The 288358-nt window shown below is 49.6% G+C and overlaps 2 protein-coding genes across 2 annotated transcripts; both read left to right on the top strand.

Annotated features, from left to right (window-relative positions):
* Positions 1-26931: 26931 nt before the first annotated feature.
* NUGGC (nuclear GTPase, germinal center associated) lies at positions 26932-106807 on the top strand. The gene is made up of 18 exons (XM_074946756.1): positions 26932-26998; positions 36898-36999; positions 39808-39913; positions 42218-42440; positions 43135-43362; positions 45607-45834; positions 46631-46806; positions 51917-51935; positions 55595-55684; positions 56778-56883; positions 61967-62100; positions 63105-63266; positions 68696-68853; positions 82419-82557; positions 83499-83607; positions 89024-89160; positions 103161-103251; positions 106261-106807. Exons 1-18 carry the CDS (start codon positions 26971-26973, stop codon positions 106317-106319), a joined length of 2295 nt encoding a protein of 764 aa, XP_074802857.1. The 5' UTR covers positions 26932-26970; the 3' UTR covers positions 106320-106807.
* Positions 106808-123309: 16502 nt separating this feature from the next.
* SCARA5 (scavenger receptor class A member 5) lies at positions 123310-255465 on the top strand. The gene is made up of 9 exons (XM_074947347.1): positions 123310-123749; positions 126432-126550; positions 147424-147552; positions 191995-192669; positions 202524-202604; positions 207930-208028; positions 222537-222584; positions 241838-242032; positions 251060-255465. The coding sequence occupies exons 2-9, from the start codon at positions 126439-126441 to the stop codon at positions 251194-251196; spliced, it is 1476 nt and encodes a 491-aa protein (XP_074803448.1). The 5' UTR covers positions 123310-123749; positions 126432-126438; the 3' UTR covers positions 251197-255465.
* Positions 255466-288358: the final 32893 nt, after the last annotated feature.

The following is a 288358-nucleotide window of genomic DNA, read 5'->3' as shown; positions in this document are numbered from 1 at the left end:
GCCACTAGATGGGACAGGACTCCTCACCCAGGAGCTGTGTGGGTTACACATGGAGCCTTCACCACCAGACTTCAGGTCGCTTTCCTCACAGCTTGGATAAACTTTGCTTTGAGGGGTGTCCTGTAGAACAGTGGCTCTCAACCTTTTCCGTCTACTGTGCCCCTTTCCGGAGTCTGATTTGTCCTGTGTACCCCCAAGTTTCACCTCACTTCGAAACTACTTGTTTACAAAATCTGACATAAAATACAGATGTGTCACAGCACACTCTTACTAAAAAATTGCTGACTTTCTCCTTTTGTCTGTACGAAATGTTAGTTTGTACTTATTTCACCCATGCTTTTTATGTAGCCTTATGGAAAACGAGGGAAATATCTACAGGAGTTGATGTCCTCCCTAGAAGACCTCTGTCTACCCCGTACCCCTGTCTAAACCACTGCTTTAGAAGAATTAACTGCCAAGAGTCAATGGACTATAAAAGAAAGGGGCAGACAACCCCACATTCTTTCACCTAAGAAAACAAAAACACCAGCACCTTTGGGCCCCTGGAAGAGAGCCTGAGCAAGGGGAGAGCCAGTCACCATTTTGCCGCGAGACTGTGGATGAGAGAAACCATCTTGAACGGAGCCTGTGTCTAGCTAGACTAAGTTTTAGACCATTAAAAGTGTATTTTGTTTTGTTTAACTTGTAACTCTTTCTATCTGCATTCTTTGTACTTGAATTCAGTGACTCCTATGTAAGTTTTGTTAATAGACTCATTTCAGTTTGACCCTAAACTCAGGGTTGCGTTTCAAGGGAAGGGTCTAGTTACCTCCAGTTAAGTGAATAAGCTGTGAAGGGCTTTGGTGTCTTTAAAGGAAGAAACAAACCATATGATTTCTCTGGACTGTCCATGGGTTGAGGAAAATCTCGGACTGGGTGTGTGTTGGGGTCACCCTGCATGTAGTAACCCAGGCTGGTAGAAGCCAGAGTGGGGCTGTAAACAGGCTACTGGGGTCAGAGCTGCAGAACCAGGCCGCCTGACACACAGAAACTCAGGGGGTGACCCGCTTGCTGGTAGGCTGGTTGTGAGTGGCCCAGGTTGGGAGCTACAACAGCAAAGCATTGTGAGGCACCCACGGTTACACGGAAGATGGTGACACAGCCCCTCGCTGGTCTGGATTTGTACCCCGAACCAGAAAGACCATGACAGCATGTCCCAAGGATTTGTGAACTTTCCCCCACACACACACATTAGTCCCAGACTAGCTGGAGCCTGTAGACAGCTGCTTCACTCCTCTGGCAAAAAGAACAAACCATCTTGTGTGACTGTTTCAAGGAACAGTGACAGATGCATGGGTTACATGCGCACATGGGAAGAGGCCCTGGGAAAGGAAGCCAGGGCAGTCTGGGATATGGGAGAGGCAGACCAATTGTTTAGGATCCCAAGTCCTGTAGTAGACGGTGGGTGGGTGTTCCCCCTATGCTGCCCCATAACAAGGGCAACATTGGAGCCCAGGAGGGCTGGATGCTGGAGCCAACTGAGGGGATGAAGCCAGCTGGGGAAAGGACAGACCCTCAGAGGAAGGGCTGGGCTGGAAGATGGGGTTTGGCGTTTTCCTTTGGACTCTGATTGACTCCGACTGGGGTAAACTCTGTGACTTGGCTATGTCACCCCAGTGCAGCAGTGCTCCTACATGAGACCCCACAGCTGCTTGCCAGCCTGTGGATAACTTCTGAGAGGGGAAACTGAGGCAGAGGCTGGGCCTGCTGTCAGACTGGGTAGATTCCTATGACTGGAGAGAAGACCTGAATTTCTCATGTAAACCCCATTAACAAGCAGAACCACCCCCAGCCCCAAAACATACATTTTCGACCTTTCTGGAGCTCCCCCACCCTTTCCCCTTTGCAGGGGTGAACTGAGACAGCCATCACCACCGGCTGTGCACCGCTTGTCTCCAAGGCTCTTTGAGAAGGTCATAAGCAGACCTGAGGTTTTACTTTTGGAGCTGCCAGCACGGTTCCCTTTTGTTCAGCCTGAGCCTGACTGGCAGGACTGGGGGATCTGGTGTGGCAGCCTAGGAATGTGCCCTTAAAGGCTGCTAAGAGGTTGGGGGAGCAGCTATGACAGAGGAGCAGAGTGCTTTGAACCCAGCTGCTTTTAAGCTGGCAGTGAACTCAGCTTCCCTGCTGCTGTTGCTGCTTCGTATCATTCCCGCTTGGAAGCACTAACTGGAGCGATGTCCATGATGAACATGAGGGTAGAGGAGGAGCAAATATCCCGAGCCTGTAAGCACGGACTTCTCTCCCAGCAAGGAAACCAAGGGTCAGATCGTCAGCCCGCAGAAATCAACATGGTTCCACCAGCTGAGGCCCCAAATCTTTCCTGACTACTAGGAAGCTACAACAAACGCAAAAGCAAAGTATTCCATGTTGAATCAGAAATTCACCTGAGGAGCTACACGTTGCGCTCGATTTGGAGCCCTGCAGCACAAAACACCACCTCTTAAGCTAGAGCAGAACCTCCGTCAGCTGGCACCAGGACAACACCCACACTTGTCTGCTTTGACCTTCATGGAGGAATAATATTTATCGCTATGTTAAAAGAGTAATAGGTAAAGCAAAGGGTCACTCCCCGAACTCCTGCTTTTAATACACTCGTCTGGAAACGACTAACCCTCTTTTAATTGGATTTGATTTTTGCAGAGACAGAATGAATACAAGAGCGAAGGGGGACGCAGGGAGCTGCAAACAAACTCGGCTGAAAGGATCCATTCCCATGACTCTGAACAACCTTAGTCCTATGAATTACCGGGTTTTAACCCCATTTGATGGCTCCTCCCCAATCTCAGATCTCAACTGTTGTGTCGTCTCTTATTTCCCTAAGTTGATTTTTATTAAACCCCACATCTGGGGCTGGTTGTTAGAGGTGGATATTTAGGTAGCCACATGAAATGGGTTGGAGGGTTTGGGGGACCAGGGAACCAGGGCCCCACTGTCCCCTCCCAGTTATTTGTGGGCTGACGCCAGCCCCTGCAATCACAGGTCTCCTCTCCCCAGAGCAGGAGCTCGGGGCAGCAGCACCAGGACGATGGTGGGGGAGGCATCTTCACAGCCTCCTGGACCCAAAAGGATGGCACCAAATTCTGCTTTCTACCTATGCACTCTGGAGACTCTTTCCTCTCTACTGATGGGCTGTTTGTGGCAACATCCTCTGAACCATCTCCCGCAGCCACTCTCTTCCCTCCCTGCTCCTCCCTCCTCCCTTCCCTCCTCATGATTCCCCCCTCCCCATGCTGCCATGTCCCTTTCTTCCAGGGCTGGATTAACTTTTTGTGGGCCCAACGCCAAACATATTAGTGGGCCCCCCTGGGGAATGAAGAGGCCAGGGGCAAGAGCACAGCGGGCAGGGTGGGTTTGATTTAAATCATGATTTAAATCACTAGTTAGGAAGACTCGATTTAATCATGGGTTTTGACATAGAAGTGCCTTCTTATTGGTTGTTATAACCTGAATACATATTCTTCACAACTCAGAGATAGATGTAGGTTTCATTTTTAGAATGTACACACTACACACTTTTAATTTCGATGTTTTATTTTGAAAACTTTTCAGATGAGTTTTACAGCTATATCAGAAAATGATTGTTTGGTTATTTCATTTACCAAAGATAATTGAAGGAGATATTTAGGAAGTCATTGGGAGGTGAACCATCTCCAATTCAAAAGGTTAATCATTAATATTTGGAGGACTTTCTTGCCAGGCTGTATTAGGAGGAGAACATCACCAGACAGACATTTCAATTGTTTTTTTGCTTCAACAGCAAACATTGTTTTTTAACAAAAAAGCACATGTCCCTCACTTCTCACATTTATCTCCAGACTTCTTCTGCTTTTCCAGATCTATTGTGCCCTCCCACAACAATCTTTGATTCATTGAACTTTTTGAAACTTTTCACTTTTAAAGAGAGGTAAGGGGTTGACCCTGTGTACACAAATTTGCAGAGGGACAATAGAGTTGAGGTCTATTATTTCTCACCTTGATACATTATTTATTTATTTAAAACATTTTTGCTGTTAACAAGCATGTTACGTCTGGAGTCACAAATCCACAGTTTGAGAACTGCAAAACTAAGCATCTCTGGTGGGATCTTCTAGACTGAGCACTGAGTCTCATTGGGTAGATAGAAAAATTAACCTAAATAATCGATACAGAAGCTGCTGGAACCCCATAATATTGGGTCCCTAATCCATTAACTATTAGAACTCATTTAGAAAACTTTTCTTAAACATGACATGAATATAGTGTCTCTTACTATAGAATTAGAATGTATAATCCCTATTCCATGATATAATGTATCTTAATTAAAACTATCTTTAGATCTGATTTAAATTTTAAAAAATCCATTTTTTTGATTATTTTGTTTTAAAAGTCATTGATTTTTATCCACCCTGACAGATGGGCATGGTGGGGGGAAGGATTGGTCCCCAGCTGGAGCGAGGCAGGGGCCAGGGGCAAGATTAGCACAGTGGGACATGGGGGGAGGATTAGTCCCTGCTGCCTGGAGTAAGTCAGGGGCTGGGGGCAAAAACACAGTGGGGCGGGAACTAGGGTTGGTCCTTGGAGCAAGGAAGGGGCCGGGAGTAAACAGCAAGCTTAGGGGGTAAACAGGATCCCGCACTCACCCGTGCCCACATAGCGTGGGTACCTACCTTCTCCCTGGTTCTAGCCCATTCTCTTCATCTCTCTCTGCACTGAGCTGAGGATGGGGGTGCAGGGTCTGGGAGGGAGTTAGGGTGCAGGAAGAGGCTGGGGATTGGGGTGCAGGGTCTGGCCAGGAGCTAGAATGAGGGAGGGGGCTCAGGGTTGGGGCAGGAGGTTGGGGTGTGGAGCGCTTACCTGGGGCAGCTCCCATTTGGTGCAAGGGGTGCAGGTGGGTAGGCGGGGGGGGAGGGGGAGGAGCTCCCATTTGGTGCTCAGCATGGGAGTGGGGATGTGGAGGGGGGTGCAGGAGTCAGGACTGGGGGCTGGGTGTGTGTGAGGGGGTGCAGGAGTCAGGGCATGGGGTGTGGGGGGGCTGGGGATGTCAGGGTGCAGAATTCAGGGCTGGGGTTCTGGGGGGGTGCAGGAGTCAAGGCAGAGGGCTGGGGGCATGAGGGGGGAGCGGGAGTCATTGCTGAGGGCTGGGGAGCGTGAGGGGGGTGCAGAAGTTAGGGCAGGGGGCTGGGGGACATGAGGGGGGTGCAGGAGTCAGGGCAGGGGGCTGGGGGACCGTCCGTACACAGCCCTGTCCAGGCCCCTCACTCCTGACCTGCAGCCCCGCCGGCTATCCCAGTCCTGGGCTCCCTACACCGTCCTGTCCAGGCCCCCCACTCCTGATCTGTAGCCCCCCTGCTATCCCAGTCCTGGGCTCCCTACACAGCCCTGTCCAGGCCCCCCACTCCTGACCTGTAGCCCCCTGCTATCCCAGTCCTGGGCTCCCTACACAGCCCTGTCCAGGCCCCCCACTCCTGACCTGTAGCCCCCCTGCTATCCCAGTCCTGGGCTCCCTACACAGCCCTGTCCAGACCCCTCACTCCTGACCTGCAGCCCCCTGGCTATCCCAGTTCTTAGCCTCTCTTGAGTAAAGAGGTACAATGTGGAGATTTGTGTGGCGATGCTGGGAGATGGACAAACATCCACTGGGGCCTGGGAGGAATCGTTTCAAGCGTTCACTTCAACCAGGCCTTCAGAAGGGCTAGCCCGCGGGCCCTGCAGCACACTTCTTCATTAGCTGCTGAGGAAGGTGCCTTTAAATCGGAGCAGAGGGGTTCCAGTCAAGGTGGCCGGGCTGTGCGCGCTTGGCCAGGCTGTCCCCACGCTGCATGGCACGTCAGAGCCATGTACCTATGTCGTTTTGTACCTATGTCGGCCTCGAGTGGCAGCAGCCACCCGTGGGATCAGCCCGCACACTGCTGCAGCGGGGGAAATTCCCCCTTTGCTGAATAGGGAGCAGCCTGGGTCGGGGGGCAGTAGGTCTGGGCCCTGGGACGTCTACGCTGCCCCAGCACGTGGCTTAGCTTGGTGCCCGGGAGTTGGGGGAACGATGGGTTAACGACTTCTGACCTATTTGGCTAGTCTAGGTTTTTCCAGAGTACCTGTCGCAATGGCAGCAGGATTCACTCCACCAGTGACACACGTTTGGTGTTCAGACACCAGCTCAAACCACTCCCCGCCATTAGCCCCTTTCCCATGTGGCCCAGCCTACCCCGGTTAGCGTGACATCCCCGGATAGGAGCGCTCTTTGCTCAGCCCTGGCTGTGTGGCTGGGGCTGTCCAGGAAATAACAGAGTTTTACAGAGGGGTTTCCACGGAGAGAGGCCAGGTGCTTGCAGAAGAGGGGGACCTCCCCCCCCCAAGAACCTTGGATGAGTCAGGTATTGGCCCCACTGCCACTGTAGCCTAGGACAACCCATTGGTCTTCAGTGCACGTGTGGTCTCTGACGGGAGAGCTAGAGGGCCAGGCGGGGTGACCCCAGGGCCCTCTGTGATCTCCAAACCCAGAGGATCAAAGAGCAGTTTAGCAAACTCTCCTCCTGCTGGGATGTCAGGGGTGCTAGAAACAAGGGAGAGGTCCTGGGGGCCATGGCCCACCCACTTTTTAACATGGGTGTAGTAGCTGAGAGCAGCCCTTGGCCTGCGTCCCTACCCCCTGGGGCATGCCACCCAGGGTACGTGGGGGGTCTGGGGCTCCCCACAATGGTCCAGGGTTCCCTGGGCAGCTCTTAGCATGGCTCGGCTCCAGCTTCTGGCCTGACCAGGGGTGGGGCCTTGGGGGGGAGAGGAGGAGCAGGGGGCGCTGCCACAATTCCCGTTTCAGTGCCCCCCCGCCCCGAGGTTCCGGCGCTCCTGTGTGATGTGACTAGGTCTCTAGCGCGCCGGGCCACGGGGCTTCCCCTGAGACAAGGCGATGGGGATCTGAGGGATATGGAGGGTTGATGGCGCTCACCTGTGGCTCAGGATCAAGGCACCTCAGCGGGGGTGAGGGGACTGGGATAGCAAGGGGTGCTGCAGGCTAGGATTGAGGAGCTTCGGGGAGGGGGATCTCAGGACAGGGATGGCGGGGGGCAGGCAGGCTGCAGGTCAGGATTGAGGGGCGTCAGCAGAGCTGTGTGGGGAGCCCAGGACAGGGATAGTGGTGGACGGTGATACCAGAGAAACTCCATTTTGAAGTCCCCAGACTCCCTTTTGTGTTCCTGGCTTCTCTTTTAAATAAGCCAGAGTCACTCCACCATCAGCTGACAACTGCAGGTCAGGTAGCACTAGAAATTGGCGGGAAAACCAAATTGGTGGGGAAAAGAAGGTGATAAACAAAGGTGATTCAGCAGATCAACCCCCTGGGAGGTAAGTGATGGCTGTAAGCCTAAAAATAGAACTGACATTTAGCCAAAGAAGGCAAACAAGGTCAGGCTTGACAAAGCCCTGGCTGGGATGATTTAGTCGGGGATCGGTCCTGCTCTGAGCAGGGGGTTGGACTATGGCCTCCTGAGGTCCCTTCCAACCCTGACATTCTATGATTCTATGAACAATGTAAAAGCGACAGATTGTGGGCTGTGTGAAGAAATCCTTCCTTTTGTCTGTTTTAAACCTGCTGTCTGTGCATTTCATGGGGTGGCCCCGAGTTCTTGTGTTATGAGAAGGAGTAAATAACACTTCCTTCTTTACTTTTTCTATATCAGTACTGATTTTATAGACCTCCATCATATCCCCCTTAGTCGTCTCTTTTCCGAGCTGTAACCTCTGATGGAGGCTAAGTTTCGTTTCTGCTGTTCCAGGAAATTAAGGAGGAGTCAGGAGTCAGTCAGAGGACACCAAGTGAGAAGTAGGTTGTATAAACTTGCATGTTTTAACTATATTTATATTTCTTTTGGGAGGAGGTGGTAACTTTTAAGGCACTTCTGGGTAATACAAGTGGGGTGTAGACAAAATCCTTTTGTTCCTCAGTAAGTGACAGGGTTTTTTTTACTGGTTAAGGTGGCTAGAGTCTGTAGCACTTTGAGGAGGGTGTTGGTAAGACAAGTTACTCATTATCTAACCTAGAGGGAGTTGCTGCGTGAGCTGCTTTACTGTATCTGGTGAGATCGGGTGGTTAGGTTTGGTGCTCTCACTGGGCTATTTTCTGTTTTATGCGTGCAGATGTTTCATGGCATTGACTGAAGTTCTGCTTGGGCAAGTTTGGTCACTTCCTGGTTCCTTGCAAGCTGTGGGTGCTCTGCACCTCTGGAAATCAGGCCCCTTTAATTAGGTGCCTTAATATGGATTTAGGAACCTAATTTTGAAACATTGGAATTGTCAACCTGGATCAGATCAGGGTCCATCTAATTCTTTTCTTGTCTCTGACAGTGGCCAGCACTAGCTGCTGCATACAGGGCCGTCCCTAAACCAAATGTTACCCCAGGAGAGGAGCGTCTTCGGCGCCCCCTCCATTTATTAAACTTTAGAAAACCTTATTTTTATTGCATTTGTAGCCCATTTCAAGACTTTGACCCATGATTCGCATGCATGATTTATCCCTGTCATATAAAACAATAAATTTGCAAACTAGGATCTGTAAATCTATATTTATTCATGCCATATATAAGCAAATATACCTGTGAGGCTGACAACATTCTAGGAGGTTCAAGGAAAATGTAGCTCTCAAAGTCTGGAAGGTTCCACAAGATTCTACAAAGGTCCAGAACTTTCTAGGAAGTGAGTGAAAAATGAATCCGCATATGGAATACCTGAAACATTTTACTTCAAACGTTCTATTATCCCTTTTGTCACTAAGAGCAATAACAGCACCCAAAGCCCGATGCCCCCCAAGCCCACCTCCCCAGGAGGTTGTCTGGGTCACCTACCCTTAGTTCTGGCTCTAGCTGCAGAAGAAGGTGCATTAAATGCTGCAGTGGACAATTGTGGAATATGGAATATCCACATGGAACATTCTTCCTGATCGCAGTCAGAGATCAGACTATGCCCTGAAACATGAGGGTTTACATCCCTTCCAAATCTTCTGGTTGATCTTTCTGTAATCCTTACTTGTGTCACTCTGGAGATTTACCTTATCTATATAAAGGTCCAATCCTTTTTTGAATGTTGCTAAGCTCTGGCTCCCAATGATACCTTGTGGCAATGAGTTCCACGGGCCCATTGTGTGTTATATGTGGGTTGACAGGTTCTTATCAGGCCCAGTATTATTAAAATGACTGTTCACCTGGGAACCCTGATGTGCACGGTTGCAACACTCACACTTAGGAACCCTTCTGTATTTGCAATAGTTTTATTAGTACAGTTAGCAAAGTTACCAACCCTCTAACCCAGCGAGGTAGACAGACACTACAGAATGTACATCTGAACATCCATATACTCACACCATCCCTTGCAGAACAACCTGAAATGTTAGCCATTATCTTCCTCATCACCATCACCTTCCTCATCACTGTTAGGATATAGATATTCAGGCCTGTCTGTAAAGGCCTATACTCTAAAAATTTAGGTGTATTCTTATCACTTAGTTAGTTATAGAGGTATAAAAGAAAGAATCAAAATCACTGTCTGCCGGTGTAAGGTCCTTCTCTTACTGTGACAGTCGGAGGCCCTGTTCTTAGGCTAAGATCTTTGGCTAAGCAGCAGAGGCAGCCATAAGCTGGGAAGTGAATGGTCAGATCCTCACATTCCAAACTAGTCACATTGAAAGAAGGTGTTATTGGGCTGTTAGGATACAATCCTGTCCTGATAATGCCTATCGCCTCCAGAGAAAGGGAAGTGCCTAGAAAATGTAAAAGGAAACTTAGTCTGATAGCATCCTGTCTGGCAAGAACTCACTTATCAATAGCTGGGATGTGAAATCCTCATTTCTTTGTTGTTCTATCACTGTAGTCCCCATTTCCCTATTGTTTGTCTGCATAATCTCTGTCTGGTTCTGTGATTGTTCCTGTCTGCTGTATAATTAATTTTGCTGGGTGTAAACTAATGAAGGTGGTGGGATATACTTGGTTAAATAATCATGTTACAATATGTTAGGATTGGTTAGTTAAATTTCAGTAAAATGATTGGTTAAGGTATAGCTAAGCCGAACTCAAGTTTTATTATATAGTCTGCAGTCAGTCAGGAAGTGAGTGAGTGGGTGGGTGGGAAATGGGAACAGGGAATGGGGGTGGGGAATTGGAATCATGTTTTGCTAAGGGAGGGAATGGGAACAGGGACACAGGTAAGGCTCTGTGGTGTCAGAGCTGAGAAGGGGGACCCTAAAGAAGGAAACTGGAATCATGCTTCCTGGAAGTTCACCCAATAAACATCGAATTGTTTGCACCTTTGGACTTCGGGTATTGTTGCTCTCTGCGAGAAGGATCAGGGAAGTAAGTGGGTGAAGGAATAAGCCCCCTAACAATCACAATCGCCAGTGGCTGTCATCCTGGCACCTCTCAAGGGCCATCTTTGTTCCTCCCCAAGCCACAGGCTGGGATATAAGTTCAATAATATGCTATGCTGCGCTATGTCTAATGCATGTCTAACGGATTATGTACTAGCTGAACAGTATAATACAGATTAGGTTTCTCCCCTTCTTCCTTATTTGTAAGGCCAGCCCTGAGAACCATGGTTTTATACTCCTCTTAGTTAAAATACTTTGTTCATAGACTGTAATTCCAAAACTCGGAATGTGCAAAAAGCCCAGCATGCTAATCCTGGAATCCATTGTGTACATGTCAGACGCAAACTTGGATATGTTTAGCAACAGAACGACAACTGCTCAGGAAATGATTTTTTTTTCTGCAAATGTTTAAAAAAATATTTTTCAGGTGCGGGGGGGGAATACTGCAAATTTTTTTGGTTGCTAAAAAGCAAAAAAGTCAGTTTTGAGGTTTTTCTCTGTTTTTATGAAAACCCAAAATAGTCCATTTTCATGGAACTTATTTGCTAACATTTCTCTTTTGTTGAGAAACTGTTTTGACTGAAAATTTTGTACCCACTCTCTTTAAATGACCAGGGGTCTCTGTGCTCTCCCCCCTTCCCGCCCCCAGTTTCAGGTTACTTTCAGTTCTGCAGCCAGAACTATAATGCTAGAGCAGCAGACAGCTGTGTGCCCATCAGCTCCCTCTGCGTCTGTCTTTCTATCTGCCTGGCTCTAGAAATATAACATTTGATGAGGAGGAATTTATATCCCATCAGTGTCCAGTGCTCCCACTGCCCGACCAAGAAGATGAAAAAGTAAACAAATAGTACTAAAAAAAAGGTATTCACTTCACCTAGAGCAGTGGTTTACAACCTTTTTTCATTTGCTGGCCCCTAAAAATGTTCGAATGGAGGTGTGGACCCCTTTGGAAATCTTATACACAGTCCGTGGACCCTCAGGGGTCCGAGGATCACAAGTTGAAAACCACTGACCTAGAGGCACAGGGTAACAGACTGCTGTTTTTGCTCCTGGGACAGTGGAAACCAGCTAGCTAGAGAAGGGGAAGTAGAGAAATAAAGACAGAATGGCAGATAGGGGTTGTGCAATTATGCCAGAACTGTTCAAAGAGAACTGTGAAATGTAAGCAGGCAGGCAGATTGATTGATCTCCTGCAAGCAGGCTGGTAAAGAAACAGCTTAGCCCACACTGAGGGTCCAAAGCCAGCAGAGGGAGACCAAGAACAATGAAAGGTGTCAGAGTAACAGCCGTGTTAGTCTGTATTCGTAAAAAGAAAAAAGAAAAGGAGTACTTGTGGCACCTTAGAGACTAACCAGTTTATTTGAGCATGAGCTTTCGTGAGCTACAGCTCACTTCATCGGATGCATAGCATATCGTGGAAACTGCAGAAGACATTATATACACACAGAGACCATGAAACAAAACTCAAACTCACTCTCCTGCTGGTAATAGCCCATCCCTCTTTGAAACCTCTCTTTATAATGCGCATGATAATCAAGGTGGGTCATTTCCAGCACTAATCCAGGTTTTCTCACCCCCCCCCCACACACACACACCCCCTCCAAAAACCACACACACAAACTCACTCTCCTGCTGGCAATAGCTCATCTTACAATGTGCACAGCAATAATCCAAGTTTAACCAGAACGTCTTGGGGGGGGGTTTGTAGGAAAAAAACAAGGGGAGATAGGCTACCTTGCATAATGACTTAGCCACTCCCAGTCTCTATTCAAGCCCAAATTAATAGTATCCAATTTGCAAATGAATTCCAATTCAGCAGTTTCTCGCTGGAGTCTGGATTTGAAGTTTTTTTGCTTTAAGATAGCGACCCTCATGTCTGTGATTGCGTGACCAGAGAGATTGAAGTGTTCTCCGACTGGTTTATGAATGTTATAATTCTTAACATCTGATTTGTGTCCATTTATTCTTTTACGTAGAGACTGTCCAGTTTGACCAATGTACATGGCAGAGGGGCATTGCTGGCACATGATGGCATATATCACATTGGTGGATGTGCAGGTGAACGAGCCTCTGATAGTGTGGCTGATGTTGTTAGGCCCTGTGATGGTGTTCCCTGAATAGATATGTGGGCACAGTTGGCAACGGGCTTTGTTGCAAGGATAGGTTCCTGGGTTAGTGGTTCTGTTGTGTGGTATGTGGTTGTTGGTGAGTATTCGCTTCAGGTTGGGGGGCTGTCTGTAGGCAAGGACTGGCCTTTCTCCCAAGATTTGTGAGAGTGTTGGGTCATCCTTCAGGATAGGTTGTAGATCCTTAATAATGCGTTGGAGGGGTTTTAGTTGGGGGCTGAAGGTGACGGCTAGTGGCGTTCTGTTATTTTCTTTGTTAGGCCTGTCCTGTAGTAGGTGACTTCTGGGAACTCTTCTGGCTCTATCAATCTGTTTCTTCACTTCCGCAGGTGGGTATTGTAGTTGTAAGAATGCTTGATAGAGATCTTGTAGGTGTTTGTCTCTGTCTGAGGGGTTGGAGCAAATGCGGTTGTATCGCAGAGCTTGGCTGTAGACGATGGATCGTGTGGTGTGGTCAGGGTGAAAGCTGGAGGCATGTAGGTAGGAATAGCGGTCAGTAGGTTTCCGGTATAGGGTGGTGTTGATGTGACCATCGTTTATTAGCACTGTAGTGTCCAGGAAGTGGATCTCATGTGTGGACTGGACCAGGCTGAGGTTGATGGTGGGATGGAAATTGTTGAAATCATGGTGGAATTCCTCAAGGGCTTCTTTTCCATGGGTCCAGATGATGAAGATGTCATCAATATAGCGCAAGTAAAGTAGGGGCGTTAGGGGACGAGAGCTGAGGAAGCGTTGTTCTAAATCAGCCATAAAAATGTTGGCATACTGTGGGGCCATGCGGGTACCCATAGCAGTGCCGCTGATCTGAAGGTATACATTGTCCCCAATTGTAAAATAGTTATGGGTAAGGACAAAGAAAAAACAAAGGAGAAAACCTGGATTAGTGCTGGAAATGACCCACCTTGATTATCATGAGCATTATAAAGAGAGGTTTCAAAGAGGGATGGGCTATTACCAGCAGGAGAGTGAGTTTGTATGTGTGTCTGTGTGTGTGTGTGTGGGGGGGAAGAGTGAGAAAACCTTGATTTGTGCTGGAAATGGCCTTCCTTGATGATCACTTGATGATCACTTTAGATAAGCTGTTAGCAGCAGGACAGTGGGGTGGGAGGAAGTTTTGTTTCATGGTCTCTGTGTGTATATAATGTCTTCTGCAGTTTCCACGATATGCTATGCATCCGATGAAGTGAGCTGTAGCTCACGAAAGCTCATGCTCAAATAAACTGGTTAGTCTCTAAGGTGCCACAAGTACTCCTTTTCTTTTTTCTTTTTTTTTTTAATGAAAGGTGTGTGTAAGCACACAGCCAGCAGAGTTTGGACAAACATTAAGTAATATCCTGCACAACCAGTTAGTCTCTGGATTATGAAATGACCAGGTCCGGAAGAAGTTATTGACTGTATCAGCGCTTACATTCAAGAAAGCTGCTGAAGTAGCAGTTGCAATGGTGACCACAGAGAAGGATTCTCTGGAATTTAGCATGAACCAAGTAGTTCTCCTCTTGCATTGGTGAGACAGAGGACTACGGGCACGTAAGGCATTTCTGTTTGACCTTTGTGCACAAACTGGATCGCTGAGAACATCAGGTTATTTGCAGCAAGTGCCAGAATAAAGGAGACATTGGCATGGCATGTTACACAGTTCAATGACCAACAACACAGTAACTGTACATCCAAGAAGACACCTCTGAAGACTAAATCTAAGAAGGGATTGAAGTTGGGAATTCTTAATGTGGGAAAAGATAAGAGCTCTAGTGATGCTGACCAAGACCTTGCACTACATGTGTTATCAGAAGCTGGAGTCAGAGATGGCATTTGGTTACAACCTTGATCGAGGAATTCCTACAACAATAGAGCTTAATACTGGACTTGCTGTTTCACTGATCTGCATCTACCTATCACCAGATTTTGTCACAAGTTCCCCTGGAAGAAATCTCCAAGGTTTTGAAGACTTATCACAGAGAAAAGTTAGTCTCAGATGGCATACTCCAGGTGAAAATTGAACTAGATGGACAATCTAGCTGTGGTCGTGGAACCCCCATCCCTAGGACATACGGACCCTGGACTTCAGAAAAGTAGACTTTGACTCCCACAGGGAACTGATGGGTAGGATCCCCTGGGAGAATAACATGAGGGGGAAAGGAGTCCAGGAGAGCTGGCTGTATTTTAAAGAATCCTTACTGAGGTTACAGGGACAAACCATCCCGATGTGTAGAAAGAATAGTAAATATGGCAGGCGACCAGCTTGGCTTAACAGTGAAATCCTTGCTGATCTTGAACACAAAAAAGAAGCTTAGAAGAAGTGGAAGATTGGACAAATGACCAGGGAAGAGTATAAAAATATTGCTCGGGGATGCAGGAGTGAAATCAGGAAGGCCAAATCCCACCTGGAGTTGCAGCCTGCAAGAGATGTTAAGAGTAACAAGAAGGGTTTCTTCAGGTATGTTGGCAACAAGAAGAAAGTCAAGGAAAGTGTGGGCCTCTTACTGAATGAGGGAGGCAACTTAGTGACAGAGGATGTGGAAAAAGCTAATGTACTCAATGCTTTTTTTGCCTCTGTCTTCACGAACAAGGTCAGCTCCCAGACTACTGCACTGGGCAGCACAGCATGGGGAGGAGGTGGCCAGCCCTCTGTGGAGAAAGAAGTGGTCCGGGACTATTTAGAAAAGCTGGATGTGCACAAGTCCATGGGGCCGGATGCGTTGCATGCGAGAGTGCTACAGGAGTTGGCAGATGTGATTGCAGAGCCATTGGCCCTTATCTTTGAAAACTCATGGCGATCCGGGGAAGTCCTGGAGGACTGGAAAAAGGCTAATGTAGTGCCCATCTTTAAAAAAAGGAAGAAGGAGGATCCTGGGAACTACAGGCCAGTCAGCCTCACCTCAGTCCCTGGAAAAATCATGGAGCAGGTCCTCAAGGAATCAAATCTGAAGCACTTAGAGGAGAGGAAGGTGGTCAGGAACAGTCAGCATGGATTCACCAAGGGCAAGTCATGCCTGACTAATCTAATTGCCTTCTATGACGAGATAACTGGCTCTGTGGATGAGGGGAAAGTGGTGGACGTGTTGTTCCTTGACTTTAGCAAAGCTTTTGACACTGTCTCCCACAGTATTCTTGCAAGCAAGTTAAAGAAGTATGGGCTTGATGAATGGACTATAAGGTGGATAGAAAGCTGGCTAGATTGTCGGGTTCAACGGGTAGTGACCAATGGCTCCATGTCTAGTTGGCAGCCGGTATCAAGTGGAGTGCCCCAAGGGTCGGTCCTGGGCCCGGTTTTGTTCAATATCTTCATAAATGATCTGGAGGATGGTGTGGATTGCACCCTCAGCAAGTTTACAGATGACACTAAACTGGGAGGAGAGGTAGATACGCTGGAGGGTAGGGATAGGATACAGAGGGACCTAGACAGATTGGAGGATTGGGCCAAAAGAAATCTGATGAGGTTCAACAAGGACAAGTGCAGAGTCCTGCACTTAGGACGGAAGAATCCCATGCACCGCTACAGACTAGGGAGCGAATGGCTCGGCAGCAGTTCTGCAGAATAGGACCTAGGGGTTACAGTGGACGAGAAGCTGGATATGAGTCAACAGTGTGCCGTTGTTGCCAAGAAGGCCAATGGCATTGCCAGCAGATTGAGGGACGTGATCGTTCCCCTCTCCCATGATCTGGAGGATGCTGTGGATTGCATCCTCAGCAAGTTTGCAGATGACAATAAACTGGGCGGAGAAGTAGATACGGTGGAGGGTAGGGATAGGACAGAGAGGGACCTAGACAAATTAGAGGTTTGGGCCAAAAGAAATCTGATGAGATTCAACAAGGACAAGTGCAGAGTCCTGCACTTAGGACGGAAGAATCCCATGCACCGCTACAGACTAGGGACCGAAGGGCTCGGCAGCAGTTCTGCAGAAAAGGACCTAGGGGTTACAGTGGACGAGAAGCTGCATATGAGTCAACAGTGTGCCATTGTTGCCAAGAAGGCCAATGGAATTTTGGGATGTATAAGTAGGGGCATTGCCAGCAGATCGAGGGACGTGATAGTTCCCCTCTATTCGACATTGTTGAGGCCTCACCTGGAGTACTGTGTCCAGTTTTGGGCCCCACACTACAAGAAGGATGTGGAAAAATTGGAAAGAGTCCAGCGGAGGGCCACAAAAATGATTAGGGGACTGGAACACATGAGTTATGAGGAAAGGCTGAGGGAACTGGGATTGTTTAGCCTGCGGAAGAGAAGAATGAGGGGGGAGTTGATAGCTGCTTTCAACTACTTGAAAAGGGGGTTCCAAAGAGGATGGATCTAGATTGTTCTCAGTGGTAGCAGATGACAGAATGAGGAGTAATGGTCTCAAGTTGCAGTGGAGGACATTTAGGTTGGATATTGGGAAAAACGTTTTCACTAGGAGGGTGATGAAGCACTGAAATGCGTTACCTAGGGAGGTGGTGGAATCTCCTTCCTTTGAGGTTTTTAAGATCAGGCTTGAGAAAGCCCTGGTTGGGATAATTTAGTTGGGGATTGGTCCTGCTTTGAGCAGGGGGTTGGACTAGATGACCTCCTGAGGTCCCTTCCAGCCCTGATATTCTATGGTTATATGATTCTATGATTCTGCAAAAAGAAAAGGAGTACTTGTGGCACCTTAGAGACTAACCAATTTATTTGAGAATGAGCTTTCATGAGCTACAGCTCACTTCATCGGATGCATACTGTGGAAACTGCAGAAGACATTATATACACAGAGACCATGAAACAATACCTCCTCCCACCCCACTCTCCTGCTGGTAATAGCTTATATAAAGTGATCATCAAGTTGGGCCATTGCCAGCACAAATCCAGGTTTTCTCACCCTCCGCCCCCCCCCCCCCACACAAACTCACTCTCCTGCTGGTAATAGCCCATCCAAAGTGACCACTCTCCTTACAACGTGCATGAAAATCAAGGTGGGCCATTTCCTGCACAAATTCAGGTTCTCTCACCCCCTTATCCCCCTCCAAAAACCACACACACAAACTCACTCTCCTGCTGGTAATAGCCTTTTTATTTTCAGGTCATTAAAGAGCTCCTGATGGAGCCATATTGGCCTCTTACCATTCTACTTATCTTTCCTTTGCACAGAGATAGTTTGCAGTTGTGCCTTTAATACTGCCTCCTTGAGACCGCCAGCTCTCCTGAACTCCTTTTTCCCTGAGGTTTTCTTCCCATGAGCTCCCAGTAAGGTCCTGCAGGAGCAGGAGCAGAGAGAATTCTCCTAATTCTCCTCCTCTGGAACACCTGGAGCACAGATGCCCTTGCTGCTTGCACAGCTAAGGGTTGCTGCTTGCTGCTTTCGGAGCTGAAGGTTAACCCTTTTTAGTGCATGGGACTTGCCCTGCCACACTGACTGCTGAATTGAGTGTGGCGTGTTTTACCTGCTCTGACACACTGATTACAGGACTGACTGTTAACTGTGTTTTTACCTGCTGTACCGTATTCACTGTGGAACTGAATGTTCTTAATTAAGTTTTGTTTCTTTTCTTTCTCTCTCTCAAGCAGCTAGGAAAGGGTTAACAAGTATTAGCAGTTGCTAGTTGACTGTTGCTAGTTTGAATGTATCATTAAAGCTTGGATCATTCAGTGCAAGAGTCATAGGAAATTTTATGATAAGGGAAGAGCTGAATGAGGCAGAGGAAGAAGGATCAGCCTGAGGAAGAACGAGCCGGACAGTGAATCCATCTCAACCCACCAAGCTCCCCAGTCATTGAAAGGTAAGCCTTGCATTGACTATTACGGATAGCTGGCTTATAGTCGGGGGAATGACTATATGAATGCCTTCTGCTGTTAAATAAAGGTTTCAAAGAAGACCTCGACTCTGTGTATTCAGCCACTCCACCACCAAAGATTAAACCCTTGGGAGAATCCTGGATGAGTTGGTAACACTTACTTACCAATTCTCTCTTAAAGTCTATTTTAATTCCATGGCCTTATTCTGTGGCTCTCACTCCTTCCTTTCCTTTCAATCATGAAATCTATCATTCCATGATCACTTTAGCCCAAATTGCTTTTTACCTTCAGAGTCACAAACAATTCCTCCCCGTTAGTCAGAATCAAGTCTAAAATGGCTGTTCCCCCAGTTACTTCCTCCAATTCTTGGAACAAAAAGTTGTCCCCAGTACATCCCAAGAACTTACTGGACAGATATCTAGGTAGTTAAAGTCCCCCATTACGACCAGGGCTTATGTTTTGGATATTTCTGTTATTTGTTCTAGAAATGCCTCATCTACCACCTTCTGATTTGGTGGCCTACTGTGGGACGCCTACCATTGTATCACCCCTATTTTTTACTCCTTTTTATCTTTACCCAGAGACTGTCAACTCGTCTGCCTCCCACCTCCTTTTGGACCTCAGAATCTGTATATATATATTCTTGATATATGATGCAACCCCTCCTCTGTTTGTACCCTGCCAATCCTTCCTGAACAAACCATGCCCCTCTATACCAACATTGCAGTCATGAGTCTTAAGCCACCAAGTCTCTGTGATGCCAATTAAATCATAACTGTTCTGGTGTACTAATACTTCCAGTTCTTCCTGTTTATTCCCCATCTGCCTTGCATTTGTGTATAGATATCTAAGATGCTGATCAGATTCCCCCATTGATTTCCCTCTTGTAGCTTCTATAACCCTATTATAATTTTCTGTGTCCCTCCCAAAATCTAACCCTCTGTTAAGGTCGCCTTTTTTTATATACTTACTTGTGGTCTTTTGTCACCTGCATCCTTTGAGCCTAGTTTGATGCCCTGCTCACTAGGTTGGCAAGTCGGAGACTCAAGATGCTCTTCCCCATCTTGGTCAGGTGGACCCAATCTCTCCCCAGCAGACCACAGCATCCCATGGTTGAGTGAGCCAAAGTCCTCCCTTGGACACCATCTGCACAGCCATACATTCATCTCCAGGAGGCACATGTCCCTGCCTGGGCCTTTACCCTCATCCAGCAGGATGGATAGGAACAGAACCTACACCCCTGGTCCCTTCACCTTAGCTTCCAGAGCCTGGTAGCCATTGCTGATCTGCTGCAGTTCAGACCTGACAGTATTATCAGTGCCCATGTGTATGAGCAGCATGGGGTATTGATGAACCATAGTTATGGGTTTAACATGGTTTCTGTTTAAAGCTGAAATTTGCATCCTTTCTAAAACCTATGTATACATGATGACACACACACAATGGGTCTGATTCAGCTACCTCAGGGAGCCTTTCCATTTTCTTCAATGTGAATAGGCTGAGACCCCTGTATTTCTATACAAGATATGTGTGTAAAGTACCTTTATCATACCAAATTATGAGAGCAAGGTGTTTTCATATTTAGTTTTTCATTTTTTGTTTGTTTGTTTTTTACTTTGTAAATCACAGAATCATAGAAGATCAGGGTTGGAAGAGACCTCAGGAGGTCATCTAGTCCAACCCCCTGCTCAAAGCAGAACCAACCCCAACTAAATCATCCCAGCCAGGGCTCTGTCAAGCTGGGTGTTTAAAACCTCTAAGGAAGGAGATTCCACCACCTCCCTAGGTAACCCATTCCAGTGCTTCACCACCCTCCTAGTGAAATAGTGTTTCCTAATATCCAACCTAAACCTCCCCCACTGCAACTTGAGACCATTGCTCCTTGTTCTGTTATCTGCCACCACTGTGTCTAAAATCAAAAATCTCAGGGGCAGATTCTGCACACACTAAAGTCAATGGGAATGAGATCCGGCTAATCTGAGTTGCTAATCTTAAAAGCATTGCCATTTCTTGCTTTTCTCTCTCTTTCAGTTTCTTTCTTTCTTTCTGTTCTTCTGACACACAATACAACAGTGATTTTGCATATAGGACATTTCAGGTTCTAACAAGTTTCATGTTACCAGCCACCCTGCTGGGATGCTAATCTTCTCCCCTTCCTGTTTCACTGTTTGTTTGGATGGTTGCCAGAGTAAAGGAGGCTACACCCTGTTTCTAAGGAAATTGCTTGTGTGACTTATGGTTTCCTGATTAGGAGACCATCTTACTACGTCCGTGACCAGCTCTGTTGTGGGAAGATCTGCTCCTGGAACTATGTGTTTAACCTCCCTTGTGGAAACAGGGGCAACATTATGTATTTGTGGCGAATCAGGGTTGAATGGGTTTTGGGGTCAGCATCAGGGGGTATTTTTTTTTCCCAGGGGGCTCCAAATCACATTCCTCCCTCAACCTTACAGCCGCTACCACCCCTTTATGGGCTCTCAGTTGGGCACACAATTTATTAATCTCTGCCTCACACTTCTGATGGCCTGCTGCTGCCTTGGCTGCCTTATTCTCATCTGCAAGGAAGCAAGTTGCTGCTCTCACTTTTTCTAACAAAATTTTGTGAGTGTTAACTCTTTCCTATACTGTTCTGCATTCCTGCTGGCCTTGTCTCTCTCCTCTTGCATATTTCTAAGTAGAGTCACCATTTTAAGCTTTTCTGCTCTAAATTCACACGCATCTGTCTCTCATTTATTCAAACGCTGTTGTAACTGCTTTTTCTCCAGCTCCAGTTCCTGCCTTCCCTTTATCATTTCAACCATTTCCAGACATGCATAAAATAACACCCATGCAGCAGCCACATTCTGTCTGCTACCCCGTGGCTTAAAGGTTGTGCAATATTGTTCAAAGCTCAGACTCGCTTCAAGCAGGGGATTCTCACCCTTAAAGCACCCCCTTTCCCAGGGGCATTTCCCCTTCTTCATTACCCATCTCTCTAACCTGTTGGTTTTCTCCTGTCTCAAGCGAGCAGCCAAGGGTTTTTTTTTTCCAGCCATCTCTACTTCCCTTATCTCACTAATGATCCCTACCAAAAGCCCTTTCACGCAGTCAGAGTATTGCTCTAAAATCTTTACTTTTAAGGCACAACTCTTTAACTCCTTATTGCATGGTCCTACTGTTATTCTAAGCATGATTCTTAACTTAAAAATTACAGGATGTTATCAAATAGTCTATGAGAGAGGGACCTCGCTAAAGGAGCTTAGTCTGAAAAAGGAAGAGACAGTTTGCTTAGCTCTGTGCCTCAGTTTCCCCACTCTGCAGCAACTACTGAACAAGTACCATGTGATTGGGGTCACGTGCTGCCCAGGTTCCTCCACCAATTTGTTACCAGATTCGCCCATTACTTTGGGGTATGCTCATTTATTAGGGTTACTCTTCCGAGAAGAGGGGGGAGGGTTCTGTAATTCTATCAATGTACTGCTTGTGTCACTTGTGTTCTCATGTGGAGCTCTACTTGTCCCTGCTGCAAGTGCCCGCCCAATGGAGCTATCCTGCAGGACTTAGGTTCCCCAGGGCTGGGTTCCTCCAGACCCAGAATCAGATGAACAAACACACACACATACACACATACACACATTAAGAAAGCGTGTCTGAGAGGACCGGGTTAATCAGCACTCCCAAGCTGATCCCTTATATGCCCCTGGACTCAGCAGACTGGGTCGAGCAACACTTCCAAGCTGCCACCTTTGTATCCCCCAGGTTCAGAACGTCCCTATCCCCACTTTCACATTACAGGTGTTCTGGTAGTAACCCACTTGATGAGCAAACCCCACAGGATTTTTGGGTGCTGTGGGGATCTTTAGTTTAGGTACGAGGAGCATTGCTGCAGAGCGAATGGGGAAGGCAAAAAATACCCACAAGGGTGGGGAGAGAGAGAGAAGCAACCAGCTTAAGCATGACAATTATTTATTGCCAGGTAATAACCATACAAGGGGAGCCAAACAAACAAAACAGTTATTATAGTAAATCTAACTTAAATTTGATGATAAAAGGTTAAAAAAACTCTTACTGATCACACAAGTCAGGGTCAGAAGGCTATACCTAGAGAGAGAGAGAGATGAGTTCTCACCACTCCGTGAAGCTTGAATCAATCAGGTTCCCAGGTCGTGGTGGTAGCTGAGGGTCCAGAGTGCTGGAGACAGGCAGAGCTCCCAGCACGATCAGTCAGGAGAAGATGAAGTCCCAATGGAACTGATACAGATTTTCGATCCAGGCCTCAGAGCACTTACTTGAGCATGGGTAGGGGTTTTTCTAGGGAAAGAACAATGGTTCAAGGGAGAACACTAGATTTGTTTGTGGGTAAACTGATGGCTCAAGGGAGTATACCACAGTTGTTTTGTTCAGGCTAGACAATAGGAACTGATTATTCCTGGCTATGGTCGGTGTTTCTTCCATGGAGCTCACAATGCAGTTATGCAGCTTCAGTATTTTGGGTACCAATAAAGGATTTTTTACTAGAATTGTTCTGATAACTACTGAGCTGGGTGTGTGCAGGTGTGGATTCATTAACATCTGGAGCAGAGATTCCCCATCATGCAGTGCTTCCCTGCTTTTCTGGTCCCAGAGTTCTGTGCGGTTCTTGCCTTGGAATCTCTGTTCTCCATTCTGTATGCTAATGGAGGTGACTCCCTGTCCCATCTTTGATGGAAATGAGGCTAGGGGAATTTCCCTAATCCTGTCACCCTTATCCCAGGGGTTTAGGTGTGTCTCCTACTGCCTTTTCATTGCTTTTTGTACGTCTTTCTTCTGATCAGCTTTGGTTCAAGCCGAGGCTGGGGAGCAGAAGGTCCTTCTTGAGTCAGACAGGCTGGCTGCTGCGCCCTGGTTCCCCAAGAACACAAAGCTGATAGGTAACACCTCCTGGCTCATCACTAATTGTCAGGGAAGAGCTCATTCAGACCTTAATCACAGATCATAATTTAAAATTATTAGGTTGGCCAGCATCACTGAAACAAATGCACCAACATTGTCATAAAAAACAACAGCTGTGTGAGGAAGCTAGACTTTGTTCATACTTTTCAAACCTATTATGCTTTCTCAGGTATTAGTATTTTATCATATACCATACATGCTTTTAAGGTGTATATTAATGTTGCAATTTCAATTCAAATTTCCAACCAATGACTTAATTGGCAACCTTGCTTCTGTTCTTTCTGAGGAACAAAATATAGATATCAATGGTTTTTGTTGAACTTTCCACTCTCAGTTTCGATCAAATATGATCTAGGCACTTTTTTTTTTTTTTGGTTGTTTGTTTTCTTTATGACAGCAGGAGTTGTCCGTCCTTTCTCTCCATCCAGTTTGACACAAACACGGGCACCAGGTTCTAGATATGGCAGTTCTGTAACAGTGACATCTGTTATAGAAGTGTTTGTAATCTTTTTTATCAGACTTGGCTATTTGTTTCATGTCTGGCCATTCTGGAGGTAGATCCTTTTCCTCAGTTGGAACAGCAGTTCTGAATTGTTTTCTCATCAGGAGTTGTGCTGGACTATCTCCATATTGGTGTTGATGGCTAGCACAGAAGAAGACCCATTCCTTGCTACTGCTGTTGGATTTTCTCAGCTGTCTCAGCCTCTCCACTCGCTTGTCGGGAATGTGGGCTGCTACTAATATGATCAAAATCATATTTCATTTGGACTGACTTACCGCTGCAGTGAATTTTGGTTCATTGTCCATCACTAGTTGTTCTGGAATACCAAAGGGAGCAAAAGTGCATATCAGCTTCTCAATGACACTGCAGCATACCTTGTTTTCCAAATACATTACTTCTCCATACCTGGAAAAATAGTCTGCTATGATCAGATAATGATATGCTCTGAATTCTACAAGTCTGCAGCTAGTCTCTTTCAAGGTCTGTCTTGTAGAGGCATTGTTATTCTACATGGTTCAGCATTGTCTCTCAAGGTTATTTGTACTGGATCTCCTTTCAAAAATCCAATTGCAGTAACTGCTCCATTGAGTTCTTCCACCTTTCTCACTAGGCCCATCATGACTGCCACTGTGCCGCTGAGAAGTTTGTTGGTCTTTGATCCTTTGATCACATGCACTCTGAATGCAAACCTTTTGTCTTTGTAAGTTGTTTCTGTGGTTAACTGGTCCATATAGTTCAGAATAGCTCCAGGACTAGTTAGGTCACTTCAGCTCTGGGAGGGATTGAAGGTGATTGTAAGTCCCCTCTGATATGACTGTCACACCTGCTCCTGAGTCAATTTTAAAGTCAATAGTGTTTTTGTGACTATTCATTTTCACTTTCCAGGCCAGCTCTGTGTCATCACACATGACAGATCCCAGAAAAAATGGCTCTTGACTGTCAGTAATCATAGTCAGCTTCATGACTGCCTTAGTATGGCAAACAGCTGCAAAATGTCTGCATTTTGTGCATTTATTACATCTTTCAGAGTAACAGCCGTGTTAGTCTGTATTTGCAAAAAGAAAAGGAGGACTTGTGGCACCTTAGAGACTAACCAATTTATTTGAGCATAAGCTTTTGTGAGCTACAGCTCACTTTGTGTCTTAGCTGGACATACATCTTTTGGGCAATGAATTTTTCCACATCTTGTGCATTTAGCCTTAAAGGCTTTGTAGTTTTCCTGGGACTTAACTCTCCTTGCCCCAGAGGTTTTACTATGATGACTTTTAGCAGTCATGCAGGGGCCAGTGCTTGATTTGTAAATGAAGAGGTGCTGGGGCTCAGGCATGAATGATAATATTGTTTCCCCTCCCCATTCACATCTTCCTGGGATCTCCTCCCACACACAGTCCCCCTCCCCCAGGGTCTTCCTGTCCCTCCCACTGGCTTCCTCTCCCCCCCAGAAGGGCTCCCCCCCCAACAGGAAATCCATCCTCCTGTTTCCCCCACATCCAGGAATTCCTCCCCTCCCAGCGAGAGCTGCACTCATGCAGCTGGAACCTCAGGTTCAACCCCAAAGTCCAGCCCTGCCCCCCATGGCAGCCCTGATTGGCCAGCACTGTCCCCCCTTCCTAGCCTATGTGGGGAGAGAGGCTCAGCACACCTGAAAAGGCAGCTAATCAGCAGCCGGGAGAAGTGGGAACCACGCTGGGGTCCCCGGCTGGGGAGCCAATAAGGGGCAGGTCTTGCAAGCGAGCAGCAGAGCGATTGGCCAGTCCACCTGCAGGGCCTGCCTGGGATGATTGAGTGGCAGGTGGCCCAGCCCCTCAGAAGGCGGCGGAGGGTGGAGGGTGGAATGTGAGTGGTGGCCTGAGTGGCCAAATAACAATCGATGCAGAGCTCAAATAGGATTGAAAAGCCCTGGGCTGAAGGGGAGGCACTGGAGGGCTGGGCCCTGGTGCGACAAGCAGGTGTCGCGGGGGGCGTTGGGCCCAGCCGAAAGAGCAGCTGCCCCAGTGCAAGGAGGAGGCTCCCCTGGGGCAGCCCGGGCCCCGGCCTGAGGAGGGAGGTCCCCAGGGGGCTTGGCTCTGAGTAGCCTCAGCACAAATTAAGCTCTCCCTGAGTCTGTTTTCAGTTTCTAAGCTAGTTTCTGGTTTTTCAGGTTTGCGAAGTTTGTTTTGCTGCTCCGGTTCAGAGGGCTTTGTTCTTTGGGTAGCTGTGTGAAAGTTTAAGTCTGTCTTTAATTTTAGTTACTGAGAAAGATTTATCTGGCAGGCCAATAACCACACTATCCCTAATATTTTCATGTGTTACAGTTCCAAAATCACAGTTTTCTGTCAATGCATGCAAAGCGCTGATGAACAATTCAGGAGATTCCCCTGGTTGTTGAAATCTCCGGTGAAAACACGCCCTTCCATAAACCATATTTCTCTGAGGTATAAAGTGTGCATCAAATACACCCAGAATTCTGTCATAGTCACCTTTGTGATTGTTTTCAGTAAAGGGAAGGGTTTTAAATATAAAGCTTCCCCACAGCATAAAGTAAAGATGATGCCTGAATGTCTGCAGCAACATCTTCCAAAACGCTGTTTTCAGTCTGTCCACGTGCTAGGTTTTTCAGAGCTGAAGTTTGCTGGGGCATTGAAGAGAAGCCTTGCCTGCTGCCAAGTATTAACTACATCACAGCTGGTTACAAATTCTCGGTAAAAGTGCCAGGCTTTGTCCATGTTGGAGGTTTGCTCCCATTCCAGCTGTTGGGGAAGCTGCCCCAGTGCAAAGCCCTGGTGTAAATGGGGGAAGTCACCCGAAGCCATGATTTTCACTGGTGCAGCTTAGCCCATGTTGTAGCTAGCTACGTGCGGATACTTACCCCAGTTTGTTTTGTACCCGAACCCCTTTGTGAAAGACTCAAGAAGCTTGATACCAGCAAAGATGCAACAGCCTGCTTTCCAGCAGGGGATTAACTGCACCAGTGCAAATAGCGGGTTTGTGTGTGTGCACCAAGGGGGTTGCATTGGTGTAGTTTCACTGCTGGCTGGAGTTGGTGCAAATTCCCAGTGTAGATACAGTCTGAGCATCCCACATAATAAGAAAATTACTGTGGAGCTGCGGAAGGTGTAAATAGCACAAGCTAATGACGCAGGTGATTAAACACAAAGCAGATTAGTTAAGAATGTAACTCATATTTTTATTCCCTCTAGGGCAGCTCTTGTGGTAATTACGCCTTGCAGTGTCATCCTCAGTCTTCTTCAAATCTGAATGGGTCCTGGTTTCGAAAAGCACTAACAACCCAGTGTCAAGTAGAGCTCGGTAGTAACCTTGGAACTGTCCTGCTAGAATGTCAGACAAAAGACCTGAATTCTCAGGTAAGATGATATATTCATAGAATCATAGAATCATAGAATATCATGGTTGGAAGGGACCTCAGGAGGTCATCTAGTCCAACCCCCTGATCAAAGCAGGACCAATCCCCAACTAAATCATCCCAGCCAGGGCTTTGTCAAGCCTGACCTTAAAAATATCTAAGGAAGGAGATTCCACCACCTCCCTAGGTAACGCATTCCAGTGTTTCACCACCCTCCTAGTGAAAAAGTTTTCCTAATATCCAACCTAAACCTCCCCCACTGTAACTTGAGACCATTACTCCTCGTTCTGTCATCAGCTACCACTGAGAACAGTCTAGATCCATCCTCTTTGGAACCCCCTTTCAGGTAGTTGAAAGCAGATCCCCCCTCATTCTTCTCTTCCACAGACTAAACAATCCCAGTTCCCTCAGCCTTTCCTCATAAGTCATGTGTTCCAGTCCCCTAATCATTTTTGTTGCCCTCCGCTGGACTCTTTCCAATGTTTTCACATCCTTCTTGTAGTGTGGGGCCCAAAACTGGACACAGTACTCCAGATGAGGCCTCACCAATGTCGAATAGAGGGGAACGATCACATCCCTCGATCTGCTGGCAATGCCCCTACATATACATCCCAAAATGCCATTGGCCTTCTTTTCAACAAGGGCACACTGTTGACTCATATCCAGCTTCTCATCCACTGTAACCCCTAGGTCCTTTTCTGCAGAACTGCTGCCGAGCCATTCGCTCCCTAGTCTGTAGCTGTGCATGGTATTTTTCCATCCTAAGTGCAGGACTCTGCACTTGTCCTTGTTGAACCTCATCAGATTTCTTTTGGCCCAATCCTCTAATTTGTCTAGATCCCTCTTTATCCTATCCCTACCCTCCAGTGTATCTACCTCTCCTCCCAGTTTAGTGTCATCTGCAAACTTGCTGAGGGTGCAATCCACACCATCCTCCAGATCATTAATGAAGATATTGAACAAAACCGGCCCCAGGACCAACCCTTGGTGCTTCAGAATTGATTCCTCGAGGACCGGCTCCATGATTTTTCCAGGGACTGAGGTGAGGCTGACTGGCCTGTAGTTCCCAGGATCCTCCTTCTTCCCTTTTTTAGAGATGGGCACTACATTAGCCTTTTTCCAGTCCTCCGGGACTTCCCCGGATCGCCATGAGTTTTCAAAGATAATGGCCAATGGCTCTGCAATCACATCCGCCAACTCCTTTAGCACTCTCGGATGCAGCGCGTCCGGCCCCATGGACTTGTGCTCATCTAGCTTTTCTAAATAGTCCCGAACCACTTCTTTCTCCACAGAGGCTGGTCACCTCCTCCCCATGCTGTGCTGCCCAGTGCAGTAGTCTGGGAGCTGACCTTGTTTGTGAAGACAGAGGCAAAAAAGCATTGAGTACATTAGCTTTTTCCACATCCTCCGTCACTAGGTTGCCTCCCTCATTCAGTAAGGGGCCCACCCTTTCCTTGACTTTCTTCTTGTTGCCAACATACCTGAAGAAACCCTTCTTATTACTCTTAACATCTCTTGCTAGCTGCAACTCCAGGTGGGATTTGGCCTTCCTGATTACACTCCTGCATCCCTGAGCAATATTTTTATACTCCTCCCTGGTCATTTGTCCAATCTTCCACTTCTTCTAAGCTTCTTTTTTGTGTTCAAGATCCGCTAGGATTTCACCATTAAGCCAAGCTGGTCGCCTGCCATATTTACTATTCTTTCTACACATCGGGATGGTTTGTCCCTGTAACCTCAATAAGGATTCTTTAAAATACAGCCAGCTCTCCTGGACTCCTTTTCCCCTCATGTTATTCTCCCAGGGGATCCTGCCCATCAGTTCCCTGAGGGAGTCAAAGTCTGCTTTTCTAAAGTCCAGGGTCTGTATTCTGCTGCTCTCCTTTCTTCCCTGTGTCAGGATCCTGAACTTGACCATTTCGTGGTCACTGCCTCCCAGGTTTCCATCCACCTTTGCTTCCCCTACTAATTCTTCCCGGTTTGTGAGCAGCAGGTCAAGAAGAGCTCTGCCCCTCGTTGGTTCCTCCAGCACTTGCACCAGGAAATTGTCCCCTACCCTTTCCAAAAACTTCCTGGATTGTCTGTGCACCGCTGTATTGCTCTCCCAGCAGATATCAGGGTGATTGAAGTCTCCCATGAGAAGCAGGGCCTGTGATCTAGTAACTTCCATGAGTTGCCGGAAGAAAGCCTCGTCCACCTCATCCCCCTGGTCCGGTGGTCTATAGCAGACTCCCACCACGACATCACGCTTCTAAACTTAATCCAGAGACACTCAGGTTTTTCTGCAGTTTCATACTTGAGTTCTGAGCAGTCATACTGCTCCCTTACCTACAGTGCAACTCCCCCACCTTTTCTGCCCTGCCTGTCCTTCCTGAACAGTTTATATCCATCCATGACAGTACTCCAGTCATGTGAGTTATCCCACCAAGTCTCTGTTATTCCAATCACATCATAATTCCTTGACTGTGCCAGGACTTCCAGTTCTCCCCACTTGTTTCCCAGGCTTCTTGCATTTGTGTATAGGCACTTGAGATAACTCGCTGATCATCCCTCTTTCTCAGTATGAGGCAGGACCCATGCCCTCTCGCGCGCTCCTGCTCGTGCTTCCTCCCGGTATCCCACTTCCCCACTTACCTCAGGGCTTTGGTCTCCTTCCCCTGGTGAACCTAGTTTAAAGCCCTCCTCACTAGGTTAGCCAGCCTGCTTGCGAAGATGCTCTTCCCTCTCTTCGTTAGGTGGAGCCCATCTCTGCCTAGCACTCCTCCTTCATGGAACACCATCCCATGGTCAAAGAATCCAAAGCCTTCTCTCCGACACCACCTGCGTAGCCATTCGTTGACTTCCACGATTCGACGGTCTCTGCCCAGGCCTTTTCCTTCCACGGGAAGGATGGATGAGAACACCACTTGCGCCTCAAACTCCTTTATCCTTCTTCCCAGAGCCACGTAGTCCGCAGTGATCCTCTTAAGGTCATTCTTGGCAGTATCATTGGTGCCCACATGGAGAAGCAGGAAGGGGTAGCGATCCGAGGGCTTGATGAGTCTCGGCAGTCTCTCCGTCACATCGTGAATCCTAGCTCCTGGCAAGCAGCAGACTTCTCGGTTTTCCTGGTCAGGGCGGCAGACAGATGACTGAGTCCCCCTGAGGAGAGAGTCCCCGACCACCACCACCCGCCTCCTTCTCTTGGGAGCAGTGGTCATGGAACCCCCATCCCTAGGACAGTGCATCTCATGCCTTTCAATCAATGGAGTCTCCTTCTGCTCCCTTCCCTCAGATGTATCATCTAGTCCACTCTCCGCATTAGTACCTGTGGAGAGAACATGAAAATGGTTACTTACCTGTATCTGCATTGCTGGCACATGGACGCCCCCCTTTCTTCTTCTGGAGGTCACATACTGCCAAATTCTGAAACCATACCCTTACTGTGAACATTGTTATATGTAGAGCAGTGGTCTCCAACCTTTTTAAGCACAAGATCACCTTTTGAATTTACTTGCAATCCAGGATCTACCCTGCCCCTTCCCCAAAGCCCCGCCTCACTCATTCCATCCCCCCTGCCTCCATCACTCACTCTCCCCCACCCTCACTCACTTTCACCAGGCTGGGGAGTGGGTTGGGGTGCGGGAGAGGGGGTGTGCTCTGGACTCGGGCCGAGTGGTTCGGAGTGTGGGAGGGGGCTCTGGGTTGAACCTGGGTCAGGGGGTTGGAGTGCAGGAGGGGGTGAAGGGTGCAAGCTCTGGGGGGAGCTTGGGTGTAGGAGGGGGCTCAGGGCTGGGACAGGGGGTTGGGGTGCAGGAGGGGGTACAGGGTGCAGACTCTGGCAGGGGGCTCAGGGCTGGGGCAGGAGGTTGCGGTTCGGGAGGGGTGAGGGGTGCAGGCTCACGCCAGGCAGCACTTACCTCAGGCAGCTCCCGGTAGGAGATATAGTGGGGCTAAGGCAGGCTCCCTGCCTAGCCCCGGCCCCGTGCCGCTCCCGGAAGCGGCCGCCACATCCCTGCGGCCCCTGGAGGTGGGCATGTGGCTCTGCCAGCTGCCCTTCCCTGAAGGCATCACCCCACAGTTTCCATTGGCCACAGTTCCCTGTTCCCAGCCAATGGAAGCTGCGGAGCTGGCGCTGGGGCAGGAGCAGCGTGTGGAGACCTCCCCTGCCCTCCCCCAGGGGCCACAGGGACATGCTGGCCGCTTCCAGGAGCAGCACGGGGCAAGAGCAGGCAGGGAGCCTGCCTTAGCCCCACTGCGCCGCCGGACTTTTAGCAGCCGAAAATCTCCCAGATTGGCTGCAGTAGCCTCCATGAGATCGAGCCCATTTCTGGGAGATTCCCGGCGAAACCAGGAGGATTAGCAACCCTAACTGATACTGAGATAGACTGTCAGAGGCCCCATAATCGACCAATCAATCGCAATCTACCATTTGTTGACCACTGATGTAGAGGAACCGATCCCCAGCTGGTGTAGCTCTGCATACACTGATTTACACTAGTGGGAAATCTGGCCCAGGATCTCAGTGTTAACCCTGTGCTCTCACTTGCTCATAACTCTGAAATGGGAGATTTTCCCTGCTTAGCCGGAGTCCAGAGGGGACAGTTGGGAGTGTGAGGAAAATCTGTTCAGCCATTTTGAGTACAGCTACACTGGAATAAAAGACCCGGCCCAGGTCAGCTGACTAGGGCTGAGGGGCTAAAAATTGAGGTGTAGATGTTCAGGCTTGGGCTTGGGCTCAGGGACCCTCCCCCGTCACGGGGTACCAGAGCTCAGGCTCCAGCTCAAGCCCAAATGTCTACAGAGCAAATTTACAGCCCTGCAGCCTGAGTCAGCTGACCCAGGTCACCTGCCTGTCTTTAATTGCCATGTAGGGACCATGCCATGTCAATCTAATTAAGCTGAGAGGTGCTGAGATACCACAGTGATGGATGCCAGTGCAAAACCTCTAAGTCCAGTAGGGAAAAACAAAAAAGTGTTCTGTTTCTGTCAGTCTTAGACTTTGCACAGAGCAAGGGCTGAGCTGCTAAAGTCAAATCAAGGATGAAACCTACTTACGATCTGGGCTAGATCCTCAGCTGGTGCAAATTGGTGTGGCTGCATTGAAGACAACAGAGCTCTGCCGAGTTAGCTGAGGACTTTGCCCCTGACATTTGAACTGTTTTCAACCCTGTTTCTTAGTAAAACTTGTTATAGTTAAGGTTGTTATAGTTAAGGTTAACGATTGCCCCCAGGAGTTCTAGGCATTGAACAGAACTTCATTGTGCTAGGCGCTGTACAAATACAAAGAGCAAAACGACAGTCCCTGCCCCAAAGAGCTGACAATGTAAGCATAAGACAAGAGACAACAATTAGAAATGGACAGATTGGGAAGCGCAATGAGACAATATTGTCTCATGACAGGCTGTGGTCTAGTACAGCAGCAGCCTGTCCGCTGTCAGGTTTTTGCAGGCAGCCCGGCACAGCAGAGCGTTAAGGAGGGTTTTGAAGGTCGTGTGACAGGCTTTACAGACCCCACACAGAGACATAGGGAGTAAAGGAGCAGTACTGGACAAAGAGAGCCCCACCACTTAGCAGCTGCGGAGCAGGCTCCAAATGGGGGATTTGCTGTAAAGGGGACCCTGACAGCCAAGCACAGTTGAGGGGAAGAGTGAAGGGGAGGCTGTCTGAAGGGAGGAAGCCAGTTTGCTGTTTCTGGGGACCATGCAATGCACAGGAGAGGGTCTGGACTGTGGGTAAGAGCCAACCAGGAGCATAGGGGCCTGATCTTTTCCCCTTCCCCACTCCCTGCTGAGAGAAAATAACTGGACACTAGGAAGGGAACTGGGGAATGCCTATTTGGCTGAGTGAGCTGCTGAGACTGAATGAGAACTGCCTGTTGGGGGACAGGGGGCAGTGGGCTATGACCATGCCCCAAACAGAAAGCGATCAGGAGGTAGGAAGCAGCCCTGGGGAAGTTGGCCAGGTGCACCAGGAGGAAGCAACCGAGACATTCCATGCCTCTCCCTCTTGGTCCCTGGGCTGGGACCCAGTGGAGAGGGAGGGCCCAGGTTCCCCTACCTTTCCCACTACCTCTGTCCAGGAAAATGCCACTGCACTGGGAATTGACGGGCTGCAGCTTGACTATTAGTCCTGCCGATTGCCAGCCAGACTTGACCTGTAGCACTCCAAATACAGTTGTTCTCCCATACACACATTGTGAGTCAACCACACACATGCACACAGGACTATGGGGGTGGAAGGACTGCCAGGCCAAGGCCTGCCAGCCTGTGAGTGAAACCAGCTACAGGTGGATAATGAGATAATTTTGTGGATGTTTACACAGAGCTTCTTCCAAGCATGAGAGGCAGCATGGGAGGCAGGGGATTGTTTGGAAATTTAACAAGTTGGCGATGGAGGCTGGCCTCATGGGCCGATCAGAAGCCAGAGTCAACTTTTCAATACTGAACAAGGACCAAGGAATTCTAGACCAGTCAACCTAACTTAGATACCTGGGGAGATACTGGAATAACTTATTAAGCAATTAACTAAGCAATTAAGCAATCAGTTTGTAAGCACCTAGAGGACAATAGGGTGATAAGGAATAATCAGCATGGATTTGTCAAGAACCCATCATACCAAACCAACCTAATTTCCTTCTTGGACAGGGTTACTGGCCTAGTGGATGGGGGGAAGCTGTACACATGATATAGCTTGATTTTAGTAAGGCTTCTGGTGCAGTACCTTGTGACATAATCATAAGCAAACTAGGGAAATGTGGTCACTCTAGATGAAGTTACTATCAGGTGGGTGCAAAACTGGTTGAAAGACCATACTCAAAGAGTAGTTATCAATAGGTTGCTGTCAAACTGAGAGGATGCGTTGAGTATGGTCCCACAGTGGTCATTTACTAGTCAATATTTTTATTAATGACTTGGCTAATGGAGTAGAGAGTATGCTTAAAAGTTGTGGATGACACCAAGCTGGGATGGGTTGCTAGTATCTGGAGGACAGGATTAGAAGTAATAACAACCCTGACAAAGTGGAAAATTGATCTGAATTCAACAAGATAAAATTCAATAAGGACAACTGCAAAGCACTTCACTTAGAAAGAAACCAATGAAATGCACAACTACAAAATGGGGCATCACCAGTTAGGCGGCCGTACAGCTGAAAAAGATCTGGGGGTTACAGTGGATCACACACTGAATATGAGTCAACAGTGTGATGCAGTTGTGAAAAAGGCTAATATCATTCTGGGCTGTATTAACAGGAGTGTTGTAAGTAGGACACAGGAGGTAACTGTCCCGCTTTACCTGGCACTGGTGAGGCCTCAGCTGGAGTCTTGTGTCCAGTACTGGGCACCGTGCTTTAAGAAGGATGCGGGCAAACTGGAGAGAGTCCAGAAGAGAGAAACAAAACTGATCCAAGGTTTAGAAAATCTGACCTGTGAGGAAAGGTTAAAAAACTGGGCCTATTTAGTCTTGAGAAAAGGAAGCCTGAGGGGGGACCTGGTAAGTCTCCATATCTGTTCAGGGCTGTGATAAAGAGGACGATGAGCAATCATTCTCCATGTCCACTGAAGGTAGGACAAAAAGTAAATGGCTTAATCTGCAGAAAGGGAGATTTAGGTTAGATATTATGAAAGCTTTCTAACTGTACGGAGAGTTAAGGCACTTTATCATTAGTTAAATATACCTTTTACAGAGAAGGCAAGATCGGAGAAATGCACTTTGCACTTAAAGCAGTAAGTGGTGAGGTTTGTGATGGTCTTCAGTTCTTGGGCAAGTCCGTTTCGCAGTCCCGGAGCACCCCAGGGAATGTTCGGTCTGCTGCACAGACGAGCTTTGCTCGTATAGTTGAGAGTTCCATTGGGCCAGAGGAGCGAAGTTACAGACCACGGTCTTCATCACAGAGCTTTACAGGGTCTGTTAGGTATCCCGGCCAAGGCCATGGAGTGTCTTCAAGATAAGGACCAAGACCTTAAACTTGACAGAGCTTCATAAACAAGTCCATGGATCCGGATGCAATGCATTTGAGGGTGCTGAGGGAGTTGCCTGATGTGATTGCAGAGCCATTGGCCGTTATCTTTGAAAACTTGTGGCGATCGGGGGAGGTCCCGGACAATTAGAAAAAGGCAAATATAGTGCCCATCTTTAAAAAAGGGAAGAAGGAGAACCTGGGGAACTACAGACTGGTCAGCCTCACCTCAGTCCTTGGAAAATTCCTGAAGCATTCCTCGAGGAATCCATTTTGAAGCACTTGGAGGAGAGGAAGGTGATCAGGAACAGTCAACATGGATTCACCAAGGGCAAGTCATGCCTGACCAACCTGATTGTCTTCTATGATGAGACAATTGGCTCTGTGGATATGGGGAAAGCAGTGGATGTGATATATCTTGACTTCAGCAAAGCTTTTGATACAGTCTCCCACAGTATTCTTGCCAGCAAGTTAAAAAAGTATGGATCGGATGAATGGACTATAAGGTGGATAGAAAGCTGGCTAGATCATCAGGCTTAATGGGTAGTGATCAACGGCTTGATGTCTAGCTGGCAGCCGGTGTCAAGCGGAGTGCCCCAGGGATCTGCCCTGGGTCTGGTTTTGTTCAACATCTTCATTAATGATCTGGATGATGGGATGGACTGCACCTTCAGCAAGTTCACAGATGACATTCAGTTTGGGGGAAAGGTGGTAGATATGCTGGATGGTAGGGATAGGGTCCAGAGTGACCTAGACAAATTGAAGGATTGGGCCAAAAGAAATCTGATGAGGTTCAACAAGGAGAAGTGCAGAGTCCTGCACATAGGACGGAAGAATCCCATGCACTGCTACAGGCTGGGGACCTACTGGCTAAGCAGCAATTCTACAGAAAAGGACCTGGGGATTAGTGGATGAGAAGCTGGATATGAGTCAGCAGTGCGCTCTTGTTGCCAAGAAGGCTAACGGCATATTGGGCTGCACTAGTAGGAGCATTGCCAACAGATAGAGGAAAGTGATTATTCCCCTCTATTTGGCACTGGTGAGGCCACATCTGAAGTATTGTGTCCAGTTTTCGGCCCCCCACTACAGAAAGGATGTGGACAAATTGGAGAGAGTCCAGCGGAGGGCAACGAAAATTATTAGGGGGCTTGGGCACATGACTTAGGAGGAGAGGCTGAAGGAACTGGGCTTGTTTAGTCTGCAGAAGAGAAGAGTGAGCGGGGATTTGATAGCAGCCTTCAACTACCTGAAGGAGGGTTCCAAAGAGGATGGAGCTCAGCTGTTCTCAGTGGTGGCAGATGACAGAACAAGAAGCAATGGTCTCAAGTTGCAGTGGGGGAGGTCTAGGTTGGATATTAGGAAACACTATTTCACTAGGAGAGTGGTAAAGCACTGGAATGGGTTACCTAGAGAGGTGGCGGAATCTCCATCCTTAGAGGTTTTTAAGGCCCGGCTTGACAAAGCCCTGGCTGGGATGATTTAGTTGGGGATCGGTCCTGCTTTGAGCAGGGGGTTGGACTAGATGACCTCCTGAGGTCCCTTCCAACCCTAATCTTCTATGATTCTATGGGAAGCTAATTTAGGGAGCGGAGAACAGGTGTTATGAGCTCGTGGTAGCGTGCGTAGCTGAGGCAATGCACTGCTATGTTTTGTAATAGTTGGAGTTTCCTAAATGCTGTAGGTTTCAGGCCCAGGTTTATTGCATTTCTGTAGCCTAGCCGAAAGGTGACAAAGGCATGAATAACTGCAGCCAGGTCTTAGTGTGTGTACAGCACCTAGCGCAGTCTCGGCCTCTAGCAGTACTGTAATGAAAATAACAACGCTGGGTTTATACCAGTAAATGGGTCAGTGTCTCTGCATGCCATCTGTACTGAACCTCAGGGCCTTTATTAGTGAGCATTGTTGCAGGTGTCTGTCTCTAGCACAATCATGCTAACGAGAAGACCCTTTTAATCTGAAAAGGTGCCAAGGGGGAAGATATAAATGAATCACCTGCCAAGAAAAAGAGGCGTTTGGACCCGTATCGAGCATTTGTACCAGAAGAGCAAGAGTTCCTGATAACCTGTAAGTATGAAAAACTTCCCCCAATTCCTGCTGATACTGGGGAGCTGTGCCCGGGATGTGCCTGAAATACACAGAGTTTTGGGGAGAGGGCAAAACTGGATCCAGCCCTGGCTGTGGTTGAGGATACAGAAGCCGCTCTCCCTCCCCAGGGCTAGGGTGCAAGGCTACACCAGCCCATATTCATGTGACTGCTCTATGGCACTTGCAGCAGGGGAGGATCAGGGCCGCAGCATCCCATGGAAGTTGTGATGCTTCTCAGGGCATCCAGGGCTGTGAGTCACCTTGTTGCCACCTGCTTCCAGTGTGAGGGAGTCTTGTGCCAGCTGGCAGTTAACGCTATAATACAACCAGCCTGTCAGCTACTCAAGCACTCTCCTCTGGGCTACACCAGCCCTGCCTTTGCCCTGCAGGCTGACAATAGACACATGCCAGCCCACAAGTGCCTTCAAAGCGTCCCACTGTGGTGGCCAGCCCCTGGTCACTGGATACCCACAGAAATCCCAGATCCTCTGTTCCCAAAGGAACAATGTATCCCAGTTTTACCTCCTGTACCACACACAGCTCTTCAGTTCAGTCATAGTTAGGGCCCTTCCAAATTCACGAACTATTTTGGTCAATTTCACAGTCATAGGATTTTAAAAATCATAAATGTCATGAGTTCAGCTATTTAAGTTAAGATTATTGCAAGGGGGGTTGCGGTACTGCTACCCTTACTTCTGCGCTGCGGCTGCTGGCATCGGCGCTGTCTTCAGAGCTGGGCCGCTGGAGAGCGGCGGCTGCTGGCCGGCAGCCCAGCTCTGAAGGCAGAGCCACCGCCAGCAGCAGCGCAGAAGTCAGGATGGCCTGGGGTGGTACGGGATTGCCACCCTGACTTCTGCCCTGCTGCCTGCAGAGCTGGGCCCTCCGTCAGCAGCCATCACTCTCTGGCCGCCCAGCTCTGAAGGCAGCAGCGCAGAAGTCAGGGTGGCATGGTATGGTATTACCACCCTTCTGCACTGTTGCTTGCGGGGCGCTGCCTTCAGAGCTGGGGGCCTGGCCAACAGCTGCCACTCTCCTCCGGCTGCCCAGCTCTGAAGGCAGCACAGTAGTAGGGGTGGCAAAACCACAAACCCCCTAATATAACACTGCGACCCCCCTGCAACTCCCTTTTGGGTCAGGACCTCCAATTTGAGAAACGCTGGTCTCCCACATGAAACCTGTATAGTATAGCGTAAAAGCACACAAAAGACCAGATTTCACGGGGGGCGGAGGAAGACCAGATTTCACAGTCCGTGATGCATTGTTCATGGCCGTGAATTTGGTAGGGCCCTAATCATAGTGAAACAAAAGGGAATTAGACTAGAGATTCAACTGGAAACAAGTGTGAGTGATGGAAACAAATGATTTCATATAAAACAAAATCATAAGACATGAACTACGGTCTACACTTACTAATAGTTACCTTTCCTAGCTAATAGAGTAGAGTCTCACCCCAAAGTTCTGTCTTTTGTAGCACTTGCTTGTCTCAAGTAGCCAGGACCAAGTCTTCCATGAACAACCCCCACTCATCCTATTATCTACTGCAGCATTTCCCAAACTGTGCTCCGCGGAACACTGGTATTCCGCACGATGTGAATGGGTGTTCCGCGAAAGAATCTAGAATTTAATTTTGACTCTTGCACTTGATTTTTGTACTATTTTATACGCGCTTTCCAGTTAGAAATTGTTAGTTCAAGTTATTTTAAATTTGTATTTTTGCTTTGTTTTATAAAATAAAATATATTTGAGCCTAAATAACGCAATTTTTTATTTGAAAACCAAATGACTACGTAATAGGCTAAAAAGTGTTCCATGGCCCAAAAAGTTTGGGAAACGTTGATCTACTGAATCAGTCTGTTGTCTTTATTCACAGGCAGGGCCATTACTTCATTGCCGTATTGTTTCTTTTCCCTTCCAAGTGGTTTGGAGGTTTATCGTTTGTCTTTGATGGTTTTCCATTGACTTTTCTGAGTTGGGGAAACGCAGAGAATAAGCAATGCATGACGTGATTGGCTAGCCAGGGAGGAGTGACAACTCCCTCCCACTTGACTGGGCCATCACCGAGACATATGTTCCCTAGTGGCTCACTTTCATTCCAAGACCTTAAGGGCACAAATTTTCATTATAGTGACATTATTCCTTAAATATTATGCCCAGGTCCTCCGCACCAGGGGAATGCCACTCTGGCCACCACCCTGCATGCCGTGGTTGCACCAAGTGGAATCTGGCCGCAGGGCCTCACTCTTAAAGCTCATCTGAAATAGCCTCTAGCACAGTGGTTCTGAACCTATTTACCATTGTGGGCCACATTGGGTGACCAGATGTCCCAATTTTATAGGGACAGTCTCGATATTTGGAGCTTTGTCTTATATAGGTGCCAATTACCCCCCACCCCATTCCGATTTTTCACCCTTGCTATCTGGTCACCCTAGGGCTGCATATGCAGCTCTCAATATGTTAATATGTGGGTCCCATCCACACAATATATATATTACCTGTATGGCCCTGAGTATGGCACATGGGTTGCAGCTGTGTACTGATTGGGCTGCAAGCAGCCTGTAGGCCGTGGGTTGAGAACCACTGGTCTAATAGCACAGAACCGCCTAGCACCATGCTGGAGCATTGTGGCTGATAGGGATGAAGAGCTATCTATTGAATCACCGTTGCCATTTTCTGTGGCATCCTGGGTTTTCCTTGGAGGTCTCCCCTCCTTGCACTGACCTGGCACAATGCTGCTTAGCTGGTGAGAGCTGAGTCTATGCCTAGCATGTAACTGTATCTTCCTTCCAGATGAAAATATGGAATCCAGGATCCAAAATGCTTTGAACACTACGTACGAGAAGCTGACCAACTCTCTGTCCCAGGATAACATGTCGGATGAGATTAAATATCTCAAGTGAGTCTGCAGCCCAGTTCCTCCCTGAAAGCCTAATGATTTAGACACCACAGCCTACGCTCACGCAGGGCTCTGCTTACCTGCTCTATGGACAGACCCATGTTGCAATGGGCAGATCTAGCTCTGACCTCCTGCATTTGCAGGGTTCTGATGCAGGCCTGTGTCTAGATAGCACCACAGGAATTGGCAGACTGGATCAGACCACGGTCCCTCTAGCCCAGGGTCCTGTCTCTGACAGAGGCAGCACCAGCTGCTTCAGAGGAAAGTATAAGACCCCCACAATTCTGGGATGTCCCTGGAAAAGAGAACTCCACTGCAGATACCTTCTCAGCATGGGTCTCCCCCCAGGGCTCCAAGAGGAAATTGTGTCCAGGAGCCATCCCTAGTGGTGCGGTTCTGTAGAATGTTGTAGCTCAGGAACCAAGGAGAAGCAAAGAGCTGGTCTGACGGCTCAGGGCCTTTGCACAGGCTTCTCTGGGCTTACATGGCTCTCTGGGGATGCTCCCAGTTTGGGATTGGGCCGCACTGCCTTTTCCAGCCAGGGTGAACCCTGCCCCCTGAACAGGATGACATGGGGAGAATAAGGCCATTAGGGGTACGTCTACACTGCATTGTAAACCTGGGTCTGTGAGACCCACGCCTAGATAGGCTTGGAGACACAGACTGTGCTTGTGCATCCACATGGCATAGTAAACCCAGGTTTACGATGGCTGGACCCAGGACTCACAACCGTGTTGACACGTCCATACTGCACTATGCAGACCTGAGTCAGACCGTGAGGTGGTGCATCAGTGCAAAGGTGTCCCCACAGCCAAACGTGGAGAGGGCATGGCTCTGGCTCACTCAGCTCTGCAGGGCTGTTAGGCCACTCCTGGTGTCCAGGAACCTGGAAAGCCTCTCTGTTCTCAGGTCTGTCGGGGGGGGCTGGTAGGGGAACACAGGCCCACCCACTCCACTGGGTTCCAGCTCAGGGTCCTCAAGCCAGACAAGGAGAGTCAGGGTTTGCTGATTCTGAGAGTACCCTGAGGTTCTTCCTGCCTTCCCTCGGGCCTCTGCAGCCTCTTCAGTCTGTTGGCCTGTTTGCCCCTTGCTGGGGTGTTGTCCCTGGGCAGTTCTCTAGTAGTCTGCTGACAGGACTTCCTTTCTCCTGCCTGCTCACTCCTCGGTTAGCCACCCACCCTCTGCCTCCCAGCCCTTTTATCCTCCCAGCTGCTGTTAGCCGGCCAATCAGCAGTGGCTGGCAGTGCCTGTATTAACCCTTTGGTTGCTGGGAAAGCATGGGGTACATACACCCCATGACACAGACCTTCTGCTTCTAGGGGCATATTCCAGGGTTCCTAGCACCCTCCCCAGCTGTAGCTGCTGAAGGTCTTGGTTCATGGTGTATGGTGGGAAAACTTGTCTGTCCACTGTTAAGGAAAAGTTAGCACATGTGATTCCATTTTGGTTTGGGGCCCACCATTGTCCAAAAACAAGCACATCATGCACCAGGAGGCGTGTTCCTTAGCTACTGCATTCCTGTGAAAATCCTCCTCCTTGTTTCCAGCCTGCCTTGACTCCCAGTATCTGTTCTTTGTCAGTCCCTAAACTCCCTATCTCCTGGCCTTTGATGTGAGGCCTCCCATCCTGATAATAAATGTTACCAGTGCATGGCTTTAGGACCATGCTGTGTAATTAACATACTAGTTTAGCACGAGGAATGCACCAAGCAGGGATAGGTGGTAGACAAGAAAAGGGTTTGTTTATTGGCTAAGGTTTCCGATGCACGAGGGCAACATGCTTTGCTAAAAAGTATATAACCTTTGTATAATCTGTATTCGGGATCCCCTCCTCGCTAGCAGGGGGGCACCACGCTCGAGCGTAATAAACGTAGTGTCTTTTGGGAACTCTGCAGTTGTGGACTTTGTTTATGTGCCTCAGCCTAGATTCGAACTGTGCATGACCTATCAGGTATAATTCACAGCATTTGTGTGCGTGTCCTACCAGGTGTAATTCGTAGCATTTGTGTGTGTGTCCTATTAGGTATAATTCGCAGCAGTTGTGTGCGTGTCCTACCAGGTATAATTCGCAGCAGTTGTGTGCGTGTCCTCCCAGGTGTAATTCGTAACACCATCCAGCCAAACCTTAACAATAGCGGAGCTATTCTTTCTTTCCAGTGTTCATCTAAATCAATTTAGGGGTAGGGGAGAAGGGGAGTCTTTCTATTGACTCCAATGGGGCTGTATTTGTGAGGAAGGGAGCTGCCTGGCCCTTCCCAAATATATGAATCTGTCTAACCCTCCCTCCCTCTTGCCTTCTCCACAGGAACCGCCTCCTCACCTTGAAAGAAAAGTCTTCTCTGGACCCCATTTACATTGGGCTCGTTGGCAGCACCGGGGCTGGGAAGAGCTCGCTGTTCAATGCCATCATCGAGCAGCAGTTCTTCCTGCCAGTGTCAGGGAGCGAAGCCTGCACGTCGTGCGTGGTGCAAGTCAGCAGCAGCCAGAGCAAAAACTATGAGGCAAAAATTCACCTTCTCTCACTACAGGCAAGGCTAATTCCTCAGCATGGCACAGGGCACAGATGTGTTCTTTAGGACAGTATCCTGGCTGCAGAGTGTGTAGCCACAGCCCCTCCGCAGGGTAACTCTGTCTTATGGAGAGGGCAGCTGGCTCCCTGGCCCAGAAGGCCCCTGCTGGCTGTTTCTTGTATTAAACCTCAGCGCTGCCTGATGATTGCCAAGGGCTGCAGGAAGGAATGAGTGACCTCTAAGTAAAGGACAGGGTTGGGGCTGGTTCTCTTAGGAGCCAGGAGGGGTCAGGTGGAAGCAACAACACTTCCCTCCCTGCTTTGTTTGTAGTTGTCCAGAGGGGAATCCCGCTGCTGGAACCACAGCTGGTCTGTCTGCTGCAGAAGCCAGGGAACCACTTGTGCTGCTTCTGAACTATAGCTCCCCGCACCTTCTCCTGCAGCACCGAGCCCGTTCCCAGCTCCCATCCTCTGCCCTCTGCTCTGCACTCAAATAGCTCTGTAGTCCCTTTGGTTGGAATGCTTTTACACCAATCCCACCCAGCCTGAGCTCTAGGCACCCCCATACCTCCTGAAATCCACTACTGCTGCCCGTACAACCCTAGTTAAACCCAGCTCCAACACCTGCATTGTTCTGTAGCAACCTTGCCCAGCCCCTGCCCCCCGAATGCCCAAAATAACAATGGCCTGTTTGCCCTGCTCTGTACTGGCAGGAATGGAAGGAGGAAATGAAGAATCTGGTGGAGCTTGTGTGGAAACCCAGGGCGGAGGATGAAGAAGAGGAGGAAGGGGAGGGCGAGGATGATGTAGGTGAAGCTGTCCAAAAGCTTCGAGCGCTTTACGGGAGACATGCTGAAACCAGACCTTATGAAGACCTGTTGAGGGCAAAGCCACTAGTAAATATTCCTGCCTCAAAATGTATTCTCCTCAAGGGAGTGCAGGTGAGTGAGTGTGTGTTCATAAATTCCAAATCCAGAAGACCGTTGTGGGTTCAAAAAAGAATTAGATAAGTTCATGCAGGATAGATCAATCAATGGCTGTTAGCCAAGATGGTCAGGGACAAACCCCATGCTCTAAACCTCTGACTGCCAGAAATTGGGAGTGGATGACGGGATGGATCACTAGGTAAAGAGCCTTGTTCTGTTTTCTCCTTCTGAAGCATCTGGTGTTGGCCACAGTCAGAAGACCGGGTGGTGGGCTAGATGTACCATTGGTGTGACCCGGTATGGCCGTTCTTATGTCCGGGAGATGGGTGGAGAGGGTGAGGCCAGAGCAGGAGGAAGCTGGGGAGGCGAGGGGAAGGGGAGGGAGGTGCTAGAGCCAGGGGAGGCATGGGTGGGGAGAGGGAGTCTGGAGCAGCTGGGCTCAGTCCCAGTTTCAGACAGTGAAGACGGGGGAGAGGTGTTGAGGAGAAGCAGGGCAGTGTTGCTTCTTGCCAATGGCTAAACCAATTCCTCATAGTTTTTCCTGTGACATCACTTATATGAGTGACAAATATAAATTTAAAGTTCTTTAATATGTAAGTCATCAGCCCTGAACAATTATATAAGTTCTGTGTGGGAGCGTGATTCCTGCTACATTAATTAGGGCAGTGATGCTCAAACTATTTACCAGCCAGCCATTCTTTTGTCAGAGGAACAAAAGTAGGAGGGGAGAGAGTCAAGACAGTGATAGGAAATGGGTGACCAGGCATTTCCCTGTCTTAGGGGTGAGGAGAGGACGAGTGGATAGGGAGAGGTGTACACTAAAGTCTGACTTTTTCAACCTGAAATTATCATACACACAATGACTGAGGCATAAAGGGGAGTGAAAAAGTCAAAAGACAAATTAAAAAACAGGATTTGGTGGTTTTTAAAATCACAAAAAGATTTTTGATCTCTTGAGGTTGGCAGTGCTGCAGTCGGACGTGTGATAGACACACCTGAGCTAGCTTTGATCCAGTTAGCTCATGCACCGATAGCAGGAAAGCTGTGGCAGCTGTACAAGCCCACCCAGAACCCTGGATAATTATTCAGGCAGCTAGCCCACTCAGACGCCCCTGTTACTGCAGCTTCACTGCACTGGTATGTGCGGTACCTAGGTCAAAGCTAGCTTGGGTACATCTCCATGTGCTGCAATCGTACCCCTCTGTCCCCGTTCTCAGTGCAGACCTACCCTATTTGTTTCTCTTTAAGGAAAGGTGGTAACATTTAAATTCAGCAGGTGCCTCTTTCAGCTTTACGTTTAGCTACAAACCAGCTTTGCTGGATTTGAATGGATTTTTCCAAAGAACTTGGAATAGGCAAAACTCAGGGCAAAATTGTCCCCTCCTGCATGAATCTGTTGTGGGATTCCCCATGGAGATTAACCCAGTCTGTCCCACTGAGGGAGTGAACTCTGCCTGCCCCATCCCACTCCTCCACACCCCCTGGCAGGAAGGCAGCTCCAGGGCTGCCACCTAGAGCTTGGCAACAGTTCCTGACCCAAAAAAATTCCGGTTGGAAAATCTGGGTTAGTTGAAGTCTAAATTATTAGGCAGGAAAATGTGAATTGTAACTGATATTCTGATTTTTTCTGATCATGGACATCAAACCAAAGCAACAATACTTTGTGGTGAATCATCACTGTGAAACAATTGTTTTGCTTTGTTTCCATTTAAAAATGTCATCTTGGCTTTGGGATTTTCAGGGGATTTCCTGCCTTTCTCTTCCCAAATTTCAGGTGGGAATTTTCCCTGAGGAATTGACCACAGGGAACATTTCTGCTTTTCTGATCAGCTCTACTGCCAGCCATGCAGAGGCAGCTGTAACCCTCTGCCCTCAGCAGCCCACCTCCCAGGGGCTTATGGGGGATGCCAGAGAAAGTTAATCAGGCCTCGGGCTACAGTGACTCTCTCAGGTGTCCTCTGCAGTACCAGAGAGGGAGATTCTGTGCTTCCACCATGCTGTTTAGCTCTTGTGAAAGCTCTGTCAGAATTGGAAGGAGGCTAGACTTCCTGGACTCTATTCCCAGCTCAGACAATGACTCATTGCATATTCTTGCTCCTCCCGGCCCCTCAGTTTCCTCCTCTGTAAAATGGTGGGGAACGAAAGTTAGTCTCATAACACCCCCAGGTGGCAGGTTGTTCAATTAATTACTGTTCACGGATGACTTTGAGGTCCTATCACCATGAAGGGGCAGAGTTTGATTTATTTATCATGTTTCAGGCAAAAGAACTTTCTGACAAACTGGACCCTTATGTGCGGTGTCAGAGTGACAAGGATGAGGAGGAGCCAGCACAGGAGGAAGAGAAAGCCAAGATGCGACTCTGGCCGCTAATCAAATACGTGGAAGTGACTATTCCGAAGTCCGACGTGATTCCGGAAGGTGTCGTGTTTATGGATATTCCCGGGACAGGAGATTACAACAGCAAAAGGGACGAAATGTGGAAAGAGGTGACTTACCAGCTCTGTGGTGTGTGGGGGAAAATGCTGATATGTTATTTGGCTGGAGAGCATTTAACCATTGGTGCTAATGTTATTATTCCAGTGTAATAAAGGAAGGAAAGCTCTAGAGAGGGCAGTGTGCTCTGTGGCCTGGGGAAGGCTTTAGTGGAATGAACAGAACCAGCGCCCACACCGTATAGTGAGGGTGAACCTCTGACATTAGCTAATGGTGCTTCCAGGCTTGGATCCATTGCTGCTCCTGGATTCCTGTAGCATCAGAGACCCATAATGCCTTTCTCCATCCACACTTCACTAGGAAACTGAGGTTTTTCCTCAGAAGTGCAGACCCTGCAACGATCAGATAGACCTTTATCTTCTCTGCACTTGGGCTATCCCATGGAATGTCTACGCAGCAATTAAACACCCGCAGCTGGCCCGCTTCAGCTGGCTCGGGCTCGGGCTCTGGGGCTGTAAAATTGCTGTGTCGATGTTCCGGCTTGGGCTGGAGCCTGGGCTCTGGGACCCTCGCTCCCCGCATGGTGTTTAATTGCTGTGTAGGCATACCCCTAGCAGTCAGCACAGAACCCCCAGTTAGCACAGTCCTGAGTGGCACACAGCTGAGGGGCTTGAACTAGGGGCTCAAGTCTGCAAATTGCTAGCACAATCCTGCAAAGGCTGAGCACTCTGCACTGCCATTGCAGTCAGTGGGGAATCCAGGGTGCTTGGCGTGTCTCAGGACGGAGCCTGGCTACCTCTTTGCTTCCAGATATAATTATCTCGCTCTCTCGCTCTCTCTCTCCTTAAGAGCATCAATAAATGTTCAGTCATCTGGGTTATCAGCGACATCGAACGAGTTGTGGGGGACAAAGTCCATGAAGTGCTGCTGACAGAGAGCATCAAAGCTTACCAAGGCGGGATGTGCAGTGACATCGCTCTGGTGGTCACCAAGTCTGATAAGCTGTATCTGAAGGAATACCTGAGGTAGTGGAATCACTTCAATTCAATCAATGCCCTGGGCAGGTTTAGGTAAAAGTAAAACACATTTATTTCATCAAAGAGAGAGGTTTAAAGTGAGTTCAGATATACGGGATGAAGATAGAAAAGGTTACAAACAAACAAAAATAAAACCATGCTTCTAAGGCCTTGTCTACACTGGCAAGTGTCTGCGCAGTAAAGCAGCTTTCTGTGGTGTAACTCCCGAGGTGTACACACTGCCAAGCCCCTTAGTGGGCAGAAACTACAGAAACTGTGCTGTCAAAAACCACCCCGACGAGCAGCCCAGAGCTTTCTGTGCCGGGGGTACAGCGCTGCGGTGATGACAGCGCTGCGATTGGCCCCCGGGAGGTGTCCCACAAGGCCTGTTCTCGCCTCTCTGGTCATCGGTTTGAATTCTACTGCCCTGCCCTCAGGTGACCAACTCTCATCCCCACCCCGTACGTTCCTTTGCAAATTTGAAAGTCCCCTTCCCTTCGGTGATACGTGCAGTGGTCTCAGTGCATCTTTCCAGGTGGCCAGGCCTGCTCCACGCACCAGGCGACCCCCCACTTGGAGCAATGCCCAGCTGCTGGACCTCATCAGTGTTTGGGGAGAGGAGGCTGTCCAGTCCCAGCTGTGCTCCAGCCATAGGAATTATGATACCTACGGACAGATTTCACGATGCATGACGGAAAGGGGCCATGACCGGGACACGCTGCAGTGCAGGGGCAAAGTGAAGGAGCTGCAGAACGCCTACCACAAGGCGTGGGAGGCAAGCCGCCGCTCCAGTTCCACTCCCACAAGCTGCCGGTTCTACAAAGAGCTGGACGCGATACTCAGTGGTGACCCCACCTCCACTGCGAAGACCACTCTGGATATTTCGGTGGAGGAAATCCTGGACGAGGAGGGGGACCCAGAGGCAGAGGATGACTCGGAAGTGAGAAATGCATGCAGCCAGCTCTTTTCTACCTCGGAGGAGGCTAGCCAGTCACAGCTGTCGGATCTTGGTGACGCGCATACAGGAGAGGAGGCCCCTGGTAAGTGGATTTGATTCTGGGAATCGCTGAGGCGAGTTGTTGGGGGCAGGAGAGTTGCAGAAAGCAGGCTTGTGTCTGTATGATGCATGTTCCACCATATGCCTAGTCTGAGTGGCGGAACAGGGTGTTGATTGAATCCCTCACTTTATGGGAATCTCCCTCAGAGATCTCCAGGAAACTCTCATGGAGATACTGGGCAATCCGCTGCCACAGGCTCTTTGGCAGAGCTACTTTGTTTCTTGCCCCATTAACGGGAACTGTCCCACGCCACTCTGCTGTCACCTAGGGAGGGCGGGCCTCTGGGGCATGGGGGGAATCATTGCTGCACACAGGCAAGCTGCATAAGGGCCAGGGCAGAAGCCGCAGTCTTGGAGAAGACCCTCACTTGATTCCCTGCTCACCCTCAGAAGCCAGATGTCTTCCATAATGATCACATCCTGTGGAAAATGTGGGGACAGGAATGATTATCAGCCCCCGCTACTGTGCTGGCTCCCCCAAGAGCCACATGCCCAGTGTACAGTAGGGTCCGGGAACACTGATTTACCCTGCCCCTGCAGCTACTCACATTGTGGGGGTCTTGTGGCTCATGTGTGCTTGCCTGGGGTCAGCCAGTTAGTGACAGGTATGTGAACACTGGCTGTGTTTTAAATCACGGAATCAGTGTTCTGTGTGTTGCAAACAATGCTGCTTCTGTAAAACGTTGCACTTAAACTTCACAGAGATGACCTTGGGTGCCCAGCCTCCCTCTTTGTTATCGCCAGCTGAACGGCTGCGCAGAATTAGAAAGCAGCCATGGAGAACTAAGAAGGACTTTCTGCATGACGTTATGATGCACTTCACAACCGAAAAACAGGAATTGAAGGAATGGCGGGACAGCGAGAAGAGGGACCGAAAGGAGAACACAGCGCGCCAGAATGAAGCTACAGAGCGGCTCTTAAATGTTATGGAACACCAAGCAGACACGCTCCAGGCGCTACTACCACTGCAAACCGAGCAGCTCTGCGCCCGCCCTCCCCTGCAGCCGCTGTCGCAAAACTCTTTCTCAAGTGTCCCCCAGACACCGCCGACACACTCTTATCAACCTCCTGGCTCCAGTCTGTACCCGTGGCATTCCACTCCTCCCCCGTCACAGCCCAGCACTGCAGACTCCCACTACCCACTGCACTCAACACCCATCCCTCTGCAGTTTGGCCCTGCAGAAGTACAGTACCCGCTGCATTGTACTCCAGAGGAGAAGGTTGGATATGATCCCTAGACATACACAGATCTTTAGCTGTCCTGGGACCCCCTCCTCCTCCTGGGCCTTCCTTTCCCCAATCCCCCTCAGTGCTGATGTGTTTTTTTGTTTGACTCTCTCCTCCGGTTGTTGTTTTTTAATACAATTCAATTTTAATTGAATTGTATTAAATTTAATTTAATTCAATAAGAATTGAGTTGGTTTGAAAGTAATCTTTATTCTATTAATTGAATGGAAACAGAGCCCTGAAAATCAACAGAAAATTAAACCTTCATATTGCATCGTCTGCACCAATCACAGTCACCTCCTAGCATTACAAGTACTGCACTCCCGAGCATAGCAACAAATATTAGTGGATTTCAGCTTCAAATTGCTGCCTCAAGGCATCCTTATGGCCCAGCGCTGCACCCCTCTAATAGCCCTGGTCTCTGGCTGTTCAAACTCAGCTTCCAGGCGCTGAGCCTCAGCGGTACAGCCCTGAGTGGAGCTTTCACCCTTCCCTTCACAAATATTATGGAGCATATTATTATTATGTGTTGGTCCGAGCAAGCAGCATACTGGTCAACAGTTCAGGATCCATTCCTGCAGACCAAAGAGGCAGAGTGTGGAGTACACAAACCGTTGAAAGATGGTTTCAAATGCGGACGGAAGCACAGGGATTGCAGGGATGTGAAGCAATGCATCACTGAGCATTGGAACAGGATCCAGGATGCCTGCGACCCCCTCCATCTTCCCACAACTCTTAGCGGCAGAAGAGGAAGAGATGCTCTGTGGGATAGCTGCCCAGAGTGCACCGCTCCGAATACTGCTGCAAGTGTGAACACGCTATTATGCAGGCAGCTGACAGTGTGAACACACAACAGCAGTTTCCCTTCAGCGGTCTCTGAGCGGCGCTGTAACTGCCGGCTCTGTAACTCTGCCAGTGTAGACATTACCCTATGACTAAAACTTAATTTCAGCATCAGCAAGTTACAGTCTTTCTCACCTACCCTCACTTCCCAGAGACTTCAACCCCCTGTGATTTCAAGAGCTCTGATCCCTTGAATCCCCCAAGTAATAGCTCACTCCCCCTCTCTTTATGGTCCAGTAAGCCTTTGAAATGTATTCCCAGATAAGGTTCCTCTCCCCTGCTGGGTGTGGCTGCCAGTTGGTCTGGTGTAGATTCCAGGCTATCTTCTTCCTTGCTGGTGATTTTTACAATGCAAATGATCTCCTCCTGCAACCTCAGATACAAATGAATAGCCCATTACATTTGGCCACAGCTGGTCTGAGGTGTTGGCCTCGTTCCTTTGTCTGGAGAAAACCTGTTTATCAGGTCCCCTGACACATCTGGTTTAAACACATTTTAGTCACATATTTCCAGCCTGCCTGTAAAGTTTTTTGTAGGTTGATGGTACGTACATGACTCAAGAACATTAATGGTCAGTGAGCTGTTAGTTTTCCAGTGCTATGTTACATGTCACGTTTTTGATATATATCATGACAACAGTATGTTAGGTGTAGTGAGTATGCCAGGCCTGACGAGAGTTGCTGACACAGAGTGGTGAACCACCAGCTGGTATGTGTGTCACAGGGGATTTAGGAAGAAACAGGCCATGGGATGAGCTGTATTGCAAATGACTCTACAATAAGCCTCCTTGCACCCAGTACCACACTGATCCATGCTCACAAGTCCCCCACGTGTGGAATACACATAGGGACCGTCACTCGAAGAAGAGGATGTTACTTACTGTACCTGGAGGTTCTCTGAGATGTGTGGTCCCTAGCTGTGTTCCACGACCTGCCCTCCTGTCCTTCTGCTTCGGACTTCACCACAGTGCAGTAAGAGGAGGAACTGGAGTAGTGCTGATCTGCACTGCCCCTTACACTCTCAGTCTGGAGCACAAAAGGACATACCACGCACATGCAGGTCAACAGACACTGCTTGGAAAAAAAACAGGACTCAAGTGTATGGCGTGAATGTACACCTATGTGTGGAGTACAGCTAGGGACCACACATCTTGACGAACCTCCAGTACAGTAAGTAACCTCTTATTTCAAGAGCTCTGGCCTCTTGAATCCCCTAAGTGATCTATCATTTATGGGTTTGCTCCCCCTCTCTTTATAGTCCAGTAAGCCTTTGAAATGTATTCCCAGATAAGGTTCCTTTCCCCTGCTGGGTGCGGCTGCCAGTCTGTCTCCTGTAGATTCCAGGCTGTCTTCTTCCTTGCAGGTGATTTTTACAATGCAAATGATCTCTTCTTGCAACCTGAGATACAAATGAATAGCCCATTGAATTGGGCACACCTGGTCTGAGATGTCTGCCTCTTTCCTTTGTCTGGAGAAAAGTTATCAATTCCCCATGATATTTACACATATTTTAGTCACATATTTCCTGCCCATCTGTAAAGTTCTTTGTGGGTTGACCATATGTATGTACATAATGCAAGAATATTAATGATATATTACATGCAAACTTTTGGATATATATCATGATGACAGTGTGTGAGGTGTAGCAAGTATGTTAGGTCTGACAAGAGTTGCGAACCACCAATTCACTTCTGTGTCACAGGGGTTAGGAATAAACAGGTCATTCTATACTTGCTTTCTACAATGATTCTTGCACCTTCCATTGAAACATCTAATGCTGGCCACTGCCAGAAACAGGATGCTGGGCTAGATGGACCTTGGGTCTGATCCAGTCTGGCTATGCTTATGAATATGCTAAGCCCATTTCCTACTTTCCAGACTGTATATTGTCACCTTCCTATAACCCCCTGCACATAGTTATGTGCAAGGGGCATGACAGGATTTTTGATGTTTGCCATATATGATTAAATGTGTCATTTTGATTTTTTTCCAGGGAAAGAAAAGAGAAACACGTGAGTATTTGCAGACTTTTTAAAAAACAAGTTATAGTCTTAAAAATGAACTCTCCATAAACACAAATGAAGGGTCACTGATTTGTCTTCTGAAGATGGATGTCATCCACTAGGGCTGCTAAATACAATGGGGTGTTCTAGCAAGAGTCCTGATTACTGTAAAAGGAGCTGCCGGGTTAATTTTTTTAAACAGTAGGCATTTATAGCATCCATGGGCCCAGTCTAGGTATCACCTGCTCACCCTACACATGTGAGCCCCCCATTCGCTTTGAGTGGGTAAGAAAAAGACAGTTTAGCCCACAATCCGGATAAAATTACAAGAGCTATCGGCATTTGTAGTTCAGGAAGGAAGTTAATATCAGCTGGAATAGGGTAAATATCCTAAGAGAGGCCTGGTGCAGTGGCATGAGAGCTGCAAAGTCCCTTGTTCTCATCCCATCTCTGTAACAGTCTCATTGTGTGTCCTTGGGCTAGTCACTTAACCTCTGTGCCCCCTAGCTTCTCCAGCTGTAAAACTGGAGCAATAAGGCAGTCGCTATACATGGGAGCCCTGAGGAATGCAAGACACTAGAATTTAGGCAGCTGAGCAACGTTAACAACAAAGTTGAGTGGACTTAGCCATATGGAGACAAGTATCAGGGGGTAGCTATGTTAGTCTGTATCCACAAAAACAACAAGGAGTCTGGTGGCACCTTAAAGACTAACAGATTTATTTGGGCATAAGCTTTCGTGGGTAAAAAACCCACTTCTTCAGATGCATGGAGTGAAGATTACAGATGCAGGCATTATTATACTGACACATGAAGAGAAGGTAGTTACCTCACAAGTGGAGAACCAGTGTTGACGGGGCCAATTCCATCAGGGTGGATGTAGTCCACTCCCAATAATTGATGAGGAGGTATCGTTGGCTCTGTCAACACTGGTTCTCCTCTTATGAGGTAACTCCCTTCTCTTCATGTGTCAGTATAATAATGCCTGCATCTGTAATCTTCACTCCATGCATGTGAAGAAGTGCGTTTTTTACCAACGAAAGCTTATGCCCAAATAAATCTGTTAGTCTTTAAGGTGCCACCGAACTCCTTGTTGTTTTTTTAGCCATATGGGTTCACTTATTTATGGCCATAATCCCAGTAGTATCTGAATGCCTCACAAACATTATTGAATTTATCCTCAACGCCCCTGTGAGGCAGGGCAGGGCTGTTATCCTCATTTTACAGGTGGGGAACTGAGGCACAGAGAGACTAAGTGACTTGTCCAACGGCACACAGGGAGTCAGTGGCAGAGCTGGGAATTCAGTCTGGATCTCAAGTCCCAGTCCAGTGTCTTAACCATTAGATCATCTTTTCTAGCCTTCTATGGCTTATTTCTGAGTCATAAACAAGGGTTCAAAGAACTAAGTTCAGTTCACAGACAAAACAAGCCTTGATCGAGTATTTCCCAGTGTAAAATGGCTCCAGAACAAGACCAAATTAGGAACTGAAGATGTGCTGCAGGTTACAGTACTAATTAACTCCCCTAGAGTTGGTTTTTATGTTTCATGCAGCGATATCTGCCTCACTAACTAACCTGGGATAATAACCTTAATAAAGGATACTTTTAAATTACATGAACCAAAAATAAAATTAATGTTATTGAAAGCAATAATCCTGTTTAACTCTTTTTATAATGAGCAGTTAGCTCAATTGATTTAATTTAGTCAAGAGAAGGTTAAAAGGTGACTTGATCACAAGCTACAAATACCTACATGGGAGAGAGATTTCTTAGAGCAGATGACTCTTAAATCTAGCAAAAAAGACCTAATAAGATCCAGTGCCTGCAATCTGAAACTAGACAAATTCAGACTAGAAATAAGGCACTTTTTTTTTAACAGTGCAGGTAATCATTGAACCAACTTACCTAGGATGGGGCCATTACTTGGAGTCTTTACATCAAGACTGACTGTCTTTCCAAAGGCGTGTCCACACAGAGCAGTAAGGTGGACTATGGGTCATGGGCGTGAGTTGTAAAGAGCACTGACATGTTAGTCATTAACTGGTCCATGTGGAGCTGGCCAGCATGCATTAGAAGTTCCCTGTGAGCTTTACCATAGAATCATAGAAGGGTAAGGCTGGAAGGGATCTTGAGAGGTCATCTACTCCAGTCCCCTGCACTCAAGGCAGGACTAAGTAATAACTAGACCATTCCCTACAGGTGTTTGTCCAACCTGTTCTTAAAAACCTCCAGTGATGGAGACTCCACAACCTCCCTATGCAATTTGTTCCAGTGCTTAGCTACCCTGACAGGAAGATTTTCTTAATGTTCGTCCTAAGTCTCCCTTGCTGCAATTGAAGCCCATGGCTTCTTTACCTGTCCTCAGAGGTTAAGGAGAACAACTTTTCATCCCCCATCCTTGTAACAACTTTTTATGTACTTGAAAACTGTTATCATGTCTCCCTTCCGTCTTCTCTTCTCCAGACTAAACAAACCCAATTTTTTCAATCTCTCCTTATAGGTCATGTTTTCTAGACCTTTAATCATTTTTGTTGTTCTTCTCTGGACTTCTCCAATTTGTCCACATCTTTCCTGAAATGTGGTGCCCAGAACTGGATATAGTACTCCAGCTGAGGCCTTATAAGTGCTGAGTAGAGCAGAATTACTTTTCGTGTCTTGCTTACAATACTCCTGCTAATACATCCCAGAATGATGTTTGCTTTTTTTGCAACAGCGTTACACTGTTGACTCATATTTAGCTTGTGATCCACTATGACCCCCAGATCCCTTTCTACAGTACTCCTTCCTAGGCAGCCATTTCCCATTTTCTTTGTGTGCAACTGATTGTTCCTTCGTAAGTGGAGTACATTGAATTTCATCCTATTTACTTTAGACCATTTCTCCAGCTTGTCCAGATCATTTTAAATTTTAATCCTATCCTCCAAAGCACCTGCAAACCCTCCTAGCTTGGCACTGTCCGCAGACTTTAAGTGCACTCTCTATGCCATTATCTAAATCATTGATGAAGATATTGAACAGAACCGGACCAAGGACCAATTCCTGTGGGACCCCACTTGTTATGCCCTTCCAGCTTGACTGTGAACCACTGATAACTACTCTCTGAGAACGGTTTTCCAACCAGTTAGGCACCCACCTTATTGTAGCTCCATCTAGGCTGTATTTCTCTAGTTTGTTTATGAGAAGGTCATGCGAGACGGTATCAACAGCCTTACTAAAGTCAAGATATCCCACATCTACCACTTCCTCGCATCCACAAGGCTTGTTACCCCGTCAAGGAAAGCTATTACATTCGGTTTACATGATTTGTTCTTGATGATCCATGTTGACTATTACTAACATAGTGCTGTTTCAAACAGCAGTATGTTAAAAGCACACTAGGAAACTTCTAGCCCACGCTGGCAGGGTCCACATGGGCCAGTTAATGTGCAACATATTAGTGGGCTCTAGAAATCACATCCCTATAGTTACCATTACTGGTTCATGTAGACAAGCCCTAAAAGATCTGCTCTAGCTCAAACATAAGTTCTGGGCTCGATGCAGAAATTCCTGGGTGAAGTTTGCCCTGTGTTATGTTGGAAACCAGAATAGATGGTGTCTGATGGCTTTAAAATCCATGAAAACATTTTGGGGACTACCTATAGTAGCTTTCATTGTCTTTCCAAATGTAGAAACTTATAGAAACCAAACACGATGCCATTTTAGAGAGGAACGCGTCCGTGAAAAGGAAGAAAAGCAATGGAATGAAGACAAAGCTCAAGGTAAAGTATAATACTGGGTTTTCTAGTTGCAGGAAACCTATTCCTATTATATTTCAATAGTAAATGTGATGGTCCTTGGACTAACATTTATAAGCAAGTATTTTTCCATGAGATGTGATGATTTCTAGGTGGTCTCAACTATACTATAAAAACCTCGATGTCAACACACAAAGTTCTAAGCCCTATTGAATTCTGGGGCCAGATCTATCTTGGCTTTCAGATGCCTAATTACTGTCAACTTCCAATGGGAGTTAGTTGCCTAACCTTGTTAGGCACTTCTGAAAATCGCATTAGGGAACTCTCCTTTACCTCCAGTGATAAAAACTTGTGTGTTTGAAGCTGACCATCCTCTGTGGTTTGATTCATAAATAAGGGATCCAGGCATTAAAATCAATGTGCAGACAAAGCTGATCCTTGATTCGGTGTTTGCTCAATGAAAATTTGACATCACAAATCCCATCGTTTCACAGTAATACAAAATTAGGAATTTAAGATGCACTGTTTGTCTGCAGCACAAAGCATTCCTTAAACGAATCCGGTAACATAGGGAGAGAGGAAACAAGGCCTCAGAAAGGGAGAGAGATGAGCTGGGACATTGATGGGGCAGAAATTTCACAAGGCTGTTCCTGGTGGGAGAAGCTGCAGGGGAAGAGGCTCTCACCCCAACAATGGTGAGATTATGTGACGAGACAGAGGAGTTTGCTGCTGGAGGGAGGAAGCGCAGTTTTGAACTGGATCCTGATATGAATGGGGTAGGTTGAGGATACGCAACTGATTAAATTCACACTTACTGCACCACTTATTGTACTAACTGTGGCGGAATTCTGCAGTGACAATAGGACTTGCCAGAAGTTGGGGATGGGCGACAGGGGATGGATCACTTCATGATTCCCTGTTCTGTTCATTCCCTCTGGGGCACCTGGCCTTGGCCACTGTGGGAAGACAGGATACTGGGCTAGCTGGACCTTTATTCTGACCCAGTATGGCCGTTCTTATGTATTTTCTGAAGCTGCTTAAATAACCCCACTTTTTACACAATCTGTGTGTGGGTGGTTTTTTGTTTGTTTGTTTGATTTTTGTTTTTTTTTTTTAGAAAATACTGCCAAGTGACTCAGAAATTCTGAACAAGGCTGATCTCGTTTATACGGTCAGTGCTAAAGAATACTGGAGGGAGAATTATATCACTAAGGAAGAGACAGGTAACATGCAATTATTCTTTCAACATGAATTGCTAATGCTTCATTTATCGGAGTGCTGACTCTGCATCTGTGTGCATCTCTTACTGGTGATGGGCACACACCACAGATGCAGGAATTTGGTTCAAAGCAGCATCTAAATGTGCAGATGCTTTTCCCCAAACTGTGGGGATTATATTTATTGTTATTTGTATTACAATTACACCTGTATTACAATTGTATTACAAATCTAAAACCACAATCAGGGCTCTGTGGTGCTAGGCGATCTACATGCGCATAATAAGAGACAGTCCCTGCCATAAACAGCGGATGATCTAAATAGATTCGACAAACAAAGTGAGTGTCACTGTCTCTGTTTTAATGGGGAACTGAGGCTCAGAGATTAAGTGACTTGGCCAAGGTCACACAGTATCTGTGGCAGAGCCAAAAATTGAATCCACAACTCTGAGTCCTAGTGCACTGCAGACACAGAAATCTGTGGGGGTTGCAGGTGCTCAGCACCTCTCAGGTTCAGGCCCTCTCCAATGACCATCTTAGAGCCCCACTTCTGGCTTCTCTTCCACCAGTGACCCCATCTTTCTCCCAACCCAAACCTCTATAGGCCCCCTGTCCAGTCCCTTCCCTTGACATCTCAGTAGCCCTCCCCTACAGCCCTCTACATATGCTGCCTTGTTGCATGGGACCCAGTTGTTCTGCTGGGCCCATCCACTGCTGAATCCAGAATCTTGGCATCTTTGTGCCCTGAACGGGAGCTTAGCCTGCAGTGCAAGGCTTGAGAAGCTTTACCTGTTAATGATCAAGGATCAGACTCGCTAAAGCTGGCCCAGGGTGTTGTAAATTCCGCGCCCCTGCCCCAGCCTGGCCCCTGCACCCAAAGGGAGGCATTGTCCTAAGGGGAGGCAAGTGCTGTTACCACCAGCGCCCTTCTGTGGGGTTCCTGCAGGGGAGGCACCTTCTCCGTTGCAGCTGAGGGCCCGGGCTCTCCAGGAGATGGGGGCCGCCCAGGGATCAATGCCCTGTATTAGCCTATCCCTCAGCTGTTCCAGCAACACCACCTCTGCAGCTAGCACTGCCCGCGCATTGGGCTGCACTGGCAAAGCAGACGTTGTAGCCATTGATGTCACTGCTGTGGGTGCTGTGAATCCCTGTCTCTGCCTGAGCCTCAGGGGGTATAACATACAGGGCCAGCGAGGGGACTTAACTCAGCCCCTGAGTGCTAGAGGTTCAATACCCCAAGTACCTGTCATTGCACAGCCACAATCTTCCTTGCCTGTCACACAGCTTGCCGGGAAGCTGCAGGAGAGGTGGCATTCACAGGACACAGCACTATATGTGTTGTTGATAGCGAGGCTTAGCTCTGCTTCTCGGCCCCCTGTTTTCTTCTTTGTGTTGCTTCCCCTTTTCCTCTCCCAACGTTGTGTAGCTTGTGACTGCATGTGCAGATCCCTGTGTAACACTGACAGACCCGGTCATTGGCGGGATCGAACTGGGGACCTCTGGAGCTTAGTGCATGAGCCTCTACCGCATGAATTAAAAGCCAACTGGCTGTTAGCTAAGGCTGTAGAGCAGACTCATTTTATATATCTCTCTAAATGGTCTCGGTGCCACTAGATGGGACAGAACACCACACCCAGGAGATGTGTGGGTTACACCTGCACAAACCAGCCACTGCTGCCCTGCTCAGATCTGCAGCAGGCAATGTGTAGGTCCCTGAGTTTCTGAGACCCCAGCTTTTCCTCCAAGTCTCTTGACTGAAACAAGAGCTGTTCTATAGAGGGAACGTTCACCCATGTTCATACCGAAGCAGCCTGGAGCTCTAAGCACATCATGACATGGGGAGGGGGGTATCATGGCTTCACCCCTACAGTCCTCACCCCAACCTGTAGTGCCAGTGCTAGGAGGGCCCCCTCTGCTCCCAGAGTGGCAATGGCAGAGATTCACAGATGTGAGGGCCAGAAGGACCATTGTGATCATCTAGTCTGACCTCCTGCATAACACAGGTCATAGGACTGCGCTGGAGTAATTCCTGCTCCAAGTCCAACTGCTGGGTTTGAACTAGAGCCTGCTCTTCAGAAAAACATCCAGTAATAATACCTAGCTTTTCAGCACTAGATTCAAACATTTACAATGAGTGAGAATCCACCACAACCTCTGGTATGTTGTTCCAGTGGTTAATGACTCTCAATGTTAAAAATGTACATCTTATTTCTAGTCTGAATTTGTCTAGCTTAACTTCCAGCCACTGGATCATGTTACAGCTTTGTCTGCTAGACTGAAGAGCCCATTATCAAATTTTTATTCCCCATTTAGGTACTTAGACTCAAGGAGTTCAATCTATTTAGCTTAACAAAGAGAAGGTTAAGGTTTACCTTCAGCCTCTATCACAATAAGGCATGTTGCAAATTTCCAAATGCATATTGCAATATCCAAACTTCCCATACTAATGCGGTCAGTACATCTTGCAGTTAAGGCACTTGTTCTGATAAACAGGATGTTATGCTAAACCTCAAGCAACTAAATTCTCCACTCTCACTAAACTAAATTTTCTACTCTTAATAAAGGTTGCACAATGTAACATCATTATTACAAATTACTCATAAAGCTTGCAAAGCGGTTGGTTCACTTGATAATAGGCCTTTACTTAGCAATAGGTCCTTTGGCTTAATAGTCGAGAGACCCTACTTCTTCCCACCAGGCCTGACTGCCCAATGCCCTTCTCCTCAGGAGCAGCATGAGTGTAAACAGGAGTCCCCTCTGCTTTCTGTGTTTCTGTTTGGATGGGTCAAGCCATCTGCACTCTTCCCCTCCTGCTATGCACAGAGCGCTCTGCTGGGCTGGAGTTCGGAGAGCCCCAGGGTAGTGGGGTTAATACCCCACTGAAATAAATGGGGCAGTGCCCACCCTCACAGCAATTGGTTCAGGCTCTGTGCAGATTCAGGCAGATGTTACTGAACCAGTTTCCAAGCTATTCCTCACAACTGTGAGGACTAGAGACTTTACTTTTTGTAAATGCAGGCTGGGATTCTGATGTAATCACACGGCTCCTGGAGCTGGGGTCCTAGGCCTATGCCTTAATCCAACCCTGTGTTCACTGACGGGAAGCTCTGCAGGAGCAATGTTCCCCCTGTTGAACATCGTGCAGGAGGAACGTCTCCTGCCACATTTCTAAGGATATGTCCACACTACAAGCGCTGCCGTTGCAGCTACATTGCTGACGTGCTGTAGCGTAGGCACTCGCTTCAGAAAACGGAAGGGGTTTTTCTTTTGCAGTAGCAAATTCATCCCCTCGAGAGGTGGTAGCGAGGCTGCTGACCCAGCTTTGTCTACAGTCTTCAAGGCTGAGGATGTGAGGGAGATTCCCAAAGCTGAGCCAGTCTTTTTCGGTGACAAATCTGAGGAACTGTTCCAGATTGAGGTGTCGTAAGAGGAGGTTTTGGAACAAACAGATAAACTAAACAGTAATAAGTCACCAGGACCGGATGGTATTCACCCAAGAGTTCTGAAGAAACTCAAATGTGAAACTGCAGAACTACTAACTGTAGTCTCTAACCTATCATTTAAATCAGCTTCTGTACCAGACGACTGGAGGATAGCTAATGTGACGCCAATTTTTAAAAAGGGCTCCAGAGCTGATCCCGGCACTTACAGGCCAGTAAGCCTGACTTCAGTATCGGGAAAACTGATTGAAACTATAGTAAAGAACAGGAGGATTTGTGGCACCTTAAAGACTAACCAATTTATCTGAGCATAAGCTTTCGTGAGCTACAGCTCACTTCACTCCTTTTCTTTTTGCGAATACAGACTAACACGGCTGTTACTCTGAAACCTATAGTAAAGAACAGAATTGTCAGACACATAGATGAACATAATTTGTTGGGGAAGAGTCAACATGGTTTTTGTAAAGGGAAATCATGCCTCACCAATCTACTAGAATTCTTTGAGGGGGTCAACAAGCATGTAGGGGATCCAGTGGATATCATGTATTTAGATTTTCAGAAAGCCTTTGACAAGGTCCCTCATCAAAGGCTCTTAAGCAAAGTAAGCTGCCATGGGATAAGAGGGAAGGTTCTCTCATGGATTGTTAACTGGTTAAAGGATAGGAAACAAAGGGTAGGAATAAATGGTCATTTCTCAGAATGGAGAGAGGTAAATAGTGGTGTCCCCCAGGGGTCTGTTCTGGGACCAGTCCTATTCAACATATTCATAAACGATCTGGAAAAAGGGGTAAACAGCGATGTGGCAAAATTTACAGATGATACAAAACTACTCAAGATAGTTAAGTCCCAGGCAGACTGCAAAGAGTTACAAATGGATCCTACAAATCTGGGTGACTTGGTAACACAATGGCAGATGAAATTCAATGTTGATAAATGCAAAGTAATGCACATTGGAAAACATAATCCCAACTAGACATATAAAATGATGGGCTCTAAATTAACTGTTCCCACTCAAGAAAGAGATCTTGGAGTCATTGTGGATAGTTCTCTGAAAACATCCACTCAATGTGCAGCAGCAGTCCAAAAAGTGACCAGAATGCTGGGAATCATTAAGAAAGGGAGAGATAGTAAGACAGAAAATATCATGTTGCCACTATATAAATCCATGGCACGCCCACATTTGAATACTGCATGCTGATCTGGTTACTCCATCTCAAAAAAGATATACTGTATTGGAATTGGAAAAGGTTCAGAAAGAGGGCAACAAAACTGACTAGGGGTATAGAACAGCTTCTGTATGAGGAGAGATTAATAAAACTGGAACTTTTCAGATTGGAAAAGAGATGACTGGGGGGGGATATGATAGAGGTCTATAAAATCATGTCTGGTGTGGAGAAAGTAAATAAGGAAGTGTTATTTACTCCTCATAACACAAGAACTAGGGGTCATCAAATGAAATGAATAGGCAGCAGGTTTAAAATAAAAACAGGATACTGGGCTAGATGGACCTTTGGTCTGACCCAATATGGACGTTCTTATGTTCTTTCTTACATCACACAGGGTGTGAAATTTTTCACAGCCCTGAGCACCATGGCTAGGTCATCCTCGATGTAGACCAGGACTAACTCCGCCTATCTGTGCTATTCCAGAGATCCCCAAGCTGAGAGAGTACGTCAGGAATATCTATCTGAAAGAGAAGAAGAAGCTCCTAGTGGATTATATATCCAAGGCTCTCAGCATTGTCCTGCTGGCTGAGAATTTCAACTCCACACGAGACATGGTGGTACGGCTGGAACAGCTTTGAGCACTACAATCTGCTTCACGGCTAGCACAGTGATGATGCAGTGAATATTCCCCTCTCTTCCTACTGCAGCAGTTTCTCTGCACTCTGCCTTCTCCCCGTTCCATCCCTGTTACTTTGAACCAGGCCACTCGCCCCATGGTCCTAGCAGGAAACATATGCAGATCTGCTCCAAAAATCTAGTAATGAGCTGGCTAGTGTGTAAATGCCTCACTGCCCCCCAATGGACGGAGCTGGAGCCATAGACCCTATACTGATGACCGCTAATGGGGTCAGTTCCGTAGGGAGAGGACACAGGAGGCTCTGAGTTCTGTCCCTAGAGCAGGGCTAGATGATGACGTGGTAGTAAACTCGGCACCCTTTTTACAGTACAGCTTACTCCATTGGCAGCATCAGTGAAACTGCGTCTGAGCTGAAACATGCTATTTTCCCTAGGGGAGACACACCTACATTGTCCAAGGCTATGCTCTACTTGGCCGGTTGGGCTTTTCGATGATGTGACACCAAGCACTACCTCCCAATTGCTCACCACTGACCCATATCACTGGGGGACAAAAACATAGCCCTGCGTCCATTGTGTTCTGTGGTGGGCAAAGCAGTGAAAGGAGGAAAAAGATACAGAGATTCTGTTCCTTTCCCCCTATCTATAACTGAAGTTTAAAACCACTGCAGGCTTTATCTGCAAAGGCAGCCAAACCTTGTACCTCCCCTGTTGCCCAGCTGTCACTTCCCCCTCTCCTTCCTGCGGCCTCCAGCATCATGCCACGCTAGGGCTTTGGTTCAGTACTGACTCAGAGCACCCCAGCTGGACTGGCAACACCACCTCTTCCAGCACCGTGTGTTCTTTAGATGCCTCCCATCCAGGTGCTGACCGAACCCAGGCCTGCGCTGCGGTTTCTCGCGAGGAGAAATCTTGGAGTGTATCTTTATTTTGCCTCCAGCATCAGCTGCACAATGATGTGTCTTGTGCTGATCTGCCATTGCAGGATCACTATCAGCAGAGCGGCTTGGAAGGCTTTGTGGAGGACAAGATCAAGGCTTTGGAGAAGGAGATTGAGCAATGTTTTGCCCAGCTGGAACAGCCCCTTAACGAAGGCGCGAAGCAAGCAAAATTATCTCATCAAAAAGCGTTCTCTCAGCTCCTTACAGTGAGTAGCAAGCTCTTGACTTAGACCTCATGTGCAGCTTTCATTCTCTGGCCAGCAACCACCTCCACCTTTGCTTCCCTGTAGCTTATTAACTTTTGAGAAGTGCTTTGAGATCTGTGGCGGAAAGTCCTATAAGGGCTATGTAGTATTATTGGGTGTTGAGAGGATTAATTAAAGTTTGTAAAGGGCACTGGATGAAAGGCACCAGAGGAGAGCAGCATGTTATGGGCTAGATTCTGATTCTCTTATTCTCATGGAGTAGCCACTTACATCAGTGGGACTCCTTGTGGGGTCCAGCGCTACTCAGTGAGTAAGGGTATTGGAATCCAGCCCCAAATTAATGTAGGGCTCCATTCTGCTGCCTTTACTTGGGTGAGTAGTACTTTGCTCCCCTGAGTAGCCCTCAGTGGGATGACTTGCAGAGTAAGATGCTTTTCAACTTGACCTGTGTCACTGTAGTGTAGATATTTTCTACTGCGCCAGAAGGGGTTTTCTATCCTAGAGTTAATCCACCCTCTTGAGAGGTGGTAGCTAGGTCGAGAGAAGAATTCTTCATCTACCTAACAGTGTCTACACCGGGCTTAGGTCAGCTTAACTACATCTCTCAGGGGTGTGAATCGTTCACATCCCTGAGCAACATAGTTATGTCAATCTACATTTTAGGTGTAGACCAGGCCTTAGTCTCTGTGCCTGTGCTCCTCATCTGTACGGTAGAGATAATAATCCTTCCTTCGTCAGTCTATTAAGACAGTAAGTGAAAGGGCAGGATGTGCTTACGCAAAATTCTGTATAGATCTATCCCACTCCCCTTCTTCCTGCACCTCAACTTAGCTTTTTGCTGACGCTCTGGCCAGAGTTCTGTCTTTCCAGAAAGAGAGTCAAACCTCTCTGTTTGTAACTCTGGGGCTATTGTATGTAAAACCCTGATAAATGGAGGGTCATAGTTCCCAGTCATTTCCTGGGGAAGGACCGGACACTTTATTGATAAAACAAACTTTGAGTGCTCACAAAACACACAGTAAATTGTATACAACATTGTAATCGCATTTGGAATACTGTGAAGAACTTTTAAACAAAAGCTCTTAGACAGTAAATCTGCTTATACAGACTCTCCGCCTTTTGTTTTGGCTACAAACATTCCAATATAAGGTTTCAGTGTAACTCTGTCTGTATTTTAGCTCACACATCAAAACACATTTGCCTCTGATCTCCTCTCAAAGATGATTTCTCAGGGCTTGTCCACGTTAAAGCCGTGCCATGTGGCTTGTGTAGTCGCGGCAGAGCTCTCCCAGCACTCTAGAAAAACACCTCCACAAGGGGCGTAGCTACCAGCACTGGGAGCACGGCTCCCCGCACTGGTGCACTGTCTACACTGGCACTTTACGGTGCTGAAACTTGCAGCGCTCGGGGGGTGATTTTTCACACTCCTGAGCGACAAAGTTGCTGCACTGTAAAGCCCCAGTGTAGACAAGCCCTCAGTCTTTGCAGTGCGACCGTGGTGTGTCATGTGTGTCACCTAGACTCTTCAGAGCTCGAGAACACTCCTGTCAAACACTCAGACCTTGGCAACGAACAAACCCTCTGGGGAGCTCCCCAGCTAGCAGCTTCCAGCCCTTGGGGCAGTAGCTGACTGGGCCTCTCAGTTGCTGGTGAAACGCAAATCTGTAACCTGTATCCAAAGCGGTGCAGGGATTGGGATCAGCCTATAAAATATCCATTCCCTGGATCTCTACAAACCTCACACTCTACAGGGCACCATCTTCTCCCCATAGACCCAGCTAACATGGGCAAGAATTCACAGACCCTCCCCTCAGTAAGTGCTTCCCCATTCACATGTTCTGTAACCAAGACAGAATCCCAGTTCAGAGCAGTTAGCTGAGAGCTAAGTATAAGTTCCACAGATTCTGTAGCATGGTTGTTAATGGTACTGATTGCCATTTGATATTAATTTAATGAGCTGGGGCTAATAGATTCTCATTCCAGAATCAGACTCAACAGAATTAAAACAAATAAGTTCAATATCTTGTAGGGAACCCAGGGTGCATGGCAAAGACACTCACGCTGAGGGCAAAGCAAAGCCTTAGCCACTTTTATTAACACAATCAAGGAAGACAAGGAAGTTCCAAACCACAAAAACAAATAGCAGTAATATAGCATTAGGGATACCTGTGGTGTCATCCCCTCCATATGGTCATATACTTTTATACTCACACCCTTCCTAGGGGACCTGATGGTGAAAGACAAAGGAGTAGCCCTGTTCCTGGCATGCCAAATGAGTCTGATGGTTCAGACCCCCAACACCCAAAGGTCAGTGGTAGATAAGAACAATGAAGAGCTGAAGGGTCAGTAGGGCCTAGGTGCGATCATGAATATTCATTCAGATACCCAGCTTCCCATGTCCAAATCTGACTTCCTCACCCTCATAATATGGGGGTGCCCTTATCTGATAGGTTAACATATTAATGCCTTTAGCTCATTACCATAGATGTCACCTATTGCTAATACAAGTTTGTGGTTAAACATCTGCCAACAATTCTATCCTAAAATATCCCAGCCCAGTATCAGTTCAGTGTTTCTGCAGTTGCCTGGTATCGTTAAATACCAACTCCCTCTCTTGAGCAAGCTATTACCCTAGATTTTGGGGAACTGAGAACTGCCGGGCCATTTTATTTATGCTAAGGGTCATAGGCGTACTTTACTTATCCTAAGGTGGTTAAGTCAGTGCCTTACAGGATACAGGCCTGTAGGTTCCTTGCGTTACTGCTAAGTAAAATAAAAGGCTAAGCTAGCTCTATGGGCTACACCACTAAAGGTAATAAATGTTCCCCCACCCCCCGCTCTCCTTCTAGGTCCATAAAACACACCGCTGTGTGTGACGGGTTCGGTCACAGAGACCCCCTTGGGACTGTCACCTGATGTGCTGAGGTTACCTCTGAGCCTTCCTACCAGCTTGGGACTCCAGAACCCTGCCTTGCTGAGCCAGACACGCTAGCCGGCTGCAACACAGACCCAGGTCTGGTCCACGCCCCCAAAGTTGCAGACTTTAGCTAAAAACTGCTCAGCAGGTCACCTCTCTCCAGCACCCAGACACCCAGTTTCCTATGGGATCCAAACCCCAAATAAATCTGTTTTACTCTGTATAAAGATTATACTGGGTAAACTCATAAATTGTCCGCCCTCTATAACACTGATAGAAAGAGATGCACAGCTGTTTGCTCCCCCAGGTATTAATCACTTACTCTGGGTTTAATAATAAACAAAAGTGATTTTATTAAGTATAAAAAGTAGGATTTAAGTGATAATAACAGGCACAAATAATAACAGGCACAACAAAGTAAGTTACCAAGCAAAGTAAAACAAAACATGCAAGTCTAAGCCTAATACAGTAAAGAAACTGAATACAGATAAATCTCACCCTCAGAGATGTTCCAATTAGCTTCTTTCACAGACTAGACTCCTTCTTAGTCTGGGCCCAATCCTTTCCCTGGTACAGTTTCTGTTAGTTCCAGCTCAGGTGGTAACTATGGAATTTCTCATGACTGCAGCCCCCTTTGTTCTGTGCCACCCCCTTTTATAGCTTTGGCACAAGGAGGGAATCCTTTGTCTCTCTCTGGGTTTCCACCCCTCCTTCTAAATGGAAAAACACCAGGTTTAAGATGGATTCCAGTATCATATGACATGTTCACATGGCCTGTGAGACTTCATTACCCACTGGCTGGCTCCCACGTATACAGGAAGGCTTACAAGTAAACAGAGCCATTTACAACCAATTGTCCTGGTCAATGGGAGCCATCAAGATTCTAAACCACCATTAATGGCCCACACTTTGCATAATTACAATAAGACTTCAGAGTAATACTTCATATTTCTAGCTTCAGATTCAAGAATGATACATTCATACAAATAGGATTAACACACTCAGTAGATTATAAGATTTGTAATGATTCCTTACAAGAAACCTTTTGCATAAAGCATTTTCCAGTTACATTATATTCACATTCCAAGCATATTTTTATAAAGCATATGGAGTGCAACGTCACACTATGGACCAATATTATCCTAATACTTCCCTAGTAAGTAAAGCTGGAATAGCACTGACCTGTACCCGGAGTAGTGCAGGGATTGGGACCCAGCCCTCACAGCAACTTCAGTTCTTGGTCCTGCTTCGCTCAGCTGCTGAGTCCACAGGGCTGTTTTTAATTCCTCTATTTATAACTTTCCCCCATTCGCTGATTGGCTCAGCTCTCAGAGGTGACTTGGGTATGACCTGCAAAGCTACACAGCCTCATTAACCACTACTGAGCTCATCAGGTAACTGCCATGCCCTGTTCTGGAAGTTTCTGGGTCTTTCGGAGTTGTCCTGCCCTGCTTGCTGCATGTCTGCATGTCTCTGCAAAGACACAGAATAACCAGCTAAGATCCATGTCTCTCCCCCACTGTATCTCCCGCCTCCCGTGAAGGGACAAAGTCAAATGCTTCAGGGTAAAGCACGTGGGTTAGAGTAGCTCTTCAGGACAGAGCCTGCCTCTCATTATGGGTGCATCTACACTGCAGCTGGCATCTGATCGAGTGAATGCACTACAAATAGAAGTGTAGCAGTGGCGGCACGGGTGTTGGGAGTTTGGGGGGTTAGCAGGGCCGGTGCAACCACTAAGTGAACAAGGGGGCCGCCTAGGGCGCCACGTGGTTGGGGGCGACCAAAAGCGCGCTCTGGGGAGGCGGTGGAGTGGAGGTGAGCTGGGGCAGAGGGGTGAGGGAGGGCCGCCTGCAGCAAGTAATGGGCGGGGGGGCACGGTGCACAGGAGAACCGCTCCCCGCCCCAGCTCACCTCTGCTCCGCCTCCTCCCCTGAGCACCGCCCCACTCTGCTTCTCTCCCTCCCAGGCTCGTGCACCAAACAGCTGACTGGCGCTGCAAGCCTGGGAGGCGGGAGAAGCGGCAGCATGCTCGGGGAGGAGGCGGCGCAGAGGTGAGCTGGGGCGGGGAGCTGCCGCATGCGGCTCCCTGGGCTGAGGGAGGGGGCGGCGGAGAATTGCCGCACAGCTCCCCGGGCCAAGGGGAGGGAGGGAGGGGGCAGCAGGGAGCTGCCGCAGGGTGGGCGCCTCAGGGCGGAGGGGGGAGCTGCTGCAGGGCTGGGGGCAGGGGGACAGGCGCAAGGTGGAAGTTTCGCCTAGGGTGCAAAACATCCTTGCACCGGCCCTGGGGGTTAGCTGCCCCAAGTACAGACCTAGGGTCTTGGACAGATCAGAGTTAGTGTGGATATGTGTATTTCAGCTGGAAATTACACCTTCCAGCTCTTCTGCATGTATGTACAGCTCCCTGCACAATGGGGCCCTATCTTAACTCGGGTTTATAGGTCCTACTGTAATACAAATTGTATGTAATGTATCCCATACCCATTTCATTACAACTGTGTTTCCAATTATCCAGCGAGACACTGGCTACAGAGGCTTCCACAAGACCCTGAAAGCCGTGTGCCAGAAGAATGGTGTATATGCGTCCCGGGTCTTCGCCCGCATAGACCTGAATGTCACCCTCGCTCAGCCCATCTATGACAAAATCAACCCAAAGTTCGCAAACATATTCAGGTGAGAAGAGCCCTGTCCCACTCAGGCTGCAAAGACACCGAGCCCCCTTTGGTAGGGCTATCTGGGCTCCCCATTGGCCTCAGGATCCTGCAGAACTCTGTTCTCTGGCCCTCCTGGGTAACCCAGTCTGGTGGAGTCCCCCACCAGCTCCCCAACCCCATTCCAGCTGGAGCATGACGTGAGGTTCTGTGGGGACTAGAACCTGGGTGTGCAGGACGGCTGACACCTCCACATGACTACCCAGCGGCCACGGTAGGGCTACATGTGTTATCATATAGACCAGGGATTCTCAAACAGGGAGTTGTGAGATTATTACATGGGGGGGTCATGAGCAGTCAGCCTCCACCCCCAAACCCCCCTTCACCTCCAGCATTTATAATAGTGTTAAATGATAAAAAGTGTTTTTAATGTATAAGGGGGGATCACACTCAGAGGCTTGCTGTGTGGACGAGGTCACCAATACAGACATTTGAGAACCACGGATATAGACCCTGTGGAGATAAACAGCACAGGAAGTACCACCTGGGAAGGCCAGGCTGACAGCTTCCCTCGTGGCCCCTGATTGGTCCAGGCACCTTAGTTAAACCCAGGAGGAGTGCCAGGAAGTGTCTGTGAAACAAGGTGAACTCCCTAGCTGTAGTGATGTGCACAGGAACCAGCAAACGGAGCTGAAACCAGTGGAATTTACCAGCAAACGGAGCTGAAACCAGTGGAATTTAAGTGGGAGTTCCATTGGAGGAGAAGGGAGGAGACAAGCCCCTGTTCCTTAGGGGAAGTGAGCGAGTTCTTGTGTGTTGTGTGGTGGTGGTGGTTGTTTCAGTTTGCAGGGGCTGATAGGGGCCAGCGTGCTATGAGAGAAGCAGAGCCTTTGATCATAGCAGAGCCCCAATTAGGGGATGGGCCTTCCCCCATTAGAGGGTGGGACTTCCCTGATTAGGAGCCCTATAAAGGCAGCAAAGCAGCCAGTCAGTGGCACAAGAGTGAGCAAACAGAACAGAAAACAGGGGAGTTCGAGTTTATAAGGGGAGCTTGCGGGAGGTAGTGTTTGGTGTTTGTTTGTTTTTTGTTTCCACCTGACAGAACCTTAAGCAGGAAGGTTATGACAGATACAAAGGCAGCAGTGGTAGTGACCCAAGGAATGGAAGAGACAATGAAGATGACTGGATGTGGAAGCTGCAGGATGTACATTATCCTGGAGCGGATACCTGAAAAGAGCTTCGTTTGCATGAAATGCCACGATAGAGCTGGTGGAAGAGAAGATCCAAGGCTTGGAGATGCAAGTGGAAACTAGGCTGAATTTCAAAGGGTATTCGAGCGGATGATAGAGAGAAGGTGAGAGGAAGCTAAAGGGAAAAGTCAAGACTCTCAGATGCAAGCTGGACTGGAGAACTGTGAGGGTAGACTGCTGGGTGAAGAAAGTGGCCAGAGGAAGCATGTGACTACAAGAACCAGGCAGAGGAAAGACCGGCTAGTGAAGGGGAAATAGAGCTCAGGAACAGATTTGCTGAGCTGGAGAATGAAGAAGGAGCACAGCAGGCAGTAACAGAAGGCGATAGGGCAAGGAAGAAGAGAAGAGTGGCTAGCCCTAAAAGCAGAGGGGAAGAGTCAATAGAGAGAGCCTCTATCCTCCTGGGGATGACTTGCAGAAGATTGCAAGAGAGAACAAAAGACAAGAGGAATTGCAGCCAGAAAAAAGGCTGGAGAATCGCACCACCTCCAAGATGAGGCAGATCTATCTGATTGGGGGGTCCTTACTAAGAAGAACAGACAGGCTTGTCACCAGAGCTGATCCGGAGAAAAGAAGGGTGTGCTGTCTGATGGGCGCTAAGATATGGGCCGGGCTGGATTTACAATTTACGTGCCCCTAGGCACAGAATCTTCAGCACCCCCTCCTGCATCCCCATGTGGCCCCGCCTGGAGCCCCCCTCCTGCATCCCCACGTGGCCCTGCCTGGAGCCCTCCAGAAGCCCTCTGTGGCCCGCTCTGCCTCCTAACCTGGCTCTGAGAAGGCTGCTGTGACTTGAGGAAAAAATGCCCCCACCACCTGCCTGCCAGCTGTTTGCTGCCATTCACAAGACCAGTCAGCTCGAGCCAGCTCAGGCTGATCTGGCACCACAGCGGCCTCTGGCAAATTCTGCCTCCCAGACAAGACTTCTGCACATGTTGCAAATGGCTAAGGGGAGGAAGCATGATGTGAGACAAGCAGCGTGTGGGGCATCTCAGCAGGGAGCAGGGCAGATCAGGAGGCTCTATCCCTCCCGAGCAGTGTGGCCAGCGGCAGCAGGGCAGCAAAATAGCTCAAAGTACCGCAACTCACGACTGCTAAAATTAGCCCAACTAGGCTAGGAAATTGCATACTTGGCAACCTAATGCTGTCGCCCCTAGGCATGTGCCTAATTAGAAATACAGCCCTGGATATGGGATGCGGATTGGAGGCTGAACAGGATCCTAACAGGAGCAGGCAAGAATCCATTACCGTATTTCACATGGGAACAAATGATACCGGTAGATTCTTTCTGGAGCGCACCAAGGGAGACTGTGCCAGACTGGGGAAGAAGTTTAAGGAAATGGAATCTCATCTTCCGTGGAAGGAGAATAACGAAGGCGAGACAAAATTATGATGATCAACAGATGGCTCAGGCAGTGGTGCTATCAGGAGGGCTTTGGATGTTTAACCACAAGTACTCCTTTTCTTTTTTGATCACTGGGAGGCATGCATGGAGAGAGAACTGTTCCCTTGGGATGGACTCCACCTGAGTAGGGAGGAAAATAGACTTCTGGGATGGAGGTTGGCACAACTGATTAAAAGTGCTTTAAACGAGGAACTTGGGGGAGGGGGTTGGGAGATGCTCATGCAATCTCCACGCCTGATTCTAATATTGACCAGGAGGAAAATCAAGAAAGACAGAATACAGCAGTAGGTAGGAGAATGGACATTAACAGGAAAGATACTGCCAATACCTGTGAAGGTAACAGACGGGTGATACTGGCAGTAGAATGATTGTACCCAATTGGGTGAGGAATCTGGGCAAAGCCGACCAACAACATTTAAGATGTTTGTATACCAATGCAAAGAGCCTGAGGAACAACACGGAGTAGCTAGAACTACTGGTGCAGGAAGTGAAATCAGACACTATAGGGATATCAGAAACATGGTAGATAGTAGTCACAACTGGAATACAGGTATTGAAGGGTACGTGCTGTTCAGAAAAGACAGAACTAAAGGTAAAGGTGGTGGAGCAGCATTGTATTTTAATGATGAGGCAGACTGTAAGGACATTAGGAGTGATGGAATGGATAAAACAGAGTCTGTTTTGGGTCAAAATCACTTTGAGGAAGAAAGCTACCAGAGGCTCTACTGGGTTAGTGCTGGGGGTCTGCTACAGACCCGAGAATCTGATTTTGATCTGGCTAGAGACCTCTTTAATGTTTTTAGTGAAATAAATACTACTGGGAATTGTGTGATTATGGGAGACTTTAACTTCCCAGATATAGATTAGAGGACAAGGGCTAGTAATAATAGTTGGGCCCAGATTTTCCTGGATGTGATGGCTGACAGATTTCTTCACCAAAGAGTCACCGAACCCACAAGAGGTGATGCCATTTTAGATTTTGGTATTAGTGTGTAGTGAGAACCTCATAGAAGAGTGAAGAACTGAAGGATCTAAATGTGGAGGAGGCTTGGGATTACTTTAAATCAAAGTTGCAGAAGCTACCTGAAGCCTGGATCCCAAGCAAGGTGGGAAATTTGTAGGGAAGCATTACCAGACCAAGCTGGATGAGCACGTATCTCAAACAGGTGATGAAGAGAAAGCAGAAAGCCTACAAAGAATGGAAGATGGGAAGAATCAGCAAGGAAAGCTACCTCTTGGAGGTCAGAAAGTATAGAGAAAAAGTGAGAATTGCCCAAAGCCAAGCAGAGTTGGACCTTGCAAAGGGAATTAAAACCAATAGTAAAAGGTTCTGTAGCCATATAAATAAAAAGAAAACAAGGAAAGAAGGAGGACCACTAAACACTGAGGATGGGTGGAGATCAAAGATAATCTAAACATGGCCTAACACCTAAACAAATATTTGCCTGAGTTTTTAATAAGGCAAATGAGGAGCTCAGGGGTAGTAACAGGGTGGCTAATGGAAATGTGGTAATTTCTACTGTACTTCCATATCCTCATCTGAGATGGAAGTCAAACTAAACAGCTTCATGGGACTAAATCAGAGGGCTTGGATAATCTCCATCCAAGTATATTGAAGGAATTGGCACATGAAATCACAAGCCCAATAGCAAGGGTTTTTAATGAATCTGGAAAACTCGGGAGTCATACCCTATGACTGGAGGATTGCTAATATAGTACCTGTGTCATAAATATAAAGGGAAGGGTAACAACCTTTATGTATGCAGTAACATAAAATCCCTCCTGGCCAGAGGTACAGAATCCCTTTACGTGTAAGGGGTTAAGAAGCTCAAATCACCTGGTTGGCATCTGACCAAAAGACACCAATAAGGAAAGAAGATACTTTCAAATCTGGGAGGAGGGGAAGAGGTTTTGTTTGTGCTTTTTTTTTTTTTTTTTTTTTTTTTTTTGGTTCCCTCTCTTGATAGAGAGAGAGAGAGAGAGACCAAGCAGGTAAACCATCTCTTGAAAAGATACCTGAAATGATACATATAAAATTACAGAAATTGTAAGTAAAGGCAAGGAAATGTGTTAGATTATCTTTTGTTTTAGCTTGTGAATTTTCGCTATGCTAAGAGGGAGATTTATTCCTGTTTTTTGTAACTTTGAACCTAAGCCTAGAGGGGAATCCACTGTGTTTTAAATCTTTTTATTTACCCTGTAAAGTTACCTTCCATTCTGATTTTGAAGGTGTGAGTCATTTACTTTTTTAAAAAAATAAAATTCTTCTTTTAAGAACCTGATTGATTTTCAGCGTGCTAAAAACTCAGGGGTTTGGTCTGCGCTCACTTTGTAACCAATTGGTTAGTATATTATTCTCAAGCCTCCCCAGGAAAGGGGGTGAAGGGGATTGGGGGGAATATTTTGGGGAAACAGGGACTCCAAGTGGCCCTTTTTCCTGGATTTTTGTCTAAATCACTTGGTGGTGGCAGAAATACTGTACAAGGACAAGGAAAGGATTTGTGCCTTGGGGAAGGTTTAACCTAAGCTGATAGAAATGAGTTTAGGGGGTCTTTCATGTGGGTCCCCACATCTGTACCCCAGAGTTCACAGTGGGGAGGGAACCCTGACAACCTGTTTTTAAGAAAGGGGGAAAAAGAGATCTGAAAAACTACAGCCCTGTTAGTTTGACCTCAGTTGTATGCAAGGTCTTAGAACAAAAGAAAGAGAAAGTAGTTAAGGACATAGTGGTAAACAGAAATTGGGATAAAATGCAACAGGGGTTTTCAGAAGGTAGATCGTGCCAGACCAACCTGATCTCTTTCTTTGAGAAAACAAGTGATTTTTGTAGACAAAGGAAACGCAGTGGATCTAAACGCAATGGACCAGGGGGATGAGGTGGATGAGGCTTTCTTCCGGCAACTCGCAGAAGCTACTAGATCGCATGCCCTGGTTCTCATGGGCGACTTTAATCTTCCTGATATCTGCTGGGAGAGCAATACAGTGGTGCATAGACAATCCAGGAAGTTTTTGGAAAATGTAGGGGACAATTTCCAGGTGCAAGTGCTAGAGGAGCCAACTAGGGGGGGAGCTTTTCTTGACCTGCTGCTCACAAACCAGGAAGAATTAGTGGAGGAAGCAAAAGTGGATGGGAACCTGGGAGGCAGTGACCATGAGTTGGTCGAGTTCAGGATCCTGACACAGGGAAGAAAGGTAAGCAGCAGAATAAGTACCCTGGACTTCAGGAAAGCAGACTTTGACTCCCTCAGGGAACTGATGGGTAGGATCCCCTGGGGGAATAACATGAAGGGGAAAGGAGTCCAGGAGAGCTGGCTGTATTTCAAGGAATCCCTATTGAGGTTACAGGGACAAACCATCCCGATGTGTCGAAAGAATAGTAAATATGGCAGGCGACCAGCTTGGCTTAACGGTGAAATCCTAGCAGATCCTAAACATAAAAAAGAAGCTTACAAGAAGTGGAAGGTTGGACAAATGACCAGGGAAGAGTATAAAAATATTGCTCGGGCATGTAGGAATGAAATCAGGAGGGCGAAATCACACATGGAGCTGCAGCTAGCAAGAGATGTCAAGAGTAACAAGAAGGGTTTCTTAAGGTATGTTGGCAACAAGAAGAAAGCCAAGAAAAGTGTGGGCCCCTTACTGAATGAGAGAGGCAACCTAGTGACAGAGGATGTGGAAATAGCTAATGTACTCAATGCTTTTTTTGCCTCTGTCTTCACGAACAAGGTCAGCTCCCAGACTGCTGCGCTGGGCATCACAGCATGGGGAGTAGGTGGCCAGCCCTCTGTGGAGAAAGAGGTGGTTAGGGGCTATTTAGAAAAGCTGGACGTGCACAAGTCCATGGGGCCGGATGCGTTGCATCCGAGACTGCTAAAGGAATTGGCGGCTGTGATTGCAGAGCCATTGGCCATTATCTTTGAAAACTCGTGGCGAACGGGGGAAGTCCCGGATGACTGGAAAAAGGCTAATGTAGTGCCAATCTTTAAAAAAGGGAAGAAGGAGGATCCTGGGAACTACAGACCAGTCAGCCTCACCTCAGTCCCCGGAAAAATCATGGAGCAGGTCCTCAAGGAATCAATCCTGAAGCACTTACACGAGAGGAAAGTGATCAGGAACAGTCAGCATGGATTCACCAAGGGAAGGTCCTGCCTGACTAATCTAATCGCCTTCTATGATGAGATTACTGGTTCTGTGGATGAAGGGAAAGCAGTGGATGCCACTAGGCATAACTGTCCAAGCTCCAGTCGTGACACATTATTGTGACTGTAGACGAGACGATCAGCCCTGACTCTCCTCTCTTGTCCACCATTTATAATTGTTATGGTAGGGCCTCAGAACCCCAGTGACAGATCCTGGCTCCTACTGTGCTAGGCACTATGCGGACATGTTAAGAAGAAGACAGACCCTGCTCACAGTCTGGGCGTCAGACAAATGCTGGTGATGGATAGGAAGATGAGTAACAAAATGAAGTGGGCTTAGCAAAAAGCAGAAGTCTCAGATGCCACTAGCATAGGCCAGGCCCAAGGGGGTGCTGTGTAGGTCCCAGCAGAGCTGGGTTTAAGGAGGGATTTCAGGAGACTAAGGTGACACCTTGACAAATTTTGCAGCTCCATTGATTTCGGCAGGCCTGCTCCCACCTGCCATTCACACTTTCATTAATTGCACTGTACCTAAGTAACTTAGGGAAATGCCACCCTGTGCCCGTTTGGGGTTTAAGTGGCGTTGGATACTGGCACGTAAGGAAGTGAATAAAGCTCCGTGGCTTCAATCCATCCCTGGTGCCCAAAAGGAGAAGGGCTCAGCCCAGTTAGATGAGAGGAAAGTGATCAGGAACAGTCAGCATGGATTCACCAAGGGCAAGTCATGCCTGACTAATCTAATTGCCTTCTATGACGAGATAACTGGTTCTGTGGATGAAGGGAAAGCAGTGGACATGTTGTTCCTTGACTTTAGCAAAGCTTTTGACACTGTCTCCCACAGTATTCTTGTCAGCAAGTTAAAGAAGTATGGGCTGGATGAATGTACTATAAGGTGGGTAGAAAGTTGGCTAGATTGTCGGGCTCAACGGGTAGTGATCAATGGCTCCATGTCTAGCTGGCAGCCAGTATCAAGTGGAGTGCCCCAAGGGTCGGTCCTGGGGCCGGTTTTGTTCAATATCTTCATAAATGATCTGGAGGATGGTGTGGATTGCACCCTCAGCAAGTTTGCAGACGACACTAAACTGGGAGGAGAGGTAGATACGCTGGATGGTAGGGATAGGATACAGAGGGACCTAGACAAATTGGAGGACTGGGCCAAAAGAAATCTGATGGGGTTCAACAAGGACAAGTGCAGAGTCCTGCACTTAGGACGGAAGAATCCAATGCACCGCTACAGACTAGGGACCGAATGGCTCGGCAGCAGTTCTGCAGAAAAGGACCTAGGGGTTATGGTGGATGAGAAGCTGGATATGAGTCAACAGTGTGCCCTTGTTGCCAAGAAGGCCAATGGCATTTTGGGATGTATAAGTAGGGGCATAGCCAGCAGATCGAGGGACGTGATTGTACCCCTCTATTCGACATTGGTAAGGCCTCATCTGGAGTACTGTGTCCAGCTTTGGCCCCACACTACAAGAAGGATGTGGATAAATTGGAAAGAGTCCAGCGAAGGGCAACAAAAATGATTAGGGGCCTGGAACACATGACTTATGAGGAGAGGCTGAGGGAACTGGGATTGTTTAGTCTGCGGAAGAGAAGAATGAGGGGGGATTTGATAGCTGCTTTCAACTACCTGAAAGGTGGTTCCAAAGAGGATGGTTCTAGACTATTCTCAGTGGTAGAAGAGGACAGGACAAGGAGTAATGGTCTCAAGTTGCAGTGGGGGAGGTTTAGGTTGGATATGAGGAAAAACTTTTTCACTAGGAGGGTGGTGAAACACTGGAATGCGTTACCTAGGGAGGTGGTAGAATCTCCTTCCTTAGAAGTTTTTAAGGTCAGGCTTGACAAAGCCCTGGCTGGGATGATTTAATTGGGGATTGGTCCTGCTTTGAGCAGGGGGTTGGACTAGATGACCACCTGAGGTCCCTTCCAACTCTGATATTCTATGATTCTAATCTCCCTGGATTTCAGGAAGGCATCTGATAAAGTTCCAGATGGGAAATTAGTTAAATTGGAGAAGATGGGGATTAATATGAGAATTGAGAGGTGTATAAGGAACTGGTTAAAGGGTAGACTATGACATGTCATACTGAAAGGTGAACTGTGAGTCTGGAGGGAGATTGCTGGTGGAGTTCCTCAGGGATTGGTCTTGAGAACCATCTTATTTAACATTTTTATTCATGACCTTGGCACAAAAAGTGGGAGTGCTCTAATAAAATTTGCAGATGACACGAAGTTAGGAGGTATTGACAATACAGAGTGGGACCAGAATATCATATTAGATCTGGACAATCTTTGAAAACTGGAGTAATAGAAATGGGATGAAATTTCATCGTACAAGGTTATGCACTTAGGAACTAACAAGAATTTTTGCTATAAGCTGGGAACTTATCAGTTGGAAGCAACAGAGGAGGAGAAAGACCTGAGTGTATTGGTGGATCACAGGATGACTATGAGCCGCCAATGTGATGTGGCCATGAAAAAGGCTAATGCGATCCTTGGATGCATCAGGCGAGGTATTTCCAATAGCGATAAGGAAGTATTAATACCATTATACAAGGCACTGTGAGAGCTCATCTGGAATACTGTGTGCAATTCTGGTTTCCCATATTTAAGAATGATGAATTCAAACTGGAATAGGTGCAGAGAGGGAATACTAAGATGACCCAAAGAATGGAAAATCTACCTTATGAGAGAAGACTCAAAGAGCTTGGCTTGTTTAGCCTAACCAAAGAAGGCTGAGGGGAGATATGATTGCTCTCTATAAATTACATCAGGGGGATAAACACCAGGGAGGGAGAGGAGTTATTTAAGTTAAGGGCCAGTGTTGACACAAGAACAAATGGATATAAACTGGCCATCAACAAATTCAGGCTTGAAATTTGATGAAGGTTTCTAACCATCAGAGGAGTGAAGTTCTGGAATGGCATCCCAAGGGGAGCCATGGGGGGCAAAAACCTAATTGGCTTCAAGACTGAACTTGATAAATTATGGAGGGGATGGTTTGATAAGACGGCCTACAATGGCATGTAGTTGATCTTGGACTGCTAGTAGCAAATATCCCCAATGGTGGTGATGGGACACTAGATGAGGAGGGCTCTGAAGTACTACACAGAATTCTTTCTGAGGTGTCTAACTGGTGTGTCTTGCTGAAATGCTCAGCGTCCAATGGACTGCCATATTTGGGGTCGGAAAGGAATTCTTTCCCCGGTCAGATTGGCAGAGAGCCTTGGGTTTTTTGCCTTCCTCTGCAGCATGGGGCATGGATCACTTAGAGGTTTAAACTAGTGTAAATGGTGGTGTCATAAATTTAAAGGGAAGGGTAAACACCTTTAAATCCCTCCTGGCCAGAGGAAAAACCCTCTCACCTGTAAAGTGTTAAGAAGCTAAGACAACCTCGCTGGCACCTGACCAAAATGACCAATGAGGAGACAAGATACTTTCAAAGCTGGAGGGCGGGGGGGGAAGGGTTCTCTGTGTCTCTGTGTTGCTTTTGCCGGGACCAGAGCAGGAATGCAGGTCAGAACTCCTGTAAAAAGTCAGTAAGCAATCTAGTTAGATATGCACTAGATTCTGTTTTGGTTAAATGGCTGATAAAAATAAGTTGTGCTGAATGGAATGTATATTCCTGTTTTTGTTTCTTTTTGTAACTTAAGGTTTAGCCTAGAGGGATTCTCTATGTTTTGAATCTGATTACCCTGTAAGATATTTACCATCCTGATTTTACAGAGGTGATTCTTTTACTTTTTCTTTAATTAAAATTCTTCTTTTAAGAACCTGATTGCTTTTTCATTGTTCTTAAGATCCAAGGGTTTGGGTCTGTGTTCACCTATGCAAATTGGTGAGGATTTTTATCAAGCCTTCCCCAGGAAAGGGGGTGTAGGGCTTGGGAGGATTCTGGGGGGAAAGACGTTTCCAAGTGGGCTCTTTCCCTGTTATATTTGTTAGACGCTTGGTGGTGGCAGCAATAAAGTCCAGGGACAAAAGGTAAAATAGTTTGTACCTTGGGGAACTTTTAACCTAAGCTGGTAAAAATAAGCTTAGGGGGTTTTTCATGCAGGTCCCCTCATCTGTACCTTAGAGTTCAGAGTGGGGAAGGAACCTTGACAGGTGGATTCTCTGTAACTTGAAGTCTTGAAATCACGATTTGAGGACTCCAGGAACTCAGCCAGAGGTTCTGGGTCTATTACAGGAGTGAGTGGGTGAGGTTCTGTGGCCTGCAATGTGCAGGAGGTCAGACTAGATGACCATGATGGTCCCTTCAGGCCTTAAAGTCTTAGTCTGTAAGATATGCCTCTTGGCTCACTGTTGGACTCCTGACCACAGCTCTGACCCATACTCTGAATCCTGGCCTCTAACCATCCCTGCTCTGACCACTAGGCATGACTGTCCAAGCTCCAGTCGTGACACATTATTATGACTGTAGACGAGACGATCAGCCCTGACTCTCCTCTCTTGTCAACCATTTATAATTGTTATGGTAGGGCCTCAGAACCCCAGTGACAGATCCTGGCTCCTACTGTGCTAGGCACTATGCGGACATGTTAAGAAGAAGACAGACCCTGCTCACAGTCTGGGCGTCAGACAAATGCTGGTGATGGATAGGAAGATGAGTAACAAAATGAAGTGGGCTTAGCAAAAAGCAGAAGTCTCAGATGCCACTAGCATAGGCCAGGCCCAAGGGGGTGCTGTGTAGGTCCCAGCAGAGCTGGGTTTAAGGAGGGATTTCAGGAGACTAAGGTGACACCTTGACAAATTTTGCAGCTCCATTGATTTCGGCAGGCCTGCTCCCACCTGCCATTCACACTTTCGTTAATTGCACTGTACCTAAGTAACTTAGGGAAATGCCACCCTGTGCCCGTTTGGGGTTTAAGTGGCGTTGGATACTGGCACATAAGGAAGTGAATAAAGCTCCGTGGCTTCAATCCATCCCTGGTGCCCAAAAGGAGAAGGGCTCAGCCCAGTTAGATGAGAGGAAAGTGATCAGGAACAGTCAGCATGGATTCACCAAGGGCAAGTCATGCCTGACTAATCTAATTGCCTTCTATGACGAGATAACTGGTTCTGTGGATGAAGGGAAAGCAGTGGACGTGTTGTTCCTTGACTTTAGCAAAGCTTTTGACACTGTCTCCCACAGTATTCTTGTCAGCAAGTTAAAGAAGTATGGGCTGGATGAATGCACTATAAGGTGGGTAGAAAGTTGGCTAGATTGTCGGGCTCAACGGGTAGTGATCAATGGCTCCATGTCTAGCTGGCAGCCAGTATCAAGTGGAGTGCCCCAAGGGTCGGTCCTGGGGCCGGTTTTGTTCAATATCTTCATAAATGATCTGAAGGATGGTGTGGATTGCACCCTCAGCAAGTTTGCAGGTGACACGAAACTGGGAGGAGAGGTAGATACGCTGGATGGTAGGGATAGGATACAGAGGGACCTAGACAAATTGGAGGACTGGGCCAAAAGAAATCTGATGAGGTTCAACAAGGACAAGTGCAGAGTCCTGCACTTAGGACGGAAGAATCCAATGCACCGCTACAGACTAGGGACCGAATGGCTCGGCAGCAGTTCTGCAGAAAAGGACCTAGGGGTTATGGTGGATGAGAAGTTGGATATGAGTCAACAGTGTGCCCTTGTTGCCAAGAAGGCCAATGGCATTTTGGGCTGTATAAGTAGGGGCATTGCCAGCAGATCGAGGGACGTGATTGTACCCCTCTATTCGACATTGGTGAGGCCTCATCTGGAGTACTGTGTCCAGCTTTGGCCCCACACTACAAGAAGGATGTGGAAGAACTGGAAAATGTCCAGCGGAGGGCAACAAAAATGATTAGGGGCCTGGAACACATGACTTATGAGGAGAGGCTGAGGGAACTGGGATTGTTTAGTCTACAGAAGAGAAGAATGAGGGGGGATTTGATAGCTGCTTTCAACTACCTGAAATGTGGTTCCAAAGAGGATGGATCTAGACTATTCTCAGTGGTAGCGGATGACAGGACAAGGAGTAATGGTCTCAAGTTGCAGTGCGGGAGATTTAGGTTGCATATAAGGAAAAACTTTTTCACTAGGAGGGTGGTGAAACACTGGAATTTGTTACCTATGGAGGTGGTGGAATCTCCTTCCTTAGAAGTTTTTAAGGTCAGGCTTGACAAAGCCCTGGCTGGGATGATTTAATTGGGGATCGGTCCTGCTTTGAGCAGGGGGTTGGACTAGATGACCTCCTGAGGTCCCTTCCAACCCTGATAGTCTAAGATTCTATGATTCTATGATTCAGTAGTTGAGGCGGTGGAGGTGTGGCTCCTGCAGAGCTGGGGAGGTCAAAGTGTTTAACCCAGGTGCTATAGAAAGGTGTGTTGGAGTTTTCACTCCTTCCCAGAGAATTAAACTGTTAAGATCACATCCTCAGACTGGACTAGGTTGGTATAAAGGGCACTTAAAACTGCTCTCACCTAGGGGACTCTCCCAACTATTCCAGCTTTACACCATCGGCTGCCCCTAGCCTAGCGAAGAGGGTGATCTGGAGCTGAGCAGAGGGAGGGAGGGAGTGCGATAGGCACCTGTGTGCACTGGATTCAAGTGATCTTGAGCTGACAGAACAGTTCTCAGGGGATCAGTCCAGGTGATGTTAGACTAGCCTTGTGGCTGCTCTATCTTATGCCAGAGTCAGCATGGCACCTGGCCAGCTGTGGGATTGGAGGGGGGGATACAGATGTCTTAGAGCCACCTTTGTTTCTCCTCCTACCTCCCCACTCAGCTGTGTCAAGCCCATTTGTCTTTTTAATGATTCATATTTTATTATCCAACTAGGATCCAAAAGGGGACCAGAGCCTCGCTGAAACCCTGCCTTGACATGTTCAAGGACTCGGTGCAGGAGAAAATCCGCGAGGTTGGGAAGAAGAGCCCAGTGACCAGTGACCACTGCAAGCTCAACTTCTTCATTGAGGAAGTAAGTTGAGGTTAAGATAAGAGTGAGTGCTCTGCCCTTCCAGCCAGCACATCTGGGGTAAGGGTCATCCACTATCCTGCCCCTCTGCTTGGCAGGGCCGAGGAGGGCTGCAGGATGGGGATAACAATGGGAGAGTAACAATGGTTGATGGGGACTCTCAGGGAGTGCAGGATCGGCTCTGTGATGAACTCTGCCTTCTGACCCACTGATAAGAGACATGAACAGCTGTAGGTTGTAGCCAACACACAGTGTTTAGCATTTATTACCTGGCATCCATGCAGGGCCAGACTCTCAGGTGCAGCAGATCTGTGTTTAGAACAGGACCCAAGGGGGTGGGGGGAAGAAATCACTTTGACTCCAGGACTGGTTTGGCCCTGGTGTAACTTAGAGCAGTGGTTCTCAACGCCGGTCCACCGCTTATTCAGGGAAAGTCCATGGCGGGCTGGGCCGGTTTGTTTACTTGCCGCGTCCGCGGGTTCGGCCAATCGTGGCTCCCACTGGCCGCGGTTCGCCGCTCCAGGCCAATGGGGACTGCGGGAAGGGCAGCCAGCGCATGCCTCGGCCCGCACCACTTCCCGCAGGCCCCAGGTGGAAAACCCAGCAGAGACTCAAAGTCTGCACCCCCAACCAGGGAATCTTCAAGAGCCACAGGAGTAATGAAGTTAGTTAGAAGGCACCAGGTGCTCTTTAGCCTTTAAGCTGGGAAAAGGTATGTGGAGCTCACAGGCTGTTTGAATTCACATATTTGTATCTAAAACTCTGGCCTTAAAAATCCCACACCTGCATATTCCACCTTGATTCTGGGTCTAACCAATAAGCAAAGCACCTCCCCATCCCGAAATCCCTGATCAGGTCTCCTCTTCCAAACCGTTTATTCAGATCGTTTTTACAAATGAGGGATTGAAAAGATAATGGCAAATGCTTTAAATTGATTCACTCAGACAAACATCATCCTGAGGACCCTGGAAAGAGAGATCCTTAAGAAGAAGATGGCTGTCTACGAGTCCCTTCCGCTGTCCATCCAGAGTGACCTAAAGCCTTACTATGAAGGTAGGACCCTTTTGCTGGGTGACTCTGAATTTTGTGGTGTTTGTTCTCTGGCATCAGGCCGTGAGGGAGTGGCGATGATGATGATGAACTACTTTAACTTTATCCTCCAAACTGGAAAAATGCCTGATGAAGGGAGAGCACATAGAATCATAGTATATCAGGGTTGGAAGGGACCTCAGGAGGTCATCTAGTCCAACCCCCTGCTCAAAGCAGGGCCAATCCCCAATTAAATCATCCCAGCCAGGGCTTTGTCAAGCCTGACCTTAAAAAACTCTAAGGAAGGAGATTCCACCTCCTCCCTAGGTAACCCATTCCAGTGCTTCACCACCCTCCTAGTGAAAAAGTTTTTCCTAATATACAACCTAAACCTCCCCCATTGCAACTTGAGACCATTACTCCTCGTTCTGTCATCTGCTACCACTGAGAACAGTCTAGATCCATCCTCTTTGGAACCCCCTTTCAGGTAGTTGAAAGCAGCTATCAAATATCCCCCTCATTCTTCTCTTCTGCAGACTAAACAATCCCAGTTCCCTCAGATTTTCCTCATAAGTCATGTGTTCCTGCCCCCTGATCATTTTTGTTGCCCTCCGCTGGACACTTTCCAGTTCTTCCACATCCTTCTTGTAGTGTGGGGCCCAAAACTGGACACAGTACTCCAGATGAGGCCTCACCAATGTCAAATAGAGGGGAACTATCACGTCCCTCGATCTGCTGGCAATGCCCCTACTTATACATCCCAAAATGCCATTGGCCTTCTTGGCAACAAGGGCACACTGTTGACTCATATCCAGCTTCCTGTCCACTGTAACCCCTAGGTCCTTTTCTGCAGAACTGCTGCTTAGCCACTTGGTCCCTAGTCTGTAGCGGTGCATGGGATTCTTCCCTCCTACGTGCAGGACTCTGCACTTGTCCTTGTTGAACCTCATCTTATTTCTTTTGGCCCAGTCCTCTAATTTGTCTAGGGCCCTCTGTATTCTATCCCTACCCTCCAGCGTATCTACCTCTCCTCCCAGTTTCGTGTCATCTGCAAACTTGTTGAGGGTGCAATCCACACCATCCTCCAGATCATTAAGGAAGATATTGAACAAAACCGGCCCCAGGACCTACCCTTGGGGCACTCCGCTTGATACCGGCTGCCAACTAGACATGGAGCCATTGATCACTACCCGTTGAGCCCGACAATCTAGCCAGCTTTCTATCAACCTTATAGTCCATTCATCCAGCCCATACTTCTTTAACTTGCTGGCAAGAATACTGTGGGAGACAGTGTCAAAAGCTTTGCTAAAGTCAAGGAATAACATGTCCACTGCTTTCCCCTTATCCACAGAGCCAGTTATCTCATCATAGAAGACCATTAGATTAGTCTGGGTTGCCTCCCTCATTCAGTAAAGAGCCCACACTTTCCTTGACTTTCTTCTTGTTGCTAATATACCTGAAGAAACCCTTCCTGTTACTCTTAACATCTCTTGCTAGCTGCAACTCCAAGTGTGATTTGGCCTTCCTGATTTCACTCCTGCATGCCTGAGCAATATCTTTATACTCCTCCCTGGTCATTTGTCCAATCTTTCACTTCTTATAAGCTTCTTTTTTGTATTTAAATCAGCAAGGATTTCACTGTTAAGCCAAGCTGGTCGCCTTCTTTCTACACATCGGGATGGTTTGTCCCTGCTCCTGGACTCCTTTCCCCCTCACGTTATTCTCCCAGGGGATCCTGCCCATCAATTCCCTGAGGGAGTCAAAGTCTGCTTTTCTGAAGTCCAGGGTCCTTATTCTACTGCTCTCTTTTTTCCTTTGTGTCAGGATCCTGAACTCGACCATTTCATGGTCACTGCCTCCCAGGTTCCCATCCACTTTTGCTCCCCCTACTAATTCTTCCCGGTTTGTGAGCAGCAGGTCAAGAAGAGCTCTGCCCCTCGTTGGTTCCTCCAGCACTTGCACCAGGAAATTGTCCTCTACACTTTCCAAAAACTTCCTGGATTGTCTGTGCACCGCTGTATTGCTCTCCCAGCAGATATCAGGGTGATTGAAGTCTCCCATGAGAACTATGGCCTGCGATCTAGTAACTTCCGTTAGTTGCCGGAAGAAAGCCTCGTCCACCTCATCCCCCTGGTCCGATGGTCTATAGCAGACTCCCACCACGACATCACCGTTATTGCTCACACTTCTAAACTTAATCCAGAGACACTCAGGTTTTTCTGCAGTTTTATACCGGAGCTCTGAGTAGTCATACTGCTCTCTTACATACAATGCAACTCCCCCACCTTTTCTGTCCTTCCTGAACAGTTTATATCCACCCATGACAGGGTACAGATGTGGGGACCTGCATGAAAACCTCCTAAGCTTACTTTTACCAGCTTAGGTTAAAACTTCCCCAAGGTACAAACTATTTTACCTTTTGTCCCTGGACTTTATTGCTGCCACCACCAAGCGTCTAACAAATATAACAGGGAAAGAGCCCACTTGGAAACGTAACTGGGGTGTCTTAGGGAGGATCAGTTTGTGGCCTGGGGGCCCAACACAGGAGGTGTGAGGAGCTCCATTTCCGTGAAGGGGTAGCAGACTGGGAGTTGATGTCCAGGAAATGTTCCAGAAAGGCCAAGGGGGGAACCAGTGCTGCACCCCACTGAGACCCAGGGAAGTTTAAAACTCCCAGGGATCCAGAGGCTTGGATTCCCCTCACAGCAGTCTGCTGGATGGCTGGAAGGGCGCACCGGCCGGATCTATGGCACTATCAAACCCATGTTACCCAAGAACACCAACAGGCTCTTTCCCTGTTATATTTGTTAGACGCTTGGTGGTGGCAGCAATAAAGTCCAGGGACAAAAGGTAAAATAGTTTGTACCTTGGGGAAGTTTTAACCTAAGCTGGTAAAAATAAGCTTAGGGGGTTTTTCATGCAGGTCCCCACATCTGTACCCTAGAGTTCAGAGTGGGGGAGGAACCTTGACACACCCTCTGCCTGTTGCAGCCCCTGCATGCCAAGTTGCTTCTTTCTCCTTTTGAGGTAGAATCAAAACAGCCAAAGACCCCATAGATCCGCTCATCCCTCTTTATCAATTTTAGCACCTTCTGTCAGGCAATACCCTTGCCAGCTTCTTCAGGTGAACACAAACCCCTGTCAGGTGATTTTGTTGCCCAAGCAACCTCTACCTTGACATATCAGTTCCCTTAGATGAGCTAGTCCACTGTCTAGGGCAATTACATTTCAATATCTTCTGTTAAAGACCATCCGTTGTCAGCCCTGTGTCACTGTGCATTGGAATTTCAGCCCAATACAAAGGCAATAGCATAACAGGGAGGACAGCTAGCTCTCACTTTCAAAATGGAGTCTGCAGCCTGGCACAGGACCTGCAACATCCACCGGTGTCAAACAGAAGTCATACGTTTGTACAGACAGATTCCCAAATTGTCACAGGTGGGCATTGGCCCAGGTGCTAGGGGACGGATGTCAACAACTCAGAAGCCACCCATGAACTCAGTCCAATTATTGACAATCTCAGCAGAGGGGCTGAGGACTTGAACCAGTCGTGGCTCCCTTGCCTTTTAACTGGAAACTCACCTGGAAATTGGGGTGCGGGGTGGTGATTCTCAGTGTTTCTGGGGATGGGGGATTGGACTGAGGCATATCTCTAGGACAGAGGATAGATACTTGCTGAGGGTCATTGTGAGAGTGATGACCAGGTAGGGGATGGGGCGGGTCTCTGTTTGGGCCTGGCTGGAAGGTTTGGTGACTGGGGGTTGTCATTACCATGGTAATGCTGTCCAGGCTGCTAAGCTGTTACGGCTGCTCAGTGCTTCTGTTCTTGGAGCTCCGGCATTATCAGGACTAGCAAATAGTGCAGCCTGCTAATTCAGCAGCCCTCGATGTTACTCATAAAGAGAGACCAGAGGCACAGTTCAGTGACAAAGGCACTTGGCCAGGTTTATTGCCTTCCAGGCACAGTGCCCCCTGGCAAGGAGCGGCTCAGCCAGCAGGTGGAATTTCTGCTGTCCTGTCAGGGTTAAGGCGAGGTACCCCAACATTAATAGACTGAGACAAACAACTTACAGACGGCCTTATGTGTTTCATGACACCTGCTTGTTACCTCCTTGCTCCTGATGTCTCTGGCAAAACATCCTTATTCATCACTTCTCTCAAATCCTCTTATCTTGTGCTAGATTGGGGGTGTACCTGTGCCAGCCTTCTGGAATGTGTTTACAGACATACCCAGTGACTGGTGCTTCTTAGAAGTGCCTGTGTTTTACCAGTGCTAGCAGGATCCTTGCCCAGTTCATGTACTTGTGAGCACCTGCTTTAATACATGGCCTGACTTTGGTTCACAGCCTCTGGCTCAGGTCTCATGACCCCGTGCTCCATGCTGTGTGTGTGTGTGTGTGTGTCTGTCTCTCTCTCTCTCTCTCTCTCTCTCTCTCTCTAATACTAGGATCAGTCTGAGATCCTTGTGGATGGGTGGAGGCAGAGCAGTCCCTTGGATATGGCAAATCGAGGCGACTGCCCCAGGCCCTGCGCTTTTGATAAAATCATGAGGAGGTGGGCAGGGAAGTGAGGCAGGAGGGCAAGCGGGGTGAGGAGGCGAATGGGGAGGAGAGCGGCAGGCGGGCTGGGGGGCAAGGAGGAGCCCCCTACCAGAACCTTCCCCTCCCCCCAGCACCTCCTGCCCACTGTCAGGCCCCGCCGATCAGCGCCTCCCCCTCCCTCGCACACCTACTGCCTGCCGCATATCAGATGTTTCGCAGCATCAGGAGGCGCTGGGGGGAGGAGTGAGGGCGCAGCGCGCTCAGGGGAGGGAGCGGAACTGGGCAGGGAAGAGGCAGGGCGGGGTGGAGGAGGGAAAAGGGGTGGTGCCTTGGGGAAAGGGGCGGAGTGGGGGTGGGGCCTGGACGGAGCCTGGGGGAGCACCCCTGGGCAAATTAGAAACTCAGCGCCTATGTCCCGGGCCCCACATCTCCCTAGGGATGGCCCTGGTTAGAGGAGTTCCAGAAGGATTAAAGAGGCACGAGAGAAGGAACCAGGGCACTTCGCTGAGGCAGAGGAGTGGGATGGGGAAGAGTCTTGGAACAGGAATTGGGATCTGGCACAAATCAATTCCTGCTCAGAGTTTCACTGGCATCTCTGCAGTGCCCTGAGGCAGTGAGGCCCCTCCCACTCCGGGCTGGGGCATGTGTGAACATGGCAGCGTCATTTGCACTGAGGAATATGAAGGAGTGTCATTCTCTGGGGCATCCAGGCTGGCTCCTTTCTCCAGCACTAAAGTCACTGTCACTAGAAGAATCAGCTAGATGTCCCTTCGGGTGGTGCCATAACTGCCATTGGCTACCATTCTTTTCTTCACCTAAACCCAGTACCTGCCACCCTCCCTGCCCCAAATCCTTCCCACTCTTGTCTAGAGCTCTGACTGCTCCCATCTTTCCAACAGAGGCGGCTAAGATCCACGGGCCGCAATCCTGCCAGAGGATGCAAAATACCCTCAAGGAGAGCATTGAGAAAAAGGCGGAGGGTGGAATGTTTGAGAAAGCAAAGGAGAAGATGAAGATGCAGCTCCAGGAACTGAAGGTGAGGGATGCTCCCCCCCTGCTCTGTGGGGCTGTATTTATGGGTTTGGGTGGTGCTGTCTGGCAACAGTACAGTGTCCACAGAGGGAGTGGCCCAGAGCAAGCTACCCAGCCAGAATGTAGGCCAAAGATATTGGAGCAAACCCCCTGCTTCATGGGATGTTCAGTTTCCACCAAGGGTAGACACAATGTGACCTTGATATTCAAGGCGTCCTTTAAGGGTCTGAACTTGCAAACACACGTGTGCCTAATGAATAGGACCATTGACTCCAGTGGAACCACAAATGGGCTTTAAAGTAAGTGTCAGCATAGTTTGCAGAATCATTGATATTTATTATTTGTGTTACCATAGCGCTAAGGAGCACTGGTCATGGCCAGACCCCACCGTTTTGGGCGCTGTATAAACATAGAACAAAAGGACAGACTCTGCCCCAGAGAGCTTACGATCCAAGTATAAGACAAGAGACAACAGCTGATCAGAGTGTAACTGATCTCTCCACAGTGAACTGCAGGGAACTCGAAGGTGTAGCAAGGAAGAGTAGTGATCGCACCATTTCCCTGAGAGTCAGTGTATGCTCCAGCAACTCGTACCTTCTTTGTATAGAACAACAAGTGGTTCACCTGGCTCAGTGTAACGAGCAACACTTTCCGCAAGCCCATTAAAGCTATGTGCCCATGGTAACTGTGAGCACATCTGTTTGTAGGTGAATCCAAGTATTTGCAGGACACTGGAAGATGCAAACAAGCATTTTGATGCTGCTCTCTATTTTTACGCATGCAAACTGATGGGGCCCACAGTGAGTGTGAAGGCTTGTTGAACCGGCCCTGTGGATAGTACTGAGCATAGCTACTGCCTAGTTATTACAAAAAGCAACTGTGAGATGTGAACTGTTCTGGTGACATTGTAAATGCTGTCCCCTGATATAGACAAGGTGGATGAGGTAATATGTTCTGTTGGACCAGCTTCTGTTGGTGAGAAAGACAGGCTTTCAAGCTTCACAGAGCTCTTCTTCAGGTCTAGAAAAAGTAACTAGTGTGTCACAAATAAATACAAGGTGATACTGATGGTTAAGCATAAGGGTTTAACATGAAGTGGGCAGGTAACACCTCTGCAGTCATAGGACAAAGGAGGGTTAGTAGGTTACAGATTGTTGCAATAAGCCATAAATCCAGTGTCTCTGTTGATCCTTGATTTTTGGTGTCTAACAGAGTTATGTATTTAAGGTCCCAGGCTTGTCTTTTGAGAGTGTTGTGCAGGTTGCCTTTGAGGAAGAGGCCTAAGAGATCAGCTATAGAGTGATCGCTCTGTGTAGAGTGTTCCCCCACTGGTGGCAGGGTGTTTTTGTCTCTTTTCATTTTTCTGTGTGAGTTCATGGAAGGGTGTGGTGATTATCTGGTTTCACCCACATGGTGGTTGTTGGGGCATTTGATGCAGTGGATGAGGTACACCATATGCTGGGATAGGCATATGTAGGACCCCTGGATCTTGAAAAGTGTGTTGTGGAGAGGGGGTGGGGGGATTGACCATCGTAGCACTGGAGATATGTCTGCAGGTTTTGCAACTGTTCAGCAGGATCTGGTGTTGCTTTGAATTGGTCAATGGGGACTTTGCTTCTGATTATGAGATTAGCAAGTTTTGGGGGTTGTTTGGAACCCAGCAGAAGGGGTTTAGGGAAAAAATTCTTTCAAGATGTGGTCCTTATAAAATAAGGGCTGTAACTGTTTGACACCTGTGGGTTGATTGTATTAGCCACTCCATTATCTTGCCGAGGATCAGTGTCAGACTGACAGACCTATAATTACCCAGGTCATCCTGTTTAATCTTTTTAAATATTGGCACAACATTAGCTTTCTTCCAGTCTTCTGGAACTTCCCCGGTGTTCCAAGATTTATTGAAAATCGACAGCAATTGTTCAGTGAGTTCGTCAGCCAGCTCTTTTTGTACTTTTGAATGCAAGTTATCTGGACCTGCTGATTTATAAATGTCTAATTTTAGAAGCTGCTGTTTAACATCGTCCCAAGATACTAGTGGAATGGAAAGAGTGTTATCATCATTGTATGATATGAGTGTGACACTCTTTACCTCGAAGTAGCACCCTGGAACCCCCATATTCATCACTGTCATGTGATTGATATGTTTTGTACAAAGCCTGCCTTGTGAGGTATCATTTAAATGTCTTCATCTTTTGAACCTTAATATCCTGTTGACTCACATGTGCTATTGTTGTATGCGAAGGTATGAAGTGTTGCTGGATGTGTTACTGAACTATGTTGTGAGGTTGGGAGATGCCCACAGCTGGCCTTTCAGTGGCAACAAAGCGTTAGAAGAAAAGGAGCAGGTTGACCCAGAGGCGGATTTGAGTACGGGCTTCTTTTTTGCGATACTTGTTCCCCTCGACCCAATCGTCGAGTAAGCACTGAGTTAATCACTTCATACTCTTTTATCTAAGTTGGTTTGTAAATACCCACATTTACTATAACACCCCCAAAACCCTTATTGAGTAATATGAATGCCCATACAATGAATATTAATAGCTATAAGCTGAATATGATTATACCTGCACCTGTTTACTGTTTACAGCATTAAGCATATCATACAGTCATTTTTCCTTGAAGATACATTTTTTTGCAGTAACTGTAGCCACAAGTTCTTCTTCGAGTGATTGCTCATGTGCATTCCAATATGTGTTTGTGCGCGCTGCGTGCATGATCGCCAGAAAGCTTTTCCCCTAGCGTTACCCGTCAGGTTGGCTCTGTGGAGACACCCTGGAGTGGCGCCTTCATGGCTGTGTATATATGACCCTGCCGACCTGCCGCCTGCTCAGTTCCTTCTTACCGCCTGCGATGGTCTTTGGAACAGCTCAGTCACTTGCATCTGCAAGTGCCTTACCTAGTGGTTCCCTTGTTTTGTGTAAATAGTTGTTAGTCAGTTAGTTATTAATAGTTGTAGATTAGTTTAGCTTACTTTGGGGGGCTCTCCCCCCATTCTACTCTCCCCAGTGACCATGTCTTGGTCGCAGGGGTTTAAGGCGTGCAAGAGGTGTGCGAGGCCTATGCCCACAAGTGATCCGCACGCCGCCTGTCTCAAGTGCCTCGGGGAGGGCCATCAGAAAGATAAGGGCCCAATTTGCAGGAGCTTCAGACCCAGGACTAAGAGAGAGCAGGACTATCATTTTAAGCTCCTCCTAACGGAGTCAGCCCTTCGGCCTGAGCCAGAACCGGCACTGGCATCCTCAGTGCGCAGCGCACCTGCCTCGGTGTGGGATGTCCCGGCACCGAGGAAGGACTCTGCCAGGGAGCACCGGCACCGCTCCCCAGCCCTCAAGGCCAGCGCCTCCAGGTGGCACCGTTCCCAATCCCCGGTGCCACATAAGAAAAAGAGGCCAGACAGGGGACGTTCCTTCATCAAGAAGCCATGGGGGGATTCTAGTGGGGTGCGTCCTCTGGCGGGACACCCTCGGTCTGGTCCTCAAGAACTGGCACCATTGATTCCGGCCCTAGTGGCGGAGCTGCTGAGTCCGGCGAGAATGGACTCCCCTACCAGGGACGACTTGGAGGATGAGCTTGATCTCCCCTCCACTTTAGACACCTATGAGGCGGCCCGAGAGCTCATCGCCATGACTGCACAGTACCCGGCGCCGCAGGTGCGGGGCCCGGCTTTGCAAACTCAGGCACGGCCGGTAGCATCAGCAACGGCACCGACTGTGGCGTCGAGCCTGGCACCACAGGCAGCTCCAACGTCCACCGCGGCACCGCTGGTGACACGGCCGTTAATTCATCGTCGGGGGAAGCCCACCGTGCTGCGGTGCCAATCGCTGTCCCCTGATACTGCTCGCCGGCACCGTCTGGCTCTGCGCCCCTGTGGTCAGGTACAGACTACTCGTCAGAGTCAGAAGCCGAGTCTTCTGTCTCCCGACACAGCCACCACCGCTCCCGGTCCAGGCACCAATCCCGGCACCTTAGGCCAGCAGAGCAACCGGCACCGGCCGGCACCTGGCTCCCCCAGTGGCAGGGCCCAGTACAGTGGCCCTTTTGGACCCCTTGGGCCTACCACCAGGCTCGGGGTCAGGGATCCAGGCCGGTATTGGTAGCATCGGCACCCCGTGCCCCCCCCATCAGCGACGTCACGGGCACGCTACACCCCTAGGGCCCCTGAGGACTCCGTACGAGACAGGGCTGCTGAGCAGCCACAGGCAAGCGCAGCCCCTCCTGCACCCATGTCGGTGACAGGTGAGCCACCTGTGGTCGCGGGGAGCTCCAAGGTACCTGACCCAACCTCCAGAAGGGCAGGAAGACCCTGTCCCAGGAACCTCTTCCTCCTCTTTGCCGGATGAGGCGGTGGCAGCACCTCCACCACTCTCCCACCAAAGGACACCAAAGGCCACCAGGACCTGCTGAGGAGGGTGGCCATAACCTTAACCTCCAGACAGAGGAGGTTATGGAGGACTCAGATCCGATGGTGGACATCCTCACTCCTGAAGGTCCTTCTAGAGTGGCCCTGCCCCTCATAAGGACAATTCAGAACACCACAAACGTGCTCTGGCAGACCCCAGCCTCTATACCACCAATGGCTAAAGGGGTTGAGAGACGCTATTTTGTGCCACAAAAGGGCTATAAGCACCTTTTTACCCACCCCCAGCTGGGGACTCTGGTGGTTGATGTGGCAAACCACAAAGAGCGCCAGGGACAGCCAGGCCCCGCACCTAAGTCACAGGATGCCAAGAAGCTGGATCTCTTCCTCCGTAAAGTCTATTCGACTGGGAGGCTCCAGCTTCAAGTAGCGAACCAGCAGGCAGTGCTGAGTTACTTCGCCTGTAATTCCTGGAGCTTGTTCGCTAAGTTCCAGGAGTTAATCCTGGCCAGCTCTTGCAAGGAGTTTGGCGCACTCCTTGAGGAGGGTGGAGTAGTCTCTAGGACCGCCCTCCAGGCAGCCCTGGATGCGGCGGACTCTGCAGCTCGTACCATGGACCACCGCCATCGCTATGAGGCACATTGCCTGGCTCCAGGTTTTAGGGATTCCACCTGAGCTCCAGAACACAATACAGGACCTCCCCTTTGACTGTGAGGGCCTGTTTGTCCAAAATACGGACACGTGCCTGCATAGCCTGAAGAACTTGTGGGCGACTCGGAAGTCTCTGGGGCTACACACCCCTGCGCCTCAGAGAAAGCCCTTTAGGCCTCAGCCCCTGTCCTGCTTCTACCCTGGGCCCCCTAGGCGAGATCCACCAAGGAGAAGGGGCAGGAATAATAGGAGGCACCCTCCGCAATCCTCTTCAGGCCAAGGCCAGGGGTCGACCAAACAGCCCCCTGGGCCCAAGCCAAACTTTGAAGATGCGCCCAAGGACAGTGAACCAGTTGCCATCTTGGATCCTTCCCCCACCCCCCGCTTTGTGAACTGACTCTCCCGCTTCTACAATGCTTGGTCTCGGATCACGTCAGACCGCTGGGTCCTCAGCACGGTAGGGGTGGGATATTCTATCCAATTCTGTTCTCTCTTGCCCTTCCACCCCCTTCCCCATCCCTCTTCAGGGACCCCTCTCACGAGCAACTCCTTTTGCAGGATGTGCATTCCCTCCTAGCTCTAGGGGCAATAGAGGAGGTTCCTCAGGAGTTATGGGGCAATAGGTTCTAGTCCCTCTATTTCCTCATCCCCAGGGCCAAGGGCGGGCTTTGGCCTATCCTGGATCTACAAGACCTCAACACATTCATAAAGAAGGTGAAGTTTTGCATGGTCTCTCTGGCCGCCATCATTCCCTCCCTGGATCCAGGAGACTGGTACGCCGCCCTCGACTTGAAGGACACATATTTCCATATTTCCATTATCCCAGCCCACAGGCGCTTCCTCAGATTCGTAGTCAGTGGCCAGCACTACCAGTTCAGGGTGCTCCCTTTTGGCCTCTCAAGGCCCCCCGGGTGTTCACCAAGTGTATGGCGGTCATGGCAGCCTTCCTCCACGAGCACCAGGTGCAGGTATTCCCATATCTGGATGACTGGCTCATCAAGACCGATTCCCAGGAATGGGTGGCAGAACATGTGTCCCTTACCAGTGGAATATTTTGCAGGCTGGGACTTATGTTGAACGAGCCCAAGTCCACACTGACCCCCACACAAAGAAAAGAGTTCATAGGAGCTCTCTTGAACTCCACGCAAGTGAGGACATTTCTTCCGGAATTGCGTTTCAAACACTCACGGACATTATCGAGACCCTGCACCGCTTTCCCACAACTATGGCCAGAAATTGCATGAGGCTATTGGGGCACATGGCAGCCTGTACATACGTAGTATAGCACACCAGGCTGCGCCTTCAGCCCCTCCAGGCATGGTTAGCACAAGTGCACAGATCATGCAGGGACCCACCGGACTCAATAGTGACCCTCCCGCCTCGGATTCTCAACTCTCTCCACTGGTGGCTACAACCACAGCTGGTTTGTGCGGGAGTACCCTTTGCCAAACCCCAACCTACGCTCTCCCTGGCCTCGGCACTCAGTTGGGGAGCACATCTGGGCAATATCAGAACCCAGGGCCTCTGGTCCCATACAGAGCTATCGCTGCACATCAACGGAAGGGAGCTGAGGGCGGTTCGCCTGGCATGCCAAGCATTCCAGTCTTGCCTCCAGGGCACATTCGTATCAGTGCTCGTGGACAATACTGCAGCGATGTTTTATATAAACAAACAGGGTAGTGCTCGCTCCTCTCCCCTGTGTCGGGAAGCCCTCGCGCGGTGGGACTTTTGCATCGCCCACTCTATACACCTATATGAGAGCCCCACCTCTGGAAAATCGAGTGAGTGATGTCTGGTCTGAGGGACCATTTGTTTCTCCCTAAGGTTGTATCCCAGTTTCATGTGAACCAAGATATATATTTTACCGGTGTTCTTTCCTAAACCCCATGCCACTATCAGGGAGCGTATGTTCCATTCCCTGGACGTTAGACATGCCTTGGCATTTTACATTGAATGCACAAAGCCATTTCGTAAATCACCACAGCTCTTTATTGCCATTGCAGAAAGAATGAGGGGGCTTCCGATCTCATGGAAGCAGATGACAGAACGAGGAGTAATGGTCTCAAGTTGCAATGGGGGAGGTTTAGATTGGATATTAGGAAAAACTTTTTCACTAAGAGGGTGGTGAAACACTGGAATGCGTTACCTCGGGAGGTGGTAGAATCTCCTTCCTTAGAGGTTTTTAAGGTCAGGCTTGACAAAGCCCTGGCTGGGATGATTTAACTGGGAATTGGTCCTGCTTCGAGCAGGGGGTTGGACTAGATGACCTTCTGGGGTCCCTTCCAACCCTGATATTCTATGATTCTATGATTCATCACAGCGCATTTCGTCATGGATCACATCCTGTATCAGGACTTGCTATGACCTGGCTAAAGTTCCAGCCCCTCTGCTTACGACTGCTTACGACTCACTCTACCAGAGCGCAGACAGCATCCACGGCATTCCTGGTGCAGGTCCCCTATCCAGGATATCTGCAAGACGGCAACATGGTCTTCCGTCCACACCTTCACTTCACAGTACACCATTACCCAGCAGGCGACGGATGATGCTGCCTTTGGCAGGGCAGTCCTGCGCTCAGCAATCAGGTGAACTCCGACCTCTCCCCCTGGGCAACTGCTTGGAAGTCACCTATTGGAATACACATGAGCAATCACTCGAAGAAGAAAAAATGGTTACTTACCTTTCATAACTGTTGTTCTTTGAGATGTGTTGCTCATGTCCATTCCAAATCCCGCCCGCCTCCCCACTGTTGGAGTATTCTGGCAAGAGGAACTGAGTGGGCGGCAGGTCAGCAGGGTCCTATATACATTGCCATGAAGGCGCGACTCCAGGGGTCTCCACAGCCGACCCGACAGGTACCGCTAGGGGAAAAGCTTTCTGGTGATCATGCATGCGGCACGCGTACACATGTACTGGAATGGACATGAGCAACACATCTCGAAGAACAACAGTTACGAGAGGTAAGTAACTGTGTTTTCCCCTAATCAGCAGTTCGCAGGGAAGGGAGGAAGGGGCCATGACCCCGAGCTCATTTATGTAGCTGGGAAGGGAGGGGGAGATAACACTGCTTTACCCAAAGAGTATCCCTTAGATCCCCACATTCCTTATCCGGATGCAACGCTTATGAATCCTTAACAAGCAAAAGGGAAGGGAGAGGGGTAGCATTTTATTTATCAAGTGCAGAAACGGCCCATGCTTCTACTCCCTAATACCATGCCAGCACACCAGCGGTTTTCCAGGGCTTTACTTAACCTTTACATATCCCAACACAAAGGACCAGCCAGACGTGCTGATGGCCCATTAAAGGGAATCCACTCTCCGCGAGACTTCTCAGAGACAGCACGTGTGCAATGGGGAACTGCCTGACCAATGGGGGCTGCCTGACTCCATGTCACAGCAAGGATCTTTCTAGCAGTGGAAGAAAGTATAAAAGAGGGGCAAACAGAGGCTAAGGACACCATCCCTGTCCATCCTGGCTAATAGCCATAGATGGACCTATCCTCCATTAAATTATCTAGTTCTTTTTTGAACCCTGTTATAGTCTTGGTCTTCACAACATCTGCTGGCAAGGAGTTTCACAGGTTGACTGTGCGTTGTGTGAAAAAAATACTTCCTTTTGTTTGTTTTTAAACCTGCTGCCTATTAATTTCATTTGGTGACCCCTAGTTCTTGGGATATGAGAAGGAGTAAATATCACTTCTTTGTTTACTTTCTCCAGTCATGATTTTATAGACCTCTATCATATTCCCCTTAGTCGTCTCTTTTCCAAGCTGAAAAGTCCCAGTCTTATTAATCTTTCCTCATATGGCAGCCGTTTCATACCCTAATCAGTTTAATCTGCCATTTTGGTGCCCAGTCACCCAGTTTTGTGAGACCCTTTTATAGCTCTTTGCGTCTGCTTGGGACTTAACTATCTTGAGTAGTTTTGTATCATCTGCAAATTTTGCCACCTCACTGTTTACCCCTTTTTCTAGATCATTTATGAATACGTTGAATAGGACTCGTCCCAGTACAGACCCCTGGGGGACACCACTACTTACCTCTCTCCATTCTGAAAACTGACCATTTAGTCCTACCCTTTGTTTCCTATTTTTTAACCAGTTAACAATCCATGAGAGGGCCTTCGCTCTTATCCCATGACAGCTTACTTTGCTTAAGAGCCTTTGGTGAGGGACCTTGTCAAAGGCTTTCTGGAAGTACACTATGTCCACTGGGTCCCCCTTGTCCACATGTTTGTTGACCCCCTCAAAGGATTCTAGTAGATTGGTGAGGCATGATTTCCCTTTACAAAAACCATTTTGACTTTTCCCCAACAAATTATGGGGAAAATATGTCTGACAATTTTGTTCTTTACTATAGTTTCAACCAGTTTGTCCAGTACTGAAGTCAGACTTACTGGCCTGTAATTGCCGGGATCACCTCTGAAGCCCTTTTTAAAAATTGGAGTCATATTACCTAGGGAGGTGGTAGAATCTCCTTCCTTAGAAGTTTTTAAGGTCAGGCTTGACAAAGCCCTGGCTGGGATGATTTAATTGGGGATTGGTCCTGCTTTGAGCAGGGGGTTGGACTAGATGACCTCCTGAGGTCCCTTCCAACCCTGATATTCTATGATTCTATGATTAGCTATCCTCCAGTCATTTGGTACAGAAGCTGATTTAAATGATAGGTTACATACCACAGTTAGTAGTTCTGCAATTTCACATTTGAGTTCCTTCAGAACTCTTGGGTGAATACCATCTGGTCCTGGTGACTTATTTATGTTTGGTTTATCAATCATAACATGTTCCAAAACCTCCTCTAATTGACACCTCAATCTGGGACAGTTCCTCAGATTTGTCACCTAAAAAGAATGGGTCAGGTTTGGGAATCTCTCTCACATCCTCAGCCGTGAAGACCAATGAAAAGAATTAATTTAGTTTCTTCACAATGCCCTTAGTGTCCTTGAGTGCTCCTTTAGCATCTCCATCATCCAGTGGCCCCACCGGTTGTTTAGCAGGCTTCCTGCTTATGATGTACTTAAAAGCATTTTGCTATTACTTTTTGAGTCTTTGGCTAGTTGCCTAATATTTATTGAATACTATTGTCTTTTCTGAATTACTATTGATAATTTTATCTTTTCCATCTATTAATAGTCCAATACCATACATCCATTCAATAATGGACAATAATGAAGAATGCCATTATTAGGCTTCTTTGTTCCTAATATATTGTAAAAACTTCTTATTTTCCTTAACTCTGCTGACCATAGAAGTCTCTTTTTATTCTTTTGCTTCCCTTATCATTTTTCTACAATTCCTAGTTCTGTTTTATATTCATTTTTATAAACTTCCCCTATATATATATATATATATATATATATATATATATATATATATATAAATAGTGACAAAGCTCTGTCCTTGTCTCCGTGGGTCCCGTGTTTCCTGGCAGATTTCGCTAGCCTCAGAGGCTCACTGTGACCCTCCACATAACCCTTCTCTCTCTAGAGACAAGGGTCACAGTCTACTGAGCCATTTTCCTCATAAGCCAGTGAGGGAGGTGAGGAGAAGTTATCCTTCCTTGCACAGTCTCTGTTGTCTCCCAGTCTCAGTGATTAATCAGGGGGCAAAGGTGGGCGGGGGGAGCCCAGGCCCACCCTCTACTCCAGCCCAGGGACCCTATTAGTATCAGCTATGGTAGCTGACCTTTTAGAAACATGACATGTACAATTCCCTGGGCTACTTCCCCCACACAGCAGCCCTCACTTCCTCAAGCTCCACTACACCCTTACCTCAAGGCCTCCTTCCTTGTGCTTGATATGGTGTGTACTACTCAGTCTCTCCAACAGTGCAACTTCCTCCCACAGCTCCTGACATACACACCCACCTGACTAACTGGGAGGCTTTTAACTAGTTTCAGCCAGCCCCTGATTGGCTTCAGGTGTCCCAATCAACCAAGCATTCTCCCTGCCTTCTGGAAAGTTCTTAATTGGCCCCAGGTGTCCTAATTGACCTGGAGCAGCTTCCATTTCACTTATCCTGGTACCAGGGATTTGTTTAGCCTGGAGCTAATATATCTATCTCCCACTACTTTTCTATAGCCATCTGGCCTTGCCCCGTCACAAAATATAAATTAGATATTGTGACAGGGTCAGGCCAGATGGCTACAGGAGAGTAATAGAAGGCAGATATATTAGCCCCAGATTAAGTAGGTCCCTTTTCCCTGGGTATGGTAACAGGGATGGTTCCAGAACAATCAGGAACCTTCTGGAGACAATTAAGACAGACAGGCTGATTAGAACACCTGCAGCCAATCAAGAAGCTGCTAGAATCAATTAAGGCAGGCTAATCAGGGCACCTGGGTTTTAAAAAGGAACTCACTTCAGTTTCTGGTGTGCATGTGAGGAGCTGGGAGCAAGAGGCGCTAGGAGCTAAGAGTGAGAACACGTACTGTTGGAGGACTGAGGAGTACAAGCATTATCAGGCACCAGGAGGAAGTTCCTATGGTGAGGATAAAGAAGGTGTTGGGAGGAGGCCATGGGGAAGTAGCCCAGGGAGTTGTAGCTGTCGCACAGCTGTTCCAGGAGGCACTCTAGACAGCTGCATTCCACAGGGCCCTGGGCTGGAACCCGGAGTAGAGGGCGGGCCCAGGTTCCCCTCAAACCTCCCAACTCCTGGTCAGACACAGGAGGAGTTGACCTGGACTGTGGGTTCATGAAAACGGCCAAACTGAGGGCCGTTGTAAAGCTCCAAGGTGAGCAAATCTGCCAATAAGCGCAAGACCCACCAAGATAGAGGAGGAACTTTGTCACAATATGCATAGACATATTGAGTTTCATGCAGTTCACTGTCATAGAATCATAGAATCATAGAATATCAGGGTTGGAAGGGACCCCAGAAGGTCATCTAGTCCAACCCCCTGCTCGAAGCAGGACCAATTCCCAGTTAAATCATCCCAGCCAGGGCTTTGTCAAGCCTGACCTTAAAAACCTCTAAGGAAGGAGATTCTACCACCTCCCTAGGTAACGCATTCCAGTGTTTCACCACCCTCTTAGTGAAAAAGTTTTTCCTAATATCCAATCTAAACCTCCCCCATTGCAACTTGAGACCATTACTCCTCGTTCTGTCATCTGCTACCATTGAGAACAGTCTAGAGCCATCCTCTTTGGAACCCCCTTTCAGGTAGTTGAAAGCAGCTATCAAATCCCCCCTCATTCTTCTCTTCTGCAGACTAAACAATCCCAGCTCCCTCAGATTTTCCTCATAAGTCATGTGTTCCTGCCCCCTGATCATTTTTGTTGCCCTCCGCTGGACACTTTCCAGTTCTTCCACATCCTTCTTGTAGTGTGGGGCCCAAAACTGGACACAGTACTCCAGATGAGGCCTCACCAGTGTCGAATAGAGGGGAACGATCACATCCCTCGATCTGCTCGCTATGCCCCTACTTATACATCCCAAAATGCCATTGGCCTTCTTGGCAACAAGGGCACACTGTTGACTCATATCCAGCTTCTCGTCCACTGTCACCCCTAGGTCCTTTTCCGCAGAACTGCTGCCGAGCCATTCGGTCCCTAGTCTGTAGCGGTGCATTGGATTCTTCCATCCTAAGTGCAGGACCCTGCACTTATCCTTATTGAACCTCATCAGATTTCTTTTGGCCCAATCCTCCAATTTGTCTAGGTCCTTCTGTATCCTATCCCTCCCCTCCAGCGTATCTACCACTCCTCCCAGTTTAGTATCATCTGCAAATTTGCTGAGAGTGCAATCCACACCATCCTCCAGATCATTTATGAAGATATTGAACAAAACCGGCCCCAGGACCGACCCCTGGGGCACTCCACTTGACACCGGCTGCCAACTAGACATGGAGCCATTGATCACTACCCGTTGAGCCCGACAATCTAGCCAGCTTTCTACCCACCTTATAGTGCATTCATCTAGCCCATACTTCCTTAACTTGCTGACAAGAATACTGTGGGAGACCGTGTCAAAAGCTTTGCTAAAGTCAAGAAACAATACATCCACTGCTTTCCCTTCATCCACAGAACCAGTAATCTCATCATAAAAGGCGATTAGATTAGTCAGGCATGACCTTCCCTTGGTGAATCCATGCTGACTGTTCCTGATCACTTTCCTCTCATGTAAGTGCTTCAGGATTGATTCTTTGAGGACCTGCTCGATGATTTTTCCAGGGACTGAGGTGAGGCTGACTGGCCTGTAGTTCCCAGGATCCTCCTTCTTCCCTTTTTTAAAGATTGGCACTACATTAGCCTTTTTCCAGTCATCCGGGACTTCCCCCGTTCGCCACGAGTTTTCAAAGATAATGGCCAAGGGCTCTGCAATCACAGCCGCCAATTCCTTCAGCACTCTCGGATGTAACTCGTCCGGCCCCATGGACTTGTGCACGTCCAGCTTTTCTAAATAGTCCCTAACCACCTCTATCTCCACAGAGGGCTGGCCATCTCTTCCCCATTCTGTGATGCCCAGCGCAGCAGTCTGGGAGCTGACCTTGTTAGTGAAAACAGAGGCAAAAAAAGCATTGAGTACATTGTGTTTGGCTTCCTCAGATGAAACCTTAATAGATGGTTCTATTCTGAAAAGTGACTGTAAAAATGGCATTGTGAGCGTCATTTGTACTGTCACTCCACAAGAAATGTTCTCTGTTTACAAGCCACCTGCCAGTTCTGTAAATTCCCCTTGGGATCTGAGGGTCAAGCTGGGCTCTTTCCTTCCTGCCTGTCATAACCAGCAATAAAAGCTCTGCAGGGCAAACAAGGTTCATAGTTACACCTGTGCAGCCCCAGAGCCTTCACATGATGCCCTAGGTGGTACCTGCATGACTGGTTGGTGGCATTGCACAGGAGTGGTTGATTGTGATTAGAACTTCACAGACTATTCAGCTGATGCTGCACCAGATGGTGCAGACTTCGGCTCCTTCTCCCCTAGATGAGCTGACGGCCAGGACTGAGTTGCTTTGAGGTCACTTCCACGCTCACGTGCTGTGCAATGTGTTTGCTGCAGGACTCCATCGTGACAAAGCTGCAGACGGACATTTCCGCCATGCTCAAACTCGCCTTGTCTCACCGGGAAAAACTCACCGAGAAGCTGCCAGGTAAAACTCTGCTCTCTCTTCCTGGGTATGGGCATGGCTGGAGTCAGAACCCTCTCTGCCCCAGTGGTATGAAATGCTACAACAGCCTGCCACACGTTCGCCCATGTGCAGGCTGCCCTACAGGGGGCAGCTGCTGAACCAGGCCCTGACATGACATTTGAGTGCGAACTTGCCTGTGTGGATGGGGAGAAGTCCACTACCTTAGTATGTGGAGCCGCAGTGTGCGGGGAAGCAAGAACGTCCCCCCAGCAAGGGCTGGATGGCTCAATGGGGCTGAGGGAATGAGCTTTGAAACACCGCTACTCCACCCTCCCTCCTTAAAAAGGGGTCTAATGCAGAAGGTCCCTGTGAGGGCAGGAGCTGCATTTTATGCAGATTCAGTGACCCCAGCCAAGGGTGTCAGAGCCTTCCCAAGTCGGGGGGGAAGGGTTTGGGGATGCCCTGCCCCTTCCCCTCCCCTTCCCCCCAAGGCCCCGTCACCCACAACCCCTCATCTTCCCTCAGAGATCCTGCCTCCGGCCAAGCTGGAAGATGGAGCAAGGTCTGGGTGCCGAAAGCAGTCCCCTGCCTGTGTCTCCATCCCCTGAGTCCCCCACCCAGGGCAGGTGGAGAATCCATGGCTCCCCACAGCTGCCCATGACACAAGTCTTACCATGGCCAGGCTGCAGGTCCGAGCCCTCCCGCCGCTGGCTGGAGCCGGGTCAAGGACAGAGCTGTGCAGGCAGCTGTGTGGAGCTGTCATGGACACTCCACCTCCACCTGCCCTGCGCTGGGCGGGGAGCCCAGGGGACGGGAACACAGATCGGGGGCTGCTCTCAGCCCACACCCCAGGCTGGTCAAGGGTCCGCCGTGGGTCCCACAACTGCCCAGGCTCCCCGACTGGGCTCCAAGTTAGCCTTACCATGGGATGGGGCCTTGGAGGGAAGAGGAGGCTGTCAAGGCTGAATTCCCACTCTGGCATTTAGAGTGCAGAAGGTGGAGACATGCAAGGATTTTAAAAAATAATACTTGCCACTCCAGGCTTGTATTACATCCAAAGGTTATAGCTTTTCTCTGAGCTTGGCTTGGTAAACGCTGCCACCACCCAAATACAAAAAAAAACCCACTGAACCCAGGAAGGAGCACTTGGGAATTCCTCCCTGTGGGGTACCCTCAAGCCCTTTCACACACACATCCCTCCCGGGAAGAGCTGAGAAAGAAAACAAAGGAAATTAGCTGTTGCCACCAGCTAATCAAACAGCATAGACACAAACCTGTTAGGACACCAAAAATCCAATCCTGTTCTTAAAAAAGGTAAATTTTATTAAAAACAAAAAGGAAAAAAATACATCTGGAACTTAGGGGCTTTTGCTAGATTTTAAAAGAGCAATTGCAAAAATTAAGCACCCAAACTAGCTTTCTTGGGGGTTCAGCTTAAAGGTTACAAGCAAACAAAAGCATCAGGGGTTAGCACAGAGCAGATCCATAAGCCAAAATAAGAAATAACCCTGATTGTGTCTAACTAAACATGCCCTATCCAAATAATTTCTTCTAGGTATGGAAGATGAATTTCCATACCTGCTTCAAGCCTTACACAACATTCCTGCTTATAGCATTGCTGCTTCATGTCTCCTTCTCCAGAGTACAACAGACAAAGGGGACTTTTTTCCCATTTTAAAAAGTTTTAGCCTCCCATTGGCTCTTTTGCTCAGGTGCCCACTCCTTTTCCTTTACCTGGGGAACTTTGTTAACCCTTTATAGGTAAAGTAAGCAGAGAACAGCCACCAAGAGGGACTTTATAGCTAACTGGCTGGCTGGGTGTTCATAAAAGGGAGCTCCCCCCCACCCCTTTTCATTTATTACAGAGGGAAAGGGAGTGGGGTCCACCCTGGTGAAAAGTGCATGGGCCTGGCCTGCCCACTTTCAAGAAGTGAGAGGCCTATGGCCTCCCTGACCCCAAAACCTGCCTCATACAACAGTCATGGAGAGGCTGCAGATAGAGCAGGGAGAGTTGCATGGCAACCTTACACCCTGGCCACCCAACCAGAGACCTCCATGCATACAGCCTCGACACGCAGGGTAATTTCCATTGACTTGAGTGGCTGGGATAAACAACTTGCCCAAGCGCTCACAGGGATGCTGATAGAGCTGTGAATCAAACTCACATTTCCTGAGTGCTAGGCCAGTGCCTTAACCACAAGGCCATCTGCTGTTGCTGGTTTTATTGCTTACTTCTGTGTGGCCTTGTGTAAATTACTGAATTGCTGTTTCCCCATCTGTGAAATGGGAATAATGAGACTTTACCCACCTTTCCAAAGTATTTTTAGCTCTATGGATGAAAAGCCCTAGGTGGGTGCTAAGTATGATTAACTCAAGAGTAAATAGATTAATAAGCGTGGAGGTTGTCTGCAAAGGCGTATGACCCATCTGCAACTGCTATTGGCAAATATCCCCAATGGCTGGCAACGGGAGACTAGATGGGGAGGGCTCTGAGTCACGACAGAGAATTCTTTCCCAAGCGTCTGGCTCACGTGTCTTGCCCACATTTTCAGGGACTAACTGATCGCTGTATTTGGGGTCGGGAAGGAATTTTCCCCCAGGTCAGATTGGCAGAGATCCTGGGCGGTTTCACCTTCCTCTGTAGCACAGGTCTCTTGCTGGTTTGAACGAGAGTAAAATGGTGGATTCTCTGTAACTTGAAGTCTTTAAACCATGATCTGAGGACGTCAGTAACTCAGCCAGAGGTGAGGGGTCTATCACAGGAGTGGGTGGGTGAGGTTCTGTATCCTGCGATGTGCAGGAGGTCAGACTAGGTGATCATGATGGTCCCTTCTGGCCTTAAAGTCTGAGTCTATGAGGTATTAAGGCCCCGATCCAGCAAAACGCTTAAATACATTAAATGTATTGTTTTCCTTCGTTTGTGTGGGGGGATTAGAACGCTTTCCTCGCTACATAATAAAGGGAAATGGACAATTCTTGTTCAAAAGAAAGAAAATGAACCATGTTTTAATCTGCTGTTCTTTTTTGCAGACTTACAGGATGAATACCAAGAAATTGAACTGACTCACAAAATGCTGCAAAGAATGTGACATTCTTAAAAAGAGACATCAGAAATTCTCTATCATAAAATCTGTGTTTTAATGGGCTTGTTAGAGACTTTTTTCTGTAATTGTGTGTGGTGTTAATTGAGCTATTTCAGTGAATTATTTTCTCTTGTTTAATAGTTTGTAAATCTGAAATTTAAAACACATTTTATTGTAATTAATTAGAGCATGAAATATAGGTTAAATGTCCCATCATGGAAGGCTGAGAGAGTAAAGATACACTCTCATTTCATGAATTTGCAATGCATTGTAATAGTAGCTTGTAGGGGATAACCATGTTTTTATACTCATCTTAGTCAAAATACTTTATTCATAGATTTTAATTCCAAAATACAGAATATGCAAAAAGCGCAGCTTGCTAATGGTGGAATCAATTGTGTACACGTCAAATGCAAACTTGGATATGTTATAGCAACAGTACAACTGCTCAGGAAATTATTATTTTCTGCAATTTTTTAAAATGTTCAGGTTTATGGGGGAAAAAATCTGCAAATTGTGTTATTTGCTAAAAAAAAGAGTCAGTTTTTTTCCCGTGTTTTCATGAAAACCAAAAATGTTCCATGAAATGGACTTTATTTGCTAAAATTTTTGTTTCATCAAGAACATGTTTTGATGGAAAAGTTTCTACCCGCTCTTGTGATGTCCTGTCCCTTGAAATGTGCAGGGGATTCTGTGCCAAAGCCTCACTTTCAGGTTACTTTCAGTTTTGCAGCCAGAGCAATAAAAGCTAGCACAGCAGACCTCAGCTCCCTCTGTCTATCTGACTGGCTCCAGGAATATAACATTTGACGACATGCAATTTATATCCCACGATAGGATTGCCAACTTTGTAGTATTTAAAAACTGGGCACTCCAGCAGGAATGCAGGAATCTCCCCTCTCCTGCCTCTTCCCCCTGAGGTCCCGCCCCTACCCCAAGGACCCACCCCTGCCATGCCTCCTTCCCCAAGGCTCCACCCCCGTTCACTCCTATTCCCCCCCTCCCTTCCTCCGTCACTTGCTGCTTTTCCACTCCCCCAAATCAGGAGGGACCTCTCATCTGCAAAGCCAGGATTGGAGCTGCAGCCGCCTGATGCAGGTAGGAGGTGGCCCCGGCTGAGTAGGGGTTGGCATGGGTGATGATCTGATACCTCCCTGTCTCCCCCACCCACGGTAACCGGACATTGGGTATCTGATCAGTAGATCTGACTGGACACTGTCAGGTCCTCTTTTCAACCAGACTGGGCACCTGGCCATCCTATCCCACGAGTGTCCAGTGCTCCCACTGCATGACCAAGAAGATGAACAAGTAAGCAAATAATGCTATAAAAAGGGGAGTCACTTCACCTAGAGGTACAAGCTGTCCTGGAAAAGCAGGAACCAGCCAGCTAGAGAAGGAGAAGTAGGGAAATAAAGAGAGAATGGCAGCTAAGGGTTCTGCAATTACTGCCAGAACTGTTCAAACAGAGCAGTGCCCTGTAAGCAGGCAGACGGATGGATATCATGCAAGCAGGCACGCCAGCACACAAGTTAGCCTGCATTGAGGGTCTATAGCCAGCAGAGGGAGCCCAAGTACAAGCAAAGGCGTGTGTAAGCACAGAGCCAGCAGTGGGATCGAGCACGGATAGGGCCTTAACAAAACAATTCCCCGTGGAAAAGGCGTCCAGGAGGCGTGAAGTCCAGCGGGACAGCAAGGAAATGGCACCGTTTGTGGGCAGTGTTGGTGAGTTCAACAACACCTGCAAATTGTGGGTGGTTTACCTCCAAGGTTTTGAGCAATTGGTAACCTGCCACACGGTTCCAGACAGACAAAGAGTTTCAGCCTTGTTGTCAGTGATGGGTCCAAAGGCAAACGGACTGCTGCGTGACCTCTGGTCTCCAACTGTCCCTGGCATAATCGCCGACTTTCTAATGTGTCAGAATTTCATAATGTGGGAAAAGGTAAGAGCTCTCGAGACACTGACCAAGACCTAGCACTAAACGTATTACCAGAAGCTGGAAACAGAGATAGCATCTGGGTCAGAGATGGCAGTCCGATCTCCAATCAGAGCTGGAGTCAGTGATGGCATCTCCTTGATTATCTTTGGAATTTGGACGTTCCATACCTGTCTGCATTGTAGGCATTTTACCTTGGTGATGGATCGTTGCCCATTACTTTCAGTTTTTGGACTACATCCCAGAATTCTGTCATTAGCTGCTACTTGTGTGCAATGAAGGGCATTGCTTCTGTCAGCTCATTCCTGTACTATTCCGTTTCATAAAGGGACTAAGCATGGCAATGCCGATGGGCTGTCGCACCTGCCATGCCCAAGTTCTCATCAATCCAAGGACACTTCAGGTGAACTGTTCTATCTCAACTTGATGGATAAGTTACCCATCACTAGCACAGATATCAACAAAGAAACCACGAAGGATTATGTGCTTTCTCTTGTGAAGGGGATGGTACTACGAGGTACAGTGTTGGATCAAAAGAATCCCTAGTTTACACAATTGTGAATTATCTGTGAATCACGGTTGTGTCTGATGGGGAATGCGAGTGATCATTCTGAAATCACTTCAGTCTAAGGTTTTGGAAGCTCTTCAAGACAGTCATTTTTTTCATTGTGTGAATGAATGCCATAGCTCGGAGTGCAGTCCGGTGGCCAGGGAACAGCCAAGTCATTGAAAGGAAGGCAAAATCCTGTACTAGGTGTCAGCAAATTCAGCATGATCTTGGCCCAGCTCGTCTACACACTGGGTTCTGGCCTTAGATTCTGTGGACGCGTATCCATGTGGATTTTGCTGGACCTTTAGAAGATTACATGGTTTTGGTCATAGTTGAAGCCCATTCAAAATGGCCAGAAATTTTTAGAATTACTTCTACTATAGCTACCAAGACCATTAGATGTCTTTGTACCTTGTTTAGCTAGTTTGATGTAATGTTACAGTTGGTGAGTGAGAATGGACCTCAATTCTGTTCGGAATGATTTCAGAGGTTCCTAGCTTCAAATGGAATTCAGCGCATACACTCAGCGCCTGACCATCCTGCTACAAACTGACTCGTCAAACACTTCATACAAACACTTAAGCATGCCTTAAAAGCTAAAAAGTCTATTCTAAATCATCAGCAAAAATTGGACAATTTCTTGGTTGTCCACAGGAATACACAACATGCGACTACCCAGGAGCGACCCTCAACTCTTTTCTTAAAGCTATCTTTGTGTACATGTTGAGACCTGCTACATCCTATACTGCCTCATCTGTAGTGAAATCCGAAGTTATGCAATTTGTTTGACTATGTGAGACTTGTCATCGTTCTTTTCAAGTCAGAATCTTAGTGTGGACTCACAACTATGGCTGTGGAGCAAAATGGGAACCTGGAAAACTTGTAAAATGCATGGGAACTCTTTCATTTGTGGTAGAACTTTCTGATGTGGGGTTTGTTTGTTTTGGGGAATGACATATGGACCAGTTGCAGCTTCAACTAGTACCAGAGTCTGGGGATGTTCCACTAAGACTTTCTCTTCCTCCAATTGAACCTCCTTCCGTTACAACCTCTAATTTTGATGACTTGGTGGAAAAAAACGTTGGTACCAGATCCAGCTGATTCCTTACCGCCAACTGTTCCTATTGTTCAGGACACTGTCACACCACCATCACTACGTTATCCCAAGAGAGTGTGAAAACCAGTTGTGCACGTGAACATATAAATTGTTTAGTGAGTGAGTTGCTATTCCAAGGCAGAATAATTCCTTAAAATTTAAGAGCCTGTGGTAATCCCTAACTCTTAGGCCATGTCTACACTACAGAGCTTTTCTGATGCATGTTACAGGGGCATACAGCCGCCACAGTTAATATATTGCTTGTGTGTGTTCATACTTGGCTCCTTGCCCCAGTGGTGGGCATACTCACCAGGAGTGCTTGTGTCAATGCACAGGTCACTGCACCATGGGTAGGTATGCCTCTGAGCAATCCACCACCATTCAGTGTGCCGTCTTTGGGGTCGGTTTGGCAGTGCATGGTGGGGCATAAACAAGTCACATATGGGTGACTGGAAGTAAGAGGTCAACTTCCCACAATGCAATGGTCTCTAGCCCATAATATCATCTCTAGCCCATAATTTTTGTGCCTATTTTCAGTTTCCCAAAATCCCACGCTTGCCTTGTTTCTGTCCACCATCTCTGACTGAAGCATGGAGCCAAGTATGAACCTGCACAAGCAATGCATCAACCGCAGTGGCTGTATGCTGACATAGGAAGAACTGCCGAGAACATGACGATTTCTTGGGGGACAGATTGCTGTGGGACACAGCACAGCCCAAATCACGGTTGTTGGCAGAATTCACAGAGCAGCTGCAGATGGTGGAACGCCGCTTCTGGGCCCAAAAAATGAGCACTGGGATCACATCATCATGCAGGTTTGAGATGACGAGCAGTGGCTCTCTATTCAAGTCTGAAGTAACACTGGCTCGCAGGATCTCAAAGAACCAGTCCTTCCACATCCTCTTTTTTTCCCCCTCCTCCTTGTCTAGGAGAGTTGTTACACTCACCACAGCAGTAGATCCCTCAAGGCTGCAGCCACAGGTAAAATACACTGCGGTACCATTGTCAATATAGTATGTACAGAAAACAAAACTTAGGGTTCATAAATCCCCCTTCCCTTGCTCAGACAAGACATGCTTATTGGCACTTCTGCTTCAGCGTGCTTGATCAGGGTGAGTATTACCTGCCAGTGATAAGGGAATCGGGAAGGAATGGCTGGGATGCATTGAACTGAGTATAGGGCACTGGCGGTGGGGATGTTAGCTGAAATCTCTCTCCTGAGGGTAACAAAGGCACAGAGAGCACAGCTGATGCTGGCGTCCGAAAATCACCCGGGCCCGTATGCTGCTAGCCTGTGTACTGCAATGGTGCCTGCCGAAGTTACCGCTGAATGGCGTGGGAAAGCGTCCTACCGCGGAAGAAGAAATAAGGTTGCCATCTCTAGAAACCTTCGGGTGAGGATTGCAGGTACCTCCGTAGAAGTTTCATGGAGATCTCTCAGGAGGATTTAAAGGACATCCCTGTGTACATCAACAAACCGGTCTGCATGCCTCCCGCCCCACGCCAACTCTACAGGGGAATGAAAAGCAGATAATTCTACCTCTCTTTGCTGTACTACTACCTCTTCTAGTAGGAGCAAATTAATGAAAATCCGATAGCTGTGCCCTGATAAGTTAGGGGAGCCTTAATTGTAATGGGAAATGTATTTACACATTTACCCAGGGTTCCTTCTCCTGCTTGACTGCAGGGACTGGCTGGACAGCAATGGAATCAAAAACTGCAGCACAGCTGGACCCCTCAGTCACCTGTTCCCCATATTCCTCCTCCTCTTCCTTGCTCACCTCCTCCTCCTCCTCGCTGGTCACGCAGAGGCCTGTGACTCGGGATCCTCTGAGGTGTCCATGGTGACTACAGAGTCATGCTGGGGTCTCCGCCAAGTATGGCTTGACCGTCTTTGTGAAAGTGGTAGGTCTGGGGCTCAGCACCTGATCGATTGTTGCCCCCTCTGGCCTCCTGGTGTGCCTGCCGCAGCTCCTTGGTTTTCACGTGGCACGGCTGCTGGTCCCTGGCGTAGCCCTTCTCCTGCATGCTCCCAGCAATCTGCTCATAGATGTCGATGTTCCTACGGCTGGTTCAGAGCACAGCCACTTCTCCCCACAGGCCCAGGAGATCCAGTATCTCCAGGCAGGAGCGTGTCTGGAGCGTGTAGCCGGCCCGGGCAGCTGGGCAGTTGCACACAACCGTGGAAGCTGCTAGATGTGTTCACTCAGCTGGAGAATCATAGAATATCAGGATTGGAAGGGACCTCAGGAGGTCATCTAGTCCAACCCCCTGCTCAAAGCAGGACCAATCCCCAACTAAATCATCCCAGCCAGGGCTTTGTCAAGCCGGACCTTAAAAACTTCTAAGGAAGGAGATTCCACCACCTCCCTAGGTAACGCATTCCAGTGTTTCACCACCCTCCTAGTGAAACAGTTTTTCCTAAACAGTTTTCCAACCTAAACCTCCCCCACTGCAACTTGAGACCATTACTCCTTGTTCTGTCATCAGCTACCACTGAGAACAGTCTAGAGCCATCCTCTTTGGAACCCCCTCTCAGGTAGTTGAAAGCAGCTATCAAATCCCCCCTCATTCTTCTCTTCAGGAATCAGGAAAAGGCATTTCAAAAATGGGTTTTAAAGGAGGGGGGCGCTTCTGGTCTCCATGACCCCTGGGCAGTGGAGTTTGCAATTGTGACCAGAGCGGTCAGTGTCAGGCATTGTGGGACAGTGGCTGGAGGACTGGAAGAGTTGACATAGGTAACGCAGTGTCTACACTCACACTGCGTGGACCTCCCTACATCGACCGTGGCTCAGTGCCGCTCACGGAGGTGGTGTAACTATGTCAGCATGACAAGGCACTTAATGTTGGTGGGAGACAACTTTAAGTGTAGACATTTGCACAGCTAGGTTGACACGGGGGCTTATGGTGACCTCACTTTGTGCTGTAGAGCAGGCCAGAGTTCGGTTATTTAGTGTTTGCTGTTAGCCATGTGTGACGGGGCGTACTCCCCACAATGGCCCTTCAGGAGCTGAATTAGACCAAATGGGCCCAGTCAGCCAATTAGGCTGCAAAGGGAGGAGATTTAGGCTGGAGGAAGCTAATTAGAAGGAAGCTCACATGTCAGGGAACAGGTGGAGCCTCTATGTAGCTAAGAGGCAGTAAGGTTAGGGTAGCTGCAGGCTGCTCGGTAAAAGGCCCTGGACTGGACCTCAGAGTAGAGAGCCGGCCTGGGTCTCCTACCAATCCCTGCCGAGTGGTGCTGTTCGGGGCAGTGAGCTAGAAGACTGCCTGGGTCACTGCAGGAGTGACAGGATCAGGCAGCGGGTGAGAGAAATGCCTGATGCCTCTTGAAGAGAAGAGACTTTGAAGGTCTCCACCCCAGAAGGGGAGACTAGTTAGTGACCTGGCCAGGGGGCTGAGTCACAAAGAGCTAGCAGAAGCTCCTGCGGCAAGAGAAGGGCTGCAGAGTGAGAGACAGAGAGATGGTGTGCAACCACAGGGACAGACCCCAAGAGTCCAAGAGTTTGGGGTGTAGGAGGGTGCTAAGGACTGGGATTGAGGGGTTCGGAGGGTGGGAGGGGGATCAGGGCTGGGGCAGGGGGTTGGGGCTTGTGGGGGAGAGGCTCAGGGGTGCAGGCTCCATGCGACACTTACCTCAAGTGGCTCCCGGAAGCAGTGGCATGTACCTTTTCCGGCTCCTATGCAGAGGCGCAGCCAGGCGGCTCTGCACACTGCCCTATCCATGGGCAGCACCCCTGCAGCTCCCATTGGAGCGCCGGAGGGGGCCATTGGAGCACATAGGAGCCAGAGAGGGGGCATGCTGCAGCTTCCGGGAGCCGCATGGAGCAGCCCCCAACCCTGCACCGAGGCTGGAGCTCACAGGCTGGCTTAAAATGGGCTGTAGTTTGCCCACCCCTGATGTAAACAATAATGTCTTTGTGTTTGGAAAGCTTTTTAAAGTAGAGTGGAGGAATGTGATGTCCTCTCCCTTTAAATGTTCAGGGGGCTCTGTGCTCTCCCCCACTCCTCAGTGCAAAACCTCACTCTCCTGTTAGTGTCTATTGTGCAACCAGAACAATAAAAGCACAGCAGACAGCTATGTGTCCATCACCTCCCTCTGCGTCCATCTGTCTGCCTATCTCCTCCTCTGCTGGCTCCAGCAATAGCTCTAAACAGAACATGTTTTAATGACCCTCTGGGACTTCTCTGGGCTGGATCTTGAGGTCTTTGCTCAGGAAAGACTCTCATTGACTTCAGTGGGAGAGCTGACTGAATAAGGACTTCACGCCATGGCCTGGTATTGTCATGGTATTCCCTCCCCCGTTCAGTCCTCATACCACGCAGTGTGTATGCACAGACCCCCGCTCTTGCCCATAGTCCCGCACTGAAGTCAATGGGGGTCTGCAGGGGAGTGATGGTTTGTGCATGAACCTGTCTGCACAGGACTTCACACTTAAGGTGAATTTCAAATCTGACTCTGGTGTAAATCAGGGCTACCCCCACTGAAGTAAATGGAATCACAAGGTGGCAAGAATGGCCCACAGGGGACCTAACACTGCTGTCGGTGGAGTTACGCCCTGAGGGAAATCACCATCTCTGGCCCTTTCTCTGCACCTGAGCCCAAGCCAGCTGTTTGCCTTGTTAGAAAAAGGTGTAATGAAATGTGTTAGACAGAGACCACGCGCACACACACACAAATGTTAGAAAAATGAATATTCTATCAGGAAATAAAGGAATTTTTACTTTTTGGTTGTGTCTCTGCTGATGCAGCATTCCAGAACTTAACTGAAACAACTTCAGGGTTGCGTGAAACCTGGCTTGTGTGTCTGACTTTGTAAAACCTTGGTCCGTGTAAACAGCAGGCTGAAATGGGGCGTCATGAGGGAATTGGTAACTTCAGGTGCCTCCCAAGGCAACCTAACAAGCAAAACCCAAGGCCGCAAAAACAGACCTGTAAGATAAGAGAAACTGGATGGAGCTAGTGAAATGAACAGCGGAGAATAGATGATAGAAGTAGACAGATAAAAATAAGTTTTCATAGGATAAGCAAATAATATATTAGTTTGGGGTTGTTGTTGTGATTTAAACATAAGAAAGTTTTGGGGTTGGGGTTTCAAGTAGCCAGGTACACAGCTGAGCAAGCTGAGTCTGCACCACGTTACGGAAGGGGGATGAAAGCCAGGTGACTGACATGCGGAGAGGGCAGAAGAACTGGGGTGAAGAACGTAGCAGAGATCAGCTATTTGAAAGGAGTCACCTGTCCTCAGAAGAGGTAATTTGGCCAATTATCTGTTTTGCCATGTATATGTGATTCATACAGGTAATCACATTGTCTTAAAATGAACCAAATAGCAGGGCCAAGAAACCATTTTAGCCTAAATGGGAGTGGATGTAGTTTGTCACCCAACAGTGTTTTGAATTCCTTTAGTCTTTCAGCAGGGCCCCTGTGCCACAAAAGTCTCATCATGTCGGCCCTCTTGGGTCCAAACTCCAAAGGAGGATGAGGAGTTAGAATAATACAGGGTGTAATAAGGGAAGCTGTCAGCGTCTGCACAGGGCAGGTTTGTTCCTACCTCCTCCTGTTCCTGCCAGGAGCTGGCAGCAGGGGGAAACCTGAAGTCCCTCTCCCTTCTACTGTTACTGCTGTGTCAGGAAAGTAAGGCAGGCCCCCACTTGCCAGACAGGATTGTCTATGTTTGCCTTGAGCGTCCTCCTGAACACCAGAAAATGATCCTCTCTCTGGAGGAGACCTCTCCACCCGGTTCTCCTGTCACAGGCGCTGGTGTCATCACTGAAGTGCAGGCATTTGCTCTGTATTTACACTGGCGTAACTGAGACCAGAATCTGAGGCCGGATCCAACACCCCTTAATGGGCCTCTTCCCTTTGACGTCCGCCAGCATTGTTCAGAAACACTGTGCTGCCTTCTAAAAGAGTCAAAGAAGAGTTCAAAGAGAGACACAACTCACCACACCTTGGTCTAGGCTGGTTCTTTCCAGACTCTGGTCATACCACACGCCTCCCAGCAGAGCCCACTAACCTGCAAGCAGGACTAGGAAAACCTCCCCTCAACACACACTCATAGGCAATAGCTTGCAACACCGACACAGTCCTCAGTGCCTCACAACATCGATTATTGCCCAGTTCTGTCCCTTAGTTGCCATGAGGGATGGTGCAGGACAAAGGGCCCTGCTCCTGCAGATTCGGCGGGGGGGGGGAAGACTCCAGATGCTGGAACAAGCCAGCAGCTTCCGGCTGGCCCCAGCCGCTCCTGTACAATCCAAGCTGCCTCTCTTTTTAACTGCAGGCTTGCAGCCTCACGCCCACTGACTACAGCCTTCCCTCCTTAAGGGCCGATCACCTTGCTTAACCCGTCCCATTGGGTCCTCCCCTCCAGTCCGTGCTTAGATACCAGAGGGAATGTGAATAAGGGAAGAGCTTAGCTATGCACAGAGGTTCTTGTCCTTAGAGGTACGAGGTCACTCACTGAGTTGCTTTCTAGCCTTAATCAGTTCTGTATGGGGCCCCCCGTCCACAAGGGAGAATCCGCCCCAGCCCACCTGCTGACAATCAACTCCCCTCCCCCATCGTGTAGGCGTGGAAGGGGTTAAAAGCTGCATCAAAGCAGTGTGTGGGGGGAGAGGGGTGGTGAAAGCCGCTGCAGGTGGGCAGGGTAACAGGGAGCTTGGGGCCACGGGGGTGTGGTGGAACGCTAAACCTGTAGTACACCAATCAGCCACTAAGAGGCGCTGTTTGTGACATACCTTACCTGAGCCAGTAACAGCCACACCTGGCCGGGCATCAAAACAGACACACCCCTTGATGGACGCTCTGTAGCCAGGCCAAATCCGGTACACAAGCCGAGGTGCTGGGAGCAGCCCTGCAGCCTGCCGGGCACAAGGAGTCCATGACGGTGCATCGCATAGGAATCACAGAGGGGCTAGGCTGGGCCCTACGTGATAGGACTGGGGCACTGCTGAGTGAAGGAATCCGCTGAGCTCTGGTTTCTTTAGGGGAGGGGGAGACCTGGCCCTGGTTGGGGGTGTGGGGCTGAGTAGCCATGGGGAGGGGAACTACCCCATGTACTGCAAACACTGCTGCCAGCCCCTGAGCTCTAGCGGGGGGCGGGGGACCCCTTCCTATGCACTGCCCCCGGGGAGCACATGGGCTGGGAGGACTAAGGGACAGGTGGAGTGTGGGTGAGGAAATGCTTAGTGTTGTTTGTGGTGAAACCAGCCCTGGCATCTCTGGATCTGTCATCCCTGGTTCCCAAACTTGAGCCCGCTGTGTGCTTAACTACACTGACAGGTAGGAAGTTTTTCCTAATCTCCAACCTAACCCCACCTTGCTGCAATTTAAGCCCATTGCTTCTTGCCCTATCAGAGGTTCAGAAGACCAATTTTTCTCCCTCCTCCTTGTAACAACCATTTATGCGCTTGAAAACTGTTATCATGTCCCCTCTCAGTCTTCTCTTCTCCGGACTAAACAAACCCCATTTTTTCAATCTTCATGTTCTCTAAACCTTTAATCGTCTTTGTTGATCTCCTCTAGACTTTCTCCAACTTGTCCACATCTTGCCTGAAATCGTCCTCCAGTTGAGGCCGTATCAGCGTGGAGTAGAGCAGAAGAAGTACGCCTCGTGTCTTGCTTACAACAGTCCTGCTAATACATCCCAGCACGATGTTTGCTTTTTTTGCAACAGTGTTACCAAAAAAAATAAAATAAAAAATGAAGCATTGCAAACCAACTCAATGGCAGACCCAGATCACCAGGAGGCAGGGCACCGTTGAACGAGCCACAGGGATCACCGTGCCTCGAGTACAGACAATGTCCTTTGGGGGCCACAAGGAGAGGGCAAAGAAGACAGCCCTGCGCCCTGTGCCTGGGAAGTGATCGGCCAGGGCGATTACACTGATGAGAATGGGATCACGACCAGCCTTGGCTGAGGTGGGGTGAGATAAGTTGCTCCAGACAGAAGGTGAGCCTGGGAAGTTGAGCTTACTCTCTGGAGAGCGTGTTCTGGTTTGGATGTAACCTCTTGTTTTCACTGTCCCTGCTCGCTATCTCGTGAATCTCTGCTGATAACCGTGTTGTTTCCAGTATAAATCTCCATGCAGGTTGCTGACCCTGAGTTGAACCCTCCAAGCTGGGGTGTGCACGACTCTCTGGGGGCAGCAGACCTGCTGTTGCAGTGAGTGTTGAGTGGAGAAGGGGGCTGGGCCCAAAGTGAGTAGGGGAGGAGTAGGGAACGGGCAGCGCCAGCCCGAGTGGATCTGCCGGGGGTTGGCCGTTCTGGCTCGCTCTGCTGTGGGCGTAGCCAGGAATGCTTTGCTTGCTTTTCATTCTCCTGGAGGCAGCTGCTTTGGGGCTGGCCCCTGCTAGAGACTGGTACAGCTCAAGGCGCTTCCCCCTGCAGCCGGCTCTGCGTGAGGAGCACTCTGTGAGGTGCGGAGCCTCTCTGGGCCTCCCGGGGCCAGCCCCACCAAGCGCGCCTGGGGGTGGATGGGGAAAATGGCACTGTCCTTGTTTATTGGCCTAGAGGCAGCAGCTGAGCGGCCCCCATGGGCGATCCGGGCCCCTTTGTGCTCGGTGCAGTGCACGCATGGAGTGAAAGGACAAAGAGCTCCACATCGAAGTGTGGCTGTCAAACCGAGGCATGCTCCCTCTCTCAGAAGGCGTGCAGCCCCTGGAAAGCCACGCCCAGCCATGCGGATGAGTCCCTGAGATGAGGGCCTCAATGACACGAGAAGCGTCCATTGGTTCACAATAGCCAGAATCCACAGAGTCAACAGTGTGCCCTTGTTGCCAAGAAGGCCAATGGCATTTTGGGATGTATAAGTAGGGGCATAGCGAGCAGATCGAGGGATGTGATCATTCCCCTCTATTTGACACTGGTGAGGCCTCATCTGGAGTACTGTGTCCAGTTTTGGGCCCCACACTACAAGAAGGATGTGGATAAATTGGAGAGAGTCCAGCGAAGGGCAACAAAAATGATTAGGGGTCTAGAGCACATGACTTATGAGGAGAGGCTGAGGGAGCTGGGATTGTTTAGTCTGCAGAAGAGAAGAATGAGGGGGGATTTGATAGCTGCTTTCAACTACCTGAAAGGGGGTTCCAAAGAGGATGGCTCTAGACTGTTCTCAATGGTAGCAGATGACAGAACGAGGAGTAATGGTCTCAAGTTGCAATGGGGGAGGTTTAGATTGGATATTAGGAAAAACTTTTTCACTAAGAGGGTGGTGAAACACTGGAATGCGTTACCTAGGGAGGTGGTAGAATCTCCTTCCTTAGAGGTTTTTAAGGTCAGGCTTGACAAAGCCCTGGCTGGGATGATTTAACTGGGAATTGGTCCTGCTTCGAGCAGGGGGTTGGACTAGATGACCTTCTGGGGTCCCTTCCAACCCTGATATTCTATGATTCTATGATTAATCCTGGACCTCGCCTCTGTGGCCTATCGCTGTACACTGAGGTGGGTTTTCTGAGAAGAAAACATACACTAGTGTAACACAGTGGCTGCGCGTATTGGGTCTTCCACTGAATACCTGAGCCGCATAGAGGATAACAACCTACTACTGCTACTGGTTTTTGGAGTGGCTTCAGATTTTTTATTTCCACAATCCAAAACACTGTAGAGGCTGTTTTGAGTCTGTGAGTTCCCCAGTATAACCCAGACATACCTGTGAAGCTGGTATACCGCACTCTCTATTGCCCCGTACGTTAAACAAACTCTGTTACCGAGCGTGCAAAGAATCTGTGAGTTCTTTAGCATGTTTTCAGGCTGGGCTACGAATGCCGCATTGTGCCCCGTACGCTAGTGTATGGACAGTTTGGCTTCTGGCCACATTTTCGCTGCAGCCCCCCATCCTGCTGTTTGAATGTTGGCTATGAACCACAGACCCTGTACGATCACCCTGTATAGACACATTCCCAGTGCACCAGGTGTGGCTAAGGCAGGAGCTACCTGACAACGGGCTTTAATGCTAATTCCAGCTGTAATGACAGAGGAATTGGTGACAGGGTATATGGATGTGGGGAGGAGCTGAGGCTATTTCCAAGCCATTTGTGGCTTCGAGAAAACCAATTAAAGCTCTGTTTGGTGGGACTAGAGGCAACCTAAAAGTAAAAGCCCACTAGGGGGCGGCAGGACTCCTGGGTTCTATTCTCAGCTCTATTCCTGATCCCCCTCTCTGTGCCTCAGTTTCCCCCAAACTTTTTTGCTCCAGGCCCAGAATAGCATTGAGGTTGTTTTACACACATATCACTGTAGATAAGGGAGAATTACACCCACCTTCCTTCCCCCTGGGCAGTTGAGACTTAAATCATGACTCTGTAAAATCCTATCAGATGCTCCCCTGAGACAAAGCGCTGGGAGTTTGTCACAAAGGGGGGGAGTGAAGCCAGAGAGACTCTGATTTTTCTTTTCCCCTTTGTCAAGTATCTTAGGGCCAAGGACCTTCCCCTCCCAGCCGCTCCTCCCTCTCACAAAGAGTTGCTTGAATGAAGTACAGGACACAACAGCAGTTGTTTGTGGTGGAAGAGACCGTGTGGGGCTGTGAACTGGGCTTCCCAGCAGAGCTGACTTCTGGGATTTGGCTGCCGCTGCAGAGGATCGTAGCTGCGAGCTGGAGACAAAGTGATCTCAAAGCGCAACTCCAACCCGTGGCCTCCGGACTAGTGGATGAGCCCCACATGGCAGCAAAGCGTCAGCACCGAGTTCTGCCTTCAGCCCTGGTGCCTGGCTTTCCCAAGGGCAGCAGCCAGGAGGGTGTTTTTTCCAATCCACAGGGAGTCGCCTCTGTGCTGCAGGGGGAAGGGCTTTGAGTTGAGATTAAGGAAAACAACAAAAAGAAAGAACAAAAGTAAAGTCTGCATGAGAGAGTCGTGTGGGGGGAGAAGGGACAGGGATGTTAGCTACATGTAATAGACGCCCCCGTCTGCCTTGGTGTGTGCATGTGATCTCCCTATCCTGCTGTGTTTGCATGTGTGCGCACAACGATGCTGAGAACACGATGGCGGCTGTCTGCTCACACAGGCAGAGCACTCAGAGATGGAGGCAGAAAGCCGAGAGTTCATATATTTTATAGCCACAGGTACCCAAAGAAGCCCCCGGGTTTGGGATCTGCAGCCCACAGGAACTTGGCGCACTAGCCTCACAGTTCCAGGAAGGTCCCTTGAGGCCGCTCTGACAAGGTCAGGGGGCAGACGCAACCCACTAAGCGAACCTGCAGCCCAGGAGGGCTCCCCAGCGAGGTGGAGCTGGGGTGAGGTTCTGCGTGTGGAGGAGAGGCCAGGTTGGGGGCACAGACAAAGTGCTTTGCACGTCAGCCATACTTGGCTTCCCGGGGCCTGTAGCCAGCCACGGGGAACAGATTGTGAGTTGGAGCAGCCCTGAGGCTGCTCTAGCTGACAGCAGGGGCGGCCAGTGTCCAGCACAGACCCAGACCATAGCGAGGGTAAAAGTACCTGAGCACTCCCTCCGCCTTTCTTGCCCCAAGCACAAGCCCGGGGTGTCCAAGAGCCTGGAGCAGCTGACATGTTCCCCGGTCGCCCTGCTCATTCGGGAGAGGCTACGTCAAAGGGAGACGGTTTCTCTTCCCCGTTAAATCATTCTCATCCTGCTCCCAGGACTAGGACGAAACCAAATTAAACAGCCCGGCCCCTCCCTGGGCCTCACCTGGGCAGCTCCACGGAACCCAGCCCCAGGAGCTAATGCCAGAGACAAACCCAGCTGGGCTTGCTGCAGCGTGAAGCCATCCAGAGCTGTTTGCCAGGGACAGCGAGACCCTGCCAGCGAGGGGCACCGTGCCCACGGCCTTATTAACCCCGAGGCCAGGGAGAGCCCGGCCTTGGCCCAGCAATTCCCAGGGCGCCATGTGGCAGGGCCAGCTGCCTGCCGAGGGGCGAGGGGACTTGGCCTTGACAATGGCTTCTTTGAGCCCCCGTCCATGGCACAAGAGGGGCCCAGGAGCTGGGAGGACGATGCTGGGCAGAGGGGTGTGCACTCAGGGTGTGTGTGGATCTCAGCTGAGAGGGCTCTTGAATGTCAGGGGACAGATGGGGGCGGGTAGGAAAGAGGATCATCTTCTGGTCCATCCGTCCCTGCAATGACATTAATGACATTGGTCCAGTACCTGGAGGGCTGCAGGGGGGCCCTTAGAGCAGTGGTCCCCAAACTTTTTACCTCTCACCCGCCTACCCCCACCCATGGAGCTGGGACGGGACTGCAGCGATGCGGCCGGGGTAAAGAGGCCAAGGCTGGGACCCCAGCTGGGGAGGGAGGCGGAAGTGGACCCTTGGCCAGGGTCCGAGGCCTGCAGCCGTGGCCAGGTGCAGATCCCTGGGTGCAGGGTGGGCAGCTGGGACCGCAGGCACAGGGCCAGGAGCGAAGTTGGGTGGTGCTCTCTCCACGCTCCCTGTGGGGGCTGGTCCAGCCCCCAGCCGTGCCCCCTGAATGTTTCTCTGTGCCCCCCCTAGAGGGGCATGCCCCACAGATTGAAGACCTCTGCCTTTGAGGGAGGGGGGGTTTCTTCCCCCTTTTCCTCCCACTGCCAGGCACAAGGAAGCTCTCGTCCTGCTCTGAGGGGAAACAGGGCCATGTTCCTTCCCAGCAGGGCGGAGGTATTCGCCTCGCCGCTCAGAAACACTGAGAGGTGCCGGGGGAAACGTCTGTGCAGCGTCACGGAAACATTCACGCTTCTGCGAGGTGGGGCTGGGGTCTGCGATCCCCGTAACCCCCACATCTGCTGTGGGGCTATGAAGCCAGTGTGCCACTCAATCATTAGCCTCTGGGGGGGGGGGAGGGGAAATACCCTGGCAAGGTGTGTCACATCTTCCCTCCATCCACGCACACACTGGTTGGCTCACTGGGGGATACCAGTCTACTATGATTACCAGTCAGTGAAGTTACTCTTTAGCTTGGGTGCTAGAGAGCTGTGCTGTCAGTCCTGGGTTCAAACCCAGCTGAGGGCTCCCACTAGGGCTAGTGCATGTGGCTGGAGTGAGGGGACTGCTCTTTGTGTCATCCTGACCCTTCCTGCTTGGGGCGGGGCAGGGTAGGGCAGGGAGGGGAGGGATGGGATGGGATGGGATGGGGGGGCAGTATTTCAGGCACGAGCTGGGGACCTGGGTTCCGTTCCCCACTCTGCTGCAGGCATCCTGTATGGCCTTGGGCAAGTCACTTAGTCCCTCTGTGCCTCAGTTTCCCCTCTGCCCATGGGGGAACAGCCTTTCCCGCTGGCGGGAGGATAAAGAGCACGGTGCTCAGATACTCAGGGGCCGAGAGACCATAGCTAGGACGAGCCCCTGGCTATTTCGCTGTGGGTTTCGCCCTGTTATGCATTCCCCCTGTACGCCCTCACTGTCGCGTCTTGGCCACAAGAGGGCGCGCAAACCCTCAACTTCAGCCTTGGCAACTCCTCCAAGAGCCACAAAAGTCCCCTGCCAAGGAGCAACTTCAGTTCACAGCAGCCCAGCCCTGCAGCTGCCTCTGGCTCTGCGAAGCATCCTTCGGTGCCCTCTTCCCCCAGGCATGGGGGCTGCATACAAGAGCCTGGCAAACCCACCCAGCTGTGGCACTGGCTGGTCCTAGAGCAGGCCTGGGGGCTCCCCCCTCACTTCTCGCCCACTGGGAAGGAGCCTGGAAGGAGCTGGGAGGATTTGGGGAAATCTCTGCGATCCCTCTGCGCAACCTTGCGAGAGGCTGACCACCCCAGCCGACTATGGAAGGAGCTGCCTAGTTCTCTCTTTTCTTCCCTTCCTGAGTTTCTGGAGCTCTCTGTAAAGCACAAAGTTCTTTCCCCCTCCCTTGGCCATGCTGTCTCCTAGGACCTAAGAGGAAAACCCCTCATCCGTCCAGCTGCAAGATTTCAGCCTGCAGGTGAGTCCCTTTCAGATACAGCTTGAGCAACTTCTCCAGGGTGGCCCAATTTCCCATGGCCATGGGTGGGCCGGTGAGCTCGGGGGTTCCCAGAGGGGCTTGGGAAGGGATGCACTATCGAAAGAGTTGCGTGGGAAGGAGGGTTATCTCCTGGTGAGAGCAGGGGGCTGGGAGCCAGGACTCAGGGGTTCTCTCTCTGCTTGTACGGGGTTAGTGGTTAGAGCAGGGGGCTGGAAGCCAGGACTCTTGGGTTCTCTCTCTGGTTGTACGGGGTAGTGGTTAGAGCAGGCGGCTGGGAGCCAGGACTCAGGGGTTCTCTCTCTGGCTGTACGGGGTAGTGGTTAGAGCAGGGGGCTGGGAGCCAGGACTCTTGGGTTCTCTCTCTGGCTGTACGGGGTAGTGGTTAGAGCAGGGAGCTGGGAGCCAGGACTCAGGGGTTCTCTCTCTGGCTGTACGGGGTAGTGGTTAGAGCAGGAGTTTTGGGGATCCAAGAGGCTGCTACTTCTGTGACCTTGGGCAAGTTACTTAGGCTCCCCTTTTCCAAAGTGGCCGCCAGTTGTGGGTGCTCAAGTGTTGTGTCCCCAAGCTGGGCCCCCCCCAAACAGAACCCACCACGGCTCTCAGAACTGTAGCCTTCACCTCACTGTACCTGACTGTGCCCCTCTGTAAAACCGGGGCAGTGACACCGTCCCTGCCTGCTTAGTGCCTCAGTGCTGCCCAGGAGCTGCCCACATACAGCGTGTGATGCACTAAGTTGCTAGCTGCCACCTCAGCCCCAGCCCGGCGCCGGGGGCCCGTGGGGCCAGGAGAGCCCTGCCCCCCCTAGGGAGAGCACAGGGTGGGACCGCCAGTGAGCTCAGGCTGGGCTTGGAGGGCTTCCTTCACGGGCTGTGTATGTTCAGGAGGGTTCCCCCACCCACCCAGCTGGAGCAGTGGTGCCCGATGGAAATACCCAGGGTTTCTGCGCCATGTGCCAGGCACGGTTGGTTTTGGCCGGACGGCCCAGCTGGATCTGTATTAAAGAGACTAAAGAACCCGGCTCTCGCTCGGCGCGAATCCACGCTGGGGTGTGAATGCTCCGCGAGCGTTCGGTGCAGGGCTGGGTGTGTGTGAGAGCCGAGTGGAGCCGTTTCCAACCAAGGGGGACTCGCTGACCAGGGCAGCCCTGGGGGTCCCAGAGCAGCTGAAGACGGAGCCATTTGCCCCGGGAGTCTCGGTAAATAAACCCAGAGGAGTTAGCAGGTGGCAGCTGATGGTGGTTGGAGCCAGAAGGGGCCCGGAGGGGGCTTGGCGGAGGGAGCAGGCCCTTCTCCACCACAGCCAGCGCCTGAGGGGCACACGTGAGATGAGTTTGGGGATGCTCAGCACATTCCACCTGGCAGGCTCCGCTCAGATGGAAGCAGCCCCATATTAACCCCCTCCACACCACAGCCCTTGTGGAGAGTGCGCTGGGCCTGGCCTGGCTCTCCTTGGCCAGCTGCGTCACTCTCCCCAGTGCCAGGCCAGTGTAATACCCCCCATCCCCACCTAGCACTGCTTTACCCCCATGGTGCAGGCCAGCAATACCAGGGGAACGGCCGGTGGGGAGTGGGGCCATCTGGCCTGATTCCCTTTCCCTAGCACCACGCTGACCCTGATAAATCTCTCCATGGAGCCGGCCCGACTCCCACCGAGGGAGGGAATGTGGGATCAGCCCCACTGGTGCCAAGATGGGTCGGCTGGCTTGGCGTTAGCCGCGATGTCGCAGGGCCAGGACATCCTGTAAGGTTTTTGGATGGACCCAGGCTAGTCTCTCTAGGGTGCCTGGCCTCCCACATGGGGCAGGCGAAAGGCAGGGCCTGGGGGATGAGGGGACCCTGTGTCGGGTTGCCTAATGACCCGGTTCCACCTCTCCGGCCCACGCACCCACAGTAACCACCAAGGGTCTCTCTAGGCCCTGATCGCAGGGGAGTTAACCCGCGCTGGCAGCCATGTCTGAAATCCCCAGCGTGGTACGGACGCCTTGTGTTTTAGTCCATGGCCAAGGAGGACCCTAGGGTGCTCCAGCGTGAGGCGGCTTGACGTGGTTCTAACGTGGCTGTTCCCTGAGACGAACCAGGGCTGTGACAGGCTTGGGCCAGAGCCATGCTTGAGTGATTCTGGAGACCTTAGCTCACCCCCCGCTTGGCAGCACGAGGCCTTTCGGCTTCAGCACATCTGGCCTCTCCTAGCACTGTGCAGCTGGCTCAGGGAGATGTCAAGGCTCGTGGCATTTCCAGTCCCTGGCTGAGCTGTCGGTGTGTGAAGAATCCATGCCCTGAGACGACCCCCATATTCCCCCCAAGGGCAAAAACCCTGCTCCTTCAGCTCCAAACCCTGCTCCTTCAGCAGGCATCTACTGCATAAGCTAGCGGATAGCTCGGTCTGTTGGCAGCAGTATTAAGTGCTTTATCCTCTCTGTGGACCGGCCACTAGAGGGCACCATCACGTATGGATAGACACACACGTCCAAGTGCGTGCTGGGTAATGGAGCAGGAGCTAGTGGAGGCTAACCCCAGGGGTGGGTCGGGGTTACACAGGGTTACTCCAGTGCCTACAGTTACAGGGCAGAGATGGGGGTGACAGGGAGTTTCTGCCCCTGTGGTGTCTGTGTCCCCTCCCCCCATGCAGTCTCTCACTTGGCTGTTCTGTTTCCCCGGACAGCGAGAGGATGGAGAACAAGGCCGTGTACCTGCACACCTTCAGCGAGCGGGAGAACGGCTCCATCTTCGAGGAGTCATTTGATGGAAGGAACCTGTCCAAACTTAACCTCTGTGAGGATGGTAAGTGCAGGGGAAGCTTCCCTGAGCAAGGCTCTTCGGGAACTCTCTGCCCATGGGAAAATGGGCACCATTCCCACACCCTGGGGGCCTGAGCCCCCACAAGAGCTGGTGTTAAACCTCACGGCTGCTTTGGGGCGAGGGGGAGCTCCAGATGCAATCGAACCGCTTGGTCCTTCTGCTCAGCAGCCATGTGCACTGAAAGGTAGCAGAGAACTCACCGTGAAAGCTGTTCCCTGCATCTCAAATTTATAAGCAGATGGACCAAGGCCTGTGTCATAAATATAGAGAGAAGGATAGCATAAAATCCCTCCCTGGCAGCTGTACTAAATCGCTTTACCTGGAAGGGGTTAAGAAGCTCCAATATACTAGCTGGCACCTGACCAGAAGGATCAATAAGGAAAGAAGATACTTTCAAATTGGAGGGGGGCGGGGGAGGATTTGTTTGTGGCTCTCTTTGTTTGTTCCCTCTCCAGATGGAGAAAGAGACCAAGCCGGTACAACATCTCCTGGAATGATCCATCTAAAATTACAGATATTGTAAGCAGGCAAGGAAATGCGTTAGATTACCTTTTGTTTTAACTTGTGAATTTTCCTATGCTACAAAGGTAGTTTTATTCCTGTTTTTGTAACTGTGAAGATGAGTCCAGAGGGGAGTCCTCTGTGTTTTAAATCTTTTTATTACCCTGTAAAGTTACCTTCCATCCTGATTTTGCAGGTGTGATTCTTTTACTTTTTTCTTTATAATAAAGTTCTTCTTTTAAGAACCTGATTGATTTTAGTGTCCTGAAGATAAAGGGTCTGGTCTGTACTCACATTGCTAAGGCAATTAGTTGGTATATTATTCTCAAGCCTCCCCTGGAAAGGGGGTGAAGGGGCTTGGGAGAATATTTTGCGGGGACAGGGATTCCAAGTGACCCTTCCCTGAATTTTTGTGTAAGTCAGCTGGTGGTGGCAGCAATACCGTCCAAGGACAAGGAAAGGAATTTGTGCCTTGGGGAAGTTTTTAACCTAAGCTGGTAGAATATAAGCTTAGGGGGACTTTCATGTGGGTCCCCACATCTGTACCCCAGAGTTCAGCGTGGACAGGGGGAACTCTGACAGCCTGGATGGGCCCCTGGGCACCGAACTTGCCCTCACCCTACTAGAGAGATGAAGCACCTGGGCAGGGCAGCTCGGGGGACGCTCGCACTGTGACTGTGTTGTACCTGAGCTGGGGATTTCAGTCCCTAGGGCTGTCAGGCCAGCACTTCACACTGAAACCCACCAACACAAATGATGCAACAGTTTCTGAGGCGAGCATCACTACATTAAGTCTAGGGATCGCGTTTAGGGGTGCAAGCGGGTGAGGGCGCTGCTGAGAACGTGAACACCAGACCAAATGAAGCACAGATGTTGGCTGGATGTCAAAAGCCCCAGAGTCCATATATCCATTGCCTCTGAGATGTTTCTGGTTGGATCAAATCGTAAAAATCCCAGACAAGACAAAGCTCCTAGCATGTGCCCTAAGAGGCTTTCGGGTCCCCTGCCCTCATGAGGTGTCTTCCACTGAGTCCAAAGAGCAGAGGTTTGTAGGGACCTGTTCAAACCAGATGATAATAGAGAATCGTAGAACCATAGAAGTGTCGGGCTGAAAGGCACCTCGAGAGATCATCAAGTCCCGGCCCCTGCACTATGGCAGGGCCAAATAAACCCAGACCAGCCCTGACAGGGGTTTGACCAACCTGCTCTTAAAAACCTCCCGTGACGGGGATTCCACAGCCTCCCTGGGAAGTCTGTTCCAGAGCTGAACTCCCCGGAGAGTTAGCAAGTGTTTCCTAGCATCGAACCTAACTCTCCCTTGCTGCAGATAAAGCCCATTCCTGCTTGTCCTCCCTTCAGTGGCCAAGGAGAACAATTGATCCCCGTCCTCTCTGTAATGGCCCAGAACATACGTGAGGACTGTTGTCAGGTCCCCCCAAGTCTTCTTTTCTCAAGACTGCTCATGCCCAGTGGTTTTAACCTCTCCTCACAGGTCAGATTTTCTAAACATTTATCCTTTTAGTTGCTCTTCTCTGGACTCTCCCCAATTTGTCCACTTCTTCCTTGAAGTGCAGTGTCCAGAGCTGGACACAGTGCTGCAGCTGAGGCCTCCCCAGTGCCCAGAAGAGTGGGATGATTACCTCCCCTATCTTCCATACCACACTCCTGCCAGTACACCCCAAAAGGAGATTAGCCTTTTTCGCAACCACAGCCCAATGTTGCCTCACGTTCAAATTGTGATTCGCTGTGACCCCCAGACCCTTTGCAGCAGTCCAATCCCCTAGCCGGTTATTCCCCAGTTTATAGTGATGCATTTGATTTTTCCTTAGAGGTGACATACTTTGCTCTTGTCCTTGTTGACTTTCCTCTTGTTGATTTCAGACCCATTTTCCGATTTCTCAAGGTTGTTTTGAAGTCTAACCCTGTCCTCCAAAGTGCTTGCAACCGCTCCCCACTTGCAACTCCTCCCCGGCCAGTCATCCACAGATTTGATAAGCGTACTCTCCACTCCATCATCCATGTCAGTAATGAAAATATTGAATAGCACCTGACCCAGGGAATACATAGTGATGGGAGAATCCTCCCCGAGGGGCTGACAGGTCCCTCCTGAACACCCGGCGTCAGACTGGGCAGTGTCCGGACGTCCTGCAGCACAAGTGGTGCGTTGGCCAGAGATGTGAAGCCTGGTTCCACGCTCCACTCTGGCTAGCTGCTGCTCTCTCTCGGGAACAGGCTGCATTGATGAACCTCACCAGGGCGTGGGCTCCCTGTGGGCCAGCCTCAGGGACCACGTCTTGGGGCTTGGGGTGTGGGGATGCACTTGGGCTTTGGGTTCAGCTTTGGATCTTCTAGCATGCCCTGTTAGAGCGAGGCCAGCTGGAGCGCGGACGCGGCTGCCAAGAGAGGGTGGGGCAGAAGGGGTGTGGGGCTGGGACCTGCCTCTCCATCCGGTAGCGTTGCCAAATGGGCGTGGAGAGTCCCACTGCTGGAAGGGGAACTCCAGGCCAGCCCTTCAGCTGCAGAGCTTGGGTCTTTGTGCTCACGGCCAGGCCTGGCTGTGGCCCCGTCCCTTCGGCCCAGACCTTGCTCGAGCGCACGGCTGTTGCCTGCCGCTGCGTGATGAGTTAGTCACTGACTGTGTCAGTGCACACGTGGGACACACACGGGGCCAGAGAGCGGGTTGCACGTGCAACTGTCTGTCTGGCGTTTCCTAACTTCCGAGTGCTTGACTTTGCAGCCTAAGGAGCGTTCTTTGAATGTAGGTTTTTGAATGTGATTATTAATAACAATGTGTCAAAATGGAAGCTGCTTAACCAGCAGATCTCTTTTCCCCTGAGAGCCACCATACCACACCGCCAGTGAGCTAGAGTCTGTCCCTTCTTGGGCATCAATTGCCTCCTAAATTACAAGCCAGAACACCTGTGCAATCCCATGGACAGCAGAGCAGGTTGCTCAGGTGCAACTGATGGCATCTTGGCCCTGCAAAATGTTTATTACTGGGGATGATGTATGGGAAGGGAAGAACCCAGCTTGACTCTCAGATCCCAGGTGAATCTGCAGAGCTGGAAAACATCGCATATAAGAGCTAGGTATTATTATTTTAACTGGCATGCTGATCTGATTTGGAGTCAATGAGAGAAAAGGAGCACACGTTAGAGAGAGATTTTAAATGCTAGTTGGTGGAGGAGACTTGTTACTGGCCCATGGGGACTTTCACCCCGACAAATCCAGCCCAGGTGAGACGTGACCCAAAGCTGTTATTCACAACAAACTGGACTCAGTCAGAAAAGAGTTACGGCTGAGTGTGTGTTTCCATGGAGACCAGCTAACGGCCCAAAACAATATTGCATTGTTTGAAATAAAATTTTCACAGCCCAACCTTAGCAAGTCTGGAAATGGCCAGTGAAATGATTCAGCCAGTTCCCCACTGCCATATAATTCTCCATCAGTGACTCCCCCGCACCCAGTCTTCCCAGCCCATCTAGCCTGAACTCGGGAGGGGAGATGGGAAACTCAGCTTATAATGGGACAGCTACTTTCAGCCTTGAATGATGGGCCTTTGTGACATGAGTTGGTGTGGGGTGGGGGGTTTCCATCCATATCTCAGTGCACAAGCATCTGTCTGGGGGGAAAACCCCACATCTATGACTGGCACGAATTGGCCCCTTGGTGGCAGTCTCAGTGGAGATGCCAAGAGCTGAATGGGGAATAGAGAGTCAACATCCTCACTTAGCCACTTAAACCACCAATCCCCCCCCCCCCGCCCACTGGTGTGTGGTAAAGCAGAGATTCTAGTTAGCTCTGGCTGGATACTGATGGATGGGCTGGGGGCTGATAGATCAGACTCTGACTGCCTTGGTAGCTGAGGGAAAGGTGGTTGGCGTGACAGGCTGCCTTGGTGCAGGACAGGGCAGGACTGGCGGCATTGCTGGAGGGGGCTCCATTTTTAAGCCTTCCTAAGGGGGTGGAGTTAAAGGACTGGCTCCGCCTCTTAGCTCTCCCAAGACCCACCTCCGTCTAGGGAGAGTTTATAAAAGCCTCCTTGAGTGGTGGCTGCCATGGAGGCATGTTAAGATTATGTTTGTTGCAGGGGGCTGCTCTGAAGCTTTCACAGCTCTAGACTAGGCAAGCTGGGTGCGGGTTTAGAGAGACCCCTGGGCTGTGCCAGTGCATGATTCATAAGAACATAAGAACGGCCACACTGGTTCCATCGAGCCCAGTATCCGCTCTTCCAACAGCGGCTGGTGCCAGGTGCATCAGAGGGAATGAACAGAACAGGTCATCATCCATTGATCCCAGTCGTCCACTCCCAGCTTCTGGCAGTCGGAGGCTAGGAGTTGCATGGGGTTGCATCTCTGCCCTGGTTAATAGCCATTGATGGACCTATCTTTCATAAACTTATCTAGTTCTTTTTTGAACCCTTTAATAGTTTTGGCCTTCACAACATCCTCTGGCAAGGAGTTCCACAGGTGGACTGTGTGCTGTGTGAAGAAATACTTCCTTTTGTTTGTTTTCAACCTGCTGCCTATTAATTTCATTGAGTGACCCCTCGTTCTTGTGTTCTGTGAACAAGTAACTAACATTTCCTTATTCACTCTCTCCACACCAGTTGTGATTTTGGAGACCTCTGTCATATCCCTCTTAGTCCTCTCTTTTACAAGCTGAAAATTTTCAGTCTTTTTAACCTCTCCTCATACAGAAGCTGTTCCGTACCCCTAATTATTTTAGTTGCCCTTCTCTGAACCTTTTCCAATTCCAATATGTCTTTTTTGAGATGAGGTGACCACATCTGCACGCAGTATTCAAGATGTGGGTCTAACATGGATTTATATAGAGGCAAGATGATATTTTCTGTCTTTTTATCTATCCCTTTCCTAATGATTCCCAACTTTCTGTTCGATTTTTTGACTGCTGCTGCACATTGAGTGGATGTTTTCAGAGAACTGCCCACAATGACTCCAAGATCTCTTTCTTGAGCTAATTTAGACTCCAGCATTTTAGCTGTAGAGTTGGGATTATGCTTTCCAATGTGCATTCCTTTGCATTTATCAACCTTGAATTTCATCTGCCATTTTGTTGCCCAATCACCCAGTTTTGTGAGATCCCTTCACAGTCTGCTTTGGACTTAACTAGCTTGAGTACTTTTGTATCATCTGCAAATTTTGCCATCTCACTATTTACCCCTTTTTCCAGATCATTTATGATTATGTTGACTAGGACTGGTCCCAGTACAGACCCCTGGGGATTACCTCTCTCCATTCTGAAAACTGACCGTTTATTCCTACCCTTTGTTTCCTACCTTTTAACCAGTTACCGACCCATGATAGCACCTTCCCTCTTATCCCAGGACAGCTTATTTTGCTTAAGGGCCTTTGGTGATTTCTGAAAGGTCACCTTTTGCATTGGGGCATTGTTTGTGGTTGCCCAGGGCACTGGTGTGTGTGTGGGTGTGTGAGAGAGAGTGAGAGAGTGCGCTGGGTGGAAACAGAACTGCTCAGCCATGTGTATCCGCCTCTCTACCAGGGACAGCTTAGGCGTTGGGCACCCTGAAGCAGAGGCTCCTTTTGAAAAGTCAGCACCACTTGTCCAAGGTCACGTTGCATGTTAGTGGCAGATCTGAGCCCAATCACGCAGCTCCCTATGCCAGGCTCTAACCATTAGGCTGTGCATTGCTCCTGGAGCTTATCATGAATCTGTTGTCTCCAGACAATAGACACCATCATCATGATATTTCCCACACAAAAAGGGAGCTGGGACTGCGGTCCTGATCCTTCTGTGATGGGCACTCAGGCCTTTGGCAATAGTAGGTCTTGTATCCTGGGTTTGGCTCAGCCACAAGAGGGCACCCTCACTCATGCACACACTCACAAGAGTGGTGCAGACGTAACACAGCAAACTGCTGTGCAGAGTGTAGAATTCACTGCGTCGCGAGCAGGCCTAATAGCCCTGCCTGCCAGCAACGCATAGTCCAGTGTCTGCCCCAGCACACCCAGAGCAATCCCCCCAGGTCCCAGTAAACCCGGTCAGCCTGGAGAATGTGTCTTCTGGCATTGCTATGATAATTGCACCTCTGCCAGCCTTGGCACCACGCGCCGCTCTGCCCCCGCAAATGCTGTTCCCCCAGGGGCTCCCCGGGGAGTTATTGTGGCCAGCCGTACATGTCTCCCCTGTTAGCCCCAGGTGCATGGAGTTGGGTTGCACATTGATTGCCAAGAGGTCTGCATTCCACAGGCGAGGTGGCTGGGATGGTGATCTTATAAACTGCCCCTGGCCCTTTATCAACCTCTCGCGAGGCCTGTGTGGTCTGGGGTGCGAGCACAGACCTGGGGGGCAGAGATATTACCACAGGCTTGCGCGGAACAGTTGTAGCTACCACGAGGAGGCAACATCCAGCAGACGCTGCCTGGGTAACGTGTGGGGCGTTGTTCCCGGGGGCAGGACTGGGCTCCATTGCATTGGAACACAGGGCTCTGGGGTGACCTCGAATGGACAGAGAACTCCAATCGGCCTGAGAGGGTTTGTTGGACTGTTTGTACTGAGCCGATGGATTAATTTTTTTCTGGCTGTTGCAACAGGAGATCTGATGGCAGTGTGTCGCGGTGTCGTGATCTTCCCCTCCCCCTCTCTGTTCGAAACACCAAAAACCAGTATTATTTCTGGTCTGACTCCTGGAATTTCCCTTTCTTTCTTCCCCCTTCCTCATTGACATGCAAACATTTGACCAAACTCTCAGATCTTCCCGCATTCCTTTGACCTGCCTTCTCTAACATAAACCTAAAGCGGCATATATCTGTCCGTCTGGGAGTAAAATCCCATGTAAGACTCTCTCCTGCACGTGCTTCTCCCCCTGGGGAGAGGAGGGGAGAACAAACGCCGGCCAGATGTGCGTCATCTTCTTCTTTCTGTCGGGCAGCCTTAGGAAAGCAGCAAGCTGAGATTATAATTTCATCTTGCGATTCCAAAGAGCTCCCACCCCCACCCCCCATTGGGCCACCACTGTGAGCCTGGAAGGGGCAGTTTGCCCGTGATGTGTCGTGTGGTTTGCTTCTCGCCACAGTCCCAGTGTGGTGATTCGAGGAGTTTCCATTTGTGGTGGAGAGATCCGCGCCTTCAACGCGTTGTCTGACCGTGGTTGAGTGCAGTCCACTGCCTATGGGCAAGGCGGAATCCTGGGGCTTCTTTTTTCCGAGCTTCAGTCAGGTTTGGGACATGACAAGCGGCCCCCGATTCGAGCCAGCGACTGCTGGCTTCCTTTCCATTGGCCTGTAGCACTGATGTTAATGCGGGACTGGAAGGCGCTCAGATACCAAGGTGATGAGTGTGGGATAAGTACCTACACAGGACAGAATAATACCAATATTAACTCTTATAGAGCATGTTTCAGTGATAGGTTTCCAGGCTCTCTACAAAGGAAAACAGTGGCTGTTACCCACACAGTACACGCAGGGGAAATTAAGGTGCACAGAGGGGAAGGACTTGCCCAAAACACTCAGCAGGTCAGTAAACAGAACCCAGATGCCCTGACTCGCAGTCCAGTGCTCTGTCCTTTAGACCATGCTCCCTTAGACCTTTGCTTTCTTCTGTAACATATTTCAAGAGGAATTGAGACCGGTGTGGTTCCTAGAGGGGACTGGCTCCTTCGCGGAGGTGGCGTGGTGGCTGTAGGCGTCTATCTCAGCCGTTTTAGTTAGTCTTGGCTGCTGGCAGGCAAACCGAGTAAAGGAGGCAGAGAGATTTGGGACGGATGCCTGCCGTCCACCTGAGGGCATTTCCTAATGGAAGCGCTGCCCCCACGCCGGGTGGTCCGGCTTGTGAAGCTGAGCTGTTTGGGAGACACACACCTGCAGCTAAATCTTTCTGCAGCTAGAAAGGCAGATGGACCAAATTCTGCACTCCTGGGCCTAGCAAAGCTCCCATAGACTTCGTGGCTCGGGTCCTATAGCTCCTCCGTGCTCCCCCAGCTCAGCCCAGATCCCAGGAGGACGGGTAGCTGGAGAGGAAGGCTGGTCTAGCAGGTAGGACATTCAGAAGCTCTGAGCTGAATTCCTAGCTGTGCCACAGACTCCTTGTGAGACCGTGCGCAAGATCACTGCACCGTAGGAGTAGGACTGAGCCCTCAGTCTCTCTATAAATTACTTCTGGTGGATACTTCTCCACCTCTGTGTGGGGTCGTGAGCTTACCGCCTCGAATCCTAGGGAGCTGCTTTGACGGCATGTGGGGCACTGCACAGACACAAAGGCAAAGTTCCTGCCCCACAGCGACCGCAAGCACAGACGTCACACCGGGCTGGGGGGGCCCCTGGGTGCCAACCAGGGCTGTGGCGTTAATACTCTTTGGAGCTCGAGTCTGCCTGCCAGGTTTTGTTGAAGGTTGCGTTGTGTCTGTCGAAGCGGAGTACTGTTGACCTGAATATAGCAAGCGAGCAGGCTAGCCCCAGGGGCTCCACATTCTGAGCCCTGCTACAGCACTGGACATGCCAGGGCCCTGTGAAGGAGTGTTCCACCCCTCACGGGGTAGGCTGGGTGTAATCCAGGAGGCCCTGGGGCTGGGCTGTTGGAAGAGTGTGCTGAGCTCAGGTGGGAGCAGGTCTGGCTGAGAGGTCTAGGGAAGGGCTGTGAAGTCACCTAGCCTACAGGAGGTGATGCGCTCACTCTCTGGCTCCTGGATTCTAGCCTGCCCAGACCCAGAGACTTTGCATGAGGACTCTAAGTTTGGGAGGATGCTGAGGCGAGGACCTTATGGGCTGTCTGTTGTGATTTCTCCTTCCCTGAGTCCTGATTCCAGGTGACAGACTGGTTTGGATTAATTTGTTCCAGCTTCCCCTGGCCCAGATCCTTTATAGGGAACATTTTGACTCCCCAACTAGGTGAAAGTAAGGGCGGGGGTCACCTGCAGTTCCACACCTGGACACCAGGGGGCGTGCAGGACAGTGCACACCTTTACAGTCTCCGGGGTCTTTACAAACACAATCTAAACCACACACACACACACACCCTTTGACATATTTCTTTTCAGTTTTATTGCTAAAGTTGAAGCTCTAAGGGTACATCTACACTGCAATTAAAAGCCCACGCTTGGCCCTTGCCAGCTGCCTCGGGCTCACGGAGCTCAGGCTAAAGGGTGTTTATTTGCAGTGTAGAAACTCAGGATGGAGTCCGAGCTCCAGGACCCTGGAAGGTGGGAGGGTCCCAGAGCCGGAACATCTTCGCTGCAGTTCAACAGCCCCTTAGCCCGAGACCCATGAGACTGAGTCAGCTGGCATGGGCCAGCCGTGGGTGTCTAACTGCAGTGCAGACATGCCCTGAGAGTTTGTGACTGGCCTGAGGTCACATAGCGAGCTGGTGGCCCAGCTGAGGATATGACCAAAGTGTCCTGCCTGCCTGCCTCTTACTCTGACCATTCGACCCAGCCCCTCCCCACTTCAGCGTATTCCTTCTTCACCTGTTCTCAGATGTGAGTAATTTATAACAAATTAATTCATGGCGGCTTCCTCTTTCAACCTTTGGGAGCCCTCTTGGGCCATGAGATGGTACCATAATGAGCATCTTGATGGTTTGAACTGTAGAAATGTCCAAAAATACTAAAATACTGTAACAAATTTTGGCCCTGTCCGCCATCCTAGCTGTCACTAGGTGCTCAGAACTTCACAGCGGTAGGAGGGATGGAATTTGGCTCCCAAAATGCAGGCCTGAGCCATTTGAGTTAATGGCACATCTCTGTTAGTTGTTTGCCGTATAAGGCTTATGACACACTTGAGCTGTTCTGATGCCGTCTCACAGAGGGCGGTGGCACAAAGACCTACACACCAACCTGCTCGTTACAAAGTGAACACTGGAAAATGGGATAGCAGCAGCTCTGGGCAAGGCACAGCGAGGGGGCAGGAACTGGCTGATCAGGGTGCCCCCTGGACTGGCTAGATTGCAAAATCCTTTGGGGGGAAGAAGAGGAGGGAGAAATATTTGCTTTTCCCCTTGATTACTGATGAGAGCAAACCCTAAGCCCTGGGCTCCCTTTCGGAGGTTGTGAAAGCCCTGCTTGGACAGCTGCAATCCTTTCTGCACTTCGCGAGCAAGCGAGAAGGGAGTGGGTGGCTCGAGGGCTGAGGCCAGCTCCTCGTGGGCCCTCTGAGGACCTGACCTAAGTGTTAATGTCAGAAAAGTATTGCAGCTATCCTCGTTATGAACCCCCCGGCTCCATCTGTTTGGCCAGTGACTTTAATGCCCGGGCCAGCAAATGGGAACCGCATGCTGCTAATGAATTGCAGATTGACTTACGCAGGAGAGCTGGGGCTGCTGCATTTCACGGCTTAATCCCTGCTCGGAATCGCCTCTTAAAACAACGTTTCCTCGAGGGATCCGGCCCCTCCCACGGTCAGGGAGTGACCTCAGCAATTTATCATTTCATATGCCGGCCGCAGCCCCTCGCAGCTCTACACCCAGCATAACCCTTTGGAGGCTGCAGTCGTTTGCATCAGGATCCAAACTGCACGCCGGCTCTGGGGGGTTGAGGCTGGTGTATCGCGAGCAGTTCCCCCTCCACACTCTCCGTCAAGCCTGGTTTTCAGTGGGTGCTGAGCACCTGCCGCTCCCTGCGAAGTCAATGGGAGCTGTGCGTGCTCAGTGCCACTGCAAATCAGAATCTCACTGCTGGACGGAAGCAGCACCAGGGTGCCTGGGTTCTTCTCCCATCCCTCGCTGTACGATCCTGCCCAGGGCACTTGGATTATTTCACACCTGGGCACACAGAGGCTCCAGGAGATTATGGGCCAGGCTCCCCTAAGTGGCCTCTGATGCTGGGTCCCTCGCCAGAGACGCCTTGGGCTTGCTTGCCGGACGTGCTGGCCACCAGCAGCTCCAGCGGACTTGATTTGAAGGTGTAGGTACTCAGCAGCTCTAAAAAGCGGGGCCGAAGTGTCTCGAAAGGGGCACGCCCCAAAAACTGGAGGCACCCAGAGTTAGAGGCCCCCTTTGGAAAACAGGAGCCTTGATCTCTTGTGCCTCAGTTTCCCCAGCTGTACAAAGGGAATAACGTTACTTGATCTACCTTCGTGGAGCGCTTTTCAGATGACGTGCCGAATGCTGTTCCCCAGCAGTGCTCAGTACTGTATTGTTGTTATAGCCCCCTAGGCGGTCACAGAGGGCCTGTCTACACAGCGACGCAACCCCTGCGACTGGCCCGTGCCAGCTGACTCAGGCTCGCCCTGCTGTTTCATTGCAGTGTAGACTTCCGGGCTTGGGCTGGAGCCCAGGTTCTAGGACCCTGTGAGGTGGGACGGTTCCAGAGCTTGGGCTAAGTCGACGCTGCAGAGAAACGGCTGGCCAGCCTGAGCCCTGGGAGCCCGACTCAGCTCGCACCGGCCAGCTGCAAGGTTTTCTTTGCAGTATAGACATAGCCAGAGTTAGAAGTCTGGCAAAGCTAGAAAGGAGATTTAATTTTAAAAGAGGGACTGCCGCATCAAAATTCCAATGGAACGGAGACACGGGAGACCTCAAGCAATTGAGAATAGGCTCTGTAAGCAGTCTCCGGTTCAAATCTGGCCCAAGTTGGCACTAGCAACCAGCAATAGTTAATATCTGTTGGCAGATTTGGTAGCCATCATGAATTGGGCTAGAAGGGAGTCATGGTCTGTCTTCTGTTAGGCACGGGTCAACGTTGGGCCAAAAACTGACATTAATGCAATGTTAAGGATGGGGAAATACAAAATTAACCTTAACTCTGCCCCTTTGTGATTCTGCTTTAGGATATGTTCTCGTTTTATTCCAGCATAAATTATTTGTCAATTAATACAATAAAGGATTTGAAAACAGGCCTTAAAGTGAGACACTCAACAAGCTCAATCTGTTTAGTTTACCAGAGAGACGGTTAAGGGGTGATTCGATCACAGTCTGTAAGTACCTACACGGGGAACAAATATTTAATAATGGGCTCTTCAGTCTAGCAGAGAAAAGTCTAACAGGATCCAAGGGGAGGAAGTTGAAGCTAGACAAATTCAGACTGGAAATAAGGGATCCATTTTTAACAGAGTAATTACCCACTGGAACAATTTCCCAAGGATCATGGTGTATTCTCCATCGCTGGCAATTTTAAAATCAAGACTGGATATTTTGCAAAAAGAGCCGCTCTAGTTCAAACAGGGATTAATTCAGGGAAGTTCTCTGGCCTGTTTTATGAAAGGAGACTCAAGGAGCTTGGCTTGTTTAGCCTAACCAAAAGAAGGCTGAGGGGAGATCTGATTGCTCTCTATAAATATATCAGAGGGATAAATACCAGGGAGGGAGAGGAATTATTTAAGATCAGTACCAATGTGGACACAAGAACAAATGGATATAAACTGGCCACCAGGAAGTTTAGACTTGAAATTAGATGAAGGTTTCTAACCATCAGAGGAGTGAAGTTCTGGAACAGCCTTCCAAGGGGAGCAGTGGGGCCAAAAGACATATCTGGCTTCAAGACTAAGCTTGATAAGTTTATGGAGGAGATGATATGATGGGATAGCCTAATTTTGGTAATTAATTGAACTTTGACTATTAGTGGTAGATATGGCCTGTGATGGGATGCCAGATGGGGTGGGATCTGAGTTACTACACAGAATTCTTTCCTAGGTGTCTGGCTAGTGAGTCTTGCCCACATGCTCAGGGTTTAGCTGATCGCCATATTTGGGGTCATGAAGGAATTTTCCTCCAGGGCAGACTGGAAGAGGTCTGGTGGTTTTTCGCCTTCCTCTGCAGCGTGGGACACGGGGTCACTTGCTGGAGGATTCTTGCTCCTTGAAGTCTTTAAACCACGAGTTGAGGACTTCAGTAGCTCAGACATAGGGTTAGGGGTTTATTACAGGAATGGGTGGGTGAGATTCTATGGCCTGCGTTGTGCAGGAGGTCAGACTAAACGATCATAATGATCCCTTCTGACCTTAAAGTCTATGATTCTATGATTCTGTGTGTTATACTGGAGGTCAGACTAGATAGTACCTTCTTGCTTGGAGTCTATAAATCACAGCGGGTGGGAATAAGATGGTTGTATCTCCACCCTTGGTACACATTTGCGGGAAGTGGACTCCTGCTTCCTCCCATCTCTTTTTAGAAGATTACATCTGGTTAAGACATAACATAAAACTGGCTGGAGCACTTTATGCAGCCTAGCCTCTGTTTGCCAGAAGCTGGGAATGGGTGACAGGGGATGGATCACTTGATGATTCCCTGTTCTGTTCATTCTCTCGGGGGCACCTGGCATTGGCCACCATCAGAAGACCGGATACTGGGCTAGATGGACCCTTGGTCTGACCCAGTCTGGCTGTTCTTGTATAAAACACAATCTATTATGGAGCTATAAGTGTAGAGGCATAGGGAGTAACTCCACAGTTAGGGCTGTGCTGTGATTTCCATTCAGGCAGGACTAAAATATATCAAGGACTCTTATTATCTGGTCAGCTCTGGCATGGAAGGTGGCAGCTCTTAAAGTCAACAGCAATGCTCTGACATGGGCTTGGGGAGACCACACCCCAGTGAAACCTCAAGGCAAATTAGGGAGGCAGCTGGCAATTATTCAGCCAGGAATTTGGCCAAGACCTTAGGTTTAAAGCCCGTGGGAGCTTGTTAGCTGCAGCTGGTCAGGGTCAGATGACAAGCGCTCAGATTTAATATAAAAAACAAATGCCAGAGGCAGGATGGGGCAGTGGATGATGCACTGGACTGGAACCCAGGAGATCTATTCTTGATTCCTTGGCTGGCGAAGACGTTTAATCTCTCTCTCTCCCTCCATCCTCCATCTGTTTCCTTCTTCCCATCCTCTGCCAGCCTTGCCTGTTTATAATGTAATCTCTTCAGGACAGGACTGTCTCTTAGGAGCACCCAGCACAATGGGGCCCTGAACATGGGGGCAGCTGGTAGGTACTACTGTAATAACCCAATCCTTCTTTCAAGTTCGACTGACTTATCAGGTGTTGCCTTTTTCTTAGGCTTCATTTGTGTACTGGCTGGATTTGGCAGGGACTCACAGAGAAAATACCACGATCGCTTGGGAATGCAGGGACTCTCAGTTTGCACTGCTGGCAGGGGACTGGCTGTTCAGTGCATGAAGACCCGGCTATGACTTCCCAAGAGTGAAATGCAACATAACCACCGCTGTAAAGTCTTGTCTGTGCATTCGCCGTGGCTGGAACCAGGCAGTGCTGGGAAATCTTGTAGGATTTGCAAAAAGAAAAGGAGGACTTGTGGCACCTTAGAGACTAACCAATTTATTTGAGCATGAGCTTTCGTGAGCTACAGCTCACTTCATCGGATGCTGTAGCTCACGAAAGCTCATGCTCAAATAAATTGGTTAGTCTCTAAGGTGCCACAAGTCCTCCTTTTCTTTTTGCGAATACAGACTAACACGGCTGTTACTCTGAAACTTGTAGGATTTGCAGCTCTGTTTCCAGAGCAAATTGCTTCAGATAAGAAGCATCCTAACTTTCAGCTGTTGGCCATCTCTGAGGTCACCCAGCCACTAGTTACACCTGCTTTGCACAGTTACCGAAGGCCGCGTGCTCCAGTTGTCTGTACAGAGCTGGCCGCTCGAGGCACAATGAATCTGGCTTGCAGGGAGCTGCTCCATGCTTTTTTGATGATTCTGGCTCAGATGGGGCCTGAGCTGCAAACGTGTGTTAGGACTTCACACACTCCAACGTACAGGGGGGTGCTCGGAGCAGGGCTGTTAGTTTCAAACATCAGAGCGATAGTAGCGCTGAAAGTGGACTCACCTGTAAACCCACCTTGCTTGCCACCAGTGAGTTTTCCATCTGAGCCCAGAACCTGGCCAGATGCCTGTAGATTTCAGTTTGAGTTTCAAATTCAGACAGAGCCTGGAGCCAGGCGAGTCCTGTCTGCTTACAGGCTTCATTGCAAATGTTAATTTTTCTACCCAGCTCTGCTGCTGATACCCTGTGGGAACCCCTCCAAAAAAAAACAAAACCCCCCACTGGGCCAAATTCAACCCTGGTGTAAGTGGGCACAGCTGTGGAGTCGCAGGTGTTCCACCAGGACTGTGGTTGTCTGACTTTACTGAAATGACGGTGCCGGATCCTCAGTGGGTATCAAGCATGGATCTACACTGTAGAGATATTCTTCTGCTCCAGGTGTGACACCTCCCCTGGAATCTGTGCTGGTTGCGATCCGATCGACCCAGGATCATCCCAGCACAGCAGGAGGCCAGCCTGTTGTTTCCACAAGCAGAGGGTAGTAACTACGCTGCGAGGACAACCTAAATCCTTGGCTTGCCAGATTAGGTGAAAATTTGCCTTTGGGGAGAATCTCTGGCCACTGCCGGGAGACCAGAAAACCAGATGTGCTGGTGGGCGTAATCTGGGGGGGAATTACTCTGCATGTGCCTGGCATGTGGCAGTGGGGCTGATTGCTTGTTCAGACGGGCCCCCTGGGACTCCCACCAGCACGGAGGGGAGACCTGAGCTGAATAGCTTCCAAGACAAGGCCAGAAAATACTGCTCGGCTCAGCCCCTCTTACATCCCCTTGCCCACAGAATTACTCCTTAAGGGGTAACGCCTGATCCCATCCCCCAGCGACAAACACAACAGTGCCTGTGTTTGTCCAGTGCACAGGGCAGAGGCAAGATGTGCAGAGATAGACACACCCCATGCTGTGTGAAGCTTGGTGCTGCTGGGTTCCCAGTGTGAACAGTGGGTTTGGAGGAAGATAATGGTTGAGCTGAGGTATAGATGGGAAGGGGCAGCTACAATCTTGCAGACCCACTGGCCATTCCCCCACCTTCAGCAGCCAGCTGGGCACTGGCACCAGGGCTTGCTCCTGAATCCTTCTCGGTGCCCAAGGTGTTCCAGGATAGCCACAACAGTGACGATTGGATCAGCTCCCTTGACAGTCTATTCCTCTGTGCAGTCATGCTAGTGCTTAAGGGCTACTCCCCTAATGCCTGGCCTATGCTCTCCTTCCCAGAGCTTCCAGACCTTGCTCTTTGTCTGACCGTCTTCTGAGATGCTCAATAAATCCCTGCCATCGTGTCCTCCCTGGGTCGTCCCTTTTCCAGGCCCTAGGAACCTGGTACTTCCTGCACTGAACACCTGTGCAAATCAGGAGTGACCCCTTGCAGGGTTTAGCCGGCAGATGTGAGGTCAGACAGTTAGAGAAGAGCCATGAGAATGAATTAAAGGATTAGAAAACCTGCCTTATGGTGATAGACTCAAGGAGCTTGGTCTGTTTAGCTTAGTAAAGGGAAGATGAAGGGGTGATGTGATCACAGTCCAGAAGTACCTGCATGGGGAACAAATACTTGGTCCTCAATCTAGCCAACAAAGGGCTAACGAGACCCAGTGGCTGGATGTTGAAGCCAGACATGCTCAGGCTGTGAATAAGACATACATTTTTAACAGGGAGGGTAATTAACTATTGGACCAATTTCCCCAACACCGGCAATTTTTAAGTCACGATGGGATGTTTTAACCTTTCTAAAAAGAGACGCTCTAGTTCAAACAGGAGTTGTTCTGTGGACGGCCTGTGGCCTGCTGTTATGTGGGAGGTCAGACTAGCTGATCTCAGGGGTCCCCTTGGAATGTATGAAAAGCCCCCCAAAAATTCAACAGAAATGGGGGGAACAAAATAATTTTCATCAAAACACATGGAGCAAAAATATCACCTCCCAGCCAGCACTAGGATGGGAACAGACACAGTGGGACCAGTCGGGGTCACTTCAGAGCCAGCTAAGAGAATGGGAGAGAGACTCCTTGATTCTTCTGCAGCTGGGGGAAGCAGTGTGGGGGGTGGTGGAGACCAACTCCTACACTGCAGCTGGAGACAACACCCCACCCCAGAGCCAGCACCCCCAGCTGGAGCCCTCACCCCCATGCACCCAAACCCTCTGCCCTTCTTCCCAGAGGTTAGGGGTCCAGTACAGGAGTGGGTGGGTGAGGTTCTGTAGCCTGCGATGTGCAGGAGGTCACACCAGATGATCACGATGGCCTTAAAGTCTCTGAGTGCTGCAGAAGCTCAGACTGAAGGCTGGACGAGACAAGCTGACTGTCTCGGAGCTGATCACTGGGCACAGCTCTGAACCGACAGGCCTGCGTCAGGGTAACCCCACCTGTCTCTTTACATGACACTCCAGGAGAGCTTCTCTGATCCGCAGAGCCGGTGATTCCCACCACAGCGTCACTAGCGGAGCGGCTGTGGCCAGGTTTTGCCCACATGCAAACGCTCCCGCAGAGCACTAGGAAGCCGGACTGGCTGTGGAGCCCCACCTTATAAGGTGTGCCTTCCCCAGTAGAGGTAGAGTTGCCAACTTGGTAATATTTAAAAACCGGACAATCCAGCAGAAGTGCCAGAACCTCCCCGGCCCTGCCTCTTCCCCCTGAGGCCCTGCCCCGCCTCTTCCCCCCGAGGCTCCACCCCGTCTTCTCCTCTTGCCCCCCATCCCTCGCAGGAGGGCCTCGGCTGCTTTGCTGCGGCTGGGAGGTGCAGCCGCCCAATGCAGGTAGGAGGCGGCCCCAGCTGAGTAGGGGTTGGCGCGGGTGATGACCCAGTGCCTCCGCCTGTCCCACCCACAGTAACTGGACTTTGGGTGTTCGGTCAATAGAGCTGACCGGACGCTGTCAGGTCCCCTTTTTGAATGGACTTTCCAGTCGAAAACCAGGCACCTGGCCACCCTGGGTAGAGATGGCTCAAGAGCAGCCAGCCATCAGACCCCCTCGATAGGTACAAGACCTGCAACAGCTGGTGGGATAGAGAAACTCGTCATCTATTGCCCGATCGACGTGCTCCTGGTATGTTTGCAGAATCCAGGTACAGCCCGATGGGGCTAGGGGGCTAGCAATAGATAGAATTGTCCTAAGTAATGGGCCCCTGTTGGGATTAGGGTCCTGTTGTGCTTGGTGCTGGACAGACACTTGGGTAGACAAGGCCCCTGCCCTGAGATGTGTCCAGTCTCAGTCCAACTAAATTCCACTCGACGAGGTAAAGTTGCAATAGCATCCTTAGGTTTTAGCAAGTCTTTGATCACTTCCTTGTTGGCACTAACTTTGGCAACCTCAAGGGGGTGGGGGGTCTCCCAGCCCTGGGCGAGTGGTGCCATGGACTAGTGGAATGAGCACAGGGGCTAGGAGCCAGGAGTTCTTGAGCTCATGTATCCATCTGGCCACTGATTGCCTCCGGAGACTTGGAGACTTAATCCCTGGACCCGTTTTCCCTTGCGTAAAAATGGTGTTGATAATGCAGCCCAATCTCTGCAGTCCTGTCGTGAGGCTGTGCTTAGTGTTTGCAAAGGGCTAGCAAATGACTAAGTACTGGGGCTCGGGGGAGACAGTGTGACCTAGTGGGCTCCTGGATTAGGATTTGGAGACCTGGGTTTCAATCCCAGCTGTATCACTGGCCTGCTGGGTGACTTTGGGCAAGTCGCTGCACCTTCCCATGCCTCAGTTTCCCCATCTGTACAATGGGGTCATGCTAATGACCTCCTATGTACAGAGCTTGGAGATCTACTGATGCAAGCGCCATATAAGAGCTGGGTATGATTATGATGACCACACTCATGGTGCGTTAGAGACACTTGGATAGACCCAGCCTCTACTACATTTAAGGAGGAAAGGTGCGATGTAACGAGAGGGGCTCCCCAGTCTGTTTGTGGTATCCACTTGTGGTCTCTTGTCAGATATGTGGAGTGTAAGCTCCTGGGGGCAGGGCCTGTCTTTTTGTCCGGTGTTTGTAGAGTGCCGAGCGCAACAGGCTCTTGGTCCATGACTGGTGCTCCTAGGCACTATGGTAACACAAAGAAATAACAATTTGCAATACCTGCGGAAGGACATTCTGCGTCTCCGGACAGCAGTAAACAAAGGGCTTTTTGTCGGGATTTCCCGAGCACAGGTCTTAGTCAGTTTCTCTCTCTCTCTCCCCTCTGTTTTATCTGCGCTCCGGCCGGCCCCATGTTATTTTCGCCCTCTCAAAGGCATGCGATGTATTTGTTGCCGGGGCCTTGCTGCATCCCTGCCTCATGTCTCAAGGCCAGGCGCTTTTGTTCCCTGCTCCCTCTCAAAGGCAGAGGCTCCTGCTGTGCCTGGCCCCGGGGGCATGGCTGGTGGTCTCCTGGCAGAGCCGGTCTGGCAGGTCCGGGGCTTAAAAACGTTGTGGTGTGAGATGTGCACGGTGTGAGATGCACTGCTGAGCAGTCGCCCCGCTGGGGGCCTAGCTCTGGGAGTTAGTGCTGGGCTAGGCGCTGTGACCAGCTCCATGGCCATCCAAGTGCCCACGCTGACATGCTTTGGCTTGGACCAAGTCACGGCTGGCCCTGTGTGGACGGGAAAAGAGGGATCACTGAGATCCTTCTTCTCCCTATGTCCACACAGGAGGCAGCTGCCATTTGAAGGGGGGGACGGCTGACTCAGTCCTGCCAGCTCGGGTGGGGGGGGGTCTGAGCAAGGCAGGAACGGTGGCCATACCCCCCAATGCCACCCAGGCTCCAGGTGTCAACAGGAGGGGAGTGGCTGTAAGTGCCCTGGCCAGTTCACTGCCCCCACCCCAGGGTGCTTCACAGATAGGCCTAGCTCCTCCCTCTGCTCCGCTGAGCACAAGGGATGCTGTCCCATCCTCCGCCCCAGGGCTGCAGAGGCCCCGGGGCCAGAGTTTGCCCAGCTGCCCGGTGGAGTTCACACCTAGGGATGTTGCAGGGCCTCCCCACTGGCTGGTTTTCACCATGTTCAGCGTTTCCCAAGCGTTGCTAGGAGGCGGCCCGGCTAACCTTTGTTCAAAGGTTTTTACAGAGATGGGAGGGGTGTGGCGGGGGAGGGGAAGAGGGCCGAGTTGGCTCTTCTGCTCCTGCCTTGCAATGCGCTGAGGTGCCCCTGGAGCGACCGCCCGGCTCCCTCCCTAACCCATTGGTTGTTTCCTTCCAAAATCCCAGCCGCAGAGCTGCCCCGGCTCTGGGCCCGCGGCTGGCCGCGTTTCCCGATGCTGCTGGGTGATGACAATCTGACCGCTGCACTGGGCCAGCTGTCGGCATATTCACGGCTCTCACCCTCCTTCTCTTTTTCATTCTTTTCTTTCTCTCCCTCTCTCCTTTTCCCTCCCGCTTTTCTTTGGCTCTCTCGTTTCCCCGGTGATTCGGACACTGGGTCTGCCCCACAAAACAGGTCTGATCCACCCCCACTGATGCTAGTGGAAGCTGGCTGGGTCCCATGCAATGAGCCTTTACGGCCAGCCCCCAGGTTCCCACGCTTTCACCTCGCTCTGGGGCCAGCAGGTTTTCCTCCACACATGTTCATTCCTAGCATTGCAGAGGAGCTGGATGAGGGCGGCCGAGGGCGAGCAAGCAGAGAGGAGAGGAGAATTCTGTTCCTGACGGGTCTTTGTCCCCCCCCAGGTCCAGGCGGCAGGAGGAGGGGAGTGGGGCGCTGTGGCCGGCTGGGGTCCATCGCGGCTCTGAAGTACGCGGTGGTCGGACTCTACCTACTCGTGTTCCTGATCCTCGTCGGCGTCTTCATCCTGGCAGGTAAAGGCACCTCCGATCTGCCTCCCTCGCCAGGGAGGAGCGGAAAGGGGTGGGGAAGGCTGCATTCGTACCAGAGCCTCCGCAGCCGTCTCCGGGCTGCCACCTCTTTGAGCCAGGCGGGGCCGAAAATGCTCGTGGCACCGTATGAGCTGCTTAAGGTGGTTTCTAAAAGCCAGGCTCTGGCTCCAGCAGGGATCAATTAAGGGAAGTTCTCCGGCAGTGCTATCCGGGGGAGGGAGGGGCGGGAAACGGGGTCAGACTGGATGATCACAGTGGTCCCTTCTGGCTTTGGAATCTAGGACTCACCAAGACCCAAATGCCCAGCTGTGGTCGCCCTCTCTGTCTCACTTTTTCACTACGTCGTCCCTCAGGGCAGCTGTCAGCCTGCAGCCCTGGGCACTGCCTTTAGTGACCATGCATAGGACCGGTCAAGTGATGGACTACCGAGGGCGAGGGGCTATTCCTGGCCCTGTACTGACTTGCTGCATCACCTTGGGCAAGTCATGTTACAAAAAAAAATCTCCCCGGGCTTCAGTTTCCCCATTTTCCTAGGAAGGCGATAATAATTGTACTTTCCTCCCATGGCAGTTGTGAGGCTTGATCAGTTAATGCTTGTCAAGTGCTTTGAGATCTTCAGGCACTAGAGAAAGGCAAAACATAACAAGTGGGCCAGGGCCTCCTTTGCTTTTCCGCGGCCGCGTTCTTCCTCCTTCCATCTCTGAGCCTCAGAGATCTCCCTCGGAAAGCCCTTAATTCCCCCAGCATGTTTCCAGGATTATCTGTTTACTCCACCGCCCGGCACCTTGGGTGTATCCGTACCCCATGCTCAACCAGGCGCAGCGTGAGTAATTCTTGGCTCCAGAGGGCCGTGTTGCATCAGGCCAAGGCATACCAAGTGGAGGATTAATGAGCAGCCTTGACCTGCCCCAGTCCCAAGCTGATGTGTTGGTTTTGTGGGCTGGGCTGTTTCCACCCGAATGTTTTGCAAAGCCACTTCCACTGCAATCATTCCCAGCTGCCCCAAGGCCAAATTGCAATGCAGCGCTTGGCAGTCTGGGCCTTTGATTTCACTCTGACCCTTGGAAGAAACAACCCATCCACTTCTTGTTTAGTTTGAGAGGCCTCCCACCGAGAGCAGCATGGGCCTCCCAAACCCGACACCATGGAAATCAAGTCCTGACTCCACACAACTCTGGAGGAACGCCATCGTTCTGGGCCTGGCTGGGATGCTCAGAAGGTTTGTACAGCCCCTAGCAGAGTGGGGCACCATTCTTGGTTGTCCCTTACACACCACCATAATAAACGTGATTATTAATCATCACAAAGATCTCTGTGTGCATTTCAGCCGCATCTCCCAAGACTCGGACCCATAGGGCTACCTGGGATCTTGATCAATTGCACAAGTAGGCAGGACTCCAGTGCACCAGACTCCCACAGGCCTGATAGTCCTTGTCAGCCTGGGACGTGAGAGGCTGATCCTAAGAACTCCCCCTGCCTAGGTCATCAGCATAGCTTGAATCCCTTGCCATCAGCACCGCTATCCTGACCTTTATCACTTGAGCTACAGGAGGAGCTCCATCAGCCGGTGGCAGTAGGCTTTTACCCCCCAGCAGCCTAGCAACTGTGCCAGTGAGTTTCCCGAGAGCACTCCTGAACTCGGATCTCCCACGAGGCATCGTGAGACGTCACTGTGAGGCCGTGGGCCTGGCCTGCTGCCACATACTTCTTGGAGGAAAGCGAGCGGGCGATAGTTGCAGTGGGGAAAGAAACCTCACCCAGCTGGGGTGCAGTACTGGATCTCGGTTGAGTTCTTACTGCTAGAACGAGCTCGGGCCAGGGGGAGAGAATCAGGCTAGCAACTGTGAGCCCCAGATACCCTGCCCTGGACTAAGAGGCAGGCGCGGTGGAAACTCCCTAAAAGTGGGGGGGCCACCGGCGCCAGAACTGTGGCCCTGCCCCCCAGGCCACCCCTTCCCCCAGAGGCTCTGCTCCCATGCCACCCCTTGTCCCTAGGCCCCGCCCGCACCACGCCCCTTCCCCCAAGCCCTTGCCCTCACGCCGCGCCTTCCCCCAATGCCCAGCCCCTGCGCCGCCCCTTCCCCCAAGACCCTGCCCCCCACTCACTCCTCTCCATTCCCCGAATCCATGGAGACTTAGAACACAGAAGGACCTCCCAGAATTTTGCAGCAACAAGGGACATAGAACCCAGTTCCTCCTGTTTCAAAACCCCTGGGCTCTTCAGCCAAAGGAGAATCTCCACTGGGAGTTCATAGTATAGGGTCACTGAGACACATGTCAGCACCGGTCTCATTCAATCCAGCAGAGGGTGTTGTTAACGCATACACCGCAGCCTGTTCACTACAGCATTTACTATGGGCGCGCAGTAGCATTGGGTACTTAAATGGAAGCAGAGCTCGAACTTGGTCCCTTCGACAGTTTACAAAAGAATCCAACCAGTGTCTTCCTTCCGTCCTCTGTTCACACTCACCCCCCCACCCCGACCGGAGCATGAATTAAGAGACCATTTGGGCTGTGACACCCAGACTGGTTTGCAAGCACGTATAGATCACCTACAGGATCCATGCAGCACCCGTCCATCTTCCAAACAAACCCTCTGCTTTCTCAATATTGACAGTCTTCTTCCTGGAGAGCAAGGCGGGCTGGAAGCAGGCCATCTGCCTGCTGTCAAAGCACAGGATGCGTGGAGCTCTGGGATGGGGAAGGGAATGCTTGGAAGGCAGGGTGGGCCTCACGTCAGTTGTCTGTATGTTTTTATTCTCTCCCTGCTGGGAGTAATTTAAAATGTGCAGGCAGATCATGTGAATGGAGGCAACCTGGAGCCCGGCCCCCCATCACACATACACACAAACATCTCTATGGAGCTTCCCTGATGCCGGGTGCCTATGGAAACACCGACCCGCTCTTCCGCGGTGGTAGAAGATCCCCTTCCCTGGTCTTGCTCCTTTGCAGTTTGTGAAAGGGTTTAACCCACGGGACTCGAGCCAAATCTCCAAAGTCAACACGCTGCCAACAGTCGCTCTCCTGGTAGGGTTGCCAACTTTCTAATTGCACAAAACTGAACACCCTAGCCCCGTCCCTTCCCCAAGGTCCTGTCCCCTTCCTCGTCCCTTCCCTGAGGTCCTGCTCCCTGGCTCACTACATTCTGGGCAGCAGGTCGTGGTGCGGGAGGGGGTGAGGGCTCTGGGTTGGGGGTGCAGGTTCTGGGGTAGGGCCAGAGATGAGGGATTCGGGGTGTGGGGGGGGGACTCTGGGCTGGGACAGGAGGTTGGGGTGCAGGGGTGTGCGGGCTCTGGGCTGGGGCTGCAGGTTCTGGGGTAGGGCTGGAGATGAGGGATTCAGGGTGTGGGGGGGGGACTCTGGGCTGGGACAGGAGGTTGGGGTGCAGGGGGGTGCGGGCTCTGGGGTGGGGCCAGGGAATATTGTTATTGAACCAAGGGTCCTGACCCTTTTCGTGTCAGGAGTTGTGCAGGGATGAGGGAACTGGCCCCCTTATTCCAGGTGTATTTACAATTGTCAGCCCCACAGCAGCTCCATTAGACAGGCAGCCACAGGAAATCTGTAGTGTAGCCAACTTTGTCACAGGGTGTGCCTGCCCGGCAGCGTCCTGCAGTGCCCCAAGCTGAGTTAGCGTGGTGCCGCGGGTACTCCCTGCCTCAGTTTCCCTCCTCAGGAAGCCAGTAGCTCCATTCAGGCACCCTTGATGCAAGGTTACCCTCCTTGGAGCTTGTTTGTCAGAAAATCTCATGCAAAAGAGTAAACGAAAAGTCCCAAATAAACAAAATGTGCTTCAGGGTTTCCAGGTTCCTCTGAAGCCTACGCACTAAGCTGCGTTCCCAGTCCCTCAGGGTTATCTCTCAGTCTTCAGTGGGCATCTGCTCTGCTAGGGGGGATGAGGGAGCATTTAAGCGGGTCTCCTTCTCCCAGCTTATCCCATCATCTCTGCAAGGCTCTTGGCCCCAGGCCCTTGAAGAAACAGTAACAGGGTTTCCTCCCCAACCTTTCTTGTTCCTGGGACCACGTCCTCTCTCCCAGTATCTCCCAGGTCCTTATATGTATAATCAGTGCTTTCAACCCTTAAAGAGCCATGCCAGGTGGCAGGGTGGACTGGCCAGTAGGCAGTACTGCCCTTAAGGGGGCGGACTACCCCACCATAAACTCTCACAATTCTATCACGATCTCTAGCACTTTTCTCTAAAACTCCAGCTCCTGGAGTCAGGTGATTACGTTAGACTCTCAGCCCTCACGTGGAAAAAAAAAAGTAAGTGTCTAACCCTTGTGGTGGCAGAGGAGAGCTTGAAATTGTGATCGCCAAAGGCTCCGAAACCAGGAACCAAATAAAAAGGATTCCATGTTGGTTTATTTTATAATCTCTTGATTTTTAACCCAAGCTCATGATTTTGGGGGACCCAACGTATGAGTTTTGAACGTTTGGAATTGGTCAGACTGAATCTGTACCCTAAATGAATTAAGACACCTAATTAAGACCTTTAATCTGAGGCACTCAAAGTACTCTACAACAGATTAATTCATCCTTGGTGAACTGGGGATCACAAGAGGGTAAGACCTCCATTTTTAAAGATGGCCTCTAATGTTGGCTGCGGCTGTTTACTGAAGTCACTTATCCACAGGCACTTGGCTTTCAAAATTGCTGAGTACTCACCCACTTCCACTGAATTCACTGGGGGGTGCTCAGTATAATACATTGGCAAAGTATGCGTTCTGTTCCTTCATAAGGGCTAGTTTACATAGAGGCTAAAAGCCAACTACTGCTGATAGCAAAGGGAGTTACTCCTTTAGCTCAAGTGGTAGAGACCTATGATTTGGTATGGAAACTCCTGAGTTCAAACACAGCCGGGGAAGGTTACTTCAGCAGCTCTAAAATCTGCTCTCCTCCCTCTGTTTGAAGTTGGGCTTCCAAAATCACAGGCTGTCTTTGAACATTTGGCCCCAGCCGTGCAGCAAAACAAAATGCAGGAGTCCTGGCTTCCAACCCCTGAGTCCATGCGAGAATCTAGAATAATAAAAATATAAGCCACGTGGGGCAGGGGTTGGCTGTAGCAGCCCTCGATGCAGAGAGCCCTGCCCCCTGCAGTGTGTGCTAGTACCTAGGTCCATGCTGGCAGATCCCATTGTTGGATGGGGGCCTATGGGTGAAATTCACCCCTATGGACAAGGCCCAGCACAAAGCCCTTAAAATAGGACATGTCCCGGGCCTCTTGTGCTGGCTCACGGCGTAGGGTGAATTTCACTCATTGTGAGCACAAACAAGCAGCAGAAGTCCAAAGGAACTGAAACCAGATTGCTAAAGAAGTGAAAAAGGAGAGTTACAGACACAAAGCAAGCAGATGGAAGAGAAAAGAGAAGTAGAGGTAAATGATGCTGAAACAGAAAAAAAAAATAGTTTTTTATATACCACGCAGCTGCCATGTTCTATGGAATCAGTCCATCTTCAACAAGAGGCATTTATTAACTTTAATGAAAACACCTACAAACTGCAGGCCGAAACAAACAAACTTCTACACAGCTTGAGTTCCAGGCTTCTGTCCCTTGTTTACCAGGGACCATACCCTGCCAGGAACGCTGTACAACCCTGTGATGGGGTGTTCACCCCACACCAGCCCCCAAAAGCTGAAGGAAGCTGCGAAAGGGTTGGGTTAGTGAGATAGGCCACACATGAGGGGTTAGGCTGGTGAAGCAACCCCTGATTGGAAGATGGAGCTCAGCTGAGCAGGTGTAGGCTGGGCTAGGATAAAGCCAGGAAGCTGGCCACAGACATGGCTGTAGTGAGGAAGTCTGCAGCCACCCTTTGTGCATTAGAGAGGGAAGAAGGGACCCCAGGGAAAGAATGGGAGCCCAGCCCTGAGGGAAGGGCGTAACCTGAAGCGGGGAGAGAAAAAGCCTGTGAGAGGTGGAGTAGGAAGCAGCTCAGGAAGAGAGGAGCAAGGTTAGGGACTGAGCAAACCTTGGCTGTATGTTGTAGGGTCCTTGGGCTGGAACCTGGAGTAGTGGGTGTACCTGGGTTCCCCTGAGCCACTGATGGGGTGGCATTGCCTGGACAAGGGGTCCAGGGAGACTCTGTACCCCAGAAGGGGAAGCCCCATAGTGACCTGGCTGGAGGGCTGAATTTTGCCCCAGGTCAGGCTGGCAGAGACTCTGGGTTTTTCCTCACCTTCCTCTGTAGTGTGGAGCATGGGTCATTTGCTGGTTTGAACTCGAGTAAATGGGGGATTCTCTGTAATTTGAAGTATTTAGATCAAGATTTAAGGATTGCAGTAACTCAGCCTGAGGTTGTGGGCCTGTTACAGGAGTGGGTGGGTGAGGGTCTGTGGCCTGCAGTGTGCAGGAGGTCAGACTATATGATCACAATGGTCCCGTCTGTCATGAAAGTTTGAGGGACCCTGGAGATCACTAAGACTGGGTGCGGTTGGAGTGAGTCGATAGCAAAAGAAAAATCCTATGCCAGAGGAAACCATTTGGCTTTAGAGAAGAAGCTGCAAAAATCCATCCACAAACATCACTTTTTGAGTAAATAAATGGTGGAGGACTGAAAACATGAAAGGATGGCGTGTGGGGCTAGCAGTCTGGTCCTACATAGGTTGGCAAAGAGTTAAAACCCCGGTGCCTTAAAAGGGAGGACATTTGCCTGTTAAAGGCATTCTCCTTCAGATGGGACCACGGTCCCTCCCTTCTGCCTATCTTTGGCCCTGGCATCACAGGGCTATTGTTTAAGCTCAGCGTCCTGGCCAACGCTGGGTTTGAATGCCCCCGGCTGACTGGGAACCTGATCCAAAGCTCATTGATGTTAATTCCAAAGAGCTTAAGATCAAGCCCCTGTTGCCAAGTGCACTATGGGTGTGCCCCATAGCCAAGGGAAGCGGATGGCATGGTGGGTGGCTAATAGAACCATTCACCATGAGTTCACATCCTGCCCAGCTTGCTGGTGATCAAAAAGTATTACCCGTCTGATAGGCATTTGGTGGATTTGGCTCAGTTCCCCCAGGGACCAGGTATCCACATTGCAAAAACCAGCATCATAGTTCGAACGATCCTAGATGTTCCTTCTTGCAGTGGGTACGGACTCAGCAGAGAGGCTGAGAACTGAACAGACAATGGAGCCTGAACTCCATTTGTGTGTCCCCGGGTTCAGATTGCAGCAGGGATGGATTCTTCACGCAGAGATGAGATCCTGCAATAATGCATCCTGTAACTGGACCTTTCTGACTCACCTCTGTAAACCTCTCCCCAGTCCTTCCGGCCCCGTTCCTTGCCCAGTGCAACCTTGTTGTTCCGGTGGCAATGCTCCAGCCTGTCTTGTTTGTCCTCGAGCAGCTGCGTCCACTCGCTGTGTCTCCCAGCTTGCCAGGAAAGCAACAGGGACTTCCATCTCTAAGGGCTTTGGGCGTTTTGCTGCTGCTTCTTACGAGCTTAAAAACGCTGAGATCTTTCTCCCTCCCCATGACCCGTTTCCTGAGATCGGCATTTTCGAATTGTAGGATTTTATTTCCTCCTGCCGCTGAAGACCCCAGGAGCCTGGCCCGGCCCGGAGCACTCAGCTGGCCTTCTCTGAGGTTCCTGCACTTGTGAAAAATGTTCTGGTACCACGTGAATGTAAAAGTCACACACGGGCCCCTAGTTCCCAGCCAAGTGCCCAGCTTGTGCTAGAGGAAGCAAGGCCTGAGGTCAGCAAGTCAGGGACTCGCTGAAGGGGAGAAGTTTCTGTTTCTACATGAAGAGCTCGATCCTCTGCTCCGCCCAGTCCCACTGAGAGCAGCCGAGATAAGGAGGCTGCAGAGAGGCTTCAGAGCTACTGCAGGGGAGCAGGCATGTGAAGCTCTTGCAGAGCCAGCCAGGAGTGGGGAAGAAAGAGATGATTGGCTGGATGGGCTGTCTGTCACCCAGAGAGACAGGGGAAGGGCTTCTCTTCCCCGCAAAGGGTTCTGGGCAGGGAAGCCCTCTATAAAACTCCCTGGCTTCTGGCTGGGGGTCAGGCTTATGGGAGGAAGTTTTGCCTGGAAGATTTGGTGTCTGTTATGTTATGGAAGGTATTTCTTGTTGGGTTTCTTTAGCTTAAAATAGCCGTGGTATTATTATTTATTATTATTTAAATCTCTCTCAGTGGATTTGGGTACTTTATTGGGCAGCCCCCTAGAGACCACCAGCCATCTCTCGAGGCACTGCTGGCACGCAATATGCTGTGGTCACTCCCCCTTGCACCCATGGCCTTTACTCCCCAGCATGACTCCTTTGTGCCAGGGGTGGGAGAGGGTGGCAGAAGGCAGATACACTGGCCCTATGCCACCTGGGGATCTTCAGCTGGTTGTTTACACCAGCCATGTGGCCCCTTTGCCCCACATTGTAGTGGGGCTCAGTTCTGAATTAAGTGGGTGGTGTGAAGTCGTGGATTGCCAGTTGTGAAGACTGCAGCCCTCTAGGCAGAGAACAGCTCCAGCATAGGCAGTGATGAGGATAACCTCCCCTGCAGTTTCGTTTCCAGGTCGTCTGTTCAAATCTGGCACAGCTCCAGTCTTGCCCAGCAGTCATCACCATCTGATGGCTTGTTGCTGACTCAGGTGGTGGGTCTCAGCCCAGTTCCTAGTGCAAAAATAACATCCCAGTAAACCTTTCTATCAGCCCCAGCAGAGATTGTCTGGGCATCAGAACTCGCTGGGGATTTTCCATCGGAATGATCTTCCAACACAAAATGCCCTTTATGCAAAATTGGAATTTTCCATGGGGAAATTTCAATTTGCCCCCCAACAATTGATTAATTTCCATTGGGAGAAACTAAATGACAGCACCTCAGCTACATGGCTGCAAGGGTCTCATCAATCTCACTTTAAAGGGAGAAAAGTAAATTGATGAGACCCTTCCAAGCAAGCAGCTAGCGAGCCAAAAAATCCCATTTCGGTTCTCCCAAGACAGAATTTTTTGGAATTTCTGTACCATGAAAAAGTGAGGTTTTAACTTTTCATCCTGGATCAGGACAAAAAACATCATGTTGATTCTTCCCGGGGTGGAGATTCCGTTTTCCAGCCAGCTCGACTCCCAGGTCTCCCCAGAGGTGGCTGCAGGTCAGAAAGCAGACAAATTCCCTGGAGGAATGTTGTTAGGAAGATGATATGGCCCACGCCCTAGGCTGTAGCTCTTGTGGGGATAAATGACTCTAGTCTCCAAGGCTGCCTGGCTGGAGCCTGTCATACATTCTAAAGCCATGAAGACCATTGTGACCATCCTGGCGGACCGCCTGACGAGCACAGGCCAAAGAAGCTCGGAGTGATTCCGCCATGAAGTGTAACAGCTTATGATTGTGCTACAGCATTCTGCAGGCACTAAAGTTCGTGCCCGGAGAAGCTGATCCTTAGTAGTCGTGACACTTTGGGTATCACCCAGGCCAGTTAAGGGGGTCCTGTTATCACCTGTCCTGGATCCTTGGGTGCCTTAATGCTGGGCTGCTGTATCTTAGAGCCCTGACCTTGGAAGCAAGCCCGCAAACACATCTCACACTGGCTTCCATCAGGCTAATTAGTCCTTGCAGCGTGACCCCCCCACCCCCCAAGCAGCCCTTCTGGTCCCCCATTCCGTCCACCCCAAATTCTTAGCTACCAGGCACTCGGACTTTACCCCTCTCATTCATCACCCCCCCAAAGGTGTGAAACCAGCCCCCAGAACACCAGCTTTTGATGGCACAGACACTCCGCGCAGTGTACTTGGGGTAAAAATAAATAGAAAGTTTATTTATTAGAAAAATCACAGATTCAGAGATAAAATAGTAAGGAAAAGCAAACACAAGTGACAGCAAATAAACATGAAGATGCAACCACAGGCTTTACACTTGCAGACCAGAGAAATTTCCTTTTCTAGTACAAGTTACCTATTGCCTTTGAACAGTTTCCCAGCGTGTTTCACCGACAGCACCCGTCAAGTCCCTCACTTTCCAGATGAGGGCCTCATTTTCAAGCCTTATTTTTAAAAGGCTTTCTCCCTGCCCCCTTTCCCCTCCCCTTTTTTTTTTTCTCCTGGCATGGTGACTCATGGTTTTTAAAAATAATCTGATTTTTAAAAAAGGCTCCAGAAGCAATCCTCTCAATTACGGGCCGGTGAGCCTAACTTCAGTAGCAGGCAAATTGGTTGAAACTATAGTAAAGAATAGAATTTTCCAATGCATAGATCCACACAATATGTTGGGGAATAGTCAACATGGTTTTTGTGAAAGGAAATCACACCTCACCAATCTATTAGAATTCTTTGAGGGGGTCAACAAACATGTGGACAAGGGGGATCCAGTGAATATAGCGTACTTGGACTTTCAGAAAGTTTTTGACAAGGTCCCTCACCAAAGGCTGTTAAACAAAGTAAGCTGTCATGGGATAAGGGGGAAGGTCCTCTCATGGATTAGTAATTGGTTAAAAGACAGGAAACAAAGGGTAAGAATAAATTGTCAGTTTTCAAAAGGGAGAGATGTAAATAGTGGTGTCTCCCAGAGGTCTGTACTGGGACCAGTTCAACATATTCATAAATGATCTGGAAAAAGGGGTGAACAGTGAGGAGGCAGAGGATACAAAATTCTTAAGATAGTTAAGTCCAAAGCAGACCGTGAAGAGCTACAAAGAGATCTCACAAAACTGGGTGACTGGGCAACAAAATGGCAGATGAAATTAATTGTTGCTAAATGCAAAGTAATGCACATTGGAAAACATACTCCCAACTATACAGCTAAAATGATGGGATGTAAATTAGCTGTTACCACTCAAGAAGAAGATCTTAGACTCGTGGATAGTTCTCTGAAAATATCTGCAAAATGTGCAGTAGCAGTGAAAAAAGCGAACAGAATGTGAGGAACCATGGAGAAAGGGATAGATAATGAGACAGAAAATATCATAATGCCACGATATAAATCCATGGTATGTATAAATCCATGGTATGCTTGCAGTTTTGGTTGCCCTATCTGAAAAAATAAATATTCGAATTGGGAAAAATTTCAGAGAAGAACATCAAAAATGATGAGAGGTATGGAACATTGATCTTTAAATATTCATAGTAAATAGGCCCAATGGCCTGTGATGGGATTTTAGATGGGGTGGGATCTGAGTTACTACAGAGAATTCTTTCCTGGGTATCTGGCTGGTGAGTCTTGCCCATATGCTCAGGGTTCAGCTGATCGCCATATTTGGGGTTGGGAAGGAATTTTCCTCCAGGGCAGATTGGAAGAGGCCTGGGGGTTTTTCACCTTCCTCTGCAGCATGGGGCACGGGTCACTTGCTGGAGGATTCTCTGCACCTAGAAGTCTTTAAACCATGATTTGAGGACTTCAATAACTCAGACATAGGTGAGAGGTTTGTCGCAGGAGTGGGTGGGTGAGATTCTGTGGCCTGCATTGTGCAGGAGGTCAGACTAGATGATCATAATGGTCCCTTCTGACCTTAATATCTATAAATCTATGAATCTAACAGTTTCTATATGAGGGGAGATTAATAAGACTGGTACTGTTCATCTTAGAAAAGAGACACCTAAGAGGGGATAAGATAGAGGTCTGTAAAATCATGACTGTGGAGAAAGTGACTAAGGAAGTGTTATTTACCCCTTCACATAACACAAGAACCAGGGGTCACCCAATGAAATTAATGGGCAGCAGGTTTAAAACAAACATAAGGAAGTGTTTGTTCACAGAACACACAGTCAACCTGTGGAACTGGTCGCCAGAAGATGTTGTGAAGGCCAAAACTACAACTGTGTTCAAAAAAGTATCAGATAAGTTCATGGTGGACAGATCCATCCATGGCTATTAACCGAGATACTCAGGGACACAACCCCATGAATCATAGAATCATAGAATCATAGAATATCAGGGTTGGAAGGGACCTCAGGAGGTCATCTAGTCCAACCCCCTGCTCAAAGCAGGACCAATCCCCAATTAAATCATCCCAGCCAGGGCTTTGTCAAGCCTGACCTTAAAAACTTCTAAGGAAGGAGATTCTACCACCTCCCTAGGTAACGCATTCCAGTGTTTCACCACCCTCCTAGTGAAAAAGTTTTTCCTAATATCCAACCTAAACCTCCCCCACTGCAACTTGAGACCATTACTCCTTGTCCTGTCATCTTCTACCACTGAGAATAGTCTAGAACCATCCTCTTTGGAACCACCTCTCAGGTAGTTGAAAGCCGCTATCAAATCCCCCCTCATTCTTCTCTTCTGCAGACTAAACAATCCCAGTTCCCTCAGCCTCTCCTCATAGGTCATGTGTTCCAGACCCCTAATCATTTTTGTTGCCCTTCGCTGGACTCTCTCCAATTTATCCACATCCTTCTTGTAGTGTGGGGCCCAAAACTGGACACAGTACTCCAGATGAGGCCTCACCAATGTCGAATAGAGGGGAACGATCACGTCCCTCGATCTGCTCGCTATGCCCCTACTTATACATCCCAAAATGCCATTGGCCTTCTTGGCAACAAGGGCACACTGCTGACTCATATCCAGCTTCTCGTCCACTGTAACCATGCTCTGGGTGTCCGTAGCCTCTGACTGCCAAAAGCTGGGAATGAACGGCAGGCGATGGATCCCTTGATAATTGCCTGTCCTGTTCATTCCCTCTGAAGCACCTGCCACAGGCCACTGCAGGAAGACCAGAGACTGGGCTACATGGACCATTGGTCTGACCCAATCTGGCCGTTCTTATTTTCTTATGCTCATGATTATTTAGGGTGGGGAAGATTCCCTCTTGAGTTGGTAGCCAGGATGTCTCAGTTTTTTTCCATTAACTCTAATGGCCCATCGTTTGATGCTAGGTGTTTGGAGCTAGTCTTGCCTGGCTAGGGGGAAAGGAGTCCAGGAGAGCTGGCTGTATTTCAAGGAATCCCTATTGAGGTTACAGGGACAAACCATCCGAATGTGTAGAAAGAATAGTAAATATGGCAGGCAACCAGCTTGGCTTAACAGTGAAATCCTTGCTGATCTTAAATACAAAAAAGAAGCTTACAAGAAGTGGAAGATTGGACAAATGACCAGGGAAGAGTATAAACATATTGCTCGGGCATGCAGGAGTGAAATCAGGAGGGCCAAATCACACCTGGAGTTGCAGCTAGCAAGAGATATTAAGAGTAACAAGAAGGGTTTCTTCAGGTATGTTAGCAACAAGAAGAAAGTCAAGGAAAATGTGGGCCCCTTACTGAATGAGGGAGGCAATCTAGTGACAGAGGATGTGGTAAAAGCTAATGTACTCAGTGCTTTTTTTGCCTCTGTCTTCACGAACAAGGTCAGCTCCCAGACTACTGCACTGGGCAGCACAGCATGGGGAGGAGGTGACCAGCCCTCTGTGGAGAAAGAAGTGGTTCGGGATTATTTAGAAAAGCTGGACGAGCACAGGTCCATGGGGCCAGATGCGTTGCATCCGAGAGTGCTAAAGGAATTGGCGGATGTGATTGCAGAGCCATTGGCCATTATCTTTGAAAACTCATGGCGATCGGGGGAAGTCCCGGACGACTGGAAAAAGGCTAATGTAGTGCCCATCTTTAAAAAAGGGAAGAAGGAGGATCCTGGGAAATACAGGCCAGTCAGCCTCACCTCAGTCCCTGGAAAAATCATGGAGCAGGTCCTCAAGGAATCAATTCTGAAGCACTTAGAGGAGAGGAAGGTGGTCAGGAACAGTCAGCATGGATTCACCAAGGGCAAGTCATGCCTGACTAATCTAATTGCCTTCTATGACGAGATAACTGGTTCTGTGGATGAAGGGAAAGCAGTGGACGTGTTGTTCCTTGACTTTAGCAAAGCTTTTGACACAGTCTCCCACAGTATTCTTGCCAGCAAGTTAAAGAACTACGGGCTGGATGAATGGACTATAAGGTGGATAGAAAGCTGGCTAGATCGTCGGGCTCAACGGGTAGTGATCAATGGCTCCATGTCTAGTTGGCAGCCGGTATCAAGTGGAGTACCCCAAGGGTCGGTCCTGGGGCTGGTTTTGTTCAATATCTTCATAAATGATCTGGAGGATGGTGTGGATTGCACCCTCAGCAAGTTTGCAGATGATACTAAACTGGGAGGACAGGTAGATACGCTGGAGGGTAGGGATAGGATACAGAGGGATCTAGACAAATTGCAGGATTGGGCCAAAAGAAATCTGATGAGGTTCAACAAGGACAAGTGCAGAGTCCTGCACTTAGGATGGAAGAATCCAATGCACCGCTACAGACTAGGGTCCGAATGGCTCGGCAGCAGTTCTGCAGAAAAGGACCTAGGGGTTACAGTGGACGAGAAGCTGGATATGAGTCAACAGTGTGCCCTTGTTGCCAAGAAGGCCAATGGCATTTTGGGATGTATAAGTAGGGGCATTGCCAGCAGATCGAGGGACGGGATCGTTCCCCTCTATTCGACATTGGTGAGGCCTCATCTGGAGTACTATGTCCAGTTTTGGGCCCCACACTACAAGAAGGATGTGGAAAGATTGGAAAGAATCCAGCGAAGGGCAACAAAAATGATTAGGGGACTGGAACACATGAGTTATGAGGAGAGGCTGAGGGAACTGGGATTGTTTAGTCTGTGGAAGAGAAGAATGAGGGGAGATTTGATAGCTGCTTTCAACTACCTGAAAGGGGGTTCCAAAGAGGATGGATCTAGACTGTTCTCAGTGGTAGCAGATGACAGGACAAGGAGTAATGGTCTCAAGTTGCAGTGGGGGAGATTTAGGTTGGATATTAGGAAAAACTTTTTCACTAGGAGGGTGGTGAAACACTGGAATGCGTTACCTAGGGAGGTGGTGGAATCTCCTTCCTTAGAAGTTTTTAAGGTCAGGCTTGACAAAGCTCTGGCTGGGATGATTTAGTTGGGGATTGGTCCTGCTTTGAGCAGGCGGTTGGACTAGATGACCTCCTGAGGTCCCTTCCAACCCTGATATTCTATGATTCTAGGGAGGCAGTGCCCGTCCCTGCCTAACAGCCCACTGCCCCGTTGTGAGGAGGAGCTGAATGTCACAGCACAAGTATGAGCATGGCTTTATGTCTACACCAGCGGTTCTCAAACACTTTTACTGGTGACCCCTTTCACATAGCAAGCCTCTGAGTGCGACCCCCCTTATAAATTAAAATAACTTTTTTATATATTTAACACCATTATAAATGCTGGAGGCAAAGCATAGTTTGGGTTGGAGGCCGACAGCTCACAACCCCTGTGTAATAACCTCGCAACCCCCTGAGGGGTCCCGACCCCCAGTTTGAGAACCCCTGATCTATACCGATACATACATCCCTAACCACAAAGGAGACAGAGGCCTGTCAAGTTCAGAATATTACAAGTGTTCGTAAATTACCTGATATTGGTATAGCGTGATAACGTCGTATACAACCACTTGATTCAACTGCTTACTCTTCGGGGTTCAACCTCCCCATTCTCGGGTGTCTGGACCCTGATTGTCACAGTCGTATCATAGCTGAACGGTTGCAGATCTGTGCAGAAGAGACAAAGATGTTAAGCAGCAACATGGTGGAGTCTTAAGTAGCTGCTTTCCATTGCTTCAGAATATATAAGGAGCTGGGCATGGTCATTGCTATCAGTCTAGTGAGCCAGATGGCTCCCAACAGCTACTCCCTGGGTGTACATTTCTCGATAAACAAGACACCCACCTAAAGAATCTGTTGTAAGTGACCTTTCCAAATGATGGGGGCCTTGCCTTTATCTGCTTGTGGAAGCACCAGCTGTTTCATTATAGGTGAAATTCACACCACGTAAATAACAGCCGTGTGATTTAGGCCTGAGCACAAAACAATTTGGCATTCTTGTATTTCCAGGAACATACTGCAGATTCCCTGTTAAGGAGAGCTCCTTTCCTAATTTGGCTCGAGCTAGCATCATGTGATTCTCAATACGCTCTATGTAAAGGGACAGAAGAATGAGCAAACCACTAAAAATATCTTGAATTACCTTGGAGCCTTGCAAAACAGGATGTAATAGGCTGGAGATTTAGGCTGGTTTTAAATTTGGTCTGCTTTTAATATCCTCTTTTGCAAGACTCAAGAGGTAGTGCGGTTCTTTTGGCTAATTCATTTCTATACACTCCTGAGGACATAAACAATCTTACTCAATCTGTATTGGTCTGTTCTAACCACTTGACAGAAGAGAGAGGGGAATCGTAAAAAGCAGAGAAGGAAAAGAGTGAGTCAGATTTATAGAGCAAGATCCATAGACTTTAGGGCCAGAAGGATTCGTTGTCTCCTTTGACCTCCTGTAGAGCACAGGCCAGAGAGCCCACCCAGTGATTCTTTCTTCTAGCACAACTTATTGTTGAGCCAGCCATATTTGAGAAAGACATTAGTCTTGATGTAAAGACTCCAAGGGATGGGGAACCCATCACAGCCTTTGGTTAGCCGTTCCAGGGGCTACTCACTTGCAGTGTGAAACCTGTGCATCTTTCCTGTTTGAATTTTTCTACCTTCAGCTGCCAGCCCCTGCATCTTGTTCTGCCTTTGTTCACTAGACTAAAGAGGCCTCTAGCGTCAGATATCTCCCCCTGTGTGTCCGTGTAGAACATGGTGAAGCCCTGGATGGTCTTGTTAAGAGATAGAGCTGTGAGTCAGATCTACCATGTTGCGTACCTGACTTTGCTACAAACTTGCTGTGTGACTTTGGGAATGTCACTTCGTCGCTCTGTGCCCCAGGTTTGCTCCTCTGTACACTGGGAATAACAGTTTCTTACCTACTTCACATGCTTTGTGGGGTTCATGCATGAGTGCTTATAAAAGACAGTGAGATTCTCGGATGGAACGGACAACAGTGAAAATGCAGAGTATCTTGTGCATCTCTGGCCCATGCAGCACTGTTGCCTGGCTTCCCCCGGCCTTTGTCCAGCCCACTTCAAAGGGCTCGGTGGAGAGCATCTCCACAACTTCCCTTTGGGGCACAAAGAATCTCCACAGTAAAGGTTTTGCCTTTTGTCTGCCAATGGAGAACACCATCTGCGAGTGAATTCTACCTGGGAGAACACTAAAGCAATGACTAGACATCCTGCTGCACTGCCCAAATCAATTCCATCTCCCTGAGCATGCTATGTTCAGACCAGTGTACATGTCTCGGGTCCAACGATGGGTCACTAGTGGGGATTGGACCTGAGACCTTCCGTGCTAAAAGCATGGGCCTCTGCCACTTGATCTGAAGGAATAACTTCATTAGCTGGTAACAGTAGAAGGCTCTTATCTTGTATGTGGACAAACAACAAAAGGGGGACATGTTACACACATTGAGCCAGTGGCTTATACATGGCAAATCCTTCCCATAAAGAGCAACAAACTCAGCTGTCAAGGAGGTCACCTCCCAGCAAGGATGGGGAGCAGGGTTAGCTGGCCATCAGCTACCCTAAACAGTGCATAAAAGTTGCAGGTGTATCTTTGGAGGCAAATGACACCTTCAGGAAAGTTCACCTGGCCTTCTCCAACAACCTTAGAATCTCCGTTCCTTTGATGCAGTGGCGACCCACTTAGCCCTGTTTCCCGGATAGCATGGAATAGCGTCTCCAAAAGCAGAATTCCCTGGGCTATTCATAACAATAATAGTACACTGTCCTATCGCACTTTGTCTTAAAGTGCTGTACAGAGGGTAGAGAGGGAGAACACCTTCCTACCACTGAAAAGTGGCCGTCTGAGGGCTTGCCTTCACAAGGACATAAAGGTGCGCTAAACCTCACAACATTAAACACCACTTAGTGCAGACAGGGACAAATCCTGTTTTATTATTACACCAGTACCTAGACCAGAGCCCTGTGCAAACCCAGAGAGGCAGACCCTGCTAAGATGGCTTCCAGTCTCAACAGCCAGTCCAGAAAGAGATGTGCCGTGCCCAAGAACACACAACAGGTCAGCCACAGAACCACCCCGCCTCTGACCAGCACATCAGTGACTTGTGCTATCCCAGGACTATCAGATTTGCCAGTGTTCGCTGGAGAACTCTCATCCAAGCAGCCAACCAGCTCAAACCTTGCCAGAATGAATGAGATCAAAGGCTAAGGATTTATGGCCGTTTGGATCCTCCAGCACCTTCCAAAGAAAATAACGTCTCCTGCTAGCTTGTATCTGAGAGGCATTGTTTTTCCCAGATGAACAACATTCCTTCCCACCCCGCTTTGTGAGAGGGTCTCTGCCTTCCAGGCACTATGTCAGAGGGGATAAATCAGATTCTAACCCCTCCAGCAGCCCTTGGACAGAATGGACATTCCTTTCGTAGCTGGAGCAGCCAGGACAGGGGGCCTCTCTTTTCTCCACCTGAGCAGCTTCTCCTGAAAGGAGAATCTGTTTGCTGAGAGTGGGAGCTGATACACGCAAATCAGAGGTCTAGCCCCCCGAGAAAAGGGGAGGGGAATCCCAGGGCAGGCGATGCTCTGTCAAGGCTGTACGCTGGAAGGCACATCTTAACTCCTCCGTGTTCTGTATCACAGCCCTGGTTGGGCACTCTGCTGCTTCCAGGGTGGTTTCTGCCTCTGATGTGAGCTTCCCCAAGACTGGAGCAGTCACAGAGCAGCCTCTGCTCTCAGTTACACCAGTGTGGTTCCCACTGATCTCAGTGGAGGTGCACAGGTGTGGACAGGGGGAGAATTTGACTCCTGGTAAAGTAGATTGAGAAAGGGAGACTGAAGGCTTATTTGGCTTTAACTGCATGAACGATTTATTGAAATGAACAGAGAAGTGAAAGGAGCAGGGCTCAGTTGCTCCTCCTCCAGACAGAGGGCTGTTTGCAGCCGGCTCAGCTCAACAGTGAGAGCAAAGAGTGTTAGCATCCTAGCAATCGCTATTTGTGTGACTTAGGGACACAAAGCAAGTGGGTGTGCCCCAATCAGAGTGTTTGGGGGTGTGCATTTGTACGCCCGCGTGAGTATATGTGAGACAGAGGATGAGTGCAGATGTGTGCACATGTCACTAAGACGTGCGCGTGTGAGAGAGGGAGATTATGGGCAAGTGTGTCAATATAACTGTAAAAGTGAGCACGAATGCGCATAGTACCTGTCAGTATGAAATGTCATGTGGCTAGCAGTGATGCGTGTGAGGAACATGCATGTGTGTCGCGAAGCACGACAGCGTGTGGGCGAGGATGCGCCTTTGTGCATCGTGTCCATTGACATGGGAGGGAATGGGAGTCTCTGCTCTTTGCCCCCCATCCTTGCCGCTTCTGACCCAGGGTCTCTGGACTCATCTTTACTGGAAATCTAGCTTGTATTATCTAATATGATGTTCAACACAATCTGTCCCTGTCCACACTGAATGCCAGGAGATGTTTAACATTGACTCCTCAAAGTCATGCTCTAGCATGATCATGTTTTCTAGTGGTTCCGAGCCCTCGGGCCAGACCACTCTGGCAGGTCCTGTTCTATCCCACCCTCTGATCCAACCTCAGCCCAAGGCCCCACCGCCCAGAGCTCACTAGATCACCTGTCTGCAGCATGTGTGTGGGAAGGGGAGAGACCAGTTGGGTGATTCTGTAGCTGGTTCGCCCACCTCTTGATGCATTTCAAGCCCTGCGGGTTACCGTGGCATGTCGTTTTAGGGCTGATGTACACGGATTTTGTAACGGTATAACTATTTCAGTTAGGGATGTGGGTTTTGGTTTTACCAATATATAGAGCTGGTAGAAAGGTGGAATTTCTATTCCAGGGGAAATTCAGACATTCCAACATTTGTTTTCATTCCAATTTGGAATGAAAGTAAAAAAAAATTGAAATTTCCCCCAGGTCTTCATAGAATCATAGAATATCAGGGTTGGAAGGGACCCCAGAAGGTCATCTAGTCCAGCCCCCTGCTCGAAGCAGGACCAATTCCCAGTTAAATCATCCCAGCCAGGGCTTTGTCAAGCCTGACCTTAAAAACCTCTAAGGAAGGAGATTCTACCACCTCCCTAGGTAACGCATTCCAGTGTTTCACAGTGTCTTGCTCACATGCTCAGTGTCTACGTGCCAAATTTGGGCTCAAAAAGGAATTTTTCCCCAGGTCAGACTAGCAGGGACCTTGATTTCCTTTTTCTGCAGGTCTCTTGCTAGGATCAGTTATGTGTGTCTCACTTAATCAATTCCCCTGCCATTGCGGGAGGCCTCGGTCCCTCCTGTTCTCTGCCTGTGGCACATAATAGCTTAGTGTCCTGAGAGCTTTGGTCCAGTTCTGTTTGTTGAGGTTGGTGCAGGGATTCTGGAACAATTTGTACAGTGGAGGGGCTGAGAGCCATTGAACCAAACTGTAAACCCTGGTTATGATGGAAACCCCTTCCAGCCGGGGGGTGCAGCCACACCCCTAGTTCCAGCACCTGTGGGTTGATGTGCAGATGCTGGGCGGTGTTGGTGGCCTGTGATATCCAGGAGGTCAGATAGATGATCCAGTGGTCCCTTTCTGGCCTGCAACTCTATGGCTTTATGAAACGCAAATTGTCAGAAAAATCTTGTTTCATTCCCATTTTGACTTTAAAAACAGATTACCACTTTTTAAAAATTCAAATTTTGAAAATGAGAATTGAAATGTTTCCTTCTGACAGCGTGGAAACGGAGTGCGTTGCCGTTGTCGAAACGCTTGGTTTCCATTCTTTGCTTTAATGACATTTCATCAAACTGGTCCCGCAAAATATTTCCATGCTGATGAGATGGCAGTTTCCGACAGCAAAACGTTCCACTGTAAACCTGTCAATCAGCGTTTCCAAACTAGTTATACAAGTATAACCCCTAGTGGGGATGCGATTAAACTGGCACAAAGATGCCTTATATTGGTGTAAGTTCACCCCATTATTATTATTATTTATCTGTGTTATTGTACTGCTTAGGCACCCAAGTCATGGATCAGGACACCATTGTGTTAGGCGCTGTACAAATAGAGAGCAAAATGCCCCAGAGAGCTATAGGAGTCAAGGGATAGATACAAACGGACAGATGGGGGAGTACAAGGAAACAATGTGATAATATCTTCATCAGTGATTTGGACAATGGCACAGGGAGAACACTTATAAAGTTTGCGGATGATACCAAGCTGGGAGGGGTTGCAAGCACTTTCTGACAGGATCAGAGTTCAAAATGATCTGGACAAACTGGAGAAATGGTCTGAAGTAAATAGGATGAAATTCAATAAGGACAAATGCAAAGTACCCCACTTAGGAAGGAACAATCATCTGCACACATACACAATGGGAAATGACTGCTTAGGAAGGAGTACTGCAGAAAAGAGTGTGGGGGTCATAGTGGATCTCAAGCTAAATATGAGTCAACAGTGTAACGCTGTTGCAAAAAAAGCAAACATCATTCTGGGATGTATAAGCAGGAGTGTTGTAAGTAAGACACGAGAAGTAATTCTTCCGCTCTACTCCGCACTGATTAGGCCTCAACTGGAGTATTGTGTCCAGTTCTGGATGCCACATTTCAGGAAAGATGTGGACAAATTGGAGAAGGTGCCGGCTAGTGGCGTTGTGTTACTACTGTGCTAATAAGCGATGGTCACATAAACACCACCCTATACCGGAAACCTACTGACCGCTATTCCTACCTACATGCCTCCAGCTTTCATCCAGACCACACCACACGATCCATTGTCTACAGCCAAGCTCTAAGATACAACCGTATTTGCTCCAATCCCTCAGACAGAGACAAACACCTACAAGATCTCTATCAAGCATTCTTAAAACTACAATACCCACATGCTGAAGTGAAAAAACAGATTGACAGAGGCAGAAGAGTACCCAGAAGTCACCTACTACAGGACAGACCAACAAAGAAAATAACAGAACGCCACTAGCTGTCACCTTCAGCCCCCAACTAAAACCTCTCCAAGGCATCATCAAGGATCTACAACCTATCCTGAAATGATCGCTCACTCTCACAGATCTTGGGAGATAGACCAGTCCTCGCTTACAGACAGCCCCCCAACCTGAAGCAAATACTCACCAGCAACCACACACCACACAACAAAAACACTAACCCAGGAACCTATCCTTGCAACAAAGCCCGATGCCAACTCTGTCCACATATCTATTCAAGTGACACCATCATAGGACCTAATCACATCAGCCAAGCCATCAGGGGCTCATTCACCTGCGCATCTACCAGTGTGATATATGCCATCATGTGCCAGCAATGCCCCTCTGCCATGTACATTGGCCAAACCGGACAGTCTCTACGCAAAAGAATAAATAGACACAAATCTGACATCAGGAATCATAACATTCATAAACCAGTCGGAGAACACTTCAATCTCTCTGGTCACTCAGTAACAGACTTAAAAGTGGCAATTTTACAACAGAAAAGCTTCAAAAACAGACTCCAACGAGAAACTGCTGAACTGGAATTAATTTGCAAACTAGACACCATTAACTTGGGCTTGAATAGAGACTGGGAGTGGCTGGGTCATTACACAGATTGAATCTATTTCCCCATGTTAAGTATCCTCACACCTCTTGTCAACAGTCTGAAAGGGGCCATCTTGATTATCACTACAAAAAATTTTTTTCTCCTGCTGATAATAGCTCATCTTAATTAATTAGCCTCTTAGAGTTGGTATGGCAACTTCCACCTTTTCATGTTCTCGGTATGTATATATATCTTCTTACTATATGTTCCATTCTATGCATCTGATGAAGTGAGCTGTAGCCCACGAAAGCTTATGCTCAAATAAATGTGTTAGTCTCTAAGGTGCCACAAGGACTCCTGTTCTTTTTGCGGATACAGACTAACACGGCTGCTACTCTGAAACCTGTCACTATGCAGGGGTTAAAAAGCAGCCCTGGAGAGGGCTGTGGCTGGGATAAAAGGAGTGGGAGCAGCTGAGGGAGTAGCTGACCACAGGTGTGGCCAGCTCAATCAGGGCTCAGCTGGCCCTGATAAGAGGGCTGGGGGGCCAGAAACTGGAGGAGTCTTAATCTAGCCCTGGAGTGGGAAGGGCTAGCTGCCTGGGAACAAGGTACCTGAAGCAGAGCTGGGGAAGGGCAAAGGGAGCTGGGGAGCTCCAGCCTGGTAAAGCCTCAGGCTGCAGGCCTTGGTGAAGGCCTACGAAAGGTACTGGGGCTGCAGAGGGGCAGTTCGGGGATAGGCGAAGGCAGCAGGTCCTACCCCCTTGCCAGTGATGAGTGGCCATTACAGACTGCAGTCTGCCCCAGTGAGCGGGGGCTAGATGACGACTGGCAGTAGCCACTGAGACAAGGTGGGCTTAGAGGGTTGGGGATTCCCCTGGGAGGGGAGACCCAGCATGTGGGGGTACTGCTGGGGCAGAACCCCGAGGTAAGGGGCACCGGGGTCTGGGAGGGACATGGGGCCTGTGGCCGGTGAGTAACCGGCCAGCAGAGGGTCCTCCAGAGCTCACTGATTCCCTGATGACCAGCAGGAGGCGCCGCGTCAGTGAGTCTGCGGTCTGCTACACCCCTGCTTTGACAAAAACACTTTTACCAACCTCCAAAGTTTCCCCCCAAAGCTTGCTTGAAGCTGCAAAAAAATACCAGCTTGAAGATTGTATAGCACAATATCCCTGGGCCTGTATATTTCAGTTTAGCCACTAATTGCACATAAGGGTGCTTTGGGCAGAAGTGGGACTTAAGTGGGGCCATAGACTTCATGCTGTGTCTCTGCCCAGGGACGAATTTAAGCCACAAGTGTTTGTTGAAAGGTTGAAAACCCCAACCCCCTCCCACCCAGCTCAGCCCCCATATGTGCAATGTTAAAATTCCCAATAACTCTCAGTAGAGGCTGTTGACTTGGTTTTGGACAAGCTATTTCCTTTCATCTTAGGCAAACCTCTTAGCAGTGAGATCTGATGCAAGTTCCAGTAATCATGCCCCGGGGGCTAATAACAAGTAACTCTGCTTGTAATGTCAGAGTCCAGTTTGCTAACCTCAATATTCTCATTGACCTTCCGGCTCCTTTCCTGTCTGTTTCCATTGGATTCATCTAATATACTTTGGATTGAAGACAAAGGTCCATAATGTTAACACCACTGTTTCCTCCTCCATGGAGAAACTAGAATTTGTCTTTTAAAATATTCTGGATAAAACAAGTGGATTATCAACAGACCCAGCGCAGAAAAATGGATTGCTCCTTAATCGGCAACTTTCGAACACTAATGCCCATCTACACATCAAAACTATCCATATTTAAGTATAGTTTTGGCTTAAACATGTTATAACATGTTTTTCCCCCTACTTGTGTGAAGCAAATCCTCTTGAAACATCCGCAAAACTCATTATCCTTCTTCAAAATTCTTTTATCATAGTCGTAGATTCCAAGGCCAGAAGGGACCATTGTGACTATCTAGTCTGACCTCCTGGATGACACAGGCCAGAGACCTGCCCTATAAATAATTCCTAGAGCAGAGCTTTTAGAAAAACAGCCAGTCTTGAGTTAAAAATTGCCAGTGACGGAGAATCCACCACGACCCTTGGGGAAACTGCTCCAGTGGTTAATTATTCCTCTGTTTAAAAATGTACACCTTACTTCCAGTCTGAGTTTGTCCAGCTTCAACTTCCAGCCATTGGATTATGTTAGACCTTTCTCTGCTAGATTGAAGAGCCCATGATTAGATATTTGTTCCTCAGGTACTTCTACTCTGTTGTGAGGCCTACACAAATCCTGACAAGTTAGGCTGCTGGTGTTCTGGGAACACAGCTTATCTCGCTGACCAGCATTGTCTCATTATTTCCTTGTGCTCTCCTCTCTCTCTGTCCCTCTGTTGTCTCTTATCTTATACTTAGTTTGTAAGGCCTTTGTGGCAGGTCTTTGTGTTCTGTGTTTGAACAGCCCCTAACACAACGGGGTCCTGGTCTGTGATGAGGGCTCTTAGGTGCTACGGTAATACAAATAAATAAGAATAATAATTACTATTTGCAGTAGTGCCTAGAGGAGCAAGGGTCAGGGACTTATTGTAGGTGCTGCACATCTGTAAAATGAAATGACCCTCCCTGAACCAAAGAGCTCTCAGCCTAAACTGGTGCTGAGACGTCTGGTAGAGAAGCATGTTTTACTCACCATGGTTAAAAAGTAGGGCTCATCAGAAGGTTTCTGTTGAAACCATTAAAGAATAATGGTTTTTTTGACTTAACAAGTGTGTGTGTGTGTGTGTGTGTGTGTGAAAACTGTCTGCTGGCCATGGAAAATTTCAATTCTTTGTTGAAAACCCAAATGCCCCACAACCAAAATGTTTTTGGCTAAAAATTGAAATATTTCTATCCCAAAATGCCTGTTGTAGTTTGGCTTCCTCCTGGGCTCATTCCCCTCTGTGGGTCGGGCTCCCCAGCTGGACTACATCTCCCAGGATGCATCACTGCCATGAGACAGGGCCTCCTATCACCAAGAAGGGAGGCCATGATGTATCACAGGAGATGTAGTGCATTGAGGGAGCCTGGCCTACTGAGGAGAATGGGGATTATGAGGCACCAGAACGACAACTCCCAGAAGGCACTGCAGCAGCATTTCAGAATCAAAATATTTTGATTTTTGGATGAAATGTGGTTTGGTTTGGTTTCAAAACTCCAAAATTTACCATGGGAAGAAAAAAACATTGTTGGACCAGCTCCAGCTAAAACACGATTCTCTTCATATATTTTAAAAATGGCCACAACCATATTTACACATGGTTATTTTTGTTGTGCAGATGATGCCAAAGGGTCAGTTAACATTACAAACTCAGCCATCATCAGGGCCCCAATTTCAGGATGGTTGTTCCCAACCCCTGACCCGATTAAACATAGTCCCAATATGCAGCGAAGATGGGCTTGCCAGATCACAAGCCGAGAAAGGAGGAACCGTTTAAATGAATTCAGATATAATGTATTACCTATAGGGAATGTTTTCAAGTTTGGACATGGCCAGGAAAGAAATCTCTGCCTCTCTATATTTTTGTACCGCTAGGGTCTGATTTTTCTTTTAGAACTTTTACTCCATGCAATCAGTGGGGTTTCTCCAGGTTTACAGCAGCATCAGTGAGATGAGAATTGGTCCCTTAAACTCTTGATTCAAGGAGCGGAACACCCCATGCACTCTTTGTGATGCAGTCAGTTTGAATTTTTCTCATTTTGCTCAGCATCAATCAATCTCTAAAGACCGGAAATAGAAATCAGAGCCCTAAAAACCTGTCAGTAACTGATAATGCAACTTGGAAACCTGGCAAGGAATCAGGCTGAAATTTTCAAAAGTGATTGTTAACTTAGGATGTCTCGATTCCCACGTGTTCAGTATGAGCAATCTGGGGAGCTTTGCTACCAGACACTCTGGGTGTTATGCTTAGTGGGCTGGTGCAGTGTTGCAATGGAGAGAAAGGGAGCTGCCATGAGAAAGTTTTATGTTCTGGTCAGAGCTGAATTTCAGGCTCCAAGGCGTAAATTTCCAGATCAAATGAGTGTGCATATACTTGTGTGCGTGTGCCATTCACATGGGGGTTGTGTGCACATAGGTGTCTGTGTGTGCACAGGTGAGTGTGTCAATGTGTGGTCACATTGCTTATTGCACTACTGGAAAGTGCTTATGCTACAGTGGCGAATGATAAATTCTACAGGGAATAGAATAGTGTGTGTACGTGTAAGTGTGTTTCTGTGAGTGTGTGTGTACATAAAGTAAAAATGAGTATGCGTGAATGTGAGCGTGTGCTTAGAAGGGTGTTTGAATATGCAAATGTGTATGTACGTGTGTGTGTGTGTGTGTGTGCACATAGGAGTGTGAGTGAATATAAACATGCACCTACTGTGTGAATGCATGTGAACACAGGCATGTGTCTCTGTGTGCAAACAGGTGAGTGTGAAAAATTGTGAATGTGTGTGCACACAGGTGTGTGTCTGTGTGGGGGTAGATGAGGCAGGTTGCAGTTCAGCACCCTGGGAGAGAATCTTTCCCTGTGTTGTGCCGAAGAAATACGCAACTTAACACCTTCATTTATTACTAAAACCTGGTTTTAACTGGGTTTAATATGAGAGCTGCTTGCAAGGCTGGTTCTCAGGGTACAGGAGATGAGGGGAAGGGGCTGAAATTAGGATCAAAGCAGGACCACAGCACAAGGAACCGTTATTGTCATAATGGGCAGCTAGACTATGTACACAGTAACTCAGCGGGAATTTTGCCTGAGTGAGATTAAAAAGACTGGAACTTTTCAGCTTGGAAAAGAGACGACTAAGGTGGGATATGCTAGAGATCTATAAAATCAGGACTGGTGCGGAGAAAGCGAAGAAGGAAGTGACATTTACCCTTTCATGTCACACAAGAACTAGGGCTCACTCAATGAAATGAATAGGCAGCAGGTTTAAAACAAACGGAAGGAAGTATTTCTTCACACAACTCACAGTCCACCTGTGGAACTCGTTGTCGGAGGATGTTGTGAAGGCCAAAAGTATAATTGGGTTAAAAAAAGAATTAAATAAGTTAATGGAGGACAGGTCCATCAATGGCTATTAGCCACGATGGTCAGGGACGCAACTGCATGATCTGGGTGTCCCTAAACCTCTGACTGCCAGAAGCTGGGACTGGACAACAGGGGATGGATCACTGTTGGAAGAAAGGACACTGGGCTAGATGGACCATTGGTCAGATCCAGTCTGACCATTCTTATGTTCAGGACTGGACCCTAAATAATAATCCCTAATGTACCAACCTGAGCTTTTATACATCCTCCCAGCACCCCAGTAAGGGAGGGAAATCTTACAATTCCCATTTTACAGGTGGGGAAACTGAGTCACAGGACGATTAAGTGACTTGCTCCAGCCAGAGGGCTCCCACTCCCTGCTTAGAACACTAGGCCACACTCCTCTCACGCTTACCCAGGCAACACATATCCTTTTCTTGGAAGGAGAGCCCTAGCTTGACTTTCTATCCCACAGGCCAAGTACATAGGAAGAAGCTGCCAAACCTGTCTATATAAATCCCAATGATCTCATGTGTGTTCATCATGTTTTCTGGGGGAAAACATGAGAGAGAAGGTGTTCTAGCACAGATATGCAGGCCAACATTTAGTTTCCGAGTCTCAGAGACTTCAGAGAGCTCAGAGGAAGCTGGGAGGAGTGCAGCGAACAAACACTGTTTGAATGCAAGGCTCAAGCAACAGTCTGGGCTCAGTGTCGTTGAAAACAAACCTTTGCCCAGGACTGACGCTCTCGTATTCCAGAGACTGGAGCGTACTGGGATGAAAGGGACTGGGGGCTATTTACATGGGTCGAAAGGGGAGTGGATCTCTCTGGGTGAATGGGTCAACGTCCAGGGTGCACCGAAATCCTCCCTGAACGTAGAGGTGGCGGAACTGGGGGAGCGACGGGGGAAATAGTGGAGATAAGGTGATTGATGGTTCCACCACCGCAATGCTTTCTCTGTACCCAGGGGCAGCCTGGGCCCCAGGCCTCCTCTGGCCCAGCCCCCTCAGCGCTGGGGAGAGGGGGCCCCTGGAGCCAGGCTGGGCGGGGAAGGGGCAACCTGGTGGAGATGTGTCATTTGGGAGATTGGGGGAGGAGGGCTGTTTCCCCTCCAGGGCAGGAGATGCTGCCAGCAGCGGAGGTGGGAGGCCAGGTGCCAGGTGGGTGGGAGGGCGGCTGTTCTAGGTGCCAGGGTGGGGAGCAGGGACACCATGGGTTATGGCTACACCGTGGCTGGGAGCGAGCGCCCCGGGCCGGGTAGCTAGCACATTAACGGTAGCAGAGTGGACAGCGTTGGTGGTTCGGGCTGGCCCCCGGAGCTCGGACCCAGGGGGTTGGGTGGGCTTGGACTCCGGGAGCTCCACCCAGCTGCAGTGTAGCCATACCTCATGCTGCTGCAGGCGCTCGGACCCTGCTACGTCCTCGGCTTGCCACGCCTCTCCGAGGCCAAGGCATCTGCCCCACCCACCGCTCCTGCCTCTGCCAGGGCCCCAGGTGTTCCCCGAGCTCACTTCGTGCCCCAGGCTCCTCCATGCCCACCCCCAGCCCTAGACAGCAAGCATCTGTCACCTCTGCCCCAGTGGGTCACAATGTCCGCACTCTGATCAGAACCACTGGATGCAAATGCCCTCGGCTTTCGGGGCAGTTTGGGAACTTGCCTCTTCCCGGCAGCTCTGGACCTGGATCCATCTGCTGAGGTTTGGCCCAGCCCTAAGAATATGCAGCAGGTGTCATCTACAGCTGCAGAGGCCTGATCGAAAGTCGATTGACGCAAATGGGATTCTTTCCATCGGCTTCATGGGGTGCTGGATCAGGCTCTAAGGGATCAAGCCCTGTTTCTGGGCTGTGCGAGCCTTTCCTTTCCGAAATACACCTGCCTGAAAAAATTGCTTCTTCACTGTGTGCTTAGAAAGGGCTAGGAAAGGAGGCTGGTCACGACACTGCACTTAAAACCCCGCGGCTGGCCCACGCCAGCTGATTCGGGCTCCTGGGTGTGGGACTGTGGGGCTGGTTAACTGCAGTGTAGACTCCCCAGCTCCAGCTGCAGCCTGAGCTCTGGGACCCTCCCACCTTGCAAGGTCCTAGAGCCTGCGCTCCAGCCTGAGTCTGAATATCTACACTGCAGGTAAACAACTCCTTTCGCCTGAGCCCTGTGAGCCCATGTCAGCTGGCACAGGCCAGCGGCGGGGTTTTAATTGCAGTGTCGACCCTGCCCTAGGACTCCTGGGTTCTACTGCAGACTCTGTCCTGAACTCACTGGGCAAGTCGTCTCCCCTCAGTTTCCCCATCTGTCAAAAGAGGATAATTGAGAGACAAGGTGCGGGAGGGAATATCTCTTGTTGGACCAACTTCTGCTGGTGAGAGGGACAAGTCTGGACCAACACGGCTATGCCAACCCCGCATACAAATGCTGCTCCCTTACCTCCCAGGGGAGAGAGTGGGGAAGAAGACAGGAGAACAGAGGGTCCTTACAAAGACAAATGGGCTTTGGGCCAGTGCACCCAGCAAACACCTGCTGCTGATCCTAAAGACTCCGAACCCTCTGTCTCCTCAAAGCGCCACCTTTAACATACCTGGCTGCTGAGTGCAGCATCCCGGCCAGGCCCGTGGCCAAGGGGAAAGGACTCGACTGCGATCTGAGGGGAGGAAAACAAGCTAACAGAACAACCTGTCCCATGCTGTGGCGTTGTAGCCGAGTCAGTCCCAGGATATTCGCAAGACAAGGTGGGTGAGGTAATAGCTTTCACTGGCCCCACACAGTAAGCTGGAAAGCTCATCTCTCTCCCCAGCAGACATTGGTCCAACCGGAGATATTACCTCACCCAAAATGTCCTGAACACAACAACAAGGGTAAAACTCGGCCGCCTCCCGGATCCGTTCCAGGAACGGGAGCTCCTGCTGCGCTCTGCCCACCCCGGAGGGGTGCAGTTGCCTTGGATCCCTGGCCCTGGACTCTGGGCTCTGCGTGTGTGTTCTGGGTTAGTCATGCCGCCGTCCGCTCTCGAGCACCCCCGGGTCTGTATCTTACACAAGGAAAAGAAACGTGCAGGCTCCCGTCCAATCCTGCAGCTCAGCCCTGCCCTGTAGTGTTATGGGAGCCCCCCTCCACCTCCCCACTGTGCTGTGCTCCCAGCTCAGGCCTGCCTTGTAGCATTCCAAGAGCTTTGCTGGGGTGCCCTTGCTCCCCTATCCCCCTACTGTCTCCTTGGCTCATTCCTGCCCATAAGACACTAAAGGATCTCTCTCTGGTTCTGCCTTGTGCCCTGCTACATTTCTGCAGCTCCCATCTCCCCAGGCTCGGCTCCCCAGGCTATGGCATTTTCAGTGCTTTCTCCTGTCCACTTGAGTCCTGGCTGAGAGGCTGTGACGGGTTCAGTCACAGAGACCCCCTTGGAACTGTCACCTGATGTGCTGAAATTACCTCTGAGCCCGTTTTCCCTGCCAGCTTGGGACTCCAGAACCCTGCCTTGTTGAGCCAGACACACTAGCCGGTTGCAACACAGACCCAGGGTCTAGACCACGCCCCCAAAGCTTTAGTTGAAAACTGCTCAGCAGGTCACCTATCTCCAGCATCCAGACACCCAGCTCCCCATGGGATCCAAACCCCAAATAAATCCATTTTACTCTGTATAAAGCTTATACAGGGTAAACTCATAAATTGTCCGCCCTCTATAACACTGATAGAGAGATATGCACAGCTGTTTGCTCCCCCAGGTATTAATCACTTACTCTGGATTTACTAATAAACAAAAGTGATTTTATTAAGCATAAAAAGTAGGATTTAAGTGGTTTCAAGTAATAACAGACAGAACAAAGTAAGTCACCAAGCAAAATAAAGCAAAACCACACAAGTCTAAGCCTAATACATTAAGAGACTGATTACAGGTAATATCTCACCCTCAGAGACATTCAAATAAGCTTCTTTCACAGACTAGACTCCTCCCTAGTCAGGGCCCAATCCTTTCATAGAATCATAGAATATCAGGGTTGGAAGGGACCTCAGGAGGTCATCTAGTCCAACCCCCTGCTCAAAGCAGGACCAATCCCCAATTAAATCATCCCAGCCAGGGCTTTATCAAGCCTGACCTTAAAAACTTCTAAGGAAGGACATTCTACCACCTCCCTAGGTAACGCATTCCAGTGTTTCACCACCCTCCTAGTGAAAAAGTTTTTCCTAATATCCAACCTAAACCTCCCCCACTGCAATTTGAGACCATTACTCCTTGTCCTGTCATCTTCTACCACTGAGAATAGTCTAGCACCATCCTCTTTGGAACCACCTCTCAGGTAGTTGAAAGCAGCTATCAAATCCCCCCTCATTCTTCTCTTCTGCAGACTAAACAATCCCAGTTCCCTCAGCCTCTCCTCATAACTCATGTGTTCCAGACCCCTAATCATTTTTGTTGCCCTCCGCTGGACATTTTCCAGTTCTTCCACATCCTTCTTGTAGTGTGGGGCCCAAAACTGAACACAATACTCCAGATGAGGCCCCCCGAGACGTTCTTGTTAAACCCTGGATTTGTGCTGGAAATGGCCCAACTTGATTATCATACACATTGTAAGGAGAGTGATCACTTTAGATAAGCTATTACCAGCAGGAGAGTGGGGTGGGAGGAGGTATTTTTTCATGCTTTGTGTATATTTAAAAAATCTTCTACACTTTCCACAGTATGCATCCGATGAAGTGAGCTGTAGCTCACGAAAGCTTATGCTCAAATAAATTGGTTAGTCTCTAAGGTGCCACAAGTCCTCCTTTTCTTTTTGCGAATACAGACTAACACGGCTGTTACTCTGAAACCTGTAAGACCCCAGCCTCCATTCTTCCAGGGCTTGCCCCCACGTACACAGGAAGGTTTGCAAGTAAACAGAGCCATTTACAACCAATTGTCCTAGTTAATGGGAGCCATCAAGATTCTAAACCACCATTAATGGCCCACACTTTGCATAATTACAATAGGACCTCAGAGTTATACTTCATATTTCTAGCTTCAGATACAAAAACAATACATGCATACAAATAGGTGGAATATATTCAGTAGGTTATAACCTTTGTTATGATACCTTACAAGAGACCTTTTGCATAAAGCATATTCCAGTTACATCATATTCACACTCATAAGCATATTTCCATAAAACATATGGAGTGCAATGTCACAGAGGCATCTGGTTTTGTTGGTCCTGGACAAAGCGAAGCAGCAGTTTAAACCCTCTTTGGGTTAAAGAGGGCCATCCTAGTCCCACTGAAGTTGGTGGGAGGTCTGCCATGGACTTCAGTGAGGCCAGGATTTAGCCACCATGCTTGGATTATTTAGTTGGCAGATTTTGTCCCCCAAACTCCCCAGATGCCAGTTGCACAACATTGGCGCTCCTTTCTCTGGCTGTCTCTGGGAGCGATCAAAGTCATTCTGCATGAGTGGGATTCACTGAACTGTACCATGTGGCTGATTAGCCTAATGGAATTACGAGCCGGGTTGGGAACCTTACCCAGCTCTGAGCCTGTCATCACCTCGGCGGAGCAGGGGCATTCAGCGAGATCCGAATTCAGCTCGGGGCCAGGCTGTGGGGCGGCGAGGACAGGACCCTAGCATTACAAATGCACCGGGGTCTGGTTTGCATGGGTCCGATCGGCTAAGCGAACGGCTGTGAGCAGCAGTCCATAGGAGGTGGCAGCCAGACAAGGGAATCTGCACAGCGTGAGCGGCCTGCTGGCCCCAGGGGAAGGTGCGGCTTGTTCGCTAATGTTCGCCGATGAGACGGAATGTCCCGGCCTTCCCTCCAAACCACAGAAGACCCCTGAAGGCTCCTTAATCTAAACACAAAGGCTTGTGTCAGCCAGAATCCACAGTGAAAAGTGTGGTAATGATCTGGGTGGGTGACCGCTGCCTCGTGTGGGATGGAATCTGAGCTGTCCAACTGCATGTCCTAGGCCTTGGGAGGTTAATAGTGCTTCTCCTTCAGCTTGCGTGGCAGGGGCTTGGCCTTTTGGGGCTGGAAGGCTCTGAGTTCTAGCCTCGCTGGCGCTGTGACGTTTTCTGCTGTAACTCCCCAGCCTCAGAGGGCGAGAGCAGCAGGGTCAATAAGGCGCGTGCTCCGTAAGAACCAGAGCTGCGAGCAGGCCCTGAAGGGTGGAGCTGTTCTGGTCATGCTGCTCAAACAGAGTGTTTTCCTTCCTTCCCTGGGTAGCCTGGACAGAGAGGTGGAGAAGGACAGAAGGGTAACAGCAAAAACAGGCAAGTGGCTATTTGGAGCTCCAAGAACTAGTTTCCAGTTGACTGCAGCCCCGTGATGGTATTTGGGAGGGGGAGCCAATATGTTTGCTTGGCCCACAGTACCCAGGCAACGTTAACTGAGCTCCAGCTGCCAATCTAAATAGGGTCTCTGACATAGAGCAGGGTATATTCCTTCCATCTGGGCTTGTTCCACTCTCTGTCCCTGCCTGTAAACCCCCCATATGTTTTGAGGTGATGTAAAGTCTCTGTCCTCTCCACACTGAGAGACCCGGGTTCAAATCCTGACTCAGCTGGCAAGAAGTTTTGTGGCCCTAGGCGCACCCTCTGACCTCCCAGTCCTGCACTCAACCCATTGACTCCCAGGAGAGATGAGGGTTTTCAGCGCCAGGGCAGTACCAGAGAGCTAGCACTGGACCAGCAGGGTGGCATGTTAAGATGCAGGCAACATCTTATATTTCTGTAGCATCTTCCAGCTGCGGGGTGGAACAGACCAGCCACGCTGAACCAGCAAGACCCCAGAGTGGCTTAGGGTAGGGTGAACAGTGAGATTGCAGTGGAATGTAGAGGGAAATAATGTAATTAGCCAGTGTGGCATTTCACCCTACTTAACAAATGCCCTGTCCAGCCACATCGCACCCCCCCAACGCTGTCGTGTGATGGGTGGGACTGGAAAAGGATAGTCAGATTCCAGGAGGCTCTTAGTTTGGTGTGATCATATAATCATAGAATATCAGGGTTGGAAGGGACCTCAGGAGGTCATCTAGTCCAACCCCCTGCTCAAAGCAGGACCAATCCCCAACTAAATCATCCCCTCCAGGGCTTTGTCAAGCTGGGCCTTAAAAACTTCTAAGGAAGGAGATTCCACCACCTCCACAGGTAACGCATTCCAGGGCTTCACCACCCTCCTAGTGAAAAAGATTTTCCTACTATCCAACCTAAACCTCCCCCACTGCAACTTGAGACCATTACTCCTCGTTCTGTCATCTGCTACCACTGAGAACAGTCTAGATCCATCCTCTTTGAAACCCCCTTTCAGGTAGTTGAAAGCAGCTATCAAATCCCCCCTCATTCTTCTCTTCTGCAGACTAAACAATGCCAGTTCCCTCAGCCTCTCCTCACAAGTCATGTGTTCCAGTCCCCTGATCATTTTTGTTGCCCTCCGCTGGATGCTTTCCAATTTTTTCACATCCTTCTTGTAGTGTGGGGCCCAAAACTGGACACAGTACTCCAGATGAGCCCTCACCAATGCTGAATAGAGGGGAACGATCACGTCCTAATGCTCTGGAATGCAAGGCGGTGGCCAGGCCACCAGATGAACACTTCTCAGCATGTGACACTGGCCTCTGGCCACGGACAGCAAAGATCTCTTTCCTACAACTCTGCCTGCTGCATCACTTATTGCCAAGGAAACAAGCTTGCTACTGCCTCACCAATGCCAGTTCCTAGGATTCCTTTGGCAGTCTTCCATCCAAGTACCAAACACACCCGAAAACTGCTTAGCCCCCAGATGAGTTCCGGAGCCTCACATCCTCTTTGCGATTGATCAGAGGGTTTGGCCATTGGGGTTCCTTGCCAGATGTGCCTCGGCCCGGCTTTGGAGAGCTCCAGCTTCCTGGCTGGGTCAGGTGATCTGGGAGAGTCTGGTCGCCTGATGTATCTTGTTTCTTTCTCAAAGCCACCAGCTTGTGGCTGTGGATCTGATGCTGTTCCTCACTCCTGTTCACCTACTCTGTCGTGCCGGATAATTCAGTCTTCACGCTGGAAACCTTCTTCCTAGGAGCTCTCTGCTCTGCTGCGAACGTTGCTTGCTCTTTATTTTTGTTTGCGGTGGGGGATTCACCATCACAGCTCAGAAGAGCTTATTCTTTCTCTGCAGTAGATCCCCAGCACCCTCAGAAATCTTCCCTCCACACACGAAAGTGTAAGTGTGTTTGGTCAGCCCCACCTGCCTGTTAAAGGGACACTGGCAGGTTGAAAACAGTAGGTCCTCTGGTCCCGCAGAACTGCTCGTAGGTCCTGATCCAAAGCCACTGTGAATCTTTCCACTGATTCCAGTAGGCGCAGCCAGACTGGATCAGACCCAAGGTCCACCTACCCCAGGGTCCTGTCTCCGATAGTGGGCACTGCCAGACTGCTTCGGAGGAGTAAGAATCCCACTGTAGCAGACGTGGGATAAGCTGCCCCTCATGTAGGTCTCATCCCGACCTCTGATAGTGAGCATCTCAAGCCCTGACACATGTGCTTTGGATCAGGCCCTTATTACAGGACTGGAAGGGAAAGGCAAAAGAGGCTGTAACGCACCTCTACTCACTCCCCATCCTAATGCTGCCTGGAGACCAGTCCAGTTCCAGGCACAACTTAGAGCAACACCAGGCTGCTCTACATTTAACCCAGCTACCCACAGTCTCATGGGTGGGGACTGCTGGAGCCCAGGGGCACTCCTGCCAGGCCACATGTCCCCAGAAACATCCCCTGGATGGGCAGCCGCTTTGCAGAGCAGCTGTAGCTGGAGCTCACATGTATTTAAAGATCCCTGCACTTCCCTCTATATGTCACTTGGCCATTGCTGCCAGAAAAAAAGAGTGGGAAACAGGGATGATCATACTTCACAAGGGCTAATGACCTGAGGTGAACGACCTGATCCCACTGCTGCTGACCTACCTGACAAAGCCCTCTTTGGATTTCGGAAGGATCAAGCCCCAAATGAACAAAGAGCTTTGGCTCGATAGTGCCATAATTGTGCAAAGTGTTAGGAGCCTGATTTGTGCTCACTACCCGCCAGATTCTGGGGCTTGGTAATTAATAGCTCTTGCAACAGGCTGGGAGCAATGGGGTGCTGGGTTGGAAGGACCCGGCTGTTAACAGAGTGGGCAGCTGTCTTGCTGTGGGAAATATATCTGAAAGTGGTTCATTGAGCGTGGTATTGTCACCAGGGCCAATGTGGAGTGTTTCTGAGGAATCCCTGTAGCTTACCGACTTGTGCTATAGTGTCTCATGGGAGGAATTCCTTCCTGACCCCATTGCTGATCACCTCATGCCCTGAAGCATGAGGATTAGTAGCGTCTGTAGTTTTATCCCAGCATGTGGAACTGCAGTTGCGGCTTTTATTCTGGAAAGACATTAGCCTCTGTATGGAAAAGATAAAAGCCAGTGTGATGTCCCTCTTCAAGGTCTGAAGCCAGGATCTCCATCCTTGAGCTAAAGGAATTACCTGATTAGCTAATGGTAGTAGGCTATTATCCTGTAATAGACCAGCCACTGGAGGGGCACATGACACACACTTTGTCAGTGGGTTACCTAGCTTTCCAGCAGAAACCCAGTCCTGACCAACTTCCACCCCCATCCCTCTGATTTAGCCAAAACTAAATCAACCCATCTGTAATTTCTCATGAATGATCCTACGCCAGGGTACATATTTTCTGGAAAGTTTGAGGCAAATGGGACAAGGCGTTTTGGAGATATGAGAGTTGTTGTTTAAGAAAAAAAAAAAAACATGAGGTGTTTTCATTTCTTGAAAGTTTCCCAATGTTTTTTGGCTGGTCCTAGCATCACAATGGCCTGGCCTGGTACCTCCCCGTTTGTTTCAGCCTGTTGGTCTCAGGCGAGTTCTAGGGTGGGGTGAGATCACATTATTCACTGTGATGGATGGATGCATGAGGAACTCCACAGCGTTCTGAAGGAACGTGTGGCACCGATACAGGCCTTGGGAAGGCTGCAGCTGGCTGCTGTGAATCTGCAAAAGCACAAGCCAGCATTGCACAGCAAGTACATCCGTTGTAGTGTTTGGGGCAGTGGTTCTCAGACTGTGAGCTGCTTGCGGCCCAATCAGCACACCGCTGCAGCCCATGTGACATCCTCAGGGCCATTCAGGCAGTATATATAGTGTGTGGATGCGGCCCACATCACATGTAGAGGGCTGCATATGTGCCCCACAATAGTCAATAGGGTGAGAAGCACTGGTATGGGGGAAGGAGGCTCAGTTCCTGGGTTTAACGTTTTTATCCTTTCCCCTACAATGTTCCAGTACGGTTGTTTTCCCTCTTAACTCACTGATGCATGTTGTAACAAATCCATGGCCACCTGTGACTTCATGGCAACAGTGGGATTCGAACCGCGGTTCTTCCAAGCACGGCCCTCTAAAGGAGAATCTTCATGCACTGACCGAGATATTGCACCTGTGACACACAGGGGGACAGTTCTGAGGCCACCCAAGAGAGGGCAGTGGTCCACTAGCTAAAAGTCATTGCAGTTCTGATGCATTCAGTGCAATTTAAAATTTCTTTCTTTCCCTGGGAAGTCATCTAAATGTCTATGAGAGGGATGGTGGCCATTTGGGGATTGAGACAGCGAGACAGACGGAAGGACAGAAAGAGACTCATTTCTAATGAGGAAACGATGCTCTTTCATGTCTCAAACACCCAACCCCGCCATCCCTGGCTTTGCTTCATCCCTGGATGTTTAATTGTTCCTCACCTGTAAAATGGGGGTGAGAATGCTTCCTTTATCTATCCTGCCTATTTAGGTGATAAGCATATTACTCTGCGTGTTTGTGTGCAGCCCTGGGTGCTATGGAAATCAACTGAATCTCAGGAGAAAGTTGGGCCTTCAGAGAACCAGCGAGATTAGAACTCAGAGCCCTGGAAGCACAGGTCTCTGCCGGGGAGATAATTAGAGGGTTGGTATATGTTGGGATTCTCTCCAAGCCCTTTTCCACTCAGCTTATCCAGAATATCTCACCAAGTTCTGGGAGCAAACTTCCTCCAGTTCTCTGGGATCCAAAAGCTCAGGTCAACTCTGCCTCGTCACTCAGGTTCTGCTCTGAGGTGCGTAGCAGCTCTATGCCAGGCACAGGGGCAGGGGTTTAGATACAGGGTGAAACCACAATTCCAAATCATGTCACACCGTACACAGCTTATAGAATCATAAACACGTAGGAGTGGAAGGGACCTCGAGAGGTCATCTAGTCCAGTCCCCCGCACTCATGACAGGACTAAATGTTATCTAGACCAGCTCTGACAGGTGTTTGTCTAACCTGCTCTTAAAATTCTCCCATGACAGAGATTCCACAACCTCCCTAGGTAATTTGTTCCAGTACTTAACTACCCTGACAGGAAATTTTTCCTAACGTCCAGCCTAAATCTCTCCTGCTGCAATATAAGCCCATTGCTTCCTGTCTTGTCCTGTCCTCAGTGGATAAGCAGAACAATTTATTACCCAACTCTTTATAATAACCTTTTATGTACTTTAAAACGATTATCATGTCTCCATCAGTCTTCTCCAAACTTTTTACAATCTTCCCTCATAGGTCATGTTTTCTGGACCTTTAATCGTTTTTGTTGCTCTTCTCTGGACTCTCTCCAATTTGTCCACATCTTTCCCAAAGTGCGGTGCCCAGAACTGGACACAATACTCCAATTGAGGCCTAATCAGCATGGAGTAGAGTGGAAGAATTACTTCTCAAGTTTTGCTTACAACACTTCTGCTAATACATCCCAGAAGGATGTTTGCTTTTTTGCAACAGTGTTACACTGCTGACTCATATTTAGCTTGTGATCCACTATGACCCCCAGATCCCTTTCCGCAGTACTCCTTCCTAGGCAGTCATTTCCCATTGTGTATGTGTGCAACTGATTGTTCCTTCCTAAGTGGAGTACTTTGCATTTGTCCTTATTGAATTTCATCCCATTAATTTCAGACCAATTCTCCAGTGTGTCAAGATCCTTTTGAATTTTAATCCTATCCTCCAAAGCACTTGCAACCCCTCCCAGTTTGGTATCATCCGCAGACTTTATAAGTGTACTCTCTGTGCCATTATCCAAATCATTTAAGAAGATACTGAATAGACCCAGACCCAGGACAGATCCCTGTGGGACTCCACTTGATATGCTTTTCTAGCCTGACTGTGAACCATTGGTAACCACTCTCTGAGAAGTTTTCCAACCAGTTGTGCACCCACCTTATAGTAGGTTCATCTAGGTTGTATTTCCGTAGTTTACTTATGAGACGGTCACATGAGACAGTATCAAAAGCCTTACTAAAGTCAAGATATACCACATCTACTGCTTCCCCTGCCCCCCATCCACAATGCTTGTTAGCCTGTCAAAGAAGGATATTAGGTTTATACACATTTTTCCTTGCTACTAACATCTACTTCTTGAATCTAATTGGTTTGGGGATCATACGGAGCACGTAAGGACCCGTTACTTTGCAGTTCATGTAAGGCCCAATCACTGAGGTCCTCACCTCATCTACATTTCAAGCTTATCAGTGCAGGGTCTTCCAGCTTATCTCAATTAGCCTGAAAGCACCATCTGGGACTCCAGCACACAGCCTGTCACACCCTTGCTTACAGTTTAACCTTGCACTCAAATCAAGCTAGATGCAAGGTTACTCACCCCAGCAAGATCTCTGCGTACAGTATGGTCTCTTAGGAAAAGTCCCATGTCCTGGCACATGTCGGAACGGACTGGACAAGACACTGGAAAGCATCCCATAGGGAACAGTGCTGCAATGGCAGGAAGAGACAAGAGTGGATGATGATCTAAAAAGTTTTTTTCCATCTCTCTGCGGCTTGGGAAGATACATGACTCCTTTCTGTTATGGCAACAACCTTCCCATCACAGAGCTGTAAACACTGGGGCACCTCACCAAGAACTAGCCAGAGGAGTGATTTCTGCTGGCAACTAGAATTTCAATGGGCATTTTCCTCCCCTTCGTCACAGACTATTGTCTAAAATCCAGCCATCCCGTTCCCCTTCAAGCAATATCCTGTTAAATCAGTCCCCTGCTAACCCTGCAATAAGTGTGAACTTCAGAACTTCACCCAGTGTGTTTGCTGGGGGTGGATCCAAGCCAGAAGCCCTGGAAGTGTGTGTGTGTGTGTGTGTCCCCTCTGTATATACAGGCCCCACTCTGTAATTTGAACCAAATGTCCTCATTTTGTTTCTCCTCCTTTTTATAAACAAGAGGGTAAGTTGCTAGGCGATTCCCAGATCCGGTGGCTTTCGGCCAGGTGAATCCTAATAAAATTTTAACTGATGATGATTTTTTATTTGGTTGGGTTTGGCTTTGATCCCTCACACCTCAGGCTGCACAATAAATAGAACTTGAGAGAAAGGCATGAAATCCCGAGCCTGGATCCAGAGCACGGTGTTGTCCCCCTTCCCTTCTAAATGGGTCCACCTCTCAACTCAGGTCTGGGGAATCTTTGATCTTAACTGTTTCAGCTGCTACTTCCAAGCAGAATTTTGAAAACAGAGCTCCTTGGGGTCTGATTTTCAGAAGGGCAGAGCACTGGAGCCCTGGGTGTTCGGCACCTCTAAAGATCAGGCAAACTCTGTGTCTCTGTGTGCGTGCGTGCACTTGTGCCTGCTTAGCATATATGCACACTGCCTAAGTGGCAGTCACATCCCTGTGGTCAATTGCAGTTCCCAGGCAGTATTCATGGACTCACAGACTTCAAAACCGGAAGGGACTATCAGGATCATCTAGCCTGACCTCTTGCACATCGCAGGCCGCAGAACCTCACCCACCCACTCCTGTACTAGACCCACAACCTCTGGCTGAGTCACTGCTGTCCTCAAATCTTGATTTAAAGACGCTGAGTTACAGAGAATCCACCCTTTACACTAGTGTAAACCAGCAAGCGACCTGTGCCCCACGCTGCAGAGGAAGGCGACTTTCCCCCAGGGACTCTGCCAATCTGACCTGGGGGGAAATTCCTTCCTGACCCCATTGACTGTGTCACCTGCACTCTGCCCCCCCGCCCCCAGTCCATCTCCCCTGGGACTCATTCTAACATCCCAACCCCCCACCCCAAGCCATTTGACACATTTTCCATTTATTTTTAAGCAAAGTTGTCAGAGTCACATTTACTCCCTTTGTTCCCAGTTGTAGGATTTCCCCCTCAAAATATGGCCCCTGGACAGGCAAGAGTCAGTGCAGGGCCAGTGTTGGGTTTAGTCCATTGGGAGCCTGCAGGTTCATGCAGTTGGAAAGAGCAGATTGCCACCTTTCCCGGGCGGCAGTGCTTGGTGCCAGCCCTGGAAGAGCCCGAGATACCCGACGGCGGAGACATAACAGAGAACAGCTGCTTCAGTTTGTTTTCATAGAGTTTCAGGCCAGAAGGGGCCAGCAGACCCTATTGCCTGACATGTGTATCACAGGTCATTACATTTCATCCAGATAGGCCAGTGTTAAGCCCAAAAACTTTAGGCAGACCAAAGCATTTTAGTCTCTGCCACGGGCGGAGAACAGGAGAGACCAAGGTGGCATCAATGTGATGGCAAGGAATTGGTTCGGTGAGTCTCAGCGGTGCCTGGATTTTGCTGGCTGTACTTTTCCTCTCCCTCTGAGCTGGGCACTCATGGAGAGAGAAGCTTTCCTCTGCTTCAGACTCTCCGTGCCAGTGTGGCCGGGTGCTGGTCCTGGTGCCGGTGTTGCCCGGCGGTTAGCTGGATACAACTCCACCGATGCAGGTACAGCGAGCGTGGGATGCCGTGACACCCTCCCGCTCAAGCGCCCTGCTCCAGTAAAGGGGGCAGGAAGGGACGGGTGTAGTGTTACATGAGTTGCATGCAAAAAGCAGCAGCAGCATCCCAGTTGTTTGCATATCTCTAGCGCACCTAGAGAGCGCCATCAACTGGCAGGTTAGAGTAACATCTGTAGTATTGTCCCTACGCTTGAGGGTTCAATACAGTTGCTGTTGTGTCACCCCAAGATGGTTGCTGCGTGGAGCAGCTCTTAGCCCATGGTGCTAGGGGGATTCCTAGCTGCACTGCAGACTGGGACAAGCTGCTGCTATAAGTTAGAGCAGCCCTGGGCTGCTCTAACTTACACTCAGGATCATTTGAACCCCTGGAGCATCTCACCTTGGATAGGCCCCATCCCCCAGGCTCCAGGAGGCACAGCACAGAACCAGACCCATTGCAACTAAGGCACCTGACTCTCCCTCTGAGCTGGTGGTGAGGCGTTGCTGGATTCCTCTTCCGCCTGGCACCTCTCTGAGCTCATTGCCAGCCTCTCCCTGCCCTCCCCCGCTCCTGCCCCCCACTACTGCCACCAAGGCTGAGAGAGGGGCTGGCATCCAGCAGTGGCTGAGGGGCAAATCCATGGGGTGGGGTGATTCCAGGCAGGGGGAGGGGCCAAGTTATTCAGCACTGACTGCAGACCTCTCTGGATGTCACACACCTGCTTGTGGTCTAGGGTAGATCCTAAAAATCAGCTTGTACCCAGGTCACACCGGTAGGGAAACAGCCGGTTTCCTGAAGGGTTCACAGTGCCCCCGACAGGCGCAGCTTTTGGGACAGGAAGGGGGGAAGAATCCTGATGGCAGGGGCAGTGTAGAGCAGCATATGGTAGTCACCCAGCTAGGACTTTTGGCTAGGACTCCAGGGCTAGCTGCACAACGGGGAAGAGTGGTCCTGCCAGCTATGGCAGCTGGGAGCCATCACCTCCCCACTGGCTTTGCCAGGCTTCTCACTGTATTAATCAGGCCGATGTCTCCGATTTCCTGCAGGGTCCCCTGGAAATAATGGGCTGCCATGGGCAGGGATTAGGTTCCAGCTGGGCCTAACAGGCTGGCAGCATCCCACCAGCCCAGAGGCTGGCATTAAAGCCATTTGTCATTACGTCTTGTGGGTCCAACGCCGACGGTGCAGTCGCGGGCGAGTCTGAAAGGGCCAGGTTCCGGGCCGCATTCCGGCTGCTTGGTGCAATGCCAAGCAGCCTCCACCTGGCCTAATCAGCTGCCTGGTGCTTTCCCAGGTAGGGGGCCTGGCCAGGGGGATACGGGTGTGCTCAGGGCACCTCTGCACTCTGACTGCACACGTTGCACCTGTGAGTGACCTGACTGGAGTCTCCAGTGGCAAAAGGCCAAGGCATTGCCTATAGATCCTTCTACCACAGACAATGCAGCAGACACAGCTGTGTGAGAGGCCTCCAGGGGAAAGCCAAGTACTAACCCAGGAAGGGTTTAATTTATACCCTCACATTCCGAGTTGTCTAGTTAACCTTGACAGCCCTTTAATCTCCGCTTCCTCATTTGACTGGTTGACAGCTCCCGGGAAGCACTGCAAACCACTCCAGGAGCCGGCAAAGCCAGGCTGCTGGTGTTAATTAGAGAGCAAAGAACTCAATCCCGGTCCCCAATTCCTGGCCAGCCAGGAAACCTGACTGTGCCACAATTACAGACCAAAAATAAAAAGCCCAGCCGGGCAGGTTTTAGCGCCGCTTAGGGAAGGGAAATGGACATTTTTAGCAGCTGGAAGGTTAAATGCAGGAAAACTAAATCCAGACCAAGCCATAATCTGCTGCCCCAAAGCACACCCACCCCCAGCTTTCTGGCAACGCTGACTCCCCACCCATGCAGCACAGAACCTTGCCCCAAACCCAGGGATGTTCAAGGCACTCAGCCGAGACATAAAGCAATGTATGGGTCACTAGCCAGACTTGAGTGTATTCCCAGGCCAGCTCCATGTGGTTGAAGGAGACCAAGTGCGTTTCCTCCCCAGTCCCGCACAGATCCCCACCCCTGCGGGGTCTAGGGAACAGGGACAGTGGCCGATAGGGGCTCAGATGGGATGGGTGTAGGTCTAGGCACAGACGGTCCCCTCCACACGCCTAGAGCTTGGGGCCAGAATTTGGGAATAGGCAAATGAACAAGAGCCATGTTCAGGTCCCTGTTTGCACCTGCAGGTGGTGCTATCAGTTTCGGGCCGTGCAGACCAATGGCCATATTGCATAGCGGCAGCTGTCAGGTGGGGAGGGAGGTGTGAGGAGTGTTCCTTGGGGACCGGAGCTGCTGTTACCAGCGGCTCTCGGCCTGCCCCCTCCCGACTCCCTGTGCACGTCTGACACCTGGTTCCTCTCTTTCTCCTGCAGTCTCCAGGCCGCAGAGCTCCCCCGAGGACCTGAAGGCGCTGACAGGGAACGTGAACCGCCTGAACGAGAGCATCAGGGACATGCAGCTCAAGCTGCTGCAGCTGCCGCTCAAAGGGGACATCCTGGACCACATCTGGCGGCTCCAGGATCTCCTGCAGAATCACTCAGACTCCCTCTTCCTGATGACGGGCTCCCTGCAGAAGCTGGAGGGGTTCCTCTGGAGCCTACAGACGCAGGCAAGCCAAACGGACAAGGCCGTGGCCAGCCTGAGAGACAGCTTGAACCATCAGAGCGACATGGCCCAGCTGGAGACCTACAGGCTCTGGGTGGAGGGCAACAGCAGCCGGCTGCTTCTGGAGCACCACGACAGCCTCCTGACCCACCTGGCCGCCCAGGTGGAGAGCCTGAGTGACCAGCTGACCGAGGTGGGCGGGGCCGTGGGCACCATAAACAGGACCTTTTCCTACGACGTGGGCCTCCACCACACCCGGATCCAGGACCTGCAGGTGCTGATCAGCAACGCCACGGAGGACGCCCGGCAGATGAGGCGGATCCACATCGCCATGGAGCAGCAGCTGAAGCACGAGCTGGCCATTCTGAATGACGTGACTGAGGACCTGAGGCTGAAGGACTGGGAGCACTCCATCGCCTTGAGGAACATCTCCGTGATACAGGGTAAGGGCGCTCGGCTGGCTCTCCTCAGCCGAGGCCGACGGCGCCACGTGAACCCATCACATCACATGCACCAATGACTGTACAGCACTGCAGGGAGCTTACAGCCTACTACCGCTGCCAGCTGATGGATTTACTCCTTTAGCTCAACAGGTGGAAGCTTCCCCCGCAACTGCCTGGCTAGCTAAGGACAGGGGTGCGAGGGTCTCTTAGCAGAGCTGCAAGCTGAAAGCGTATTAATCATGTTTATGAACATAGTGCCTCAGGACTGCCTGAGCTCGAGGTCCCAGTGTGTCAGGAGCTGTACAGATACTGAATAGTAGACAGTCCCTGCCCTACATCCATCTGACACAGGGTGGGGGAAAGGGATGGCACGCAGAAGCCAAGCGATCAATGTGGTGACCTCAAATGGCATGTGAGTGCTGTCATTTTTGTGGGGCGGGGGGGGTGTAGTTAGGAGGGGATTCACGAAACAGAAAGGCCAGGGAAGGGAGGAGGGGGACAGGGCAGGGGAGAGGGGCAGGTGTGGGGTGAGGCTGAAGTGAAGGTGAGGGAGCAGGTTGGCAGGGCAGAGAAAGTCCGGTCAGAGTGAAGCGTCCTGAGATCCCCGCTTGAGCTCCTTCTGCCACTGCTCTGCCGGCCACGGTCTCCGCTGGCTCCTCCCCGCGGGGGCTTAGGGCTTGTTCATGCTTGAAATGCTACAGCAGCGTAGCTGCAGCGCTGGGGGAGGGGTTCTCCCATTCCCCCCCCCCCCCCCCCGCCCCTCCACTGAGCGGCAGTAGCCAGGCCGACAGAAAAATTCTTCCGTCGACCTAGAGCTGTCTACACCGGGGGCTAGACCGCCTTCACTGCGTTGCTGAGGGGTGCGGATTAATCACACACACACCCCCGAGCGACGTAGCTGGGCCGACTGACCGCCTGAGTGTAGACCTGGCCCTCGCTGGAGAGGGAGAGGAGGCACCCCGGGGGGCCGAGCACGGGGGGGTCCTTTCCCCCTCCCGCCCCAATTCAGCAGCCCCTGCTTCAACGGCTGCTGCGGCTACTCTGCCAACGTCAGCCTGTGTGCGCCTCTCAGCTGGGCGTGGGGGAGAGGGGTATTGCCGACTATGTGTGGGGCCACCTGCTCACGGTCACAAGAGAAGAATGGAGCTGAACAAGGGAAGAAGCCCCAGTCTCTGGAGCCCCTGTCCGGTGTCTCTGGACTTCCAGCCCTACCACCTAGCCCATTCTTCTGACCTTCCTGCCACGTCCTCGCTCTCCCTGGGCTGTTCTGCCTCGGGGAGGGGCAGCAGGTTTTCACCTTCCTGCCGCCTGGGCGCAGGGCCGACAGCAGACCTCTGCGGAGGTGGCTCTGGGGCCACCGGCTGCAGTTTCCAGTCAGCACTGAAGATGGAAACTTGTGTCCTGTAGGGTAGTTTTGAGTCTAGGAGGCGGCACTCCCTTCCGGCCGGCTTGCTTGTGGCTTGGTTTGAACCATAATGTGTGGTTTGGGATGGCTTTAACCACCCCTCTGGGTTTAGCGGCGCACCCTCGCGCTCAGCTTACTGCAGGGAAGCAGAGAGATGGCTCGGAAGTGTCCGTAGAGAGCGTGTGTACCATGTTGTTGTAGCCGTGTCGGCCCCAGGATATTAGCGAGAGCAGGTGGGGGAGTCAATAGCTTTTATTGGACCGACTTCTGTTGGTGAGAGACAAGCTTTCGAGCTTACACAGAGCTCTTCTGCAGGTCTGGGAAAGGTAACCAGAGTGTCACAGCTAAATGCAAGATGGAACAGATCATTGAGCAAAAGTAGTTAGCACATATGTCAAAGGACCATTCAAGGTGAAGTGGCCCATTAGTACATCTCCAATCATAGGGGGAAAGGGATGGGGAAAGGCTGGGGGGGTTGTTAAGTGGGTTATAGATTATTGTAATAAGCCATAAATCCAGTGTCTATTCAGTCCATGATTTGTAGTGTCTAGCAAAGTTATGAAGTTCCCGTGCTGGGCTTTTGAAGGTGTTGTGCAAGTTTCCTTTGAGGCCGAGGACTGAGAGGTCAGCTGTGGAGTGATTGCTCTGTGAAAAGTGTTCACCCATAGGTGACAGGGTGTTTTCGTCTTTTATCCTTTCCCTGTGTGAGTTCATTTGCGAGTGTAGCAACTGTCTCTTTTCACCCACATAGTTGTTATTGGGGCATTTAGTGCACTGGGTGAGGTATCCCACATGTAGTCACAGACATGAGTGGGACCCATGGATCTTAAAAGATGTGTTCAGTGTTGATCATTGTAGCGGTGGAGATATGTCTGCAGTTTTGCATCTGTTGTTCTAACAGGGTCTGGCACTGCTTTGAGTTGGTGTGTCCTGGTTTGTGCGGCGCTTGCGTCTGATGATGAGCTTGGAGAGATTGAGGGGTTGTGTAAAGGCCAGAAGAGGGGGTTCAGGAAAGATTTCTTTCAGGATGGGTTGTCATTGTTTGATGATACCCTGTATGGGTTCCCTTGTGGGGTAGTAGGTGACAACTAGGGGTGTGCGCTCGGAGTGGGTTTTAGTTCTGTTTTGAAGCAGGTTCTCTCGCGGTATTTGGATGGCCCGTTCCATGATGCGATCTACTTCTCTGATGCAGTGACCTTGTTTGGTGAAGGCGGTTTTGAGTGTATTAAGGTGCAAATCCTGGACTCTCTCCTCAGATCATATTTGGTGTCATCTGTGAGCCTGGCTGTAGAGAGCAGATTCAGAGAGCATGGGCATGTGGAGTGTTTCCCTTGGGCTTGGGTGCCCCGTGCCATGAACTGTAGTTTGAGCGGCTGGAACTGAAGAGAGGAAGTTGAGCAGCTAAGAGAGGAAGGGAGAGGTTTTATAGTTACACAGTTTAAAGCTCTCTGTTTGGGAGACATTATTTTCCATGACACCGATTTCACTCCAGTGATCAGTTGTGTCGTGCTGGAGAAAGGAAGTCATTGCTAAAGGTTCCACACCCTGTGTCCCTCCAATTAAGCCAGTGTTTCCCCAACTTTTGAAATCTGAGCTCAGGCCTCCAGAAAATGAAAGTAGCTGCCCTAGGAGGTGTTAAAGGGCCACTCGAAATGAGCTGTCACAGTAGATCATGTAGGTCTCCTTAATCTGATTGTTCCTCTCCTTTCTTCCTTACCTTGATGAGCTATAAAACGGTTGACAATGCTGACGTTTAAAGTATCATCATTGGCCTCCGAGTGAGCACCCACTGAAGTGACCCAGGCAGAGCTATTGTCTCAAGCTCTCTGCAGACTCAGGCAGGTGTCTCTGCATCACCTTCACTCAGGTCACATTTTCAAGGCTTTATTCGCAACGATGATCACGAAAGACTAACTTTTTTTCAAAACACAAAGCTGAACCTGGAGAGCAAGTGAGAGGCCCATCTCACCTGCCACCCCTGGCCCCTATTCTCCCCTGGCTAGTTCATCTTGTGCCCCACCCTTTAGAAAACACTGAATTCAATGTTACTGTTTGCAGCATCCACGCCGGGGAAGACCAGATAGATGGTCCTAAGGTCAAAGGACATGTCGAAATAAAATTCTCTCATTAAAATGCACCCTCCAGGCCTTCTCTTTTCATCCAAAAAAAGCAAAAATGGCTCAAGCCCAATTTTATACAAACCCTTTGCAGGTCGCCTTTAAATATCGATATATAATCCATGCTAGTACAGTACGGGTCTTTGTCCCACTTTAATGGCTGCAGTGTGTAAGAGGCTTATGAGCTAATGGCCCTGGAGTGTTAGAGATTCATGCTTTTAGCTCCACATGCCTTGGGTTCAGTTCCCCCAGACAGCCCAAGGAGGCTTTTCATTGCAGAGATTTTAGCTGGCCAACAGCACAAGATTTCCCAGTGAACTCAGCCGGGGATCATACTATGCCCTGGAAGGTGAGGCTCTGTGTCACTGAAAGACAAAGGCCTCCTGGATATAATCATGCCACACCCCTATACCCGGGTGCGTTCTTCTGGCCAGCTAGCAGCGAGTGGGTGGGAGGGCGTTTGCAGGTTTTCATCAAGCAAGGTTTATCTGTCTGTAAAATCAAGCAGCCTGCGTGGAAATGAAGGGTTAAATGCCCAGCGGCTGAATTTGAACCCGGAAGTCGCTTTCGGTTCATGGGAGGCGAGTGGCGAGCTGGGAGGCAGAAGGGCCAGAGGATTGTGGATAGCGTTGACCGATTATCCAAACACAAGCCTCATAACGCTGGCTTCTGCTAGCTGCAAAAGGGGCCGGCTTGGGCCTGGGCTACAGCGGGCCAGGGGCTGGTACCCCTGGGTGAGCCAGGTAGCCCGTGTTCTGAGAGGATGCAGGTACATATCAATGGGCTTTGTGTGTGGATGGTCATGGTAGATGGCGTGTGGTGGATCTGGGCTTAAACATGGGTCAGAGCCCAGGTGTGCTGTGTAGACATAAGGCTGTGCACCTGCCCCTCCAGCACCACTGCAGGCCTCTCTAGGTGTGGCTTTGCCCCCCTGCCTGAGGGATTGGTTGTGGCTGAGGACAGGATGGATCCTGACACACAGGGTGTGTTACTGTGATGAATACAAGCACAGCAAACTCTCTCCAGATGGGCCAACCTCCTGGTTGACACTTTCTTGGCCATCTCGTCCTCCACTCCCTCTCTTTTTGGATCTCCAGCTCTCCCGCTCTCTCCCTTTCCCACTCGCTGTCATCGCCAGCGTGCTGCGAATCAGGTAATTTACGATCCCGCCGCCCTGCTTGGCTGAGCCGCCTTCCGAAAGGGCTTTCTCCCGCTCCGCCTGTCCTCGGCTCAATGCAGCCAATGTTCCCAGCTGGGGAAGGGGGAGGTGGGAGCCCTCCTGCCTAGGTGGTGCCTTGCACCCATACAGAGCCGAGGCTGCCCGGGGCTCTGGCATTCCCAGGCCGTTAGGAGAACAATACAGCATCACAGTCCTAATTGCACAGTGGTTTGGAACCTCTGTTAGATATGGCCGAGAGAAGATTTTCTAGTGTGTGGATGACCAGATTCTTCCCCCATAGAACGTCTTCATCCAAAGCCCCATGTATATTTTAAATCCACCCACATCCAGCAAGGGTTCTGACTGGCAGCTGAGTGGGACTCTGCTATAAATGAACTGATCATGCATGAGATAAATCCAACACCTGCCCTTAAAAATCGGAGACTCTATGGCTCTGTGAACACCAAAGACCAAATCCTTACTGCCTTGTACACGCTGGGGCCCTGGTTACGGTTCCTAGGTGCTACCGTAATAAAAATGATAAATAATCATTGTACAAACTTCAGGTCAAATCCATCCCTTGTGTAGCTCCATTGAAGTCAGTCTGACTAAACAAGGGATGAGTTTGGCTTGGTGTTTTCTTCCATTAGTACAGGCTACTGATAATGCTGGGCAGAGGCCACCTCAGTCCTGATCTGCAGCCCCCACAGCTGTACCAGTCTCTCACCCTCCCCTCTTCCCAGCTCCGCCAATGCACCTCAGTCCTGATCTGTGTCCCCACTGGTCTGCCCCGCTTCCAGCTTGGCCAATGCCACTCAACTGTGATGTGTAGGCTCCCACCTGCTAGTCCAGTCCGGGGCGCCCCACACGCCGTCTGGCCAATGCCCCTTACGCCTGGCTTGCAGCACGCTCTGTTATCCTGTCTAGGTATAACCCCCATTGGCAGCATGTGGGACTTTGGCTCTCCCATGGCGGGGAGTTATTGGGGTTAGCCTTTTCTCTCAAGCGGTAGTGGCTTTTGAGTGGCCAAATATTATTGTACGTAAGACATGGGAGGTTGTGGAATCCCTGTCATGGGAGGTTTTTGAGAACAGTCCGGACAAACACTTCTCAGGCATGGTCCAGGTTTACTTGGTTCTGCCTCGGCACAGGGGGCTGGACTTGATGACCTCTCTCGAGGTCCCTTCCAGCCCGACATTTCTAGGACTCTGTGAATCCCCACCCCCGATTTCTGGTGACAAATAGAGTTTTAACGGGAGACTGAGATTCCTGTGTAGTTTACATGTAAACTTCTTCTGATGTCTGGCCGAAAAGCACTCATCATCTTGGGGTGGATGTGTTGTCTGATCCGTTGATGTGTATTAGTTATATTGATCAATTAGAAATGCCAGTTAGCACTGTCGTTTGGTGGGGTCCTGCTTTGTGATTGGAGCCGGAAGTATGAGTTATTACAAGAACTCCCGTGTGCTTGCCAGAGACAGTCACACTTAGGCAAGGCTCTCTGCCCTTGTAATATTTTTATGAGCACGGTTGGCAAAAGCACAAACACTCCAATCCAGCAAAGAAGACAGAGATAATACGGAACGCTCCGAGCGTCCATGTACTCACACCATCCCTCGCGGAGGCTTCAAAGGGATGGGACAGATAATCCATGCATGGTTCTATCTCTTACGTGCCAAGAAGAGCCCAGTGGGTTGAGCCATGGATAGCCCTAGCATAGGGCTCTGTGGCCACCATGAATATTCATAAGGATGTTTGGCCTCCGTGGTCCATATCTAAACTGTCTCACCCTAATAATGTGGCGTGTCATCTCCTTATAGGCTAGTATATCATTTACTGCAGGCTCATTGGCCTAGATGGCAGTTAGGTTACCATGTCATCCTTGTGGTTGACCGTCTGTGCCATGTTCCTATCCTAAAATATCCCACACTAGCATTAGCTGGTGTTTTGCGGTTACCTGCCGGGAGTTTCGTCGGACTTGTTCACGGCAGCATTCTGTCTTGTGAGATCCTAGAGCTACTCCCGGTCAGCTACTCATGTTAAAACACCTGCTACAGCTTTATTGGGCCTTATGCTTCAACTTTGGCTAAGCTATTGTCTTACAGGCTTGGAGGCTATTACTGCTTTCGCTTATAACTTTACCTTACTTGGCAAATGCTTCCACCTATAGGCTGCAGGCGATATCAGCCTGGAACTCCTTATCCTCTTTCCTTGCCCCGCCTTCTCCTTTTACGACTACTCCCCCTTGCCGGTGGTACTGCTGATCAGACACACACACAGCAGTGAACTGGTGGGTGTGTATGTGTGTGCACCCTCTACTGGATGAAGTCAGAACTTCCCAGGCCTTTGTCATAGATCCTAGACTGCTGGCAGCTAAGAGAAGATTTCCATTTAGTTCAGGTAGCTTTTGAAGCAGGAGGCTCTGAGTTCTATCCCTGCTGCTTCTGGGATTCCTTCATGGGCAGCCTAGTGCTCAAGGGCTCATTACAGCATTTTTAGGAGCATCCCTCCTGTCCCCTCCCCCTCTCCAAGAGCCTTGGTCTGCTCTCACCCTGTGCACTGTCTTCCTCTTTCGGTGTCAGGAAGGCATGGGGGCACCACAGGTGACCATCTGCGTGGTCTTAAGACCAACTCCTGCCTTTGTGTGTCGGGGGGGGGAGCGGTTGAGTGGGGGGAGTCTTTGCCAACTGCGGGCAGACAGCTTCGGACGGTTGCTGGCTTTCATTAGTGAGCCCCCCGCCCCCATCTTAAACCTGTAATTTACTGAGGCCCTTTAAATTTAAAATCATTAAGCTAGTTTGATTGTCGCCCCTGGGGAGGGTCTGGAATGAAAACAAGCTGGTGGCTCTGAACACATGGAAACTGTCTTTAACAAAACCATCCTGCCCCCCAACACCCCGTTCTCGCTAATGTGGGGGCACAGCTTGGATAGTTGTGGGGGGAGGTGATGGAAGTGGAGGGGGTGGGGACCAGCTGTAGGTTTTGGTGTGAAAGGGGCAACGCAGATCCATTTTGCGATGCCCCTGGGGAAAAGCACACACGTGTCTCTCCGGCTTAAGGGAAGTCAGGCGGGGCCCTGGCTTGGGTTATTTTCCAGTGCGCCTGTAATGCGAGGCCATGTGGAACTTTATGGAGCAGTTGCTGCGTGAGGGACCTTGAATCCAGCCACGCTGGAGCCAGCTGAGTGCAAGCGTAAGAGCTCTTGAGCCGTGGGATGGTTTGGAGCCTTCTCTCTAGGTATTTCCTGGCTCAGGATCTGCTTTTTGGGGCCCCTGTGAAGTGAAGAGACTTTAACTGAAGGCCGGAAAGGGACACGCAGGTCAAATTTGGGTCCCAGTGCAGGCTCTGTGAACGCAGAAAAGGAACTTTTCTGAGAGCCCCAAGAGCAAACGGAAACGTTTCCAGGGTTGGCTTTGATTTTAAATCCGGTGAAGAGATCCTGGGTTGAACAAAGGACTGGTCCCCTGCGGCATTCGCAGCCCAGGCATTGCACCACAGGGCTAGGGCAGCAGAGCTCGAGAGGGAAACTGGCCACGAACCAAAGCAACGGGGACGAGTCTATGTTCAAGGCCTGTCCTGAGAGAACTAGAGACTCGGGTCTGGAATAGCGGGGGGGCTGTGGATGAGACTGAGCGACACCAGCAGAGCTGGAATTATGGGGGAAAGGGAGGTCACAGGTCAGGACTGAGGGGCATTGGTAGAGCTGTGTGTATGGAGAAGCTTCCAGAGCACCTGCTGTCATAATCTCCCTTCTCTGAGAGCTTGGACAAGCCACAGAGCGAGCAAGCAAAGGTCCTGCCTTCAGAGCTGCTGTTTTCTCACCTCACTGAAAAACTCTTCATCCTCTCCTTTAATACCAGACATAGCTCCGCCCTTCATCCTCTCCTTTAACACCTGACATGGCTCCGCCCTTCATCCTCCCCTTTAATATCAGACATAGCTCCGCCCTTCATCCTCCCCTTTAATACCTGACATAGCTCTGCCCTTCTCCTCCCCTTTAATACCTGACATAGTGCTGTCCTCCATCCTCCCCTTTAATACCTGATATAGCTCCACTCTTTATCCTCCCCTTTAACACCTGACATAGCTCCGCCCTTCATCCTCCCCTTTAATACCTGACATAGCTCCACCCTTCATCCTCCCCTGTAATACCTGGCATTACTGGTTTATACTTTAAGGATCCTTAACTCTGCTAGCCACAGATGTCTCCTTGTGCCTCTTTGCTTCCCTTACGAATTTTCTCCTATTCCTAGTTTCTGAGTAGAGTCATTATTGTCAAGAGTCCCATTCTTCCATTTGTTATATATGATTTTTTTTAAAATGATAGCTGCTTTCACTTCTTTCTGCTTCTAAGTCCAGTTGTTTTTGTTGCTGTTGTTGTTTTAAAAGCAGTGTAACATTCTTTCTCTACTGTGGGATTGTGTCTTTTTGGGCATCTATAAAATATTCTTAAACAGTTCCTCATTATCATTCACATTTTTCTGTTTAAATGCTTTCTCTCATCTGATTTGGCTCATAATTGGTTTCAGCTTTGTGAAATTGCTGCTTTTAAATCGCCAACTAGATGCGTTACCGGTTGGACTTTATTCTGTTTGCACATAACAAATGTAATCAAGTTGTGATCCCTTGTACCTAAGCTACCACTCGTTTTTATTTCTGTGACCAATTCCTCTTTATCTGTTATGAGGAAATCTAAGACAGGATTCCCCTGCATTGGAGGTTTTAATAGTTCCGAAGCAAATGTTTGCAGAAAATGATGAAATTTTGACTTTTCATTCCAATTCGGGATGAAAGGAAATTTTGACATGTCAGAATTTCTTCTGGGATGGAAATTCTGAATTCTGACCATCTCTAAACAGGCACCTCTGACAGGAATCACTTGGTGAATTTCTCTGGCCTGTGCAATTCAGAAAGTCAAATGAGATCATCATGGCCTTGAAATCCATGAATCGGGGAAGAAGGCACATGGCAAACTTCACCTCAGTCATGGAGCTTGTATGTTTTGGGACAGGGGCCTGCCTTTAATCCATGTCCATTAGGCACTTCCCACACTTTTCTGGGCATTTGCTAAATAATAATCGACAGCTAAGGGCAGAGTTGTGCATGTGTCCATCTGCTGCTGCTACTGCTCTGTCTAAAGAGCCACTAACCGTCTTTACGTGTCATATTTCAGGGCCTCCAGGACCAAAAGGAGACCAAGGCAATGAAGGAATGGAAGGCGAGCCTGGAGTTCCTGGTTTACCTGGACTAAGAGGTAACAGACTATGTACTAGGTGCCCACAGGAATTGCTCCAGGAAATATGCCGATCAACTTCAATGGGCTATGGCACACTGTTAGCACTATACAAATAATAAATAGCAGTAACAAAGAGATGAGCAAGACCCACTGGGTACCATCCCTCCAGCCAATACAGGTTTGTTTCCCAGAGTCGATTCTCCAGCACTTTGTCCAGTCTAGTTTTAAATGACTCAAATGATGGAGTTTCCATCACAATCTTTAGGAGATTGATCCATAAACTAGGAGATCTCATTGTCCTGACATTTCCCCTCCGTGCCTAATTTTTATTGTTGGCTTAATTCTATTCTGTTAGTGTTACAACACATAACTACCTTTGAGTGGTTTTTGTAGGGCCCCAGACCTAGCAAGGTGGTCTTGCAATGTGACCTAGAGGTTCAGACACCAGCTCCACAGGCAATCAAGGGGCACTATTCCCAGCTGTGCCATTGATTTGCCGTTTGACCTTGCTAACTTGCTGCCCCTTTCTGTGCCTCAGTTTCCCCACTTGTAAGACTCAGGGTACAGATGCCAGCCCTCCTTGAAACAAGCACCTCTAGGAGCTCTGGATAAAACACACTACAGAAGGGCTAATTATTACCCCTGGCTATGTCACCCTAGACAATTCCTCTCCCCGTCGTTTGCAGCATTCCAAATCCTTTGGAGCAACGATCCTGTTCCCCAGGCTTCTGAGCCATCTTGTGCATGCTTAGAGGCTGACTTCCAGAGATCACCGCCCTGGAAACTCAGCCCATATTACTTCTTGAACTCTTTCCCCTCTGTAATCCGATCCCCTTTCTCCTGCCATAAAGCTAGGTTGGGTGGGATAGTTTAACTTCCTTTCGGTGCACCAGCTGTACTGCCCCAATATGCCTCCATAGAGTGACCACTGAATTAGAGCTGGCATGTATCGGGCAGGCTCATGGGGGCCTTCAGGTGTCAATCAGCCATCAACCATACTCACAGGCATCCCAGATAGGGAGGGTACCCGGGTCCTCGAGCCGCTCCTGGAATTAGCGCTTCTGGGGTGGGAGGGGGAGTGGCACATCAGTCATCATCAGCCAGTCGCTGCTGTCCAACGCTGTGATGCCTTTGCCATACTAACACGGTGATTTGGGTACGGAGCTAAACAAATTCCCTGCTTCTTTGCATTCCTATGGACACCCCCACGTGCTCAGAGATGCAAGGTGAGCCTTTGTCTCTGGCAGTGCTGATGGCTTGCTGGGATAGTTGCTGGGCCTGATAGTCTGCCAGGGCAAAATCTCTGTCTGCCAGAGTGGTCCTTTGATATCCTCCCATGCCGCCTTCATTCACTGGAGTAGCAATTTAATGTAAACAAACTAAGCATCTGATCACCTGCTCCTTTCATAGCCACACGCTGCATGGTTTAGTGGAATTGACATTTCCAGCAAACCACTAACTTCTAAGCAGATGGTTTGCAGGCAGGAAACAAAGGATTAGTATCAGCAAAAAACCAAAGTAAAACCAAAGGCAGCGGGAAGCAGCCGCACATGGGGTCCTGAAGGGCTGGGGAATGGGAATTTGAGATCCTGGTGGGGTTGGGAATCTGGACCTTTCTTAGGGGTTACATGAAACTTTTCCAAGTTTCAGGAAACATTCCCCCCCCTTAATTTAAACCATTGTTTGTCAAGGCAAATTCAATTAAAAACAAAAGGAAAGCATGTTTTTCTATCTAAGTGGAAGTCTGTGTGTAGGTTGAAAGGGGCTGAGACAGACATCTGCAGCGGCCTGGAACTCCCAGAACCAAACTGAATCAGACCACAAAAGTTCTGAGCCCCGTTTGGGGACCGGCCCAGGTGGATACAAACTTACCCAAAGTTTGGGGGTGTTTTTTTCAGCCCCTTTCTAGTTCTGATCCAAATCTAGAATTCCAGATTTGCGAGCAAGTCTTGTAGGTGGCACAACCAGTATCATAAAACAACCTGGAGAAGTCAGATGGGGAAAAGGCCTATTCGACCATGCAGTTTATCTCCCGGGCAACGCAAGGCTGTTCCCTCCAGGGTATTCTCCAGGGCTTTGTCTGGCCTACTTTGTAACATCCCACGTGATGGGGCTTTCACGCCTTCTATTAGGAGACTATTACACAGCTTCATGGACCTCCCTCCGTGTGTCAGGACACCATGGGAGAGAAGTCCTTCCACCCCCCACATCAGACAGTTTCCCATTGAGCATGTGAAGAAGAATCGCTGGGTTAGGCATCTAATCCCATTTACACCCCAAGACACTGACAATATCCAAATGACTCTCCTTTCCCCACACCCTGTAAGATGGATCCTGGTGGCATTGCTGGGGTGCAGAGAATCCCAGAATCCATCACCACACACAGAGTCAGCCAACACATTCTCTGTTTCATCCCACTCCCCATCTGATGAGAGAGTCGCTCTCAGTTGGCTGCAAATACTCGTCTCTCGCCTGGAGAGGACAGGTTGGGTTTGACCATGTCAGCCACGTGACACGTTGGCTGAGTGCATCCCTGTCACCCTCTAGTGGCTGGATCCACAACTGCAACTTGCTGCTAGCCTTCCTCCTGTAGCTCCAATGCTTAAAGGCATGGGGTGTGGTGCTAGAAGCCCTGTGTTCGAGCCTTGCTGATGACTTGTGTGTGCTAGGCTGGATGGTCTTGTAAGACACACTCCCCCGCCCCAAGTGGGACTGTAAAACCAGCCAAGCTGGCAGAAAAACCCATCTGTTCTATTAAAGAGCTTGTCAGCAATGGCTACCCATGTTATTGCACGCTCGTTGACAGATTAATGGCTGTTTTTATTTGGGTTTAATCAGCATCACAAATGGATTGTCTGGCTGCTGCTGCTTTTTTTGTTTGTTAACTCTTTAAGATTTGTGTCAATTTTGAAACTTGCATGTACATTTCCGCCGTTGCTGGCTCCTTTGTCTTTCACGCGGGCTCAAAGAAATTCTCCCAGCCATGGCACCGCCACGTCCTGGGGTTTAGAAAGGAATTCAGCTTGTGATGGGGTGCAGGGGAAGCATGTAAAAGGCTAGCTGGCCAACATTAATTCCCCTTCTGCATAGCACCTTCCCCCACTCAGACACCTCAGACAGCTGCAACTAATCAGATCCTGAAGCCCCACGCCTGCCGTGGGATGGGGGAAGAATTATGATGTCCCTAGAATGCAGCGCAGAAAGGGTTAGGGCCTAGTCGGTATCCCCTGGCATTGATTGAAAACTCCCATTGACATGGGCTGCTAGGATGATCAGAGGAATAGAGAACCTACCTTGTTAGAGGGACTTAAGGAGCTGGGCTTGTTTAGCCTAACCAAACAAAGGCTGAGGGGAGATGTGATTGTTCTCTATAAATACCTCAGAGCAGTGGGGGCCAACTTGTGGCTCCGGAGCCCCATGCGGCTCTTCAGACGTTAACATGCGGCTCCTTGTCTAGGCTCCGACACCGGGGCTGGAGCTACAGGCGCCAAATTTCCAATGTGCCGGGGGGTGCTCACGGCTGAACCCCTGGCTCTGCCACAGGCCCTGCCCCCACGCCACCCCTTCCTGCCCCCTCCCCTGAGCCTGCCGTGCCCGCACTCCTCCCCCCTCCTCCCCAGAGCCTCCTGCACGCCACAAAACAGCTGATCGGGAGGGAGGGGGAGACGCTGGGAGCCGGGCTGGGGGAGCTGATGGGGGGCTGCTGACGTATTACTCTGGCTCTTTGGCAATGTACATTGATCAATTCTGGCTCCTTCTCAGACTCAGGTTGGCCACCCCTGCCACAGAGGGATTAACCCCAGGGAGGGAGAGGAGTTATTTCAGTTAAGGGCCAATATTGACACAAGAACAAATGGAGAGAAATTGGCCATCAATATGTTTAGGCTTGAAATTAGGCGAAGGTTTCTCACTGTCAGAGGAGTGAAGTTCTGGAACAGCCTCCCAAAGGGAGCAGTGGGGGGCAAAAAACCTAACTGGGTTCAAGACTGAGCTGGATAAATTGGGGGCGGGGGGATGATACAATGGCATAGGAGTCATCCGTGACTTCTGTTAGCATCTACAATGGCCAGAGATGGGGACACTAGCTGGGGAGGGCTCTGAGTTGCTATAGAGAATTCTTTCCCAGGTGTCTGGCTGGTGGGTCTTGCCCACATGCTCAGGGTCTAACTGATTGTCATATTGGGGTTGGGAAGGAATTTTTCCCCACGTCAGATTGGCAGAGACCCTGGCGGTTTTCACCTTCCTCTGCAGCATGGGGCCTGAGTCACTTGCAGGTTTAAACTAGTGTAAATGGGGGATTCTCTGTAACTTGAAGTCTTTAAATCATGATTTGAGGACTTCAGTGACTCAGCCAGAGGTTCTGGGTCTGTTACAGGAGTGGGTGGGTGAGGTTCTGTGGTCTGCGATCTACAGGGGCTCAGACTAGATGATCATGATGGTCCCTTCTGGTCTTAGAGTCTATGAGACCTCCCTGGCCACAGCACTGGGCCCTGAGGGTTCAATTCACCCATGCAGAGGGACCAGCACAAGGACCAGGTAATGCTTAAGTCCCACTTTCACCCACAGATGGTGAATAGTCCTTGTACTATCCCTCTGCACAGGACATACATCTCCCTGAGTGAGCTGCCGGGGGTCACACAGCCAGCCAGGGCACAGGCAAGCGTGACGGGGCGGGATGGCGTCAAGATGCCTTGGTTCCCAGGAACCGGCACTCTCAGAGGAGCATATCAACTAGAGTGGGAAAAGTCCAATGAGACTGGACATGATGCCCAGTGCTAAGTCAGTTCAGGGTTCTTTAAAGGCCCTTTAGGAATGCTGTGGGATGGACCCAAGAGATCGGGCCATCCTGTGGATTCTGGAGCAGGTAGCAAGTAGCCGCCCTGCTCCCATCACATGCTGTGGTGTCCTGCAGGGAGGTTGCCCTTTTGCATTTGGCTGGGTCGCTCTGCACCAAGCCGAGCCCCCACAAAGGCACCTGAAATGTTGCAACTTGAGCTGTAGATGTACCAACGGGTTCTTCACCGTGGCGGTTCTGATTAGGCTTGGGCCCAGACTAGAAGCCTGGATCCAGAGCCCCACTGAACACTGGGGAATTAGGCGTCTGTGTGTGAGCTTTGTAGTGCAGGCCCGTCTCCGGTTCTGATCGGCCAGGAGCAGCGAGGGGATTTGGTTTAGCAGGACAGCGGGATGGAGAGGGTGCACCTGTCGTTGGTCTCACGCTGCCAGGTGGGCCCAGCAGAGCCAGTTAGCACTCAGGCAGCCTGCACGCCGGGTACCGCTCTTCGCCGGTTTGGTTTCCTGCTGTCATAACAACACCTTGTCTGTTGTTCGTTCCCAATCCAGGGCTCCCTGGGGAGAGAGGGCCTCTGGGATCACCCGGCCTGAAAGGAGACAAGGGAGACCTCGGCCCATCCGGCCCTACTGGGATGCGGGGATTCAAAGGTACTGTTCAGAGTTCATGCTCCAGATGCCTGGCATGTGGGTTCTTGGTTCTGTCTGGGCTTCCCGAGGTGTGTTGGCTTTGGTGACACCTGCTGGTCAAATGTCGACGAGAGACGATATCTCCCATGTGCCCATATAGGGCCTGTTAATTAGTGGTGCTGAGCCCCTGCCGCTCCCCTTCAGCTTCGGTGGGAGTGGAGGGCGCTGAGAATCAGGCCATTCAGAGGCCTGGGATGAAGGAGGCTAAAACAGGGCCAGGATCTGCCCAACCCCTGTGCATCTGGACTTGCGTCAGGCTTTTTATACATCCCTCAGGGAGGGAGGGGAGTTTTCACATGCACGCCCGCTAGTTAGCCTTATATCAAGTATTTTTTTCTGCCACTTCTTTTTGGTTTCTTGTGGTTTTGAAGAGGCTCATTATATCCCAGGTTAAAAACAGGTGTGAGATCATGGAGTGTAAACCATTATTTTGATGGCATGGTATAGTTAGAGTTTATGTACCTATTTTAGCAGAGCAAATGAGTAGGTAGGCTGTCTAAAAAAAATCGCATACTGTAAACTTAAAAAACACCTGTAAGAAATGGTTATGTTTCCAAAATATGCACTTTCTGACTCAAACAGCGTTTACTTTAGCTTATGGTAGCCAAGAAAGAACAAAAGTCAAGTCTCCCTGAGGGGAGCACAGTGTGTGTGTGTCTTTGTAACACTCTACAGCAGCTCTAAAAACCAAAATGGCTGCTCTCTCTGCAGGTAGGCGCTGCACTTAGACATTTAAAGGTGCAGAAAATGAAAGCATCGTCATTTCAAGCCAGGTGTACCCACAGAAAGTTCCCAGTGAAGCCTGCTATTTTCTGCTTTGCATAAGAACCCCAGAGGGATGAAGTGTGGAGAGGTGGTCAGACAGGGTTACTGGCATGCAATACATGCCTCTCACACAAATAGACAACTCCTAACACAGAAGCAGAGCAATTGCCATACAGCCCCAGTTAGTCTGGTGTCTTAATAGAAATAGAAATCAGGAAGGTGAAAGAAACCCTCCAGTGAACACTTATGGAATAACCTGCCCTGAAGAGAACTTTCCTCCTGACCCCAGGCAGATACTGATGGGCTTCTACTATGAAACATGAGGGTTGATATTCCTCACACAATTTTTGTCCTGTTCCTGCAGATGATAGTCATATAAATGTCTAAACTTTTTAGGAAGTCTACTATGCTCTTAACTTCAATAATACACTGTGACAGTGAGTTCTCCAGGTTAACGGTGCATTGTGAAAACAAAACAAGTGTCTTCTTTTAACATACCTCTCACTCTGAATCACACAAATGCACCTGGTGCACAGTGGGGAAAGTACCACAGAGAATGAAACCTTTCAGCTTTTCTATACATCCGTCAGAGATAGGAGACTGCATTAGATGGACCTCAGGTCTGGATCAAGCTGTCTACTCTCAAATATGCTGTAGTAGTTCAGCACCACAGGAATTACCACCAGCATCATTCCAGTCCATTGAAAGGACCAGTTCCTCCATTTGTCCCTCGTTTCATGCCACCTTTGTAAGAGGAACCATTCCTGGTGGGTACACCACTCCCCCAGATTGTCAGCGAGCAAAGTTGCAGCCCTAGGAAGCTCTGTCCTAAAGAGAGGAGATGTGGGAAGAGAGATTTATTGGTGACATTGCTAAGTGGAGAGGAAGCCACACAAAGATTTCAGAGCTGCGGCCCTAGGTAAAGAAGGTGTCCTGCATATTTAGATCCTCATAATGCAAACCAAAGAAGAGCAGACAGCGGAGTCTGATGCTCTGTAGACAAGGGGGAAATTAATTCCTCGGGACTGGTTGTTTTGCAGCCAGGGAATGGGGGGGCAAAAGAATTTCCTAGACTTCCCTCCTACAAGAGTGAATCGGAACTGGTTGCACTCTGGGGTGGAAACAGCACCTCCGTTCCTCAATAACTCAGTATGTCTTGGTTAAGTTGACTTGTCTTTGTTTGCCAGGTAAATATTCAGCGGACTGCAATGGGCTCATCATGGGCAAGATGTCCCGCTGATTTGCTCATGTCACCCTCTCATCATGGCCCGTAGAGGATATAAGCACTAATATTACTACAACTAGGAAGGATGTGGACAAGGATGTGGACTACAGAAGGGACGTGGACAAATTGGAGAGAGTCCAGCGGAAGGCAACAAAAATGCTTAGGGGCTGGGGCCCATGACTTACGAGGAGAGGCTGAGGGAACAGGGCTTATTTGGTCTGCAGAAGAGAAGAGTGAGCGGGGATTTGATAGCAGCCTTCAACTACCTGAGGGGGGTTCCAGAGAGGATGGAGCTCAGCTGTTCTCAGTGGTGGCAGATGACAGAACGAGGAGTAATGGTCTCAAGTTGCAGTGGGGGAGGTCTAGGTTGGATATTAGGAAACACTATTTCACTAGGAGGGTGGTGAAGCACTGGAATGCGTTACCTAGGGAGGGGGTGGAATCTCCATCCTTAGAGGTTTTTAAGGCCCGGCTTGACAAAGCCCTGGCTGGGATGATTTAGTTGGGGTTGGTCCTGCTTTGAGCAGGGGGTTGGACTAGATGGCCTCCTGAGGTCTCTTCCAACCCTAACCTTCTATGATTATATGAACTAAGAGAAATTCTCCTTCATCTGGAGTCTGAGGGGAGTGAGAGCTTGCAGAGACAGTCCTGAGTTCTACTTCCAATGTTGCATGTGTGCAGTTGAGCTGGTGACTGCGATGTGGGCATTGTCATTAAATGCAGCCATGGATTCATTAAAATAAGGTCATGGGATTCCCGGTATCGTATCGGTGAGATGCATCCAGCTGGAACTTTGTTTAGCCGCATGGATGTGTCCCATTGACTATGCAGCACTGTGCATGTTTCGTGGCCCCCATGGTGCTCTGCAGCATGCTAGCACTGGGAAGGGAAATGTCTGAAACTCATGCACCTCCGCGCAGGGGCATGTGTCCCTGTCGGCACCCTGCAAACATGTGAGAAGAGGTGGGATTCCAGACTCAAAGGGCAGGGCCAGCAGGAGGGCAGAGAGCCCTTGTCTCTCAATGCCATGCAACAGCAAAACAAGAAGGATGCAGCAGGGCTCCCAGCTCTTCAAGGCAGATCTGGGGCACCACGATTTTGCCTTGTTCCATCCGTGCCACAAACCAAATGACGCTGCTTTGGCCCCAGAAATATGTCAGGATGCCTGGATCATGACCCTCAAAATCAAAGCCTGTCCTATAAGTCATGGAATGAGTGGCAACCCCACCCCATTGTCACCACGGTAACTTTGGTGGCCATGTACCAGATCCCAACCTGGTTTGTCAAGAGGGAGAATCTGCTCTCTGCATTGGCCTCCCAGATGTCCTCTGCTCGGCACCATCTTGCCTTCAAAGGGTTTCTGTGCTCCTAGGGCACAATTGGCTCTTCAAATCTCCCGGGTGAATAGACAGTATTTGTGCAGTGCTTGGAAGACAGAAAGCACTTGACAAGTCCAGGGCTCCCTCTCATTGGAAAAGAACAAAGAACCCATAAGCCCTGGTATGTCTGTGTGGGCACAGGACTGGAGCCGGCTCTGGGGTATGTGCAGAAAAACACAGCTAGCTTCCTTCTCAGCCTACACATGGCTTGATGCTGACAGCAGGGCCCTCACAAGTGTGGGCCTAGCCCTAAGCAGGATGTACTGGTGCTGAAAGGGAGGAGGAAAGAAGAAGGAAGGACGAGAAGCTGAAGGAACAAGAGAATAAATGTGTGGGTTGCAGTAGCTCCAGTTTGTTTTCTCTGTTTTACAGCCGCTGACAGTTTTCCTTACCGGGATTTTTAGAGATGAGTACAGTCCCTGAGGACATGGGGCTTCAGCATCCCCAGCGGTGTCACTCGCCAGGCTTGGTGGGCATCCCGCTCTAGCTCAGTCACAAGGTACAGGCTTGATGCAGGAACCACTGGCCTGTGTCCTGCAGCAGGTCAGACTAGATCAGGGGTTCTCAAACTTTTTTTCTTTTTGCTGGGACCCCCTTTGAAAATATTTCAGGCTGTGACGACACCCACCCCAAAAATGTGACTACCCTCCCCATACCAGGCCACCCTTACTTCTGCACTGCTGCTGGGGGCGGTGCTGCCTTCAGAGCTGGGCAGCCAGAGAGCACAGAAGTTAGGGTGACAATACCGCGACCTCCCCTACAATAGGTTTGCGACCCCCTTTTGGGTTGGGAAATGCTGGGTTGGGTTGGGTTTGGGTTGAGAAATGCTGGACTAGATGATCATCACAGCCCTGCATCTTTTTCAAGAGCACTGCAATTCTTGGGGGCGGGGGGGGGGGGATGGCAGCAGCTGGAAGCCAATCACACAACCTGCTTTTTGGCATCCCCCAGCCAAACCCACATTATAGTTGTGGTCTGTGGTTTTCTTTCCTTTCACAGACGAGGGGACGGTAGATTTTTCTCATCGACGGTTGCCAAATAACGGCTTGACAGGCAAAGAGCATTAAGCAAATTAACCTTTACTTCAGTCCTAGGCAAACACTCCCCCTCTTAACCCTGGAGTATGCTATTAAACACACATGTTTCCTGCACACCCATGCCAATGTGTGAGTGTGTGTGAGTGAGAGAGGGAATGTTTGAATCCTCGGCCCTGTAAATGTTTGTCCAACTTGACCCATTCAAGGCCAAAGTCTGCGTGAAAACAAAATTTGCCCAGCGGAAGGAATGCCTCTGCTATCCAAGAGATGGGTCCAATAAGGAATCACATTCTCTGGATGGACAATGTTATTAGAGTTGCGGTTTGAACCTGCACACATAAAATAAATACATTAAACCGTCCTGTATGTAACTTAACGACTTCAGCGTGGGCCTGTTGGGAAATATTACACTGGGAATCACAGCCTATGATCTGGGAACACTGCCAAACCAGACGGGTTTTGTTTTTCTCACGGCGGGATAAGCTTTTCTCGTGTTCAACACGATGCTTGCGAAACTCCTTCAAAAGGTCTCTCCTCTTTTACGGCCTGCTCGTCCACTCCTCATCCTACGTAAGAAAGACAGTCTCAACCCCGTCCCATCGTCTTTACAGTGAACTCTGTTGTCAAGATCGTTTCATTTGCTTAAACCAGTCAATAGAGATTGCTACTTGCCCTGAGCTGGGACTCACGCTCTGAGTGTACGGTCTGGCTGCTGGGTAAAGAGTTTTCGTTAGCTACATTAATTTGATGGCCAGGGCATTAGGAATCAGCCTCCTTCCTGCAGAAATAAGAGAATGGGGATTGTTCATTTCCCCCACTCACATTCGCTCAATAGATGTTGATCTACCTGCCAAATGCATCTTGGACCCTAGCAGGCTATCTCCAAGGTTCGCATATCAGGCTGGGGCTGTGGACAGGAAGGTGACTTTTTCCAAGGTCAGGCTGGATCTCAAACATGGTTGTCAGAGTAGAGCAGCAAGCAAGGTGGGAAAAGTCATGCATTTCTCCTGCGCTGCAGCAGTGTCTGCCTGTCCATCCACCCAGGTTCTTATATGATCTTCATCATGGTAGGGAAGCCAGGAATGGGCAACAGGGGCTGGATACTTGATGATTCCCTTTCTGTTCATTCCCTCTGGGGCACCTGGCATTGGCCACTGGTCTGTCCCAATATGGCCATTCTTATGTTCTTAGAGTCTGGTGCCTGATTTAATGAAAGACTGATTTTCACTGTCGGCCTCACATGGGCTATGTCGCTTGGCCAGCACACCCAGGGTTTGTAGGGGCGAGACAGCACTTTTCCCACTAGTCAGTAAGTGATTAGGTTAAATTCACCTGGATCTGATTTCTGATTGTCCTGGGCTGCCGGGCAATAAGGCTGCTGGGGCCTATATGATAAATTGTGTCTCATGATCTCATGCCTCTTCCAGCTCTGGGCTTAGACTAATCAATTGATCTGATCTGGCCACTATAAGAGGCCCCTGGACTTTCAGTGAATGTTGCTGTCTTTGATGTGCTTCCCTCAGCGGGTTAGAAACGACGGACTTTCTCTACCATCGAATGTGTAAGCTGGTCCCCTGGAGGGGTCACTGATCCATGCGCAGGAGGGGATGGAGGATGCGTGACTGAGAATACCCCGCCCTCTAGGGTTTAAACTTTTAGAATTTTCCTCCCTGCTGTATCCATGAGGGAACCACCCAGTGTTACCGCCCATGTTCCCGCACATGGGATCCCTTCCCACTTGCCCTTTTTCTGACTGTCGTCTACAAATGGCCCCTCCGAGTGGTTCAGGCTCAGGGGTAGATGGGGTAGGCCTCAGCTTCCAAATCTGGGTTTCAAAACTCCCCAAGTTCAGGGGTGTTCAGATCTGGGGGACTGGTCCAGGCCCTTCTCCAATAAATGGCCAAATACGCTGGCGGTAATTGCTGAATTTCTATGATTGATAGTCATGGCTGTAACTTAGAGGAAGCAGACACACGGTGAGGCAATAGCCCAGTTCCATGCTTTCGGTAACCTTTCATTGACACAGTGCTTTTTGTCTGTGTATAGTGAGCATAGTCATGTCACTGCTGAAATGCAGCCACGTCTGGGGTGGAGTGCTGCACCCAGCCAGGACTCTCCACACTGCATTGCAGCATTGGGGAGGGGAGATTTTTGCTGTGGTCACTGGGACAAATCCCTTCTCATTAGTAGCACCACTGGTAGAATAGATCAGACCTTGGTTTTAAGGTCTCATGAAAAAAACACCCTCACCCTATCCAAACCCTGCACAGAGGTCAGTTTGTCCATGTGGGAAGTACCACATGGAGGAATTGGATGGGAACTCGAACCAATGCAGGAGTTTGGCAGCTGTTACTAGAGCTAGTTCTGACTTTTTGACTTTGCAATTTCAGGAAACAGAAATGTGACATTGGTCTGGCAGGAGCCACCAAGTGGCACTGTTACACAGAGTCCGGCACGTTGTTGTTCTTGGTGTGCATGTTGTGGTCGGTCTTTGAAGAAATGCGGTGTTGTTGTTAGCATTGTAGTGCACGTCTATGAATAGAAGTGTTGCGGCTTGCAACCAGCAGCAAGTTAGACACACTGGGCAGCATTGGTGCCCTGCCTTAATCTCTCACACTAGGATCAATTCTTAGGGCAGAGTTGCTCCCTGGGAACGGGGCACTGATGTGGGCTGAGAGTCCTGGAAGAGGGGCTTGTCTACATGTCATTTGTGACCACCTATGTTCCAGGACTGGTGCAGTGTAAAGAAACAAGCTACACAAGCAATATGCCCAAACTCCATGTCACTGATGTCTGCTGCAGTGGGAGGCCAGCCTGCAAGGCCCCGACATCTGCTACCACTCAGCAGCGAGGCAACACTATGCATCTCCCCCAAATTCCAGCCCTGCCACCCCTCTCTGGACCCTGGGGTGAATCCCCAGAACACATCCTACCACCTTTCATGCAGGGCTGCTGGAGCAATTTTCATAGTGGGAGTGCTGATGATGGAAACCATGTATCTGGTGTTTGTTGTTACTACTTCAAGCCAAGGGGTGCGGCAACACCCCCAGCACACACAGTCCCAGCATGTCACGAGGCAAGTGTGCCCTGTCCCTGTTTTGGGATGGGGTCGGGGTCGTTACAGCCCCGCGCTTAAGTCCATTCAATCACCCTTAGCCTCGGGGTGGTGCGGCCTCGGGGCCAAAGTCAATATGGCTGCCTTTCCCTCAGGGCTGTGTGGTGTACTAGCCAGAGTCAGTATGGCCGTGCTGAGCCTTCTGGTAGGACAAATCTACAAACAGTCTAGGAAGCTCAGCCCTCAAGCAAGGCGGAGCTACAAGTAGTCTAAGGATCAGGGGCTCTCTGACCCTTTATGTGGGGCAGAGCAGTAGACAGTCTATCGCCTGGCGTTTTGGCTCAGGTAGATGGCAAATGAACGCAGGCCTCTTGGCCTAGGATGGGGAGGCTGCCACCGCCGGGGTGGGGATGGCAGCAGGGGTAGGAGGACCCAGGCCCACCCTACTCCACTAAGTCCCAGCCCAGGGCCCTAAGAGTGGCGGATGGCTCTGCCACTGGGTCAGCAGGGATCTGACTGCAACATGCTGACAGCACCCAGCCCAATGGTCAGCCCCCCGGCCACTTCCTACCTCGTCTCCTAGTGTGGCGTGGAACAGGAGCACCAGCCGCTGCATCCATGGGACACTGGACATAGATCTCTTTCATGGTCCCCTCCCCAGCTGCTCCATCTCGGCCGCGTCCTTCGTCCTGCTGTTCTCTGTTCTGCACTCATCTGCTTTTCATCGGCAGAGCGGGCTCCAGGCAGGTTTCTTCCATTGGACACAGCTGAGGCAGGCTCTGGGAGCAATCGTCTTCCCAGAGCCTCCAAGCTAAAGGGCAAGAATTTCCTGGATTTTTTTTTCTTTGCAACTCGTGTGTGTTGTTACCACACAGAGACCAAATAGAAGGACGTGTCAAAGCTGGGCCTGGATATTGCTCGTTGAAGGGCTCGGGCCCGGGGGCAGCTTGCGGATGATTTGCGGAGAGTACCAGCAATCATGGTGGTGCCCTTTCGTTCCTCTTGTTGCTTCCCTTCCGGTGACCTGCCAACAGGTGCGGGAGGGAGGAGAAGCAAAGGGTTTTAATAGGGGACTGCGATCCAGTCTCTGGGTATCATGTGCATGCGCCTAGAGCAATAAACGAGTGCATTTTAAATGCATCTCGGATATGCCAGGGTTTTGTCCTGCAAGTTCCACTCAGGATGCAGTCCATAGGCAACAGCAGCAGCCGATGAAGGAGCAGCCCATGTTCCATGCCAGTTCTGGAATGGCCATACATTGCATATGATGCAGCGTAGCTGGTAGGTTTGAGCGCAGTACGTGGAACGGATGGGAATGTATAGGAAGATGGGTACCACCACCATTCTCCATCTAGGCCTCTCTCATGCCTCTGATAGTAGCCAACACCAGATGCTTCAGCGGGATGCTATGCAACCATTAGTAACAGCTGTGTTTATGTAACCAGTGCTGTGACACTCTTGTCTGACCCGATTACGACACCGCACATTGGTTGTGTGCACCTGGCATCATTCCTTCACCACGCCTTCTAACCATGTTTGTTTCAGAGCATGCTGGGAAAACTCTGGGCAGCTATCCCATACTGCCTCAGGAGGGGCCTGGAGGACATGCCTAGAGAGGGATGTCCTAATGCATAGAGGGAAGAAAAAACAGCCAGGCCATTCACACAAGCACAGTTCAGAAAAATAGGAGTGTGAGGACATGATTGCTGGAGGGCTGCCACATGCAATCCAAACCACTGACAGAGATGACACACTGTTCATTATCACGGTTACTAACCATATCTCAACCAGGTTTTGTCAGGACACAGCACCATGTTTAAAGCCAGCCTGGTTACAGAGTAGAGGCCTTAATTCACCAGGATCATGACTAGGGCTGGTCAAAAATTTTCCACCAAAACACCTTCTTTTGTTTTTTTACAGGAAAATGGGGTTTGACTAACCCACGTTTTTCGTGAAAAGCGCCTGATCTCCATGGAACATCTCGATATTTGGTCAAAAAGGCAAATACCCCAAAACCTGAAATGTTTTTGGCCAAAACCGGAAAATTTCAATTCAAAATCGTGCTGCTGCACCTCATGGGAGTTGTAGTTCAGATACCTTATGCTCACTCTCTCTTCTGTCAAAAACAACGAGGAGTCTGGTGGCACCTTAAAGACTAACGGATTTATTTGGGCATAAGGTTTCGTGGGTAAAAAACCCACTTCGTCAGATGCATGGAGTGCAAATTACAGATACAGGCATAAATATACTGGCACATGAAGAGAAGGGAGTTACCTCACCAGTTGAGAACCAGTGATGACAGGGCCAATTCAATCAGGGTGGACGTGGTCCACTCCCAATAATTGAGGAGGAGATGTCAATACCAAGAGAGGGAAAGTTGCTTTTGGAGTGACCCAGCCACTTCCAGTCCCTATTCAAGCCCAAATTAATGGTGTTAAATTTGCAAATGAATTCATAGAATCATAGAATAACAGAGTTGGAAGGGACCTCTGGAGGCCATCTAGTCCAACCCCCTGCCCAGAGCAGGACCAATCCCCAACTAAATCATCCCAGCCAGGGCTTTGTCAAGCCTGACCTTAAAAACTTCTAAGGAAGGGGATTCCACCACCTCCCTAGGTAACGCATTCCAGTGTTTCACCACCCTCCTAGTGAGACATTTTTTCCTAATATCCAACCTAAACCTCCCCCACTGCAACTTGAGACCATTACTCCTTGTCCTGTCATCTGCTATCACTGAGAATAGTCTAGATCCATCCTCTTTGGATCCACCTTTCAGGTAGTTAAAAGCAGCTATCAAATCCCCCCTCATTCTTCTCTTCCGTAGACTAAACATCCCCAGTTCCCCCAGCCTTTCCTCATAACTCATGTGTTCCAGTCCCCTAATCATTTTTGTTGCCCTCCGCTGGACTCTCTCCAATTTTTCCACATCCTTCTTGTAGTGTGGGGCCCAAAACTGGACATAGTACTCCAGATGAGGCCTCACCAATGTCAAATAGAGGGGAACGATCACGTTCCTCGATCTGCTGGCAATGCCCCTACTTATACATCCCAAAATGCCATTGGTCTTCTTGGCAACAAGGGCACACTGTCGACTCATATCCAGCTTCTCGTCCACTGTCACCCCTAGGTCCTTCTCTGCAGAACTGCTGCCTAGCCATTTGGTCCCTAGTCTGCAGCGGTGCATTGGATTCTTCCGTCCTAAGTGCAGGACTCTGCACTTGTCCTTGTTGAACCTCATCCGATTTCTTTTGGCCCAATCCTCCAATTTGTCTAGGTCCCTCTGTATCCTATCCCTACCCTCCAGCGTATCTACCTCTCCTCCCAGTTTAGTGTCATCCGCAAACTTGCTGAGGGTGCAATCCACACCATCCTCCAGATCATTAATGAAGATATTGAACAAAACCGGCCCCAGGACCGACCCTTGGGGCACTCCACTAGATACTGGCTGCCAACTAGACATGGAGCCATTGATCACTACCCATTGAGCCCGACAATCTAGCCAACGTTCTACCCACCTTGTAGTGCATCCATCCAGCCCATACTTCTTTAACTTGCTGACAAGAATACTGTGGGAGACCGTGTCAAAAGCTTTGCTAAAGTCGAGGAATAACACATCCACTGCTTTCCCTTCATCCACAGAACCAGTTATCTCATCATAGAAGGCAATTAGATTAGTCAGGTGTGACTTTCCCTTGGTGAATCCATGCTGACTCTTCCTGATCACTTTCCTCTCCTCTAAGTGCTTCAGAATTGATTCCTTGAGGACATGCTCCATGATTTTTCCAGGGACTGAGATGAGGCTGACTGGCCTGTAGTTCCCAGGATCCTCCTTCTTCCCTCTTTTAAAGATGGGCAATACATTAGCCTTTTTCAAATCTTCTGGGACTTCCCCCAATCGCCAGGAGTTTTCAAAGATAATGGCCAATGGCTCTGCAATCACATCCGCCAATCCCTTTAGCACTCTCGGATGCAACGCATTCGGCCCCATGGACTTGTGTACGTCCAGTTTTTCTAAATAGTCCCGAACCACTTCTTCCTTCACAGAGGGCTGGCCACCTCCTCCCCATGCTGTGCTGCCCAGCCCAGGGAGCTGACCTTGTTCGTGAAGACAGAGGCAAAAAAGCATTGAGTACATTAGCTTTTTTCACATCCTCTGTCACTAGGTTGCCTCCCTCATTTAGTAAGGGGCCCACACTTTCCTTGGCTTTCTTATTGCCAACATACCTGAAGAAACCCTTCTTGTTACTCTTAACATCCCTCGCTAGCTGCAACTCCAGGTGTGATTTAGCCTTCCTGATTCCATTCCTACATGCCCGAGCAATATTTATATACTTATCCCTGGTCATTTGTCCAATCTTCCACTTCTTGTAAGCCTCTTTTTTGTGTTTAAGATCAGCAAGGATTTCACTGTTAAGCCAAGCTGGTCGCCTGCCATATTTACTATTCTTTCTACATTGTAGAATTGTAGCTCTGCAGTTTCTCTTTGGAGTCTGTTTTTGAAGTTTTTGTGTTGAAGGATGGCTACTTTTAAATCTGTTACTCAGTGTCCAGGGAGACTGAAGTGTTCTCCTGCTGGCTTTTGTATGTTACCATTCCTGATGTCTGATTTATGTCCATTTATTCTTTTACATAGAGACTGTCCAGTTTGGCCAATGTACATGGCAGAGGGGCATTGCTGGCACATGATGGCGTATGTCACATTAGCAGATGTGCAGGTGAATGAGCCCCTGATGGTGTGGCTGGTGTGTTTGGATCCTCTGATGGTGTCGCTAGAGTAGATATGGGGACAGAGTAGGCAACGAGGTTTGCTACAGGGATTGGTTCCTGGGTTAGTGTTTCTGTTGCGTGGGGTGTAGTTGCTGGTGAATATTTGCTTCAGATTGGGGGGCTGTCTCTAAGCGAGGACTGGCCTGTCTCCCAAGGCCTGTGAGAGTGATGGGTCGTCCTTCAGGATAGGTTGTAGATCATTGATGATGCGCTGGAGAGGGTTTAGCTGGGGGCTGTACGTGATGGCCAGTGGTGTTCTGTTATTTTCCTGGTTGGGCCTGTCCTGTTGTAGGTGACTTCTGGGTACCCGTCTCGCTCTGTGGGCTGGGCTTTCTGGCTGGACTAATCAATTTTCCAACCAACAGTAAGCATGACCCTTAGATCAGGGGAGGGCAGATATTTCTTAGTCAGTCAGTCAGTCTGGAAACCCAGCTTAGTAGATCAGCTTGGTTCAGGGTGGGAAGGAGGAACTGAAATCCTTGCCAGCACTTTCAGAGTCAGCAGCAAAATTCAGATTTTCCCAGCTCATCTCATCTTGGTTTTTGTTCCTTCTATCCCAAAAATGTCCATAAACTTCCCCACTGCCCAGATTAACCTCTCTCATCACCCACTTCCCAACTTCTCTCGCCTAACTCCTGGTATGGCAGGGGAGCGTACGCACAGATAAAATGAACATCTGCAACATACATATCCCACATCTGCAGCTAGGATCCAAACCCCACATTCTCCATCACGCGGTGGTACACCAGCCCTGTTCCTCTGAGCGGGACAACAGGTTCTCGCTAAGAGTCCTGCACTTAGGATGGAAGAATCCAATGCACCGCTACAGACTAGGGACCGAATGGCTCGGCAGCAGTTCTGCAGAAAAGGACCTAGGGGTTACAGTGGACAAGAAGCTGGATATGAGTCAACAGTGTGCCCTTGTTGCCAAGAAGGCCAATGGCATTTTGGGATGTATAAGTAGGGGCATTGCCAGCAGATCGAGGGACGTGATCGTTCCCCTCTATTCGACACTGGTGAGGCCTCATCTGGAGTACTGTGTCCAGTTTTGGGCCCCACACTACAAGAAGGATGTGGAAATATTGGAGAGTCCAGCGGAGGGCAACAAAAATGATTAGGGGACTGGAACACATGAGTTATGAGGAAAGGCTGAGGGAACTGGGATTGTTTAGTCTGCGGAAGAGAAGAATGAGGGGGGATTTGATAGCTGCTTTCAACTACCTGAAAGGGGGTTCCAAAGAGGATGGCTCTAGACTGTTCTCAGTGGTAGCAGATGACAGAACAAGGAGTAATGGTCTCAAGTTGCAGTGGGGGAGATTTAGGTTGGATATTAGGAAAATCTTTTTCACTAGGAGGGTGGTGAAACACTGGAATGCGTTATCTAGGGAGGTGGTGGAATCTCCTTCCTTAGAAGTTTTTAAGGTCAGGCTTGACAAAGCCCTGGCTGGGATGATTTAATTGGGGATCAGTCCTGCTTTGAGCAGGGGGTTGGACTAGATGACCTCCTGAGGTCCCTTCCAACCCTGATATTCTATGATTCTATCATTCTAAGATTGCACGCAGACCTTGGGCAAAACCCACACCCTTGCCAACGACTAGCACAACACTGTCTGCCAGTGATGGGATTTAAACTCCGAGGGGAGGTTAGTGACAGTCAAGTGATGCCCAGAGCTCAGGCTGCATCAGGGTGAATTTCACCCTTTATCAACGTTTTGCCCTAACAAGCCCACAGCATATTTTGTAAGAATCTGGGTTTGCCTCAGTGTCCTAGGGCAAAATTTCCCCTCCCAGAACTGTTGGGCAGTGCAGGGGCTGCATTTCTACTCCAGGACTCTGTTTCAAGAGTGGCTCAGACTGTGTGCTCCAGAGGAAGGTGTACATGCTGCTCTGACATTTAACTGTATAATACCGTGTCCCAGGGAGAAGTCTCTTCCTCAGCTCAGATGGCATTAGGTTTCGGACCTCCTCATATCTTATGCTGTCATTTGTATCCTCAGATATTGTTCTTCTCCATATAAATGTGCGTGTGAAATGAAAGAAATAAAGCACTGGTTGCCAAACAGGAAACGGCTCGTGAAATTAACATGTCCTGAATGTTCTCTTCCCCAGAGTTTTCTGGCTTTATCTCCATTTGGTTCCTGAGCCAGAGATATTTTAGCAGATCTGAAGCTTATCCACTTTCTTGCACTGTGATGCATTTAGTCCATCACCACCTGATATGATCTTTCTCTCATTTCTCAGGTGATCGAGGCCAGAAAGGAGAGAAGGGAGACAGAGGTGGCGAAATAGGTAAGCAGCTGCTGTCCTGAGCGGTAATCCCTGTTGAGCTTCTCCCAAGGAGGTTCTATAGGCCCTTCTGTTGGTCTATTGTAGATACTGCAATGGGTAGAGGGGGTGAGGAATTGCTTCTTTATTCTCCCCCAACACGTAAGTGACTAGTCTGTGCCCTGAAGAATTAGATGGGAGTCCCACTTGCATGTCTTTGTGTCCCTTGTAGCTGTAGATCTTCTGGTCATAACATGATTGACTCCTCCTTAACAATATTCTGCCACTCTGTCTGGAGCTGCTCTGTGTGTAACACTGACGTTTATACGCGGCCTGTGTTTATCCCTCTCTGTTGGGCTTCTTCAGTGTTCTCCTTCAGTGTCCCTCCAGCTTAGTGTCCACTCCAGCTCTGCCTGCTCCGCTCTGAGGAGACTGTGTCTACACCTGTGAAATGCTCCCCAGGCTTGGGTGTGGCTGAGACACAACTTCATGGTGCCAGGGCTCTTGGCTAGCCTGTGAAATCAAGCTGCGTGATCAGAGAGGTTTTAAGACAAAGGTTATTCTTCAGAGCAGTTCTCTTGAACCTTCTGTGCGCTAAGGGCTTGCCTACGTAAACAATTAGGCTGTGGCAAGCTGGGGTGTGAATCTAGCCTGTAACTAGTGTTAACCGTTTGTCAGAGCACTTTGAAGCAGGATGAGCTCAGATCACATTAACGAATGGTTCATGCGTGTCAGCAGGGCACACATGGACAATTTAGTCCGCAGCAGGCTCATGCTGGATTGAGTCACGCCCCAGCATGCTGCGGTCTAATGGTTCATGTGGACTAAGCACTAAAACAATCCGGACCTGTGACTCTCCACTGACGCAGCTCCACGGGTGGTACCAGGGGCGGAGTCTGCGGTGTAGCCGTTTGCCACTGTGGAGTCGAAGCCTCTTTGGGCTGTTAAGGAAGCTAAGTAGCCATGAGGTGAGAGGCAAAGATTTAGTCGGGGATCGGTCCTGCTTTGAGCAGGGGGTTGGACTAGGTGACCTCCTGAGGTCTCTTCCAACCTGATCTTCTATGATTCTATGATTCTACCGCCACGGATCAGGAAGAAACTGAGACGGAGAGCAAAAAGTGGGAGCAAATGATCCATAGTCATCATGGCCAGAGGTTAACGACAGGTACCACAAGGTTCTGTACGAGGACCAGTGTTGTTCACTGGTAATCTGGGAAAGGGGGAGGATAAAGTGGCAAGATCTGCAGATGACACACAATGAACTGGGTTAGACTCATTGAGTCTACAAGACTATGAGGCCACGTCTACCCTACAACGACCCAGCTACAGCTGTGCCGCCATGGTGCCGGAGTGTGGATGCTTCCTACATCGACGGAAGGGTTTTTTCCATTGCCATGGGTAATCCATCTCTCCAAGAGGCAGTAGGTAGGACACCTCACTGGGTCTACACTGGGGACTGTCTCCCTAACTACACTGCACAAGCGTGACATTTTTTGCAGTCCCGAGTGATGTAGCTAGGTTGATCTAGTTTTTACATGGAGACCAGGCTCCATGCCAGCTGAAATTCAGTACTGACAAATGCCACAGTAATGCACCTTGGAAGACCTAATTCGGAGTGCTGGTACACACTGCTGAGTCTTCCAACATGGAGGAGAAGAATTCTGCATGCCTGGGGACTGAGGTGGGAGGTAGACATATTTATCACCATACACACTTGTGTACTGATGGTGCAGCAATTCCAGCATAGCCCTTATTCCACTGCCCAGCATCTCCTATTAAGACTATTGGAATATCCAAAGCAAAATCTTCCAGCGCTGTTAAACAAAACATATCAGGACTGATTCTGCTGCAGCAAAGGCTCTTGGCAGTAGAGGGTTGGCTTCATCAAGGCTAATCAGGATCAGGACGTTGATACCTGCAGCTGAGTCTGGCTTTCTGCCTCCCGGTTCTTCCCTGGAAATAAACAGGGTCAGTGGATCAAGTTCAAATCTGTGAATTCATTTGGCCATGCACATTTATTTATTTTTACTGGCAAATTAAGCTTGTTGCCTCTAAACTGGCTGTACAGTGCCAGAGTTGTGACCTTGTTCCTTCCCGGGCACAACCCTTCCAGAGCAGCCTGTCTTCAGGCTCCGGCAGTAATGAACACCAGACATCCCTTCCGTGCAATAGTACTAGGGTGTTCTTTCACAAGGACAGCGTAAGCATAGGGATGGGGCTTTGGGGCTGACCTAAGACTAACGCAATCAGGTGGTGACATGTCCTGGATGGGTCCCCTTTATAGTCTGGGCTGGGACTCTGGAACAACCACAGATCCCAGCTGAGCCATCCCAGGTTTTGCGTGAATATCCAGTGGGAGCTGGGACCAGATGTTATGGGGAGTGTTTAGCCACGCGTACACAGCTCTCCAGCCCAGCTGGATGTACTGCGTAAAGCTGCTAGGTCTTTGCCTTAGCTAGCCGTGATGTATTCAACATAGGCTGGGATGCAGCAGTGGCAGAAGCCAGTGGCCTGGTGGGCTACCAATTAGTAAGTTGTAATAGCATATGGGAGGAGGCGGGGTTCTGTTCCTTTCCCCAGATCAGCAGCAGGTGGTGGGGCCAATCCAGGAGAGGCTGCATCCAGCTTTCTTTCACCCGGAGGGTTGCAGCCATAACCAGAGGGCCCTGAGGATGGAGGAAGTGATAGGGAAGGGGAGCTGGCGGGAGAGGCTTGACAGGCTCACAAAACCCAGCCCCTGAAAAACACCAGGATGCAGATACAGACTCTGGATTCTTCCACCTCTGGAACCTGCCTCCCATGACAGATGTGCTCCATCAGAGCCAGGAAACAGCCAAGAACTTTCCCAGGGGCTGGACCTAGACTGTGGAACTCACTGCCACAAGAGACGACTCCACCCACGAAATGTAAGACTCATCCCTTTGACTTAGTTTTCCCACTGTACGTGCTTTGTGCAGACACACACGAACGACAGACGCCTCTGTCATCAACCCAAGTTCTTTCTCCTGCTGCTGGGAAGGGAAGCAGAGCGAGAAATTGTTCTCTCTATTTTTTTTTAACTCCTCAGGAAGTGCTCAGACCTGGCATGAATGGGCCCTCTGAGCGGACAGAGTGTGAGCTGGGGCACTGGCAGGGAATAAAGCCTTCTCTGGAAGCATGAAATCACTACTTCCAGGAATGCACGATCCCTCCCCTGCAAGCTGGGGCATGCTGAACTCTCAAATAGCCTCCTCATGCCTTTGAATGGCTTTTCCAAGAATCCCTGTCGTGCAGAGGCTGGCCTGGAGGAGGGACCAGCCAGAGAGTCCTCTTCTGGGAAATGAGAAATCCCAGAGAGTAACCAGTTCCCTGAAGCTGTTTTTATTCCAGGCGTGGGAGAGGGACAGGAGGGTAAGCCGTGACATTATCTGTGGGGCAGAGATCCTGGAGGAGTAAACAGGGCCCACGCTCTCATGCCCTGCGTATGCTTCTGCAGGGACGGGAGGAGTGAAAGGCTGGGAAATAGGGGCTGACTGTATAGGGAAATAGGGGCTGACTGGGGCAGCAGGACCGCTCGGAGGACAGAAGGCTCAACAGGCAGGAAGCAGTTAGTGCATCAAAAACAAAGGAGCCAGGCCATAGGCACCAACTCTGTGGGTGCTCTGAGGCTGAAGCACCCCCAGGAAAAACAAATAGGGGGTGCTCAGCACCCACCAGCCACAGCTGTTCAGCGGGGGCCGCCTATCGGCTGTTTGGCGGCTGGCAGGAGGCACTCGGGGGGAGCGCAGCGAGTAGCGAGCGGTGGGCGGGGGGAGGGGCAAAGCGGAGGTGGGAAGAGGTGGAGCGAGGGCAGGGCCTCGGGGGGGGAGGGGCAGTGCAGGGGCGTGGCCTTGGCAGGAGGGGCGTGGCAGGGCGGGACCTCGGGGAAGGGGTGGAGTTGGGGCGTGGCCTCGGGGCGGAGCGGGATTGGAGCACGCACCTGGAAAAATGTAAGTCGGCGCCTCTGATCCAGGCAATGAAAGGAGGTTACAGGGCCGGGGTAGAGCGGCCGCAGGATGTGGCCGAGCAATGGGGAGCGGAAAGCCTGAGGCATAGAGGGAAGGGGGTCGATGGCGAGGGGCGCCGCCAGGGAGGAGCAGGGCTGAACTGGCCCAAAATGACCAGGTGGGCCACACCTGGGTGCGGCCTCTGGAGCTAATTAGTAATGGAGCAGCTGAGCTGGGAGGAGGCTGCTCGCACCAGTGGGAAGGAGGGAGCTGCTGAGAAGAAAAGGAGTTCTCCCTAGAGAAGCCCTACAGCGGCTGAGGCTGGGAGGAACCCCCAGGGTAGAGCAGGCCTCGGCGCGGGGGCAAGCCCTGGGTGAGCCCCAAGAGACCTGCCCGGCTTAGGGCTGCCAGGCATCTGGTTTTCTACCAGAACACCGGGTCGAAAAGGGACCCTGGTGGCTCCAGTGAGCACAGCTGACTGTGCCATTAAATTCCAGTTGGCGGCTCAGCGGGGCTAAGGCAGGCTCCCTGGCTCTGCGCGGCTCCCGGAAGCAGCCAGCATGTCTGGCTCCTAGGTGCAGGGGCGGCCACAGGGGCTCTGTGCGCTGCCCCACCCCAAGCGCCGGCTCTGCAGATCCCATTGGCCAGGAAATGCAGCCAAAGGAGCTGTGGGGGCGGCACCTGTGGGCACGGGCAGCGCGCAGAGCCCCCTGGCCCCTCTGCCTAGGAGCCAGAGAGACATGTTGGTCGCTTCCAAGAACCGTGCAGAGCCAGCTACGCTGCCAACCAGGAGCCATCTGAGGTAAGCGCCGCCCGCCCGGAGCCCACACCTCAACCCGCTCCCACACCCCAACTCCCTGCCCCAGCCCTGAGTCCCCTCCCGCACTCCGAGCCCCTCGGCCCCAGCCTGGAGCCCCCTCCTGCACCTCCAACCCCTCATCCCTGGCCCATGCTGGAGCCCGCACCCCCTGCGGGAGCCCTCATCCTTTCCCGCACCCTAACCCCCTGTCCCAGCCCGAAGAAAGCGAGTGGGGGGGGGGAGAGTGAGCGACGAAGGGAGGGGGGATGGAGTGAGTGCGGGCGGGGCCTCAGGGAAGGGGCAGGGACCGTGGTGGCAAGAGTGTTCAGTTTTGTGCGGTTAGAAAGTTGCCAACCCTAGCCAGGCTCCCTGGGGAAGAGAGACAGTGAGGGGAGCTCAGAGAAGGGAGCTGGCCTAGGTCTCTGGACCACAGCATCCTATAGCTATGACTGACAGTGGTCCTAGTGATCCCTGATTGGCTCCTGGATCCTATGTAAAACCATGGGGTGGGCATATCAGGAAGTGTCCAGGCAAGAATGTGGACCTCCAGCTCTTTTTTCCCCGCGCTCCCAGCTCTGGCTCCTGATTGATCCCTGGAATGCCCTCATGGACCCTGATATCTGGTATTGACCCTCAGCCGAATGCCTGACTCTGCCTCTGGGTCGGACTTTTGGCCTAACTCCTGACTTTGACACTGGCTCCGACCACTGGCTCAGTTCAGCTATCTCAAGCTCCTGGCACTAGTCCTGCCTATCTTTGCCCAGGGTCCTGACACCTTGAGCCTCCCATCCAAGTGCTAGCCTGGCTCAAACCTGCTCAGCGCTAACCAGAGCGCTGACCAACACAAAATCCTAGCAACTTGGGGCTGGAAGGGACTTTGAGAGGTCATCTAGCCCAGGTCCCCATGCTGAGGCAGGGCTAAGTAAACCTAGACCATCCCTAGCGAGTCTTCGTCTGACCTGGTCTTAAAAGCCTCCCAGGGGGATCCCATAACCTCCCTTGATAACCTGTTCCAGAGCTTAACACCCCTTCTCATAAGAAAGTTTTCCCTAATATCTAGCTTAAAGCTTCCATGCTGCAAACTAAGGCAATTAAGGAGCAGGCTGACCCAGAGGCGGATTTGAGTACGGGCTTCTTTATTGCGATACTTGTTCCCCTCGACCCAATTGTCGAGGAAGCACTGGACTGGTTACAGCACACTCTCTTTATCTAAGTTAATATTTAAATTCCTACATTTACTACAACACCCCAAAACCCCTTACGAAGTAAGAGAAACACCCATACGATTAGTAGACCCACCCCTATCTATTGTTCACAGCAGTACGCATGTTATACAGGCATTGTTACCTTGAAAATACATTTCTTTGCAGTCATTTGTTGCTACAAATTCCCTGAATCCGCGGTTCTCAGGGGAGGGAGGGAGGGGCCATGACCCAGGGCTCGCTTGTGTAGCTGGGAAAGAAGGGAGGGGGAGATAACACCTCTTTACACAAAGGGGTTGGTTGTTGTTTTTTAGACAACTACTTATGCAGCTGCAAGGCTTATCAATTCTCAACAACAGGGAAGGGAAAAATATGGCAACTTATTTATTAAACAAAGCAATACTGCCTGGCTGTGCCTTTCTTCCCTAATGCCATGTCAGCCTACCAGCAGCTCCCCAGGTCTTCACTTAACCCTAACATCTCCCAGCACTCTCGTCCTGTCCTTTGTGGACATGGAGTGCAAACAATCACCGCTCTTTTGGTAACCACCTTTTTATGTATTTAATGACTGTTATCATGTCCCCACCATCTGAGCTGGCTTTTCTCAAGACTAAACAGGCCCAGTGGTTTTAACCTTTCCTCAGAGGTCAGGTTTTCTAAACCTTTGATCATTTTTATTCTTCTCCTCTGGACTCTCGCCAATTTGTCCACATCTTAAAGTGTGGTGCCCAGAACTGGACACAGTGCTCCAGCGGAGGACTCACCAGTGCCTAGCAGGGCGGGACGGTCGCCTCCCGTGTCTTACGTTCAACACACGGGTTAATGTGAAGCATTTGAGAGCACTGCAGTAAGAGGCAATCGAAGCTGCTGTGGGAATGGCTGACACACAAAAACCCTCTCTGTCGCCAGAGGCTCACCCTGTTATCATGTGTCCCTTCCTCACATGCGAGCGGCGCTGCAGCCTCCGTATCAAAGAGCAAACTCCGACCTGCGTACAATAACGACGGTGGCTTTGAGACATTCTGCAGCAGAAAGCCATCCTCTAGCGGGAGTGAACTCTTCTGTTCCAGGGCATCAGTTCTGTTCCACTTCCTTACCAAGCAGATGGTCCCAATTATCCAGAAGGCGATGATATCTTGGTGCAGCTGTAGAGAATCAGGCCCTTGTTTTCTTAGCCACTCGGGTTTATTTCGCTTCTAAAACGTTTCCTTTCTTGTTTTTCTTTCTGGGATGGGAGGGGAGCGGGGGTTGGAAGCAATTGATGCAGTAAAAACAAACATGCGAAAGGAATGGAAATCTCAGGGGTTTATTGGGTATGGTGCAGAAGGAACAAATAATCCCCCATGCGCTGGGGAGTTGTTCCAAAAGAGACAAGGCCAGACCATTTTGCAGGCAGTAGAATCATAGAATATCAGGGTTGGAAGGGACCTCAGGAGGTTATCTAGTCCCAAAGCAGGACCAACCCCCAACTAAATTATCCCAGCCAGGGCTTTGTCAAGCCTGACCTTAAAAACTTCTAAGGAAGGAGATTCCACCACCTCCTTAGGGAACCCATTCCAGTGTTTCACCACCCTCCTAGTGAAAAAGTTTTTCCTAATATCCAACCTAAACCTCCCCACTACAACTTGAGACCGTTACTCCTCGTTCTGTCATCTGCTACCACTGAGAACAGTCTAGATCCATCCTCTTTGGAACCCCCTTTCAGGTAGTTGAAAGCAGCTATCAAATCCCCCCTCATTCTTCTCTTCTGCAGACTAAATAACCTCAGTTCCTTCAGCCTCTCCTCATAAGACATGTGTTCCAGTCCTCTAGTCATTTTTGCTGCCCTCCGCTGGACTCTTTCCAGTTTTTCCACATCCTTCTTGTAGAGTGGGGCCCAAAACTGGACACAGTACTCCAGATGAGGCCTCACCAATGTTGAATAGAGGGGAATAATCACTTCCCTCGATCTGCTGGCAATCTCCTACTTATACAGCCCAAAATGCCATTAGCCTTCTTGGCAATTGCGGTATGGGCTTCTATACCCATACTAGCTTCCATCAAGCGAGCGTGACTAAAAATAAACCCAGCGCAGACTGCCCCTGCAAGTACACCCCCAGCGGCCCGGGTGTGCGTGTACAGCCCACCCCAAGCCCGTGTTGATGCATCTTCACTGCTATGTTAAGTCTTGAGAAAAGAAGACTGAAGGAGGAGGACCTGGTAGTCTTCAAATTAGATCAAGTCTGTCACAAAGAGGACAGGGATCGATTGTTCTGCACGTCCACTGAAGGTAGGACAAGAAATAAATGGCTTAGTCAGCAGGAAGGGAGCGTTAGGTTCCATATTGGGAAACACTTTCTAACTCTCAGGGGAGTTAAGCTCTGGAACAGGCTTCCAAGGGAGGTTGTCACTGGAGGGTTTTAAGACCAGGGTTGGTCTAGGTTTACTTGGTCCTGACTCAGCACAGGGGGCTGGACTCGATGACTCCCTGAGGCTCCTTCAAGACCAACATTTCTATGGTTCTCTTTCAGTCCCACTCGTTAGATTCAAGCCAGCGCAGGTACGTGCTCCTGAGCTGCAGTGCAGACAGACCCATAGCGAGGGGCAGCTCCTGCCCTGAGGAGCTCACCATCTAAGCAGCTGAGAAAGATAAAGGAAGGATTTTGAGCTTCATTTTACAGATGGGGAATGAAGGTCCAGAGAAACAAAGTGACCAGCCAAGGTAGGAATTGAACCTACAGCTCCTATGTCCTGGTCCAGAGCCCCAGGGCCAGCTACCTACTGCAGGAAGGATGTCCTTAGCCACTTGACTTTTCCTGCCCTTACCCTGCCCCTGTGGTGGTGCACTGATGACATAATGATGCTTTGCAGCAGGGAGGCAGAGATGGGGTGTCTACACGTCTGGGTTTAGACTCTGAGCTTTTTAGATCGTAAGCTCTTCAGTGCAGGCGCCCGGCTTTGCTAGGTGTTTGTACAGCTCCACGCACACTGCTGACCCTGGTGTCAGATGGCCTTGCAGGTGAGACACTGGATGGTGTGTTCCACCGCTCGTGAGCCGGGGCTCTCGTGAGCCTAGGCCAGTTTGTTATTGTCGGGTTGCTCATTTGGGCTGGGCTGGGCACGCGTTTGTTGTTGCAGGGCAGCTTGTCAGAACGGGCTCGCTGGCGTTGGTGTCTTGGGTTTGGTTTTCTTAACCCTATGAATGATGTCCTGGAGCTCGCCCACAGACAGAGTGGAAGAGGGTTCTCAGATGCTCCCGTCTGTCTCATTGTAGCTCTGTTACCCGCCCTCGCCCTAAGGCTTAATGGAAATGTCCCCTTCCCAGGAGCCTGTCCCGCTTCAGCCCTGGCCTGCCCTGGGGAGGGCACGGTGAGCACTCTGCCCTTAGCACAGAGCAAGCTTCGAGGAGGCTTATCCCCAGCCAAGCCCCATCTCCTGCACATGGCACGGAGCCGTAATAAACCCCCCACACGGGAGAGAGGAGCTGGCCACTGGAGAGACACCTGACTGGTGTCTCACTGAGTGGTACGAGATCTCTCCTCAGCGCTGCAGGGAAGGTCCTGTCAGGGGCACCGTCAGGGGGCAGGAAAGGGGCATAGCAGTGGCCGGGCTCGAAGTGGGAGGGCATCTGTTGGCGCATCTGAACAGCCTGGATCTCCTTGTCTGGAGCCTCCAGGCTCCCCCTCTGTCTGGCCGGTGGGAGAAGCAGCCGTGGTTGGTGCTCCCCTCCCCTGCTGACCATCACGGTTTGCCCAGAGATGTGCATTTATGGGGCCTTTGCGGATTCAAAGCAAAACTCAGTTTGCAAAGCTGAGCTCAGCGGGGATGGGCTGGGCACTAAGTGCCCTGGAGCGGGTCTGCTCCGCTGGGAAATACATACCCTAGTTCAGGCCAGATCATGGCACTCTGGAGTCCTGGGCAGGCCACAGTGCAGGGGCCTCTTTGGGAACAGCAAAGCTTCTTTCCTCCCCCCGCCCTAAGCCCCTAGAGAAGCAGGGGTGTCACCAGCTCCTCCCAGCAGCTGGAGTGTTTCTGGTCGAGGGTTGAGTCAGGCAGGCAGCCCTCTTCTTCTGCCAGACCGGTGTTGGTGCAGGGGCCCTGGAACGCTGGCTTTTTAGGAGCCAGCACCCCACTGAGACGCATGAGGCAGTTCCCCTCCTCTCAGAGCCATTGCTTCGGGATCTCTGCAGACTGAAGCTATGTCTGCCCTACAAGGGAGGAGAGTGATTCCCCGGCTCGCATACTCAGGCTAGCTCCCATCGAGCTAGCACACGTATAAACGGCAGTGCAGCCACGCTAGCACGGGTACCAGAAGGGGAGGCACAGCTGAGCCATGCCGCACACAAACCCGCCGGCAACCGGTGGGTACGTAATTGACGTGGCTAAGGCCTGCCGCCGCTGCCCAGGCTCCCGCGGCTACACTGGTATTTATACTCACGCTAGCTCAGCAGAGGCACGCGAGCAGGGGAATCCCCGCCGAGATCCGAGTGTAGATGTAGCCTCAGGCGGGCGTCCCTGTGTTGGTGACGCACAAGCCACATTTGCAACCGCGACGGTTAGAAACTGGCTTTCCATTCAACTTTCTTTTTCAATGAAATCATGTGACTCCCGGAGTTTTGGGGCCTGTAGTGTCTATGGCTGAATGCAGCTGCTGGACATACCAAATACCTCCGGGCGTGCCGTTAATGTAGACACAGCCGCGCCATCTCCGGAGTAAAATGGTTACATGGTAGTGAAAATGTGCCGATGGTTGAAAGCACGAGCCTGCTTAGGTATTTGGTTCTCAGTCGCTTCCTAGTAACGGTCACAGATGTGATGCAACGGCTCCGGGGAAAAGATCCTCTTTTCTGGCCACGAGTTTCTTCTCAATAGGACACAAGGCCATAAGCAGCCAGCACTCCCCAGAGCCCCGGGCTCGCCAGGGGTCCTCAGAGCAGACGTGTGAATGGTTTCAAGATGTCTCGAGCCCACTGTATTCCACAGGAAGCACAGACCTCACCAAGCTTGACAGGCAATGACTGGTCACAGAGCTTGCTTATACACACCAGATGTGTCCATCGTAAGGTCCTTTAATGCTCTGCCAGGTATGGCTGAGGTTAGCTGAAATAAGGTATTTACACTATCACGCTGTCTTTGAAGTCCAGTAAGGGTCGGTCTGTTAAGTGTCTCTGCATCGTACTGTTTTGCTAATTGCCTAACCCGAACATGTAACAACATGATCATCTGGCTGTCCGTTAGTTACAACAACTAGCCGTGGTCAATTTGGAATTTTTGAGTCGTCTTCTTGTTCTGCATCTGCTATCAGTAGAGTTTGCTCTGTTGATTGTTCTTTCTGTGGAACAAACTGTAGATGTTGAGGGTTTCTACTGAACTCTCCATTGTTGGTCTCAGTTACACATGATTACAGAATTCTTTCTCTGTATGACAGCTGGAATTGTCCGTCCTTTTTCTCCATCCAGTTTGGCATGAACACGGTCACCAAGTTCTAGACCTGGCAGTTCTTTGAGTGACATAGGTAGTAAAAGTGTGCGTTAGCTCTTGTAGCCTTTTTATCCAATTTGGCAACTCTTTTCATGTCTGCCCACTTGGAGAGAGAATCTTTTCCAAAAGTTGGAACAGTAATTTTGAGTTGTCTTCCCATCAGGAATTGTGCTGGACTATATCCAGTAGCCACTATTGGTGTGGATCTGTGACTCAGAAGAATGGGAATGGATCTTCCCGCTGTAGGATTTTCTTGGCTGTCTGTACAGCTCAGTCTCTCTGTTTGCTTGTGGGTAATGTGGGCTGCTAGTAATCAAAATCATATTTCATTCAGAATGACTTAAATTCTGCTGCAGTGACTTCTGGTCCATTGTCCATCATTAATTGTCCTGGAATACTGAAGTGAGCAGAAGTGCACTTCAGTTTCCCAGTAACACTGTGATACGTTACATCGTTCAAGTACATTATTTCTGTATACCTGGAAAAATAGTCCACTACAACCAGGTAATGATGTCCTCTGAATTCGCATAAATCTGCAACTCCTCTTTTTCAAGGTCTCTCTGGTAAGGGTGTTTGTACGCTGTACAGTGCAGCATTGTCTCTGAAGTTGATTTGTACTCCATCTCCTCTCAAAAGTCCAAGATCATCAAATACTCCATTGAGTTCTTCTGCCTTTCTCACTAGGCCCATCCTGGCTGCCATGCTGTGGCTGAGCAGGCTGTTGATCTGTGTTCTTTGATCACACGGTCCTTTAACCCTGAATGCAAAGCTTTTGTCTTTGTAAGTTGTTTCTGTGATGACCTGGCCCTTGCAGTTCAGAATCCCTGCAGGGCTAGTCAGAGCTGGGTCAGGTGACTCCAGCTCTGGGAGGGGTTGAAGGTGATTATAAGCCTGTTCTCAGGTAACTGTGATGTCAGCTCCTGAATCAATTTTAAAGTCAGTAGTCTTGCCATGACTATTCAGTTTCACTCTCCAGGCAGGATCTTCTATGTCATCACAGGTGATAGATCCCAGAAACAATGGCTCTAGTCTTGAGTGTCTGTAAAAGGATCAACTCCCTGACTGCTTTGGTGCAGCAAACAGCTGCAGAATGTCCATATTTTGTGCATGTATCACACCATGTGCCTCTGGCTGGACATGCATCATTGATTGGAATATGACTTTTTCCATTCCTTCGGCATATACGCTGGAATTTGTCCCTCTCAGCCTGGGAGTTCTCTCTCCTTGCCTCAGGAGTTTTACAATAAGGACTTTTCACACTCAAGTGTCTGTTTCTAGCTTCTAAGCTAGTTCCAAGTTTTTCAAGTTGCTCCTGGCTGTTGTTTGACTAATTGATTCTGACTGCTTTGCTGTCTGTATAGCTCTGGCTAGGATTAAATCTCTCTTCACTTATAGCTGCTGTGAAAAGTTTCTATCTGCTCACCCAATAGCCAGCCTGTCTCTGATATTTTCATGTTTTGCATTCCCAAAATCAGTTTTCAGTCAATGTATGCAGAGCTCTTATAAAACATTCAACATTTCCCTCCCTGGTTCTTGGATTCTCTAGTGAAAACATACTCTTCCATAAATCCATTTCTCTGAGTATGCGCCAAACCTAGCCAGAAACCTTTCATGGTCGCTTTGTGACTGTCTTCAGTAAAGGGATTTAAAGTAGGGCTGTCGATTAATCACAGTTAACTCACACGATTAACTCAAAAAAATTAATTGCACTGTTAAACAATAGAATACCAATTGAAATGTATTCAATATTTTGGGGTGTTTTTCTACATTTTCAAGTATATTGATTTCAGTCACAACCCAGAATGCAAAGTGTAAAGTTCTCACAGGCATTCGCATGGCACTGTTGAGGCTGGTGTTGCAAGATATTTACATGCCAGATATGCTAAAGATTAATATGCCTCTTCATGCTTCAGCCATCGTTCCAGAGGACATGCTTCCATGCTGATGACGCTTGTTAAAAAAATAATGCATTAATTAAATTTGTGACTGAACTCCTTAGGGGAGAATTGTATGTCTCCTGCTCTGTTTTACCCATATTCTGCCATATATTTCATGTTATAGCAGTCTTGGATGATGACCCAGCACACGTTGTTCGTTTTAAGAACACTTTGACTGCAAATTTGACAAAATGCAAAGAAGATACCAATGTGAAATTTCTAAAGATAGCTAAAGCCCTCGACCCAAAGTTTAAGAATCTGAAGTGCCTTCCAAAATCTTAGAAGGACGAGGTGTGGAACATGCTTTCAGAAGTTTTAAAAGAGCAACACTCTGATGAAGAAACTACAGAACCCAAACCACCAAAAAAGAAAATCAACCTTCTGCTGGTGGCATCTGACTCAGATAATGAAAATGAACATGTGTCGGTCTGCACTGCTTTGGATCATTCTCGAGCAGAACCCGGCATCAGCATGGACGCACGTCCTCTGGAATGGTGGTTGAAGCACCGAGGGGCATATGAATCTATAGTGCATCTGGCGTGTAAATATCTTCTGACGCCAGCTACAACAGTGCCATGCGAACGCCTGTTCTCACTTTCAGGTGACATTGTAAACAAGAAGCAGGCAGCAGCATCTTCTGAAAATGTAAACAAACTTGTTTGTCTGAGCGATTGGCTGAACAAGAAGTAGCACTGATTGGACTTTTAAGCTCTAAAGTTTTATATTGTTTTATTTTTGAATACAGTTTTTTTGTACATAATTCTACATTTTAAGTTCAACTTTCATGATAAAGAGATTGCTCTGCAGTACTTGTATTAAGTAAATTGAAAAATACTATTTTTTTTATTTTTTACGGTGCAAATATTTATAATAAAAAATAAAGATAAAGTGAGCACTGTACACTTTGTATTCTGTGTTGTAACTGAAATCAATATAGTTGAAAATGTAAAAAAAATCCAAAAATGTTTAAATAAATGGTATTCTATTATTGTTTAACCGTGCGATTAATCGCAATTAATTTTTTTAATCACTTGACAGCCCTAATTTAAAGATATGCTATGGGGAAGCGAGCAGAGCATAAATTAGAGAAGATACCCTTGTCTCTCCGGTGTCTGTGTGGAGCTCGTTTGCAATGCGAAATCTTGCGAAATCTTGTTTCCAGTCTGTCCCTTGGGAAGGTCTGTCAAAGCTGAAGTTCTCTGGGGCATTGAAGAGCGACATGTTGATGAGATTGTGCAGCCTGTGTTGCTGTATTCCTTCTGCTTCTGTTCTTAGTTTATGCCTGACTTCATGTCATGCTCCTGTCCCAGATAAGGATTGGCTACAGAGCTTGCTTATACACACCAGATGTGTTCATCATCAGATTCTTTAATGCTCTGCCTGGTATGGCTGAAGTTAGTTTAAGTAAGGTCGTTTATACAGAGCGCCTCCTCGTGGCTGGGCTGTATAATACAGTTTAGCAGTCTGTTACAGCTTAATGGGTAGGGGTCACATGGGCGTACGACTTTGGGGTCTGCACATTCATGACACATCGCTTCCAGTCTCAGCCTGAGACGTGGAGGTTTAGGCCAAAGGGGAGCGTTCAGAAGGTTCATATCTTGGGTTTCTCTGGCACAGTCCAGCTGCTGCTAGTTTAGAGGGGTCAGCCCATTTGGATCAGGGAGTTGGGAATTTGGATTTGTTGGCTGGCAGGGTACATCAGTGTTGAATGTGATACCAAATTTGGACTGGATTGAGCTGATTACCTGGAAGCTTTAAGCTGTGACCACAATAACAACAAAGTGTTGGATACAGAAGAGTCACTTCACCCAGTACCGAAATGCCACCACCTCTGGAGTGGAACGCAGCAGCTGTTTAGCTATGCACAGCAATTTAGGGCAGGAAGTGATGAAGAATCCCATATCCAATTGCAAAAGACCATTCAGCAGCACACCTTTGGGATGATTTGCGTAATTCACTTGTGGCTTCTCCACTCATGAGCAATCAGAGAAATGTCGGGCTGAAAGGGACCTCAAGAGGTCATCGAGGCCAGCTCTCTGTGCTGAGGCAGGACCAAGTAAACCTAGATCATCCCTGACAGGTGTTTGTCCTGCCTGTTCTTAAAAACCTCCCATGACGGGGTTTCCACAACCTCTCTTGGAAGCCTAGTCCAGAACTTAACTCCCCTCAGAGTTAAAGCATTTTCCCTAATATCTAAATCTCCCTGGCTGCAGATTAAGCCCATTCCTTCTTGCCCTACCTTCCGTGGCCATGGAGAACAACTGATCCCCATCTTCTTTACAACAGCCCTTCACATATGTGCAGACGGTTCTCAGTTCCCCTGACTCGCCTTTTCTCAAGACTAAACAAGCCCAGGGTTTTTTTAACCTCTCCTCACAGGTCAGGTTTTCTAAACCTTTGCTCATTTTTGTTGCTCTCCTCTGGCCTCTCTCCAGTTTGTCCACTTCTTTCCCAAAGTCCGGCACCCAGAACTGGACACAGTGCTCCAGCTGAGGCCTCCCCAGTGCTGAGTAGAGTGGGATAATTACCTCCCGTGTCTTACATACACCATTTCTGTTCATACACCCCAGTATATTAGCCTCGTTTTTTTCAGCTGCATCACACTGACTTATATTCAATTTCTGATCCACTATATTCCCTGATCCTCTTCAGGAGTTTTACCACCTAGCCAGTTATTCCCCATTTTGTGATTGTGCATTTGGTTATTTTTTCCTTCCTAGATGAAGTACTTTGGCGCTGATCTAAACTGAATTTCATCTTGTTGAATTCAGACCAACTGTCCAGTTAATGTTGCCATCCCGCACTCAGACCAGTGAAATATCTGTGCCACACAACAACATTATTATGTACCCTTTATATTGAGAGAGAGCAACTAGTTTAATTTGAGCATTTCTAAATGGTCAGATCCAAGGATGCTGGAAGGGGGGAGGGGAGGTCAGGGGCCATGGCCCTATCACTTTTTACCTGCCTTAAGGGTGAGCGATGGGAGAAAGGGGCAGAGAGGAGCAAGCGGGGGCAGCGCCTCGGAGGAAGGGGCTGAGCAAGGGCAGGTCCATGGTTCAGACGTCAGTGGCCCCTCCACTTCTAGGGAGCTTCCAGTGCTCCCGGTCAGATCCCAACCCCTCTGAGCCTGTCAGAAATTGGAGACAGTGTCCTTCTACATCTCCAGCAAGGTGGGATGCTTGCAATGGAATCAAAAGCCATATTGAAACTTCCCTGTTTCCAGGCATCGTTACATACCTGAAACTCAGCCCAGGTCTAGCAAAAGGTTCTCAGAGATTCTTAATTTGAGTGAATTTGAGCCCAGTTTCCAGTGGACCCTGGAGTCAGTCAATGGTCTCACGTTAAAACCAGGGGGAGATCATGGTTTTAGTGCAAAACCAGGTGGAACATGGCTCTGTCCAGAGGTGACATGTGGGGGGATACGCGGGGGTCATGTGCCCCGCCCCCACCCAGATTTGCTGCTTGGCTTGTACTGAGCATGCTCCCATGGACTGAGCATGCTCTGTAACATCTGTTGAAGCATCTGCCCTCCCCCTGCACCCGCCCCACTGTTGTCAGGTATGGGTCATCCCTGGCTCTGTCAAATGCGTTCTCTTGGTTCTTGTGGGGTCAACTCAAACTGACATGGGAAAGGGTACAAACCCAGGAGCTCAAAACCACCACCAGCTTTGGCACAAGCCCCAGCCAACCCAGCACTGCCGAATCTTATGCATCTCTCGTGCCTGCTCTCAGATTCACCACCTGACCTGGACGTAATGCGAAGGCAGCAATCCCTGGACCAGTTCCCCTCTTCTGCCTCCTCACAATGGTGCTTTATAGGAAAACATGTCTTAAGCCACACCCCAAGGGACCCGCAAAAAGGTGGAGACTTAGTCCAGGTGGATCTTAACGAGGTGTCAAACAAATTGGGGTTGGAACCTTTGGGGCTACTTTCAAATGGTCGCTTACGGCGGGGGCCATCTGTTTGGTGCTGGGAGCCCCTTCACTGCCTACCTCAGTGATACTCCGACTGAGGCTCGGGAGCTGCAAGTGGCTCTTTAATGTGTCTCCTGTGGCTCTTTGCAGCACAAGATATTAAAACACGGTGTGACTGAATTATTAACCAGCCTACGTTATTAACCAATCGGGATGTTTTTACTATGATAGTGACCAATTATAGTTGATAAAATAATAATACTTAGTCATTTTTCTGTGAGAATACTATATCTGCAAAACCTAAATATTTCCCTGTCCTGCTACATGACTATATCGCACTATAGTAAATGAAACAATGAATTAATACGACTGCGGCTCTTTTGGGGAATGGTGATCGCTAATTCGTCTCCTGAACCACTGAGGTTTGAGTCTCATTGGCCTATGACAGGTTTCAGAGCAGCAGTCGTGTTAGTCTGTATTCGCAAAAAGAACAGGAGGACTTGTGGCACCTTAGAGATGAACCAATTTATTTGAGCATCTCCAGCCCCTCCTCCTCTGGCCTATGACGTCTACATTCGTGGAAATGTGGCCATTTAACACAACGCCCTTGGCATGGGTCACCGGCACTCTGGACGCTCTAGGGATTCCACCGAGGATCTCTGGATCGAAAATCATGAGTCTGTAATACCAGAGCTAAAGGAGCCAGCTGTGTTAGTGCAAAGCCATTGGCAGGTTCAATACCCGCTGTGGGGCCCGGCCACATGAGGGAGACAGTGGGTGAGTGAGAGTTGTGTAGCCGTGCACATTAGGGCGGGCTTGGAACTGGTTTCCTTTGAAAAAAATTGACGACAGCTAAATACTCCCCACTGCTCTCATCTAATTTTTTCTATATTTTTCCCCCGGTTTTCCACTGGAAACTGGGAAACTGAAAAAAAAGGAGTTTTGGGAATTTGAACATTTTTGCATATTTATCAGGGGTTTCTTGCGACCAGAACACTAAAAGAAGTAGGCCAGTTGGGCACAATGGTCCAATCTTTACTGAAAACTTGGAATCTGAAAATGGTTTTGGCGGGAAAAATTACTTTTTTTTTTTAAATCCCTTTTTCAGCAACCCCTCCCCCCCAGAGCTGTCAGAATTTCCAGTAGAAATGTCCATTTTGACAAAGCTGTCTTTACGCTGAAAAAAAGGAGGTTTCAAATGAAAAAAACTAACCAGCTGTGATTTAAAAGCAAAAAAACCTCCCTTTTCTTCTTTCCGGGACCCACTAATCGCAACCTCAGAATCGAATGCGGATGAGACAGTCACAGAGCGAATCCAGCCGTCCAGAGCCTCTCTTCTGTCATCCAGATCCAATTCCTATCTAATCCCAGATAATGGGATTCAGGGAGTGTTTATTTCAACTTATCTTAGCGCTGCAGGAGGCTTTGCTTAAGGCTGTCTCCTCTTTGGCCTGATTTCTCCGCTGCGTGTGTTCCTCAGTCTTTCCCCGGCCAAATAAGCTGCAGTTGCCCCAGGCTTCTCCCCTCCCGAAAGAGAAGGAAGGTCATATCCAATGGGAGTGGGAGAGGAAAGGAGTCAGAGAGAGGGAGTGGAGGCAGGGAGAGGGGGAACAGAGAAGGGAAAAGACCCCATTAAAGTGGTTGGAAGTTCTGCCTTTGACTTCAGTGGAACCGGCATTCCACTCTTGATTGATTACAGAGAGCCAGACGGCTGCACCGTGGAGGTCAAGGCCATTGAGTTGAGTGGGAGAAGGATCAAGTTGATAGGAGCAGGCTATGGTCCCCCAGCGGAGGCTGTGCCAGACAGTGTACTTGGTACTACGGGTGCTGTAAGCTGCAGGGGGCTGGAAGGACCGGGGTGCTCTGGTCTGGGGCCGGTAAGAACAGGGGGGAGGTTGAGAGGGGTGCTTGGAGGAGCTCCTGGCACTCTCTGTAGGGAGGGATGGCCCCAAAGGAGACGCTCACCATCTGCTCTGCGTGTCTCTCTTCCCGACAGCCGCCGTCGAGGAGGAGCTGATCCGGCTGGTGAACGGCTCCGTCCCCCACGAGGGGCGGGTGGAGGTGTTCCACGACCGGCACTGGGGGACGGTGTGCGACGACAGCTGGGACAAAAAGGACGGGGACGTGGCCTGCAGGATGCTGGGTTTCCGAGGCGCCGAGGAGGTGTACAGGATGGCCAAGTTCGGGCAAGGTAAGATGGCGAACTGTCCGCCGCCCAGCGTGGGGGCCTCCTCCCCTCAGCTAGAGGCCAGGGGCAGCACTGGACATGGCTACCAGGCCCTGCCAGCGTGCCTCACCCTGACCGGCAGCCGCCACCACTAAGGGAAGTTTCATCTCCACGGTCCATGCAGCTCTTGGCTTCTCTACCGAGGCTGCCAGTGACAATGATAGCTATGAGCTGTCCAGGACTGTCCTTCGCTCACCACGCAGAAGCCACGAAACGGCCCAATTTTCAGTCACTCCAGATTCCCAGTGGCAGCCTGAAGGCTCCCCCTGCCCCCATCTCCTGAGCCGTTCAGTCCTGAGGCTACTTTGCTTTGCTATCCCCAAGCTGGGAGGCCATGTGCCATCCAAGAGGTTCCAGTCACAGGAGGAAATCCATGGAGAAAATAAACTAAACCTGTCTCCAAATAAACCCTGCCGAGCATCGGCGGGTCCCGTGCCAGAGGGACAGGGGATGCTCTGGTGGTTTGAACTGTTGTCATTTTGGGTTGGCTCCCGCTCCTTCCTCACCCCAGGCCTTGGGTGTCTGCAAATATTTTGACGTTTGCCTGAAGGATTCTGTGAAAACAGATCCCTGGCTCTTCTCCAGCCCAGCCCTTTCCCCGGCGCTTGCTTTTCTCCCACGCATACCCCCTAACCCTGCCTGTCGAAAAACTCTGCCCTGGGAAAAGTGCTCTGGGGATTGAGTGTCTGAGACATTCCCAGCGCTGAAAGGGCCGGGGGAGGCTGGGTGAAAGCCGACACTGGCTGCTGCTTCCCTTTCTTTCTTCCCAACCTTTGTTCTAGAAACCTCCAGCTCAGCTCTATAAAACAACGTAGATCGTTAGCAGGAATGAGCCACATGTACCCTCCTGTTTAGCTGGTTTTCACACCTAATAAATCAATAGGTTTTGGAGAGGAAATATTAGCTAGCCTGGCACCAGCTTTCAGTGGCCTGCCTGGGCTGGACTATTGTGTAATTGACCAGGTTTCTTGTGGGAGCTCTTGATTGGAGATCAGCCCCCTACGGGACTGATGTGTCGACGTTCAGATGGTCTCTGTGGAGCAAGTCCTCCGTTGTGATGCTGCGGTTCCTTAGGACCCTTTGCAGGAGGGACAGTTGCACTGGGATTTTCAGTGGATCCCAGAGGAGGTGGATGCGCCTGCCACCAATTGAATATCTGTCAGTGCACGTGGGCTACCAAACTCCCATAGACACCTCTGAAAATCACCACCTTCTGCCATAGAGTGGTCAGGCCTAACCACATAGAGCCTACTGCTCATAGGATGTGGATGTTCTCAGAGCCTTTACCATATGCAGAGACCCAGCCACAAACCCTGCCCATTTATCTGGAGCAGAAGCAAAATATAGTCAGAAGGAAATACTGAAATACCCATTTCTGGATCCGTAAACCACTGCTCCAGAGATGGGCAAAACCAGAGGGCAGTTTAATTTTGCAATGCTTTGCCAGTGAATCACAAAACTCAGGCCTGGGGTGGTTTTGAGCCACATCCCGTTTTATCCAACTCTCCCACAGCTCAGGGCAGGGGCCCTTCAGCCGATTAGCTCTGCCTACCCCTGTGAGGCAGGGCAGTGCTATTATCCACATTGGATGGATGGGGAAACTGAGGCACGGAGTGGCTAAATGGTCACACCAGGGATTGAACCTAGGTCCCCAGCTGGTGCCCTAACCAGTAGGCTACTCTTCCTCTCCCACACTCAGTGCTGATGTTCATGCTGCTAGGCATACAAGCCCCGTACTCCCGCATCCACTCCAAACATGACACCTTCTGCACCCCGACAAAAACACCCCCAATATACACACAGCCCATACACACAGTTACCCCCATACCCACCAACACATCCCCATCTACACACAACCCCTGCCACACACATGCACAGATTCTGCTCCTAGTACCACAGAAATGGAAAGGACAGAGGCAGGACCAAGTGAACCCAGACCACCCCCGGCAGGTGTTTGTCATGCCTCTGCTTAAAAACCGCCCAGTCACGGGGATTCCACAACCTGCCTATACACACATACTATACACAGCATCAGTTCCGATAAACACAACCCTGTATAGACACAGTTGCCCCTTATGCACAGCCCCATAACTCCAGTACACACACACACACACACAGAGGAACACAGGCGTGCAGCTCCAGATCGTGTTGCTTCCTGGCTGGCGCCCCATCTCTTGACCAGTCGAGCGTGCATCTGGCCTGGCACAGACAAAGGCCGTGAAATGGTTTCCACCAGGAATAGTAACCAGCTGGGGCTCGCCCGCTGGCAAACGCAAAGCCCTGGTTTGGAGGGAGCCAGCCACGCGGCTGTCTCCTGTGTCAGTGTTTAGGCCAGAGTGAGATCCGAGAGCCGGTTAGCTGTTAAGCCCCCCAGCCGAAGTGGGAAATTAGATTGCAGGGAGTGCTTGGTCTGTGGCGCTTTCAGCCGCCATTGGAACAAATGAGGTGAAACAGAGGGGAAAGCACACAGAGAGGCAGCGTCATCCAGTGGGTAGAGCACTGGGCTGGACCTCCCAAAACACAGCCTCCTTTCCTGCCTCTGCCACTGACCTGTTGTGTGACCTTGGGCGAGTCACTTTCAACCACGACTGTTTAGATTGTAAACCATTTAGGGCAAGGACTGTCCCTCGCTTGGGGGGGGGGAGTGGGGGGGAGGGTTGCAGCAGCTAGCACAAGGGGCTTTGGTCTTAGCTGGAGCCTGTAGGTGCTACTGCTGTAATAATACTGTGAGTTCTGGGTTTGTTTTCCACAGCCTGAGGTCTGGTCCACGGGCTGGATCCAAGGCTTGCTGAAGTCAGTGGAAGTCTTTCCACCCACTTTGGAAGGTGAGGGTTTGACCCACAAAGGGTATCTCTGGCCCCCGCTCATTGCTCCCAACCGACCCAGGCCTAAAAGCAGGCACAGTCTGTGCCAAAGGCCCAAAATAAGGAGCACTAAACAATTATCCACTTAGGAAACTGAAAAGTGCCTCTGGATTCCTTCCGTCAGTAACTCTCTCCAGCCTCAGACCCATGTCTCTTTATTTGTGAGGGTGTGGCAAATGTAGGGAGAACACAGAAAGTATCCCATGCACTAAGGCAGTAGAAGATGGCAGGATTTTGCCAACCCCTGTAACACCCTGGGGAGGAGGTAAATAGTAGTATCCCCATTTTACAGATAAGAAAGGTATTGACATCTAACTCCCATTGAAATCAAAACAGCTGGGACCTGGGCAAGGCGACAGAACAAGTCACAGGATGAGAGCCCAGGAGCTCCTACCCCCCCCAAGCACGCATGCAGGCCATTGGACCTCAATTCATCTTGCTTTTGCCATCCTTTTCGCCCCCATCCCTCTCACACCTGCAGCTTCCCCCTAGCAAAGCACCCCAGCCCATCGTCATTTATCAAATCGAGCTGCGGGGAGCTAATCCCGAACATCTGGCAAAACTCATGGTGATTTATTGTGGCACGTAGGGAATTTTTCCTCTTGACACGATCGTAAAGCCCTGAAACCCATGCAGAGCGGAAGGACAGCTCGCTCGCTAGCCATCTGTTGTTTTAGCCCAGAGATGACTTTGTGGCCAAAACTAACTCATCTCTCCCATTAATGCCGTCCATTTCCTTTCTTAGAAGGGGTTTTATCAGCTGCCCTTCCCTCTTGGCGGGGAGAATAAAACAATGGCAAAGAAATTGGCGGAAGTTTTCCCTGATCCGTTTTAATAAAAGAACAGTCACATCATGGCCCCTAATTCTAGGAAAAACCCCACTGAGGCCGTCCAAACATTTCATGTCTTAGCGTGTTTGGCTTGAACAGCCTGCGTTGTCAGAGACCATACTTGCCACTTAAAGAGGCAGCGTCCCTCTGCTGAGGTGTCTGAACTGACCTTCCTTGATGTGTGTTTCTCCTCTGTAAAGTGACGATATGGATATGGCATCGAAGGAGCCCTTCTTTCTCCCGTCTCCATGTTCCCCGGATCAAAACTGCTCCATTTCCAAGTACAGACCTGTTCACCACCAGCCCTGCGAATGCGGCCCCGGGATCTTTGAGTCAAGCTGGGGTCTGTCCAGCTGGAAAGAGCCCGAAGTTAGGACTCAGTTAACAAGTCGCTTGATGACGCGTGAGCCAGGAAAGAATGCGGCTCACTCTTCTGCAGGGCCAATGGGAATAAAACAGAGTACAAGCTTAGCACTGAGGGCCTGATTTAGTTGGGGATTGGTCCTGCTTTGAGCAGGGGGTTGGACTAGGTGACCTCCTGAGGTCCCTTCCAACCCTGATAGTCTATGATTCTCTGATTCTGCTACCCTTACTCACTTAGAGTAGTCCCTTAGGGCCTGATCCAAAGTCTGGGAACCTATCAATGGGCTTTGGATCGGGCCCTTACTGCCCCTTGCAATCAATGGGATGACTAGCTGGTAAAGTCTGCTCAACTTGAGTCAGCAGGTCTGACCCTGAATGCTCCTGAGGAGCAGATCTGCTGAGTAAGAAGAGGGTCGCTTTTTCTTTTTCTTTTTTTTACAGTCACTTTTCTGAGTAGAAACACACTTTAACAGGGGGAGGTAAATCTACAAGAAGAACAAAGACAGCAAGAGCCAATCACAACGCGGAAAGACAGCATGGATCCCTGGGAGATGGAGCTGGTCCCCTGGGGAGATATCCACCAGGAAGCAATGTGCCAGACCGGGCTTTGTGCCTCTCTGTGCCATCGGGGCGGATCTGGATCTGACTCTTTAGCAGAGCTGGACGGGCAATGGACTTTCAGTCCCCCAGGAAAGCCGGACATTTTGAAATTTGTTTTTCTTTTGAGTTGGGACGAAAAATCGAAATGTCCGAATTCTTCACTGAGTGAACTGTCAGTTTCGGAAACATCAAACCGTTGCATTGTGAGAACTCTGAAACAGTATACGATCATATTCAACGTAACACACACCATAGCCGCTGAAGTTCATATGATACTCTCATATAAAAGTAAAAAAAAATAAGACAAAATGACCACGCCCAAATGAACCGTTTTTTCCTGACAGCAGCGAAATGTTTTGACATTATCAAATCAATTCGGTTCGATGGATTCCCCTCCGGGGTGGATGGGAGACAGTCCCAACCCCAGGTCCCAGGCACTGTCTGCCAAGGAAGAGCCTTTTTAGACTGCTGGGGACTCCAGACGTCGTGGTTCGGGATGTGTCATGGGCTCTGAAGACCGCCCCCTTCCTAGACCTCACAGCCTGAGCTCCCACCCAAATGGCAACTTCAACGCACAGTCTCTGCAGCCATTCTTAGCACAGTAGCACAGGCCTGGGTCTGTGGCGCCAGGTTTGGAGGCTTGCTCCCGCTTGCTGTGAAGACATTCCCTAGAAGACCAGACCGTCCACCGTGTCCATGGCCATGGCCTCACCACCTCTCCCCTGCAGCCAGCACTCCCATGGCCCAGGCTCACGTGCTGGTCGGACGTGCCAGCTCTCGAGGCTGTGCCATCTGCGCGTGGGACTCCCGCCCCTCCAGCTCTCGGAGAAGCTGGGGCTCAGGGCGAGATGGCTCCTTCTCAGTCTCTCCTGTGGGGGCCAAGGGGCATCGCAAACAGAATGACAAACACGGAGGCCTTGCCAGGCAGGTTAGAGCCCCGTGCGAGCCGGTTCCTCCGAGCTGAAGGCTGGGCCGAGAGAGAGACGACACTTAAGTTTTTCCAAACGCCCTAACTAAAGCCCAGCGGTCTCCTCTCTGACAGGACTCCTGCTGGGTGACTACAGACCCTCCTGCCCCGCGCCGGATGAAGAGCTTGGCCTGAGCTCGGTGGCTGGCGCTCCATGCTAGGCAGCCAGCAAGGGCCGCGGGGACTTTTCCTTCTTGCCAGCACATGTGGTCGTCTCCGGGGGGCTTCGTGCCAGGAAATGTCTATTCTTCGGTGCCAAGAGACCGAAGCTAATGCCTCTAGCTGGGTCGGGCTGGTATAGTCACTGGTATAGTTCAGCCACCAGACAGAGACAGGCACACATGTGCCAAGCCAGCATGGTACATGTGCGCAGGGAAGAATGGTCTATTTATTCCCCTACCTATTTGCCGGTCACTTATTTCACGCTCCCGAGGCTATGCCCACTGCACCTGCTGGCACCTATTAGTCTCGTAATTTGACGAGTTGGGTCCCAGCAGCAAAGTCGAGGCCCATGTCTGAACGTCCCCAGCGTTCGTCGGGATGTGGGCGTCGGAGGCCTGTCACAGAGAAGCAAATGAGCACAGGTGACACTCGCTCTCGTGCGCTTAACCAGGCTGGGCGCCAGTGTGGTTTTGATCTCTCTGCTCCGTAATCAGATCCCGCGGCACGGTATGTGGCTCATCGCCAGGCTGCCTCTGATACCGTCCAGCCCTGTTCCCAGGGAGGGGGGGCCAAGAGGCCCTGACACATACAAGCTCAAAGGAACATTTGGGCGTGGGACCCCGCATCCCACCGTTCCATTCCACTCAAGAAAGAGATCTTGGACTCATTGTGGACAGTTCTCTGCAAACATCCACTCAATGTGCAGCGGCAGTCAAAAAAGCCAACAGAAGGTTGGGCATCATTAAAAAAGTGATAGATAAGACAACAGAAAATATCGTATTGCCTCTGTATAAATCCATGTTACACCCACATCTTGAATACTGCGTGCAGATGTGGTCTCCCCATCTCAAAAAAAGAGATATTGGAATTGGAAAAAGTTCAGAAAAGGGCAACAAAAATGATTAGGGGTATGGTACAGCTTCCGTCTGAGGAGAGATTAATAAGACTGGGACTTTTCAGATTGGAAAAGAGACGACTAAGGGGTGATATGATGGAGGTCTATAAAATCATGACTGGTGTGGAGAAAGTGAATAAGGAAGTATTGTTTACTACTTCTCATAACACAAGAACTAGGGGCCACCAAATGAAATTAGCAGGCAGCAGGTTTAAAACAAACAAAAGGAAGTATTTCTTCACACAATGCACAGTCAACCCAAGGAACTATTTGCCAGAGGATGTTGTGAAGGCCAAGACTATAACAGGGTTCCAAAAAGAACTAGATACATTCATGGAGCATAGGGCCATCAATGGCTATTAGCCGGGATGGGCAGGGATGGTGTCCCTAGTCTGTGTTTTCCAGAAGCTCGGAATCGGCAACAGAGGATGGATCACTTGATGATTCCCTGTTCTGTTCATTCCCTCTGGGGCAACTGGCATTGGGCCACAATTGGAAGACAAGATACTGGACTAGATGGACCTTTGGTCTGACCTAGTATGGCCATTCTTATAATCTCGTTACCAACCAAGGCAGGAGTGTTTAACCCTGACAAAGGAGAGTCTAGCCTCTCTGGGACTCTCTCTGTTCCCAAAGATGCTGGGGCTCTGAGGAATTCATCCTTCTGGTTTTAATGAGAGATGGGCCATAGGCACAATGCCAGATCTGAACACCTCTGAATTCTGTGGGGAATCAGATCATAGTCAGGTCATCTGTTCAGAACTGGTCAACATAAAAACCCTGGATCTGAGTCCCTTATAGCAGAGCTTTGTGTCTTGGCCTTATCAGTAGGTTTACTCTCAGAGTTAGAGAAATTTGAGTTTAAGCACAGTTCTAGTATGGTTTGCATCTTAGAGTTTCACACAGCTCGTAATTGGACTGTGGAACTCACTGCCACTGGATATGTTGTTGAGGCCCAGAGTTGAATGTTGAGCAAGACACAAACAGAAATTGGACATTTAATAGGTTACAAGACTATTCTGAGCTATCCTAGTTAATGCTAGCAAAATTTTGGAAGGGATATAAAACCTCATGCTTCAGAGTTTATGCCAATCTCTATTAGGGATCAGGATGAGATCTTCACAGGGGAAAGGTTATTCCACATTTGCCTTCTGCAGGATTTCTTGCTCTTTTTTCAGAAGCTTCTGGTGCCATCACTGTCAGAGACAGGACATTGAACTAGACGGACCCCGGTCTGATCCAATCTGGCAAAGCCTATGTTCCTGTGAACCTATGAAATGGAAAGGAGGAAGACATGGTCTTTTTTTTTTTTTTTTTTTTTTTTTTGCTTCTTTAGGATGGATGATGAAGGCCAGAAAGGTTTCATTTTTACCCTTCAAATAAAATAAGAACATAAGAAGAGCCAGACTGGGTCAGATCAAAGGTCCATCTAGCCCAGTGTCCTGTCTTTCAACAGTGGCCAGTTCCAGGTACTTCAGAGGGAATGAACAGAACAGAGCAATTTATTGAGTGATCCATCTCCTGTTGTCCAGTCCCAGTCCTGGCAGTCAGAGGCTTAGGGACATCCAGAGCATGGGGTTGCATCCCTGACCATCTTGGTTAACAGCATTAAAGGGGGTCTCCCTACCTGTTCTTTACATTAGAAATTCAAACCCTGACAGACTCTATGGATAACTAGAGATCTGGGAGGCTAGTGTGGAAGTGAAAGCTGATTAATTCAGAGGGGAAGTGATTTTTATTCAGACCATTAACAACTCTTTGCTTTTTGCTTGATTTTGTTTAACACATATGTAGCTCAAACACTACGGAGAAAAGCTCTCTTTGTTAAAGACACACCAGCCCTACCCTTTTAACTAAAGGCCTAGCTAGCTCCAATTGCACATAGAATCATAGGACTGGAAGGGACCTCGAGAGGTCATCTAGTCCAGTCCCCTGCACTCAACGCAGGGCTAAGTATTATCTAGACCATCCCTGTGGCTGTCAGCTAGCCCTCCAACAAACACATTCTGGACATTCCTGTTCTTCTTAATTTAAAGAGGAAGCAGGAAAAAGCTTTTGAAAAGGCAATCCAGGCTCTCTTAGTACATCAGAAAGAAGCAAACCTGCCAATTCTTCCCTCTGCGGTGATCTCTCAGAGGTGGCTGCCTATCAGTAGTGGGTGACACGATCTTTGCAGGCCAGTGCTTTGTGATGCTGCTGCAGGCAAGCTGCTGGGTTTGGAGGTTTAAGCATTATCCCGGAATAAGACCAGGCTGTTACTGGAGGCAGCCTGGCATTGCAGCTAATGTTGCTGTCCCAATGTTTCCTCAGGTATCGGTCGGATCTGGATGGACGACGTTGCCTGCAAAGGCACAGAGGACAGTCTGTTTCAGTGCAGCTTCTCCAGCTGGGGGAAGAGCAACTGCGGCCACGCCGAGGACGCTGGATTGAAGTGCCTCACCCAGTGACCTCAAGGACAAACCGCCAGCGAGAAGCCAGATTATCCCACCAGGAGGGGGCTGTGCTGAGAGAGAGGGACACACTGAGAAATGCTGCAGCAACCACCCATATATCCTTAGCCCAGCCACCTGCTCCAGAGTGACTGAGCGTCTGCCTTTTGCCTCCGGGCTCACTGCCGAGTCTGTTGTCTTCTGATCTGCTGTGACTCCTCTCCCGTGTGCCCCACTCTCCTGGGTAATATTAGCAATTCCTGTAGCCTTCCCCCTCCTTGCCTTGTCTGTCTCTTGCTCTCGCTTCTAGACCAAAGTTAAGGCTGCAGAGCCATTATCCCTAGCCACCCCTTCTCCTTTCTCCAGCCCTGTAATATACATGGGTATTTTAATAGCAGCTGAGATGCATCATCTTGCCGCGGGCTAGTAGGACTGGACTGTGAGACCAGTGCCACGGCTCACAGAGACTCCAAGATATATATGACGAGGAGCGATTGCACTTAGGCTGGCCGGAGACAGACGTAGTCTACTGTTTAGCTTTAGCAAGCCAGCGAATCAGCCCCAGCCTATGCGTCCTCAAACATTTTATTCGAGAAATAAATGTCTTTTTTTATTCTTCTCGAGTTCCCCACATTGCACCCCATGGAAAGCAGAAGGCAGATGACTGGGGCCCGCGGGGAGTCGCCAGGCGCCAGTCACAAAAGTCGACCAAGGGAAGCCGTTGCTGAGAGAGATTCCTTACTCGTTACACCTGGTGGGTGCAGAGGGTGCATCAGTTTATTTCAGCCCAGTAATATCTGACCTTGCTCTCTTTTTTTATAGCTAGTCGTGGCCACATACATAGAGAAACCAGAGTTGCTTCGGCTAAAGGTGTAACTCCATGAGCTGGTTAAGTAGCAACCTGTGATAAACGCGGTGGCCAGCCACTAGGGGGAGACACACTCTCACACGCTAAGCCGCTGTATTAGCTGCCCAGCGTTACGTGCCACGGTACTGCCATTCGCCGGCTTGCCACGCAGCTGCCACGCTGCTCTCATCCTTGCCATGCGATCCTGTGCCCGCCCAAAGGAGGGCAGTGCCACAGCATGGCTGGTCAGTGGCCAGGCAGCCTGGAAACGACCTCATGGACCATTCCATAGTCGCTGTGCTGAAAGGAGCTGGCAGCCCAGTAAAAGAACCGTGTAGAAAGACACCAAGCCCTTTGTACCGCTCACCTTATTAAAGCCTGGACCGTCTCTTCTCAGGTCAGCCTTAGCCAAGGTCTCTGCTCCAGCTGAGCGCAATGTGGTCTTGGCTGATCTCTAGCCTGCATGGTCAGAGGGAGCATGCGCTAACTCCAGGGGTATAGGTTTGTCTTTATGGCCATGGCCTCTCTGCTGGGACTGCCACAAGGTGCCTGATTCACCTTCATGTCGCGCCTGTGTTTTTGAAATCAGGGCCGTGACTCTGATGAGCAATCGGAGTGAGGCGGGCCCACAGCTAAGTCGTGCCCATTGGGAAGGTGGTCTTTGTGGAATGGACACCAGTTCAGTGTGGGAACTGGAGAGACACCAGCCACACTCCTTTCCTGTAGGCCGCCAACAACCGCCAACAATTTCTGGCGATAGCTGGCAGAGGACAGATTCAAACCAGCAACCTACAGGTGAAAGGGCTCACAATAAGCTCGTGAGACTGCATCTCTATTCCCAGCTGAAGGTGAATAAACACATTGCTTCTTTGCAGTCCCCACTCTCCATCCTCCGGAAAGGGCCTAGCATGCACACAAGAATAAGGACATCACTGACCCTTTGGGGGGATGGCATGGGTCCTGTCTTTACCAAAGCAGTGAGCCGGGATCCGATGGTAAGAGCAAGTTGACGTACCACATGTGATTAATGTTCTGTAATGTTCTGCAGTGGGCGGTGCATTTGGAATCATCCTGTCTTCTTCCGTGTAATTCAATGGCTCTTGTCAGTAGAAGCTACTGATTTTGACCCCGTATCCTTAGGTTCCGTCATGATGAGGCTACATATACCACCGGGTGCTCATGCAACATAGCCACCCACCTCTCAGTAACATTCAGAGGAGCCCTTACCCATGCACACAGACACAGACCACAACAACACACAGCCCCCTCCCCCGTTTCACCGCTAGGGGGATGGTTTGTGGGGACCTCTCATGTTAGTTCTGTGAAGCTGCTTCAGACATAAAATGTTCCCTAAGAACCGTGCACTATGGAACCAGACATTAATTCACTGGGGGCCTGAGCCAAAGTCCACTGAAATCAGTGGAAGACCCTCATTGACTCCAGTAGGCTTTTGGGTCAGGCCTCCAATCTGCCTAGTAATCTAGAGAAATAAAACACGTGGGGCTATTGAGGGACGTAAGACGTGGATCCTAAATACAATGACCATAGAGATAGAGAGTTTCAGGCCAGACGGACCCACCCGATCATCTAGACTGACCTGTCGATCTCGCCAGCAGCGCCAAGCCCAGTGGTGACATTATAAAGGTGTGGATTGGATTAACCTTGGAAAGAGGCGAGAAATGAGACACATTCTCAGGTTCTATGAGTGAAATCTTGCTCCCTCTGAAGTCGAGAGGAGTTTTGGCATTGAGTACAATGGAGTCCAGATTTCACACCAGGATTCTTAATTGAACACTGAAACTGAGCCCTACAGAAGAAAGGCGGGAGAGGAACTAGCACATTCTCCATGCCACACTAGGTCCCGTGTTCAGCCTAGTGTGGGGAGATTAAAGTTCCACTTCAGCATCAGTCACCCAGTGGTTTTGCCATGGCAAACATTTCCGTGTAGCAAAGAAGTGATTGTACCTCCCAGCATTTGTGCTGGCACTAGTTAAATACAGTAGTTCTGTGTCTTGGCTTTCACACCAAACCCTGTGGGCCTGTTTTAGCTGACGTACCTTGGTGTCACTCCATGGCGGTCACCGGTTCACATAGATGCTAAAGCCAGACAGGCTCATTCTGACAAGCTAGTTCAGCAGTTTTTAACCTTGGTCCATGGACCCCTGGGGGTCCGCAGACTAGGTCTGTGATTTCCAAAGGGGTCCGCACCGCCATTCAAAATGAAGAAAGGTTGAAAACCATTGACCTACTAGACTGACCTTTCTGTTTAACCTGATCGGTTTCCCAGAGGGCGTGGTGGGGTCTCCATCACGGACAATGTTTAAATCAAGACTGGATCTTTTTCTAAAAGCTCTGCTCTAGGAATTATCGTGGGGCAGGTCGCTGGCCTGTGCTATACAGAAGGTCAGACTAGACTCTCACACTGATCCCTTCTGGCCTTGGAGTCTATGACTCCATGACCTTCTGCAAAACACAGGTCACAGAATTCCAGCCGGTAGTTCTTGCACTTGTCTCAGCCGTCCTGGAGGAGGTAGGACAGAGCTGTTAGAAGGAGACCTCCTGTCTTGATTTATGGTATTTTACACCCTCTGAGGATCTGGCTCTACATTGTTCACCTTTTTCACAAGGGTGATGAACACTTTTGCTGTAAAGATTGAATGAGCACTCAGCTGTCTTCAGACATTCAAGGGGCCAATTAAATATCTATATGTCGCTGTGGTATCTATGGACATAGATCCGACCACAGACAAGACTCCGCAGAGCCAGGGCTTGGCGCTCCTTCACAACTGAAGTTATGTGTACACATTCAACACATCTCAGTGGCAAAGACACTCTGGGGGCCATCGATGCCGGTCCTGATTCTGTGGCTGCACTAGCTGGACTCCTCGGTGCTGAAGGAGCAGCAGTGCCGAGGGCTTTTTCCAGCACCAAATTCCAGCCAAAGAAATATCTAATCAGGTGCCATCTTCTCTGCTCTTGATGCGTCAGGGTGTAATTCACCCTTATGCTGAGTGTTTGCAGACAGCCTACGCACCATTGACTGCTTGCTGGGTCCTGAGTGATGCCTGGAGAATGTGCCGACCTGCTGGACTGGGGTGAATTTCATCCCCGGTAAATCCAGAGCTGGTACCGAGTGTTGGCCTATTGGATCCCTGTAAGGCATGGAGAAGGCGGGGAGTTCTACCCAACACAGTAAATAAGGAGGGGCAGGCTGCAGAACAAGGATCAGCTAGTTACAGGCAGACAAAGACAGCAAAAAACAGGGGTGGGCGAATAGGTTGTAGGGTAAAGCGAGGGGCCAGAGAGCAGAGAACCCACTGCTCTGAGAAGGAATCCAGAACTCTGCATACATCAGGCAGGGAGGGAGGCACAGCCCTGGGGACTGAAGTTCTCTCTTTGTTCCCAGGAGATCACAGAATCATAGAATCATAGAATATCAGGGTTGGAAGGGACCTCAGGAGGTCATCTAGTCCAACCCCCTGCTCAAAGCAGGGCCAACCCCAACTAAATCATCCCAGCCAGGGCTTTGTCAAGCCAGGCCTTAAAAACCTCTAAGGATGGAGATCCCACCACCTCCCTAGGGAACCCATTCCAGTGCTTCACCACCCTCCTAGTGAAATAGTGTTTCCTAATATCCAACCTAGACCTCCCGGACTGCAACTTGAGACCATTGTTCCTTGTTCTGTCATCTGCCACCCCTGAGAAGAGCCGAGCTCCATCCTCTTTGGAACCCCCCCTTTGGTAGCTGGGATGGTGGGACCCTTTTCCCCATCCTGCTCTGCCAGCAGGCCTCGGTCCTGTTCTTATTTACACTGTGAGGTGATGGGCCAGGGACGGTGCCTGCATCTTTGTCTGCAACATGCCTCCTACATTTGGGATAAGTCTCTAATGAGAAGAGATGAGAAGCCCTGCCAGGACTGGGCTTTTCGCCATCTCGAGGAAGTTCTCACCTGCTCGATGTCGTTCCCTGCCCATGCTGAGGCCAATCAGGGCTTGTGCCAAGCCCCCGTTTACTTGTCGTTAATGGTGAGGCAGCCTGGGGAGCATTTGTGCAGCATTTTTAAATGGGGATCACCATGAAGAGCTGCACCACGCGTCAGGCAAGGGGCCTGCTAAGTGGTTTCCCTGACTTTGAGGGCACGTCCTCACTGCACAGTTAGCCCGGCCTCTGGTGATCAGCACCTGGCTTAGCCCAGCCTGCGTGTTAGCAGCCACACTGCAAGCCCTACCCGAGGTAGTGTCCTCACTGGCGTGCACTCCCCGGTATGTGTCGCTAGGACTTTGGGAAGGGTGCGTCCTGGAGCTCTTTCTGGAGCTGAGCCGCTCTACAATTATTCCCAGTGATCGACTGGAGAACTTGTCCGTCCTTCAGGGCACACGGGGGGAATTGTGGGAAGACATCAGAGCACTCGCAGCACCGGAGAGGCTGAGCCTGTCTCCTCACCGGAAAGCGGGCAGGCTCCCAGTGGAAGGGAAAGCAGCACCAGGCTCCAACCCACCCGCCCCCTGCCGGGCCAGCGAACCCAGGGTGGAAGCACCAGTGAACCTGTGTGAGAGGCTTTTGTGTGCTGATGGGAGCAGGGTTGGGGCAACACCCAAGTAATAGCTGCAGTGAAGACAGACCCAGACAGTGTAATGCCCCCGGCTAGCGATTGTTTCCTGGGCTGATCGATTCCTTCTTTTGGCCCTGGGACAAACAATTCCTCTGTTTGTTTCAGGGTAAGGCATATAACCGCCGACATGGCTCTGAAGCACTGGCGTTACTTCCCCCAAAGTCTCCGGTGGGTGGGTTGTTTTACTTTTCGCTTTGCTTTTCATTCAGCAATTCAGAGGGTTTCAGACCAGGTGGGCCCATGAGATCATCTAACCTGGCCACCTATAGATCACAGGCCAGCAAATTTCAGGCGGTGACTCCTGCGTTGAGCCCAATAACTTGTGTTTGACTAAAGCATCTCCCGGAGAGGCAGCCAGTCTGGCTTGGAAGAGATGGTAGATCCATCGCTTCCCTGGGCCGGTCGTTCCAATGGCTGATCACCCTCACTGCCAAACATTTGTGCCTGTTTCTAACGCGAATGTGCCTGGCTTCACTTCCGGCTGGCACTTCCTGCCCTTTGCCAAGAGCCTTGAGGCTTGCCTACGCTTGGCCTGCTACCATTCCCACTGGAGTGCTTCAGCGGAGACACTGTGTTGGCTAACAGGAGGGGTTCTCCGGTCGGTGTTGTTAATCGTGCGAGGTGGGAGCTAGACCGATGGAAGAATATAGCGTGGTCTATACTGGGGATCGGTTCGATGTAGCTCCATCTCTTGGGGGGTGCAGATTTTTCACACCCCTGCGAGCCATAGTACGCCCAGGTCAGTTCCCAGTATAAACCAGCCCCCGAAAGCCCTCTAATACCTGGTATTTTTTCCTGGTGAAGAGTCTTAAACACTATAATTAGGTCACACTGCGCTCAGGGCATAATATGCTAAGGGGCAGGGCAGGTAGTCATTCCCCACCCCCAAATTTTAGGCATCCACAGATTTGTCCCAGCTGCCCCTCCATGGTTCTCATGGGAGACTTCAATCACCCTGATATCTGCTGGGAGAGCAATACAGCAGTGCACAGACAATCCAGGAAGTTTTTGGAAAATGTAGGGGACAATTTCCTGGTGCAAGTGCTGGAGGAACCAACGAGGGGCAGAGCTCTTCTTGACCTGCTGCCCACAAACCGGGAAGAATTAGTAGGGGAAGCAAAAGTGGACGGGAACCTGGGAGGCAGTGACCATGAGATGGTCGAGTTCAGGATCCTGACACAAGGAGGAAAGGAAAGCAGCAGAATACGGACCCTGGACTTCAGAAAAGCAGACTTTGACTCCCTCAGGGAACTGATGGACAAGATCCCCTGGGAGAATAACATGAGGGGGAAAGGAGTCTAGGAGAGCTGGCTTTATTTTAAAGAATCCTTATTGAGGTTACAGGGACAAACCATCCCGATGTGTAGAAAGAATAGTAAATATGGCAGGTGACCAGCTTGGCTTAACAGTGAAATCCTTGCTGATCTTAAACACAAAAAAGAAGTTTACAAGAAGTGGAAGATTAGACAAATGACCAGGGAGGAGTATAAAAATATTGCTCAGGCATGCAGGAGTGAAATCAGGAAGACCAAATCACATCTGGAGTTGCAGCTAGCAAGAGATGTTAAGAGTAACAAGAAGGGTTTCTTCAGGTATGTTGGCAGCAAGAAGAAAGTCAAGGAAAGTGTGGGCCCCTTACTGAATGAGGGAGGCAACCTAGTGACAGAGGATGTGGAAAAAGCTAATGTACTCAATGCTTTTTTTGCCTCTGTCTTCACGAACAAGGTCAGCTCCCAGACTACTGCACTGGGCAGCACAGCATGGGGAGGAGGTGACCAGCCCTCTGTGGAGAAAGAAGTGGTTCGGGACTATTTAGAAAATCTGGACGTGCACAAATCCATGGGGCCGGATGTGTTGCACCCAAGAGTGCTAAAGAAGTTGGCGGATGTGATTGCAGAGCCATTGGCCATTATCTTTGAAAACTCATGGCGATCCAGGGAAGTCCCGGACGACTGGAAAAAGGCTAATGTAGTGCCCATCTTTAAAAAAGGGAAGGAGGAGGATCCTGGGAAATACAGGCCAGTCAGCCTCACCTCAGTCCCTGGAAAAATCATGGAGCAGGTCCTCAAGGAATCAATTCTGAAGCACTTAGAGGAGAGGAAAGTGATCAGGAACAGTCAGCATGGATTCACCGAGGGCAAGTCATGCCTGACTAATCTAATTGCCTTCTATGACGAGATAACTGGCTCTGTGAATGAGGGGAAAGCAGTGGATGTGTTGTTCCTTGACTTTAACAAAGCTTTTGACACAGTCTCCCACAGTATTCTTGCCAGCAAGTTAAAGAAGTATGGGCTGGATGAATCGACTATAAGGTGGATAGAAAGCTGGCTAGATCGTCGGGCTCAACGGGTAGTGATCAATGGCTCCAGGTCTAGTTGGCAGCTGGTATCAAGCAAAATGCCCCAAGGGCTGGTTTTGTTCAATATCTTCATAAATGATCTGGAGGATGGTGTGGATTGCACCCTCAGCAAGTTTGCAGATGACACTAAACTGGGAGGAGAGGTAGATACGCTGGAGGGTAGGGATAGGATACAGAGGGACCTAGACAAATTGGAGGATTGGGCCAAAAGAAATCTGATGAGGTTCAACAAGGACAAGTGCAGAGTCCTGCACTTAGGATGGAAGAATCCAATGCACCGCTACAGACTAGGGACCGAATGGCTAGGCAGCAGTTCTGCAGAGAAGGACCTAGGAGTTACAGTGGACGAGAAGTTGGATATGAGTCAACAGTGTGCCCTTGTTGCCAAAGAAGGCCAATGGCATTTTGGGCTGTATAAGTAGGGGCATTGCCAGCAGATCGAGGGACGTGATCGTTCCCCTCTATTCGACATTGGTGAGGCCTCATCTGGAGTACTGTGTCCAGTTTTGGGCCCCACACTACAAGAAGGATGTGGAAAAAATGGAGAGAGTCCAGCGGAGGGCAACAAAAATGATTAGGGAACTGGAGCACATGACTTATGAGGAGAGGCTGAGGGAACTGGGATTGTTTAGTCTACAGAAGAGAAGAATGAGGGGGGATTTGATAGCTGCTTTCAACTACCTTAAAGGTGGTTCCAAAGAGGATGGAGCTAGACTATTGTCAGTGGTAGCAGATGACAGGACAAGGAGTAATGGTCTCAAGTTGAAGTGGGGAGGTTTAGGTTGGATATTAGGAAAAACTTTTTCACTAGGAGGGTGGTGAAACACTGGAATGGGTTACCTAGGGAGGTGGGGGAATCTCCTTCCCTAGAAGTTTTTAAGGTCAGGCTTGACAAAGCCCTGGCTGGGATGATTTAATTGGGGATCGGTCCTGCTTTGAGCAGGGGGTTGGACTAGATGACCTCCTGAGGTCCTTTCCAACCGTGATATTCTATGATTCTATGATTCTATTCCTGGCTTTGCTATGGACTTGTCTGTGGGTGCTTGGGGTAGCGCCTGGCACCTCTGTGCCTCAGTTTCTCCATCTTGAATAATCCCCACCATGAGGTGTGTCCGGAGGCCGGAATCAAGCGTGCTGAGTTCCCGGAATGGAAGCTACAGGGAGGCTGAGTACTACCATCTCAGCGAGGGCTTGGCTACACTTGGCAATTTACCGAACTAGCCCTTCCAGCTTATTCTGGATAGTTCTCTCAGGTACACGCCCATGTGGACATGCTTACTCCAGAATAGCTAGTTCAGTAATTAAAGCCTGGTCTGCCCCACTCCCGCCAGGCACCTGTGCCAGCTTGCTCCCTGCAGTTCTTTTTCTATAGTTCTATCTAGTTTTAACTGGCCCAATCACTCAAGCTCATATCCCCTTCTCTTCAAACTAACAGGTCCCTTGGTTAATTTCATTGTCATGCCACACAGCAAGCAACTCTCTTAAGGAGAGTCAACCCATTTGCTGTATGGGGGGGTTAGATTATTAATAATGATTAATTAATTAATAAATTACCATAGCACCTAGGAGCCCCAGTCCTGGCTCAGGACACTACTGTGAGGAGTGCTTTGCAAACACAGAACCAAAAGACAGTACCTGCCCAAGGGGTTTACGAGCTAAGTTGGGGACAGGGGAGAGAGAGAGAGAGAAAGTATGTGTGTTTGTGTGTGTGTGTGTGTGTTTGTGTGTATGTGTGTGTGCAGAGGGTGGAGATGGATGGCAGTAGAGAGATCACTTGATCATTACCTGTTAGGTTCACTCCCTCAGGGGCACCTGACATTGGCCACTGGCAGCAGACAGGATACTGGGCTGGATGGACCTTTGGTCTGACCCAGTGTGGCCGTTCTTATGTGCATGCGTGCATGCTGATGTGGTTGTGTGTATGATTGTTGCTCTGTGGGGGGGGCGGGGTATGTGTGTGTGTCTATGTGTGTGAGTGCGTGTGTCTCTTTTGTGTGCACATGTGTGTCTATGTGTGTGCACATGTGTCGCTTTTGTGTGTACACTTGTGTGCGTGTGTGTGCATATATTTGTGTGGTTTTATGTCTGTGTGTGTGTGAGTGCGCCTGTGTGTGAGTGCATGTCTCTTGTGTATGTGTGTATTTGTGTGTGTGTGTGCGCGCGCGTGCATGGTGGGGGGGTGTCAGTGAGTGTGAATAACAATCTTCATAACTTTCCAGTCACTGCACCATTATTAATCAGGTCGCTGGAGATGAAGCTACAATGTTAAACCCCCTTGTCCTGCATCCTGAGCTGCCAGATCACTCGCTCAGAAAGCCTCTCACGCCAACGTGCTTCCCCTGCCCTGCCCCTTGTGGCCTGAGCGGCTCGTGTGGCCTCTGGCTGCAGGCTGGCCAGCAGTGGCGTGACTTGAGCAGTTCCTGTATCGGGGTGGCACTCGTAGGGCTGGTGGCCCACATGTCTTCCGACTCCTGGGTGGCGTCAGCTCCCTGCATGGCCTCCGCCTCTGCCCTAGTGGCCTCGTGCGGCTGCAACCCAGGAAAAGCACGGTGGAGATCCTCCTGCTGGGGCACTGGATGGCTCCAGGCGGTCTCAGAACTCGTCCTTCTCTGCCGCGACCATGTCCCCCTTCCTGGCAACAGGCGCTGGGAAGCTCGCCACCCCCAGCACAATCCCCCTGCACGCCCTTAGCCAGTGCCATGCTAACACCCTCCTCTGTTTAGTGCCCTCTGGGGACTCCAGCGTCCTGCAGTTTGGGGCTCTTTGGCTGCAAGATTCCACTTTCAGTATAAACCAGTGGTTCAACTTCTCAACCTACCTGCCTTTGTGGGCACATATGCAGCTCTCTCAGTGACGTGGGCCGCATCCACGCAATATACAGACTACCTCTATGGCCCTGAGCCGCTGCTGTGTGCTGATTGGGCCACAAGCAGCCCACGGGCCATGGGTTGAGAGCCACTGACAATATAAAGGCATTCTGGGATCCTGACACAGCCCACATTACATGGGAGTTTGGTAGTGTTGCCAACTTTCTAGTCACACAAAACCAAACACCCTAGCCCCGCCCCTGCCCCGCGGCCCCGCCCCTGCCATGCCTCTTTCCCGAGGCCCCGCCCCCTGTTCACGAGAGTCCCCCTCCCTCGGTGGCTCACTCTCCCCCACCCTCACTCACTTTCACAGGGCTGGGGCAGGGGTGCGGGAGAGGTGCGGGAGAGGGTGAGGGGTCTGGCTGGGGGTGCGGGCTCCGGGGTGGCGCTGGGGATGAGGGGTTTGGGGTGCAGGAGGGGTCTCCAGGCTGGAGGGTGGGGCTGAGGGATTCAGAGTGCGAGAGGGGGCTGTGGGTTGAGGCAGAGGGTTGGGGTGCAGGATGGGGGTGAGGACTCTGGGGTGGGGCCACAGATGAGGGGTTCAGGGTGTGGGAGGGGGCTCTGGGCTGGGGCAGAGGTTTGAGGTGCGGGGGGGGTGAGGGCTCCAGCTGGGGGTGCAGGATCTGGGGTGGGGCTGGGGATGAGGGGTTTGAGGTGCAGGAGGGGATTCAGGGTGTGGGAGGGGGCTCTGGGCTGGGGCAGGGGGTTGAGGTGCGGGGGGGGTGAGGGCTCCAGCTGGGGGTGCAGGATCTGGGGTGGGACTGGGGTTTGAGGGGTTTGAGGTGCAGGAGGGGGCTCTGGGTCTGGGGGAGCCCAGGACTCGGGCAGGGGGTTGGGGATTGGGATTGGGGTGTGGGCTTACCTCAGGCGGCTCCTGGTCAGCGGCACAGTGGGGCTAAGGCAGGCTAATTCCTACCTAGCTTCTGGGTGAGCCAGAGCAGAGCTTTTAGAAAGAGATGCCAGGTCTTGATTAAAGACATCAAGTGATGGAGACTCCACCACTTAACAAGGTGTTCCAATAGTTAATTGCCATCACTGTTAAAAATTGGCACCTTATCTCCAGTCTGAATTTGTCCAGCTTCAGTTGCCAAGCGGTGGCTCTTGTTACACCTTTCCCTGTTCGAGTGAAGCGATCTCTCCCCTCACAGCGACGTGTGGACCGGGATCCAGCCACCTCTTGACCTTCTCCGCGTTAAACTACTTGGGTGCGGCTCTTTGAGTCTCTCGCTCCGCAGCAGCTTTCCCAGGCCTCGAACCATTCTTCTTGCTGCTTCCTGTACCCTTTCCAACGTGTCCCCCTCCTTGCTGAAGTGTGGACACCACAACTGCACAGTGTCTGGTAAGGGAGAGAGAGAAAAATGCCTGTGAGCCAAAGGAAAACCTTACTTCACTTTGCCGGGCTTGGTTTCCCACCGGCATCTCTTCCAGCTCTTGGAAGAGAGAAAACACAACCTGTGCACAGGGTGTGAGCCAGCCAGAGGCACTGTAATTTGCAGCAAACGTACCTCTCTTCTCAGTCCCCGTGCTTCCTCAGCATCTCCCCCAGCGAGAGAGGACACGACAAACTACTCATGGCACTGTCACCACAGCACCGCTGCAAGCAACGTACCGCCCGCCCGGTCCCCGTAGCGCCAGACCGATCACACCAGCCGCTGGGGAGTCACCCTAGCGCCTGCATAGTCACCGGGGTCGCAAAAGCCAGCAAAATCACCAAAGCGCCTGCATAATAACCACAGGACGCAGCAGTGACTCCTTTTTATAAAATCGTGGCTGGTGCGGAAAAAGGGAACAGGGAGGCATTGTTTGCTCCTTCTCATAACACAAGAACTCGGGGCCACCCAATGAAATTAAGAGGCAGCAGGTTGAAAACAAACAAAAGGCAGTATTTCTTCACACAATGCACAGTCAACCCGTGGAACTCCTTGCCAGGGGATGTTGTGAAGGCCAAGACATTAACAGGGTTCAAAAAAGAACTAGATAAGTTCATGGAGGATAGGGCCATCAATGGCTGTTAGCCAGGATGGGCAGGGATGGTGTCCTGAGCCTCTGTTTGCCAGAGGCTGGGAATGAGCGACAGGGGATGGATCACTGGATTATTCCCTGTTCTGTTCATTCCCTCTGGGGCACCTGGCATTGGCCGCTGTCGGAAGACAAAATACAGGGCTAGGACCTTTGGTCTGACCCAGTGTGGCTGTTCTTATGTTCTTATGGGATAAAAACTCATTTGTCCTATAATGCTTATCAGCTGTGCTCAAAGAGATGTGGGCAGTGGATATCCATCCATCCATCCGATCACTATTGTATCTGCCATATTGATCAGTCTCTCTGTCTAGCTACTAAATTTTATCACACATAACATCTGTCATAAATATAAAGGGAAGGGTAAACACCTTTAAATCCCTCCTGGCCAGAGGAAAAACCCTTTCACCTGTAGAGGGTTAAGAAGCTAGAATAACCTCGCTTTCACCTGACCAAAATGACCAATGAGGAGACAAGTTACTTTCAAAGCTTGCGGGGGGGGACAAAGGGTTCTTTCTGTCTGTATGTTGCTTTTGCTGGGACCAGAGTAGGAATGCAGGTCAGAACTCCTGTAGAAAGTCAGTAAGTAATCTAGTTAGATATGCGTTAGATTCTGTTTTGTTTAAATGGCTGAGAAAATAAGCTGTGCTGGATAGAATGTAGATTCCTGTTTTTGTCTCTTTTTGTAACTTAAGGTTTTGCCTAGAGGGATTCTCTATGTTTTGAATCTGATTACCCTGTAAGGTATTTACCATTCTGATTTTACAGAGGTGATTCTTTTACTTTTTCTTCTATTAAAATTCTTCTTTTAAGAACCTGATTGCTTTTTCATTGTTCTTAAGATCCAAGGGTTTGGGTCTGTGTTCACCTATGCAAATTGGTGAGGATTTTTATCAAGCCTTCCCCAGGAAAGGGGGTGCAAGGGTTTGGGGAGGATTTGGGGGGGAAAGACGTTTCCAAGCGGGCTCTTTCCCTATTATATTTGTTAGACGTTTGGTGGTGGCAGCAATAAAAGGACAAATGGTAAAATAGTTTGTGCCTTGGGGAAGTTTTAACCTAAGCTGGTAAGAATAAGCTTAGGGGGTCTTTCATGCAGGGGGTCTTTCACCTCTGTACCCCAGAGTTCAGAGTGGGGGAGGGATCTTGACACCATCCCACAGATCTGAGGCAGGTAAGACCTGTTGGCTCATCCCAGCACAGCCCCTGTCCACACACAGGGTTGTTCCTACAGCACATTTTCTGGAGCTTTGTCCAACCTGTTCTTCAAAGCCTTAAGCCCTGTGGCTCCCCCCACTTGCCTTGGGGGGAAGAAGTCACAGCCTAACGGAGCTCCCTGCCAGCAAGGCTTGCTTGAGACTCAGCTTGGGGTTTATGGAGCAACAAAACATTCAATCTCTGGGAAGAGCCCAGACCTCTACCACTTGAGTTAAAGGAATAACTCCATTAGCTAGTAGCAATAGTAAGCTCTTATCCTCTTATGTGAGCCAACCACAAGAGGGGGGTCACAAAACAAAGTGAACCCAAGGATTAATTTTAGACACTTCAGATACCCATCAGGTATCATGTTCCACCCCTTCAGGCATCCCAGAAGGCTACTCACAGTTAGCTCATTGGGTCTTTGCAGTCAGTCTTCCCACCCCGCCAGCCCCTAGGAACATAGGAACATTTTTTTCTCTCTTTCTGTCCATGCTGCACCCAGAATTTACTACAATGTTCTAGGGGTGGGCACAGCAGAATCACGGAGAGAAGGACAGCGGCCTTCCATCCTGCTGTGTGACATGAAGCCTCTCTGGAGCTCAAAATTGCACGGACCCCTGGTTTAGTATGAAAGAGCAAAGCATTGTTATCATATCCAGGTGAGCGGCTGGGTTCCCTGGGATAACCACGGGGTGGAAAGTCTCTGGGTTAACCTAGCTAGGTTAGTGCATACAGCTAGGGCCAGCACTCACTTGACAAGTCAGACAGTTGCTTTTGGACTTGATGCAATCCAGCTCCAGAACCTGCATTTGAAAGAGAGAGGGAAGCAGAGTCAAACCCTTGGAGCTGTGCGGCTAAATCCCCTAGTTGGCTTTGAAAATCTCAACCTAATGCTATGATCCAATTACAGAACATGGTTATGGTCCCGTCTGTACTGTATGTTGTGACCAGGGAAGGGACAAATCACCTTGTAATGACATCCCCTGACTTGACTGTACTTGCCGCATAGCCCATCTTACTATCATTAGTTATTATTTGTGTTGTCAGAGCACCTAGGAGCCCCAGGGGCTCACAGTGGTAGGCGCTGTACAAACAGAACAAAAACACAGTGCCTGTCCCAAAGAGTTACCAACCTCAGTATAAGACAAGAGACAATAGATGGATACAGACAGAGGGGGGAATTCAAGGGAACAATATTAATCAGCATGTATAACGATGCTGCCTTCAGCGGGACACTACTGATCAGTTCAGGACAAATTGCTTAGAGCAGGGCGGTCACAACCCAAGGTTGGGTGTCCCTTATTATAAGGCACACCACTCCAACCAAACAGAGAGGACTTCGGTTTTACCCCAGAAGTCATATAAGCAATTCCCTCAGATATTCCAGTTCCCTTGTATCACCCCCAGCACCGCTCCTTATGGGGATGAATGGTTATGAAAACCAATACCCCAGTAAAAGAGAAAATGTTCTCTTGATCCCAAAGGACCAAGCCTCAGACCCAGGTCAATATACCAGTCAGCTCTTACCCACAAATCACGCTGTTGCCAATCCTTTAGAAGCTAAAATCTAAAGGCTTATTCATAAAAAGAAGAAAATAGAGATGAGAGCCAAAATTGTTTAAATGGAATCAATGACACATAGCAATGGCAAAGTTCTTGGTTCAGGCTTGTAGCAGTGAAAGAATAAACTGCAGGCTCAAATCAAGTCTCTGGAGAACATCCACAGCTGGGATGGGTCATTCAGCCCTTTGTTCAGAGCTTCAGTGTATTAAAGTTCCTCCAGAGGTAAGAAGCAGGACTGAAGACAAAATGGAGGGGTTTCCAGGGCCTTTTATATCTTCCACCCCTTTGTTCTTACTGTGGAAAATCACAGCAGCAAGATGGAGTTTGGAGTCACATGGGCAAGTTCCATGTCCATGCATGACTCTGTTCTTTACAGGTAGAGCAGCCATTGCTCACATGCTACCTTGAACAACCCCAGGGAGGCTCCTCATATATGGATTGGAGTCTCCCAAGGTCCATTGTCAGTTAAGTATTTCTTGATTGGGCAATTAATCTGAAAATTCCTTTCTCAAGAAGCTGACCAAATGCTTCACTGGTGCTACTTAGAATCAAACACCTTGAGATACAAGTACATAGCCAATATTAATAACTTCAAATACAAAAATGATACATACATACAGATAGCATAACCAGCAAATTACAACCTTTTCATAGACACCTTACTTGACTTCCTTTGTACAAGATTTGGTGCAACTATAGGACCTTGGTTGCAACAATGATCTATACGGTCACAGTTTGTGTCAATAACATCACAGCATGACAGACTATGGTCTCAGCCAATCACTTAGAACATAGGTTTATTTAGACTACAGATTATCGGAAACAATAGCAGTAAGAAAGGCATTCTTCCCAACTGGGGTGTTGACTCTGAAACCTAGTGATGACAAAGTATCAGTATCACCACATATTTAACTGCTGATTGGATTGGTCAAAATGCCCAACATCTAGTGTGCTGTGGCCTGAGAGGCTGCAGTCGTCTGAAAGGAGACAAGAACTGGGAGGATTGGGACAGCAGGATCTGCAGGAGGTGAGGAAGTGAATGAAAGAGCTAAGGACGGTGGAAGAGAGATTATTTTGAGAATACAAGCTGACAGATTCTTATTAGGGAGACGGGGATGAATCTGGGATGAGGGTCTGCAACCCCACACCCTTTGAAAGTAATGGAAGAACATCTCTCAGTGCCTTCACCCATTACTAGAACCAGAACTCAGCCCAAGTGTTGTGAAAAATTTCCATTTTTGCCCGTCACTTGTCATTTGCACCTCAGACCTGGTCAGGGCTAGAGTGGAAAGCAATGACGCTGCTTACATAGCTGGTTACAGCCAGTAACGATCAGTCCTCACCTCACCTGTGTGAGGCAGAGCGCTCCCAGACCCATAGCAATGTAGGGCTGGAAGGGACCTCAAGAGGTCACCAAATCCAGCCCAGTTCAGCTGCCTTGCTGTAGCACTGGATGTGACGACAAGCCCTGAGTCTGAAGATAAAGGGAAAACCTAGCTGACCGTGAAATGGGCAAGGCCGGGAAGCAGTCTTCCTGCTTTTGAAAGTGACATGTTTTGTGGCGTATCGTACATGCACCCAGCAGCATTGTATCGGGCACAGTGTATATTTAATAAAGAGTCTGTTTCTAGTTTGGCAAGTTTAGGGCTTTGCGCTGAGCCAGAGCACACAGATCTTTTATTGCTCATTCAAATCCAAATGTGCTTCACAATGAAGGCAGAGCTTTTGATATGAGCTGCAGTGATTGCTAACCGGCTGAAAGTCGGAGTAACGGCTCACAGCACCAGAGTCCCAGTTTAAAATATACTGTAATCTTTTTCCCCTGGGTAATGCAAAGAAAATCAAGAGCCAGGTTCAAAGCTAGTATCCTCCTGACACAATGAATCAGCTCTTAATTCCCCAAGATCAGATCAGGACACATAGGACCCATGTGGTTCAAGTTAGTGGAAAACTCAGAAATTTCCTTCGTTCCCTTTACAGCTCTCAAGAGTCTGTCTGTGTTCAGAAGATCTTTATCCATGACTTGGAAGAAAAAACAAAATCAGCACTCATAAAGTTTGCAGGGACTCTTACAAAGAATTGGGAGTTACTGTAGATAATCCGCTGAACGGGAGCTCCCAGTGAGACGCTGTGGCCAAGAGAGAGAATGTGATCCTGGGATGCATAAACAGGGGAAGAGCAGAGAAGCTATTTGGCACTCTGTATTTGGCGGCCACTGCTGGAATCCTGTGTCCAGTTCTGATGCTCACATTCAAGAAGGATGTTGATAAATTGGAGAGGGGTCAGAGAAGAGCCACAAGAATGATTAAAGGATTTGAAACCTGACTGGTGGCGATAGACTCAGAGAGCCCAATCTATTTATCTTAACAAAGACAAGGTGAAGGGGTGACTTGATTGCAGTCTATAGGTACCTGCATGGGGAATAAATATTTAATAATGGGGTCTTCAGTCTAGCAGAGAAAGGGATCACACGATCCAATGAATGGAAATTGGAGCTGAACAAATTCAGACTGGAAGTAAGGTGTACATTTTTAAGGGTGAGAGTAATTAACCGTGGGATTCACTGGAATTAGCGAGGCTTGTGGTGGATTCTCCATCACTGACAATGTTTAAATCAAGTCTGGGCGTTTGTCTAAAAACTCTGTTGCCCTAGGAGTTCCTTTGGGGCAGGTCTCTGGCCTGTGTTATGCAGGGAGGTCAGACGAGATGATCACAATGGTCCCTTCTGGCCTTGGAATCTACGACTCTATAAGATCTCCGTTTCTCAGGACGCTTTATACCCTCTGTCATTCTGGCGGGCTCTGAAGCTGCCTCCTCTAGGTCACTTGCCCCTGAAGTATGACAGACAGACTTTGAAACGTGTGTGTGTTGGGAGAGAGGGCTGGAAACTCTGCCCGGATCAGAAGAGGGAGCTGACTATGCCAGAGAAGGGGTGTTCTAGTGACGGCAAAACACCCACCCAGATCTCCCAAAGGGGGTCAGGTGGCTGGAAGCCCTAGGAGGGTTTGAGGGAAAAGCGGGGGGTGCTCTGTTCTTAGCACCAAGTGTTGGACCCCCCGCGAAAGAGCCAAATAAAGGGGCCTGCAGTCACTTCACTGCCATTACCACAACTTTAATAGCAGCGGGACCCTCCCTTTGTGCCCCGGAGAGAGCAGTTTAGGATTATGGGTCTACACACTGCTGGAATCTACTTGCCTCTCTTCTGTACTGCTCAGGCCACACACACCCCAACTCCTCACAGCACAGCAGAAACGCTGTGTTTAGGGCCTCCCAGCCCAGTGGCACTGGGCCTTTCCAGCTGTTGTTTCATTCCGCCTCAGCCCTGCAGCTGATCGGGCGCCTTCCCCGCAGAGGTGGCTGCGTTTCAGTGGTGGGTGACGTGAGCCCTAGGTTTGGCCTGGAGGAATGACAGCCATGTGCATGTCTATTAGTAGTAGGAACTTTGGAGAATGTGATTTTGTTTGTAAACCTCCTGCCAGGTGGAATCGGCAGCAACGAGGGCTGAGGCCAATCTCGAGGGGTTCCTCTGACCAATGTATCACAGAACCAGCTCGAGCCCCCACCCTGTAATGTGGGGAAACTAAACACCACTTCGGGCACCCTGTGGCACCCTGGCACCCCGCTATTCACCCCTGTCATGTAATTAGGTTATGTTCTGTACAACGTCTGCCTTGTGAGGTGTCATTCTAAAAGTCTTGATCTGCTAGACATTAATATCTCGTTGGATTCTTTGTGCTACCGTCGTATGTGAAGTTATGAAGTTGGGCTATGTAGGTGTTACTGAAACATGCCGTGAGGTTGAAAACACCCACAAGCAGCCTTTCAGGTACAACAGTAAAAAGGCCAAACAATGTTAATGGCTCATGGTGGAAATGCACACAAGCACCAGGATTACCCCAGGAACTGTGTACAATAGAAACCTCGCAGAGCTAGCACCACACAATGGGAACTGTTTGACCCAGGTCACAGCAAAAGAGCTTTCCAGCAAGTGGGGAGAAGATATAAAAGGGGGAAAATGACATCATGGGAGGACTCACTCTCCCTACAACAACACACCTGAAAACACCTGAGGAACAAAAGCTGAACTGTGAGAAGTGCTGGTCCCAGGCTAGAAGGATCTTTAGCCTGTGGTATGAAAACCTCGGAAAGGCAAGGCAACTTGTGCCTTAAGAATCTGCCAGCCTGTTTATCACTCAGGGTGAGAATTTGTTAATTTATATCCTACCTATTTGGTGTGTTAAGCTCAGTTTGCGGTTTTTGTTTATTTACTAAGGTAATCTGCTTTGATCTGTTGGCTATCCCTCATAATCACTTAAAATCTACCTCTTGTACTTAATAAACTTGTTTTTGTTTTACACCCAGTTTGTGTAATTCATAACTGGGGTGTGGTGGGGGGGGAAGCTGTACATATCTCTCTCCACCTTGAGGGAGAGGGCGAATTTCAATTAGCTTGCGCTGTACAGTTCTCTATGCAGCACAAGACAATACAATTTTGGGTTTTCACTCCGGGGGGGGGGGGGTGCACTTGAGTGCTGGGCAATTCCTTAGCTGAGCTCTCTCAGGCAGAGCTGATCTCAGCATCTGTGTGAATACAGCTGCAGCTGGGTGTGTCTGTGTGTGTGTGTGTGTGTGCGTGTGCTGGAGGGGGCTTGAGAGCCTGTCACAGCAGCACAGAGTGAGGGGAGCCCAGGCTGGTGGGCCAGGCGGGCTCAGTGGTATCCCAGTTCCAAGTGGCACCTCGGGGGGAATCCGTTACACCCCCCTGTGGCCTGCACTGGGTCTGCATATAACAAAAGAGAACCATTTTTATTAAAAGGGGAAGGGGACTCAGCATTAATTTGGGGAAACAGCACACCCATGATTCAGAAGTAGGTAACCATGAGCAAACTCCCACCTCACAGTACGTTAGGCAGCGTCCACTGCCTCAGTTTCCCACCCTGAGGCTGAAAGTCCAAGGAATGACTGTCCCTTTAACACGCCACTCCTGTCTCCCTCTGCTACATCCTCCTCACAGTTGGCTGTCCTTGCTCAGCGAAGACCCTGATTTCAGTGGTGTGTTCACCTCCCAGCCCTGAAAAAGCCGGGGGGCGGAAGGGGGATGAGAAATCCCTGTACTCTTGGTGCCACCCCTGCAACTGCCTCACTGTTGCTGCTGTTTTCTCGGCCGCTGCTGCTATCTCTGCGGCCGCCTACCTCCGCCTCTGCCCTGCCCTGCTCTGAGATTCCACCGCTGAGCTCCCTCCTTGGTGATGTCAGCTCTTAGCGATGGCAGTGGGCAGCAGTGAACCCCGCTCCTAGTGCCATCTCTGCGTGGTCTTCCCCTGCAATGCTGCCCACCCCCCCAGCCTGAGAGGTAGCCCCAGACCTGCTCACCAGGGATTTCAGTGCCCGCTTCGATCATTTGTCAGTGGCATCTCAGGCTAACACCAGGCCACTTCTGAAGCCACCCATTGGCTCGTTAATCTGGACGTTACTATTTGAACGTTGCTAATCACCTCTCTTGCCATATGAACGAAGAAGACCACGTACAACCACACCATTACCACCAAGAAAACCCAGTGCTTAGACCAGATCGGCTCACGGATGAGGAACAGCTGGCTGAAGTTGAACCCAAGCAAGACAGAGGTTAGGCTGGTGGGCAGAGGAAAGCAGTTTGCCGAGTTCCCAGCCCTGGTGCACTCTCCATTGGGTGAATGCTCACACCACAACTGGGCAATTCAGTCTGTAGTCTAGGAGTGCTCCTGAATTCCTCACTGACATGGTACTCGCACATAGAAGCATCCATGAGTAACTCTTTCTAACATCCTTGGTTGGGGCCCTTGACTTACGGGGAGAGGCTGAGGGAACTGGGGTTATTAAGTCTGCAGAAGAGAAGAGTGACGGGGGGGATTTGATAGCAGCCTTCAACTACCTGAAGGGGGTTCCAAAGAGGATGGAGCTCGGCTGTTCTCAGTGGTGGCAGATGACAGAACAGGGAGTAATGGTCTCAAGTTGCAGTGGGGGAGGTTTAGGTTGGATATTTGGAAACACTATTTCACGAGGAGGGTGGTGAAGCACTGGAATGGGTTCCCTAGGGAGGTTGTGGGATCTCCATCCTTAGAGGTTTTTAAGGTCAGGCTTGACAAAGCCCTGGCTGGGATGATTTAGTTGGGGTTGGTCCTGCTTTGAGCAGGGGGTTGGACTAGATGTCCTCCTGAGGTCACTTCCAACCCTCATCTTCTGTGATTCTATGGTTGGTTAGGGGACTCCATCCCATTGTGGCAGATGATGATCCGGTCTCAGTTATTCATGTTGTCGCCATCTCTCAGCTGGACTAGAGCAATACGTCAGACCTGGGCATGAAGCTTTCACTGCTCAGGAAACTAAATCTAGTACAGAACGCTGCAACACGTCGCCTCAGTGAGACAGGCTACTGGGAGCACGTCACACCTGTCCTCTGCGCTCTACACTGGCTCCCCATAGACTAGCGAGTCAAGTTCAAGAGCTGGGTCCTTCTCTTCAAGGCGTTCCGTGATTGGTGACTACGGTACACACAACAGCCCAAAGCTCTGGGCTGAGGACTGTAGCCAGCAGCTCCTCTCCTCTGGCACAGCAGAACGTTCTGTCACGGAGCAAAGCTCGTCGGTGTGGGAGAGAGAACTTTCTCAGTGGCTGGTCCCAGACTGTGCAATCATAGAGTCATAGCAGATTAGGGTTGGTCATCTAGTCCAACCCCCTGCTCAACCCCAACTAAATCATCCCAGCCAGGGCTTTGTCAAGCCGGGCCTTAAAAACCTCTAAGGATGGAGATTCCACCCCCTCCCTAGGTAACCCATTCCAGTGCTTCACCACCCTCCTCGTGAAATAGCGTTTCCTAATACCCAACCTAGACCTCCCCCACTGTAACTTGAGACCATTGCTCCTTGTTCTGTCATCTGCCACCACGGAGAACAGCCGAGCTCCATCCTCTTTGGACCCTCGCTTCAGGTAGCTGAAGGCTGCTATCAAATCCCTCCTCACTCTTCTCTTCTGCAGACTAAACAATCCCAGTTCCCTCAGCCTCTCCTCCTAAGTCATGTGCTCCAACCCCCTAATCATTTTCGTTGTCTCTGCTGGACTCTCTCCAAATTTGTCCACATCCTTCCTGTAGTGGGGGGCCCAAAACTGGACACAATACTTCAGATGTGGCCTCACCAGTGCCGAATACAGGGGAATAATCACTTCCCTCGATCTGCTGGCAACGCTCCTACTAATACAGCTAATATGCCATTAGCCTTCTTGGCAACAAGGGCACACTGCTGACTCATATCCAGCTTCTCGTCCACTGTAACCCCTACATCCTTTTCTGCAGAACTGCCACTTAGCCAGTCAGTCCCCAGCCTGTAGCGGTTCCTGGGATTCTTCTGTCCTAAGTGCAGGACTCTGCACTTGTCCTTGTTGAACCTCATCAGATTTCTTTTGGCCCAATCCTCCAGTTTGTCTAGGTCACTCTGGACCCTACCCCTACCCTCCAGTGTATCTACCTCTCCCCCAGCTTAGTGTCATCTGCGAACTTGCTGAGGGTGCAGTCCATCCCGTCATCCAGATTATTAATGAAGATGTTAAACAAAACTGGCCCCAGGACCAACGCCTGCGGCACTCCGCTTGATCCCGGCAATGAACTCACCCAGGAGCTAAGGCCCATCCCAAACCATCTTTGACTTGCCTTCTTGAACATAAACACAGAGCACCCTGAGTTGTCTATATTATACTCAAAAAAATCCAAACCAAAGCACTCCGCCCCACGCAGACACGCGACAAACGTACAGGCGCATTGCTTCACGTGCGCTGGGAAGACGCCCAGCCACCGTGGCATAAGATCTGATACGGACTAGAATAGAAACGGGTCTTTAATACGGTTACAGCAGTTATTTTTTGTCCACATATGCAAGAAAAATTACTGTTTTCTACAACCAGGGTTCTTGGTGCAGCACGAATTGGGCTTGAAGCTAATGTGTTATCACCAGGCATGTGGGTGTGAGCGAGAGCGGGGGGAGGAGAGAGGAATGATGCAATTTTTCAGCCATTGTTAAAACAAAGTAATAAAGCTGTTTCTGCAGACTTCAGACAAATCAAGGCTCACCTCGCTACTCCCTAACCATCACGCGAAGGCATAGAGGGCCAGCATTATGCATTTGGGGAGAGAAACTGTTTTTTAAAACCTCCCAGATGGGTCCAGCCAGGAGGGCTAGGGGTAGGGTTTAAAAAATGGTAACATAGGGCCAAGAAAACCTTAGCAAACAGCTCCAGCTGCTCCCTCTGCTGCCTGTAATTATGTACAGCAGCCTACTGGTTGCTTGTTGAAAAGACACACTTCATTTAAACAGGTATTTTTAAAAAATCGGGAAGAAAAAGGTTATTTTAAAAAGTGCTACGTTTGGTTGGTTGCCAAGTGTTGCGTTTATTGGCTTTTAAGCTACTTTTTATTGCTAAAGAAACAAATTTGGAATTTCTACTGGAAACATAGAGCTTTTGCCATTTTCATCATGCCCAGCACATGACAAATCCTGGTCTTAATCATGACAGATGGTCCTGCTGGCCTTGTTAAGTTTATATGAGGACTGTTTTGAGGAAGGATGGTCCGGTGCTTAGGGCGCCAGCCTGCATCGTGGGAGACTTGGCTTCATTTTAATAACAATAACAAGTTGGAATTGTCCTCGGTATAAGTGTCCTTGCCATACACCCCGAGAGTCCTCTCACGATACTGAACTCTCGGTGCTCTCTATCCCTGTAGCCTGAACTGGGACAAGATCCGAAAATATCTTCTGATCAGATCAGTGGCGAGCCGTAGTATACTAGCCCATAAATTCAGGTCACCAGTCTAAACCCTGGGGAGGGACAGGGATTCCGCATGGTGACCAGAAGGGGCAAGGGAGGCTAAGGAATGGGGTGAAACTGAGGACAGGGAAATGGAGGCTGAATACCAGGAAAATGGTCCTGACCATGTGGCAGTAAATAGTCTGCAGAGGGGAGGGCATGGGAGCCCTGTCGTTTGGGACATTCAGAGTGGGGCTGAACAAAGTCCCAGAAAAGGTGGCACCAGTTGGGGCTCTGGCAGCAGGTTCACTTTCCTGCAGCGAGACTAGAACTGGTGACCACCTGGGTGCTCCTGAAACTCCTTTTCCAGAAGCCCCCCTGGCCCTTCTCCTCACAGTCAACTGCCTAATTGTCACAGAACCATCCAGGCTCCCACGTTCCATCTGAGAGAGCTTCCTGACCGCCATCCCTCCTCTTGGCAGGAGTGCTCTTCTTTCCCCTTATCCCACTGGGGAAGCAGTACTCGAGGTTTTCTAACCTAAGGAGAGATGGTGGCTAGCCAGAATGAAGGCGTGAGCCACATTTCTGACCCGCTGCAGTCACGCAGAACAGACTGGTCACCTTTCAGGGACCACCAATGAGAACGTCAAGAATCAGAGCCAAATCTGGGATTCTCCTACATCCAGTTGCAAGATTCCAGGTCACGGAATCATATTAGCTACTTGAGACCTTTTTTCGGGGTGGGCGGAGGTAGGGAAGGAATTGCAGCATAGCAGTTATGCATTCTACCATATCAAGGCAGACTGCCCGAGTCCCACGCTAAGACGAGCAGTGGGAATGGCATGTGACATCAGCTGTTTCCTATGGGGTGCTTTGCTACCTGCCTACTACACTGGCATTGTTGTGTCTTTTGCTCTTTACACAACAGAAATAAGAGGAAGGATGGCCCAGTGGTTAGGGCGCTGACATAGAACCTGGGTTCAATTCTCTGCTCTGCCACATGTGTCCGGTGTGGCTTCGGGCCAGTCATTTAGCCGCTCTGTGCCTCGGTTTCCCTTCTGTGCCATGGGATGATAGCACTGCCTTGCCCCACAGGGGTGTTGTGAAGGTAAATACATTAAAGACTGCTTTGGTGATGGGGGGGATGGGTGTGTAAGTTCCTAAAACAGCTGGAGAAATGGCCAGGGCATGGTTGGGTTTCAAATGACTGTGTTTGCTAAAATACACAAATATGCAAGGCCTAGCTACATATACGCTGCTGCCCTGGGTGATTAGTGGTGACTAAACCGTGGAGCATGGTGAGAGCCGCTTGCAGGCTCACAAAGTATCTAAAGGGACACACTACAGGTATACAGGCAATTGAAAAATTTCTTCTCTTTCCATCCCTTGGTACCGTGATTCTTTACAGCCGGGCTACTGTTAGAGAGCTTATTCCTTCACTCTCCCACTTCCCTGGTCCTTCTCGCATGAACAGAGAGCAACAATACCCGAAGTCCGAAGGTGCAAACAATTCGATGTTTATTGGGGTGAACTTCCAGCAAGCTTAAATACAAGTTCCTTTTTCCTTATTTTCGAATCCCAACTTACTTCCTGTTTGCCCCTAATTTATATAGTAATATTCTTAGCTATACCTTAACCAATCATTCTACTGAAATTTAACTAACCAATCCTAACATATTGTAACATGATTAGCTAACCAATTATATCCCACCACAATAATTAGATTACACCCAGCAAAATTAATTATACAGCAGACAGAAACAATCACAGAACCAGACAGAGATTATACAGACAAACAATAGCAAAGTGGGAACTATAATGACAAAACAATACAGAAGTGAGGATTTCACATCCCAGCTATTGATAAGTGAGTTCTTGCCAGACAGGATGCTATCAAACTAAGTTTCCTTTTACATCTTCTAGGCACTTCCCTTTCTCTGGAGGTGATAGGAATACAATCCTGTCCTGATAGTGCCTGACAGCCCAATAGCACCTTATTTCAATGTGACTAGTTTGGAATGGGAGGAGGTGACCGGTCGCTTCCCAGTTTATGGCTGCCTCTATCGCTTAGCCAAAGGCCTTAGCCTAAGAACAGGGCCTGAGACTGTCACAGGGAGAAAAGGCCCTTACACCAGCAGACAGTGATTTTGATTCTTTCTTTTATACCTCTAACTAGCCAAGTGATAAGAATACCCCTAAATTCTTAAAGTACAGGCCTTTGCAGACAGGCCTGAATATCTATATCCTAACAGCTACCTTGAGTCTAAGGGCTGGTCTCCACACCCCAGACAGACATGGCTATAGCCAGCCAACGCCCGCTGTGGACAACACTAGGCCGACCTAGCTCCCGCCCCCGGGGAGGTGGGTTGCCTACAGGAGAACCCCTCCCGTCGGCCTGGGCAGTGTCTGTGCTTCCGTGCCACCTCAGTGCAGATAATAGAGCGTCATCATCGGCCATGCTCATTTCCAGTACTTCCTCTGAGGCTATTTCTTCCCACATCTTATTTGGTTTCATGGCAGACAGTTTAATGCGGGCTAGTGGATGGGATTCGTGTTCCGGACCTGAGGGGCGAGCCTCTTGAATATTAAATGGAACAGCTTTACGTAGAAGAGGCCTGTGTTCCCCAGCCAGTCCCACGAGAGGGCCATAAATTCTATGACTCTGCTTCCATGGCCACGTTGTGCCATTTTGCCTACGTTAACCCTTTAGCGAGCAGAGCCAATCTCCCCCCACTCCCCAGGCATAGAGTTTAAGGCCAGATGGGACCACCAGATCATCTGTCTGACGTCCGAGCACAGGCCACCCGCACCACCCCGCTCCCACACACTTAAGCCCGACAACCTAAATGAGACCATGGTACTAGAGCCCTGGGAAGCCGAGACTATTCCGGGTCACAGGCAGAGAATAGGAGGGACCGAAGTGCTCAAGGCCCCTGCGATGACAGGGAAATGGTGAAGTGTGATACACACCCAGATGATCCCAGCAAGTGACTGTGAGCACCTGCACACTGCAGAGGAAGAAGAAACCCCCCCAAGGTCTCTGCCTTTCTGACCTGGGGGGAAATTCCTTCCCCACCCCACACATGGCGATAATCAGCTACACCCTGAGCCTGTGAGCAAGAAGCACCCAGCCAAGCAGAGCCGTGGCCCTCCCCGGCCAATGTCCCATCTCCAGCCGTCCTATCCCCGGTGCTCCGAGCATTGCCCCAGGTGAAGGACGTGGTGCGGCTCCTCCGTCACCCACCCTGGCTGCCGGCATCGGCAGTTTGGCTGGGAAGAAGGGTGGCAGGTCCAAAATCCCCCTGCCTCCGCCCCCAGCAGTCCCAAGCTGTCCTAACAGCCCCTCAGGCTGCTCCGACATACCCAAGGCGGACACACCTGCCCAGGATTGGGGGAGCACAGAGGTGTTTCCAATTTCTCCTCCTTCCCAGGCCCCCAGCCAAGTCTGCCACCCCTCTATGGGCCGCTCATTCTGCTCAATCCTTTGTCTGTGGCCAGGCGGGGGCTCCACCCTCACACACAGCTCAGAGGTGCCCCCCTTCCCAGCCCTACACCGTGCCACCTTCCCCCTCGCCATCCCAGGCCTTGATGATTCTGCCCTGCTTCCGTCTCCTCACCCGACCCACCTGGCCCCTGATTGTGCTGCTCCCACTGTGGTGGCAGACGGGCAGGTGCCCCCCTGCCATGGACATTGGCCAAACTGGACAGTCTCTACGTAAAAGAACAAATGGACACAAATCAGACGTCAAGAATTATAACATTCAAAAACCAGTCTGAGAACACTTCAATCTCTTTGATCACTCGATTACAGATCTAAAAGTTGCAATTCTTCAACAAAAAAACTTCAAAAACAGACTCCAGCGAGAGACTGCTGAATTGGAATTCATTTGCAAACTGGATACAATTAACTTAGGCTTGAATAGAGACTGGGAGTGGTTGAGTCATTACACAAAGTTAAACTATTTCCCCATGTTTATTCTGCCCCCATCCCCCCACTGTTCCTCAGATGTTCTTGTTAACAGCTGGAAATGGCCCACCTTGATTATCACTACAAAAGCTTTTCTTCCCCCCGCCCTGGCTCTCCTGCTGGTAATAGCTCATCTTAAGTGATCACTCTCCTTACAGTGTGCATGATGAACACCCATTTTTTCATGTTCTCTGTGTATATAAATCTCCCCACTGTATTTTCCGCTGAATGCATCTGATGAAGTGAGCTGTAGCTCACGAAAGCTTATGTTCAAATAAATTGGTTAGTCTCTAAGGTGCCACAAGTCCTCCTTTTCTTTTTGCGAATACAGACTAACACGGCTGCTACTCTGAAACCTGATGCTCTTGAAATAGCCACTTATTAGGAAAACTGGAAACAACTGGCTAGTTTGTACAAGTTTCTCTTGACTAAATTCCAACTTCCTCCAGCCTAATAATAATAATAATTAATCCACGTCAACATAGCACCGTTCATCCCAAAAGCACTCGACAGTGGAGGGGCTGGAGGTCACTTGGAACCAAAACCTTAATCAAGGTTGCTCAGGGGCCTGGCTGCGCAGCTGTACAGCCCTGAATGATTAGCCGTCCCAAACAATCATCAGGCAAGACAGAGGACTCTGGGCTCCATCCAGTATTCAAAAGTGAGGTTTAAAAAAAATAGACTCAAGGAAGAAAGGAACAATGGTCTAGTGGTTAGAGCAAATGACTGGGAACCTGGAGATCTGGATTCTATCCCTAGCTCTGAAACCGATGTATTGTGAAACCCTCAGAAAATCCCTTAAACTTGCTTGCCATGTCTTCACCCTTTGGAGCAGGGACCGGCCCTAAACCATGCATCTGTACAGCGCCTAGCACAATGGGGCCCTGATCTCAATTCGGGCCTCTAGATGGCACGGCAGTACTACTAAGCAAGAACGTTACCTTCATAAAATGACAGCTCCAGGAGCTGCTGTTGCAAAGCAACCCACGGGCTTTGCTCAAGGAGGAGTTTAGTGGCGGTTTTAAGAACATAGGGACTAATCCAAAGACTCCCATGGACTTTAATGGATTCTGGATCAGGCCCACAACACGCCCATCTGTGGAAATGGTTTTAGTCACCATCAATTTAAAAAAAAACAAACCCCTCACTTTGAAATACAAAACACACTGAAACTCCCGAAGCCGTGTTCCTGTGTTGTGGCATTTAAAGCAGCACATTTAACAAGAAAGGGTTTGAGGGGTTTTTATTCACTCTCACACGCCACTGAACTGCTATTTGAAAACTTGGTTTTTATTTGGCCACCTGGGTTTGCAGATTAAGCATTTTATTTATGGCTGTTTTCAAACCCTATTGAAGACCCAGTTTGAAAAGCATTGCCACCCTCTGTGTACAGGACCAGGTTTTGTATCTTTTCAGCTGAGTTGGTCTAAGAGAATCAAAGAAAATAATCTATTTTTTCCCCTTAAAGGAGAACTCCAAAGATGTATGAAAATAGAGACACAAAATTTGCTTTATCTCTAAGCAACTGGCTATTGCCCCAGGTAGGTGTCTGCTGGGGACTGGGTAATTATGTTTTATGGGGCCACTAGTGGGTGCTGTGCTAGGGAAAAGGAAGGCTTTCGGGCCAGCAGGAAGAGGATGGATCAGGACTCATTCCAGTAGCCAGTCCTGCCCTCCCTGTTGACAGCCTCCTCTTCTTCCCCCGACCTGCCCTGCAGCAGAAACGTAGATCCCCTTTTGAAGGAGGGAATGATGCAAACAGAGGACTAGGTGGGAGGCAGGAAACAGAGAGTGATGGGTTTGCGTTTGGCACCAGATTCTATACACCTAGACTTAACTGTTGGTGGGAAATCCGGAAAGATTCCACCATAGGATAAAAGATCCACCTATGACTCTCAAGTCAAGTACCTCCATCTCTGAAAGCAACTAAAGAAAGCCCTGAGATGCTCACTTTCAACACGCATGAGCAATGTACAGCAAATGACGCCTCTTGCAAGTGTCATGGGCACTGGGGAAAGACCAAGGAGCATCGGGTTCTCCAAAGATCTGTTGGATCTGATCTTGCAGAGCACGGTTGAGGTGATTCTAGAGGCAGCTAGGTGTTGAGTCAAGCAGAATAAAGTGCACACATGACAACCTGGAGAATGGAATGCTCCAAACAGTCACAAGTACGGATCCCAAGTTTGATTCCCTAGTTCCTGAGCTGGGAGGGCCCAGGCCATGTGACGTGTAAAACTCTCAAGCATTAGAGATCTCATGACAGGTAGAGTCTTTATTCCCACTACTGGCAGGGCAGTTTGATAAACTGTTTTCGGTCACTTTTAAAATTGACTCGGAAAGGTGAACTTAAAAATGGCTCCAAAGCATTATAGTATGTACTGCATCCACCCACAATATTTCTAAGTGCCTCTCAGTGTCGTATCTAGTGCTGTGGTCGTTCAGAAAACCCACATGGGAAAAGAGCAGGCATGCTGGATTGAATGCAGGAGAAGAGGGGAGATGCTGCGGGTAGATGGAATATCTTGGGGTCTGCATTGAGGGGAATGTTGGGGCACAAAAGATGGGGTACATTGGATAATGTCAAAGCAGGTGGGGCTGGATGGGAGGTGAAGTGTCAGGTGGCCTTTTCCCGTTCCTAAAGTAATGTAGGTTTCAGAGTAACAGTCGTGTTAGTCTGTATTCGCAAAAAGAAAAGGAGGACTTGTGGCACCTTAGAGACTAACCAATTTATTTGAACATAAGCTTTCGTGAGCTACAGCTCACTTCATCGGATGCATACTGTGGAAAGTGTAGAAGATCTTTTTATACACACAAAGCATGAAAAAATACCTCCCCCCACCCCACTCTCCTGCTGGTAATAGCTTATCTAAAGTGATCACTCTCCTTACAATGTGTATGATAATCAAGTTGGGCCATTTCCAACACAAATCCAGGTTTTCTCTCCCCCCCCCCCATTTGCTCCAACCCCTCAGACAGAGACAAACACCTACAAGATCTCTATCAAGCATTCTTACAACTACAATACCCACCTGCGGAAGTGAAGAAACAGATTGATAGAGCCAGAAGAGTTCCCAGAAGTCACCTACTACGGGACAGGCCTAACAAAGAAAATAACAGAACGCCACTAGCCGTCACCTTCAGCCCCCAGCTAAAACCCCTCCAACACATTATTAAGGATCTACAACCTACCCTGAAGGATGACCCAACACTCTCACAAATCTTGGGAGACAGGCCAGTCCTTGCCTACAGACAGCCCCCCAACCTGAAGCAAATACTCACCAGCAACCACATACCACACAACAGAACCACTAACCCAAGAACCTAGCCTTGCAACAAAGCCCGTTGCCAACTGTGCCCCCATATCTATTCAGGGGACACCATCACAGGGCCTAATAACATCAGCCACACTATCAGAGGCTCGTTCACCTGCACATCCACCAATGTGATATATGCCATCATGTGCCAGCAATGCCCCTCTGCCATGTACATTGGTCAAACTGGACAGTCTCTACGTAAAAGAATAAGTGGACACAAATCAGATGTCAAGAATTATAACTTTCATAAACCAGTCGGAGAACACTTCAATCTCTCTGGTCACGCGATTACAGACATGAAAGTTGCGATATTACAACAAAAAAACTTCAAATCCAGACTCCAGCGAGAGACTGCTGAATTGGAATTCATTTGCAAATTGGATACAATTAACTTAGGCTTGAATAGAGACTGGGAGTGGCTAAGTCATTATGCAAGGTAACCTATTTCCCCTTGTTTTTTCCTCCCTCCCCCCCCCCCCCCCCCCCCCGCTCAGACGTTCTTGTTAAACCCTGGATTTGTGCTGGAAATGGCCCACCTTGATTATCATACACATTGTAAGGAGAGTGGTCACTTTAGATAAGCTATTGCCAGCAGGAGAGTGGGGTGGGGGGAGGTATTTTTTCATGCCATGTGTGTATAAAAAGATCTTCTACACTTTCCACAGTATGCATCCGATGAAGTGAGCTGTAGCTCACGAAAGCTTATGCTCAAATAAATTGGTTAGTCTCTAAGGTGCCACAAGTACTCCTTTTCTTTTTGCTAAAGTAACGTAGAGTCTTCTGATTTCTGCTCTCCCCTCTAATCCACTGCCCATCTCTGAAATAGGAGCTGAGAGTGTCAATAGAACCCTGCACCCACACACTCTGCCTGTCCGACACTAGGATGTTAACTAATAGTAGGATATGGACTAGGGTGTTAGCTTACACCATCTCCCGCGAACAAAGTACAACAGGAAGACATGGAAATCTCATCAATGTGGTTTTGCGAGTGGCTTTATAAATTTGGTTCCAACTCCCCCAACAGATGAGATGGGATCTTTCCAGATTTATAATTCCTCTGAAAACACCCCCGCGGCCCGGCCTGCCTTTCCATGGAAGAGAAATCAAGCTGTATTGCTTTTGGCACACTGAGTCTTTCACCCCAGCCGCTCGTCAAGTTCCCAGGCACACTGGGCAGAACAGTTTAGTTTCTCTAGACGTGAAGGACAAGCTAACAAGACCCTGGTGGCCCTCAGAGAAGCACACACTGGTAAATAGTCCAATTTACCCCGAGCAAATGCATTACTCGACCATCAGCCCTGTGGCCAGAATGCCAGTGGTGAGTTTAAGCTAACTGCTGAAGCTTTTTGCACAGCAGGTCTGTGTGTGTGCGTGTGAGAGAGAGACAGACAGACAGAATGACTAATAAAGAATATCAAAACAATTTTTTCCACTTAAGCTTCTTTTACTTTGCTCCTGCCAAATAAATAAACACACAATACTGACCAATTCTAGGGGGTTTTTCTTCTTCAAAAGCACTTTACAAGCAACAACTAATTCATCCTGTGTGTTGCGAGCATTAAAAATAGCCCCACAATCACCTTACTTCTGGCCTGATCCCAGCAACTTCAGTGGACCTTGGAACTGGATCCCACAGAACTGCAGATAAGAACATAAGAACGGCCACGCTGGGTCAGACCAAAGGTCCATCGAGCCCAGTCTCCGGTCTTCCGACCGTGGCCAATGCCAGGTGTTTCAGAGGGAATGGACAGAACAAGGAATCATCAAGTGATCCATCCCCTGTTGCCCATTCCCAGCTTCTGGCAAACAGAGGCTCAGGACACCATTCCTGTTCTTCCTGGCTAATAGATAAATTCATGGAGGATAGGTCCATCAATGGCTAGTTCTTTTTTGAACCCTATTATAGTCTTGGCCTTCACAACATCCTCTGGCAAGGTTGACATTGTTGAATGACATTGTACGGAATTAAGATCAGTTCAGTGAAGATACAGGTATGTGAAATGTTTACTATTGAAATATAAGCTTCTTATCTATTTTGAGGTTTTTTAACACTATGTATAGTTAACCCCTGGAATTTACTGGGATAGGATATTGTTGAGGCCAAGAGCTTAGCCAGGTTTTTAATTGGATTAGGTATCTTTATGAATAAGAATAGCAATTGCAGTTATACAAACTAGGATCAGAATTACATGATTTTTCACGCTTCATATTTCAAGAACAGGAAATTGCATGGGTTTTTTTTTCATAACTTCATAACTGTTGTGTCCCTTGTGCAGTGTTGCCAGCTCTTGTGGATTTATTGCAAATCTCACCATATTTGATGTTTGATGTTTTTCTTCAAGCCCCAGCTCCTGGAATCATGTGATTAGGTGAACATGGCAGCTTTCATTTAAATAAAAAGTGTCTAGCCCTCATGTTTGCAGAGAATGGTTGAAAACAAACAAAAAGAAGTATTTCTTCACACAACACACAGTCAACCTGTGGAACTCCTTGCCAGGGGATGTTGTGAAGGCCAAAAGCGTAACCGGGTTCAAAAAAGAACTAGATCAGTTCCTGGAGGACAGGTCCATCCATGGCTATTAGCCACGATGGTCAGGGACACAACCCCCTGCTCTGGGTATCCCTAAACCTCTGACGGCCAGGAACTGGGACTGGATGACAGGGGATGGATCATTTGATAACTTCCCTGTTTTGTTCATCCCTTTTGAAGCACCCAGCATTGGCTATCATCGGAAAAGAGGATACGGAGCTAGATGGGCCCTGGGTCTGACGCAGTATGGCCATCCTTATGTGATTCACGTGCACTAGAAGGCTCAAAAACTAAAAGGCAAATGAAAAGAACCCAAAATCTATCTCATGATTTTTTGACCTGACTCGTGATTTCTGAACACTTGGGGTTAGCAATGCTGCTTGTGGCAAAGAAGTATCAAGGCTTGGTTGTAACAAACATGACGGGGATTCTTTACGGAGTCTAATGGATACAGGCCAATCCCATGGTTCTCTCTGGCTCTCCAGCTCCCAAACTGAATAACAACAGATTGTGCCCCTTGCACCTCCCGAAATCCTGACCTGGCCTATGCAGTCACGGAAAAGACAGTGGACTGTCTACAATAACCAGAGTCCCAAATAGCTCCACAGCCAAGCCTCTTGATTTCTGTGGCATGATGCTACTGAAATCTGTGGCATACTAGGAATACCATGGCTACCTGAGGCACACCCTAAATTAAATTATACTCAACAGTACTGACTGTTATTCATTGGGATCCAAATCCTGAAGCCCTTAATTTTGACCTAACTCAGGCAGGCAGTAGTGGGTGAAGGAAACACATGGCAATAAGGGGGAGGAGGAAGTGTAGTGTCCTTATGCAGATGGCCGTCGGTGAAAAGCAGGTGGGCACTGATACTCCAGTGATAAGCATGGTCTAAGAACCTACACAGAACAGAAGATAGGAAGTGACAAAAAGAGAATTCGTGCTACAAGCTGGGGACTCATCACATGGAAGCACTTCCAGTAGAGAAATACGAATGCCATTGCACAAGCTGTTGGGAAGAACTCATTTGGAACACTGTACAATCCTGAGCACCCATGGTTAAGAAAGATTAATTTAAACTGCAGCAGGTGCAGAGAAGAGCTACTAGGATGATCGGGGAGTGGCTAGCCTATCTTATGAGAAAACAGTGGAAAGCTTGGCTTGTTTGGCCTGGCGAAAGGAAGGCTGAGAGGGGATGATTGGTCTCTATAAATACATTAGGGGGAGTCAATACCACAGAGGGTGAAGAGCTAGGTAAACTGGTGGCACAAGAATAAATGGAAATAAACTGGCCATGAACAAATTCAAGCTGGAATTTAGAGGAGGGTTTCTACTCATCAGAAGGGTGAGGTTCTGGCACAGTCTCCAAATAGGAGTGGAGGGGCAAATAACTCAGTTTTAAGAGAGAGCTGGACGCATGTTGAGTGCAAATGTCTGATGGAACTGCTTGTGATGGGGGGGGCAGTCAGGGCTCAACAGCCATGAGGTTCACTGTTAGGGCTTCCCCCTCGCCCTTCCCTTGGTCCTTGTCACAGAGACAGAAAGCAGAAAACCAGAGTCCGAAGTGCAGGCAATGCGATGTTTATTGGATTAATCAAGCATATTGTGACAGGGTCGGGCCAGATGGCTATAGGAGAGTAATAGAAGGCAGGCTAATCAGGGCACCTGGGTTTAAAAAGGAGCTTCCTTCAGTTTGTGGTGTGCATGTGAGAAGCTGGGAGCAAGAGGCGCGAGGAGCTGAGAGTGAGAACGCGGACTGTTGGAGGACTGAGGTGTACAAGCATTATCAGACACCAGGAGGAAGGTCCTATGGTGAGGATAAAGAAGGGGTTGGGAGGAGGCCATGGGGAAGTAGCCCAGGGAGTTGTAGCTGTCGCCCAGCTGTTCCAGGAGGCACTCTAGACAGCTGCATTCCACAGGGCCCTGGGCTGGAACCCGGAGTAGAGGGCGGGCCCAGGTTCCCCTCAAACCTCCCAACTCCTGGTCAGACACAGGAGGAGTTGCCCTGGACTGTGGGTTTATGAAAACGGCCAAACTAAGGGCTGCTGTGAAGCTCCAAGGCGAGCAAATCCGCCAATAAGCGCAAGGCCCACCAAGGTAGAGCAGGAACTTTGTCACAATATCCACAGCTCTGCACACTGGTAGAGCTTTTTCCTGTCCCTATTTCCCCTCCCCTTTCTTACTAGGCTTAACTACACCTGCAGTGCACGCCCCTGGCAACACCCCTGACAATTTAGGGTCATGTTCCATTTTGGAGGGTCGTGAGTCTGGGGGCTTCAGTACCACCTCTTGTGTACCCCATGAGAGGGGTAAGGAGTGAGGTTGTGTTTCGACCAGGGTCACCCTTTCTTTGGCTATTTAGCTTTTCTTATGCCTCCTCCCATCTCCCCTTGCCCCTCCCGACTTGTTGCTTGACCTTTCCTTGAGATAGGAGTCACGGCAGTCGTATATTAAATTCCCACCAAAAGCCAGTAATGCTTTAGCTCTATTCCTTATCTTTTCTCATTATACTAACAAACCCATCTGGTTGGGCAGAAGCAACAGACGGTGTCTTTGTTCTTTCTGCACACATGTAAGCAGGGTCTGAACGATATTACTACGGATATAAGAATATCGTAAGTCAAACGGGCAAAAGAACCCTGAAATGTCTATCTCAGGCAGATACGCAGGCCTGAATGCTATATTAGCATCACTAACATTCATGTCCGGTTTATGTCTCATGTTCCTAACGTGCATGGCTTAAGGTTTCAGCTGCCCACTGGCAGGGATCAAGAAGGGATATTTCTCCCCACAGTGTGTATTGGGAGGCATTTTTAATCTCCTTCCTTTGAAGCATCAGGGATGTCCCTGGCTGGGGGATGGGACATTGGCTGGGGCGGGCCAGGGCTGTGAGGTGGCACGGAGCATCCTCTCGCTCAGAGGCTCAGCTGTCTGGCTCTTGCGCACAGGCCCAGGGGTCGAGCTGATCCCCGTACGTGGAGTCAGGAAGGAATTTTCCCCCAGCTCAGATTGGCAGTGACCTTTTGTTCACCTTGGGATAACTGGTAAACATAATTCAATTTGTGGCCTTGAGCATTCAAGGGGTGGAGACAGGGATCTACAATCTTATTCCCAGTGTCCAGTTAAAA

The sequence above is a fragment of the Natator depressus genome, chromosome 3 (genome assembly GCF_965152275.1).
Source record: "Natator depressus isolate rNatDep1 chromosome 3, rNatDep2.hap1, whole genome shotgun sequence".
Classification (NCBI taxonomy): Eukaryota; Metazoa; Chordata; order Testudines; family Cheloniidae; genus Natator; species Natator depressus.
Note: the sequence above shows the minus strand (reverse complement) of the source record. Positions and strands in the feature narration are given on the sequence as shown.

Excerpts from the sequence above, each read along its gene's own strand:
- SCARA5 (XM_074947347.1), top strand. The coding sequence starts at position 126,439 with ATGGAGAACAAGGCCGTGTACCTGCACACCTTCAGCGAGCGGGAGAAC. Across the intron at positions 126,551-147,423 it reads ACTTAACCTCTGTGAGGATG|GTCCAGGCGGCAGGAGGAGG; the intron begins GTAAGTGCAGGG and ends GTCCCCCCCCAG. Across the intron at positions 202,605-207,929 it reads TGGTTTACCTGGACTAAGAG|GGCTCCCTGGGGAGAGAGGG; the intron begins GTAACAGACTAT and ends TTCCCAATCCAG.
- NUGGC (XM_074946756.1), top strand. The coding sequence starts at position 26,971 with ATGTCAGACAAAAGACCTGAATTCTCAG. Across the intron at positions 39,914-42,217 it reads GATGAGATTAAATATCTCAA|GAACCGCCTCCTCACCTTGA; the intron begins GTGAGTCTGCAG and ends CCTTCTCCACAG. Across the intron at positions 83,608-89,023 it reads CCTAAAGCCTTACTATGAAG|AGGCGGCTAAGATCCACGGG; the intron begins GTAGGACCCTTT and ends TCTTTCCAACAG.